Source organism: Lepisma saccharinum, chromosome 21 (assembly GCF_977018435.1).
Source record: "Lepisma saccharinum chromosome 21, izLepSacc3.1, whole genome shotgun sequence".
NCBI lineage: Eukaryota > Metazoa > Arthropoda > Insecta > Zygentoma > Lepismatidae > Lepisma > Lepisma saccharinum.
In genome coordinates this window covers 37835629-38052248 of record NC_139249.1, presented here as the reverse complement: position 1 = coordinate 38052248, position 216620 = coordinate 37835629, and the positions used below count along the sequence as shown (strand labels likewise).

Here is a 216620-nt window from a genome sequence, read left to right as displayed (position 1 = left end):
ATATATTGAGTAAAGCGATGTTTGATGAGGACTATTTGAATGAAGTCGATGGGAGATCCAGTCTTCTCTGTATACAAATAATAATGCACCTGATGTGTACAGCGATTTCATAAGAAAGGAAAACAGAGCGAGGTGCATACTAGCAATAGCAACACATAGAAATTATATTTAAAAAATTGCACATTTGAAACCTTCATGCCAACTAACATTTTAATAAAATATATTTCGAGCAAAAATGCATGTAGATTGTGTTTATGTCGCAAAATTCACTTAATCATCGTATCGAGTAGTGGTGACGGTTTCAGCATTTAACGCATCTGAAATATTGCTTTTATATTTTGGTCTGTTTCACAGCTGCAACTCTTGTAATAAGCAAGGAGTTATGCCTTTATTGAGAGAGACAAAAGAACTAAAAACATTAATACATTTTCAATAAATATGACTGAAAGGAAAGGTAAAAGTACAAAATGCTGTTCATAATGGATTCTGTTGAATTCGATGATTAAAATAAAAGTTGTGTATCTTTCTTCTCACCACACCTTGGAAAAACTCACCCAATGAAATATTGGGTCTAAAAGCAGACACTTGTAACTTTCCAATGAGGTATATTTGACTTGTTTCCTTGTTTTTTTGCTCGAGGGGCAAATAGTTCACACAGACAACACTAGATGGCACACAGAATTGATAGTTCTTCCGCTTGAGCAAAAAACGACCAAACGAGCTAAATACATTCGAACTCTCGAACCCTATTAGTACAAGTATTTCCGTCATTTGTCTATGGTAGTGGGCCCTCAAATATGGATCGTGAACTAAAATACGAAGTGAAATTAAAAAATAAGTGAACATAGTCATATCTCCATGTTAAAATGTAGTTTTGTGTATCTTCCTGAGATGTGTGAAAATGAAATAGATGATTATGGGCTGAAACTTCTTAAGCTGACATTTTATGTTTCTACGATTATTGTGACATTGAAATGATGCTCGATTGAATGGTATAACTGCATTTTATTATTTCGGAGAATATGATTATCCTTTTCGGTAAGTGAAGGATGATGTACATGCATTTGTTGCACTGTGATACTATATTTGTAATTGTTTATGCAGGTCTGTCAGCATGTGCATCAATTTTACGTTTCGGTCTGTAGATATTGCATACTTTAATATATATTGTATTTCCACTAGTATTCGTACACATTCACCATAAAACTGAACCTTACACAATAATATATGGAATTATAATTGAATGCAATGGATTCCTTCCATGTATGGATTTCAGGTTAACAGTGCTGCTTATTAGGCTCTGAAATACAGGACGATGCTAATCATTCCACTACAAGTGTGGTACGATTGAGCATAGCACGCTCGATCGTGGGAGATTCGAACGAGTTTGGGCGAGCAAAAGTGGTCCGATACATTACTCTAGTATACACACTTGCCCACAAAGGTATAGCATGTAATGCTATACAATGGACATTACCCATTGTAACAGGATGCCCAATGGACAGAATTATTATGGATCCACTGACCTAACTACTCAGTATTGTCAATGTGATTTTCACTTCTGTTCTCCAGTCAATTACAGTTGAAGGGCCAGGGGGAAAAACGATGAATGTCGATTTTTCGCTCATTTTGAGATCGCAGCGCCATCTGATAGTTCAGTAGCTGTACTATAAGAATGAGAACGGCCTTGGTTGGGAAACGATGAGAAGTGCCTGAAAAATGCATTATTATTTTGGCATATATTAACGTACTTATGGAAAGAATTACTTTGTTTTTCATTTCCTGGCAAATCGTCTCGAATGAACATTCATCGTTTTTCCCCCTGGCCCTTCAGTTTTCATTCCGTCTTCATGTGTCAGGATATGGCTCACCATGCTGCATCATCTCTGGACAATCAATACTTAAACTTAAAATAAAACAACAAATGACATCTTTTGCTTTGTGAAACATTTCATATGGTATTTCTTCTCCACACTAGAAACTGTTATTTTACCCATAAGAATTCAGATATGGGTAAAAATTACACACGCATTTTTGAAATCACTGAATTGTGTAATTCTGCTTTGCAAAAATATTTCAACTTTATACGTAAGAAACAATAAAATACTTTTACGAAATAAATTTCCCAGAAGCAAAATTAATCATATTAACAGCATGATTAAAAATAAACAGTTGTTATATTCTTCTTTGTTGACCTTAGCCACCCAATCGTCCCAGGCATTGTTTTCTCTTCTGATCATTCATATTGACTGCCTTTTCCAAATGCATCCTATGTTTGGTGACTATGGACACATGATCATGTAGCAAAATACACTACACTCGGTTTGGTGGCTGAGCGAGTTTAGTGGTTGACTTTTGATCTTGCCACTCAAGTTCCTGGGTTGAAGCCCCTGCATGGGTGTTCTTGAGTATCCCTTGAACATTTCATTAAATATCAATCATCCTCATCGTTAAGATCAGCAAAAACTGGCAGAGAAGCGACAAAATTTTAAAAAATGTGAAATACACTACTCTGAAGACAGAGAGAACGAGTCTCCAAAACCCACATGTATATGTAATGTACCAAGTACGAAGGTTAAAAGTTGAAACAATTCATCATGAAAGATTTGTTAATATTATTTGTGCAGTTTCTTTTTGTTTCAGAGTAGGGATGTTTGGTTGCCCTCGTGAACTTTCAGGACACCATCATACTCTGATATGCATAGACTGACCTCCATAGTGGAGTGTTTACCATAGCATGCTACAATGCCAGGGGTCCCAGGTTCGAATCCCAAAACCTTGTTCTTTGTGAGTGTCCCTTCATCGAATCAACACTCATCATCGTGATTAGTTGAAAGTGGTAGAAATGCGAAGTAAATTAATCAATCAATCATAGTGCATACAATACTTGCTTTTAACATACATTATTCACTTTTGATGTCCTCTTGTGCTAAAACTGCCTATCAAGCAATGAAAGCTCCAAAACTTTCATTTCATATCCTTTATTTGTTAAAGTAAATACAGGTTGTAAAAATGCATGTTCACATGAACACACACACTGTGGAAATCGGTACAATTATCTTTTTTATAAAAATAAATACACATTATTACTTTTTAGGAGTAAAAAAGAGGAATGTGACAATTTTGAAATCTATACTAACAATGATAAAAGCCACATTTCATTGTTCTTTGTAATGTCATTATTCTTAGCAAAAGATAATTTGAAGATGCTGAATATTTCATGTAACTCAGATTTCCAACATCAGAGTTATGATTTAGCAAAAGTGGCAATTAGATAACAAAAGTCACAAATTTGCTTGCAATGGTGGTATGTTAGATTATCATGCACAGATTATTAACATGATCATATTTTATGTCAAGTAGTCCATCACTTTAAATTTCTGAATAACAGTGTTTAAGGTATTTTCCTATATAAGTTCAAACTTGGTCAGATTTTCAGTGAAAACTGAAAATGAGTTTCCATGATTTATTACAAAATGTTGTACTTTAATGTTGTAATAACTCTGATGTTAGAAGGATTTTTTTAGATGCTGAAAATTAATTCTTTTACATACAGTCAACTGAAATTCATATATACAACGATTCAACATATTACAAAAAAAACAGGTAATTTTTTTTAGGGAACAATTTCTTGTTAATAAAAAAAAACTGTCACAAGGTGATCAGTCTCGGTGCTTTGTTATAATAAAACACACGCATTCACTCCTACATTTGCAGCACGTGAACTTCGATGAAAATTGCAATATTTCAAACATTGTCCCCTGCACTTGCTTCATTCTGTACTGCAGGTTTAAGCCCTCTGATGGTCAAATCGTACACCACCTCCTCTATTTTCTTCACGTCGTACTTCAAAGCATCAAATCTTTTCCTCAGGGAGTCATTCTTCAGATTAAGGAGTCGGAAGCCTGCATTCAGTTCAGCCACAAACTTGGAGATAACAAGTGGACGATTGTAGTCTCCACTGGTTACACTGTTGACTGCAAATCTTGCCTGTAAACAAGGTGCATATTGTACATGAGATAAAAAAATTAATTTGCATTGTATAATGTACTGAACGGTGTATATGTTCTATCATTCATGTTGGTGACTAGAGTTTTAAGTTCACTTTATACTCAGATACTGAAGCTACAGTTTAGAGTGGGATCCAAGTCACTGAAATGTGATGCTTCCGGGGATCAAACCGGAGACCCCTTGATTACAAGGCTATGGAATTTTGCAATATTCCATCAGAGAGGCCCATGTTGTAGACTATATTATATCAAAGCAGCACATGTAGATGTTACTAACCACTGAAAATTTGAGTGAAACATACCTTTTAGCAGATTCAACTAAATCAAACCGATCAAGTGGTATTCACAAAGGGAATTTGTGGTGTTTCATGAGCACGTGCTGACCATACACTATTGCCCAAAAGTTTAGGAACACTTTGGGTGTAACACTATACTTTTAAACATACAAATGATTTTAACACTACACTGGCAGAAAGGAGCCATTATGACCCCTCACATTCAAAAATTCTAATTATTTTAGAATGGGAACATATTTTTAATTTAAATTATTTTCTATGATTTATGTATTATAATCAAAGTATTTGGGTGGTTTGTGATATGTGATACATTTTGATTACAAATAAAAATTATAGTACTAAACAACTAAACACTCCAGAATACGCAACATTTCACCCCGAGAAACTGCTACTTGACACGATATGTTCGGAGACGCCCTTCCCCGTCCAAGAACAATACCTACATGACGACATGTAAACTGTGACAAGTAGGAGCATGCTAAAGAAAGGATGACACAGGAACCGCAACCTAACACTGATATTGCAGCATGCATAAATGGATATAACATGAAATTTCACAGAAATAAATTATATTTTGTAGATTTCAATATACCATCTTAAAAATGACAAAGAATTATGAAAAGTTACAAAATTTCGAGAAAAAAAATAAGAAAGAAAGAGATAGTTCTTAAAGAAACGGTGAAGGTAGGGGTCATTTTGACCCCTTCTTCTCTTGCCGTTCTAGTGTAAAGTATTATGAAAATATACGTATTATGCCAAATATGTTTTGTTGGAAATTTGAGGGTTGTAGGTCAAATAACTTGTCCTCAAAATAAGCAAGCAAAAAACTATATTGCAGATTGCTTGATAGTTGGTGTTTTAAGTCCACTTTATGCACAGTAAGGCTAATTGGGAATGAACCTACAGTTTAAAGTGTCATCCGAACCACTATGTGCCTCCACCAGGTATTGAACCAGGGACCCCTTAGTTACAAGGCGACGACACTACCACTGCACCTAGGGTGACCAGACACACACATTCAAAAAAGAGGACAGAGCATGGTGAAAAAGGAGGACAAAGTCATAGAAAAGATGACACCGCAAAAAATAGCGATTACTCACAATTTATGCAATATTAAAAAATCTTACCAACACTTTGTTCACAGATACTTTTCAGGTGATCTCTTTCAATAACTTCCTCTTACCTTTAAGCAAAGAAAGGAATCTCCTAATCTGTTATTTAACAAATGACAAAGAATATCTACAATTTGAAGCACAGATTTTTTACTCCTTTTCTAATTCTTGGATATTAGAATGAAATATTCCCACAAGTTAATGCAAATGTAACAAATAAAATTTATTTTAACTTATTTCCAAAAACAGAATAACATTTTAGGTCGTTTAGATTGTTTCAAGAAATATGATTTTAATGCCAGGAACAATTCTAGCACTCTCTCAACAGCAGGGAAAGTGACAGCCACCTTACACTTACCTCATATTTGTTTCTTCCATTTTCAAAAGCCGGATATTTTCTTGCAAGATCATTGTTGAATTTACACTTTCGCTTTGTTATTTCATGAAAGTTAATATTACTTATTAATCAAAATTCTCACTCCGCGTTTCTGTATCGCCTATGTGTAACTCGAAAAGGAACTGGCCGATCTCTGTGGCGGAGTGGTTAGCATGCCGTGCCACAACGCCAGGGGTATCGGATTATAATCCCGGGCCTGGTATAGGTGTTCTTTGTGAGTGTCCCTTCATCAAAATCGTCATATAATCGCTCATCATCATCTTCGCGATTAGCCAAAAGTGGCAGACAAGCGAAGTAAAATAAACCAAATCAATCAATCGAAAAGGAACTCCACATAGTCAGTCATTAGGGTGCCTGACTACCATGCGAGAGAGAGGTTCGATCCTTGGCAGGGGAGATCCAGGATTTTTCGTACCGGTTCAAGCTGCTCCGACGCTTACCCAGCATCACTGGGGGGGGTGTAAAGGCAGCCAGGGGCTTGGTGCTGATCACATCACCCCCACCTCCGACCATGATCAAGGAAGTGTAGGTCCCTAACTCCATACCCTGCCCCCTATATGCCTTCATGGCTGGTGCACAGCACAGGGGAGCACTTTACTTTTACATACTCCGTGTGTTCGTGCAGTCTCAAAGGGCGAAGCAACGAGTCAGAATAATACTAATGACTAGGGTGTCAAATTTTACCTATTTCATTTATTTGTAGTAAAACAATGTTTAAAGTTCATTTCATGGTGTTTGTAGTCCGAAAATACATTTTTATAGTGCCTATAAATGCCTATTTTGCTTATTCGTGTCAAAAAATTGATATTTTGCAATTTTTGCATACTTCAGGATTTTATTACATGCCTATGGCTTTCCCTACATTGGAGAAGGCTTTGTTTATGTTATCTGGTATTCCGCAGATTTGAGGGTCACAATTGGAACACTGTTTACAATTTTTTGTCACAATGATGCAAATTGTGTTTTCATCATTTGTTCAAATCACAAACTCTTTTTCTGAGAATTACTTTAACTGACGATTCCCCACAAATGTGAATTTCGATCAAAAGAGTATCAATAGTTTGTGAATCATTAGCGCACTTTTATGTATAAACTGAAGTGCTAATACAGTATAACTGTATATTGTAAGAAGAAAATTGAAATATGTTCACATTCATTGCCCATTTTAATGTTTTTTTTGTTTTTTTTTTAAATTTTAGGGTGCCTATTTTCGTGCATTTTTTAGTATATAGTGCTTTCTAAGTGCCTACTTTCATCATTTTGGTGCCTATTTGAGAGATTTTTTTTTTTATAAATCCGCACCCTACTAATGACTCAGCCGGGAAAGTGATCGTGTTCAGCTCCCAGATGCTACGTGGACATTGTTCGAATAATTAACGTACCCCAAGTGATATGATGATCGTTGTGTGGCAGCACTCTCTATGCAGTGCAATTGATATGGTCGATGCCATACTCTTTCCAAAAAGGAGGACATTACCGATTTTTAAAAAAATCTGTCCGGATGCCAGACAGACACCTAAAAAGGAAGACATGTCCAGATTAGGGATGGCCAGATCCGGATCCTGGCAGATCCAAAATCCGGATCCGGTTGGTTCCGGATCATAAGGATCTGGATCCTAAAATTTTTCGGATCCAGATCCGCGGATCCAGAATTTTCAGATCCGGATCCAAAACTTTCAGATCCGGATCAGGTACTTTCAGATCCAGATCCAGTACTTTTGGATCCGGATCCGTTTTGTCATCCCACATGCGCTTCTTTGCAAAGTAAAAATGTGCTTATAACATATTGTTACCTGCTAATATACATATATAATATACAGGGTGTCATTTTAATGGCACTCACGGACCACACATTCGTGTAGAGGACATCAAAACAAACAACTTTTCTCAGTAACATTTTTCACGTTGGTGCGTCAATTCGACGCTACAGCCGTTCAAAAAAGCCCGTTTTGCCGCCTGGATGCTGGCAACCCAACACAACATTTGATTGTATCTGTTACGTCATTTCCTGCGGCGAAACAGCGCACGGTAGGATTGCAAGGAACACACAAATTTTGTGAAAAATGACAAACTACCAACCACATTATTAGCTGTAAAACGAAGCGAGAAACGCGTCTAGTAAACCGAACATCATAGCCTACCAGCCAGAAGATGAGCAGCCATCTCAGGGGAAGGGGGAAGTGAACCAACGACATGAGAAGTTGTAAAAACGTATTCAAAATGAAGAGTCGATATCGGATTTTGTCTCAGCCTACATGTCAAATATCAACAACAATAACTTTCATTGTACTTACAACTTACATGTGGCTGTTTATGCCCAGCTACGTGTCAATTATATTTGCAAATCTCGTTGCAAGGTTGATATCTACAGGTTTGTGTCCAGATGCCTTGTGGTACTTTGTGTTGATAACGGAAGTATCCGAGGTTCACGTTGTTACATTACGGCTAAAACATGTACAACCACAGTAACAATCTAATGATGAATATAGAATATAGCGAATATACTGCCCTGTTCAGAGTTGCAAACTATTACATGTGTATCCAGTGCATGGATAAACACAGTCGTCGGAGAGTTTGTTTTACTACTATTTATATCCCTGTATTTTCAACCATTCTTGTCACTTGCCTCATAATGCCCTGAATATACATTATATTATGTGTTGCTTACCTTTGGAATTTTGAGTTCTTTCATTTCTATTTTGTCATCTGTTCAGTGTGTCACAGACAACTAGTATCAAAAGGACGAAGTGGATAGACTAAATTGTATATGCCAACTTGGTAACTAGATTTGCAAATATTTGACATCCAAGCTGATACTAAATTCGATATGACCACTTCCACTTAAATTCTATTTTCTTTCTGCCATTTTTCGTATCGTTTGTTTACTTCCTGTTAGGTTACAGAACGTGTTTTCTCGTTTTGTGTTACGGTACATAATGTGGCTGATTGTAGCTATGTCATTTTTCACAGAATATGTGTGTTCCTGGCAACCCTGTAACGCATCGCTTCACGACAGGATATGATGTCACAAATGCAATCAAATGTTGTGTGTGGTTGCCAGCATTCAGGCGGCAAAACGGGCTTTTTTGAACGACTGTAGCGCCGAAACGACGCTCCAACGAGAAAAATGTTACTGAGAAAAGTTGTTTGTTTTGATGTCCTCTACACGAATCTGTGGTCCGTGGGCGCCATTAAAAGGACACCCTGTATAATATACATACATTCACATATATACTATATAGTGTGTGTGTGCGCGATTTGTAATTAATTAATACACTTACAAGGGAGGTCTAAGTCTCCCCCTCCGATTTCCATGAAACTTGGCAGGTGTATAGAGCCCCCCCCCCCTCAAATGTCAAGATGATGAGAAATTGAAGTGGGGATCTGACCCCGAAACCACGTAAATATGGCATAGGAAGAAACAGGGGGCATAGGGTCTCTCTATACACCTGCCAAATTTCATTGGAATCGGAGGGGGACACAGGGGTCAGATGATCCCCACGTCAATTTGTCCTCATCTTGACATTTGAGGCGGGTTTTGTGCCCTAAAAAAGTTTTTTAGCCGAAACAAAAAAAACAGGTATTTCTTCCTTTGGGCCCCTCTATACACCTGCCACATTTCATGGAAATCGGAGGGGAACACAGGGGTCAGATCTCCACTTCAATTTGTCCATATCTTGACATTTGAGGGGAGGTTGCCCCCTAGAACAGATTTTTAGCCGAAATAAAAAACACGTATTTCTTCATTTGGGCCCCACTATACACCTGCTAAGTTTCATGGAAATCGGAGGGGGACACATAGGTCAAATGTCCACTTAAATTTGTCCTCATATTGACATTTGAGGGGGGGTTGCCCCTAAAACAGTTTTTTAGCCAAAAAAAACCACCTATTTCTTCATTTGGGCCCGTTTATACACACACCTGCCAAGTATCATGGAAATCGGAGGGGGAAACAGGGGTCAGATCCTCACTTCAATTTGTCCCCATCTTGACATTTGAGTGGGTTTTGCCCTGTAAAACCGTTTTTTAGCTGAAACAAGAAAAACACGTATTTCTTCCTTTGGGACCCACTATACACCTGCCAAGTTTCATGGAAATCGGAGGGGGACACGTAGGTCAAATGCCCACTTCAATTTGTCCTCATCTTGACATTTGAGGGGGGTTGCCCCTAAAACAGTTTTTTAGCCAAAAAAAACCCACCTATTTCTTCATTTGGGCCCGTTTATACACACACCTGCCAAGTATCATGGAAATCGGAGGGGGAAACAGGGGTCAGATCCTCACTTCAATTTGTCCCCATCTTGACATTTGAGTGGGTTTTGCCCAGTAAAACCGTTTTTTAGCTGAAACAAGAAAAACATGTATTTCTTCCTTTGGGCCCCACTATACACCTGCCAAGGTTCATGAAAATCGGAGGGGGACACGTAGGTCAAATGCCCACTTCAATTTGTCCTCATCTTGACATTTGAGGGGGGTTGCCCCTAAAACAGTTTTTTAGCCAAAAAAAAACACCTATTTCTTCATTTGGGCCCGTTTATACACACACCTGCCAAGTATCATGGAAATCGGAGGGGGAAACAGGGGTCAGATCCTCAATTCAATTTGTCCTCATCTTGACATTTGAGGGAGTTTTGCCCCCCAAAAACAGTTTTTTAGCTGAAACAAAAAAACACGTATTTCTTCCATTGGGCCCCACTATACACCTGCCAAGTTTCATGGAAATCGGAGGGACACAGGGGTCAGATCCTCACTTCAATTTGTCCTCATCTTGACATTTGAGGGGGGGTTGCCCCTAAAACAGTTTTTTAGCCAAAAAAAACACATATTTCTTCCTTTGGGCCCCTCTATACACCTGCCAAATTTCATGGAAATCGGAGGGGTACACAGGGGTCAGATCCTCACTTCAATTTGTCCTCATATTGACATTTGAGGGGGTTTTGCCCCCTAAAACCGTTCTTTAGCTGAAACAAAAAAAAATACGTATTTCTTCTTGAGCCCCACTATACACCTGCCAAGTTTCATGGAAATCGGAGTGACACAGGGGTCAGATCCTCACTTCAATTTGTCCTCATCTTGACATTTGAGGGGGTTTTGAGCCCTATAACTGTTTTTTTAGCTGAAACAAAAAACACGTATTTCTTCCATTGGGCCCACTATACACCTGCCAAGTTTCATGGAAATCGGAGGGACACAGGGGTCAGATCCTCACTTCAATTTGTCCTCATCTTGACATTTGAGGGGGTTTTGCCGCCTAAAACCGTTTTATAGCTGAAAAAAATCATGTATTTCTTCCTGTGGGCCCCACTATACACCTGCCAAGTTTCATAGAAATCGGAGGAGGACACTTAGATAACCTCCCTTGTTAGTCTTACACTTTGTAATTATATAACACTCCATATATTATAATGTTTTATTTTAATTTGTAAAACTGTAACATAATTTTTGTATAACATTTCTATCTTGTTATATGTGTTAAAGGTTTCATCCTGGAATGGAATGTCCAATACATTCGAATGAATACATATTCGTTTCAATGGCATTTACAAAATCACCTCTGACATTTTATGTTAAACAAGTAAGATTATTTTTATGCACGAGTGTGTTAGCCGATGCGTAGCAAAGTATTTTAGGAACAACACTTGAAAGAAATTCTTGTAGTACTAACTAATGAAAAATGTCTTTGTAATCGAAGATCATAATACCTTTTAAGGTGTGGTAATATTATAATGGGATTGAGATACGAAACTCTCGGATCCAGATCCGAAACTTTCGGACCCGGATCCGAAATTTTGGGATCCAGATCCGGAACTCTCAGATTCGGATGCGGAACTTTAGGATCCGGATCCAGATCAGAAACTTTCAGATCCGGATCCAGATCATTGCATCTGGATCCAGAATTTTCAGATCCGGATCCATTTGGCCATCCCTAGTCCGGATAAAAGAGGACAGCTGGTCACCCTAACTGCACCATTGGGGAGGCCCCACATATTAAAGACTATCCAACACACAACATGCAAGAGGATGAGAAAAGCTTTAAAATGACATTTATTTGAAGTTTCTGACGAAGCTCTTATTCATATTAGTCAAATTCTATTTATTACGTTAACAAGACAAGACAACTAAGAACTGAGTGATGTGGAACAATGACGTTCCTTAGCAATGTAAGAATAGTACAGTGAAACCTTGATTTTACCTTTTTGAGGGGACCAAGGAGAAAGAACTTAAAATGTGAAATCAAGGTGGTGGAAGTCTGAGAAGAGAGCAAGATTGAAATGAAGGGTGAAGACAGGAATGGTGGAAAATCAGAAGATGGTGGAGAAATTTGACTTCTATGCCTACCCAGCCTGAGACTGGAAACTGTCAAGGACGATATGACTAGAAAATATAAAATACAACATGATTAAAAAAGATGAACTCAATTTCATACAGCTATATTTCCTGAACTATACATCGTATGTGAATGATCTACATAACATTTGAAAGAGGAGGACCTAAAGTTTCAAATTACATTTGATTATACTCACAATAAAGTTTATAAATGTTTATGTGCCCCCTCCGGCTACAGGGGTAACATCCAGATGGTAGCTGAAATCGTTCCATATCCAAAGAAGAACGTATTTCATCACTGAGTTCAGAGCAGTTGCGATACGGTTTTTAGGTCGTCAAAAGTTGTTGACAGAGTTAGTACACAAACTGCTTCTTTTACGAATCCCCACAAGAAAAAGTCACAGGGTATGAGATAAGGAGATCTCGGGGGGCCACAACCGAAGAGCCAGGATAGCCGGTTTGCTCAAATTGGTGATTAAAACAAATGCTTATCTTCAATGAAGATTCAATGTTAAAACAAAGATGAAATGTACGCTGCACCACAGTCGCAGACTTAGTTTTAATGAACTCTGCCACGAATGCAAAAATCTTGTGCTGTATGGGAGCCATTTTGCTCTCAACTGACACCGCTGCATGGCTGTGTGATATAGGTGTGGTTGTATGTGAAACTTTTAAGACCTTCTCTTTCAAATTTTATGTAAATCCTTCACATACCATGTATAGTTCAGGAAACATAGCCGTACAAAATTGAATCCATTTTTTAAAATCAGGCTGTATAACAATGGTACATTGACATTGAATAGCAGACCCAGAAACATACAATAGGCAATTAAGACCTGGCCTTAAAGAAAACGTTCTGTGCCAAGAACAAAAAACAAATTTCTTACTTAATTATTCTTCTAGTTTACAATTGTTACAAGCATTCAAACATGTTTATTGAAGTAACATTTTAGTATATATAATGGTAACAGTGATCAAACTACATACGACAGGAAATGTTCAAAATACATATTTAAACTAGGAATTCTACATACAAGGAGAGCCTTACTCCATTCATTTTTCAATGACTTAACACCACAGTTACAAATAAAACCTTAGAATTAGAGTGACCATATGTCCCGTTTCAGAGGCGTGTCCTGGTCCATATTATTAAAAAGCCACTATTTGTCCCATTTTATAAAAGTCTAGGAATTATCTTGAAAACCAAGTCTAAATTTGAGATATTTCATGCTAACAAAGAGGTATTGTTTTTTATGTGTTCCGTTATTTGTAGAGCAGTAAATAAGCACGGTTTCTTTACGGAATTGCAACAAGAATTTAAATTTCCTGTCTTGACACAAACTCAAAAGAAAATGTAAGAGTTGTGTGTCTGATATGTGGGGTAAGGTTTTCGGGGAGATTAATGGACGATTTATGAAGAATAAAGCTGCTCTCAAGAAGATTACTTCTGCAAAATACTTCTAGCATTACTCAACTTCAGCATAAAGGTCGATCAGAAACGCTATGTAAGTCATACCGAGATTGTTATGTGATCCATACTTTAATAAATAATAACAATACTTTTAGGATAAGGCCTAACCGATTTTTCAGAAAAGGAGGGGGGTAAACTGATCTCCTTGGGATAGCTCGCTTTTGGGTCAAAATATTATGGTCACCCTACTTAGAATAAAAAAAAAATATTCTGGCAAGTACATGGGCATTCTTTAACACAGAAAAGTCTGAGTCTTAATATGAATATACCATTTTGTTTTTGTTCGTCCATTTCTTTTACGTGTCATTCATCTTCATCATTATGATTAGTCTAAAGAAACAAGGTAGCAAACTCTCAATAATGAAACAAATGGCAAAATTACAGTGTAATCCCAATTTTACATTTTTCAGGGGACCAAGATTATAAAATATAAAATATGTGAAAATGTAAAACACAGGAATATTTTGTAACATTTTGCTCCCTTAGAACCTTGAAGACGGACTGTTTACTGCAGGAAAATATAACATTGCGATTCCACTGTATTAGTGGAAAAAATTATGTTGGTAAAACACTGTGAATTCTGGAAAGTTGTAACTTACCAGTTCGGACGACAGCTGCAGCAATCCCATCAAATAATCCTCCAGGTCTAAGTGGAAACCTAGCTCACGCTGTGTCTTCACTACAAACATACAAAAGGAACACTCAAAACATTGTTCAATTTCATAAGGCAGAGTTGTCAAGTAGTTTACATGAATGAGAGATGCAGTAGTAAATAATTACAGAGAAATTTTTAGAGGCTACTCACTGGGAATTCATTGAATTCCAGGAACTATGCTTGAACTGTTAGCTCCGAAAATTCTGCGTGAATTTTTCTCCGTAGACATGAAAAATTGCAACTTTTATTAATCCAAATTCCGTTGAATTTATTATAAATGCCCTGAGGCAACTTATCCACAGTTTAGCTTACATTTTTTATTGAGGAAGGAAAAGAAAGCTGCATGGAAAATAAAAGAGAATTCTCTCAATCCCTTTACAGATGAAAGGTTATTGCAAGATAAGATATGGGCCTCCCCGATGGCGCAGTGGTAGAGTCGCCACCTTGTAATCAAGGGGTCCCAGGTTCGATACCCGATGGAGGCACAAGTGGTTCGGATCCCACTTTAAACTGTAGGTCCAGTCCCGATTAGCCTTACTGTGCATAAAGTGTACTTAAACCACCAACAAAACAAACAAACAAACAAGACAAGATATCTTGAAGTTTATTACTTAAATTTGAGTTTGGAATTCTTATACAATTAACAATTCGTAGATTAGTATATCCCGCAACATTTGAGACTTGTGCTGTACCTAGTCTGGCCATAAATACTGTTACAAACTTTCGGCTTGGACTATACATCCGGTAGTAAGGCTCATGAACCAAGCTTGTGCTGAAGTTCACTCCTGACCATTGTGTGTTCAGCTGTGAAAGAGCAAGCGTGTATCTTCTTGTGCTTAGCATGGAGTGGGGCGAATATGAAAACAGAGTAGCCGTAATTGCTCTGCATATGGTTGGGAAGTTACTCACTGAGAGTTTACAGCCCCTAAAAATCCCGAAGATCAGCAAAAGGTTTGTGTATTAGACAATACAGAGATTCACTGATACTGGTAGCACGAAAGATCACTCAAGAGTTGGTTGACTTCACACCGTATGAACAGTGGCAGCTGTTAAAGCAGTAGTGGTTCGCATCTGCCGAAATCCCATCCGGAAGCAAGTGATAATGGCACAGGAGCTGAACATTTCACAACAATCCATGTTCATGGTACTTAATGAAGACCTTAGAATTGGAGCTTACCGATGGAGTGCTGGAAATTTCCTGACGCCACAAGTGAAGAAGCAGAGGGAACTGAAATCGAGACGGCTCCTGCAGCGGTACGTTGCCAATGGGCATTGCAGGATTCTCTTCACTGATAAGAAATTGTTCATCACTGAATAAAGTTTTAACCGCCAAAATGAAAGGGTGTATGCTTCAAACTCTCGAGAAGTTTGTGAGAGAGTTCCCAAAAATCAGAGATGCCACCAGCCCTCCTCAGTTATGGTTTGGTGGGGGTGAGCTACGAGAGTTCCACCAGGCCTCATTTTTTAGAAAAAGGGCTTAAAAGCCGTGCAAAAGTGTATGTGGAAAGTGTCCTGGACCCTCTCGTGACACTGTTGAAACAAACAATGTTTCACAATGAATCCTCGATGTTCACGAAATATTCTGCCCCAGCTTATAAGGCAAGGATGATGCAACGGTGACTGGAGACCAGTGTACTCGATTTCATCTCCACTTTTGATTGGCCATCTGATAGCCATGATCTTAGTACCTTGGACTACAAACTGTGCCCAGAGCTAGAGGGTAGTGTCTGCAAGAAGAGGCACCCTATAATTGAAAGTTAAAAGCGCTCCTTGATAGCAGCAGGGGCGGTCGTTCCCATCAAGACCATCCGTGCTGCAATAGATGCCTGACCAGAGAGACTTCGAGCCTGTGTGAGGGCGAAAAGTGTACATTTTGAAAACTGATTGGTGCTATTTGTGTGCAATATATGTAAGTGTAACACACTAAAAGAAGATTTAAAAATCTGAAACCATATTAAATTTATTCACACAATAGTGTGTAACAGTATTTATGGCCAGACTAGGTAGATGCATTTCCAGTCTGAGTATGTGAAATAACAAATATAAACTCCGAACCTTAAATTAAGTATTTTTATACATATATGTATATACCGTTTAATTGATATGAATTAAAATTTTGAAATAGAGAAAACATTTGCCTGCACCCTGGAAATTTTTGAAAGTTTGCCTTGGAAACCAGGAATTATACTTGAATTTTATCATGGTCCCAGAGTGGCCACCCTGTTTTAGTATTCATATTTTCCCTGAAGCTGTTTTCGTTTCCTGTATTAATTTCGGCACTAAGTTTCTCTGTAATGAAAGATACCTAGGGTGTTCAGGTTAAAGGACTTAAGCCAAACATGGAATTTTACAGCAGACAGTTTTTGTATGTTTATTCTTTCAATGGCAAACACTACATACATGATATACATGTTGGCGCATCACTGTTTAGAATCATTACACATGCTCGATATAAAATTATATTGATAATACTTTCTTTAATTGATTCAGTGGGACTTAGATGCAGGCAACAGAAAATCACAGTTTGTGTGCCTTTTCCAAAACACCCTAGATCAGTGATTCTCAACCTTTTTCAGTTCTGGATCCAAGTTGAAAGATATTACATTTCATGGGACCCACTGGCATGGGTGCTGGCAGAATTACTCCTAGGGCTGTGCACTTATGCCTCGCGTCAGGTTAAGTTTGCAGCAGGTTTTATGTATTCATCCGCACGAGACCAGAGCTCAGAATCATCGGTGACAGTCTTGCCTGAACCTCCGAGCTCTTTGTATCGTAGACAATGAGAGAATCGGCAGTCTTGCCTCTTAACACATTAAAACCCATACATGCATGTCAAGCAGAATGCATTTTTGCTTCTTTTTGTCTCCTGAACCATACAATTTTTAAAGTACTTTCTGCACATAGATTATGCAATAAATGTGTCCTTACTTAACACATTGGGGTCTCATGACGGGCATAGCCCGCAGTGCACTAAAAGTCAATATGGACGAACGACGGGCATAGCCCTTCCTGCGGTATGCAATCGCTTTGCTGATTGAACGACGGGCTATGACGTACTTCGTCTCATGCGCGTGTTCATTCAAGCCCCTCTGTTGAAATTCCGACCGCTAGGTGACTCATGTGCTATTTTTATCCCGCACCTGCGACTGTTTGTTGTCGCGTTGATGTACTGTGCATTGTTTAGAATGGCGTAATTAGATCCAGACTGCATAGAGGATTCTGCCTCAGAGTTTGAAGTTAGCGACGATTTTGATGATGCAGATGAATTTGAAGATTTGGAAGGTAGGTTATATTCGTAATAATTATTGTCGACAATATAAACAGTGTTGCAAACTCTAGTATTTTATGATTGAAGTGAGAAGAGGTAATTTTTTTGGGTCTATTCATCTTGCCTCTTGCTTGATTCTCCTACATGCTCTGATGTATTTTTAGTTTTTCCATTTATTATTTTGTATAGTGTATGTCAAATGAAAATTTATTTTATTTATTTAGTTTATTTATTTATTTGTTTAATTTTTACAGATGACGCAGAACGAACTGATACATCGTCTGGTCCTGACCTGCAGCCACTTTTTCATACAAAAGATAATTACTTGTAATTTGTAATTATTTTTTGTTATGTGCGCATAAGAAGTATTCTTATGTAAGATTCAAAAGATGTATTGATAGTTTATGTAGTTAATTATTGAAATTTCCAGATTACGAACTTAAAATATCTCTATATTAACATTTGTTACAATGTTGTACTTTTTTCTTCTTCACAAAACATTGCTGAAAAAAATATTAAAAAATGTCTGAAAATGAAAAGAAAATTTAACAAATTTTTGTTCATTGAAAAGAGGAAGTTTTGTAGATTTAAGAAATATGTGGTAAATAAAAACAAATTAAAAATATTTTTTTTATGATTTTTTGAAAAACAACCAAAAACTGCAGACCAGAGGTAACAATGCTGTATCATGAGGCCAGACCCGAATGTGTTAATATAAATCGCGAAATATCTTCGAAACATAAGGGCATGTGTGTATGTCAAGCACGCAGAAAAGAAAAGAAAACAAAGGTGAAATTAAACAACAGGCCCCTCTTGAACTTACTTACGAGTTATTGTTTCTCTTTTTGGTTGCTTCGTTCGCATGAATCACTTCACTAAGGCAGGAGCCAAATGTTGGTCTGCCCATTTCTTGGTCTTGGTGATAATCACCCTTCCCTTTCTTTGCACGGAACAGTAAGTATGTGTTTTCAACAAAGCCTTCATTGCCACCAGTGGGTGAACAATAAGCCTCCCCCTCCCCCGTCGGTTGCTTCAGCCCTGGCGGTGGTTTTGCACGCTCCCATGCTTGATTCAATGTACGCATGCCTCGTCCAAATAATTAACATGTTTCTTTTCACGGTGATTTATTTTAATACCGCGGAGATTCTTTTGTTGTCAAACAACAAACAATTGTTTCCTACTTCTAAACTCAACCGCAAATCATTCAACACCCGAGACACAGTTTGTGCGCACATTGATGGCAAATCACCTCACACCCTGTTTTATTTTGGTCTTGTTGACATAAGGAGGAATATAAAACAACTTGTTTGACTTTGAAGAGCTATTCCCTTCGGATGATGCTCAAAATAACACTCGGGCAAAGCCGGGCACTGAACAGGAGACTTCAATTGAGCCATTCTCGCTGCTGTATAGAACGATTAGCAATGAATCACGATAAAAATAGGGTTAAAATAGTGCGACGTGCAACACCGGTGTTACTGATTTCACATGCTTTGCAACGTATTCAGTCTCACTCGACTCGCTCTTGAGCTTCAGCGATTCTTCAGCATAATAGAGATCCCAGCTGGATCTGCGGATCCAAGTTCGTCTGCACAGTGCTTGCAACTGATCAAGTAGATACCTGCTAATGGATGTATTATTTTGTCCGTATATTACACATTAAATAACTGTTTTCTTGCAAGTGTGCAGTTGTGTCGGAATGCAACCCGTCTCAGCAGAACTATATTTTGCGCGCACATTTGGATCTACATATGCAAAAACCTGCTGCAAACTTAACCTGAAGCGAGGCTTAGTTTATAATAATATTTTTGCTAACATCAAGTACTTTAAGAAACCCTCTTTTACGCTTCTTTATAAAAAATTACATATACTTCATTCTAAAAGTAATTTAAAATAATAAATACATTAACTAAACACACATGCTGAAATTGAAAACAGAAATATTTTTTACTCATCGAAGTAATGTGACGGTTGGGGCTGCCTTTTCCGCATAAGCATGAGTATGTTGGATTCAATGGTGGTTAACTTAAGTTGGAAATCTGAGTGCTCATCAAGTCTCAAAAGCACAAGCTGGTTATGTTCACTGCCCATTTCATCCCACAGCACAGAACAAAGTTTTCAATTTAATGGAAAAGCTTTTGTCAAGTTTATGATTTTAACTGCAAGGTGTATGCTGAGTGCGTAGTTTTAGCAGCCAATGCCTCCCACTACATACAACACGGGTTGAATTTAAATTATTAAAACAACATATCTTACTAATTTAAATGTAATAGGTTTTTAAGACAGAGTAAATAAATTTTCGAGCCAGACTTCGCGACCTACCAAATGCCCCCTTGGGACCTAGCAGTGGATCGTGCTCCATACGTTGCAAAATGCTGCCCTAGATATTGCAGTGCAGCAAAAAGCAATATGAAATGGAAGAAGGGGTCACAAATACAAAAACCAAGCAATAAGCTGAAGACATTTTATTTCCTTGTTCTTATTCATCCAGTAAAGAGCAAGTAGGTAAAAGATATGTAGAATACATTTTTTACATATAAAAAAACAATATTTACATCTCTTAGTGTAGTGTTTCATCTGAACGAAAGTATTCATCAGGAATTGATAAAATTGCCTTAAAAACAAGTAGAAACGGAAGGGTTAATAAATAAAAGAAAAATAGTAGTCCAGCCTATCTGATGGGATTGCAGGTAGGCACATCTCTGTTAACTGATACTAGAACACTGAAATTAAGAACTTTTACCATGCTACAGTTTTTTAATTTGTTGTTATAATGAAGATTGCAGTAACAGACAGTTGTGAAGAACTATTTCCTACCTCCCATCATTGCTGCCACCTCCTCCCTTGAAGCAAGGAGTCCTGTCTCGAGGAATATTGTGAGTGCTGCCAGGAATGCCAGACGCTGGACAGCAAATCGCCAGTGATCGTGGAAGCGGTAATACTGGTCAGCAGGAACTCTCTTGCCCAGTTCAACAAAATGCTTTTTCACTTCGTCAAACAGTTGCCTTCCTCGCTGGCAGCATGCCGGGACTTGAAGGAAAATGACAAATCAATGAAAAAATTGCATTCACATTGCTTCAACACAAAAATTAATTACAGAAATGGTGTTTCTTACGCTCCATTTACATGCAATATCTTTAATTAAAGACATTTAAAAATATTAATCGCAATCATTTTCAAATCAACAACAGGTCCATTGCATTGTTCGTTTCAATTTGAAAAAAAAAAAAAAAGGAAAAGGAAGAACCCTATTAACCCCTCAAGCCGGTTCGACGTACACGTGTACGGACCCTCATAGTGCTTCTAGAGGCGGTTCGACGTACACGTATACGTCCCCTGTAGTAGTGACGAAATGATGCACATTCTGCCATCTCTTGTTTTCCCACATGAATGAAAATGCATGTAACTCAAGAGTAGACTGCAAAGTGCTGCCATCTGTTGGTTTTCCTTCCAATTACATGAAATTATGTGTGATTGCATCACTTTATTAAAAAAAAAAAACAGATGAGAAATGGCATCGCACGAGCCGGTAAAGGGCATCGAAACGGACGAAATTTTTTGCGTTTTTAGAGGAAAGTGACGGTGAAGGTTATTTATTATTATTGGTGTTCAGATTGTGAAGAAGGACTGTGTTTCGAAGCATGTTTTAAACTGTACCACACAACGTTGGACTTCTAAACTAACAAGAACACAAGACAGAAGTAGTACTTTGTAAGCGCAACATGTAAATTTTTATTTTTATTATTATTTTTGTTACTATAGTATAAATGTCATTATTTATACATTTTTATGTAGTGTGAAGTTTCGTTTACAAGTCCTGAAAATTTCATTGTAATTGAGCAAATGGTTTTTAAGATATGTTCAATTTTGTGACATTATGCGAAAATTGCTGTTTCACTGATTTAAAATTACCGCCTCTCGCAGCAGCTGATGGGTATTTAACTCCCGGCTTCAAGGGTTAATTTAATTGATAACAGAAATAAAAATAAGTTAGTCTTCCAGCAGAATTTCCTTTAGATTGAAAATTAAGTGTAAAATGAGGTCAGAATTATGTTTCCAATCTACGATTTAATACAAATCAAAAATGAGATTGTTGTGGGAGGTCACAAAATTTAAACTTTATAACTAAAATTTTCTCTGTCTCGCCTCCATGGCAGTGCACATGATGTAGGGGTCCTGGGTTCAAATCCTGGTTTGAAATCACTATTTGAACAAAATAGATACTTAATTTATGGACACCCTATATGTACAATAAATAAGAATTGTTGTGGTAAACAGATTTTCACAATACACCACTGGTTCCATTACATTAAACTTTTGCCTCCCGCTGACTCCATGACTAGCATTGTAATACTAATGTACAAACACTTGCCCTACTACTGATTCTGATGACAGTTACAACATAAAACATATGCATGTCCAAATTCAGTAACTTAATTATCAACTCAGTTGACTTACTTTCTTGAACACCTCCTTCCTGATGAATTATCTGAAGAACTGTCAGGATCTCCCTTGCTGTTTGTTCTATGTCCTTCACATTTGTTCTTATCTCCTGCGAAGCAAATAAATTACAATCTTACAGTATGTAGTGAAATTCAAATAGACTGGCTACCGCATGGCGCTCCAGTCGTCAACAGCGCGTCTGCCACGAGCGGGATTGGTAGTGTGTGTGTGTGGGGGGGGGGGTCTTAGCTAACCAACGCTACCCAGACCAGTCGCTTCTGAGCTCTGGTAGAGTAAGGGGCGCTTATTGCGTGAACAGTGTTTAAAAACGGCGTCAAGATTTTTGGAAGCTCAAAATGCAGTGTTCCCTTGAGCAACGATACACCATTAAATTTTGCTTCAAGCTTGGAAAAACCGCTGCAGAGACGTTCACCATGATTAAGGAGGCCTACCAGGACCAAGCCCTGTCAAGAGCCCAGGTTTTCAGTTGGCATGGAGATTTCAAGCAAGCGCCAAAGTTCGGAGTGGCACACCAAGGAGTCCCCGTGCCTCAAAAAGGCAAGGATGTCGAAGTCCAGGATCAAGACAATGCTCATTGTCTTCTTTGACAAGAAAGGTGTGGTACACAAAGAATTTCTGCCTCAAGGGAAGACTGTCAACGCTGCTTACTACATGGAAGTCCTCAAACGCCTGGGAGACAGAGTCAATCGGGTCCGACTGGAGATTGCCAAATGCTGGAAGCTCCATCACGATAATGTGCCGAGTCACACCACGTTCGTTGTGATCTCATTACTGGCTAGAATTGGCATTGCCACATTGCCGCAGCCAACGTACAGTCCCGACATGAGCCCAGCGGACTTTTCTCTATTCCCCAAGCTCAAAAGAAGCTTGAAAGGTCACCGTATTGGCCATCCAAGCAGCAACGACAGGTGTTCTGAGGGGGTTGTCGGAAGCTGACTTCCAGGAGGCGTACGCTGCATGGAAATCTTGCTGGCAGCGGTGTGTCAATAGCCAAGGAGAGTACTTTGAAGAATTTTATCAAGTTGTACCAATTGGATCAATAAATTTTATTTCCTGGACCCAGCCTCATTACTTTCCGGACAAACCCTGTATGTCACTTCATAGTCAGATACACTAATCAGGGATGGACTTATATTTTGAAGTGGGATCCAAACTTCTAAGTGCCTCTGCCAGAGATCAAACCCTGGACCTCATGATTACAAGGTGACAGCATTACCTCTATGCCATCAGGAAAGTCCAAATAGTGTTTATGAAACGAATTTAAGGAAACTAGTCAAAAAAAGATATACCTCATTTGCAATTGATAAAACCAAGAATTGCGTACCAATAAGCCATCACTATCAATTTCCCACTTTCTGACTGCAGAACTGAACATATCTCAAATAAAATGGTTATTCTTTGTCCACTTTTTTTGCACACAAAAATATACATAAAGTCTCTTGGGTACCCTGAGATTATAGAAGCTCAAATCAGATTGATCACATAGCTGTAGGCAGAAAATCTTTGATGTAAGAAGTAAGCATAATGCAGGCATTGGTAGTAATGCCCATCTAATGCTAGCCAGAATAAAGATCATGGTTGTAAAAAAGAAATTCACCAAATGAAACATGTTTGATGTTGGAAAACTACAGGAAAACAGGCTAAAACAGGATTTTAAGTTGCAACTTCAAAATACATCAAGAATAAGAGGAACTGATAGAAGAAAGGAAATGTATTAAGATGAATATGTTTAAAACTAGGGAAAAAAAAAAGAATTACAAGAAGAATGCACAAAAAAGACCATGAAGGAAATATAATGCATGAGTATATCGCGAAAAATTAATCAGCGATTTGGCTGGGAAGGCAAAAAAAAAAAAGTACACGAGAAAAATATGAAGGAAGTGTACCAAATCACAAAAATTCTATCTCAAAACAAAACTATGCAGAATACGCAGTAAGAAGTTGGGAGGGAGTACTCTTAAAGAACAAGGAAGAACAGCTTAACAGATCAAAGGAAGATTTTCCAGAGGTAGCCTACTGAACCACATTATGCTACAGAAGGGACGGAAGACCTATGTGAAATACCAGAAGAAATGTTAGAAAATGTAACACACAAGTGAGTATTTACCAAGGAACCAACGAAAGAAGAAATGGCCCAAGTTCCTTTTGTTTTATTGTAATTTCATCATGCTACGAAAGGTAATTTTTAAGTTTTTCTTTCAATATAAATAACTCTTTCTTTGAAATCCAAACAGTGCTCATTACTTTAAGGAAGGTTCAAATTTCGTGTCACAATGATTGCCAAAATTCTACGATAATTAGTCTTCCTGCTAGGAGAATTTGAAAAAAAAAATCATCAAGCAATCGGAACCGTTACCAACAAAACTTTACAAGCATTGAAAGAGCAAAAAAGTTGCAAGAAGACATCAGAAATATTACAACCACCAGAACACTGGAATAGAACCTACTAGAAAAAATACCTAAAAAGGGAGATATTACCAACTGCAACAATAGGAAACATATATAACACTACTGTCTGTTCCCAGTAAAGTCCTAAGCAGTTATTTTAAACTCTATCAAAAGATGCGTAGGGAAAAGGCTCAGGAGAGAACAAGCAGGCTTTCAAAGCAACTATTCCTGTGTAGACCACATAAATACGAGGGGATATCAAAAAGTAATTCAGTTAACTTTTTACAGCCAAATGGGAATGTATTCACAAAAACTGAAATATACATTTGGAAGTACGAGGCGCATGTCAAAAAAAGGGCCGATAATTATTTACGTGGGGTTGGCAACACTGATGAAGTTGAGCATGTGCAGGAGTATGCCCTAGTATTCTGTGCTTGCAACAGAGATAGAATCGTCAGAGTGGGGTTGCGTATGTGCGAGTAGCAGTAAGGTGAAATGGCTGCCGTAATACAAAATCCCGCCAAATGTCAAGTGAGATCTGTCATACGATTTCTGAACGCCAAAGGACAGAATGCAGCTGACATCCATCGGGAATTGTGTGCCATTTATGGACCTACAGTGATGAGTGAATGGAAGGTCAAGCAATGGTGCAGACTTTCGGGAAGGGCGTTCAAATGTCCATGACAATGAGCGTAGCAGAAGGCCTAGTGTTCAGATGGACGATCTGCTGGAACACGTTAACGAGAAAGTACATTCCAATCGCCAGTTCACAATATCTGAACTCGCCAAAGAGTTTCCAGAAGTGTCTACGAAAACAGTGCATCGAATTGTGACTGACAACCTGGGGTATCAAAAACTGTGTGTGAGGTGGGTACCAAAAATGCTGACAGACGCTCACAAAGAGCAAAGAAGGACAGCTGCAAATGATTTTTTGGCCCGCTGGAGGGAGGATGGGGATGACCTCTTTTCGCATATAGTGACGGGGGATGAAATGTGGATATTGTACGCCACTGGGAAGTCAAAGCAGCAGTCAATGCAATGGCGGCACTCTGGTTCTCCTAAATCGAAGAAATTCAAAGAAACACTATCAGTTCACAAAACATTGTCAACCATGTTTTGGGACCAAAAGGGTGTGATTTTTGTGGAATTTTTGGAACCAGGATGAACAATTACAGCAGAGGTGTATTGCAAAACACTCAATAATCTGCGATGTGCCATCCAAAATCGGCGGAGAGGAATGCTACTCTCTGGAATTTTTCTGATCCATGACAACGCCCGCTCACACACAGCTGCTTCTACTGTTGAGACAATTGAAAGATTTCGATGGGAACTATTCAATCATCCCCCTTACAACCCCGATCTTGCCAACAGCGATTTCTTTCTTTTTCTTCACCTGAAAAAGTTGCTTGCATCGAAGAGTTTCAACGACCTGGACTGGCTGCACTCTCAGGCGGCAGATTTTTACGCAGAGGGTATATGGAAGCTTGTGCCACGCTATCAGAAATGTCTGGAGGATAATGGTGACTACGTCGAAAAATAGCCAAGGTATGTACTTGTTTGTGCACCTTACGCACACCAAGAGGCAGTTGTTTCAAAATGGCAACTACGCTTGAGACGTTCGACACTATGTCTGTAACTGGTGTGCAAAGTTCAACGCAGGGCCTGTAAATGTCTTTGATGAGCCCCGTTCTGGATGGCCTCCCACATCTCACACACAGAGCAATGTTGAGACTGTAGAGGCATTGATTCAGGAGGACCGACGGTCAACAATCCGAATAACAGTGGATGCAGTGGGCATTTCATATAGCATTGCATACACCATCATCCATAAAGAACTTTGGTATCGGAAAGTGTCAGCGAGATGGGTCCCCAAACAGCTCACACCACAGCATAATGAGAACCGTATGGGATACAGTATTGAGCATTTGCTCTGGTACCATAGGGCTGGAAAAACATTCCTCGACCGCATTGTTACTGGGGACAAATGGTGAGTCTTTCATTACACCCCTGAACGAAAGCGACAGAGTATGGTATGGAAACACACAAACTCGCCCCCACCAAAAAAATTCAGGACAACCCTGTCTGCAGGAAAGGTATTGCTTACTGTTTTCTGGGACATTCTTGCTGATTTTGGGGTAAATGGAGCAACCGTAAATTCTGCTGCATATTGTGCCACACTGGATCGTCTACAAGCTGCTCTGTGCTGTAAACGTCCAATGAAATCTCTGGAGGAGATCATCATTCTACATGACAAAGCTCATCCCCATGTGGCTGCATCAGTGACGCAAAAAGTCAATTACTGGCATTGGGTAATTCTCAAGCATACAGTCCAGACCTGGCCCCATCAGACTTTCATCTGTTCGGCCCACTGAAGGAACACCTTGCCGGCAAACACTTCAGCTGCGATACAGAAGTTGTGACAGCTGTGTGTCATTGGTTACGCGTCCAGCCGCCGAACGATTTCTACCGCATGGGCATAAAAGAATTGGTGAATACATTTCAGTTTGGCTGTAAAAAATTTACTCAATTACTTTTTGATATCCCCTCGTACATTGTGTGGTACACTCTTCTAACCTGTACAGTAAAACCTTGTTAAGCCGGACTTCGCTTAATCTGGACAGGCAAAAGGGGGAAAAAAAAAGCAGAATGCAAGGTTTTAAATGTGGCTAGAAGTCAACAAGAAAACTTCGCAAAGAAAAGGCAGTCAACCACTGATGAAATTCTGTTTCCCACAGACTTTGTTCTGTACTGTATAGTGTATTTAGGTCTATGCCCTTTAAATACACCATAATAAACGTGTTTTGTTGCTATAAACGGAGTTTTAATGCACATTCTACTTTTCTTTTACGTTATTTCAGTTAATCCAGTCAAATTATCCCCCCCTCATTAGTTAAGATTAATGAGGTTTTACTGTACCTTGTACTTATAGGCTTCCAGAATACACTTAACCCTGTGAAGAGAACTAAAACGTGAAGTACCATAAAGTAATATGGCATCCCAACACATCTGATTTCATCAAAAACCTCTATGGTGGTTCCACATGCCACGTTGTGTACGCGTGTACCACAGTTATCTTTGGAGTAAGGCAGGGATGTATTTGGTCAGTAACAATATTTATTTTTTATGGAAATTCCTGGAGTAGTAAAACAGGTAACAGAAGTAAAATGGAGAGGCACAAACTGGGGTCTCACAAAACAGCTAAAGAATGGACTTGAGGAGACCCAGACTTTCAGCATCCAGTTCAAAGGAGCAAAAGCAGTGTTGCTACCGGTTGCTACATGCCTGATTTTGGCCCAGTCGTCCACAACACATCTTCCTGTCAACAAGCTTTCTTCGTTCGCATTTCAGGGAGAGGCAGGGAATCTGAGACCCATTTGCTTGCTGCGAAGTGGCAACCATTAGAATTTGCCGTGCATGGCATTGTTGAAAGTGACATCTGTTTCGAAAATGGCTTGAAATGAAAAATTTGGGAATGCCTCACCTCCGCAACTGGACAAAACCGATTGGTTCAGCGACTCATGTGACCCTCCTTGGCTTTCGACAGAAAAGATAAAAATAGAATTTCCAAGTCCATTCTCTGGCTCGAACAACTGTAGAAGATTTAGACTTAGCAGATGGCGTTTACTCCTTATCTCATACATACCAAAACATGGAAAAGAAACTAAGAGATCTGGACATAGAAGGAAAAAGAATTGGTCTAATAGTAAGTAGCATGAAGACAAAATCATTACGAATAAATGTGGAAATTTTAGATTGAATGAAGAAAATATACAAGAGGTCAACGATTTCACACACTTGGTAAGTATTGTGACAAATACAGGCAAAAAAGGGGAGGATCAAGAAAGCAAATATGGCCTTTATTTAGTTGCATAAAGTTAGGAAGATAAGGAGAAATTTCATTACCAGTTCGATACAGGCACAATACCCCTCACTCGTTCCTTTCGTCATTTTTATAATTCATACTTACCTATTCTGCATTGCAAAAGATTCTTCAAGGTGAAAATATTGTTCTTCCTTTTCTGCTTGCGTAACACACAATATGGCGGGCACAGCTTGACTAGCGTTGTGGATCATCAGTAGGTATGCAGTGTTTCCAACCTTCTTAACCCACAAACCATTCACGCATAGCCTCACAAACCATTCACGGTAAGGTAAAGTTAGGTTAGGTTTGGTTAGGCAAACATGGTTAAAATTTGGGGTCGTAGTAAAATCAGGAATATATTATTTCATTTCTACATCTTCTTGCAAAACAACGGCATGGTTGGAAACACTGACAGGGGGTTACCTCCGGTTCACGTAGAGGAAGGAAATGAAAGCAACAGCAATTGTGCGTCAGAGAGATATTTCTCTTGAAAAATACATGAATTCCCGGTGAAATTAATTCCAAGATGAAAGAAAATACCTGTACGGACTTTGAAAATGCTACAGAAACTCCTTTCCGTAAGTAGTTTCGGTAAATTCCTCGTATCGGACAAACGGATTTCTTCAAATTTACAGCAGAAATTACTTACTGAATGCAGTTTTTTATACTTGTGGAAGTTCGGGGAAGTGTTTTCCCGCATCGTTCATTGAATTTTACCGGTACATCATGTAGGCTATTTTTCGATATAAATGTGTGACCGATGCACTAAAGCTCTTGCATCCATTTACTTCCAAGTGGATGTAGCCTGTGTGTAATGACGTAATCCCGGTCAGTGTTTCCAAACACATGTTTTTGTAACTGAATAAGGTACGTTTCCACAAATGGTTTGTGTGGCTGTGTGTCATGGTTCATGGGGCTATGCGAGAATGGTGTGTGGGGCTATGCATATTTTTTCGAAAACAATTTTTAAGTATTGTAACCTATACGTGACCCTACCTAACCTAACCTAACCTTACTGGAAATGGTTCGTGGGGCTATGTATGAATGGTTCGTGGGGCTATGTATTTGGGGTACGTAGGTATTTTTGGGCGCAGTGGGGGTGGAAACACTGCATGCCGAGTATGGTAGTGAAACTGTGACAGCCAATTTGCATGTTACCGAAGGCAAAAAGAAACTAAGAAAACTTACTCGATATATCGCAAATAGAGCTTCCTTCCATGAAATAAGCGAAATGCCACCTTCAGCAATGTTTCTCAATGCAGACTACGTAAGTACGAATATTCAAATTATATGAACTAGCAAATTTCAGCCGTTTGTCCAATACGAGAAATTTACCGTAGTTTCTTCTGTAAAAATAAAGAAATACGTTGTGCCGATATGAAACTGTTATCATGATAGTAGCAGGGACATTCCAGCATTACGTGCAACATTTTACACACAAAATTTAAGGTTCTTCACATGAGATTGGATTAAAATATTCGGTAACAATTTCATACATCGGAGACACATTTCTTCAATTTTACACAAGAAACTACTTACGGAAATGAGTTTTTTCGAGGTTTACAACGTTCGTCGAGGTATTTTCTTTCATCTGGAATATATTTGACCGGGAAATTTCAAGAGAAATATCTCAGCAACGCACAATTGCCGTTGCTTTCATTTGCTTGCCCTACGACAACCGGATGCTGCCTACGTTTGATGACGTCAGCCTCTGTCAGTGTCTCAAGCCCCTTTTTTTTTTACTATGCTTGCCTAACCCAACCAAACCTAACCTTATCGGAAATGGTTTGTGGGGCTATCCGTCAGCTACCCGTGCATAATGTATAATTTCCACTGGTGACGAACATGATAGTAGGTATTTTTTGGTGAAGAAGGTTGAAACACTACATAACCACAACATGAGTCAAGATGTGCCCGCCATACTGTGTGTTCTGGAAGCGAAGAAATTAATAAAAAAAAGCACTCTGAATGTGAAAATTGCATTTGTTTTCGTGTAAAAAGCATAATGGCACCTTGAACTATGTTCCGCAATACACAATTGGTAACTACGAACTATGCGAAACAAAAAATATGCGATTTTAATGTGACTCCGATCTATGAAACTGTTACCAAATATTCATAATGAACTGATTTCCACAGAATTACAAAACACCGTGGAGTCTCTGCTAAAAAAATGAAAAGGACTTGAGTAACGATAGCATAGGCTGAATGCATGAACAAAAGTGTGTTACGTGTGTGACGCTTTTAAAATGTAGCAAATTTTAACTTAATTTTTCTGTGAAGCATATAGACTGCAGATCCTAGTACGTTTTATTGCTGGGTACTACTTTACTATACCTGAGACACCTGGGAATCATTTCTTTCGCACTTTTTTACATTGCTAACGTACTATTCTGCATTCCGGAACACTTAATTAGGTGAAATAATTGAATTTGTTAGGAAAGTAATGTATATTTCTTACATTTACGAGTACTTACTGTTCTTGTTTCTTTCCACACACAACATGGCGATAGCTTACCGTTGATCGTTCCTTGAGCCAGAAAAACCATTGACGTTAGCCCCACAAACCATCACGGGGACGAGGTATGCCTACTAGGTTAGGTTAGGTTCCATTAGCACTCCTTTCGTTCAATTTAGCATATACGGACAATACGATAGCGTATTGTGCTCTCATGCAGGAAGCAAATGGCGGCAGCAGCAATAGCGCGTCGGAAATAGATTTTCGTAGAAAACCACATGCATTCGCATTAAAATGAATCAAAATTACATTCCCGAACATCAACAACGCTAAATGATTTGCGTAAGTACTTTCTCCTGTAAATTTGAAGAAATCTGTCTCAGGTATAGTAAAGTGTTACCGAAATGTGTAAATTATATGCAATCACAAACTTAAAAACAATGATAACTTCCATATTAATTCATTTTGTTATTAACGTGGAGTAGGACCACTTTTCGTGGAATACAAATATACAGATCAAGAGGAGTGGAAGTTGATTGGTCACACATTGAGGAAAGACTCATCGTCCATAGAAAGACAGGCATTGAGCTGGGACCCACAAGACTAACACACGAGAGGAAGAATGGAGAATGCGTTGAAGGGCAGAAGTTCGAAACATGGGACGAAATAAGGAAGATATCTGGAAGTGGAAACAGAGTCCGTTGGTGATGACTCGTTGAGACTCAATGTTCCGCAGCAGGATATAAATCAAGTTTATATACTGTCACATTAGTAAAATATTACTACCGAACAGATGATATAATCGAATTTTATGAACATTTATATGCATAAAATAACAATGGATCTATTTATTAAAAACAATACTTACATCGCGCAATTCCTGTTCGTTATTCAAATACTCCTGGTAGGAGGAAAATATATCTGTCATTGATACTGACATAGTATATATATTACGAACTCAGTTAGCAAATTTTATACAAACATAAACAGCTTTCTCTACAGAAACAAGCACGCACCGGCTGTGAGTGTTCTAATATTACTCTAACTTCTTTGCTCTCGTCCGGTTCCAGTGCACCAGTGCAACTTACGTTTTCTTTAACAATATTTGTTCGTTGATAATGCTTTTAAGTGCCTTATCCGTATTTCATTATCTGTAAAGTTCATTAAGAAGTTGTCATTTGAAAATATAGTAAATAAAATTGGATCTTTAAGTCTGGTTAGATTAGATTTATCCAGAAAGTTTATCACCGTGGAGAGTAAATTAGGGCCTTACGATTCGCCCTGCACCGCACAACAATTTCGTACGTACCCAAGGCGAATTGTCCACCATAATTTTCATTCGGTCTGAATTACACAATGTGATGACAATGAATTGAAATAAAGAAGTCAATTAGCAGATAACTACGACTTCCTCGAACAAAGACAGTTTCATTCTTTAAAACAACACAGGACAGGATGTAAAATAAAAAAGTAATGAAATTAATGATGGACAATTTGCCTACCAATATCCTTGCCGTTGACGTACAGTGCATCACACATAAATTTGCCGTTGCGTAGAAACGAATTTTCGTTTCGTCTCCCTCTCTCTTAGCATCACGTGTTCTACCCTGCTCGAAAACCTTCGCTATTGTTGCCATATTGTCATTCCATTCCTGGACACACTCGCGCAAACATCATTGAAAACAATTGAATAGCGCTCCAGCTCGCGGTTCCCACCGTTCGGCAGGGACGGTAATGTGGCAATATAGCACGGCGTAGTGGTTGCTTCTTTTATGCAGTGCATGTTCATTGGCTAGCTAGTAACTAGTGTTGCCAACTGTAATAATGAAGCACTATTTCTGTCACGGAAGGGGAAAGGCAGGTAAAGTGGCGGTGAGTTTTGTTGTATTTGACCGGTTTGACGTTGTGTGCGTGTATTGCGTGTGTGTATGTAAAAGTGTGTGTTTGCTAATGAACGTTAAATTCCATAATGCCTCCAGTTCTGTCGAAGTTGAAATCAAAAACCTTGCATAGCCAAGCTCGGGAAATTCTAAGCAACGTGCACGAGTTCATGAAGGAGGAAGCCAGTCATGGTGTTAGCATCCCAATAAAGCATTTTTGCAAGAGAGCAGCGGCTGCGACTGGAGTTCCTGAAAGAACAATCAGGGCTATCATGAACGAAAGACAATCTCTTGAGATGTCAGAAGGCCCCTCCACATCATTCCACACTCCCGGGAAAGAACGACAAAGACCAGCGACCAAATCGTCAGTGGACGCTTTCGATGAAAACGTTATCCGTAGGCGCATATACGACTACGCTCTGCGTGAAAATGAAGTGCCGACATTGAAAAAATTGCATGTCAAATTACATAAATTTTGCGGGAAGTCAAGAGAGTTTGCGACCTTTGCTGCGAAAGATGGGATTTAGGTGGAGGAAGACACAAAACAATAGAACCATTCTGACAGAAATGCAAGATATTCGCCTTAAAAGAACAAGGTTTTTGAGGCAAATAATGCACTACAGACGACAAGACCGACCAATAATATACATAGACGAGACTTATTTGCACAGCACCCACACCATATCGCTTTCTTGGTCGGATGACTCTGGAAGAGGGCTTCGTGTGCCTTTGTCTAAAGGACGGCGCCTGGTAATAGTTCACGCAGGAGGCAAGAATGGATTTGTCCCCAATGCCCTACTCTTATTCAAATCAAATACCAAGTCAGGAGACTACCACGATGACATGAATAGCGAAAACTTTATCAAGTGGCTCCGTGAGAAATTAATTCCAAATCTGCCTCCCAGTTTTCTGTGGTGATTCTTGACAACGCTTCTTACCACAATGCACAAATAAATCCTGCTCCCACTCTCGGCTCGTTAAAGAAAGACGTGCAGAGTTGGCTCCAAGGAAGAGGCATTCCCTTTACACCTGATATGACGAAGCCTGAGTTATATGACATAATTAAAGTACATAAAGCGAAACATGTAACATATAAAGTGGACTCTTTGTTAAATGAACATGGCCATTCCGTTTTAAGACTCCCACCATATCATGCTGAATTAAATCCCATAGAAAAAATCTGGGCTCTTGTAAAGAACTGGGTGGCATCACATAATGTGACATTTAAATTGGACGACGTCATGAAGCTTGCGACACAAGAATTTTTAAAAGTCACGACCGAAGAATAGGCGTCAACATGTCGTCATGCAGAACAGATGGAACGTGAGTACATGGAACATGAGGGATTAATAGACGACTACGAGGAGGCGGCTGCCCCTCTCGTCATCCATGTAGGGTCCGATTCCACCGACACCGACACCGACACCGAGGATTTATTAGGAATTGAGGAACTACTCTCTTCTAAATAACTGGAGGTAAGTTCCCAGTTGTTGTTTTTTTCTGAACTGTAGACAATTTACCGAACCCATAGCTGTGTTCAATGTTATCTACTGGTTATAATCAGGGCTAGGATTTATAGGTAAATTACATACTTTTAGTTTGACGAAATATCGCTGAAATTTTGTGATATCTGTGCGAATAGTAATGTTTGTAGTGATTTAAGGTACATTTTATTGTCAATATTTTTCCATATTTCTAACTAATAAATACTTACTTTTACATATTTAAGTAAAATATACTTAATTTTACATATTTCAACAGGTTTAATTCACAAATTGTTCATATTTCATAATTTTGGAATTATTCAAAATAAATAAATTATGTGGCTCCAACATCATTTCAACTCTGGCTCCGCCACGTGTTCTTGTAGAAATTGCATAGAGGAGGCTGTCATTTTTGCTGCTTAATGCGATACATATTGTTTTCTGTGTTAAAATTGCCACGCTTTGATGGGTGACCAAGTTCATAGCAGGGCCGGTGGAAAGGGAGGGCGAACCGTGCCATCGCCCAGAGCGTCAAAATTTGAAGAGAAGAAAAAAATAAGCCTATTGAAAACTGTGATCGAGCGAGATATTCTTTTGCGCTGAATAGTATTGAAATAGCATAAGAAGTCTCATTATTTATTTTATATTTTGATGTTTTAGTTAGGAATATATTGATTTTCAATTTTCCGTTGCTGCGTAATGACCGGGGGGGGGGGGGGGGTTCGAAATAGAGCGGCATCTGCCGCCACCTCCCAGGGAGGCAAAATGACTAGCGCCGGCCCTGGTTCATAACAAAAGAAAAAGCCGCGCAGCTTATCATCTAGTGGCAGTATATGTACTTGTTATTGTTGCGGTAGCCGGCATCCTTTGTAAATGTACAACAAAGGCAACCGACTGTCTCCGATCTCAGAGAGGAAATAATAATACTGCTTGAGGAGGAGTGTTATGGTGCAATTGTAGCGGTTTAACACGTTGGCATGTTATTATCTGCCGTTGCAGTTCCATACCAGTGTATACGGGTTTTGGGAGTGAAAAGTTAGAACGCCACCAGTCATTAATGCAATGAAAAATAATATATATATATATACATATATTTTTGTTTGAAATCACTCAAATAAGGAATCGTATTAAGAAGTCTTCTTTGCGGCATTTTTGGTAATTTTACTTATGTGTTAGTTCATATTTTGCGAATTTTTAGTCAATATGTATGTAGCTACATACAAAGCCACTTGTTAGTACATATTAATCCTAGTCCTGGTATAATGCATGACGTTTAAAACTCAACGTTAGATAGACCTGAATTCTCTAATTTTATTGTTGTACGTAACAGCTGTGCATCGGCGCACTGCAGCGATTTTTCTATCTGCTCCATTAGCAACACTGCTTCTTTAGTTGTTTCGCGCATCGCACGGCAGAAATATCTGCGCTGGACTCTACACATACGTAGACTACAAAATTAAAGGTAGTGTCTGCTGCCACGTTCTTTTTCTGCTGGAACCTCAAAAAAGATGCACGTGGAAGTAGACTCGGTCTTTGTTTTATCGTGATTTCATCATGCTATGTATCCAATTACGTCTGTAACACATACTGTGAAGTTGTGGCGATTACTTTCACAAAAATGTTTTAAGATTAGGTCCCTCAGTATTTTTCTAATAATGAACCTAAATGCTCTCGTAGTTAGGTTAGGTTCTGTAAGCATTAAAATAATATCGCTAAATGCTTTCTAAAGAAAAAGGTTCTAAATTAACTGTACATTCATTCCCACTAATCATAAACTTGCATTTCTCTCGTCTTAATCTGTTCTTAAGATTTGTAATGTCCTCTTAGCAGACGAATTACGTGGCAGGAGCAAATTTGACGCTTATTCTTACTGCAGACTCGGCCTTGATCATATGGGAGTATGATTTGATTCGTTCTCTTGGGAATATAAAACTCCCGATGGAATAGAAAGATATGTCAACGGGAAGCTAGGGCAGTTTGAAGATGAATTTCACCAGCGGAAAAGTCGGAACTTGCATTTGATTAGCCGTAACTTGATGTTGAAGTCGATTCCCCATAAGGAATACATGAGATTCCGAAAATTATTATTCATCATATTTTTTCAAACAATCAACATAAAAAAACGCTTCCACTTGCAAGATGGGGAGAAATTCATGCTCTTGGATACACCCAGGTTTTTCGTTTACTAGCAGTGCCCATTCGGGCGATATTGAAATAAATGCACAATTGGTGCGTAACTGTATCTCCTCCTGTCAAGGCTCGGGTGCAGAATGACGCAACAATATTGAATTTTTTATTATCAAATAAGAAAGGAATCGAATGGTTGAGGTCCAGAAAATTAATACTACAAGTTATAAATGGTACGCTCAAGTAATTCTAAAGCATACATGGTGTCATCAGATTAAACTACCAAGAGAAACAATATCTTCATAATGCTAAGTCGATGGAGCATGTTCGTTTGAATTCCCACTTGGCAAGGAGATATTCTTCGTTAGAGTAGGATACTTGCAACATGCCTTATTGATTCCGTCCCTTCATTTCTTGCAATTAATAAATCGGTATACTATAAACATTTTGGGCTCGTTAAATCATGTTTATGAAACAATGACAAAATCGGTGGATTGGCAGAGATGATCCAATGAGAAACATTCTGCCCTGGATTTTTTGGAGCGAGGGGAGTATGTTAATGATGTGATTTGTACAAAACGTTGTCAGGGACGTACAAGAAAAATTCGTCGACTTTGAGTACAGGGAAAGGACAACAGGCACTAACACCTACCTTGCTTGAAGTGGCAGGTTCGTGAATTGGAATTTGTGTGCGTCTGAGCGCAAGAAGGTCATTTGCTACTTGTCGTTTTACAAACTTTCCCTTCACGCTTTACCCATACTTAGTACTGAAAGTTGTGTAGTGGAACCTATTGTAGAACCTGTGGGGTTCAGAAATGGTGATTTACAAGTTGATTTTTTTATTATTATTATTTCGAAAAGTAAGCAATACACGAATTGGTTGAATACATTTTGTTATGCCATTACAAATTTCAAAGTTTCTTTTAATGATAGATTTTCAATTATTAACTTTGAAGAGACAGCAAGCTTCTTTCACAAAAAATATTGTTTCAGAAAATTCACACTTTGGAGCAATGTTAATTATATGATAAATATTTTTTAAATACATATTTCACTACAGCTTCACTCTGTACGCAAAATTTGAAGAAAATTTATTTTATCATTACACATTTCAAAGTTTTTATAGATAGATTTAATTCTCGATTTTGGTTACATCTTGCTCTTTTTGGCTGCCGGTTCTGTTCGCCAAGTTGTAGTTTTTTTAAGAAGCAATGCTTTGGTAACTTATGAAACAGGCCCGTACCCAAGGGGGAGGGGTGCCATAGCCCCCCCCCCCTCCCATCGAGCCATAAAAACTTTTAATTTGAACTTATAAAAACAAGAATTACGTTGATGGTTTTTAAAATTTTGTATGAATTTCGATTTTGTCCTTGCACAAATGAATAGGTTGTTTTTGGACAGAGGCAGGCTCTAGAAGTTTGCAGTCTGCAATATTGGGCTATTTTAGTTCTATAACCATTGATGCAAGGATATCAGACGTTACGACTTAGTCGGGATAGTCATTCCCTTTAATCCATGTCCCGACTTTTTCGTCTTGACTCGGACACTACTTGCTAAAAGGGAAGAAAGACTCTTGCGCCACTACAGACATTGTACTGGTTATGTAGGACTTTCTGTAGAATACTATGTACATTATTAAAATTGTCTGAACTTTTTATTAGTCAAAAACAGTTGTTTGACACTTGACAAGTAGGAATCCCTTGATTATTGAATGGTTATGTTTAACATAATTAGAATAGAGGGGAATTTTCTATACTCTTTACATTATGGAAGAAAGGTTCCTCAATGACTGCAATACAAAACCAACCATATAAGGGGAATTTAGCTCTCCACCCGCACCGCACAGTCTGCGATCCCTTTTCGCCACCACTGAGCTCAAGGGGGAAAAAAACTTCGTGTTCTTTCACCATCAGGGTTTTTCTTCAACTGATGTCCATTCTGCCACTCAATGGCTTAGGGTTAATTAATATTATGTAAATAGGAGAATCCACTTCACAGCAGAATCGTTGCTAGATTTTTGGGGTAAGAAATTGCCTGAAGTACTTGTCCAAAACACTCAAGAAATTAAGTACATTATTATTTACGAAATTCTGTCAAACGGAATTTGTTTTACTACAACTTTTCTTCTTTTCTACTTGTAATTGTCTTGAACATAAATACACAGTGGTGTGACCGTACAACAGGCAACTTTCACAGTGTGCAGAGGACATCAAGGCCAAAAATTTCGATTCTACGAGTCGTTAAAAGTGGCATTTTCTATCCCAAGTGTATGCAACCCCATTTAATAGCTTCTTGGTTGCCACTGCCATTTATTTTTACTGCCGCATAAAATTCTCAAAGCGAAAATCCACCATAGAAACAATATTACGCCAGCAGACACACTGCCAGGGCGAAGTCACTTAGCCGTTCCCTTGAGATAATTTATTTACAGGGTTTGCACTGACTTCAAAGCCCTGGACAACTGGAGGACTCAGGAATACAAGGTTAGGACTGAGGTCTTTGGAAACAAATTATTTTTTTAAGAAAGCTTTTAAAACCTGGAAAAGTCGGGAGAATTAAATTACTTTTGCTTGGCAGAATTTGTAAGCGGAAACACGTTTCGTTTTATCTACCCAACAATCTTCCTTTTTGTGTAATATTGCTTATAAAAAGGTTCTTTCATTTTATTCTTAATTTATTATCAGAAATGTTCAACAAACGTGATTCATTTGATTAACTTACAAAGTTGAAGTGTAACTCTTATTTAGAATGCTAAATCATTACACAGTTATTTAAAATACCTGGAAAAGTCAGGGACTTAGCAAAATGGGTGTAACCCTCATCTATCATCCCCATACACATGTGTTGCTTTTCGTAGACTATTTGAATTGTTTGCATTATGCACACATCTAGTCTACTCGTATCATACACTTTTTTTCCGCTCTCTGTCAGAAACAAATGTCAGTGTCAACTGCAAATATTTGTCACGTAGTTGCATACATATAGGTTAGAAAATGCTGTTCTTCAACATTTCGCAACAAAATGAGCAAATTTCTCTACCCACCCTCTCCTATACATCCCCTCCCCCCACACATATATATACACACGGTGTATAATATGATATGAGAGAAAATTTATGAAAATTCGTCTATGGGTCTGCCCCCCCCCCCCTCAAAAAATGCTGTGTACGGGCCTGTTATGAAAACTTTAGGTTTGGGTAAGATTTGAAAAAAAGTTTAAAGATTAGTTCAATTAAAACTGTTTTACTCGATTCCAGCGAAGTACTATCGAATCCAAAAATCAAAATTCTGTCTTCGATACAAACATAGTATTTGCTATGTACGCAAATTCCACGACACCTGACACTTTCAGGGTCGCAGGTATTACCACAGATAAGGGAGGTCAGTGCACCGGTTTTCCTGCCTTCGTTCCAGATCTGCTTATATAGCCTTATCTGTGGTATTACTCTCACCCCTCTTCACTTTCCTCCGAACTCAAAGTCGACGAATTTTGTTTGTACGCATATTCCATACAGTCCACGCGACCCTACAAAACAGCAGTTCCAGATATTTCGATCTTGTGACAGCGCATCACACAAGCAATTGTAGGAGTCATGCCTAATGCAGAATGTGTGGTGTGGGATTGAATATAGCTTGTATGTTTTGCATGCTACATGGTGTGCCCACGTTGACGTTTTTCCACTTTATCCTGTATTATAAATAACATTCTCTGTGTAATTATGTGTCACATTAAAAGTATCCATTAAAGAGTTGTGTTATTTATTTATTTCGCCTCTGAGTAATCATTTATGTACTTTTTATATTTCTTTAAGACAAGAAAATAGTAACGCCTGACCAATTCAATCTGATAAGAAAAAGATACGTATTTCTTTAAACTACTAGTAGTTCAGTTGGTGCTCAATGTTGGCGCCACAAGCAAACGAAATTGAGTTTCGCTTTTAAAACTTAGCTGTTCAATCTTTCTGCTAGACGTTCTGTGGTGGCTTGTGCTTTCTATGCTCTCGTTCTTATTGAATTGCTCCCATTGTTTTTATTGACATTTACTCGCGACTTCCGAAACTGCGAAAAAATCCCGCAGTCACATTAAGATGTTTCTGAGGATCAATTAGTGTTCTAGTAATTTTCATTCACATTTCACAAATATTCTATGATTTTATAATATGAAAATGAATAACTTATGCATTCCTTGCAAGAGCTACGTCCAGGTAAGCTAATCATACAAATATTTGATAATTTAGACATTACACATTGTTCAATACATTACAATTTGGTTTATAGCTTCAGGGCATTGCGTATTTAAATTCACAATCCTGAGATCAAGTAAATTTTGACATCTGTATATCAATTCCTATAGTGTTGTGCTTTATTGAATTGTGTTCAAGGGATATTTTGTTAGTTAAAACATTTAAGCAAAGCTGTAGAATCTTGATTACTGTGTAGGAAACGTATGGCGTGGATTAATTTTTATTCGACCATAACAACATCATTGGCAGTACACAACCAACATTGCTTGAATGACATAATTTTGGAGTAGTGAATAAAATGTCCTCGAAGGAAATGTTGAAATCACAATATTAATAATAAAACATATTGATGGTGTGTTTAAGGTAGTGTAAAACAGTGACAATCATTCAGTACAACTTGTTAAGTTTCAATGAAGTATTTTTCTCATACTGTAAATAAAAAATCGGACCCAACCTAACTACAATAGAATCTGAACCTTCCACATTAGATTTTTCTTAAACATTTATTCGGAATCATGTCAGAAATTTATTGAGTTAAATAATTAAGTAACGTGCCACTATACGTAAATCTATTTTATACTGTAAAAATCGAGGCAACGCTATGTGTATGGTCACATTGAATTTGGTTTCGGACGAACTTATATATACTTTCATTCACGGCCGAAAAAACGATGAAGTACAATGTAAATTAAGTGTAGCTGGTCACACTGTAGCCGAACTGGCGTGCAGGGCCGTGTTTCACCGATCACCGATTTTGTTTCTTTTTCGGCCGAATTCCCCAGAAGTATAGTGCTCTGTACTATTTATATATATATATATTTGACTAACGGCGATTTTTCGTTATTAAATATATACAAAAATAAAATAAAATCTTCCAAAATATCATTCAAAATCCAATAGGGAAATTTCGTTGGTCATTTCTATACATTCTGCAAATGAAACTCTACTAGAACAGTAACGATTTTCCTGATACAATGTGACTAACCACCACATCGCACGAACTCCGAAGAAAACGGCAGAGTAGTAGTTCGGCCGAACCGGATGCAATGTGGTCATATGGTAAAGATACTTCTCGTTGCTCAATAACTACAAGGTGATTCAAAAATCGACATACATACATGGCACACTCACTGTCTTGACAGATCTTAGATTGTAATCTATCATAAATATATTTTACAAGAAGGGCAAGCTGAGTGGGTCAAACGCATTGACATGTGCATTCACAACAACGGGGGTCATATTGAACATGTGTAACCACAAAACTGCTTAAAATACTCGTATGTATGCTATGTAAGACGACATTTGAATCAACCTGTATATTATTATTTTTTACAACTTTCAGAATTCTAAATGAATAACTAATGAAAATAACTGAACAAACCTAACTTATCAATAACATGTCCAGGAGGTGACATGAGAGTTTCCTTGTCTTAGGTTTGCCAAACGTCCTTTTTTTTACAGAACATCCTGTATTGTACAATCAGTTCAGTTACCTTTTATGAAAGTTTATATGTGTATTATTTTAATGTAATACATATTATTTTAAAACAATGTAAAAAGGTGAGTGATTGAAATTTATAGATTATCATTTTATTATTATTTTAAACTGAAAAAGCACATCTTCATTTAATTGATAACACAAAAATGGTGAAAATTATTTACAAAAAAAAATGTTTTGGATTTCTTGTTCGATCATTTTCTTTCATTGATCAGTTCCCAAATTCACATTCTAGAAATTTTCAAAATGCAGTGCGGGCAAGATTTTCCCCCACACCTGGAAGGTCCAGCGTACTGTATATTTCCAGATATTCCCGTTAGTCTCACTAAATGTGATTTTCCTTAAAACTACTATTTTATTTATTTTTTTAAAAAATGCCTTATTCATTTATTATGTTTATTAAGTTTACATTTTTTTACATTTCTGTGAAAAACCAGACATTGATAGGTGTATGAAATCAAATCAAATATAAAAAGAAATATATGAAGTGTGGCGGACTCTTTTCAAGATGACAAGAAGACTGAAGATAACTTAAATGTTACAACAATTAATTGTACCAAGTCTCATGCTTTTATCATATAGTGTAACAATTTTCCCCTTAGTCGCACGGCCTACATATTTTACTTGTTCACTGACTGGGCATTTTCTCTAAAATTTTGCAGATGAAGACACATAATGTTCAAAGATGGGTCGGCCAGGGCTACAATACATCTTATTAGTTTAAGGTAAGTTTAGAGAATCTATTTGTGTCTTCATGAGAAATGTTTCCTATTATTCTTGCAATTCAACTATTATAAATAGGCAGCATTTATTTATTTAATTAGTGCTAGGTGCTCTGTAGAAATTTGAAAATAAAATACTGGGAAAATAACGACTTTTTTTATTTGAATAATAATATATGTGTAACTGATTAATGAAGAAACATTTTCAAACTCACATTTGATTATTTTGAAATATGCTGAAAGGGTCGCCTGAGGCAGTAACAAAAATCGCAGATCCATATCTCTTTTATTTTCGAAATTACAGGAATGCAAAATGTACGATTTCCTTTACCATATTTTAATTTGCAATATTTCTGCAATCAGGTCACCTATAGAAGTGATTCAGACACCGTTGCGTAACGATGTATAAATAATTAGAAATATCAATATAATGAACTTCCAAATCCCAGACACTGGCTATCCTTTTCCAGACAGGAATGCAGTGTCAGACATTACCTAAGCTCTTCCTGGTCATCAGAGGCGTGAACATGTAAACAGGCGAAACCAGGAAGAAGATAGGGGTAACTGACTCTGCATTTGCTTAGTAAAATCGATCATAATAAATGTCTGGGAGGATAGAGGTCATGGGGCAGTTTGAGAACAAACGTTGAGAGGGGCAGAAGGAGGATTGAGCGAGGAAGCGTTGGAGCTAGTTGCAAGTCAAACTCACCACGTACAGTGCAGTCACGGTCATAATCGCTCACCGCCAAACTTGCATCTCCAGGCAGAGCAGGTATACTTTTCCACTTACCATGCTGATCCAGTCTTTCAGGATATAAACCTCAAGTGTTGTGTTTCGCCATTTATGTGTACAATTGTTACCTCTCGCACGTTGCCATTAAGCTATCCATGAGCAGCGAGTATGCCATTAGTTGGGGTTGAATGATGAGTTTGCCACACTACCCAGATTCGATCCCACATACTGTAGGTACGTTACGGTTGGAAAGGTCTTGAAGAGTCATTTCACGTGATATATTACATGCCTGTGTGAATAATAAATAATTGAAGGTGATGTAATCAAAATTTGGTTAGTCATTTTCTCAAAAAAGGGTATTTTAATTTTTTTCAAAAAAATTGTGCCATGCATAAACTATTACTCAATAACTGTACAAAATTTCAAAATGGGATGTTAATGGGATCTGGGGTTATCTTAGATATAGATTAAGTTTGGGTATGTTTTATAATGAATGCCAGTCTATCTTGATAGATAAAGTCCTATAATTCAAATGTAAAAGTCTATGAGAAATGATAATTAAATGTAACGACAATATTGTTGGAATTAATGTATGCACATGAAGCTGATATTTACATTCGCAGTTATTAATGTACTTTCCTGAGCACATTTTGTTCATGAAATTATTCCATAGAAAATAATGAAGCTGTGATATTTACATGTAAAACATAGAACTGACTCTTCGTTATACAGGTGCAAGTAATGGCACTGGAGTGCCGAGTAAAATGCTATAGATAACCTGAAATTGAACAATTAGATAAATTGCTAGAACAGAACCAGAATACATTTCTCTAATTCAGAAAACTGTTCTTGCTTGCAAAGTGGAGAAATGTTTAAGAAAAAAGGCGCGCCAAATTTAACATTTAAATCATTCAATGGAAAATTAAAATGTTGAGTGCAATTCGATTTCAAAGCGTACATGCTACTAATTACGTAGGCAAATGAAGGGCCAGGGGGAAAAACGATGAATGTCGATTTTTTGCCCATTTTGAGATCACAGCGCCATCTGATAGTTCAGAAGCTGTACTATAAGAATGAGAACGGCCTTCGTTGAGAAACGATGAGAAGTGCCCGAAAAACGCATTATTGTTTTGGCATATATTAACGTACTTATGGAAAGAAATACTTTGTTTTTCATTTCCTGGCAAATCTATCCAAAGGAACATTCATCGTTTTTCCCCCTGGCCCTTCAAATGGATTCAGATTTTCAAATAATTTTGGTACAAACATGAAGAATAGTTACACTGTAGTTGATTTTACTATCTTTCTTTGGCTCTTTCTCATTCTATATTTTTATATATATCACTGTCTTTCTTTCCTTTATCATCGTCTCATTTCTTTCTCTCTCTCTCTCTGATTTCTGCCACGCTCTTTCTTTCTCTCTTACTTATCTTTCTCGCTTTCTCTCTCTCTCTCTCTCTTCTTTATCTTTCTCACTTTCTCTCTCTCTCTCTCTCTCTCTTCATTATCATTCTCACTTTCTCTCTCTCTTTCTCTCTCTCTCTTTCTCTCTCTCTCTTCTTTATCTTTCTCACTTTCTCTCTCTCTCTCTTTCTCAATTCCTCTCTCTCTCTTTCTCAATTCCTCTCTCTCTCCTTCTCTTTATGTTTATTTCGTTCTGTTTCTCTCTCTCAAACTTCTTTCTGTTTTCATTTCCTTCTTTATATTTCTTCATTTCTCTCTTCACTTTCTATTTCTCTAATTCTCTATCCTTCCTATCTTGGGGCGTGCTGGCTCACGCTGCCATCTTATAATCAGGATGTACCGTGTTTTACCCTTTGGTAATAAGTTGTATAGTCGACGCACTAGCTACATTAACGACCGGCTGGCTTTGAAGTCCACGGAGCGCGCCCACCAGCTGCAACAATCACATTCAACGCACAGTGTTGGCACACATCTACTCTACGCCACCTTGTCCCTCCGGCCACAACCACCTTCCCACGGCCTCCATATTGAAGTTGCAAAGTTGACTGAGACTCCACGTGGAGTAGACGAGCAGAATGACAGCTGCGCTCATTGACTGAAGGCTGAGTGTGATTGGACGAAAACAACTCGCCCGCTATTTATCCCCACCCACGTTTGTGGCGGCGGCTTTCTTCAGTTCTTCGACGTTAAGAAAGTAAACGCGAGGACATTTGAAGTGGACGCAAACGCCCTGTGTACTTTGTTACCTGTACTATGATAGATATAATATGTACTCTTAAACAGAAGTAATATTTCATTTTAGTGTGCTCCTAATGTCGTCCATCGTCTGCACGAATCTGGTCCAAGCCAAGGAGGAAGATATGCGTCAAACGACTGAGAAGTTCACAGGTAGATTAATCTTTCAGAAATTTCTAATCCTTTCGGTGATGGGCTTAACTTTAAAAATAATGGGTTGTTTAGCCATTATACATAATTATGTAATTGCAACACATGCTACGAGTATATGTATTATGTATTGACGTGATATCAAGCATGTCGTTCGCTGAATTTCTAGAATGTAGTTAAATGTGTAATTTTATTTTTCATATTTTACGACTCTTTCCTGCCTCTTTAGGCTAATCGCGACGACGAGGATGTATGGTTATATTTATTATTTTTTTATCTGCATTAAAATGTTTAATAACAAGCGAAGTTGATCATAAGATTGTGAGTAAGTAGGTACATTATTAAAATATGAACATTTTATCTGGAAGCTTTGCTGAATGAAAAAAATAATGATAATAAGCCGGCCCCCGTGGCGGAGTGGTTAGTACATCGCGCTACGACGCCAGGGGTCCCAGGTTCGAATCCAGGCCTGGGCATTGATGTTTGTGAATGTCTATTCATCAATTTCATCATCATCACTCATCCCCATGTTCACAAATTAGCCAAAAGTGGCACAAAAAGCAAAGTAAAATAAAACGAATCAATCAATATATAGGACACTTTTAGAAAATATGATATTTTTTAAATGAAATGCAAGAGTTTGTATTCGTATTCGTATTTAGTTTGCGTTTGAGCAAAGATTTGTGAACCCGTTTCTTATGGTTTTTAGTGTCGTACCCAAAATTATTCTACCGATGATGTCAAGACTTTACTTATCGCTAACTTATCACTCAATATGCATTTCAGGAGTGACATGTTGCGCCCCCAATGGCAGTTATGGCATTTCCAACAGGGAAGGATATTTGAGGCAAAGTTCTTCAGGTGGAAGGAAGAAAAAGGGACTAGCAATCAAGAATCCAAGGACTGGATTCGATGTCTCTTTCTCAAAGGTGAAACAGCGTCCAATCAGAACTGGCGTCGGAGAAGAAACAGAAAGGAAAGGAGTGATGTTGGTGAATCAAGAGGATTTTCGTCACCTTCAAGGTCTGCAAGAAAAGAATAAGGAATACGATGATTCTCTGATAGACTCCGATATACTACCAGACGACATGTCATTGTTTGATATACACCGAAATGTAACGTCTTTTAAGCGGACAGAAGCCAGAAAGGGCGAGAGACCCTTTAGTTCTGGTAAGAAAATGCCCTTAGTCGACTTCAGATTGAAAGGTTCCAAAGTCGATGAAAACGAACCACAAAGACATGTCCACGGATTGCAATCTCCATCGAACAGTCAACCAGTTTATCAATCTGGAAGGGCAGTTTTAAATGATCCGGTTCCAGACATCATCGGTCCTGTTCCATATGGATGGAGAGGTAGCTTACCACGGCATTCTGCAAGTGTCATTGCACGAAAAGATAGTGCAAATGTGATGAGCCCTGTTTCAAAAGTTAATAGATTTTTTTCGGGTAGTCTTACTAATGGGCAAAGACAGAGTGGCACAGAGCTCTTACGAGGAGAACACCTTGGCCGTTCATCTGAATCTGGTATACAATACCAACCTCGAAACCTTTATCTTTCAAGATCAAAAGTTGAATTAAACAGCGAGTACCTTGAAGATAAGAACACACACACGCAAACCATGGGCCACGACTTGGAATCTTTGAAAGGTTCAGGACCATATACTAACTCATTAAGGTACGTAGACGTAGATGAGGAATCCCTTAGGAAATTGTTGGAGGAGAATTCAAACTTACGCCAGTTGATCAACAAGAAAGTGTTAGAATCATCAAGTAAACATTTTTCAGAGCAGGAGAGTAAACAGTTTGATGGAAGAAGTGGTCTAGGTGAAACAAGATCAGGTACGTCTTTAGGAGATCAATCTGGAATTTCCTTAACAGCTGGTAGAGATGCCTTGCATCATTTGTTTGTAAGCCAAGAACAGCAATATCTGAAACCACATGAATATTATCAAGGTAGGCAGAATACCCGTTCAAAATCGGAATCCAGCCATGCAATTGGTCTGAGCTCAAGCGTATCTGAAATGAGGAACAAGCCTGAAACATTGAGGTTGCAGCCTTCGGGTGATTTGAAACCTAACCCACAGCCCAGACTGAGTTACGATTCGAGTATAACCGGTGTGCAACCACCGAGACAAAGGAACGTTAATCCAATGTTAATTCATGGAATCCCAGAGTCGGGATTTCCAAGCAACAGTTTCAGCCAAGAAAAGATGCGAAGACAAGAATTCCCGTTCGAGAAGTTTGAAGACCAAGATGCAATTCACAGAGGTGAGGATCCACATGGCGGTACTCTTCTTACGATCAAAGATCCTGCAGATTCAGAAGAACAATTCTGGGACCAAAACCTTCAGAAATATACAGAAGAGGTTGATAAAGACGGTAGCAAGTACAAGATGTCAAAGAATGTGCGTCGAGGTGATATGGACCAAGTTACTCTTGGCAATGGAAAATCGCAATCTCGATCTCAGGACTTGTCGGAGTTTTATGACGAAGTTCCAGAAAGCAAGTACACCAAGGAAGATGTCGATGGTGATAATCTAAGGTACCGCCATGACAGTTCAAATGTACTCCATAAAAGTTTGAATTTCCATCAGGATTCGTTAACTGGACCTAGAACTATGCTGCACAAGGACAGCATGTATCAGCCGTATCCTGCATTTGGAGATGAAGAAATATTGAAAGATTTTAAGATAGATCAGCAAACTCAGTATCGTACACCTTTTCAGGACAAGTCTTTAGAAATCAAGAACCCACCTGATGATAGTCATCAAATCGAAGTTGAAGATCGTGGCCATCTTAAGAGATTGACGAAGGAACGGAATGACTATAAAAGCCAGAGATACGGTTCTCCGGTCTTCGGGTATCAGACTAGTGATCATGTCTATAGTGACGACAAGAAACTAGACAGCCAGCAAGATGACATTTATACCGCCCAGGAGGACGGGAAGAGAAAATCAGGCGATCAGTACAATTCTCAAAATCAGTTCCCAACATCTCACGTGGTACTTTCAGTCGGCACTACATCGTCCCCAAGAGTGTCAACACTGGCTAATCCAACCCAAGAAGACTGCTCCGGTGCAGAAGAGAATTGCATGTGCTCGCTGTCTTCTGCCCTAAATGACTTTGGAAACCTGGCGTCTCTTGACCCGGAAGAATTTCGATTAGGTCTTGAGAATTACAACTGCTCCGATTACTCCAGGCCCAGTCCGCGGCTGGATCTACGGGAAGACTGGGAGGAACCCGAACACGAGTCGAATACCCGTTGGCGCAGTGGGAATAAGCACGGTGTCCCGAGGAAGATCCCAGCATCCTTTTTGGAATCTGTGTTGAGGAATAACTCCTACGTGCAGGACACAGGTAAGTGTTACAAACGACTATACTAGTTCCTAACGAACATTAAAATATGCATTTATTTTCTTTGCCTTTCGGCACAAGTTTTGTTACTTTGTAGTAGCGATATGGTCCATTGGTAACGATCAGAGAACGTTCCATTGCTTACTGTAAAGTCTCGAACAAACTGAAGATAATTCGTATCATAATAAACTTGTATTTAATAGGTCTGCCAAAGCGCCAAACTTTGTCCTCCACCAGATGGCGTAGTGGTAATATCGTCGCCTTGTAAGCAAGTGGTCCTGGGTTCGATGCCCGGTGGAGGCACACAGTGGTTTGGATTTCAAGTCCCCCAAACACATCAAATTTTATATTTACATTACCAATAGTTTCGTGAATAGATCAATAGAAATAATCAATGCTGAATAAAATGTGTATCTATTCCACATGTGGGGCCACAAACTTTTACATTTTATAGATATAGTAGCTATGTTTCTGAGATATGAATTGTGTGGTATTTGAAAATATCCAGGTGGAAGTGGATTCTAGTAACTTCTTGAGAAAGCTCTGGATTATATGTAGCATGCTCTCAAGAGCTAAAAACTGGCATGTAGAATTTGACGGTGCTATTATCAGAAGGAGGGATCTATCTATTATCTCCTGCAAGCACCACCATAGGGATGGAGATCGTAGAACATTTATATGTCATGCTGGAAGGTACCAGCTTTTTTGGCTGACCTTGTTGTGGTGAGTTAGACAATAGTTAGGTTCCTTTTGTTAATGTTTTGTTTTCATGTTATTTTCTAATAGTGGTACTTTTATTTGTAATGTTTGTTGACATTTACGGGCAGCTACCTTCGAAAGAAGGAAGTATAATCATAAATATCAAAGTATGTAATGAAGAATGGGGAATGTTAACGTCAAATCAATACTCAGTATTAATATAATTAAAATTATCAACATTTCAGAGGAAATAATGCTTGTTCTTTTCTAACTCTCTTCAAGGGAACAAGCACTCTCTCCTTGTAGACTACGGAAGTGCGATTGCCTGCTACGATGAGAAGGAATTTCAGGGGGAGGTTGCCATTGGACCTGTGAATGTGGATTGGGGTTTGGTTGGAAGAAAATTAACAGGTAACATATTTAGCTTAACTTTCAACAGATTCAAAAGATGTGTATGTTTGTGAGGGAAAGAAAGAATATGCTTTTAGTAAGCATTGCAATAGCATGCAGGGGCGTCCTCAAAAGGTGAGGGTCCACCTTGAAGTAGTATTCGCCCAATTTCCAGAGCATTTTTCCAACAGCAATGAACATGTTAATACCATGATTCTAATTGGTGGTAGACACGAACACACACGCTCACATGGAGAGAAAGATAGAAATAGGAAGAGATACAAAAAGGGAATGATCGAGGAAAGGAGAAAGGGATAGGAAAAGAGAAAACATAAAGATTGGGTGAAGCAGAAAGAGAAACAAAGTAAGAGAGAGAAAGAGGTAGTGAAAGAGAATGCAGAAAGAGACGGAAAACAACAGAAAGAGAGAAACAAAGAGAATGAAATAGATATAAGCAGAAACAGAGAGAGGAATAAATATAGTAAGCTAGGAATGAAAGGGAAGCACACACGTAGGTAGATAGGTATGTATCAGTGGCAGTGGCGAAGCGTAGAATTCCTAGCAGGGTAGACACAAAAGTGCGATAATTTCCATTAGTTGCTTAAATCTAAAAGGAAAGGGGGGGCTATGTCATGGAGAGTGGTTCAATGTCTCTCCAGGCCGCTTCAGTGGCGTGACTTTTTCAAAGGTGTTGTTACCGGCCATCAGTACGATAATTATGTCTTAGACGTTCTCCTCCCGCCCACCAGATGTCATCGATCTAGATTTTAGTTCATGTCGGGTTTTTTAATTGTTTGTATTTTTTCAACCCCTGATTTATGCACACACCTCCTAATCATGAGACATCGCGAAAATCCAACGAATAGTGCTCTAGCCCTTTTTTCCTAAATTTATTTATTTAATTTGCAATTGAGGTGAAAAGGGATAGAAGAACTCGATAATTTTCGGGTCAGTCTGACGTTTGTGCCGTGAGCAGACGACAGAATTCCGCACTTTCAGCGACTGTCAGTTTGGTACGTTCTACTGCTGCCAACTTACTTTTTTAGCAAGACTTCCTCGCACCGAGGAAAACACCATAGTTATGTGTTGTCTAACTAAATGAATGGTTGTAGTTAATTCCAGTCTTGGCTTTCTAGATAAATGAATTTCTGACACCTGTATGTGCAAGTAAACATAATTTAAATTTTGAATATTTTCGTCTGTTATTTGTTCTGTTCTATGCTAATCGTGACAATGAGAATGTATGGAGAATTAATTAAAGATGATCAGGAAACATTGGCATGACCACAATTAGGTCACCTGGCTTCGTAACGTGTTAGGATGACCACCACGGGGCTTTCAAGAAAAAACATAAGTAAAGGTGACCTCTCTCATTCAGTGTGTATACTTCGCATCCTAGTATGTTCTACCCCTGGTGTTAGTAGACACCTTTACGTGATAATACGTAGAACATAGGATCTTTGTTTGGGACCCGGCAACACGACAGATTACTATGTAACATATAAACAAGTTATAATAAATGTAGTTGCTTGAGAGAATATAATCCCAATTTTTAGGCGCAATTTAGCTCTTTCCTGCCAATCCAATGTGACAACACTGGTCTGTTCCGCCAGACCTGATACAGACATGGCCCGCGCAATAACCTCATAACACTCTTTGACCTAAACCCAAAAAAGTCTTCCCTTGCATTGTACTCTCATTGACCGCCCTCTTCTCTTGTTATCCCTTCAGGGTAAACGAAACTGCCTACCTCTTCGCTTGTATCGGCTGTATAAAAAAATGTCTGCTTGTAATATCTATTCGACGATAGTGTTAACGCATTAAATAAAGTTTCAACAACTTTTAATTTTTTATAATATTTTGCTGTCACTTGCCACTGCTACTTGCAAAGGAAAAATATAGTTGAAAATATTTTAGAAATGATTGTTATAAGAAGGAAACATGAAAGAACAAAAGTGGGTCCTACCTTACCGACCGATGATTACATCTTCACTCAATTAAGAACTCAATTGTTCTTGTTGTTCTTGCATTTCAGTCCAGCACTTCTTGCATAAATCTGATCGCTGCACACGACACGAATCACCAACAAAGCTCTACCGCCACGAACCTCGCGCTCCGAGTCACGCTCTCTTGTAGCGTCCTGAGCACGAGGCAAGTTTTCACAGAGAGGGAACAAGCGAGGGAATCCCCGTTCACGATAAAAATAAATTATTCTATTTCCAGTGAAAGTAAAACTACTTTGTAAATATAAGGCGTAACTAGCATTTTAATTTACATAATTTGGTATGAAGACTTACTTTACACATATAAGTTCTTTAGACTTTCTGTTTACGCTACGGTGTTGGGTGAATCGACAAGACCATCAGCACTCTGACCAGAAAACGAAGTCAGAACTACAGTACTCCGTAATTTTCAATTTCACTTACACTTGTCGATGAAAGGAAGGAAAACCTAAGTTTCGTACAAAATATGGAGAATGTATACAATGAAATAGAAATATCTCTGCACGAACACAGGCTAATGTTTATAAAAAATGCTGGTACACCACAAATTTCCAACCCTGGCGGAAATGCAGTGTTGATGATATTCTGTTCGTCCTAGTGGGTAACACCGCGAGGCCGGCATCACGAGCACGTTATAATCATATGTACAGTACTCGTAAGATTAGGTTTCCCGCATATACGACCGTACGACAGAATATGAAGAGAAGAGGCCCCAGCAAATGTGCCTCACTCCGTGGAAAGTTCGTATACTGGACAGAGTTAGATTTTTTTTGTAATTATCATATATGAAAATTCCAAACTTTTCCATTGCATTACATATGTTTTGACGAAATAAGTAAATACACCTTTAAAAGAGTAATAGCGTGGGTAGGCCCGGTCTCCTGGCATCATAGGACGCTTCGCCACTGCAGTGGCGTATGCTGAGTCTAAGACTTGGACTAGCTATGGAGGAAGGGAGAAGACTAGGCTCATTCTTGACGTCTTCAAGGAAATCACGGTGGTAATCCCAACGGTAGTCAGGTTGCAAACTTATAAAAATTCAGGTTGCCAACTCCTAAGAATTCAGGTTGCCAACTCCAAAGAATTCTGGTTGCTAACTTCTGAATCGCCATTATCGTCTTTTTGAAATCAGTTTAATTCACAGTTTCTAATAGATTCTTCCCAGTATTTTACTTTCTAGCACATCGCACTACGAAGGCAGGGTTCACGGGTTCGAATACCGGCCTGGGCATGGATGTTTGTGAGTGTCCATTCATCAATTTCATAACATCATCACTCATCCCCATCTTCGCAAATTAGTCAAAAGTGGCACAAAAAGCGAAGTAAAATAAAGCAAATCAATAAGCAATACGCAATGTGTAGATATATAGCGAGAGAATCTTAGAGGACTTCAGGACAGTTTTTTAAATAACGTTTTGTTCCGTGAGGCCTGTAATGTTTCTTACGCACAAATAATCACAATGAGCGAATCGTTATAATGCAAAAAAGTGTGCGAATATTTTGAAATACCCATATTATTAACAATTAAAGAGTTGCGCTGCTATTTAACCATTCTTGGCAACTAAAATTATCATCTATTTCAGCTGACCCGGTCCAAAGCAAGAATGGGTACTTGGAGATCAAGAGTGCGTCTGTGAGAGACATAGGGTCTTATGTCTGCTCGGTGTCCTACAGGCGGTTCCTTGACGGCAAGCCAGTGAGGAAACAGTACTACCACAATGTAACAGGTGAGTAGAGCGCAGCATCTCTACCTTACTATCTTTCTTCCTCTCTCTCTGATTGTATCTATTTCTCTTGCTTCTTTGGTCTCTTCCTTTCATTCTTACTTTCCCTCTCTCTCTTCAATTGGTAACAATTAGAAATGCCAACATTGAACTTTTGACGATGTCATATACAAGTAGCATCATTACCCCACTCCTAAACGCCATTAGAATAATCCTATATCATTGAAAGCGAGGGAGAATTACTTTGATTTTATGCCATAATTTAAAACTAAGTAAGAGTAACGAAATTAAGATTATAAAATGCTCATTTGCCCTTTACACAAAAGGATGAAATAAACGATTATTTTAAGAATTTTTAACGAAGATTAAATTATTTCAAAACCGTCCATTGTTACACATCAATTATTTCACAAGTTCTCACATTAACCTACTTTGATTTTCTTCCTAAAACAATTGACTCCGTTATGTTCACATATTTCTGTTAATATTTTCATATTTAAATCACTTGTCAGATTCAATCAATGATCCTTCTTCTGACCAAAGCTTCCCTTGCAGTGGTGGCCGTGCCAACGTTCATTATTGAAGCCGCCGTCAGCTACGCCAGCTCCTCCTGCGAGACTCCAGACGCCGAGACGTTCAACGCGATGATGCCTAGGGTCCTCCTGAAGCACTTGTGCCAGAGTTCATACTGCGAGGTCACCAAGCTGCAATCCTCTTGCGCGCACGGCAAGGTACGTTGTCACTCCTGTTTGCTAACCAGGGGCGTAGCCAGCATTACTTATCGAGCGGTTCCAGCCTTTGCAATATAAAGTCCCAGTCCTCACTGAAACGCCACTTTACTTTATAGTAGAAAGTTCCGAAAGATGAGGTTCCCTCTGATAACCATATGTCAAGTCCACGTGGAACCCAGTAAATTCTCTCCTCAAACATTTCCCACCAACTGCGTCTGTTGTAGGAACTGACAGTACTTCTCAGATCCACGTGGGTAAATGAGATGCACAATGTGGAGCCCTTGGGAGTGTAACGTCGTCGCAGTTCGTGTTGGTTGTCTAAAGACTTCAAGTATAAGTGACAACAGCGCTTCTCAGAAAAACAGGCGCGTCCGATCGGCTTGCTCTCGAGCTAGGTCAAAAACACCGACGCGGCGTTCCAATGAAGGCTTAAACCATAGCTGTCACTGTGCATATAAATTGTGATTTCTGTATTCATAAAATATTACACTTTCAGAATGTTGCTGAGCACATAAAACTCAAAGAGCACAACATTTATGATTTTCATGCTCTTTTTCACGGAATGCGCCATAGGGCAAAAACCTTGATGAAGGTTCAGTCGGGAAAGAAAAAACACATCACATCCTGTTTTAAAAACTTGATATTGAGGCGTACAAAGCAGTGGTGGATATAGAGTTGTTCCGCCCCCCTCTGAAAATTTCAAAAGTTACAGGACAACGACACATTATACTAGGGAACCTAACTTACACAAGGTGTTTGGTGGGTTGCCTTTACAGTTAGGCGTAATTTCGGGGTTGCCAGGCGCACAATAAATGTGTGTGAAATGAAATGGAATGAAATGAAATACATCATATTTTTAAAATACAAACATAGTACAGGGTGAGTCAAAAGTTCCCTAACATCCCTATACAACGTACAGAAGCTATGCTTGGTACAATTGTTAGCCTCGTCAATGTGAAGGACTTTGCATTCCAATGGAAGCCTCACACTTCGCAAACAACCAATCATAATATTCAACTCGCTGTGGGCGTAGGTGATTAAAATCATGTGCAATGACACGTGAACCTCTCACCATCTCACCATAGACGTCAGTGTGATCTCGATGCGTTACTGAAGCATTCGAGGCATTCTAATGCTTTCTTCTGACACCCTCAAAAAGGAGAAAACTGTTACAAGCATGCGTCCATAACTTTTTACTGGTTAAAGATACGTCGGAAAAACTTTCACCACTGCATTTCTCGTGAATTTCTAGCCTGATTTAATATATAATATTACCCCCTTTCTATTTAAAATTTTGGAGTTGAATTCAATATGACGACCAACAATATGGCAGACATCGGCTTGACACACAAAACTATGGTTCCCCCTGGACCAAAACTGTTTCTATCATGATCAATCGTACCCAGCATAACTCCTTACATATTATATGTGTTGTTAAAAGCGACTTTTGACTTACACTCTATAATGTATATTTCAATATGCTTTGTGAACAGTAAAGGCTAAATTCTTTAAAAATATATAGGATACTTAAACCTAAGTCTTAATCTAACCTGCAAGAGGATTACTTAATAGATATAAAATGAAAATTGTTCACTTGCTAGCCTAGTACAGAACAACACAAAATTGACCATATTGGTATTTAGAGATGCAATAGTAAAGAGGCAGGTGACGTGGGGATGCACAGAACATCTTCTGACCGGATATCTTCATCCAGCTCCTGTTCCTTCACGCGTTTGGTGTTCTTCAGTAGGTTAATGCATTCTTGTGAGTCTTTGTAAGCCGCTACATAAATCCGCCTTCATCCATGCAATATTTTCTAAATGTCTTGTGTGTGAGAGAGAGTGTTTGTATAGAAGGCATAGAACTTTAGCAGTGAAAGCAGTGAAAGCAACCCCTGTAAGGGCAGCGACGGTAGGATACTTCCAAAGAATGGCTGAAGACGGTGAAGAGATTTTACTGAAAAGAAAACACTGGTTCAATTTTGGTACAGGTAAGATGCTGGTGGAAAGCCTCACAACGCCGTCAACGTCTCTACCATCTGTGAGGGCCTCTTTTTTTCAGTTGGAAGAGGGACGCAAGGCCATTTGTACCTTACAGCCTTGCGCCGGAGAACCAACTGCAATCGACTCACACGAGTCGACTGCAACAGTGTATTACAAAATCCACGCTTTTATGTTCACGCGACGGATTTTGTAGTACAACAAGAGCTAATTCTTCATTGTGAGATTGCGAAACTAAAGTATGCACATCTAACCTCTAACATACAACGCATTGACTATCACTTAAACTAACCTACAAGCTTTCGCAGACCCAAAATAAAGAATTGTGCACTTAAAACACTGCTAAGTAATTAAGGCAAAACGAAATGTTATACTTAATCTATAGGGTGTGTCTGTTGGGGGAGGGGATAATATATATATATATATAACAGAAACCGTACAATAGTGTATACACTAGCTTACAATGAAATATTCACTTTGCAACCATTCAAAATATGTACGGTAGTTCAGGTAATGTAAATAAATGTACGTTAAGTGTTTTTAAGAAAATTAAAACCATTGAATGTAGCAACCATTGTGACCTAGTTTGTGTTCATACACTTGATCCCACTCCAAATAAAATTCTCTTGCAATACGAGAGAGACGAACTATTAAGTTGTTCTTGAAACCTAACCAGTAAAGAACCCCTAACATCTTGTAGTGTTCAGTCTGGCACTGGTATTTTTTAGTGTTCGTAAACAATTATACACAATATCACATCAACAATAGACGTAGGAACATCGTGTAGATATTCCTGCAATGTTCTTAAAGAATGGTACCACACGAGCATTTGCCTGAAGTAGCATGGGAAATACTCTGAATGATCGACTGCGCATGTTAATACCTGGTCCCATTAGCACATAAGAACCGAATTTCTTCTTAGCATTTAGCTTTGATGTTTTACTCTCAATACCAATTACACATTTGGAACTTAACACGTTAAAAACATACAACAAACGGACTGTAATCATACTGTGGTAAGCTGGTCATTGTTACCCAAGTATAACAACAGTGGATGTAGAGTAAAATGTGGGATCTTCCCAACAGGGTATTCCAGAGCTGATGAACCAATCCTAGTTCGGAGAACTTTCGTGTACTATCATACCTAAGGTCACGTGGAGACCGTTCTAGGTGGAACTTCCAACGAGGCCTCCGAGCCGAACAGGAAGGGTAGAGTGTTCGAGTCCCCCACATCGCCTGAATGGTGGAGAGCACCCCCCCCCCCCCTCCCTGGTCGCACTGGGAGCAGTTCCGTAGCCCGTGGATGGACGGCGATTATATATTATAAAAGGGTGGAAGCCATACGTCGTGAAAGTTTTGGGCCAAGTTTAGACACTTTCACACACGTATGCATTTCGGGAGCGGTCCCAGTTTTGCTTGCTATCCGAACTTCGATTATTTGCCTCCCACACCCCTATCAAGAAATCCTGTCTGCAAGGAAATGGCCGTAACCATTAGGCTATCTTTGACATGTTCTGTTAGTAACAAGAACATGGTTTGACTAAAACACCAAATAATAAGTGTTCACGTGAAGACTTGAAAGCATTCACGTGATGCCTCTCAGGGTATTGGGTAATACCGTGCGTTCATTTCGATCTGCAGCCGAGAGATCGGGAGAAACGTGGCGGGCGGCGCTGACGGAGATGCCGACATTTGCGGCCTGTAATGCCCGCTTATTTTTATAGACATATGCAGACATTTATATAAATATTGCAAAACGATCACTAACCTGTGTTATAACACGCAAAAGTTCTGCTGTAATTCATCCAAGTTCTGCTCTTATATGCACAAATAAATACTCTTTAGAAACGATGTTAAGAGCCACAGATAATAAAACATTTTAATCATAGTTTTGACCAGTAACGTCCTGCTTAAGTTTATATCCTTGAAAGAGTTTTGAGCCGATGGGGATCGTTTGGAGGTTTTGAATGTGCAACACTGTATCAAGATTACGCTGTAGAAGAAACCGTTAAAAGTCAATAGTGTTCGTGAGCTTCCTTGCAATCCGAAATCTCCGAGCTCGAGTTTTTTGTTCCTTCGCGACTAGATGAAGACAGAGTTGTAAATATAGTGGCAAGCAATGTAAACCAAGAGCGTGTTAATTTCGTACTGTGCGCAAGAGTGTTATTCTTGGTTACTTGCAGTTACTTATTTGTGTTATTGTAGTGTGTATGTGTGACGTGTCAGTGAGACGATTGGAATGCCAGCCGCAAGATTCACGTTAGAATAAAGATTTTTTATGTATGACACGTACCTACGTGAAAACAAACTCGTGTCGAGACGTGTGTAGGTAATTTGTACAGAAATTCCCATGCGTTTCCACATAGAGATACGGTTAGACATCTTGTCCTTAAATTACAAGAAACTGTATCGTTAAATTTTAAAACACCTAAGCAAAAACGACGGATTCTAACCGAAGCAAAACTCGATGATATTGGTGCAGCGTTAGAACGTTCTCCAAACAAACCTCTACGCCGTGTTTCACAAGAGGTGGGCGTGTCAAAATCATCGGCACATACAGTCACTAAGCTACTAAAATTAAAACCATACTCTTATAACACAGGTTAGTGCTCGTTTTGCAATATTTATATAAATGTCTGCATATGTCCATAAAAATAAGCGGGCATTTCAGGCCGCAAATGTCGGCATCTCCGTCAGTGCCGCCCGCCACGCTTCTCCCGATCTCTCGGCTGCAGATCGAAATGGACGCACGGTATATATCTGTTAGTTCGTCAAATAAAAATCAACGTTAAGTTTTCACTAAGAAATAGGAAGTCTATTTTACTTCTTTGCAAACTAAATACTTATATGCCTAACATACGCGTATAATCCATTTCACTCAAAGAAATTAAACTTCTTATAATTCAACTTGATCACTCTATTAAAACTCCAAGCCCGAACTTCAAAGTCAAGACAAAACACAATCGTAATTTCCATGGTAATAGCTCTTAACAAGATAAGTATATACAGGTCAGTCACTATCCTGACATTATCAGTGATAGGTAAATTACAGAAATTAAGATTAAAGAACAATAAACATTTGTACAAGAGAAAAAGGTAATTAATAACAATAAATAATAGTGCAATGGGAAAGGACGTGTCATCTTGGAGTCTCCAAACTATACATAGTCGAATATAAATACTCATTAATCTATCCCGTGCATTGAAGAACATTATTTCCGTTCAGAACAAAAACAATCCTCGTCCAATAGTAATTCTATATATGATGATACTGATAATCATAGGCCAGGAAATGTTCCTACTTAACCCAAGTTACTTCAGGCAAATCCTGTATGCTTGTGTACGATATGCAACGTCGATTTTGTATTGTGCATGCCATGTTGCTCTGAACAATGAAAGTGTGGATAATCTGATTAATTATTTCTTACCTAGGGATCGGTTGTTCATAGACAGATATAATTAATCATGTCTAGGAAAGCAGACAACATTGACTAGAGTTGTTATACATTAACACTTGCAATTAAGACAATTTGTTTAGCTTCATATAAATTATTTTCTATTTTTCTTTTTGTTTGTTTCTTCCCTGCTAATTTCATACATTGAAGTTTATTTATTAATTGAACCTGTTCATAATTTAAATTATCATTAATAATGTAAACGCTATTAAACTCATAATTTTACTTTTTCACCACTAGTTTATCACTAAAAGATACAAGTCCAATCTTTTACTGCTTGAGAGCTGCTCAATCGTAACATGACATAGTAGTTACTTAACTCTATAGACTCAACAGTGGGTGACATTGGTGTGTCAACTCAAACAAAAGAAAGCACAAAAAATAATATATTCATGAAATTCTTTTCAAAGCAAATAACTTTAGTGAACTCAGAAAAGTAATATTTCACAAGTGAAAATCATTTCTGTTGATAGAAATAATTATTCAATATAATACACACACAATATCAACCGCCATGAGGAGTGGGACAAGCACTTATATTCTACAGCTGCAAGAGTTTCTCCCCATAGGATTTAATATCGTGAATACCTTGACTGTTCTTGTAGTATTGTCATTGTCCTGCAATTGAAAACTTATAAATAACGGTTACCTTAAATAAAACTAGAATAGAACTTGTGACGTATCCATTGTCGAGTGCATTTTCATAGCTACTATATTAGGCTTCAACAATGCATATAATTATTGTTGAATGCTTGAATATTGTTATGCTGCAAAGATGAGAAAATATTAATTCATAAAATTATGAAATGTGAAAAAAAATGTAACTGGTGCATAAACAGCTAAAATCAATTTTTTTAAAAAAAAGGCTTGGGAAAATGAATTTGGGACTGCACTTCGTCTAGTGGCCTGATGGCGCAGTGGTTGTGTCGTCGCCTTGTAATCAAGGGGTCCCGGGTTCGATACCCGGTAGAGGCACAAGTGGTTCGGATCCCACTTTAAACTGTAGGTTCAGTCCCGATTAGACTTACTGTGCATAAAGTGGACTTAAAACACCAAATCAAATCAAAATCAAATCGTCTAGTGGTAGGATACACTGTAAGTATTGGTATGTCAAGGTACTACCGCACATTAGGCAAACATTTCCCTTAAAAGCACTTCAAAGATTTGAAGATTTCCAAGCGCGCCTCATGAAGTGAATATATTATCTGACTGCCAAGTGGCATGGTGGTACCGAAGATTCTGGGTTCGATTTATTCCATTTTTTTTCTTTTTGATTAATTCGAGCAACTATAGTTTGCATTCTATTTAATAATTTATGGAAATAAAAAGATGAAATAAAATTTCATTTAAATTCTTTATTATCTTTTATTCCTCTCTCCACTCCTTTATTCACGTCTACCCGTCTCCTTTCCTCTTTTCTCCTCTCGTGTTTTTCTTCTCCTTTCTTCTCTTCTTTTCAGTATTCTCCGCTCCCCTCTCCATCTTTTACTTTTCTCTAATTTCCTTTCCTTCCATCTTCTGTGCTATCTTTTCTCTCCTCTCCTCTCACCTCTTCTCCCTTCTATTATTTTGTGTAGATTTATCAGCCATGAAATAGTATGAAATCGATTCAGTATAGTCGACGCGCTAGCTACGTTAACGAGTGGCTGGCTTTGAAGTCGACGGAGCGCGCCCACCAGCTCCAACAATACATTCACCGCACGGTTGAGACTCCACGTGGACCAGACGAGCAAAATGACAGCTGCACCCATTGGCACAAGGACTCCACGTGGAGTAAGCGAGCAGAATGACAGCTGCGCCCGTTGGCTGAAGGTTGAGTGTCATTGAACGAAAACAACTCGCTCGCTGTTATCCCCACTCACGTTCGTGGCGACTTCTCGCTTCAGATCTTACACGTTAACCAAGTAAACGCGTCAACCATAGAGGAACTCTATTACTTATGAAGTATTTTGTCATTTGCGATTACTGAATTATTTGTATTTATAAATACAAAATACCTTATTCTATTTCTTTCTTGTATTGAAGCATATCTTTTGTGCAGATTGAACCTAACTCTATATGCAACACAACAACGTTTTTTGTAAGTTGGGTTGCTTAGTATAAAATGTCGTTGTTCTGAAACTTTTGGTGAACGCTGTGCATTCAGTGTAATTTTAGGCATAATTATATACATGCTCTGCATAAATGAAACACACGTGCTGAAAAAAGACAAATTGAAACAAAATTTATGGCTTGTGTTAAACTAAATGTTTTACTCTACGCTGAATTTCTAAGTGAAAATACAAAGGAGGGCTGGCTCCCCATAACCCCCTTGAGCACACTTATGGACTGTGAGTAAAATATTGTGAAATTCCACTCTATCTACATAATGGCATGAAAAATAAGTTTAGCGTGTCATTATATCCATCTACAAGCAATTTCGGACAATGATAACGTTTTCGTGTTGATTATAGTATCTGCATATAGGACACATGATACATTTGCATGTAATTATAGTTACATTTCCTAGAAATACATGAAATATAACTGAAATAGAGGTTAATGTCATTTCCTTTTATCCAGCAGCACAAAATCATTGAAAAATCGCTACTCTTGCTTCAGTAAAAATTTCATTTTAGAGCAGATAGTAATTTGACCAAATTTCGGGAACACATGTCTGACTACACCCCAAGTGTCCGAAATAAACTTGCATTGAAAATGATGTAAGCTATTGTTGGATTCAGATATACACAGCAAATGCTTACTATGGTAGGGAAATCCCTATTTTGATGGTGGGGGTGGGGGAATTACCAGTGTGTGGATAAATCACTGTTGTTAAGTGGTGAGACCCACAGTTTCAAATTGTTAGTGATGCTTGTATAGTCGACGCGCTAGCTACGTTAACCACCGGCTGACATTGAAGTCCACGGAGAGCGCCCACCAGGTGTAACAATCACATTCAACGCACAGTGTTGCCACACATCTACTCTACGCCACCTTGTCCCTCCGCGCACAAGCATTTTCCCACGGTCTCCACATTGAAGTTGCAAGGTTGCTGTTTATCCCCACCCACGTTCGTGGCGGCGGCTTTTTTCAGTTCTTCGACATTAACGAAGGAAAGGCTTGGACTTCTTTTTTTATATAACAGTCTACGTGGCTGGTTGATTGTTGCGTCATGTCATAAATACGCTTCTATTGGTTGTTGCCATTAGCCACAACTACAGTTGCGACTTCCATGTAGGATTTGTGAATATGAACCTAAGATTTTTGAGAGAAGCTAGTATATATGCCATGGTTGCACAGGGCCTACTAATCCAGGGGTGTTAGGTTCGAATCCTCGCTATAAATTGAGTGTTTAGTGTTGCTCTCTCCTTCAATTAGTGAATTTCAATCGTAGCGATTAATCTAGAGAAGTAAGAAAGTGAAGTAACTCAAAAATGAAGGAAAGAGATATAAGGAAGAAACTTAATTTGTGGAAATTAAATTATTACTTTTAAATCATTTTTATGTATTCGACTTCTAGCTGGACCACACCTATTGAGAAAGCAGTGTGATGGTATTACTAGACGTCTTGTAATGAAGGGGTCCTGGGTACGATCGGCGGTGGAGGCACATTCCAAAGTGGTTCATTTCTCACTTTAAACTATTGCTCCGGTCCTAATTAGCCTAATTGTGCATAAACTGGACTCAAAAAGAAACGTTGACGAATTTTTTACTTTGGAATTACTAATTCGTTCATTATTATACCCTGCTGGACTCTCGAAATTTTATAAAATCATAATTTTCAAGTAAAAGCAGTAAATAACTTGGGAGAAACCAGTGCTAACTGAAAGCGCGCCTTAAAATGACTCCACTGGCTTCCGAATACAATGTATTGTCTTTGAACAATCTGTACTACGAAGCTCAAAAATGATAATTATGCAATATTTTATAGTGTTTCGCGCCCTCTCTAGGACGGAGCTATGTACGTAATATCCACCTGTACAGTTTTCCAGCCCCCTCCGAAAAATATCCTGCGTACGCCATTGTCCTGCAGCATGTAATTTATTTATTTGTGTGTTGACTTCCAGGCTAAAACCGACCGGTTAAATCTGGCTTTCACACTGAACGTGATTCCTCTGCAAGAGAAGATGTACAGTGATAGGTGCAACTTCCCATGTTTCAAGCTCCTGCAGGTGAAGTTCACCAGCTTGCTTCTGAATAACGTGGCCAAGATCTTGAACACTTCCGGTGAGTACATTTATTTGTATCAAAACAAAAAATCTGACCAAGACAAGTACAGGGTGCAGCAGAGATATTGATACGATTTAAATTTGTAAAATCTATATTAAACTTCAGAATAACAATGAAAGCACTTACATGGCTGGAAAGTATATACAAAACCATTTCATGTGATGCCTATGTCTTGAAAATAATGTCACTCAGGTGGGCACCATTCTCCCTCAAACAAACTTCTGCACGTCGACGTACAGCTGCCATAGCCTTATGCAGCATCTCCAGCGGAATTTGCTGTATTGCAGTGTTAATATACTCGTTAAGTTATCCAACTTGTCAGGTCGGGTCATGTAGACCTTTTGCTTCAACAGCCCCCACAAAAGGAGAGATAAGTCCGGCGAACGTGAAGGCCATGTGACATTTCCCGGACGTGACATGATCCTTCGTGGAAACATCCCACGAAGAAGCATCATCGATGTCCCCGTTGTGTGCACTGCGGCACCATCTTGCTGAAACCATACACGCCGCCTATGAAGACCGAGCCTACGCACTTCTGGCTGTAGAAAGTCCGTCAGCATGGTCACATATCGGTGAGACGTAACAGTTGCCTGCACAAGGCAGTGACTGCTGTACGTTGACATGCAGAGGTTTGTTTGAGGGAGAATGGTGCTCATCTGAGTGACATTATTTTCAACACATAGGCATCACATGAAATGCTTTTGTATGTACCTTCCAGTCACATAAGTGTTTTCATTATTATTCTGAAGTTTAATATAGATTTTACAAATTTAAATTGTCACAATATTTCTGCCGCACCCTATATTTGTCATTGTATTATCATTGCTTCATACCTCATCACCGTCTTGGAAGATGATCCACAGACATGCGTGCCGTCAGAAGAGGTGTCTGTCCTCCATGCTAGTCCCTCAAATAAGGGATAACTCCCTTTTGTTTGTAACCCCCTTCTCTCTTTTCTTTTCTTGTATCTTCTTTATAGCCTTTCATGACTTTTCTGTCTTGAGTATCTCTTCGTACTTTCTTCCTATTTTGTGATCAGTGGCGCAACCACAGGGGGTGCAGGGGGCCATTACCCCCCAACTTTGGACTGAAATGAGTTCTAGGGGTGGCAAGGGAAACATTGACGGCCAAGTATACCTTCAGGGGACAATTACCGCCCACAACTTCAAATTTTATGCACATAAAAATTACTTTCGTAAAATTTTCTTCCTCGCTTCGCTCTCAATACCTGCTTCTCTTAGTCTTATCAAGTTCAGAACTGTAGCTAGGGGGCGGCGGGAGTCGGCCCTGGGCGCCGAACGATCTAAATGAAAATACGTTGTAAGATTGATTGTTTGATTTCTGGTTTTAAGTCCACTTTACGCACAGAAGGCTAATTGGGACTGGACGTACAGTTTAAAGTGGGATTCGAACCACTGTGCCATGTGCCTCCACCGGATATCGAACCCGGGACCCCTTGATCACACGGCGACGATGTTACCACTCCACCATCGGGGAGGCACAAAAGTTGTAAAAGAGAGAATGCATTGGCGTCCCGTGAAATTATTTGCGCCCTATTAAATCAATATTAATTACAGCCTGCAAAAAAATTGGATCCAAAAATTTTCTTACTCGTTTCGCTCGCACGTATCATTCTTCTCTGTAATCATGGGTGTATAGGCTATATAGTTCACGTAAGGGGTGGGGGGTTCAACTTTTGGTACGAAAAGGGTTGCTATATTTCATAAGTGAAAATGTCCATTATCATATTCTTTATACTTCTTAAAAAGAAACAGAAATCTACTTCGATATATAACATTAATTTGCAATTACTTTTCGGTGCCATAATGAACTGCCATCTCACAATGTCTAAACTATATTTGAGAACTGCGGACTTTCAAGTACTGACTGTTTGCAGTAAACAGTTTACAATGCAATGGAAGAGATTTGCAACTGAAATTCAGTGCTGCTAGAAGACGGCGGCGCTATCTTGAAGTCAAATATCTTTGCAGCATCTTCTTGTAGCTCGATAACTCTTGTATTATCGAGAGGGAGCAGTTCAATGTACAGTTAGATTGTTTAGTATTAGGCTCAGTCAATAAATAACGAGGCAGAGGATATTACGCCAAAACTATAGTAGTTCGAAATGGATCGTCGGGCCCGAAATGGAGGTGCAGGTGTGACGAAACTGATTCGCGCGCGTTTTCCCGCTAGATGGTGTACGTGTCTGGAAAGGTATGCGCAAAGGCTGCTAACCTAGCAGTGGCCGTGTCCAGTCATTCCGTGTTTGGAAGCACGCAGATTCCCCTCCACCAAAAAAGTTCAAGACCCTCCACACTAGTGCCGGCAAGGCCATGCTTCCGTTCTTCTTCGATCGCAAGGGACCATTCCTCGTAGAATTCCTGGAGCATGGAACTACGGTCAATGCCCAGCGGTATTGTGATACGTTAACGAACTTCAGGAAGGGAATCAAATGGAAACGTCCCGGTCACCTTTCTCGTGGTGTCATCCTATTGCACAACAACGCTAAACCACACACAGCCAACGCAACAATGGAATGTCTGGAAAAAAATCAAGTGGGAAGTCCTGAGCCACTCCCCCTATATTCCAGATCTGTCCCCGTATGGCTTCATCATTCGGTGACCTCAAAAAAGCACTGTGGGGACAAGGGTTTCAATGGGACGATGACGTCAGGGAGTACGTGCGCAATTGGATCCAACAGCAGTCAAAGGAGTTCTACGAGCATGCCATTTTGCGAGTGGTATCACAGTGGGATAAATGCCTTAACAGTGGCGGACAATACTTCTGAGGTTCGTTACGTAAGTACTGTGAAATATCCTCTGCCTCGTTATTTATTGACTGAGCCTCATAAATGAGCATTTTAATATTACTCATTAAAATAAAAATAAAGTTGAGGAAAGTATAGTTTTAATCATTCCTTCTTTCCTACCCGATTCGAGGACATTTGTGTATCCCGAAGAAACTATTCGGGACACCAGGACAAATTATATCATTCCTGGATTGTCACGAAAAATCCTGGACGTATAGCAGGCCTAGGTATGATCAGGCTATCAAAATCCAATCTATCAACCAGGCCATCCAACATTTGGACACACTGTTCCAATGAATGAGGGATAGCCATTTTACATTTTTGGAATAAGTTGTTGCAATTTTGCAATGTGTTGACTGTGTTAAGAGAAACGTGAGTTCAATTCTACTTAAAAATGGTCCAACAACGGACAAGAAAGGTTTACCTTGTAATAATCTTTTGTGCTCTCAGCTGGTGCATTATTTCCTCAGATTTAATGGCTGGGTGTTCTAGGTCTTCGTTTTTTCATCATAGCGTCTGAGTAGTTTCTCTGCTTTGGATTAAATATCATTAAAGTTCTCAGAACTCTCTTTTTTTTCTTTAAATACTCTATTAGATATTGTCATGTTCACAGTACCGAACAGAACAGTCCACCTTTTGAGGTGCCCAACATAATCTTGCACTGCATGAAAATAATTTGGTTAGAACAAGTGGAGATGTTTCAAACTCCCCACAGGTTACCACCAGCCACGGTACTTAGTATTGATGCATTTCTGTTCATCTTGTGTCAAACAACTTGAGACTATTACGGTGTTTCCCTGATTTTCTTGCACTACGTTTTTAAAAACAATTTTTTTTTACAAGGACTGGAGAGGAAAAATTACAACTGATTTGACCGTCCCAATGCAGTTTCTTATCGCAGAAATTCCGAAACTATCAGGAATTTGGAGACATTTGGTTTGCAGTCCCATCTGGTGTGTAGAATTACGTAATTTTCTTCCTATCCGTATTCCGTCCTATACGTCTCGAATTTAGGAGAATAAAATAAGTCTGAAGAAATGTTTATGAACAAGCGGATAGAACAGGTAATCTGGTAATTCTTCTGAACAATAAGGGGGTTGTTGGACCCGTTGAACACCCCCTTAAATACGCCCCTGTCTGTAATGCATTGTAAATTTCCAGACAGAGAAGTAAGACTTGTCTTAATTGATTTTGCTTAAAATGCATGAACAATTGTTTTAAGGAAAGGGAACGATCACATTTCAGAGACAATTTAGGTAACTTTTTAATTGGATGTGTAATGTATTTAAATAATATATGTTGTATAGAATATGTATTAAAGAAACTTTGAATACTTACACAATTTAGTGTCCACGTCGCTCCATGTTGCATATATGTGAAACATATATCGTGCATGAAAGTTATACATGTTAATGTAAAAAATAATTATATTTGAAATGCATTTACCAAGCATTTTCTGTCTTTCAAAAATAGTTTGTGTGCTTGTTTTCCATTATTAATGTGAAATTGAACGTGTTGAAAAATAATTTAGATCGTTTGTTCGAAAACAAATACTTTAGCACCAACTTCTACCCCTTTTTGCATAATTTACGAGGGTAATAACGTCTTTGATACTACCACTACTACTACTACAAAAACAACAACTACTACTACTACTACTAATAATAATAATAATAATAATGTTGGTCCAGGGTTCGAATACCGGCTTTGGCATGGATGTTTGTGAGTGTTCATTCATCGATTTCACCATATCATCAATCATTCCCATCTTCGCAAATTATCCAAAAGTGGCACAAGATGCCACAAGATATTATAATTATAACATTATTATTAAAATTATCATTATTATTATTGGAACGTTTGTGCTGGTACTTGGCCCCCCGGACAAAAATTCGTGGTTGCGCCTCTGTTTGTGATCATTTATTTTTCTCTCCTGTTTTCTGTATTTCCTAACTCTCTCTCTCTCTCTCTCTCTCTCTCTCTCTCTCTCTCTCTCTCTCTCTCTCTCTCTCTCTCTATCTATCATCATTCTCTTCATTCCAGTTTTATTCTAAATCTATCTTTCCCTGTCTCGAAAATTTATTTCTTTATTTCTTTCTCTCGAATCTTTTTCTCTTTCTCTGCCCCTAGTATTTCTTTCTTTATTTCTTTCTTTCGAATATTTTTCTCTTTCTCTGCCTCGAGTATTTCTTTTCCTATTTCTTTGTCTAGAATCTTTTTCTCTTTCTCTGCCTCTAGTATTTATTTCTTTATTTCTTTCTCAGGAATCTTTTCCTCTTTCTCTGCATCTAGTATTTCTTTCTTTATTTTTTGTCTCGAATCTTTTTCTCTTTCTCTGCCTCTAGTATTTCTTTCTTTATTTCTGACTCTCGAATATTTTTCTCTTTCTCTGCCTCGAGTATTTCTCTCTTTATTTCTTTCTCTCGAATCTTTTTCTCTTTCTCTGCCTCGAGTAGTTTTTCTTCTCTGTCTCGTTTCTTTCTTTCCCTCACCATTTCTCATTTTTCCTCTTTTCCCTTTTCTCTCTCCGTCTTCTTTATTTCTCCTCCTTCCTATCACACCCGATAGCTTTTATCACGTCTCCTCTTCTCTCACTTACAACATCACACGATGCCAATATATCCATAATAATTTTTACCCCAGATAGAATCTTTTTCTGCTGTTGCCCTTGCCTGCAGAGAATGTTTGATGTATTCATTTTTATTCATTTTTATATTTCGATCGTTTACGATACTATAAAGACTGCTGACCCATCATAATCTTACGTCAATATCGATGTCAGTTGTTTCCAGGTCTCCACTTCGGTCTCTCGTCTTCCGTCCAATCACGTCTTCCATCGTCATCAATCTGCTGATGGGGTGCCGAGAAGGATTCGAGCTCATCGGAGACACGTGCTGTAAGTTTTCTTGAATTGGCGCATTACATTTATTGATATATCTATTGAATTTAGACTGACAATGAATATAACATATAAGAATTTATTATTTTTAACTCAACATAGTCATAGATGGATTAATGAGGGCAATCTCCCACCAAGATGTGCAAAACAAACACATTGTGTGGTTCAGTGAACATGTGAGCAGGTGACAGCTCTAAACCTGTTCCTGGCGTACGAGGTTTGTTGTACCTTCTAAATTTCATGCAAATTATACCTCTTAATTTGACACGCAAGAAGCTCCAGTTCAGAAAACCTCGGTTTTATAAGCTAAACTAAAACAAAAGTTCTTTATTCGAAATATCTCCCTATCCAAGAGAATTCAAACCACCGTGATCTTGTTATACTAAATTGTTGTACTACTAGTTAGTTCTTTCGATTTCTGCTCTCTGAAAACCATGAGATGAAGTAAAAATGTTTAAAATGAGTGCAAAATGACACAATGAGGCCCGCGCCTTATCTGGAATTGTACATGTTTTAAAAAGCTGTTAAAATGAAAAAGGGCATTATACATACATACATACATACATACATACATACATACATATATATATATATATATATATATATATACATACATATACATACATACATTGATTGATTGATTGAAATATATACCCACCCAAATCAAAAACGTTCCTGCTTCACTGCAACTGAGTGAGTAGGAAAGCAAGACCATGCCGGATAATCACATTTGCATATCAAGAGAGAATTCGTTCTTTGTTCGACTTGGAGCCAGTGATTTATACAATCCCTACACCCCCTCACACCTCCCAAAATTCGTCATTATCCCCCTAATTCTTTCACAACGGCCCAATCCATGATCATTTTGACTCTAAATTTATACTTACACCCCCAGTTGGAAAATGCTGGATAAACTTTGTTGTTTATTTTATTTTATGTCAAGAGGTCTTTGGAATTTGCAATGTAAAATCCTTCAAAGTGACTCATTTCCCAAATAGAGGGGTATAATCAAAAAGTTAGTGGAAGATGTATGCAGTGAGAGAAAAACTGCAGTAACCGCTTTCAAAGCATCGGCGTATTATACGTTTATATGTATAACACCCCTTTTCATTCCAAAGGCAAAATTTGCGAGCAGAGGGGGAATTTCCCTTCATCCGCCCTTCAAGTACCACTCTGGATGAAGGGGTTGGTTACCATCTCCGTTCATTGGCGGATCCAGAAATTACTGTTCGCAGGGGCGAATTACAGACTCGGGTACCTCACTGAACCTACAATTGCACTGTTTTATTTTAAAAATATATGGTTCTTTTAGCAGGAGACAGCTATGTTCTACGGATTAGCTTTTTTAAGGAGTCCAGAGTGAAATAGATGGTATATTTTAGGTAGTCTACTCAGATTGATCCGTCGAAAGAAACAATCGCGTTGTAGATTATGAATATGTATGGGTTCATAGGCGACATAAAGAGTCTGAATGTAGTCGGGCAATCTATGTCTCTTAAGGTCCTGAAAGTATGCGGCTTGGTTGGTACAGGTAGATGTTAGTTCAAAGCCTCACAACGCCGTCAACGTCTCTACCATCTGTGAGGGCCTCTTTTTTCAGTTGGAAGAGGGACGCAAGGCCATTTGTACCTTACAGCCTTGCGCCGGAGAACCAACTGCAATCGACTTGATATAGGCGCTTGCAAATAAGCTCGATATAAATGTCGATTGCATCTGTGTATAACAACCTCTCGCTTTCATGTTCACAGCGATCTCTTATAATACACCATTCTTCCTTTTGAATCTGCAATACTGACATGTTTAAATCTAAGGTAATAAAAATTGCACAAAGCACTTGAAATACCTATCACTCAAGCTAACCTACAAGCTTTAGGAATTACTTCGCAGACTAAAAAGGAAAAACCGTTAGTGGTCTTTCATTACATACCATCTATTTGCATACCTACACACACACACACACTGGCTATCAAGAATTACTTCATTACATAGTTACATTTTGCTGAAGTGACATGGGGATATCTCAGGGATTACTGTTATTACTGTAATTGTACCGTGGTAAGCTGGCCAAGTTCACCCCAGCATAACAACAGTGGACGCTGAGCTGAGCCAGAGTAGGATCCTCCCGACCCAGCAATATTCCAGAGCTGACGAACTCGTACAGCTCGGAAAACGTCGTGTACTATCACACCTAGTATAGGGCCACCACCGTATAGCCAGGCCCATTGTCCTAGGTGGAACTTCCACGACGTCACCTACCAAACGGTAGGGAAAAACCTTATCGGAAGATGTCCTACAGTTTTTCTTGCCATCCAAATAACAGGAATCCATGAGATATAGAGTGGAAATGTAACGTGTAAAGTGCTTTTAATTAAAAAACAAAAACAAAAAAAACTGCCTTGGTCAGCAGCTATAGTGTGTTTAATATGGAAACAAGGCATAATCGTGTTACAGCAAGAATTCAAGTTACTTCAGGAAAATCCTGTGTGTTATATTTTGTTAGCACGAAATATAACACAGGATATAACTAATAGATAAAATAGAAGATAAAGAGAATAACTAGCATTCATTCTGCAATCTAATCTATCAAGCATCGAACTCTATGAGTTCACTAGCTGTCATCGAAGTGAAATCTGGTTGGCAGACTTTGTTTGTCATTCTATGGCCACAGGGTTTATCTATTTTATAGTCAAACACCTTTGAAAATAAATAGCATTAATAAGGGTCCCGGGTTCGAATGATGGCCTGGGAATGGATGTTCTTTATGGCTGTCCCATCATATTCATCTTCGCGAGTAGCCAAAAGTGGCAGAAAAGCAGAGTAAAATAAACAAAATCAATGTAGCATTAAAAACCATAGGCGTGCGCACGGGGAAGGCCAAGGGAGGGTAATTGCCCCCCCCCCTAAACATGGACGACCGCAGATGTTTTCCACGGAGGGACAAGCTAGATATTTTTCTATGGGCCATATTACCCCGATAATAGTGTTCCCTCCTCAAATAACACTACTTGAATTTTAAAATATCGCATTCCTGCATCCCCAATGTAAATTTCTATGTCTGAAATCAAATTATACGTGTGAAATAATACTTTTAGGTTGACATTCGTCTTCAAAGGGGGGAGTGGTCATCCTTGCCCCCCCTCTTCCAGACGTCCATTAGTTTTTACGTCTTCCTTGCATTATTTCTTCCTGACGGTCAAGAGCACCTGCAAATTTTATCTGGAGTTGGTCCTGGGCGCCGAACGATCTAAATGAAAAAAAAAATGTAAAAGAGAATGCCATGGCGCCCCATGATTATTCTTGCGCCCTATTAAATCAATATTGTTTTCAGTTTGCAAAAATTTGGATCTAAAAATTTTCTTGCTCGCAATTTCATTGTTATCTGTAATGCATTGTAAATTACCAGAGAGAGCAATGGGAAAATGCGCACATTTCAGAGACAATTTATATAATTTTTGCTGTTGGTTTGTTATGGGCGGATGAACTGATTATGTAATGTATTTAAATAACCATAACCCTACAGCTCTACAGCACCTTGGCGGGCCTTGGCTTACCTACCGACTGCTGGTCTCCCTCCCACAATGTTCCTCCGTCACCTGTTATAGCGTGGAGGTCTTAGACCAGTATTGGGGTGACGTGTGATCAGCCCGACGAACCCCCAGCCGTTGTTGTAGGTCTTCTCGACCGGGTTACGCTCACTCACTCGGAGCTTCCCAATTTCCTCACGATGGTGGGTTGCCACCGGCCCTATACGTAGGCCGAATAAATTCCGACCAGAGCCGGATTCGATCCTACGCCGTCCCGCAGCGAACGATCTCAAGACGAGTGAACGCCTTAACCCGCTCGACTACGGAGGAGGACAATGTATTTAAATAATATGTTTATTATATATATACACGCACACACCCATCAAAGCAATAAAACAAACCGTGAGATAAAATGACAAGGTTTTCTTTCCCGACTGAACATTCATCAAGGCTTTTGCCCCCTAATCAGAGGGTCTGCGCACGCCTATGTTAATAACATAAACATGCCGGTTCGATGACAGAGTGTGTTAAGTGGCCGCCGACTTTCGATCTTGCAACAGGAGTTCCCGTGTTCTAATCTCGATCTGGGTATTGATCCTTTCTTGTAAGACACTTTGTAAGTGTCCTTTCTTTAATTTAATCATATCATCACTCATCCGCATCGTCGCTATTAGCCAGAAATTACGGAAAAGCGACTGAAAAATAATAAAATTCAAAAACTTACGTTCTATCCTGCAGCTGCCAGCATCTCTCCACTTTTGAATGGATATCCGATATGAAGAACTTTAATCTTAAGTAAATGTACAATAAAATTGTTATGCGTGTTGGGTCGTCAGTTTTTGGATGTAGTTTCATAGCTACTGTAACGAGCTTCAACAATGAATAATAAGTATTGCATGTTAAAAACAATGTTGTGCTGTTGTGTGTTAGATCACGTTACAAAATAATCTAGAATGTAAAGGAAGAAGTTTCGAACATAATGAAAGTAAATATTGAAACTGAACGTGAAGTTAGTAAATCTCTTTTATTAATATAGCCATTTTGACTTCGTTGCTCATTACCTGTATCATTCATTTCGAATTTCAGAACGTGGATAATTATTATTGTGAATTTCATTTTATTGTGTACGTCTGAAATGTTCTTGTGATAATTGGTCATATTTCGAAAGAAATTTCACCAAATACGTGATGTTTCCTTAATTATCTGTTGTTTCTGCTGTGTATAATGTTTCTCGATGTTCTCGAACCGCTAAGTTATGAGAAGTCAAAAATTGTGTTTATGCTTATCAACCTTTGTAAGAGAACGTTTGTTTCATTGTTGTTGTTTGGCTTCCTGAATATTCTACTAGGGTGAATCAAATATAAACGGGAATTTATTTTTCATAATTTATTGAAACAAAATACAAATACAAAACAAAGTAATTACTTTTCTACATAGCTCCCTTGAACTGAAAGGCACTTTTGCCAGCGGATAGGGAGTTTGGCAATCCCTTTGTCCCAGAAAGTTATTTGTCGTGTGTGCAGCCAATTGCACACGAACTCTTCCACTTATGCGTCATCCTGAAAACGCTTACCTCCGAGTGCTTCTTTCAGGGGTCCAAACAAGTGATAATCACAAGGGGATAAGTCTGGACTGTATGGAGGATGTTCAAGTGGTGTCCAATTAATTTCGTTAAGTTTTTCACGTGTTGCACCAGCTGTGTGAGGTCTGGCGTTGTCATGAAGCAGCAAATACTTCTGATGGGTGTACAGTCATGTTCAAAAAATCTGTCGCATGTATTTTTTCTAAGTCCAACGTCTTACGAAATTATGTTGGTAGCTCTGAAACAAGGAAGTGTTGTGAAATATACGATCCTCCAATCAGAGTGAAGTTCGATTCGGAGGAGCAGGAGGCGTGACTCACGGTCTTGTCCACAGGAAGTTCAACCAATGCAGCATTTACAAATATGAGATAACGTCCCCATTGGTTAAATATTGTTTCAATAATGCGAATCGGCAGAAAGATTGCGCAAAAGTTTACTTTGTCGTTTTAATGCTTTTAATCGTTTCAAATTAGTATTAAATTGTCCCAATTATAGTTCATGAGCTTAATATAATGTATTCATGTATGTGTTTGACAATCATATATCACTCATTAGAACAATTTTCACATTGTTTTCACTACGTGAGATGACATTTCATTTACATTTACGATAAAATAGTGGTTTGGGTGTAATAACAGTTTTCATTAATTAATTTAGAGATGCATTTTTATTTGTTGAGTTCGTGATTAGGTTAATTCGTCATTTCTCACGAAAAGAGGGAACCACAGCTGAAAGAAAATACACAACTTGTATTATTGAGGTCAAGAGTTTGTTTTAAGATCACTTTTTGCACACATAGGCTAATCACGACTCGGGATACATTTAAATTGGAATCTGAAACATTATGCGACCTGACTGGAACTCGGAAAAGGACACACCGATTACAAGACGTCGATACATTACCACTTGGTCTAGCGAACGCCAATAATAATGAGGGGTTGTGGGAGTGGAAGAGGGGTGACGGAAAGTAGAAAATAAATAGTAGTTTTGGGGGTATTTAATGTTATATTTATACACATACAAACCTAGGAAAATATTTATTTTGATACGTGTGTGGGGGGGGGGGGAAGGGTGAAAAGAGAGGGACAGAAAGATATTGGGAGAGATTGGACGAAGGGGTGATTGTGGGAAATGTTTTATTTTACGTTCAGTAATAAAAACAATCAAATCAATGATGATTATCTTATAAATACCATATTTAATGTAAATTTGTTTTAAAAATGAGGGCGGGGAGCTGTTTGTTTTACGTTCAGTGCAGGATAACATGTGGAGACACATAGTGGTTCGTATCTCACTTGAAACTGTAGGTCCAGGCCCCATTAGCCTATCTGTGTATAACGTGGATTTAGAATTCAGTAGAAATAACGTCGATCTAGTGTTTTGGATTTTAGATGCGTTGAGACCACTAAAATTTCCAATTCTTATAATAAGAAACCTGTCCTCATATTACCATTTTGAAAGAGAGAGAGTTAATTGTATAATCTTTCGTTGTTAGTTTCAAAGAAGACTAATTCAAATAGTAACAATGGGAACGAATAAAGCTTACGAAAAGTTTTTGCCACCGTGCGGATTTGAACCTACGACCATTAGAGTGACAACCCAGTGCGATAACCACTACCCCACGAGTTAAAATAATAATAATAATAATAAATTCTTTATTTCCGTAGACCCATATCCATGGGTGTGGAAAACGTCATACAATACTAAATATTACAAAAGGAGTAAGATTACAATAAAAAGAACAAAATGGAAACACAAAAATACAAATAAATCATATGGGTTAAACATAAACAGTTATAAGTGTCACATACTAAACTTGTAAAAGAGATAATTCAAATATAGGAGACATACAATATCAAAAGAATTTAAATGCTTCAATTTACTAATCCAATTTAACTATTGAAATTCATTGAGATTATATAGAGGTATATCTGTTAAATACTGTTTAATTGATTTCAGTTTCTTGTGAGTTTCTGTAATTTCTTTGATGTATGTGGGAAGTTTGTTATGGCATTTTATTCCTGCAACATGAGGTGATTTGTCTGAGAGAACAAGTCTGTGTGCTTGCATGTGGAAGTTCTCTTTTTGACGTGTGTTGTGCTGATGGATGGTCGAATTCTTATCTAATTTACGGTGCTTTAGTGCATATGCAATTACTTTGTAAATATATAATGAATATATGGTCATAGTTTTATTTTCTCTAAATAATTCTCTACATGAGTTTCTAATTGGTATTTTGAACATATACCTTATTGCTCTTTTCTGTAGAGTAAGCAATCTTTGAGTGTATTCCTGCGCAGCTCCTCCCCATGCTATTTTGCAATATTCTAGGTATGGATATACAAGTCCATAGTATAGATTTGTGTTTATTTCAGACACATTATATTGTGTTAGGAGTTTTAGGAGATATAAGTTTTTCCCTACTTTTTTGCATACATGGTCAATATGATATGTCCATCTTAACTTGTCATCAATAACTAGACCTAAAAATGTAACTGGATTTTCATAATTGATTTGATTACAATCTATTTGTAAGTTTATATTATCAAAATTGGGTTTATTTCCAGGATTGAAAGCCATATACATTGTTTTTTGATAGTTTACATTCAAGTTATATGAATTTAAGTGCTGAGTTATTACATTTACTGATATGTAGGTTTGTCTTTCTAATTGTTCTTGCGTATTTGCACTGCATGTTATGGTTGTGTCATCTGCATATGTTAAAATATTTGTATTGTCTGGGGCGGGTAAGTCGTTGGCAGTGATCAGAACGCTACATTTTAAAAGTAGCTTCGCTACAGCTACAGCTGCTCTTCCAAAATGTAGCTTCGCTACAGCTACAGCTACATTTTCCAAGAAGTAGCTCGCTACGCTACTCCTGTTCGCTACTCGCTACTTCGCTACTTCTTGCGCTACTTCTGCTAAAAAAAAAGAAAACAACCATATGGGTATTAAAAAAATCCCCTTCTACTGGTAAATAGATTCTGTTATTTATTATCATGATTCCAGTCATTCGATAATGTTGATAGCAATGTTACTTTTGTTACTTATTTTTACTATAGTTTTTGAGAATACCATACCTATGCAAGTGGCATATCAATTCAAATTTGATATATGGATATTGCAATTAGGGTGTTACCCAAATTAATTATTACAACTATACACAAATAAAATTTGGTAGGATTACGTATTTATATTCACATCAACATATTTTCCTTGAGAATAAATATTTCATTTTTATAGACTGATATAAAGTCAGCATTTTGAATGAAAAGTACCTGTAGCCCTTCGACTACAAAAGGGCCCCAGGTTCGATACCCAGCGGAGGCACATAGTGGTTAGGATCTTGTCTCGATCAGCTTATCTATGCATAAAATGGACTCAAATACAAAAACTAGGAAAGACACCAAGCTGGGAGGATGAGATCCTGCTGCTCCTCCATTCCCCACACTGCTCATCATTCATCATTCTTCCTCGTTCTCACAATTAGCCGAAAGTGGCAAAAAGCTACTATAGATAAGAGAATAATTAAGTAAACCATTCATCCTCATTGTTATGATTGAGAGAAGTGGAAGATTAGATGAGGAGGTATGCAGAAGAGGACAAATGGTTGGTGGACTATATCAAAGCATTCGAAGATTAATATGGAACATTGATGTACCTATGAAATTCAAGAAGGTAGTATACAACACATACTATGTGCCAATAATTACGTATGGAGCAGTGTCTTGGACAATGACAGAGAGAGACAAAGTAAAGATGCAGGCAGTGGAGATTAAATTTTTAAGGAGTCTTTTGAGGAAGACTAGAAGGGATAGAATAAGAAATGAGGAGATCCGACAGACAGTGGGTGTAGTGAAGCTCCAGGACAGATAGATCAGGCACAGATGAGATGGTTCGGACACATGAAGAGGATGGATGCAGAAAGACTACCAGTAAGAGCTTAAAATGCACAAGGAGCGGGAATAAGGCCAAGGGGGAGACCAAGATGTCGGTGGAAAGAGCAGATAGTGGAGAGTGTTAGGAGAAGAGGACAAGATTGGAACACCTTGAAAAGAGAGGAGTGGTGAAAGACCAGGAAAAAATGGAGAGGCTTTACTTTTATGCCGACCCAGCCAGAGCCAGGAAACAGCGAAGGATGATGATGTCATGATTAGCAAAAGTTACAGAAAAGTGACGCAAAGGTAGGAGAAATACATAAATTTAAAAACTATGTATATTAACTAAAGGGAATTGTCGTTTCTGCAGGAAAGTCAATGACTCGTACATACTTTTTGCAATATGATGAAATTATTGAGGAAACTGTCGTGTAAACCTGAGTGTTCTAAACGTATTGTAATTTTAAAATTTGTGAACAAATACTATCGTGAAAATAATTGTAATTCCAGAAACTCTATCATTCTTGTAACAATAATTTCTTGCTGGTGAGATCCTATATACTGACGATGATCAATGCTGTTAATGTACTGAGCTATTTATTACTGGCACTATTCCCTTGTCAGTGGAAAATCCATCGCTCGTTTTTGCACTGAAAGTTCTGTCTTACACAGCAATTAATGACATTTTGGTGTCTCTTACACCATGAATATCCACAGGATTTGTTCCGGTGGTGACGCAAACGAGGCACTTTTTTCGAGCTGCTAGCAGGAATATATTCATATACTCGCGCACTTTCGACGTGGCCTGTGGCCACGTCTCGTGCGCTCGCCGACGTGGTTCGCTTATTTCGAAAGTTTTGAACGTAAATTTATGTGTGTATGCGCTGTAATATGTATAGATCGACCACAAGGAAAAAAACCTTGGGATGAGAAGTCCCCGCGCAGCTTTCCCTTCTTCCCTCCACCTCGAGCCATAAGGAAGCATTGTCCACTCTCCCCCTCCCCTACTAGCGGGGGTACGGTGCACAGGAGCCGCGGGTCTGCGCAGGTTGTTTTGCTCGTGGTTCCACTATACAAATAATCAAAATATTATTGGTTTCTTTCTTAATAATAAGCTGGGTAAGTAATAACAGTTTCAGGATAGTTAGTTAGATGTTTTATGTAAACGAATTCAATAGCGACACTAAATTGGAAAAGTAACATTTTACTTCTGTAGTCAGTTTTACATTCTTAAACTTAATTGAAATAAAGAAATGTTTTCCTTCATTCTTCGCAAATTTCTATCTCTCCTCTGCAATGAATTCTGATGCTCACATTTTAAAATTCGAAAACTCTAATACTGTGCACAAAGTGGACTTAAAACACCAAATCAATCAATCAATCAATCGAAAACTCTAGCATAATTCCCTTACAGTAGCATTCGGGGTGAAAATAAACTTTCTTTAAGTTCCCTAGCAACGTCCGTTTCCCTGGTGAACAACAAGCACGGCAAGTTCTAAGGAATTGCATGTCATTATACCCCCAAAACATTTAGTTGAAACAAGCACGATGCAGATATTTACGCATTGAGTATAACAATATATACGTAATTGTATCTGGGCTGAAACTCCTTATTATGTAGATGTCACACTTGTTTCAGGCACCTTTTCAAAACCATGAGTTCATTCATCTGTGTGCTATTGATCTGTGAGAAATATAATGTAGCTGGACAATTAGGAATTGAAGGAAACAATGTGTGCAAAAGAAATGCCCGTGGCAACGGTTGCTAAGGACGTGAGAAAAGGGCATTTTCACCCTTAAGGAAGGGCCGATTGAGAGATTTTTTAATTTTCTCGGCCTTTTGGGACGATTTCATGGGGGGTCGTAATCGGGCGTTTTTCGCCTCCGGGGCTTCCTTCATGGAGAACATTTATGTCAGTGAGTGAGTGAGTGAGTGGTGGGATTGGGGCTATATATATATTGGATGTCAGTTAGTTATCTGGATATCTGAATTATTCAGATACTAATTATATAAATTACACACATATATATATAATCTACAATCTAGATAATCTGTATCTCCATGTAATAGACTGTCTTTATGAACCTCCTGCAAAATTAAGGGTTATTGTCGATTTTTTCTGACGCTGTTGCCACATTCAAAATTCACCTCAAAATGCTGAGAAAAAATGTAGCTGTAGCGAAATTTTCGCTACAACTACAGGAATTTTGTAGCTTCGCTACCGCTACAACTACAATTTTCTAAATGTAGCGTCGCTACAGCTACAGCTACAAATTTTGTAGCTAGCTACAGTAGCGACGCTACAAGTAGCTCGCTACTTCTGACCACTGGTCGTTGGTATATAGTATGAACAGTAGCGGGCCTAGTATAGAGCCTTGAGGGACTCCTGTTTTTGCATATTCAGTGTCAGATATAATTTTGTGAACCGCGGAGTTTTCAGTATGTAGTATCTGGGTGTACTGTGGTCTATCCGTGAGAAAAGATTTTATCAGTTTGTATGTATTTCCTCTAATGCCAAGATTGTATATTTTTTGCTTGAGCATAGAGTGGTCTAAGCAGTCAAAGGCTTTGGACAGATCCAGGAAAATAGCACAGGGTATCTCATTATCTTCTAATGCATCTATAATTATCTCAATAAATTGAGAAGTAGCTGTACTTGTCGATTTACCCTTTTGGAAACCATGTTGTAGTGGACTAATTATGTTATATTTGGCACAGAATTCGTATATTTTGTTACAAATGATTTTCTCTAACAGTTTTGAGAAAGATGATGTGATCGTTATTGGTCTATAGTTTTTTATTTCTGTCTCTATTCCTTTTTTGAGTATTGGTTTAATTATACTTTTCTTCAGTACTTTTGGGAAAATTCCACTATTGATAGAGGCATTTATAGCATACTGTAGTGGTAATGTTATGTATTGAGAACATTTTTTAATTAGATTATTTGACCAACCATCTGGACCTGCTGATTTCTTATTATTTAAATTTTTTATCGTAGTTTCTAGTTCATTTAGGGTTATTTCATCTAAGTAAATGGAGTTCAGTACAGTATTTGATTCAATTTTAGTTGTTTGGGCACTTGTGGGGTCAATGGGACAGTTTACATAGGAGTTTGAGAAATACTTATTGAATGTATCTGCAATGTGTTTAGGGTTAGTTATTTCTACTTCATTTTCAAATAATGTGGTATTTTCATTACGCTTATTGGGTTTTCTGCCTCGTTGCTCATTTATGATATTCCAAATTGCCTTTGATGTATTACTATTATTTCTGATATTATCTTTGAGGTGTTTGGATTTTTCATATCTTATTAGTTTCTTATATTCATTTTTTCTTTATTCTATATGACTCACAAAGTTTGTTTTCCTTAATTATGCACATTTTGTCATAAATATCTTTGAGGTCATTCTTTTTGTGTATTATTTCATTTGTGACCCAGGTTTTTGTTTTTTGTTTGGTTGAACATGCTTTATTTTTAAGGGGCATGAAAGATTTATGAAGTAAGTTAGTATGGTCATGAACTTCTCCCATATGTTTTCGGTTTCACTTTCTTGAAATACTAGAGCCCAATTCTCTTTACCTAACAGGTGTAACAAATAGTTTACGTTGTCTTCCCCCATGTTTCGGCTTTCTATTCGTATAGGTTTTTTTGCGTTGTAATGTGGTTTGATTATACTAACTTCAACAATTTGTGCTGTGTGATCAGATATTAAGTTGTGTATCACTTCTGCTTGTATTGTGTCAGAGGGGAGATTGGTGATAACATGATCTATTAGACTTTCGGAGTTACATGTTATTCTAGTTGGATCTGTGATTATCTGCGAGAGTCCATAGGACCTAAGGAGATCAATGTATTCTGTGTTTTTATTATTGCTCTTGAGGAGGTCAATGTTAATATTTCCCAGGATAATGATTTTGCAATTTGATCTTGTTATTTTTGTTAACATGATTTCTAGCTATTGATAAAAGAGTCTTAAGTCACTATTTGGAGAACGGTATAGGGTTATTATCTTCACAGATAAATTTCCCATATCAATTTCTATACGTGCTACTTCAAAGACCTTTTCGATGCATAGTGATTCTAACCAGTGTATTTGTTTCCATCCAATTAGTTTTTCTTTAATGAATATGCCTATACCACCACTTTTGAACTCTTTTCTTGTAAAGAATGAGATCAATTTGTACCCTTTTAACCTACAGAATTCTGTTTGTTCTTCATTGAGTCCATATTCAGTTACAGTAAATACATCTGGTTGTAATTCTTCTAGACATATGATTATCTGATCTAATTTGTTGGTAATGGATTGAACATTGTTATGCATATTTTTTAAGGAAGTGTTATATTTGCTCATTTGTTTACTCTCACTTACCATAAAAAAGAGTCCCTTAGTTTGATTGGTTTTTTTATATTCCTTTTCAAAGGCCTGTCCGTGACACTGACACTAATTTTTTCTTCACCTTTTACCGTATCATCATTTTTGTTTGGAGTTACGAGGTTAGTATGACACTGCACTTCACACACTTCACTTTCTGGTTTTTCCTTAAGAGGGTACACTGATTTCTGCGAGGGTGGTGTATTAGTAAATAGTGCATAAAGATTATCACACAGAAGTGTTTTCCCTTTTCCGTTCAGATGTTGGCCATGGTTTGTGTGGCTATCTCTTCCAATTTCACTAACGCTTAGCATTTTTGCTGTGGGAGAGGATTTACAAACTTTGTAAATTTTAGAGTTCACACTGTTAATTTCTAAATTTACACAGGAAGTTGGTATTAAGTCGTATCTGTGTGGAATGGCAGTAATGACGACGTTGGTATGTTTTGTTGTTTCAAGGCAGTTTTTAAGTACTGAGATTACCAATTTTCCTCCATTTCTTGATATATCATTGGAACCACCCATTATGATCACATGGTCGTTTTTTCCATAGTCCTTGCACATGTCAGGTAATGATTTAACAACTTCTGTCAATGGGGCGCCAGGTTTAGTAAATCCAGATACATTGTATTCACTACACTTCTCGCCCAACTTAGAAGCAATACCACGACTATGGCTATCACCCAAAATTAAGACATTACCTTTGTAACTTTTATTAACTAGAGTGTTTTGGTCGTATTTATTTGTGTCAGGACGTTTACTTGTTTTGTGTCGATTTCTCATTTTGCTGATGTGTTTCAATGGGAAAGCATTTGCCCTTGATGTGTGAGCCGATGCAGTTGTTATGGAGCTAACTTCTGCATTGTTTAGCACTTCAAACGGGTTTGGATGCACAACTGTATTTGATACACTGTAATTGGCTGCATAGTTGTTGTTGGACAAGTTTATCGCGGACTTCTTGTTTATGTTTCGTTTGACCGCATCTGACCATGTACCATGTTCCATCTTCTCTTCTCTTTTCCGGTTTAACAGTTCTAATTTGTCTGCTTCGAGAATTTTGATGATCTCATTTCTTGATGATAGTTCACGTTGCAGTTTTTCTATTTCCAGCTTTGCTTTGTAACAATTACAACAGCCTGGCATTTTTATGATTTTTCCTTAAGTTATACCTAATTTTCACCTGTTTATCACTACACTATGTCCTGAGATACTTACGAGTTCGTATCGTCTGTGTGGCAGGTTTTCAGAAGTTTTTTTCAATTATCTACAAGTATTTTCCGACGAGCACAGTAGCACGTATAACTCAACTTGACGCCATTTTTTTTTCGTTCCTTCTTACGGCATGATTATGAGTTAAGACCAATTCGTTCAATATGCATTAGAAATATAATCCCAAGGGTCCCGGGTTCGAATCCTGGTCGGGCTTGGTTGTTTGTGAATGTCCATTCATCAATTTCATCATTTCATCAATCATCCCCATCTTCGCAAATTAGTCAAGAGGCACAAAACGCGAAGTAAAATAAACTAAATCAAATCAAATCAAAGAAATATAATCCCCACCCTCCTCTTTATAAACAACACACCCAAACGCTCCTTTGTAGCAAATGAAATAAAGGTGGTATGAATGTCACAAAACATTTAAGCAAAATCTACTATATTTACGACGCAATCGTTTTACATGGAGAGGCTACAGCTTCGAGAATTGAGGTTGTGACATGGCTTCTTGTAGTGGTAGGGTAGATATTCATATGGCAAGGTTCCAGCGTGCACTAGCCAGTAATTTCCGAGAAAAAAAACTTCAATTTATTTTATGATGGTAAAGTGGTTCGGTGATAGGCTATCAGTATTACACGCCGAAGATTATAAGTTTGACTTCTGTTCGATTACTCCTATTATTATTATATATAGCAACTAAGTATTGTATTTAATTAATAATTGAAAGAAATAAAAATGTTATATATATATATTTTTAAAAAATAACACTCCTTTCTAATGATTTTTCAATGTTATTTTTGAAAATAATTTTTCAGAATATGTTTTTGAATTTCTCATCATTTTACTAGGATTTGCATAAAAATGATCCATGTGTCATATTCCAAGAAATGTCATGTACAAGGAAAGGTATACATTTTTATTTTAGGGAAAATTATCAAGAAACAAAACAAATAAATACTATTGACATCCTTTTGTGAATAGTATTTATTTTGCATTATGTTTTGTTCACCATGCATAGTTGCATTCTTGTAAACAGCATGAAAAACAATATATTCTCTACATTTCGCAAAGCAAATAATATACGAATTTTCGTAATAAGTAAAATGCAATAAATAATTTTTCGGTTTAATAAGAAATAAAAATCGCAGAGTTAACCGAAATGTGAATCGAACACAGAATTTTACAACCCATAAAATGCCTTGTAGCCTTTGCAATGAAGTGATGTAGATTCAAGTAATAAAATTTCATGCAAAATCGTAGGTTATAAGATTGTTCAATTATATTAAATCAATGTGTCCATAAGTTATTATACTGTCAGCCATTTTGCACATCTCGTTACAAAATCTCAGCACATCACCATTCACTAGTTAATCGAATTGAATATTGATTCACTTCACAGTTCAATGTGCAACAATAGTTTCGACTCATATCACGTGAGATGTAAACTCAATTCAATTCCCTCATTGTATGTAACTTGTATGTTGAGCTCATGTAGAAATATCAATTATGAGCTCTAAGCTAAATTTGATGCTATAATCGCTTGATCAACTCTTGCGTCTCGCTGCCAGACATTCTACGTTCCTGTTTGCTCCAGGTCGCTTCTGCATTTCATTATCATTGTTTTTAGCTCTGTTTCATTCTCATCGTCGTTATAAACCTACGTAATTTCTACTGTTTACAGTAGACAGAATCTACTGTTATCAATTGTAGTACTCTACTGTGTCTCTCGGAAATCTACTCAAAATCAATGATTTCCTACTGAACACTTTCAGTAGGCCTAATGTGTAATTACAGTTGAGGAACTACAAGTGAAATATTATCTTCAGTACTACATATAATATTGCATGTAGTGTGTTTGAATTTCAATTTGAATTCAAAATTTTGGGTGCGTCAGCACTTAGGCTATTTTGCACCTGTCACTTTATACGGGGTCCAGCACCTTACCAGAACTAAAATAACATAACTGTAACGTCGTGTTGTAATTAAAAAATTAAAATACTATGAATTCGGTTAAAAGCTGAGGCTGTAAAGAGGCACTCAGCACCCACAAGGACCAAACACAGGACAACACAGAAAATTATACTTACCATGGGGCCAGTCGCCAGAACCTCGTTCGTCTGCAAACTGAAGTCCAGGGTGTACTACGTGGAAGCAATAATTGGGTGTACATACTTCGTGGAAGGTCATCCCTTACACCCTTGTAGTGTGTTTAGCTCAGCATGTTATCTGTAAATATAACTTTTTATTCCTCCTCACTAACAATTTGTTTTTATATCTATTTAAAATTTAAACCAACCTCACTTCCATGTAGTACACCCTGAACTGCATTTTGCAGACTAACGAGGCTCTGGTGACTGGACGTCCTGTTAGTATAATCTTTGTAGGACTGCGTGTGTGTTGTCCTTGTTTGTGCTGACTGTCTGTCGCTTTACAGGCTCAGCTTTTAACCCAGGTAAGGATATTTTAGTTTTCAGACACGCTTTTATTTTTGTCATGATAAGGGGCTGGACCTCGTATAGCGTGACGGGTGTAAAATACCCTAAGTTTTCAGGCACACAAATTGTAATTCAAATTTAAAAAATCTTAACATAGATGTTTCAAAACACTTATTGATCTACTGAAACCAGTACAGTAGAGAATCTGCAAGTGAAATTAATTTATTCAGTATAGTGTATAATATGTTAAGTTTAATATTTTGGCTGCAAATATTAATTTCATACCCCCTTATTATTCTTTTGTATTTATATCTTTTTGAAAATCTGAACACAGTAGATGTTTCAAAACACCTATTGATCTACTGAAAACAGTAGACAAAAGTTTCATTGGAGTAAGTAGAAAAGAGTCATGAAATAATACCCAAAGAAGTCAACCATTATGAATTAATGTTACATACTTTTTTTATTTAACTTTCCAAAACCTAGGAGCTCAAAATAATACATGGCATGCGATTTACTAGACAGTCTGCTTTTCTGTGATTGATTCGTCGTGCCCAGTCGGGGATAACTTCCGTTCAAGGTAAAAGGGGAAGGGGAAGACATCCACCACAGTACCATGACGTATGAAGTAACATGTTCCCAGGCATCCAATGCAACTGATAAGGGTTCACCTGACCTTGGAAGTGTGGGAAACACGTTTGACGCTGGTTTCCAGATTGCTGTGGCTAAATCTGGAACTAACGGTGGAATAAGAAATAGTTTCTAACATTTAACAATGACATTTCGCATTTACAAAATATGAGATATGTAGACTTTGATTTATTTATTATATAGTAGTAGACGGTAGAGAATTACTTACCACGAAAGTCAAGTTCTAAATTGCAGACATCAAAATGTACTCCAGGTTGTAAAATACATTTGTGATAGACAGCAGATAGGTTAATAAGGTTTACAAGATTGCTAACGAATCTTAAGACAAACGTTCAACGAAGGTTATTGAGTGAGAAAATGGGAAATTGTTAAAAATAGCGGCCTAGTTGAGTGAAGATCGAAGGTTCGAATCTGTTATAGAACCGGCTATTTTTTTACACTAATTTTTGGTGCGTAATATATTTAATGTATTGTCGACATTTATAAAAAACAAAATATGAAAACTCTCCTCCTCCGTAACGGTGCGGTCTAAGACTCTGTGCTTTGGATTCCGACTGCAGCGGGACGGCATGGATTCGAGTCGTCCTGGGTTATCGGCCTGTTATCTGTATAGGACCGGTGGCAACCAACCATCGTGAGGAAATTGGGGAGCTACGAGTGACTAGTGTAACCTGGTTTCAGATATCTTCTATAACGGCTGAGGGTTCGACGTGCTGACCAACGTCACCTCGCTGCCAGTTGAAGATAACTCTAGGTAGGATTGTGGAAGGGAGACTGACAGTCGGGAGATAGCCTATGGCCCTTCGAGGTTTTAAAATATGAAAACTATTCCTTCCGTAAATCTAATTTCTCGTCATTGTCACGTGAGATTTCTTTTCAGTATGACTCCTGCAATACTAATTAGTTCCTAAGTAGGATAATGAGATGGACAGAGAGATATTAAATTATGAGTTCACCGTTTAAAAAATTAGCATTAACACATTTTTATATTCACATACCTCTTTACAAATTCCTGAGCACGTCACTACAAATGGACCAATCTAGTGCACACTAGAGCCTTGGCTTATCGATACCTATGGGGTATCCTATAATTACAGTCAAACCACAACCTCAATTCTCGAAGCTGTAGCCTCTCCATGTAAAACGATTGCGTCGTAAATATAGTAGATTTTGCTTAAATGTTTTGACATTCATACCACCGTTATTTCATTTGCTACAAAGGAGCGTTTGGGTGTGTTGTTTATAAAGAGGCGGGTGGGGATTATATTTCTAATGCATATTGAACGAATTGGTCTTAACTCATAATCATGCCGTAAAAAGGAACGAACTCGTGGTGTAGTGGTTATCGCACTGGGTTGTCACTCTAATGGTCGTAGGTTCAAATCCGCACGGTGGCAAAAACTTTTCGTAAGCTTTATTCGTTCCCATTGTTACTATTTGAATTAGTCTTCTTTGAAACTAACAACGAAAGATTATACAATTAACTCTCTCTCTTTCAAAATGGTAATATGAGGACAGGTTTCTTATTATAAGAATTGGAAATTTTAGTGATCTCAACGCATCTAAAATCCAAAATACTAGATCGACGTTATTTTCTACTGAATTCTAAATCCACGTTATACACAGATAGGCTAATGGGGCCTGGACCTACAGTTTCAAGTGAGATACGAACCACTATGTGTCTCCACTTGTTATCCTGCACTGAACGTAAAACAAACAGCTCCCCGCCCCCATTTTTAAAACAAATTTACATTAAATATGGTATTTATAAGATAATCATCATTGATTTGATTGTTTTTATTACTGAACGTAAAATAAAACATTTCCCACAATCACCTCTTCGTCCCATCTCTCCCAATATCTTTCTGTCCCTCTCTTTTCGCCCTTCCCCCCACACACGTATCAAAATAAATATTTTCCTAGGTTTGTATGTGTATAAATATAACATTAAATACCCCCAAAACTACTATTTATTTTCTACTTTCCGTCACCCCTCTTCCACTCCCACAACCCCTCATTGTTATTGGCGTTCGCTAGACCAAGTGGTAATGTATCGACGTCTTGTAATCGGTGTGTCCTTTTCCGAGTTCCAGTCAGGTCGCATAATGTTTCAGATTCCAATTTAAATGTATCCCGAGTCGTGATTAGCCTATGTGTGCAAAAAGTGATCTTAAAACAAACTCTTGACCTCAATAATTCAAGTTGTGTATTTTCTTTCAGCTGTGGTTCCCTCTTTTCGTGAGAAATGACGAATTAACCTAATCATGAACTCAACAAATAAAAATGCATCTCTAAATTAATTAATGAAAACTGTTATTATACCCAAACCACTATTTTATCGTAAATGTAAATGAAATGTCATCTCACGTAGTGAAAACAATGTGAAAATTGTTCTAATGAGTGATATATGATTGTCAAACACATACATGAATACATTATATTAAGCTCATGAACTATAATTGGGACAATTTAATACTAATTTGAAACGATTAAAAGCATTAAAACGACAAAGTAAACTTTTGCGCAATCTTTCTGCCGATTCGCATTATTGAAACAATATTTTACCAATGGGGACGTTATCTCATATTTGTAAATGCTGCATTGGTTGAACTTCCTGTGGACAAGACCGTGAGTCACGCCTCCTGCTCCTCCGAATCGAACTTCACTCTGATTGGAGGTGCGTATATTTCACAACACTTCCTTGTTTCAGAGCTACCAACATAATTTCGTAAGACGTTGGACTTAGAAAAAATCCATGCGACAGATTTTTTGAACATGACTGTACCACGTCGTTTGGTCCGATAAGCAGCCTTAACACTTTCCAGGAGTTGACAATAGTAAGCAGCATTTACTGTTCTTCTTTCATTAAGATAATCAATAAAAATGACACCTCTGAAATCCCAAAGAACTGTGGCAAGAATCTTCCCAGCTGATGCGTGGCTTTTGGTCTTGACTGGCCCAGCCACTTCTTTTTTCCACCACTCACTGCTGGCCTGTTTTGATTCTGGTGTGTAGTTTCAACACTTGTGACAAGACGGTGCAAAAATTCATCCCCTTCTCTCTCATAACGAAGCAGGAGCCTTTGAGAGATTTCCAGTCGAACCTTTTTCTGCTCCTCAGTGAAGAGGCGTGGGGCCCACCTCGAAGCGATTTTTCTGTAGCCCAAGTTCTCATGAATGATCGTGTGAGCAGTACCATATCTTATGCCCACTGCAGATGAAATTTCACTGACTGCCAAGCGACGGTCACATTCAATCAAGTCCTGAACAGCCTGAATGTTTTCTTGAGTGATGCCTTTTCTTGGCCGCCGTTGATGTCTTTCATTTTCCACAGTTTCCCGTCCTCCCCAAAACATGTTGTGCCATTCATACACACGGGTCTTTGAAAGGGTGGACTCACCAAACTGTGCTCGAAGTCTGGTCAAAATTTCACTTGGTTTTGCCCCTTCGTTTGTAAGAAATTTGATAATGATGCGTTGCACAATGGACGGGTGTACCTCCTGCTCACTCATCGTGCTACTGACTGATGTTAAAAGTTGACAAGGACTCCAGGGAAGGAACATACTCCAGATACACCCACTATCATCACCTCGAGGCCACAGGACTCCACCATACTTTCCCTGCAAGTAAGAAATAAATTCCCGTTTATATTTGATTCACCCACGTAACATCAGACGGCTACCACCCGGTTTATTTAAAATACTAAATAGTTGACATATTCAATAAAAGTGTAATGTTTCACTAGAATTTATAACCGGTTAAAATGTTGTAGTTTTATCGGCTACAAAAATTAGCCCTTTCCATCTATTTTTCTCACTTCTATTTATTACACAGCACTCGTTGCTGTTGTAAAAAGTACTCATTTAGTTGCAACAGAAGAATGAAGCAGTGAATGTGTCTCTGTTGTACTTTTTACAACGCGTGGGTACTATTGTGTTTATTTTTTCAATTCCAACCCCAAGAGTAAATTGCTTGAGATACAATGTCTCAATTAATAAATATTAAGAAAATAGAAAAAAAACTACTTTATTGAAGAATTACAATTGTATGATTGAAAATAGTGTGTTGTAAAAAATATAACGCGCGAGTACTCATGTGACAGAAATAAGCGCGAGTGCCGAAAGGTTAAACAATAATAAGAAGCCCATGGAACGTGAGGCCCCAGGCGCTCGCCCACTTCGCCCACCCTTTGCTACGCCTCTGTTGTTATCATAATTCTTCCCATTGTCACGCTAAATTAAGGTCAGATATGAGAAGTAAAATGAATAAACAAAGAAATAAAAACGCATTCTCTGTAGTGGTTTCAGCTCCGATTCCCTTTTAACGCATCTTGTAGACTCGTTCTGATCCAAATTTAAACTGTAGGTTCAGTTCCGATTAGCCTATCATGAGCATAAAATGGACTTCTTCAGCTTGTTAAACGTGGTGATGAAAATACAGAACGAATGAGTCTTGAATATTATATATCCAAATCATGGCAGTTGGGAGGGGTGATCGCCCCTATCGCCCCTCCCCGTGCATCCGCACCTTTCTCCGTTCTCAAGTGATTCGTTTCTCTTTCGTCGACAGATCCTTGTAAAGAGGAGCACTTCAGCCTCGAAGACAGCGACCGCTGCGAGCCCTGCCCCTCTGGGTCCTACCAGCCGCTGCGGGGGGCCAGGGATTGCATGCCCTGCCCATCCTTCGCTCCCGGGTGCTACTACAACCAGGTGGGTGACGTAGTGATATAGAGCGACCACAAACAAAAGAACCTTCGGCGAAAAGTCCCCGCGCAGCTTTCCCTTCTCCCGTTCACCTCGGGCCATAAGGAAGCATGCTCCACTCTGCCCCTCCCTTCCACTCGGGAGTACGGTGCACAGGAGTCGCAGGTCTGCGCAGGCTTTTTTGCTTGTGGTTCCACTATAGACATATCCTATAACCCATACACTCGTGTGTGTGGCCAGCTCGGCAGCTCAGTGTGCCATAGACCTGGGTTCGAGTCCTGGTCAAAAACACTAATTAGATTTTGAATGTTTGAAACGAGTAGTGTTTTATTATAAATTAACACACGATGATATCATTCAGCTTGTATTCAAACTGAACAAATTGTTGAAAGGAGGGATGAGTGGAAACTGACATATTTTCAATATTTAGTTTTTTAGTGGCATGATCTAAACAGTAAAATTCAGTTACATTTTGCACAATTAAATAATAATAATATTAATAATAGGAGGAGGAGGAAAGTGTACTATTTAAGCTCTATTTTTTTAAAAAAAGTTTTAGTTCCTTTTTTTATTTTAAAGTTCTCAATTTTTATAACGTGTAGTCTTATCATTGATATATTTTACTGTTCATAAATAAGTTACAGCTTGATTTTTTTCATAGATGTACAGTAAGGAACACGAAATCAAAGCGCTCCATTGTATTTCCAAGACGATTTACCTAGTTTTTTAAAGTTGATTGTTAAGCTACAGAGCATTCCCTGACATTCGCTACGAGTCTCGGCGGCAAGCGGCCCGGCATCAGCGCTTGTCTTTCCCGGTGAACGGGTCCGCGACAGTCTCTTATATTAAACCTTGTAAAAAAGTTTAGAGAAACAGGGTCAGTTCTGAATAAAAGTGGAAAGAAAAATGGGGAAATAAAGTATACAAAGACAATCCGCACACCATCCGTGAGTCAAAAGAGAGTGTTTTACGAGAAATCGAGAGAATTACAGTAGACGAACTTTCACGTGTAAATGCCAATTTCCTTCGTAGATGCCAGGAATGTGTTGCAGCAGAGGAACATCATTTTCAACACCTTCTGTAGTCAAGGTTAGTACACAATATGAAAACTGTAATTTTAATAGCCGACTCTAGCGACTGTCGCTGACCCGTTCACCGGGAAAGACAAGCGCTGATGCCGGGCCGCTTTCCGCCGAGTCTCGTAGCGAATGTCAGGGAATGCTCTGTAGATACGATCTGGAAAAAATGCGACAAAATCTTCAACCTGTCCTCTATCCGTTCGGTTCGCTGGCCCCCGTGGCCAGCACATCGCGTTATGACGCCAGGGTTCGAATCCCGGCTTGGGCATGGATGTTTGTGAGTGTCCATTCATCAATTTCATCATATCATCACTAGACGTCGGATTTTTAGGTTCTAAAAAGGGTGGTTTTGGGTTCCTAAAATAGGCTCTAAAAATCCTAAAATAGGTTCTCAAAATCTGAAATAGGTCCTAAAAATCTTCAGTTGGGCTCGAAAAATCTTGAAGTAGGTTCAAAAAAACTTAAAATAGTTCAAAATTCCTGAAAAATGCTGATTAGGTATAGTCACAGGCAATGAAAATGGGACACCTATTCCTGAAATACTCACTATCTTGCATAACGTTATGTTTGTTGCCTAACCCTACGGCGATGACAGAACATACCATTAGAAATTTGCTAGTAAAATCCACTCTTCGCCGTATAGTTAGGCAAAAATCTGTTTTCCTGTTATCCACAGTCAAACTCCGCAATTTTGTCTGTGAGGATCATCTTGTATGCTGAATATAATCTTTCAGCACAAATATAGTCAGTGGTGCAAACATCAATGCTGAAATGTTAGTTTGCAAGGCGTGCATGCCACAAAACACCAAATTGACGCGAAAGTGAGCAAGACCAGTAGCGTACGCAGGATTTCGTCAAGGGGGGGGGGTTATTTCTAAAACTTTCTCCAAATTCACATTACCTTTGATTTATTATACTTTAATTAAATAATAATAATCACAATTAATTAATAATACTTATAATTAATTAATTAGCTGAATTACTACTAATAATACTACTAATACCACTACTACTATTATGTAGTAGAGATCTACATAAATATACCATTTATGAAAACAATAGAATGAAATTACTTTCTAATCATTCAATTTTTATCAAATCCTGGGAGCATTTTTTTTTTTTTTTTTGTTTTTTGTCTGGTCAACGAGGTGAGACATTTTAAGGGTGAAAAAAATCCATAAAACAAGAAAATATATTAAAATAAATTGAAATAATGAAAGTATGGAACTCATCCAAGGAGCTGCGGTGGTCTGGTCGGTAGAGAATCTGACAATCACGCGGGAGATCCGGATTAGATTCCCGAAATTGGTTGAAATTTTTCCGGCTTCTTCCCCGCATAAATGTCCCCGATAATTCACATCTGGATTGTCTCCCTGTTCTTGCCAACAAAACATTTTACAATAGTTAAGCTTCTTGTCATTTGAATAATTGTCTAGTCAACAAGGTGAGACATTTTAAAGAGAGACATTCAAACGTGCTGCGGTAAATAATACAATGGGAAAGCAGACTGGTGACTGTATTCTTGTCCGCCTAGCCTTTGTCTATACATTAGCCTCTAACAACGAACCAAGAATTTTCTTTAGTTAATTCTCATTGTTCACACAAAAAAAATACATGTTCGTTGAACACTGGCGTACGTAGAGGCATGGCCGATGGTTAGAGGCACATACTTTTGGTATATAAAAAAGCAAAATTTCAGTATAAAAACAGAGTCAATTTCGGGTTCAAAAGCTGTAAATAAAATGAAATTTCGCTGTTATAGCGGTGAAAAAGCGGTATATAAAATTACATTTTGGTTTTAAAAATGTGAAAATAATCCCAAATTTGATTTAAAAACTGCACTATTACACAAAATAAACACATCCCTTCTAATAGCACATTAAATCATTACCAGAATATTAAGTTTATTCCTGTATAGAGGAGTCCATTTTTGTTTTTCAAATATTTACAGCAAAATTAATCAATTTTCCGTGAATTGCATAACACACAGGATACTTCAGACTTCAGAAAGTGTCGCGTCGGTATATAAACGGTAAATTTCGTGTTTAAGAGTCTATTTCGCATTTTGCAGTTCATTTCGCATCATTTCGTGACAAAACAGGGTAGGAAAATGCACCTCACACCTTTCAGAAACCTTAAAAATTAACATTGCAATTTGTTATTTCAAATTTCGTTTTCTTTTTGTCAAAAACGAAATATGCATGCCTCTACCGATGATGCTACAGCCCCTACCAAAATTTTGAGAAAATCAGAATTTTCAAATAAAAATCCGTTAAGAACTTTAAAAAATCAAAATGTGTAAATACGAAACCTCTTTTAAAGTGAGTCCCGATTACCATTTTTGTCTTTGAATACAATTTTAATAGACTGAAAAGCTCCAAAAATACGAAATATTTTATTATGCATCCTGCCCTCCAAAACAAAGCCATGTGTTATCCACATTTACTATTCCGGCCCCTCCCCCCAAAAAAACTGCGTACGCCAGAGTATTGAACATTGTTGCAACTGAAATACAAAACATTTTATTTCTCTTTTAAATCATAGTTACCCTCATATTTCACTTTCAAGAACTTGTGCTTATTTTCAAGGCATCACTCTGAAAGACGCGTGTGCTTGGAATGCTGTGCTTTTCTCCATGCTACATGGAAATAATAATTCAAATTATTATTATTATTATTATTATTATTATTAGTGGTAGTAGTAGTAGTAGTAGTAGTAGTAGTAGTAGTAGTAGTAGTAGTAGTAGTAGTAGATGTAGTAATAGTAATAGTATTGTCCCAGATCTCTGACTGTGGTAAATTGGCCATTTAAATTATTTTTCACAGCATTTTTCATAATATTTCACAAGCTCAAGGGGGGGGGTTTAAACCCCGTAACCCCCCCCTTGCGTACGCCACTGAGCAAGACCACACAGATCAGACCATTTTGAACTGTACAGGCAACAGTGGCATCAGACATTTTGCTTTGTTTAGAGCTTTGAAAATTCACCATGGACTTGGAGGAAGGGAAATCGACAGAGAGTAGGTTTTAAACACGTTCGTCGTTGAATTTTTTCGTGAACAAACAAAGCAAATGCCTCTGTGTGACACAAAAATCCTGTAAAACCTTTAAAAATATATAAAAACTTTAAAAAAGGCTTGATTTAAGTGCATAAACCTAAAATAGGTTCTAACAAGCAAAATAGTTTTTTTTAGGCATTATAAAACTTCATCAGTAGTTGCGTTTCTTTAACGAAACGCTGACATAACTTATTATTTCTTACATACCTGCAAAGGAAAAAATAGGTAAAAACATAAAATCCGATCTCCAATCATCACTCATCCCATCTTCGCAAATTAGCCAAAAGCGGCACAAAAAGCGAAGTAAAATAAAGCAAATCAATCAATCAATCTTTCCGTTCGGTGTTTTTCTGCGCCATCAGAAGTTTGATATTCCCGAGAGAAGAAGTAAAATAATACTACCATCAGCGCAATGTTAAGTTTCTCCCACTTCTACGAGGCATATTCGGAAAGTAAGTACCGAAATGGTGTAAAAAATAAAGTAAAATAGTTTCGTACCTTTTTTATTTGCATTGCATTCTACAGACCTTAAACTACTTTTCTACGTAGTTTCCACCATTGTTCAAGCATTTTTCGTAGTGTGGCACTAGTTTTTGTATCCCATCATCATAGAATGTTCCCGCCTGTGACGAAAGCCATCCATGCACTGCTGCTTCGTTGTCGTCATCCTCGTCGAAACGCTGACCAGCAAGAAACTTCTTCTTCAGATGAAGAAAGAGACTTCGTGCCAAGTCAGGGCTGTTTGCGGATGAACAAATTATTCCCAGCCGAATGACGTGATGAAATTTCGAGTTTGTTGGGCCGTATGCGGACGAGCATTGTCGTGAAGCAACACAATGCCTTCGCTAAGCATTCCGCGTCTTTTGTTTTGAATTGCACGACGCAGCCGGATTAATGTGTCACAGCAGGCATTTTTGTTGGGGGGGGGGGGTCTGTCCTCTAGGCAAGAATTCAACCATTCTTGCCTTGAGGAAACAAATCACAGACCGGACTTCACAGTCGGCGGGCCGATTGATTTTCTTGAATATTTCAAACCTTCAGAAAACTACGAAGAAAAAGCATGACCTGCTCCCACACGTGCCTGTGGCTACCTAATGGATGAAGGACGTCAGCGAGAACTCACACGGTCGCGACTGAATCGCTACAGTGGCCATATTTGCAAACGGTACTTACTTTACGAATACGCCTGCGCACAGACTCTTCTTCTCCAGCTCGCCGCGGGGAAGATCAGGAAGGAAGGACGGTCTAGAGTCTTTCCACATAGACTTACACTGCGTATTATTCCAGTGAATAATGGGGATCAAAACCAGTCATTCCCACAATAAATCAATGGGTGATGTAACTTATTCATCATTCATCCTCAATGATGAGAGCACTCGTCATTGACATGACAAGTCAAATGCTTGGTAGTGCGAAAGGCACAACTGAAACTAAATAGCTTAACAACTAGAAAAGACAATGGTCACTCATTGGGTTTTATGCACCTTTGAACCTGAATCATGCCTGGGTTAGGATAATTACCTGTCTATCTGAAGAGTGATGATTCATTGAAAGTAACGTCCAATAAAATAAAACTAAGACCTCTCAAGGCTTCGTTGCTCGTTGACCAGGACTCGCCTCAATTTCCCTCAAGTTCTTTCTCTAAGCTCCTCTCTCTCCTCAATCCAAAACCAAAGTCAGTTCCTTCTCAGTCTGTCTCACCCCTATATCACCCAGGCCATGGAGACCTTCCTCCATGCCGAATCGTGATTCTTACTACCTCTATTGAAAACAGCTCACTCCATAAACCTGATGGAACTTCCTATATCCTGAATACATCAGGAAGTTTGCATAGCACAACCCTGTGCATTGAGACAACTGAAGTAAACAAGAGAATGTCCTAGTCAACATGAAGCATCCAGAGAGAGTTTAAATAAAATATAATCTTATGGATTAATACGACCGCAACTGTTTATCGTGGCCTTAGGTTTTTGACAACGACGCAAGGGAAGGTAAATATACCAATGGCAACACGGGGCCACTCAGTCACAAGCAAACGGGAGTTCACGAGTATTTCGGACTCTTTTCATCCTGGCGAGTTGTATCTACATTCTCAGATTTTGATAAAAGACAAAATTTCAATAAAGAATTTAAATATTAGAGGGGTGGGTCTTATTTCTGTTGGTGGGTCGTGTACTCCTCCAGCCCAATCATTGACTTGGAAGAGAGTGTATTTTTATTCTGATTGCTGCTTCCTCTATTCGCAGTATCTGGACGACAAACGCATGGTGTATCTGGGTGTTGGTGCAGGAGTGGTCGTCTGTGTGGTGCTGACGTCGTTCGTTCTGTGCTTCTGTCCCTTCGCCGCCTGTAGGAACTCGCCGAAAGTCTGCCGATGCACGAAGGGCTTCAGGGAGAAACGCGCGTTCAGAAGTCAGCAGGAGGTAAGCTGTTCGAGTATGAATGGTATTGAGACGAGACTTGACTGTGCCTTGATCTCGTATTGAGGGCTGTTAAATGTCCAAAACTGTAAATAAATTCAAAATCAGCAAACGTAAATGAGTTCTGGACCGTAAAGAACCTTTTTATCTTTAAAGTATTTCAATTCGGTCCCGGAACCTTTTTTCAGGATTAATTATGGTCCATGTTTAGTATTGAAATAAAACAATAAGCAACTTTGACTGAATTTAAATTATGCGAGAAAAATTGTTTCGGTCCTGTTACGGAACTCAATAGAACCCATTAGAATTTATGGGTTCCCGAAATTTATGTAAATTAAATGCCGGCCCTGGAGGCAAAAATTAGCAATCGTAAGTGGGTTCTGGGCCATAAAGAACCGTTCTGTCGCTCACTCGCAATCCACAGACAAAAAAAAACAACTTTTCCTTGCCAAACTAACAGATTATCTTCACGTGGCGAAACTATTCGCTCTGATTGGCTGCTACCACATAATATAGAAAAGAAGTCAGTTGCACGGTCTAGTCGTAAAATCAGTCTAGCAGCCAGCCTGACAGGTATCATTTCGAGGCAGGTAACCAGTCCAGCGCCAACTAGGGCATTCCTACTGGATTCCTGTGATTCGGCCTTTAGTAAGCTCACACTCCAATCCACCCAAATAGGAACCTCCGTCACATACGCACACGCACACAGAAGTATAAAGAAAAACAGGGGGAGACGGACATTGATTGTAACGAGAGGCACAAATAGAGAATGATAGGTGATAGAAAAACAGACGAAGAGAAACAAAGGAAAAACGAAAGAGAAAATGAAGATAGAAATAGGGAAGCTGAGTAAAAATTTCCCCCACAGAGATATAAAGAATGGGAGAGAAAGATATGAAAGAATGAGACTCAAATAGAGAGAAAGTGATAAAGACGAAGCAAGAAAGAGAAACAGAATAAGAGCGAAAGAGAAACAGAATAAGAGCGAGAGAGAAACAGAATAAAAGCGAAAGAGGAACAGAATAAAGGTGAAAGAGAAACATAATAAGGGCGAAGGAGAAACAGAATAAGGACCAAAGAGAAACATAATAAGGGCGAAGGAGAAACAGAATAAGGACCAAAGAGAAACATAATAAGGGCGAAAGATAAACAGAATAAGAGCGAAAGAGAAACAGAATAAGAACGAAAGAGAAACAGAATAAGAGCGAAAGAGGAACAGAATAAGGGCGAAAGAGAAACAGAATAAGAGCGCGAGACAAACAGAATAAGAGCGAAAGAGAAACAGAATAAGAGCGATGGAGAAACAGAATAAGAGCGAAAGAAAAAGAGAGGGAAAGAGAGAAACACAGAAAGAGAAAAGGGGAAGATAGAAATACAGGAACAAAGAGGGACGAAATGATATGTAGAAAAAGAAAAACAATGCAAAAAAGAGATAGAGAGGAGGAGAGATAGAATGCCAAAAGAAGAGGTTGACAGAGAAAATTAGGAAAAAATTAGACAGAAAAAACATAATTAAATATTAGGACTGAGCAGATAGCAATTTGAACCGATACCCATACTGATACTCTTACCGATTTCCACCGATACTGATACCGATACCCATGCTTGAAAATTGTAACAATTTTTTAAATGTTCTTCAAAATATTGATTAATGTTATTGGGTATTTCACTCCAAATATAAACATTAAATTACCAGAGTTTTGCGTTCAAATATTAAAAAAAATACATCATAATATAAAATACAGTTTTTTTTCACATAATAATAATACAGAATTAATGGATTTCGAAGTTTGCATAACTTCCAGGATAAACAGACTCCTCAAAAGTATCACGCGACATTTTTGCAGACCCCTCGAATAAAATCCAATCGATCCTTTCCAATACCGATGCCAGTGGTATCGGCTCATCCCTAGAAAATATGCCAATGATCGAGACGAGAGGAACAAAGAGAAAAGGAACTTAAGAGGATACAAGAAAAAGAAAACAGAATCGAGATACGAATGAAAGACAGAGAAAAAAATAAGTAGGTACTTTTTTTATTTACTCCAGGGGTGTTGAAGCTTGTGATCCACCTTGCCGATCCATTGGAAGGCTGTTTCTGCTAGTTGCTGCAGCTGTCGCCAGCCGCTGATGCTGCCTTGTAGTACAGTTGCCACTTTTACCGCTAGGTGTCAGTTCGAACGTCACACACTTCGATCACAGGGGCACTCTTTGGGGGGAAGAAACACCACTTTAATACTGATTTACTTTGCTATGCTTTTACTAGGACGATGACATTAGTCAACACGTGTTTCGACACAAGAAGAAGCGAGGAGGTGCTCGAGAAGAGGATCTGGAGGCCTCAGAGGCCCTGCTGACAGAACAAGATGACGGCGGGAAGGGGAGCACGAGGCAGTACAAGAGGCGTGAGTGTCCTGTCAGACCTTTCTTCTACAGAGTGTCCGAAAAGTCACTCAACCCGGTGTTTACGACCGTATAACGGAATAGCTAAACGGAATGAGAAGAAACGCTTTCTGCCAAGAGAATGCCCTGTATATTGGGAAAATTCAGAGAGACAGACATATGTAAGAACATGCATGTTTTAATAACAAATAAGCAAAGTGTTGCCAAAGGCGGAATTTTTTTTCTTCTTGCAAATCGTGTGTATTGATGCATAGAACTCACTGAGGTGAATTATTGCAACATTTCACAATACCAACGAACAATTTGGATGACCATCTATTGAATTTGACAGAAAAAGAACTTTGACGAAGTTTCAAAAACATTGCACAAGGGAATAAATGGACTGTTCCAAAAATCGATGTTTTCACAATATTACGAGTGACACTGGCAACACTGTTTCTGTCACGTTTCACTAACAGACGTGTTTCACCTCAGGCTATCCCACTAAGGCACTTTTAACGACAAAGGAGAAAGTTGGTCATTCTCGAACATATGCAATAAATTACATACACCTTGCAACCCTGAAATGTGGGTAAATGTGTAAGTAAATGTTCGAAGTGTCCACCATTTTCTTGGATACATAAGTTGGTTCGCTTCATCATGTTCTCAGATACCTTCCTGAGGGTTTCAGCACCGATATTATCAATTTCCTGTGTAATGTTTCGTTTCAGCTCCTCCAATATTCTGGGTCTCGTTTGGTATACTTTCCCCTTTAAGTAACCCAACAGAAAAAAATCTGCAGATGTTAAATCGGGCACGCGACTGGGCCATAAATCCTTGGATATTAGACGATCACCAAAAAATTCTCTCAGCATACAAAGAGATTCATTAGAATTGCTCCATCTTGTTGAAGCCAAGCATCACGTTCGTCTTCTTCCAGGAGAGCAACGAATTGTATTATGAGATCCCCGTACACAGCGGTATCCACTGTTGTCTTAAAGAATAACGGTCCCACAATACGACGTCGCGATATTCCACACCATACACCGATTTTCGGAGTGTGCAAGGGTAGTTCATGCAACAGATGTGGGTTTTCTGTAGCCCAATGCCTGGAATTTTGGCTGTTGACATACCCATCCAATTGAAACCAGGCTTCGTCGCTAAAAAAGACTTTATTCAGTACATTGACACCATTTTGTCGAACGAATGATTGAAACCAATGACAGTAACGCAACCGTGCCGGGACAACCACCGCTTTCAATTCATGAACAACACAAACTCTATGCGGTAAAATTTCAATTTCCGTATAGCCTTGTGAGCAGTTGACTTGCGTAAGTCCAATTCTGAGGCGAGCTTCCGAAAAGACTCTTGTGGCGACGTCACCATTCTTTGTTCAACACGCTGCAGAACATCAGCTCCTAACACAGAAGGCCGCCCTGTCATGTACTGACCCAGTTTGGCGAAACCATTGCACAATACGAAAAATTGACGACTTATCTGGAGAGGGAGTAGTCGGAAACTTGGCACTAAATGCTTCTCTTACGTCAGAATATGACCATGTTCGGATTTATTCTTCAACAATATTCTCTTTCCTGTGTAGAATATGGCATTTTGAAAACACACACATGACGTCAGCATAAGTAGACATAATCTGGAATGCCGTTCGCGGCAAACAGCAACCACCTAAGGCATAGAAAACATAATAATTGATACACGTTCCTCGGATACCCACATTTCAGTGTTGCAAGGTGTATGTAATTTATTGCATATGTTCGCATCTCCTTTGTCGTTAAAAGTGCCTTAGTGTGACAGCCTGAGGTGAAACACGTCTGTTAGTGAAACGTGACAGCAACAGTGTTGCCAGTGTCCCTCGTAATATTGTGAAAACATCGATTTTTGGAACAGCCCATTTATTCCCTTGTTCAATGTTTTTGAGACTTCGTCAAAGTTCTTTTTCTGTCAAATTCCATAGATGGCCATACAAATTGTTCGTTGGTATTGCGAAATGTTGCAATAATTCACCTCAGTGAGTTTTGTGTGTGCATCAATACACACGATTTGCCAAAAAAAAAAAAAACTTTGGCAACAATTTGCTTATTTGTTATTAAAACATGTATGTTCTTACATATGTTTGTCTCTCTAAATTTTCCCAATATACAGGGCATTCTCTTGGTAGAAAGCGTTTCTTCTGATTCCGTTTCGCTATTCCGTTATACGGTCGTAAACACCGGGTTGCGTGACTTTTCGGACACTCTGTATTAATTGACTAATAAACTAACTAATAATTGACCACAACTGTGTAACATTCGAGGTTTAGATATATGAATCTCGCTTTCATCCTAAACATTTTTTTAAAGGTACAGCTAGCAACATGATGTCAAGGCATATTTGGGGGGTGGGGATGGAGACAGGGCTCCACACACATTCACGTTCTTAGCAATTTATGGAGGTAAAGTGATCAGCACCACGCTCCGTCAGACTTTACCCTCAGATTACCCAGGTACATACTAATTAGAGGGTCTTCCCGATGGTGTAGTGGTGATGTCGTCGCCTCGTAATCGAGAGGTTCCGTGTTAGAGATGGGATGGGCTCCAGAGCCATTGGAATTGGTACAAACATTACCAATTTAAATCACCCTGGAAGTGTACCTGGCTCTCTGGCAGTCAATCGCCCTGCGAGCCGCGCATCATAAGTAATCAATGCTTATTAATAGCTATATAAGTATCATAACTTGCGCGAATGGATTTTTCCGTAAGTTGTAACGTAAGTTTGTTTAAGCCCACTTTTTGCTCAGGTAGGTTAATCGGAACTGGATTACAGTTTAGAGTAGTATCTAAACCATTGAAATATGTTTTCAGTAGGAATCAAACTACATTCTTCTTCTTTGCAAGGCAGTAGAGTTAATGCTAACTACGGGGAGGTGCCTCATCTGAAATACATTATGGCAGATACCAAACACATGTTCAAAAATATTTAGCCTGACCTCATAGCGGACTCCGAGGCCAGGGGTCCCAGGTTCGAATCCCGGTTAAGACATGGATGTTTGTGTTCGTCTGTCCTGAATGAAAAAGAGATTTCAGATTAATTGATATGAGTATGATGTGTGGGGAAGGTTGCCCCTGGGTAGTTTCTCCCTTAAAGAGAAAAAAAGACGAAGAATGGTTATCATAGCGTGCAACGACCCCAGGGGTTGAGGGTTCGAATTCCAGCCTGGACATGGATTTTGTTTCAATGTATTACAAATTGGATTTTCAATACAGAAGTTCTCAATACTAAAGCCCTTTGTACTGTGTGGGACCTGATGTGGTCTAATTGGTAGGGGATTCTGACTGCCACGCAGGAAACCCGGGTTCGATTCCCAGGTTGGGTGATCTAAGGGCGGAATTCTTCCGGCCTTGTCCCCGCATTGATCGGCTCTGAGACTCACCCAGCTTCAACTAAATGTGTAAGGTGGTTCAACCCTGGGGGGTAAAGGCAGCCGGAGGCGAGCGTGGTGCTGATCACATCACCTCCAACATGGCCGAGATCGATAGAATGTATGGGGCCCTACCCCCACATCCTGATATATATGTCTCATGGCATGATGCAAAGTGCCACGGGGAGCTTTACCCTAAACGTTTATTATTACCAGCATTTATTGTTCATTTAAGTGGGAACCTTTACCAGCATTACAATAACGCAAGAGAGTATGTTACAGTCACGGGAACTTCTGGATTGTAACAATCACATTATCTCCCACTTTTATCGTTACAACCCAGAACTGTCCGTGACTGTACGTACCAAACCTTTGGGGGGGGGGCAAAGTGCAAAACTGAGGGGGCAAGGACAGTATATTTCCCTTTATATATAAGGTTTAGCATAGTGCGGGGACAAAAGGGGCAACTGCCCCCCTCGCCCCCCATAATCGCCGCCACTGAGTAGTAGTTATGCATTATCCATTTGCTTCTTGTTTCAGTCTGGAGCTACTTTTCGTGGCTCACTCTGTATATAGAAGAAATAACTTAGATAATTCTTCTACTTCTGAACTCTCGTGAATATGGACACAGAATGTATACTCTATCCCGGCAATCTCTGGAGCGAGTGAACGAAAGCAAGTTCCTGCGCAAGTAGTGACTCGAGGGCGCTCGACCAATGATTGCGTGAGGTGGAACGGGATTGCGTGGAGGGGGGAAGCGACTGCAGCAACATCAGCGTGTACTGCTGCGTTCCGTCCACTCACTTTCTCCTCTTCCCTACCGTTATGCACGGCATTGCTCCAGAGATTCCTGGATATGGTATAGTGTAGTTTAAAAACAAACACAATCTAGGAGAAAAGTGAGAATTGTGTTCTCGTTTTAGACAAAAGACGCGATGGCCCACCAGAGCCTCCGATCGACTTCTGAAGGCCCCATGGACCGAGGGTGGACGTGAACATTCAGGAAGTGCATTTGTCCCAGTTCTGTTCATGCTCAGAAAAATATTTGTATATACTTTTAGAAATGAATATATGCGTATGATATGTGATCAACAGATTTTATTTTCATAGAATTATTATTGGGAGTGCAAAAAATGTTTGTGTCATTTTATGGGGCATAAAGAGATAACTCTATCGACTTCCCGCCACTCAGCTGGGTCACGTGGACGCTGTTGCCAGGTCGTCTGCTACACGGCTGAAGCGATGATTCTTTTTCTCCCTCGCATGTCGCAAGCACTACAACACTAACGAGACAACAGGCCTACTTTCGAACGTACAGTCACGGCAATAAAAATGGGACACACATCCTGAAATTCTCCCTTCTTTGCAAGGCGTTATGTGTGTTGCCTAAATCGACGGCGACGAGTGGATTTTAATAGCAAGTTTTCAATAGCAATTTCTGCCATTGTCATTGAGTTAGGAAATAATGTATTGCAGGGAAGCGAGTATTTCAGGAGCTAGGTGTCTATTTTTTTGCCGGTGACTGTACCTTCCATATCGCACACTATTGTATTTTTAGCCCCACAGCGTCAGAGTGGGGAGAGGTAAGCATGCAGAGAGCATTCAACAGGGTATCACGCCAAAGGTCGTGGGAATGGTTGTTCTGTGAATGTCCCTTCATCAATTTCATATCATGATTCATTTCCATGGGCGTGTAAGGGTCCTCTGAGAGGGTATCCAAAAATCAACCTCAATTCCACGTAGTACACCCCGTAACTAACGAGGCTTTGGCGTCTGATCCTACGTTCAGTAAAATCCTATGAAGAGCTGTGTTTTGTATTTACATGCGTGTTCTCCTTTACAGCCTCCGCTTTTAACCTAGGTTAGGAAAATTTAGCCCTCATAGCCCCCTTATTGGTTATAATTATGGTAAGGGGCTGGCCCCAGTAGGTATAATATGACGGGTGCAAATGCCCTATCATCCTCATCGCGATTAGCCAAAAGTGGCAGAAAAAGCTAAATAACAAAAATACCTTTCAACAGGGGTGCGGCGAACTTTGGCAACGGTGGTAACCGGTTGTTTTTTGCTGACCCCGGTCTACAGGGTAAACCAAAAGTCCAATTACTCCCTGTTTATTTTTCTCATATTGATGAAAAATATTCATGGTCTAGTATAGTATAACAGGAGAGACATTTGATCAGATAAGGCTATAGACAACAACAACTTTGTTCCAGAGTGTATCTGTGTATGCCATCATTTTCATAACAGAGAATTATTCGCCTCCATGTACAATGAGAAATTCTCTTCAGTATTGCTGGAGTGATTGTACAAATGCATTAAGAGTGGCTACTTTAACTTCGTCAGTTGTCTCGTAACGTTTGCTAGTCACCTTCTGTTTGATGTAACCCCACAATGCATTATCACACGATGGCCACTTCATAGGTGCTGGCAAATGTTCAGATTCTCTTCCAATCCATTTGCTTCCAAACCCTTAATTGAGATATTCTCATACGGCAATAGCGTAATGTGCTGGTGCACAATCCTGCTGGAACCAGACTGGACCGAGAAGATCTAGATTTTGCCGTTCAGGAATAAACCAGCCATGTACGTAACATGGTGAGATTATTAATTTGGTTCACAGCACCTTCAAAGAAATATGGACCAAACAGGGATGTGGCAGACATTGCAGTCCGCAACATCACATATTTCAAGGCAAATAATTCTCTTTTGTGAAAATGATGGCGTACACACAGACACTCTGGAATAAGTTGTCTGTAGCCTAATCTGATCAAATGTATCTCCTGTTATACTACACTGGACCATGAAAATTATACATCAATATGAAAGAAATAATAAATAGGGGGTAGGGGGGCTTTTGGCTCACCCTGTAGTTTTGCCGTATAGACAGATCTCTTCCCACCTTCATAAATCTGTTTTTCGTGTGCAATGACGTTTCCGAACCAATCCGTGGGTATGAAATTTGCAAGTGAACCGAAGGGGTGCATCTGTAAGAAAAAGTCGACAGCCCGAATGTGGAGTGACCTCGTGAAAGCTTCAGCTTGATTTGATTTAGTTTATTTTACTTCGCGTTTTGTGCCTCTTGGCTAATTTGCGAAGATGGGGATGAGTGATGAAATGATGAAATTGATGAATGGACATTCACAAACAACCAAGCCCGACCGGGATTCGAACCCGGGACCCTTGGCGTCGCAGCGCGATGTGCTAACCACTCGGCCACAGGGTCGGGCAGCTTCAGCTTGAGCAGCCATTACTCTACTTAACCATAATCAGAATCTGTAAGTCTGTTGCGAGCTCATATTTACATGAAGAAAAATATTTGTTTACATAGATATCCTAACCCTATAGCTTTGGGTATGGCTTCTTATTTTTAGTATAAAATTGTAAAACAAACCTTTCAGTTGAGCCCACTGAATGTTTTTTTCAAATGTTGGTGACCACGATCCATGCAACCGGTAAATCAAATGAGAAAATATCGTATCATTATAAATACATCTAAAGGTAAATAAATTAACTACTGTAATCAAATATGGACATTGAGAAATTTACAATTAGACTATACTTTGCACAATAAATTAATTCTCTTGTTGTTAACTGTTCGTTTTGACCTTAAACTGTTAAATACATGCATCATGATCGAGCCAACACTATATTTTCTTCTGTAGTAAAGTTTCAGTATTTGAGCATATAATCTATGTTTTACATGTTTTTTAACAGTGTAAAGTTGCATTAACTGTTACTTCGTTCGCTGAAAACAAACCTTGTAAGTATGCTTGTGGCTCCCAATGAGAACAGAACTAGTCTGGTCTAAGATCAATTCTAGGCTGTTAGAGAAAAAGCACAAGTCAAAAAAATGCAATTTTACAACAGACAGCTAAGCTACATGTTTCTTCTTTTAAGCGTTACAGCCTGAATCCGTGGCGGAGCGCTACGACGCCAGCGGTCCTGGGTTCGAATCCGGCATGGGTGCTCTTTGTGAGTGTCCTTGCATCAATTTTATCACATCTTCACGATTAGCCAAAAGAGGCAGAAAAGCGACGTAAATAAACAATCAATCAATCAATATCAATTGCAAGCATTACACACATATTATAATTGTTGGATCGTCACTGTTTAGAATCATTACATATGTCCAACAGAAAATATACTACTCCCTCTGTCCCATAATTATAGTCCGGTATGCCAAAATGGTAACTTTTTATTTATGTTCTTTTGGATTCTTGATCGGCCAATTTGTACTGATTCTTGAGTAATAAAGTTGTATGACTCATTCCCGTGTTTCATTTTCTTCTTCTGTATACACCAATGTCACAGTTTGCATATCGGACAATTATTATCGGACACCATACAAAAGTGTAACGGACAATAATTATGGGACAGAGGGAGTAATATTTTTGTTAATTGATTCAGTATGACTTAGATTAAATAAACCCAAAATGGCAGTTTGTGACTTCCCCGAATGCCCTAAAATTTTGAAAGTAAAAATTATACAGCAACCAGCACGTGAGTTATAATTTGTACATGAATATGTGAAATGAAATTCCAATATTTTTTTCAAAGATTTTATTTTCCGGTTTCAGATAACATTCTTATAGTGGTCACATCCCCTGATCAGATTACGAGCACTTCTCCTCACGATGGCAAGGATCGGCTGCTGCAAGTAGACAAAAATAGAACACAATACATTTTTTTTAAAAAAAAATTATCTACATGATAGGAAATATTTTATTTTTTAAAGCATAAATAGGATAACACAGTTAAGCCTTGTCTCCACGTTAATAAAACATTAAAATACTGACCAAGGCAGAATTTATTGTATAGAAAATATATACACTAAAAACGTAACGTTTCCACCCTCTAACAGGGTCTTCTTCAGATGAAAATTCACACAAAAAAGAAAAGGATCCCAACAACTTGATTAGGAATGTAATTTCTTCGTGAACTGTATTGACACCCTTTAGACAATTATACTGAAGTCAACTAGAAGGAAGAACATGCCATGTAGCATAAAACAATCAAGCGGAAGGTGTGAATTGTCTCTGCACTTTCATTTCTGCTTTTTGTGGTTAACTCCTCTGAGGGGAAAACATGATAAACTCTTGAAATTTGAAACAGTTCTAATTTCAGATACTTTAACCCTTAGTTCGCCGCCGTAACACACATGTTACAAAAAAAGTATGTCCCTTGTAGCCGCTGTAACACATATGTTACAAACAGCTTTAGATACAATTATCGAGGGTTTGCCACACTTATATTTGTATATTGAGGTTGAAACACTGACAGTTCGTTCGGGAACATGTTTTGCAATCGTGTTTCGAAAATTCCAAATCCCCCCACCCCCTCCTCTCTCGGAATATGTCACGTGTTTGGGCTCACCCAAACACGTGTTCGGTCTTCAGTTGATTTGGATTGGATTGGATTGATTTGTTGTTTTAAGTCCACTTTATGCACAGTAAGGCTAATCGGGACTGGACCTACAGTTTAAAGTGGGATCCGAACCACTTGTGCCTCCACCGGGTATCGAACCCAGGACCCCTTGATTACAAGGCGACGACGCTACCACTGCGCCATCGGGGAGGCCCGCTCTTCAGTTGACAGACACAATAAATGCTTGGTATTTACGATGCTGTTTTCCTCCAAGCTTCCAACGCTGTGATTTAGTACTGATAAGGCACACATTCTTCTTTGTGTTTAGACCTGGTGATCGAGCTGAAGTAGTGGCGGGGATTAGGGGGTAGGGCAAGGAGAGAGGGGATTGGATGAGGTTTGGCAGTGTCAGCTTTCTGTTGCCTCTATGTTAGAAATGCAATGAAGCTTGACGATAGCCAGAGGCCAAAAGCATGAGTCTAAAGCGTGCGTCTATCCAGAAGTATAGACAAAATAAAGGATTGCAAAGGCTCCCTCCCTCCTCTGTTAGGACTAACAAAGGCCTCACCATAAACACTTCGTATCATATAACAGCTCATCGATTTCCCTAACGCACAAACGTTTCCTTCCGGACATATTTCCACAAAGAGCCGAGTCAAAAGGGAGAAATAGATTCACAGTAGCTACACAAGATGCAAGTGCGAACGAAAAAAGCAAAAGTTCGGGTTTTCTCCCCAAAGTAGCTGGAGAAGAGGGGGCAAACTCCACATTTTTATGATTTTTTCATTGAAATTTGGGGGATGCAGCCCCCGCCCGTAACCCCCCCCCCCCCCGCGGTTGGGGCATCCAAATTTTACATGGTTGCATGCACTGATGTTCTGCCTGCAAAACAAAAGTTATCCGAAGTAGATTGGTCCCATTGTGTCAATTATAACAATTTTATGAATAATATGCAAATTGGCTAAAATTCGCTAGAGTTTTACGTTTTGCCTTATTATTCAAATTGTATTGCACCCACGAACATGAATCAAGTTTCATTCTGTTGCGGAAGGTCCATTCTTTAAAAAAAAAAAAGTTCCGGTTTTCTCCCCAAAATAGCTGGAGAAGAGGGGGCAAACTCCATATTTTTATGATTTTTTCATTGAAATTGGGGGGATGCAACCCCCGCCCGTAAGCCCCCCCGCGGTTGGGGCATCCAAATTTTACATGGTTGCATGCACTGATGTTCTGCCTGCAAAACGAAAGTTATCCGAAGTAGATTGGTCCCATAGTGTCAGTTATAACAATTTTATGAATAATATGCAAATTGGCTAAAATTCGCTAGAGTTTTACGTTTTGCCTTATTATTCAAATTGTATTGCACCAACGAACATGAATCAAGTTTCATTCTGTTGCGGAAGGTCCATTCTTTGAAAAAAAAAAGCAAAAGTTCCGGTTTTCTCCCCAAAGTAGCTGTAGAAGAGGGGACAAACTTCACATTTTTATTTTTTTTCATTGAAATTGGGGGGATGCAGCCCCCGCCCGTAACCCCCCTGCGGTTGGAGCATCCAAATTTTACATGGTTGCATGCACCGATGTATTGCCTGCAAAACAAAAGTTATCCGAAGTATATTGGTCCTATAGTGCCAGAGTTGTTACGATTTTTCTCCATTATGTATACGAATTCAAATTTCCCGCTCAAAGCCTCGGCGACACTGGGCTTACTTTCGTCAGACCGTGCGGCGTACTAAGGGTTAAGTTTTTTTCCGCTATTTGAAGGAATCCATTTGTATTTGTCTATAGTACAGTCCCTCTCTCTCCCTTGAATTAGGGTTATCATTAAAAAGAAACAGGACATAATGTTCTAAATGTAAGACTTCAGTCACAAATGTAGGATGCAATAAATGTTTATGAAAATGCAACAGCTTGAAGGAATTATGATAAACACGTGAAATTTACAAGAAATGCAAATCAAGGTAAGACATGCAAATGATTTGAATTGCAGAGTGATTGCGCATGCCTGGGCCCAGCAGAGTAAAGGCCGAATCACACGAAATTGTAGGAATGCCCCAGTTGGCGCTGGACTGGCTACCCATTTGCTAGTTTTTGCCTCACACGACAGTGGCGTACGCAAAAGGGGGGGGTTTACGGGGTTTAAACCTCCCCCTTGAGCTTGTGATATATTATGAAAAATGCTGTGGAAAAAAAATTAAATTACCAATTTTTCAGAGTCAAAGATCTGGGACAATAATATTACTATTACTACTTCTACTACTACTACTACTACTACTACTACTACTAATAATAATAATAATAATAATAATAATAATTTGAATTATTATTTCCATGCAGCATGGAGAAAAGCACAGCATTCCAAACACACGCGTCTTTCAGAGTGATGCCTTGAAAATAAACACGAGTTTATGAGGTTAGGTTAGGGTAACTATGATTTAAAAGAGGAAAAAAGTTGTTTTGTATCTCAGTTGCAACAATGTTCAATACACTGCCGTACGCAGGATTTTTTTTTCGGGAGGGACTGGAATAGTAAATGTGGATATCACATGGCTTCGTTTTGGAGGGCAGGATGCATAATAAAATATTTCGTATTTTTGGAGCTTTTCAGTCTATTAAAATTGTATTCAAAGAGAAAAATGGTAATCGGGATTCACTTTAAAAGAGGTTTCGCATTTACACATTTTGATTTTTTAAAGTTCTTAACGGATTTTTATTTGAAAATTCTGATTTTCTCAAAATTTCGGTAGGAGCTGGAACACCATCGGCCACCCCTCTACATACGCCGGTGTTCAACGAACATGTATTTTTTTGTGTGTGTGTGAACAATGAGAATTATCTAAATAAAGTTCTTGATTCGTTGTAAGAGGCTAATGCATAGACAAAGGCTAGGCGGACAAGAATACAGTCACCAGTTCGCCTTCCCATTGGATTGTTTACCGCAGCACGTTTGAATGTCTTCTCTCTTTAAAATGTCTCACCTTGTTGACTAGACAATTATTCAAACGACAATAAGCTTAACTATTACAAAATGTTTTGTTGGTAAGAACAGCGAGACAATTCAGATGTGTATTATCAGGGACATTTATGCGGGAAAGATGCCGGAAAAATTACGACTAATTCCGGGAATCGAACCCGGTTCGCCCGCGTGGTTGTCAGACGGTCTACTGACCAGCTCCTTGGATGAGTTCCATACTTTGATTATTTCAATTTATTTTAATATATTTCTTGTATTTATGGATCTTCTTCACCCTTGAAATGTCTCACCTCGTTGACCAGACAATTATTTCGTAACAAAGAAACAAAAAAATGCTCCCAGGATAAAAATCGAATGACTAGAAAGTAATTTCGTTCTATTGTTTTCATAAATACTATATTTATGTAGATCTCTACTACTTAATAGTAGTAGTAGTGGTATTAGTAGTATTATTAGTATTAATTTAGCTAATTAATTAATTGTAAGTATTATTAATTAATTGTGATTATTATTATTTAATTAAAGTATAATAAAACAATGGTAATGTGAATTTGGAAAACAGTTTTAGAAATAACACCCCCCTTGATGAAATCCTGCGTACGCTACTGTCACACGTTACTTGTTGCAGTGCTTGTCCCATAAGGCATTGCGCAGAGCAGACAATCTAAAAAGATGGAGGAGCAATTTGATGAACGTTGTAGGAGAATTACTGCTTTATTAAAAATTAAAAGAGAAAAGTATGGAATAGAAACTGGCTCGAAAGAAATATGGTAACCAATGCGTACTGAACAAGCTTTTTAATGAACCTTAGTATGCATATTCATACATGAAGTTCGCAGGATTCATTCATAAAAAAAAATATTTTGTTCAACTAAATATATCAAACATTTAATACACTTGTAATATAAGGATTTCATTATCGGCTAATCATATTTGTCACGCACACATCTCATCTCTTTGCATATAAATACCTGAATATTAATGAACGGAACACGAATGTACATCATCTGTTACTTTTTGTTTCATCAAGAAGCGTACAAAAACAACCAACACTCGGAGAGCATAGACAAAAGACTTTCCTTCGGCAAACTCACAGATTATCTTCACATGAGCAAACGCCGCTCTGATTGGCTGTTCCACAGAATCCAGTCGAGGAAAGCCATTTGCAATTTGAACAAAGGATTGCTTTGCGGCGGATTCCCTTGACCTAAAACCATCAACGCCCCAGGCTACAATGTCATGGACGTCCTCAGGATTATTTCCAGGTAGGCGCAAACAAGATAATCTTTTTTCCGGGTGTGGTGGACAAACGAGGCTTATTTCACCCCATAATAGTGTTGCCTTTAAAAAAAACACTTTTTCAGATTGAAGTTATCAAGTTTCTGCAATACCCTAACCATAATTAACAAAATTACTGTGACTGAAATAAAAAATATATGTGTAATATACATGTGTATAAGTTTATGGTAACACCCTTTTTCCAGGGGGGCGTGGCCCCCACTTGCACCCCCACACTTCCGGACGCCCATGGGCTCGTGAACACAGACAATGGCGTGCGGATTGGCAACATGTTGTGTTTTCGGACGAGTCCTTGTTGGGTTATGATGATGGCCGCATACGCATTAGACGATATCGTGCATTGTCCAGTGTCATAACGGCAGGTGTGATGGTGTGGGATGCCGTTTGGTCTATTCACCATATCGACTGGTACGAATTGAGGGCACACTCTACAGCAACCGCTACATCAGGCAAGATGTAGAGTCAGAAGTCGTACCTGTCATTTAGGGCACTCCTGACTCTATATTCCAGCAGAACAATGCCCGACCACATGTTGCCAGGAATATTCAAGCCTTCTTCGCAGCACGACAGAAACCGCTTCTTCTCTGGCCAGCACGGTCGCCAGAAACGTCACCTATTGAACATGTCTTGGATATGGTCGCTAGGCAACTATTTCGTCGAAGTCCTCCAGCAGCCCGTACAAATCAAGTATGGAGTCGTATACGAGCAGAGTAGTAGGCAAGTCACCAGAAAAAAAGAAAGAAAAAAAAATGATTCGATACCACGACGTACAGCAGCTCTTCATGCAGCTAGTCGAGGCTTCATAATTTACTGATTTTTTTTTAAATGTAATATTGTTGCATTGTAATGATTTATGTATGTCACTATTAATAACATATGAAATAAATTTCATTCGATCCGCATGATTCCTTCCTGGTGTTGCAATTTTCACAAAAATAGAGCATATTGTTTAAATTACTCAACCTACGTAATAATAACTCCTTTACATGTATGTGCTATGTTATATCTAACATAATATAAAATCAGGCCTCCCCGATGGCGCAGTGGTTGCGTCGTCGCCTTGTAATTAAGGGGTCCCTTGTTCGATACCTGGTGGAGGCACATAGTCAGGCCCGTTGCTAGAATTGATCTCCAGGGTGGGCTCACGGGTTATCAGGGGAGGCTTTGTAAACCAAGTCCATTTTTAAAAATAATATTAAAAGAAGGTAAATTAATTGTGTGTGTGCAGGGGTGTGCTCATTCATTTATAAATATCATATAGCCTACTACACAAATACTACATTTTTCTATATCTTTTAAAACACCTCTTGAAGTGTTAATTGACTGATACTGAAATTATCCCTTACACACCCCATACTATTTTAGATGATACAGATATGTATATCACACACAAAAAACGCGCAATATTTAATCACAGTGCCTACAGTATATTCCACCCCCGGCCAAAGCAATTAAACTGCCCTTCCTTCCAAAACTTGGGAGCTGTTGTTGACATTTGACGGAGATGCGGAGGGAACTTGCATTATGACATCGATGTCATAGATTTCTGTCTAAACGGGAGGTTGCAACAGAGACAGTGAAGGTACAGATAAAGAAGCTCCCATATGAAAGAACTTTCTGAAGTCTAGAGAATATTCTAAATACTTGCAGCTACTTCTGCTCATAAACAAAATGAGCGAATGTAATAGATACTGTTCATATTCTGTGGATTTATCCTTAAAGTTGTGAATTTTCACTCTTCACTGCAAACAAATTATGCAAAATAGTTTACCTAATGTAAAGGGGGACTGATGGTAGTGCCAGGGGGGGCTGAAGGCAGTTCCAGGGGGGCTGAGCCCCCCTCCCCTGGCCCCTGCCTGGCTACGGGCCTGCACATAGTGTTCGGATTCCACTTTAAACTATCGCGCTGCGACGCCAAGGGTCCCGGGTTCGAATCCCGGTCGGGCTTGGTTGTTTGTGAATGTTCATTCATCAATTTCATCATTTCATCACTCATCCCCATCTTCGCAAATTAGCCAAGAGGCACAAAACGCGAAGTAAAATAAACTAAATCAAATCAAAATCAAATCAAATCCACTTTAAACTGTAGGTCCAGTTTCGATTAGCCTTACTGTGCATAAAGTGTACTTAAAACACCTAATCAATAATAGAAACTCCTACAAAATATGTGGAATCGACCAGCTAACTACTCGACGTAAAATAATACTCTATAAATCAGTTCAAAAATACTACATTTTTGTATGATTACATAATTTGATTGATTTTGGTGTTTTTTAAGTCCACTTTATGCACAGTAAGGCTAATCGGGACTGGACCTACAATTTAAAGTGGGATCCGAACCACTATGTGCCTCCACCGGGTATCGAACCCGGGACCCCTTGATTACAAGGCAACGACGTTACTACCACTGCGCCATCGGGGAGGCCCCTCGATTACATAAATTATCACAGCAATTTGCATATTCAATTGGAGTCCCCTTTTATCATAAAACATTTCATTTTTTTCCTATGTTCTCCACATACCAGGCTGTATAGTGATAATGTACTTCAAGGGACCAAACATTTCCGTGTTTCTACAACTGAAAGAAGCATTTGTTTAAACAAGTCATGCGATGCTCATAATGTTTATGATTTTTTAAAAAAAAATCTTACCGAGCACACGATAATCATGGACAATCAAGAGTAGAATCAAAAAATACTTTTCCAGGGAGGACAGTGCTTTTCTAAAATAATTTGAAAAAAAGAATAACATTTATTTTATTTTCCACGTAAAAAGCACTGAACAAAATAGAACATTTTCGCCACTAGTTTTCCAGCTGGGCAAGACTCTTTCCCCCTTCTGTATACGCCCATGACTGAATGTATGGCATGCCCCGGATACATTCGAAAACAACGTTTCACTAGACAACTACAAAAAAAACGCAAAACCATGTAAATAAGCAAATGTATGGAAACGGGAATACCTGTCGCATCTATATTTTCTTCTTCCACATCGAGTACCAGACAATCAACCAGGGTGACCAGAATCCCAAGGTCATAAAGGTCAGCCACTCGACTCCGAATTTGATGCGGTTCATGGGTTTCCATGGCATTGCCTTAAAAAGAGAAGGGAAAGAACAATAACCTACCTCGGTCATTCATTAAGTAATTTTTAGTATGACATGTTCTTTTAGTAACAAGAACACGGTTTAACTAAAACACCAAATAATAAGTTCACATGAAGACTTGAAAGCATTCACGTGATGCCTCTTAGGGTATTGGGTAATATCTATCTGTTAGTTCGTCAAATAAAAATCAAAGTTAAGTTTTCACTAAGAAAAAGGAAGTCTATGTTACTTCTTTGCAAACTAAATACTTATATGCCTAACATATAATCCATTTCACTCAAATAAATTAAACTTCTTATATTCAACTTGATCACTCTATTAAAACCAAGGTTATTACAAGTATAAGGTTGGGTCAATCCGTTGTTTACTCGGATGACGAAACGACGGTAAGAGGTGAATTTATCCATGAAACGAATTCCAAATCTATGCGCTAGTGTTGCACTATGCAGATAGGAAACCATGCCAGAAACTGAACACACGAAATGGAGTACAGAATGATCATTTCCTGATGTAAGATGTTTTCTTCGTTATAAGCAATAAACGGGCCTTCGAAAAGGCTGGTGAAAAAGAGTGATCCTATGTTTTGGGGAAATACATATATTTGAATTCATTCCAAAAACAGGTCGTGTAAATTTATTTCATAGTAAGATTAATAATTATAATTGCAAATTAAAAATTATTATATCCTGATCAATTACAAGTAAATTTGTGTGTTGTATGTAATACAAATCTCAGTTACATGTTAGTGCAAAAATGTTTAAGTTCAACCAGTGCTAAGTACGAACCTAGCTGATTGAACATGTTGATTACATGCATGGATGTGGACCACATTACTATTAATATTCCTTTATTTAACACGAGATAAAAATATTGGGATTTTTATGCCCATATTTTTGTGCACACGTTATCGGAAATTGTGTAGTTAGATGTGTGTAGGACACGTATTTGTTTTCTAGCCATACAGGATATTCAGTTCCTTCTTCAATAACATAGGCCTATTATGTTCCAGCTGTATATCATTTTGGTAAACGTTACGTCAAATAAATATAATGTCCAACAATGAAGTTTTACGACTTCATTAAATTTGAATAGCCTATTTCACAAATATATTGTGGATAATTTTGAACCTTTTTACTTAATATTAACAATGGATATTATATTATACCTTTGTAGAATATATCTATCAAAAACAGCAAAATATTTTTCATTATTGTGATGATGTGAATAAACTATTTAAAATGTTTTACCTCAAAGTAGCATTTAAGGTGTATGGAAATTTAAGAAGGAAAATCTGTAGACAAGGTATTAAAGTGAAAATCAAAGACTGCACAATCAGTCATTGCATTTCGTGTAAGATATTTGTTTTCTTTTCATTGACGCTCTGCATGGAAGAGTAACAAAGCGAGACATTTTATCCTAACCTGTTCAAAATGTAACAAGTGGTTCGGATCCCACTTTAAATTCTAGATCCAGTCCCGATCAGCTCATATGTGCGTAAAGTGGACTTGAAACAAAAAAATATATAAAATTCCTTCATGGATTAATTACTACTCTCGAATTCGAAATTTTGTCCAAGTTTATATTACAGTGTGATTATATTTTCATTATACATACATCTATTTTACCTGACATAATTTCGGCACACGTCTATGTCAGTTGCAAGTAAATTATCGTGTTTAGGAATTAATGAAACACTGGCTGATATTCTTAAAACTTATGCCTTGTACTGAAAAACAACTTGCATCAAGAATTGTCTATTGATTTTTACCATTAGGTAGCTTGCCTACCGATAAGGAATATTAAAGGGATTTTAGAACAAAAAATGCAATCTTCTCCTGGTTGTACAGTACGTACGTACATGAGGCCTCCTGTGTTCTGTTGCTTTTTGCTCTGGATTTATTGAAATAAGTTGCTTTAATTAATATTTTCAACCAGTTTCATTTCCAGAGTGATCGTAAATCCCTTTCCATAGGCTTGAATTATTGGGTTAGGTCACTTAAGTTTGGTATTCTTAGCATCCAGGCGTTTCAATTAGGTTAGAGTAGACTAGTTAAGTTCGTTGCATATTTGTACAGTCACGGACACTTCTGGGTTATAACTAGGGAACGGAACTTTATGTGCTAAAAAACTCAGAAATATTAATTTTTTTATGTGTCATAAATGTTGAAAATATGTGATAAAAGCAGGAAAATATGTGACAAAAATAAAAACATTTGGTAACGAAAACAAACTATAACATGCATTTTAAACACCTGAAATTAGTTTCTAAATGATTACCTCCTAGCGAGCTATTTTTTGGAAGAGTTGCAGTGATCACCATAGTTTTTTCCAAATTCTCCATTGTAAATCTATGACGATTATCTCTAAAAAGCATCTTATATTGTGAGAAAGATCGCTCCACATCACAAGAAACAATTCTTGCATATTTGAAGCACGAAATGTCACTAACGCTGAAGTTTTCCAAATCTCTACTTCACCTCCTTCCAAAACACATGCAATTTGGCACAATGTTTGAAAACCTTGGTTTTTCCCCAAACATTCTGTACATTTAGACATTTAGATCCAGTGAGTTCTTTCAGTTTCGTTTCTACTATACGGACTTCACCAATGGAAGCTGCCAAAGTGTTCGCGGACGATTCAAGCTTTCATATGGAATTAGAGAGAATGGACAGGTTTGTTGAGATGTATGCCAATTCAACTTTTAAGGAGGGCTCCATCAACAGTTTTTGCAGAATTCTTCTTTGTCAAGATCATTTACAACAGATACAATTTTTTCAAAGTTCTGGGCATAACATCTGCATCCAACCAAGTGCCCCATCGCGTAACTACAGGTGTAGGGGGAAGGGGAACCTCAGGACATTTTTGTTTAAAAATGTCTATTCTTCTAGGCGACTTGATAAAAACTTTCTTCCCATTTGAAACCAGTTTATCGACATTGGGATAAAGAGCTCTTATCTTTTCATATATTCTATGCAACGCATGAGCGTGTACCATTTTGGGGTAGCTAACGGCAAGACCACTGCATGTAAGCTGCAGCATTTGTCAAGAGAAGAACATTGTCAAATTTTATGCCTTCCGGCCACAATAGCTGCATTGCTTCATTAAAAAGCCTTGCTATCGTTACGTGTAGCCAGGCCCAGCTACTTACAGCTATTTTCTCCCAATAGGATCGTAGGTGAGGCGCCAGAAGTCTGCCAGCGAGGGTGTTCAAAGACTCACCCCCTCCTCCCCCTCTAAAACAAACCTAGCACTCTCGATATGAAAGAGGTGCGGAGAAGAAACATTTTTCCTTCGAGGATTTCGAGGTAGATGAAGTCAATGAGCGATTTTATGTATTTAAAATGAAAATTCGCAAAATATGTATTTACACGGAAAACTGGAAAATATGTGCTTTTATGTAAAAGAAAATTTGCTGTGTTGACATATAAGGCTATGATCAGAATTTTGGCAAAAATGAGGGTCTCTATCTTATCGCAGAAAAAAACATTTATTTACCTAAAGTTCCTTTCCCTAGTTATAACAATTCCATTAACTTTCAATGGAATCGTTACAACCCAGAAGTGTCCATGACTGTACACTCTCACTCTTTGTCTGAACGTGTGTGTGCACGAACAATCTTTAATGAGAAAAATGCTTTTAAAGTACTAAAACCTATGACCACGGTAACTTGTGTAGCCAAATATTTGCCATATTTATCGAAAATTAAAAATTTCTGCACATTACACACGAGAATTGAGTTTTCAAAGTTTGCAAGCTTATTTAAAACGAATTCCAATCTTTCTCTTTCCCAATCCTCCTGTACGTTATATTTTCAAAAATTATCTTAAATACGGAACTCGAACACGCAAATTTTTATTACATAGCAATTAACTATATATAAAACGCTGAGAATTTTTAAAAGGATTCAGAGAAAGATTCAAATGTTTGATACAGTTTTAAGTAATTTGAAAAATAAAGGTAGACTATGCAGAACTATTAAGTTTGGATTCAACGTTTATCAATGTCATTTACATATTTTCAAATGTCCTTGGAGTTGAAGTGAACATTCTGAATTAATAAGAAAAAGGACGATTAGGTCAGAAAACTAAATACATACGCTTTTATAATGCTCTGTGTTAAATGTTGATTATACTGGACTAATCCTGTGACGTCACAGAAGCTGATGTGAAGCTCGTAATATTTCGGAAACTCATTTACAGTTTTTGGCTTCAGATAAATTGAATACACCGACGGTTATATATTATACATAACATGAAATAAACATTAATTTCCCGATGTTAAAAACGAGCAATAAGATTTTTTCGGTTCAATATTTTTATAATATAAACACAAAATGCAATATTCTACATTTGATTTTGTGAAGTTTAGTAAATCACTATAAGTTTCATGTTTGTCGCGAACTAATCGCCTGTTACTTGTCCATAGTCTTGTAACTTACAGTTGCAGTCCAACTGTTTCATTACTCTAGTGACTTACACATTAGCTTTTCCACAGCCTACAGTACGCATTCTAATATAGACATTGTTCTTGTTCTGGTGTTTAATATCTGCATATTGCAACACCGTCGTTCTGCACTTCACGTGACTTCACATTGAAGTGATACATTCATTTGACCGGTTTGACGTCATCGCACGCAAAAACTTCAACCGTTACTATGGATATGGACCCGGGCTGATTAAAACTCCAAGCCTGATCTTCAAGACAAGTAGTATAAAAGTATATACTACTGGCACACTTATAGCGTAGAAAAGAAGAGGTTATTTGATTAAACAGCCCGATTTGCCCACACTTAAAATTATGCCAAGATGCCCATATTCCCCAATTCTTCAAGTGTGATATGCTCTTAATTCTAAGAATTTTGAATCCTAGTGTAGAAAAGAAGAGTTCATATGCCCCGATTTGCCCACACTTAAAATTATGTCAAGAGGGGGCATATAGCCCAATCGGCCATGTGTGTACATATTTAAATCTAAAGAATTTTGAATTCTAGTGTAGAAAAGAAGAACTCCCCTCAGACAGATTTGCCCATGTGTGTAAAAGCTACATCTCTCAGTTTGTTGTCCATAAACTTGTCAAAAATATGCCCCCCCTTGATATTGTTTTGGCTACACTTAAAAACTAAGGCAAAAAGCTTATATTCTCATACTCTACAACTTACAGATCAATACAATAGGACAAGGGCAGGCAAGCAAAATGGTTTCATGTTTTTTCTAATCTTTGATCAGTTTCATGTCCCGGCCAGCAATAAATTATGCACGCCTGGGAGATTTTATATGCTTGCATGCATGAGATAAAATCTACACTGTGCCCTTTCAGGGAAAATTGCCATGCCATCATGTTATTAACTCCAATTTACTGGAAGAGCATAAAACTTCGCTCTTGCATGTTGTCATATATGCCTGAATTGGATTCAGGTTTTGCCTTGTTCTGATAATATATACCCGAGTGAGACTTACAGAATATTCATTGCACAGTTCAAAGTCCAACTTTGAATTGTATTTAGCTGATATAGAGCTCATAACTCCTGGGTTCTGATATTCAATGTGTATTGCATGTGGACATAGTCCCATGGCTTATTGCCTTGTAAACAAGAGCTCTGGGTTTGAGTCCTGGTAAAATGTGAGGCCTCCCCTGATGGCAAAGTGTTAATATTGTTGCCTTGTAAACAAGAGCTCTGGGTTTGAGTCCTGGTAAAATGTGAGGCCTCCCCTGATTGCAAAGTGTTAATATTGTTGCCTTGTAAACAAGAGCTCTGGGTTTGAGTCCTGGTAAAATGTGAGGCCTCCCCTGATGGCAAAGTGTTAATATTGTTGCCTTGTAAACAAGAGCTCTGGGTTTGAGGCCTGATACAATGTGTAAGATTGAAATACATGTGGCAAAATAATATCTCCACAAGTGAGATTTTGAGAATATTCACTGCTAGTTGATATACAACTGATAGCTCCCAGATCTGAAACCTGGTAAAGTGTGTTATACAACAGCATAATAGAGCAAAATTATTTTATATTGGGGATCACCAGAGCCTAGTTATTGCTGTTGTCTGGGTATAAAAGCATCAGCTCAGCCACTAACTGCTGAACCCAACTGATATTTTTTATTAAGTATAGAGTTTTGATTTGAACCCCAAGAAATCTTATATAATAAACAACAACAAAAATGCCAAATCAAAAATATTGTAATCAATGCAATAAGAATATATCCAGCCCCAATTGGGTTAAGCACCAAAAGGATTGTAATCCAGACAAATGCAGAATTCTCACAAAAATATGCCCAAAATGCCATAGAAAATATAGCATGGAATATTTCACTTATACTTGTTCTGCACAGTCATCAACATTTCCAAACAAAATTGATTGGAAATATTTGTGTGATTGCCCTGTATAACTTAGATTGCAAGGCCATATTTTGTAATTTTCTAGACCAGGAGCTAGACCCTGTACACCAGAAACAGGCTATAAAGTGCCTCTCCACAAATTATGTGAGCATCATGGAGCACACAATACATTTTACAATTTTGAGAATCTCAATTTAAATTCAGGAACAAGAGATTTGGATTTGATGTATTTGGAAATATCCCTTCTTTCAAAAAATGTTTGCATCTTGAATCAACCTGCAAACAACATTACATGTTAGGCTGGGCTATCTCAACAGCAGAGGCATGCAGCTTAGTGGTTTCCCGCACTCACATTCTGTAAATATATTCTATGATTTTATTATCCTATTAAAGCACCCAATGCTGCAATTTTTAAATTTTTGCTGTGTATGCATCAAAAGATTGCAGGTGATGATTGAAATCTGCACCACTATATACCACTGTCTGTTGTAACAAATTCTGACCTATGGTCAATTATATAAATTAATTTATAACAGTTAATAGGTGGTGTAGATTCAGGCCAGGTTGCAGCTTCATATAAGTATTGTACAGTTGTAGGTGTGATTTTCCAAGCTGTGTTATATTCTGCATGTCTTGGGCAATCCATATGCACTTAAACTAATTTATGCACTTGGCCTAATGTGATTCATCAGGTTGAAAATATTCACTTGGCCTAATGGGATTGCACTGGGGTTCTTGCATGCCGTATAAAATCAATTTATTGATGTTTCTGAGCAGTTTCACAGGGATTGTACCTATTCTATGAGCTTATAATTTTATACATGGGAAAATATTTATACACTTGTAAGCAGTTGAACTCTGAAGTATAACCTGCCTGCTGTATAATTTAAGTCTATATGTTTACACCACTGTACAGTTGTTGAAAATTTCTAATAATCAAATATACAACAGCCAGAAGATCTGAGTACACACAAAACATAGAGAATTGTACATGTATAACATCTGCATGTTCAAAAACATGTACAACAGCCAGGAGAGTTCAAATCTCAACCCCCCGTGCCTGTCACATGCATTATTTTTGAGTTATTCAAGTTTGTAGGTATAATTATAGGTTTTTGAAAAAATTATACAGACACAAAACATAGAGAATTGTACATGTTTAACATCTGAAAAGATTCCAGGTCTCCATCACCTATAGTTTCTGAGATAATCAAATTTGAAAAAAATTATCGATTTTTTGAAATTTTTAGTATGTTGTTCAGTGGTGCCTAACAAACATATATTTGCTTGTTAGAGCCCCCTAACATGCATAGTTCTCAAAATATTAACAACTTTGTTAATATTGGACTTTCTGAAAAATTCTATTTATAGAACAGACATAAATTGGACATTTGCAGCTTAAATATTGCATCTATCAAAAAAATTATAGAGACCTAAAATGTAGAGAATCATGCATAGAATCCCCCTGAAAAAAATTCAAGTCTCTAGGCCCTATAGTTTTTGAGAAATCACAAAATCAAAAAATATCGATTTTTTTCAAAAAACTTCTAAACAGCATCCAGAATTGAAATAAACAACTCCCATGCCTCTATCTTGAAAAATAGGCAAGTTATTCAAGATCTAGAGAACAACAAGATATTTTGAAAAATTTATAGAGATCAAAAAGTTGCATCTTGAAATGCCCATGAGAAATCACCAAGCCCCATGTCTCTAGCATTCATGGTTCCAGAGATAATCAAAATTCAAAAAATTATCGATTTTTTCAAAATTTGAGTATGTTGTTCTGTGAGCCATGCCGGGTCATCCCATCGGCCCAGAATGAAATTATTTGTATATGGGCACCTGTGTTAATTCTGAAATTAAAACTGTAGGCCCTAACTGAGTCTCTGGATTGAACGTGTGTCAAATTACACAGCAGGCAAATTATAATATTTTAAGACAGAACTGAGAATATCATGTCTCTGGATTGAACATGTCTCAACATTATTACGCAGCAGGCAGGTTATAATATTTTAAGACAGAACTGAGAGTATCATGTCTCTGGATTGAACATGTCTCAACATTATTACACAGCAGGCAGGTTATAATATTTTAAGACAGAACTGAGAGTATCATGTCTCTGGATTGAACATGTCTCAACATTATTACACAGCAGGAAAATTATAATATTTTAAGACAGAACTGAGAGTATCATGTCTCTGGATTGAACATGTCTCAACATTATTACACAGCAGGCAAATTATAATATTAAAGAATATCATGTCTCTGGATTGAACATGGATAAACATTATTACACAGCATATAGTGTTGCATAGCCATGCTAAAACAATACTGCCCTACACTGCAACTATAGGGAAGATAGGGTGGAGGAGCAGATGGAATTAACTCTTCCTTGTATTCCATGCTTGGGTGTATATAGAATATTTACCTGCTCTAGGAAGGCACAACCACTCGGTAGGTAAAATTGTGATGAAGTGAATTCAAACAGAGCCACGGCCTTATATTAAAGTACCCTGCAAAGCTCTGAAAATCAATTTATGTTGCATGTTCTGAACAGAAAAGGCATTTCTGTGGACACTCTTATCAGCCACATCTTGAGGCTTGAAACAATACCTTCCGTGTTGGTGCCTCCATGATTCATACATTTCTGTGGACACTCTTATCAGCCACATCTTGATGTGAATCAATACCTTCCGTGTTAGTGCCTCCATGATTCATACATTTCTGTGGACACTCTTATCAGCCACATCTTGAGCTGTGCTGGTGCCTGAATACAATTGTTCTGTAGAAATTTTTATCAGTTACATCTTGAAGTTTTCAATACATATGATTCATACACGCACAGAAATGCCTCAGCTCTGTCTTAAAATATTATAACCTGCCTGCTGTGTAATAATGTTTACCCATGTTCAATCCAGAGACATGATACTCTCAGTTCTGTCTTAAAATATTATAACCTGCCTGCTGTGTAATAATGTTGAGACATGTTCAATCCAGAGACATGATACTCTCAGCTTTGTTTTTATAACCTGCCTGCTGAGTAATAATGTCAATCCAGAGACGTGATACTCTCAGCTTTGTTTTTATAACCTGCCTGCTGAGTAACAATATTGATGCATGTTCAATGTCTTAAAATATTATAACCTGCCTGCTGTGTAATAATGTTGATGCATGTTCAATCCAGAAACATGATACTCTCAGCTCTGTTTAAAATATTATAACCTGCCTGATGTGTAATAATGTTTACCCCTGTTCAATCTAGAGACATGATACTCTCAGCTCTGTCTTAATATATTATAACCTGCCTGCTGAGTAATAATATTGATGCATGTTCAGTCCAGAGACATGTTCAATCCAGAGACATGATACTCTCAGCTTTGTTTTAAAATATTATAACCTGCCTGCTGAGTAATAATATTGATGCATGTTCAATCCAGAAACAGTTCCTGAATTTAAATTGAGATTCTCAAAATTGTAAAATGTATTGTGTGCTCCATGATGCTCACATAATTTGTGGAGAGGCACTTTATAGCCTGTTTCTGGTGTACAGGGTCTAGCTCCTGGTCTAGAAAATTACAAAATATGGCCTTGCAATCTAAGTTATACAGGGCAATCACACAAATATTTCCAATCAATTTTGTTTGGAAATGTTGATGACTGTGCAGAACAAGTATAAGTGAAATATTCCATGCTATATTTTCTATGGCATTTTGGGCATATTTTTGTGAGAATTCTGCATTTGTCTGGATTACAATCCTTTTGGTGCTTAACCCAATTGGGGCTGGATATATTCTTATTGCATTGATTACAATATTTTTGATTTGGCATTTTTGTTGTTGTTTATTATATAAGATTTCTTGGGGTTCAAATCAAAACTCTATACTTAATAAAAAATATCAGTTGGGTTCAGCAGTTAGTGGCTGAGCTGATGCTTTTATACCCAGACAACAGCAATAACTAGGCTCTGGTGATCCCCAATATAAAATAATTTTGCTCTATTATGCTGTTGTATAACACACTTTACCAGGTTTCAGATCTGGGAGCTATCAGTTGTATATCAACTAGCAGTGAATATTCTCAAAATCTCACTTGTGGAGATATTATTTTGCCACATGTATTTCAATCTTACACATTTTATCAGGCCTCAAACCCAGAGCTCTTGTTTACAAGGCAACAATATTAACACTTTGCCATCAGGGGAGGCCTCACATTTTACCAGGACTCAAACCCAGAGCTCTTGTTTACAAGGCAACAATATTAACACTTTGCAATCAGGGGAGGCCTCACATTTTACCAGGACTCAAACCCAGAGCTCTTGTTTACAAGGCAACAATATTAACACTTTGCCATCAGGGGAGGCCTCACATTTTACCAGGACTCAAACCCAGCTCTTGTTTACAAGGCAATAAGCCATGGGACTATGTCCACATGCAATACACATTGAATATCAGAACCCAGGAGTTATGAGCTCTATATCAGCTAAATACAATTCAAAGTTGGACTTTGAACTGTGCAATGAATATTCTGTAAGTCTCACTCGGGTATATATTATCAGAACAAGGCAAAACCTGAATCCAATTCAGGCATATATGACAACATGCAAGAGCGAAGTTTTATGCTCTTCCAGTAAATTGGAGTTAATAACATGATGGCATGGCAATTTTCCCTGAAAGGGCACAGTGTAGAATTTATCTCATGCATGCAAGCATATAAAATCTCCCAGGCGTGCATAATTTATTGCTGGCCGGGACATGAAACTGATCAAAGATTAGAAAAAACATGAAACCATTTTGCTTGCCTGCCCTTGTCCTATTGTATTGATCTGTAAGTTGTAGAGTATGAGAATATAAGCTTTTTGCCTTAGTTTTTAAGTGTAGCCAAAACAATATCAAGGGGGGGCATATTTTTGACAAGTTTATGGACAACAAACTGAGAGATGTAGCTTTTACACACATGGGCAAATCTGTCTGAGGGGAGTTCTTCTTTTCTACACTAGAATTCAAAATTCTTTAGATTTAAATATGTACACACATGGCCGATTGGGCTATATGCCCCCTCTTGACATAATTTTAAGTGTGGGCAAATCGGGGCATATGAACTCTTCTTTTCTACACTAGGATTCAAAATTCTTAGAATTAAGAGCATATCACACTTGAAGAATTGGGGAATATGGGCATCTTGGCATAATTTTAAGTGTGGGCAAATCGGGCTGTTTAATCAAATAACCTCTTCTTTTCTACGCTATAAGTGTGCCAGTAGTATATACTTTTATACTACTAAGACAAAACACAATCGTAATTGCCATGGCAACAGCTCTTAACAAGATAAGTATATACAGGTTAGTCACTATCCTGACATTATCAGAGATAGGTAAATTACAGAAATTAAGATTATAGAACAATAAACATTTGTACAAGAGAAAAGGTAATTAATAACAATAAATAATAGTGCAATGGGAAAGGACGTGTCAAGTATTCTCGAACTCTATAGTTTATTTCAGCTGCAACATAAGAAAGGCAAGATCACTCCTGACCTAGGGGAGAAGGGAATGGTTCCGGTGTTCCTGACCTTCCATAAAGTACAAAGATTAAATAATGAAAATAATGAAATAATAAAATAAGTTATTTATTTCCGCCGAACTTATTGGAAAGCAAGGATTATATTGCGACCAAACCACTTTGAATGACAGTGCCGAAGAAGATTTATGCCAGATGTAATACTACTTACAATAATGTGCATAAAATATTACCAGGAACTTTAATTAATTTAAATAATAACAATTTTAATTTATTATTATTATTTTGAGACACTTGGTTCGAACCCCCCTGAAATATATTTCTAGATACGTGCCTGCTCCTGACCATTCCTACCAATTTATTTCTGCCTATATCAATGCTGACATTCCATCGTCGTCTTAGTATTGTTGGTCTATTTACCATGTAAACTTTGAGACTTTCTATCTAGTGCCTATTGGCAGCACAACTAGTTGTTTGTTTTTATTCTAGAGCAAAACATTAAATCTCAATGTTTGTACTAGAACTTCTACAGGGATTTCACTAACGGTATGGCTTGTATGAGAAAATTTCAGAATCACACACAGATCAATAAAGAGATAGAACGAGAGAGAAAGGATGAGAAACAGCAAGAAACAGAAGTAGAGAAATATGAAAAGACAGAACTGTGAGGAAAAGACAGATAAGACGCACACAAAGACTGACATAGAGAGAGGGGGATAGGGAGATAAATGAAAATAGATAGACGAAAGAAGCAGAAGAAGACACGCACAAAGATATACAGAGAGAGGGAGAAAGGTTTAAAGTGAAAAGATAGAAAGAAATGTAGAGTGAGAGAGAGAGAGAGAGAAAGGAAAGACAGAAGGTAGAGAAATAATTAGATAGAAAGTCAGAAAAAGAAATAGGGAAAGACATGAGAGGTGAGGGAGAAATAGAGCGAGAGAAAGGAAAACGAAGGAGTCAGAGAGAAAAAGAATAGAAAGTCAGAAAACAGAAAGACATAATAGAGAGGGAGAGAGGGGGCAAAAAGAATGAGGCAGAGGGTAGACAGGAAAGAAAACAGAGGAAGCCTCACACAAAGACTGAGAGGTAGAGAGAGAGAGAGGAAGGTAAGAGAAGGAGGCAAAGAGAAAGATGGATAGATAGAAAGATAAAAAGACAGAAAAACAGAAAACATACCCAAAACACAGAGAGAGAGAAACGTAGAAAGAAAGAGGAAGAGTGAAAGATGAAGCGTTAGAAAAAAGGAAAGGAACAGAGTAAGGAAAGAGAGAACCAGAGGGAATAAGACAGAAGAAATAGAAACAAAGGAAGAAGGTAGGTAGGATGAAAGAAACAAAGAAGAGATCACGAAAGATAAAGAAAAGTAGAACACGGAAAGAAAGAGAGAGAAATATGGAAAGAATGAGAAAAATAGCGAAAGAGGGGAAGGGAAAAAGATCCTTATTTACCCATAATTAGCAAAGCAGAGCCCCCCAGCCCATTCGAAATTCTCTAGCGACGCCACTGCTTCTATGAGCAAGTAAAGCCACACAATTGCGATTGAAGTCTTCTTGGTTTAACTATTGGGTATTCCATGTCAAAGTGCCCTGAATATCTATTTCTAAAATTTTATACAATGCTGTAATTTTATTCTACAACCTTTGTCAGAAAAGTTCCAAGACTGATTTTTTTATTCTTTACCTGTGATATTCAAACACAAGAAATGGGTGTTATTCAGTCACCTGATGTGTGTTCTGAATAGAAATGGCATTGGAAGTGTTTCCATGTAAACACACTAGGTGGCAGGGCTGTGCTTAGCAGCCCACTGTTTGGCTTGTTGGCACATTTAGTTGGAAGTTACACAAGTGTCGTGATGGACGTGCATTCCGAGCAGAGAGTTAACATTAAGTTTTGTGTTAAGCTGGGAAACCCTTAGCGAAACATGGAATATGATACAGCAAGCATTTGGGGACAAGGCATTATCGAGAAGCCGTATCTTTGAATGGCACAAAAGGTTTCGGAAGGGCAGAGATTCAGTGCAAGATGATCCAAAGACAATGTTGATCCCATTTTTTCATGCTAAAGGTTTGGTGCACCATGAATATCTGCCTGAAGGACAAACGACAAACAAAAACCTTTATATTGACGTTCTGAAACATTTGTGTCAACCAATTCTGCGGTGCCGTCCTGATTTGTGCGCAACTTGGCAGTGGTTCTTATTGCACGACAATGCAAGGCCACATACTGCTTTATCAGTCCAGGAATATCTGGCCAAGAATCGTATCTCTGATCTACCACATCCCCCATATTTACCCGACCAGTTACCGTGTGATTACTTTTTATCTCCCCGTGTGCAAACACCGCTGAAAGGGAAGCGTCATGAAGATATTGGTAGCAATCCAAACGTTTTTGTGACAGATGTGCTGAGAAGCATCCTAGATGAAGCTTTCCCTGCTTGCTTCCGTGACCTCCAGAAACGGTGGCAGCTGTGTATAGATATCTGAGGGGACTATTTTGACAAAACTCAGGACCGTTCCTAAGTTGAATAAATTATATTTTACGAGCTCAGTCCTGGAACTTTTCTGACAAAGGTTGTATCTTGTGAGTCAAATCTAAAATTTCCATTGGATAGAAATTAAAGTATTATACATATTTATTTTTTTTAGTTTATTTTAACTTTTTGATGTAATGATTCCCCTGCGTTAACAAAAATCTGCAGAGATGTAATATTTATACTCTATCCAGGGAATGTCTGGACCAAGGCCGCGAATAGAGAAAGCGAGAAGGTGAAGCGAAGCAGTACACGCTACTGCAAAGCCTAGTAATTGCAGTCGTTTCCTCCTCCACGTAATCACGTTCCATCGCACTTGATCATTGGTGGAGCCCTCTCGAATCACTACTCGTGCAGACACACTTCGTAAGCTCAGAGATTCCCGGGACAGAATATAACGTCGTTGATTATTTTTTTTCGACAAGGATCCAAGGAGGAGAAATTATCAATATGGCAACATGGAGGTTACTCGGGCATAAGCTTCTCAGCTGTACAATTATCGCTTTCACTTTTTAAGTTTAACTACTGCAAGTTCTAGAGAAATAGACTAATAGGCAATTGCCAATTATGGAATCCTGAGAGGATACTTCATTTCCATTTGAAACGAATGTGCAGGGTGACCCTAAAAAAGGTAACCGAAATGTAGAACCGTTACATATGTGTTCGGTTACCTTTTTTGGGCCACCTTGTAGAACTGTAGAACGTGCCAAAGAAAACGTATGAATAGTGGCGGCGATTACGGTGGGCGTATGGGGCTTGTTGCCCCCCACAATTTGCCACTTTTACCCCGCACTATACTAAACCTTCTCTACAAAGGGAAAGTAAACAGACTTTGCCCCCCCCCCCAGTTTCGGAACCCAATCGCCGCCACTGCCTGTAGAGGAAGAAATCCTGCCCTCTTTGTGCACTACCGTACCGCCGGACGAGGAACCGGCGCGGAGACCGCCTTTATGGCAGTGACCATCCGTTGCCGCGTTTACCTGCAAAGGAACTTTCGGTCAAACAGCCAATTACGGCCACCGCTTGGGCAAGAAGTGACGTTAAAATTCCGCCTCCCCAAAGCAGCCATTAAAAGAAACAGGATTTTAACAAATAACCGTTCTGAGCTGTGAATGCACCGGTTAGTAGGCAGCGGCGACTCCACTTCAGCACAAAACGGATATGCAGTCATTCTGACCGATCCCTGTGGCAGACTAGCACGGCGCGCTGCCAGGGGTGCCAGGTTCGAATCCCGGCCTGAGGATGGGTGTTCCTTTTCAGTGTTCCTTCATCAATTGCATCATATCATTACTCAACCTCATCTTCACAGCTAGCCAAAAGTGGCAGAAAAGCGAATAAAATAAAGCAAATCAATCAAGCAGTCATTCTGGTACTTACTTGGACAAGAACTAGGCTCGCCAACCCTTCCGGAATCAAACTCACTCTCCCGGACACACTTTATTATGTCCAGGAATGACGAGATTTAGTACTTTATTAAAAATTACATTCTTCTTTCTTTTGGTATGCATTTGTCGAGCGAAGAAATTTGATATTGCAAACCAAAACAATTAAACTTTAAAATATTATTTTGAACATTAGTAAAAATGAGTCATTTTTAAGTAAGTGAGAGAACGGAGAAATAAAAAGTTTAAGCACATTGTTTTGCCACAGTATGTAAACAAGAGCTGCAGATATGAAGATAAATTTAGTTCGTGGTATGTATTCACAGTAGCAAGACCACAAACAAATATCTGATATTCTAGACGTCTTTCAGAACATTTTAATCTAAAAGGATTGCAGGCTGTAAAGAAATCTCCTGGAATTTTATTCTTTAAAATTTTCAAACCTAGCAAGAGTCTCTGTTGTCTCGATTAGCGTAAAGAAAAAAAATAAAAGTCCCCTACCCCCAGGGGGTTTGGTAAAGCATGCTGTCCGGATACCTTTGGCCCTCTCCTACTTACACCTTCGACAAGAGCAATATATGACGAAAATCAAATATGTTCTACTGAACTATTATAGATAATCAAATCATTCGACTTTTAATCCGGGTTTGGATTCCCGATCAGGATACATATCATTAGATGTGAAGGTGATTATATTTAAAACTAAAGGTCTATAGTGCGTCTCAACCTTAAAAGTCAGTGTGGGTTAAATGGAGGCGAGCAATGAATTTGATACGCGAGACAGCCCGCGTAAACAAACTACGATTCAGCAATAAATAATGGTGCTGTGGAGTAACAATGCATTCTAAAAAGAACTTCAAACAATGGTCAACACTTTTCTCGCTTGGCCTGCACGTTTATCGCGACAAACCGAAAAGTTTCTTAACCAACTTTTTCGTGTTACTTACTCTCTTCGTAAGTAAATTAATTCACTCGGGCGAAGAATATCATATCTATAGTGGAACCACAAGCAAAAAAACCTGCGCAGAAGCACATCGCGCCGGCGGGTGCGGCAAAGGGCAGGGGGAAGCAACATTCGCGCTGGCTCACGTCAGCGTTGCCAGGCCTATTGATTTCTCGGGAGAATTCCTTAATAAACTATTGCTATGGAACCTCCAACGGCCAGCTCAAAAACACGTTTCCTGCTCATCTTACTTGAACATGGAGGGGAGATGTGGAATGGAACTCAACTCAGCCGTGAAAAGTGCTGTTTGAACTGTGAAATTATGTCAAACGCTACTCAATTGTGCTAGGACATTATTTTATTACTTTTACTACATTACTATTTTTAGATGGCTGTATTTTATCCCACCCTAAACTCTATTTCTATTTTAGTTATTTTACGTCGCTTTTGTGCCTCTACGGGTAAGTAATACAATATGGATGAATAAAAAACTGATGAAATGAATGAAGTGGCACGAACACAGTGAAACGTCCTTGCCTTACAAGGTAGAAACACTGACTTCTTAGCGTGGGCAAATTATGTTATACATGTATGTGTTTCTGGGTGTGTGTGTGTATTTCTAGCAGATGGGGAGGATGGGTGGCACCCTAGCATAAGCGTTGCTATCTTGAATTATTGAGGAAGACATGCTGTCTAATTCACCAAATATATTTCACATACGTAATGCATTTTCTCATTATGGTGCAGGACGCGTGCCCACCCCTATCGATAGCTGTACACCGAACACCAGCACAAGGCAAATTGATTTGTTATTGTTAGCATTCGACTTGAAAGATTGTGGAAAATCGCCGACAACGAAAGGCGGCACGTTACCTTCATCTGTGAACACAACTTTCTTACATTTCCTGTCATAAAAATTCCTCGCGATAATAGAGGCATCGCAAACCCCTTGTGTCGGTGCTGAGAAAAGGCAAATTTGAGGGTGTTTTCCACGCACCCTCTAACCGAAAAATGCGGAAGAGATGAAAGATGTTGGTCGGTTCCCTCGGGCGGTTTACTTTCTTTTGTTTGAAACATGTCCACTCCTGAAATGGAGATCTTCGGTATATTTTCGCCAAACACAGGGTGCTGGGTTTAGCACCATTGTTACAAAAGTATCTGTGACGTTTACACCGTAAACAATGCGCGCCACTCCAGCGCCACTCTCCTTGCCCCCCCCCCCTCCCCCAGTGCGCACGACTGTGCCGCCCCTCCGCCCCCAAGAACGTCGTTCATCCGCTACTATTAGATCATCGGATTTTGCAGCAGATCTTCTGGTTTCCCAAGGAACAATCTCCCGAATTTTTCAAATCTAACTTGGCAACACTGCCCCGAACACCGATAACGGCAGGGAAGTTGCGCGAACGCTTTGGACGAAAGGTTTTTTTCCTTGTGGTCGAGCTACAAACACCATAGATCCCATAGAAAAAAAATTGTCGAAGCTGATCAAGCGGTTTGATATTTATGGCTTTTGAAGTATTTACTAGAAAAAATTTAAGCGTTTTGCAAAATTCCATAATTATGGAAATTTCAGATCACATGAATTTATGACAGGTTTTATAATGCCGTCAGTAAATAGAGCATAAAAAACTCTACAGGATAATGATTTCACTGTTTGAAATTTATGACTTTTACATTTTGTAAATTTTGTAACATCTGGCAACGCAGCGGTAGTAGAGAAGGACAGAGCTATTGGGAAAACTCATGTATTAGAGAGGGAAGTACTCCATTTACTTCCATTCTGACTTTTAAGGTTGAGACAGTCTATAGCTAGTCTTGAGTAGCCTGTCTGTGCATAAAGTGAATCAAAAAATAAAACTCTTTGAACAACCAAAGTAACTATTCACTGTACGTGGACGTACTGTACATTTAAGACACATACATACATAATTATCCCATACATGTTGTTGCTATACAAATAGAAACGCAATCATTTTTATTACAATTTTACAAATAAATTACTTTAAGTAACCACACTCTATAAATAATTCTGCCAGGCTTAAAAATGAATAAACTTCAGACCTAATAAACTAATTTTAAAATTATGAACGCTGCTACTACAAGATTAGAACAAGTGAGACACCTTTTCATGTCTGACGTCGATATTGTGAATTTAATTAAAAGTTTCTTAGTTCAGTTAAGCAAATTGTTTATAATTTAATGCCACTGCATTGTTGGCGCAGTGGTAGCGTCTCTGCCTTGCAATCAAGGGGTCCCGGGTTCGATACCCGGTGGAGGTACAAGTGGTTCGGATCCCACTTTAAACTGTAGGTCCAGTCCCGATTAGCCTTACTGTGCATAAAGTGGACTTAAAACAGCAACTCAAACCAAACCACTGCATTGTTTCCAGAGAATATTCTTACCCGTTGTTTTTACAGTGGGAAACAGAAAAGATACTTCAACAATGTGCTGTTAATTTAGACGATTGTTATTTTTGTGTTTATCCAGCAATGGAATGGATAAACACAACGACTACCTTATTTTAAACAGAACATTCGTTAACACAAAATCTCAACCGAAGTATTAACACCTCTTTTTGCATAGGACACCAGTTGTAGTTTACATACAATGTAATGACTTAAAAAGATTACCAATTCAAACTGTTTATCCACATCATAGCTGCAAAGTTCTGTTTGCTGTCCTTTTTATTGCAAAGAAATGTTCTCATATCCTGTCAATTTCCGTTTCTGTAGGAAAATCACATCATGAAAAACCTTATCGTAAATTATTGCCAGGCATTTCTATGAACACCTAGATTAAATCTGCAAAATCAAGATTGTAAGGCTGAGACCATTCCGTCTCTAAAACCTCTATTTTACTAAAACTTTCATTGCGTTCATTTCCTTCACTATGTAGACATTCCTTATTGAATCCACGTTCTCGAATACAGCTATTGTGTAAATTGCCCCATTAAGGTAATTAAATTTCAAAATTGTGAAAAATGTACATAAAGTTTGATGGTTAAATATATTTACACGTAGCTTAGAGAATAAAGTGTCAGCCAGACGTTTTAGTTTAATTGAAATATATTTATGCCGTCGAATTGGATTCGTTCGGTGCCGTTTGTGAAAACTGGCTTCAACCAGATAGAACTGGAAATGACTTGTTTTTTGTAAATGCTATCATCCACCATTCGCTACAAAAATGTCAGTATAAATGTATTTGGAAATAGGTTGCTTCAATGTGTGTTGATTGTATACGGGAAACAATATAGCTAGACGCAATCACACATCTTGAGTATATAAATTGGTATTGCAAACGCCATTAAAGTTTTAACGATGCACTAGAGAACCACTATTTTTCAGCAGCAGTAAAATAAAACTACATCGAATAAAATAGCTTACCATGTATGGATCATCTCCTTTAGGGCCTTCAACATGTCGTCTTGCAGATGAGGTGAAAATACCTCTTGCAAACGGGCGTAGCTTTTCTGAAAGCATTTTGAACTTCCAACGTGGTCTATCAGTTACCAACAATGATATAACACGACCTCTTCACTCAACGTAACTTCTCCTCACTATTGCTTGTGACGTATTACGTATCAATGAAAACGTTTTTCCCTTCTTCCTTCCGGAAAGATTTCTTACCGTTAAATCGTTGCTCTGTTAAAGTGAGTAAGAAAGAAATTTGGAGAAGTTATATGTAAGTAATTTAGGTTTAGCTTGAACCCTTACAAGAGAAGGCTGAAACAATACTCTTTGCAGGATAATATGCCACTTTCATCTGAACCAATAGCTGATACAAAGTAACAGGGACGATCAAAGGAAGGGATGCTTGCCCCGCTGAGATATTGAAAAAAGTTGTAATTCGAATGGAGAATTATCACAATATTTTATTTTCTGTGACTTATAGGCTGCAAGTCTTGTCTTTGATTGATTGATTTGCTTCATTGTATTTCGCTTTTTGTGCCACTTTTGGATAATTTGCGAAGATGGCGATGAGTGATCATAGGATGAAATTGATGAATGGACACACACAACATCCATGCCCAGGCCGGGATTCGAATCCGGGACCCCTGGCGTCGTAGCACGATGTGCTAACCACTCCGCCAAGGGGGACCGGCTGTAAGTCTTGTCGACTACCGTCTCTAGGGCGGTGGGATTGTCTAGAGTTCACTCAATTTTGGTGGGTTGATATTTCTTTAAAATTGCTATACGGCGTACGCTTTTAGAAGGAACATGAGTTCGGCCAATACCCAGCCAGTGCTACTGCGCTGTTGCCAAACTAACTGCTAGCGCAAGGGTAGAACAGAAAATTCGCGGTGTCCATTATTTTGATAATGCGTGCACAGTATATATGACTATAAGTACAGTGAAATAATATAGTGAATATTTCTACACAGGATTATAATATCATATCACTGTAGCATATAAGAGAAACCCATACCTGAAAGAAGCTTGAAGGTATTTATTGTAGAGGAACTGCCAGGTCATCATCACCGCTCTCGTCGTCTTCCTCGGTCTCCGTGTCACTGATTTCACTCATTTCCGAGTCACTCTCCTGGAAGTTAATGATTAGATTTTGCACTATGTTGTCTCGGGCCACTCCCTTGTGAAAATCCTCTTCCTGAAGCTTTTCGACGTGCTGAGATTATCACCAGGCGCTCTCAGGTTGTGCATTGTTCTCAAAAATTTAATTCTCGCGGCAACTATATCACCCCTTTCTAACAGAAATTTATGTCCATCGTTGTTTTTCTTATATTTGAAGCCCAACCGTTTTAGTATTAACCCCATAGAAGTAGAGGAACCAGTGTAATTAATTATTTCCCTCATGACGCACAATCATTTAAGCTAGTAACACTTTTCTGTTTTCTGGCATGTTTCCCAGGAGATTTAAATAGGAGTTCACCGATTTCTGTGGTAGATGTTTTACCCTGTTTTACAATACGCGACACAGTATGAACACTTACACCTCACGCTTTAGCCGTAAGTTCTCTACTATGTGAAAACACTGTTTCAGCACGCACTTCTTCCGACGCCAATTCCTTGAAGTACGAATACACTTTAAAAATAATATTTCTCCCTTGTGAATGTATTATTGTATCCTTGGTACCTGTACTACTGGTGCCAGGTTTCGAGAGTGACATTATTTAAAATAAAAAGAACGGACGGAACACACACTATTGCCCGAAAGGGCTGTATTCAATCTTTTCACAACTGTTCTTCGTGGCGCACGAGTGAACGATAAGCGAATAATTTTACACCGGCCTTGCTACGAAAACGCTGAACTCAAAGTGACCCAGACTTTCAATGTTCGAGAACGCCCAGAAGAATGAAGGGTCATTGTTTATATCGAGGCGAATTTAACACCCACAGTTTTCCCTAGACACAACAACTCAGCTGCGTCAATATGGTGGCAACGCAAAAAACAGGCGGAAGGAAATGAAAGGTGTTGCTTCCCGTGTTTCTTCAAGGAACGATAACTCCGGCTGTAGGCGACGGAAATTCATGGGACTTGGACAGTCAAGTTCAAAATGTATTTCCCCATCTTATGATGAACCTTAAAGTGGCGAGTTTTATGAAAACTTCTTGCGCGCAAGAAAAATACAGAACACGGCTTTTAACTTCCGCGCCGCAGTCTCCTAACCGTACAACGTTGCACTCCTGCCATTGGCTGATCGCCACGCACACCCTCTGCGTGGCCCCGCCCGATATTGCTTCTAAAAGCGTGCGTCGTATAATAACACGCCTCCCCCCAAATATTTCTCTGTGGATATATCATCGCGATCTGTTCTAAAGACTACATATCTATCATCGAAAAATTCTTTATCATTATGTGAAGAAGTTAGCCAAGTTTCAGTACATATTACTACATCATAATTACTTGATAGAATACTGAGATAAAACTGTTTCCTTTTTGTTCTCAACCCAACCCAACCCATAAAACAATAAACGTAGTAATTTGCCTAGCACTGTAAAAGTAAAAAAGAAAGGAAAGACTACTTTGTTTGATTACTTGAGTTTGTTTGAAGTAAACGCTCATATGGTGTGGGCCTACAGTTTAAAGTGCGATACAAACCACCACGAATGCAGTTTAAAGTTTGAAAATGTTACAGAATGAAGCAGAAAAACATTTTTTCGATGCTGATTTATGCAGGACTACGAATGTTTTTTTCTTAAATGAAGCATGTTGGGACGTAGTACGCCACCCATACAACAGCATAGTATAAAAATCTCAATTTTCAACAAAAGTGGACTTTGTTTTTCCATTGTACCCTTCATATGTTACTAATTTTAAGTTGGCTAACTTGAAATAGTTTTTCGGTTTGAAACTGTTTAATACTCCTCACCACAAACTAAACATCAATTTCTTTCTAACCAGGAGTTTTTCTTTCGTAGATGGTAAATCTGTGGTGCGGAGCTATGTAGTACCGGGTGTTCAGAAAGTAACTATGCAGTGCAATACACAAGTAATGTCTAGTACTGCATAGTTACTTAATGAACACCCTATATTATCTGCTGCATACGGGCAGTCTGTGTTATAACGATCTCATTTACTTTCAGTGGGATACTTACAAGCAGAGTTGTTAAAGGTCCAGCAATTTTAAATAAATTCAATTCTGGTCCAGGAGAGAAAATCAGTAAGCGTAAACGGGTTCTGGACCGTAAAGAACATTTTTATCTGTAAAGTATTTCAATTCGGTCCAGGAACCTTTTTACCAGATGAATTTAAATACGGTCCAGGAACCTTTTTTTCAATGAAACAATACGCAATTGGACCGAATTTCAATTGTGCAAGGAAAAAAATTCCGATCCTGCAGCAGAACCCAAAGAACCTATTGGAATTTATGGGTTCCTGGAGCTTTAACAACCCTGCTTACAAGCCAGACTTAAAATAACAATTCAATTCTAACAATTCAGACATTTCTCTTCGCAAGTACGTGTATTTTATGTTCAACACACACACAGACTTATATAGACGTAGATAAATAGAGGGGGGGCCTTTGGTAATATTTTTCGGGAGGCCCATAATTTGTAGATCCGGCACTGCTCATTCCAATAATTCTACACAGTAAATAGATTAGTAGGGTGCATAGTGGCATGTGGTGTACAAAGGAAATAAAGTAATCGTTCAGAGATATTCGGACAAAAATAAAGGGAGGATTATAGTAGCAAGAAAAAATGCTTAAAAGTACTGCATACTGATACATTGATAGCTGACACACTATACTCTTTAGTGAAGATAATTCAAATTGCACAGATATATGCCACTTTCCAATATGATTGAATCAAAAGTTGTAGCCGATTCGATGGCCAGGTGCGTTGAAGTAGACAATTTTCGATCTTTCCACTGAAGTTCCTAGGTTCGAGTCCTTGCTTGAACGTAAATGTTCTTCCTAATGGCCCTTATCAGTAGGGCCCGGGACTTTATGTCCTATAAAACTGTAAAATATGTATGTAATTATGTCATATACATTGGAAAATATGTCATGAAAAATTATAAATACGTATGTCAGAAAAATGCAGAAATATTCCCAGTAAAGCCCAAAATATGCAGAACAGTACTCTCGAATTTCTACCATACCCGATAGAGTAAAGTAGGGGCTGTAATGTACCTAATGTTATTTTTACTTTTGACTGATTTTTGTGAAAAGCGAAAGAGGCAAAGAAATGAGAACGAAACTTCTCTACTTCCCGTGCAACAATGAGAGAGAACATTTTGCCTGAATAAAGTTTACATGGCTATCAATTGTCGGCGGGATAAAAAAGTGGGGTATTATATTGTTCTGTACTAAGAAAAGACGGCACCTTTCTTCCTCCATAATTTCCATATCCTGCCATCGACAATATGTACTATCCGTTGTGCTAAAGCTACGAAGAAAAGAATTATGAAATAACCGATTATGTGCGAGAGAATTACGAAATTATACAGAAATATGTGTTATTACAACAAAATTGAAGAAATATGCTGTAAAAACGCGAAATTGGTGAAATATATTAAAATATGCTTTGTCAAGTTTGTCTATTTCGGCTGATTTTCATCATATGTAAAGATCTCACCCCAATAATAGATCCGAAGCCAATTGAAAAATATGTTATAACATAAAGTCCCTGACCTTCCTTATCAGTTTCGTATGATAATGATAATCCCTATCGTCTTGATTATATAAAAGTAGACAAAAAGAAGTACAAGTATACGAATCAAAAGTTGTGAATCTCACCATAACATTAACTGAAAATAGCTAGAGTTTGAGTTGTGCCACTTTTCTATGTGATCTTCTATGTATAGAACTTTTAATGTGTATTTTAACAATTGTTGCAAGTAGCGTTTCACTTTTGTTCTTGCTTATTGTCTATTATTCCAAGTAAACGTGATCATACATATATCTGAAATAGTATAAGGCATTCTCAATTTACATTATATTTAGACGTCGCATTTTAGGTTTTTAACCTATTTTTTTCCTTTTACAGGTATGCAAGAAATAATAAGTTATGTCAGCGTTTCGTTAAAAAACGCAACAACTGATGAAGTTTTATAGTGCCTAGAAAGACCTATTTTGCTTGTTAGAATCTATTTTAGGTTAATGCGCCTAAATCAAGTCTTTTTTTTGTTTTTATATATTTTTAAAAGTTTTACAGGATTTTTATGTCACACCGAGGCACTTGATTTGTTTGGTCACGAAAAAATTTAAAGATAACGTGTTTGAAACGTGCTCTCTGTCGATTTCCCTTCCTCCAAGTCCATGGTCTTGCTCACTTTCGCATCACTTCGGTGCTTTGTGGCATTCACGCCTTGCAAACTAACATTTCAGCATTGAAGTTTGCACCACTGACTATGTTTTTGTTGAAAGATTATTTTCAGCATATGAGATGATCCTCAAAGACAAAATTGCGGAGTTTGACTGTGGATAACATAAAAAAAGATTTTTGCCTAACTATACGGAATTTCCTGTGTGTTAGGCAACACACATAACGTTATGCAAGGTAGTGCGTATTTCAGGATATAGCTGTCCCATTTTTATTGCCTAATATCTAATCAGCATTTTTTAGGAATTTTGAACTATTTTGAGTTTTTCTGAACCTACTTAAAGATTTTTCGAGCCTAATATGACGGTATCAGAATGAGTACCATCATAATGTGAAAAATAAAATAATTTTATTACTCGAAATTTACGATTTGAGGTCGTATTTGGTGGTTTACATTAGTGGAAAATTAATTTACATCACTTTGGCTTTGTTATAACTGAGATAAGTATGTATACTTCAAACATATAAAATATTTTAATAAATCAGCGATGTAATTTGGTTAGTGAAATATCACGAAAATTGCCAATTTATGCATAATCGCACATATGTTTGGTTTCAACAGCTTTTATTTGCTCTTTCATTACTATATGCGTGCGAACTTGTATATAAAATGTATTATTAGCATGTACAAACCATTTGAAATAAGTTTTGGCAGAATTTTGACGATAAACTTACGATTTGCTAAAATGAGCGCCTAGAAGAGTAATCCTAAACTTGTGAAGTAATCCTAAAACTGGAAACATAGCCAACTCACATAAAGGGAAAAATCTAAGTTGTACGTAAATAACCTTTTTCCCACCAAAATTGTAAAACTTAAAATTACTGAAAAAGGTGAAAATAAAATATGTAAACAGGTAATAGAATATTGTAATATCTATTTTATTGTATCTAATTTATTTTACAAGCGTTTTCATGCATAATGTCTGTACAATTCTAAAATTGTCATTTGAAAAGTATTCGCAAGTTTGTATTCTGTGCTGAAAGTTGTAACAGTGTGGATTTGGAGACACTGCTTCATCTTTAAGATCACGGACGACTAGAATGGAGTCACTAAATATTTCGGAGACAAAAATTTGAAATATTTTATGTAAAACAACAAGATTTGTCCAGTAAAGGTGACAAAAATGTCACAATAAGAGCAGTAACGGTTTTTCGATCTTCAGAAAGGCCGCGAAGAACCTAAAAAAGTGAATAGGACATTTAAAAGTGACCAGTCCATAGGACGTAAAAATGGCAGCCATCTTATCTTCATAACGAGCTGACAGATAAGTATTGTGGAAATATATGTAGCTACATAAATTAAAGGCCTAGTTTGAAAATATACGTAAAGTGTCTAATCTGAATGTGGAAAGTGTATTGAACGTATAAATGTACTTAATTTTCTCTTGGATTCTTCTGATGATAATCGAGCGTTTCGTGCCGATTTTCTCGTTAAAGATCTACGCAAGATTTGGAATAATTCTTCGTGGTATTAAACTGACTTGATGTGATTAACGTGAAGAAAAATCACAAATGTGTTGAATGTGGTAGGAATGCAATGTTTATGCTCTTTAATATATGAATGTGTGCTGAATTTATGTATGAACGTTGTGAAACTCAGTTGTTTAATTTTCTTTAAATACATCGTTCATTAACATTCGATTTTGGTAATTTTCCTTATATTTTCAAAAGTGAATATATTATTGTGCCAGAAATTTAACATCATTTAAAATTTTATACTTGAACTTCTCGTATTTTATCATGTAAAGATTGAAAACCATCTTCATTATTCCTTTTAAAAGAAATATATGACCGTGTCTTTCAGCAAGCCGAGGAAAGAGTGTCATACTAACTTAAAATTTTTCGAACTTATTTTAGGGTTTTTCGAACCTATTTTAGGATTTTTAGAGCCTATTTCAGGAATCTAAAAGCATGCTTTTTAGAACTTAAAAACCTAACCTAAGGTCTAATTATATTATATACAAACTCCTTATAGTATAAGTTAAAAATTGGGGATAAATTATAGACGCTTTAAGGTTTTTAGATTTAGAATGTTTAATGTGACTTCATACATCAGCATCCAAGAGGCTTCCTTTGTTCCATTGGACTGCAGCATTCACTACTGGTTTCTGCACCTGCACCTATCTTGACCCTGAAACAAATTTTTAAAAAAGTTAGTAAGAAATGCAAGCGGAAAGAAGAACGTTCACTAGGGTATGAATTTATGACCTAACACCGTTATGCACTTTGGACTGTAGAGGTAACAGTGGCATATCCTAAAACGTACCAAAATATGATCTCAAAATATATATCTTAAAATATGAACTGAAAATACTGCTAAAATACAAAATATCTATTAATTTTGTTAATAATTTCACAAAATTGTTATTTTATTTTGCAGTGGGATGTTGCAAATATAAAAATTTTTGGGGTGGTAAACAACTGAAGATATATTTTTAATAAAAATTTATTACATATGAAAAAGTTATACCTTAAATTGGACTTCACTTTCTTAGTTATGCTGAATGACGACATGTATTTTCAATTTCAAGCCTGTGCAAACATTATATTATTCTCATCAATATTTGTTGATTTTTTTAAAATACTTTTTACGCTTATCCTTTTTATAGCATGTTTTGGACAAAATATGATCTGAAGCTAAAATATGGTTTTAAAATACAACCTTGGTGACAATGAAGTTCGACCAGAAAGGAATACGTGATTAAATGCACAGAGGCATAGGCGGTGGAATGGGTGACCCGCAGAAGTGACGCATGTGTGTAAGAGGAGGCGTGTGAGCAGGCAAGAATCGTGATCCCAGCATGTTGCACCCAAGGTCACGTAAAGAACGAAAACGGGGAACTATACGCGTGACATTGAACTTCGACCAGGCACCAGACCCATACGAAAAATTCCAGATAGTGGCGCATTCGACGGAAACATGACGTCACGGACACGATAAGGGAGTCCGCCGTATATAAGCGCGTGCTGTGCACCGAGGAAACGCAGTGCATAATATGCACGTTAAACTTGATTGTTTAATGCATACAAACCTTTAGAAAGCGCGCAGTGGAAATTTCCGCCTTATAGGTCTACTTATTTTGCTATGGGGCAGCTATGCTATTAGAAAGTACAGATAAAACACCTTTTCCAAAATATGCGAGTTTATTCATTTTCACATCATGTGCAAGCACCATTAGTCTACATAAAGAAAGATCGTCGGTGTTAAACTCGCTGAACTAAACATTTTCATGTCGTATCACTTGTGCCAGTTGGATGGATATTAATTTAACTAAATAATTAATAATTATTAATAATAATTCCTTTACAGTCAAGTCAATTCTCCACGTAGTTTAACGGACGAGAAAGATGAACAAAATATAAATTTGGGTGTGTGAGTGCCAATTCAAACTTAAAGTACTTATCCTTCTCCTCCCATGTCGTGGTTTCTCGGACCCCTTCTTAAGGTGTCTGTCTAGAGGAAAAACTACTTCCTCTCCCTGCCTGAAGGGCTGCGACTTCGCACCAAGGTTTCCTTGTTACGTCATTGCATAACCGATGCTATTGCCCTCTGGTGGCAAAATTAAGAAGATTCCATCCATCTGGCACACAAATAAACAAAATGACGGCTCCGCGCGCACTACGGTCCATAATAATCACCATGGCCAGGGGCAAACCTATTGACAACACCGTGAGGAGAAGTGTGGTGGAGTTGCAACGGGATGGACTCAGTGAACGGGAAATAGGGCGCCAACTGAACTTACCCAAGTCAATCGTCCACTGCATCATCAAACACCATCAAAATACGGGTACTACAGAGCCAGGTAAGGCCCCCGGTCGAAAACGCCTGCTGAGTGTGCGTGACCTACGGATATTTAGGCGCTATATCCAGACCAACAATCATGTTTCTGTGGCCGAATTACGACTGTGAACTCGAGAAGGCTTTCACATTGAAGTGTCAACCAGAACCATTCGCCGTTACCTACAGTGATGCGGTTACCGAGTGTACAAGGCGAAACGTAAACCCTTCCTTTCCATGTTGAACAAAGGCAATCGACTACGGTGGGCACGAATGTACCGGGGATGGACATTTCGGCAGTGGAACAGGGTTTTGTGGACGGACGAATCCATTTTCAATGTTGTGTACGGGAAAATACGGAAAACAGTCATTTGTCGGAAGGAGGAACAGAATGAAGCAAAATGTTATGCACGTCGGGTACAGAAACCTGCGTCACTGATGGTATGGGGATGCATGACGGCATCTGGGGTTGGCCCACTACACGTCTGTGAGGGCATTGTGAATGCGCACGCCTATACACGCATACTGGAGCGGCATCTTCCCACAGTGCGAAGGCACCTGTTCCACAGGCGGCGTCTCATCTTTCAACACGACACTGCCAGGTCTCATACAGCGCGGCTGACAAGAGAATGGTGGACTCGCCATCACGTGCGAACTCTGCCATGGCCACCATCGAGTCCCGACCTCTCGCCCATTGAGAATGTGTGGCGTGTTCTTAAGCGACGTGTGCAACAGAGGGGACCCACGACAGTGGCTGCTCTTATCGCCTGCCTGCAGGAGGAATGGCACCGCATCGATGTGGAATACCTTGAACGACTCGTCCGCAGCATGCCCCGACGCATTGCCACAGTTATTCGCCGACGGGGCGGCGTCACACCATGGTAAACAGGATCCCCTCTAACAGTGGTCGAACTTCAATGTCACGTGTAGATGGACGAAAATGTTTTATTTTGTGTGGACACCATACATTGCTGCGTTGCAGCGGAAATTTATGTTTTCCTTTGTTCCATGTAGCCTGCTGAATAAAATATGTTCAGCATATGCATGTGTTCTCCTTCTTTCACAACGCACCACTCCTATATTTGTGACTGGTCGAACTTCATTGTCACTAAGGTTGTAGTTGGGCATGTACTGCACAGGACCAAAAGAATCACTTAAGCACGGGAAAACAGAACAAGCTAGAAATACGAGGTCATAAATATCCGAACATTAGTAATTTTCTTCTAGTGTACAGTGGCTAATGTTATCTATATCTCTAACCTTGTATAGTCAGTAACTATTGTATTCCTAGCCTTTCTGGGTGACGCAAGTGACAAAACGTTCTCTCTTTACACTACTTGCCTCGTACGCAGATTAAAACTTTAGAATATATATGCATTTCACTGTACCAAAGATATTTAGAATTCGACGAGTCGATTTTTCCAGTGATTCAACTCTTGCGCGCATGTTAAACTGAATAAGAATGCAACGTTTCTCTACAATGCGACTGAAACGTACATGTGCGCGTGCGTGTCTGTAGTCTCTGGTATGCGGTATTTTCCTCCAGATTTTTTTTATTTGAATTTTGTTTTTAAAAAAAATTCAATATGGTGTGATAAAGTTCAATTTCTTAAATGCAACTTTCGCGCTACTCAATCATGGTAACTGATTCTTACTTGTAGACAAGCATTTAACTTATTTGCCCACCCTACACATCATAATAATTTGACGTTTATTCGCTGGACCTAACTGCCTTGTATAAGGACCATTGCAAAGAGAAATATGTTCTACGAAGTAAACTTTGTCAAGAGAGAAACTATCACCACATTTTGAGAAATCGGTGTAGGACCTATGATTCACAAGGAGCAATAGTTATAAGAAACTACGTGAGGCTTAACATTTTTGAATGGAAAATTCAGAAAATTAACACATAAGCACTTCTTTTATGCGATACATATGGTAGCATTTCTCTCTCCCTCTCTTTCTCTGTATATATATATATATATATATATATCCGCGCGCGCGTGTGTGTGTGTTAGTGTGTGTGCGTGTGTGTCTGTGTGCTTGTTTGTGTGTGTGTGCTGGTACGTTTGTAATTCTAATGAAATTACTTATTATTATATCTTCTAAATGTTTAATATTTTTCAAGCTATACGCACTTTATACTCTACTACACAAAATATCAACACTTACTTGTACATGCTGCATCCTTGAACTGGACTTCAAAATAATTTGGCACAGATCCTTGCCTTTCCCTTTGCTTTCCTTTCCACGCTGCCTCGAACTGGAGTTCCACTCTGTGGTAGGTTCCTGAACTTTAGATGCTTCGGTGAGTTTTTCACTCACAAGTGGCCCACCTCCCTCCCTGGGCCCTGAGAGCTTCATGGACCCTTTAAGGCCCAACTTGGCTCTTTACGCTCTCCTTTGCCCTTTCAGGACTCCCTAGGGCCCCTTTGAGGACCCCCTGGAACTCCCTCAAGCCCCCACTTTTCCCCTAGGGGGAAACCAACACTGCAGAGGAGATCCTGGACAATGGGGGAGCCCAGGTCGGAGGGGGACGTGGGGTACCTCCATGCCTTCCGCCCTCCTTCCCACCGAATCCCCCCTCCCCGTGGGAATGAGCCCTCCAGCGTTCCCGGACGCCGTAGTGATGGTGCAGCAGAAGAAGGCCTAGGGATCAACCCTCCGTAGTAAGCGCCGAAAGGGACGAGAGAGGCCCACGCACGCACAGATGCACACACACACATTCACACACACACACATTCACACACACACAAACACAGACACACACAAAAAATAAATCCAAAAGCTATGAGCTAAGTTAAAGATGGAATTGGGGATTAACTACAATGGCCCTAGTCTAATAGCTACTGTGACTCCGGCCGCCATACAGCAGCTGGAGATCACCCTTAATATCTATTGTGGTGTCTAGCCGCTCGAACGGCCGGAGACCACCCTTAACAACTACGGTGACACCAGCCGCCATACAGCAGCCGGATGTCACCCTTACTAACTATTGGGTCTCCAGCTGCTCGAACGGCCCGGAGACCACCCTTAGTCACTAAATAAGCATAAACACCCATATGCTACCTCAGAAATAGCGGTAGCACAGAAACTTTCTGGTGTGTGGAGATTGTTTTACTGTAAGACCATGTTTAGGCCCAGTCTCTTTGCCATTCCCACTTGCCTCTTGTTGTCGGTGCATATCTTGAACCAAGATGAGGTTCTGAAGAGTATCAAAGCTGAGGCCATGGACGCCTGCAGGGGGAATCCCTATGCAGGCTTTGGATTGACATTAGCATGATGTCGACTAAATTAATGGCAGAGCACGGTAGTCAATCATATCAGCTTATTTAACACATTTCAAGTTCTATTACCAGTGAGAAGCTAGGATTTCATAGTTCAGATTATATACGCAATTCTTAAATTATTATTAGTCTTTGTACATAAAGTTATTTTTTGCACAGAATGTAAAACTATTTTGTACTTTGTTGTAACATAAAATAGCCAAATGTTGGAAGATATTTAAAAAGAATCAAATTAAGTTAAATAACCCAAATATTATACCTTACTTATTCTTAGGATTACCAGACGTCATATTTATTATCCTCGGACATGTCTTACATTATACCCTTATGTACGGCATCAGAGAGTTTTGAAAAAAATATATTATAGATTGAAAGTCACATAATTCGAGTTAAGGAAAATACGTTTCACTCAAACAAAGATAAATCACAAGAAACATCATGCAAGTTACAAGTCTATGGATGCAGCACACCCAAACTCAATACTGAAATTTATTTTGATCCAGATATTTTTTTCTGCTAGAACGAAGACTAAAGCTTTAATCAACAGAGATTTGGAGCCATCGATGCTTTGGGGCTTATACCGATAGAATCAATCGTGGATCTTTAAAAGTGTTTCCCATTGCTATTCAATGTTTTCATTGTAAAGCAGGGGACATACAGAACAAAGTTATTGGACTAAATATCACTTCAAATGAAACTTCGTGAATAAGTTCAATTTATTTCAAGGACATTATGATATATTATTGCTGAATAATTGTTTGCCGTTCCAGGTCATAATGCAAATGTTGAAAGATTATTTTCATTGATAGCAGCACAGTGGACTGAAGGGAGAAACAAATGTCTCGTAGAGTTTGTAAATGGTGTGATACGGCTTCACTATAATTTTAAACAATTTGGCCTCAAATAAACATTGACTGTTCATAGTTCTTCGACGACCTGACATTTTGAAAGAAAAAAATGGCTCCTCTGAAGAAGTGTACTGTTTGGTATCGATTACCAGTTTGGTAATTTTACGTTTATTAAATTGCTACAAAATCATATATCTTAAAGTTTAAAAGATGTCAATTTTACATTATTTGCTAACATGTTCTTTCAGTGTGTATTGCTTAATGCGAATGGTTTGTGCACTACATTTTGACAAAGTCCTTCAATTTTGGAAAACACTCATTGCTTATGGTGATCTGGTAACCTTATTTATTCTGGCAAGTATGTACAAATGCTCTGTGCTGTAGCAGTGTGTATTTTCATAATATTTTACTGATATTTTTTCCTTCCACTTCTGCTTCACTTGTCACGGTTAACCAAAAATCCCTGAAGGCGCCCATGCCATAGCTCCACGATGACATCGAAATATGGAAAATTGAAACAAGAGAAATTGATAAACTTGTAATAATGATAGTGAACTAAGTGCTTAGTGCTCATAACATGGATGACACATCACACCTACTTCACTGATTACTGTCCTAACATAATCTATGATTTATGTAAATTAATCAAAGGTTAATCTAAATATTCTTTTGCTTCATTGATATTAAAACTACATTTTTACTTCCCTATAGAATATCTTTCTATATATTTCCGATGTCGTATTGCGCAACTATTAATAATTATATTTTTCCACCCTATCATAGTCTCTCCATGTGGCTGTCCTCCTATAAATCTTAAAATATAAAAATTTCCAATGTCGTATTGCTCAACTATTGATAATTATATTTATCCACCCTATCATAGTGTTTCCATGTCGCTGTCCTCCAATAGATCTTAAAATCTAAAAATTTCCGATGTTGTATTGCGCAACTATTAATAATTATATTTATCCACCCTATCATAGTTTCTCCATGTGGCTGTCCTCCTATAAATCTTAAAATATAAAAATGTCCAATGTCGTATTGCTCAACTATTGATAATTATATTTATCCACCCTATCATAGTGTTTCCATGTCGCTGTCCTCCAATAGATCTTAAAATCTAAAAGTTTCCAATGTCGTATTGCTCAACTAATAATAATTATATTTATCCACACTATCATAGTTTCTCCATGTGGCTGTCCTCCTATAAATCTTAAAATATAAAAATTTCCAATGTCGTATTGCTCAACTATTGATATTTATATTTATCCACCCTATCATAGTGTTTCCATGTAGCTCTCCTCCAATAGATCTTAAAATCTAAAAGTTTCCAATGTCGTATTGCTCAACTATTAATAATTATATTTATACACCCTATCATAGTTTTCCATGTGGCTGTCCTCCCATAATCTAAACATTTCCAATGTCGTATTGCTCAACTATCAATAATTCTATTTATCTACCCTATCATAGTTTTTCCATGTAGCTGTCCTCCTATAAATCTTAAAATCTAAAAATTTCCAATGTCTTATTGCTCAACTATTAATAATTATATTTATCCACCCTATCATAGTTTTTCCATGTAGCTGTCCTCCAATAGATCTTATATCTTATATCTTGTTTGCCTGTTTTGCCTACTCTAGTTTGAATTTATCTTCCAATATTTTATTGCTTTCCTGTATTTCCTGTCTTGAAAAACTTATATGAGGTTTTCATTCTATCTTGTACGTTTATTTTTAATCATGCTTTCCCATCAAACTTACACTAACTGTACGGTACTTACGCATTTTACGTTTTGACTTGAAGATCATTGTTTTGCTGCATTTTCTGTACTAGATTTAATAATTCATGTTTTCATTAGAAATTGACCGTAATAAAAGATGTGGGATGCTATTTTTCTCAGACATATATCAGAAGCAGGTCACAGTTAGCTATATCGACCCTATATATACCAATTCCCATATTCCTTAGAGCTAAGTACTATTGACTATGGCTTTATAGTATTTTGGAAGAAGTAGCTGAAGGTATCTGACAAATATGTAACAAATAGTCCAAATATTGCAAAATGGTTTGAACTGATGATGGATTAGATCACAACACAATTAAACATGGCATCAGTAGAACAATAAACGTAGTGTATGGAGCAATGCACAGAGAGTGTCATCTAGATGAAGACTCTTAGTACATGGAAAGAGGCAAGGAGGGAAAGCAGAGGCTGTCCGATCTCCTTTACAGGGGTTTGTAAGAAGAAGGTAACTCCACCCTCCGCGTCAGAGTGGTTAGGGTGGCATGCCACCTAGCCTGTGGTCCTAGATTCCAATTCTGGATAAAGCACTTACATTTCATCAATTCATCCTCCATTCTCGCCGTTTCTTCTGCCGTAAACTTGGGTGACTTTACGACTGTGGGGTGACTTTGTGACAGACGGTACGTTTTTTGGATTCTGGTGTCCCACGCTAATAGTGTTCGTTCTGTTGACTAACGAGTCAGTCGTTTGTGTGCCTGACTTGTGCAGCAATCTGTCCTTCCAGATGCTTTGCTGCAAACAGCAGACACCTGGTTTCCGTTGTCTGCACTGTGACCGTGCGAACATGGTCTGCAAATCTTTTGTTCGTGTACGCCCTCTGAAGCAAGAAGGGGGAAGTCAGGGTAAGTTTTGTAGGTACCGGAACAGTAGGGAATCATACGCTGCTGATGTGAAGTTTGTGGGACGTAGTGTGTGGATAGTACAGATGATGTTGAGAAATTTCGCTGCCTAATGGGCACGTTCTGTCCAACGCGAAGGGCGCTCCGATGAATCTACTTTAGTTTTTGAAGTAAGTTTCTGTTCATGCAGACGCTGAAGAATGCCAGGCTCGTACATAGCGCATAGGATATCGTTCATTCAGAAATTATTGTGAATAAGCGTTAAATGATGCCCTAACGGAACTGAGACCTAAACGAATAAGTCTTCGCGCTGCGGAGGAAAAGTACAATGAGGGCCAAGTTTGCCCTAGCGTATCAAGGAAGTGCAAGAGGTCGACATTATTCTAAGTGCAATGGAAAAAAATGGCAAACACTGGAAGTGGCCACAGAAGGCTAACTTCTTTACTCAAGGGATGAAATATTGTATAATATAGACAAGCCTAGGAAAATTGGACATTGAAATATATTCATGGTTTCTGAAATCTCAAATTAAAGATTGGATTTGCTGACCTCCGTTGCGGAGTGATTAGCACAGTGTGCTGCGACGGCAGGGATCCGGAGTTCGAATCCCAGCCTGTGCTTTGGTGTTTGTGAGTGTCTCTTCAATTTCATCATATCATCACTCATCCTCATCGTCCCGATTAACCAAAAGTGGCAGAAAGTTGACGTAAAATATCATAATTGAATAAATCAATTAATTGTAGGGCTGAATAAAAGTTTTATATGAGCATAACATGGGCCTTTCATTCTCTTGTGCAAATACCAGCACAGTACTTGAAGCACTTGCAGCGACCCAGTGGGTGTTGATTTCTTATTCCTTGTCAAAATATTCCAATATGTTTCAGTTTGTGAATTACAACAGTATATCATGAGTATCTCACCAAAGGATAATATCGTTCGTATCTGTGGTCTTTCTGTACTTTCATTCTTATTTAGCTAAACATTGAAAACTGCACCCGAATCCATGGGATGATATTCTTATTTGTTTCATTATTTCAATTCTCACTAAATGTTTTGCAAAATAATTACCAGTATTCAAAACTTCAAGTTTGAAATTCCTATTTCCGTAGTATCTTACGGAGACGCTGCAGTTCGTTACTTACTTTTGGTAAGAAAAATAAATTAAAAGTGTCACAAAGTCACCAGTTTAGGGCAGTTCATGAATTCTCTTTTATCCTCATCGTCGTGACTAATCTCATAGGGTAAAAAGCGACGGAAATTAGCCAAAGGCAAAGACTAGAATGAAACTAGGGAACTGACAGGTAAGCACGAAAATGGAAGAGGACAGGAACGGAAATAAGAACCCAAGTAAGATGAAGAATGAGCAAAATACCATAGAATGTAAGATGTTCATTTAAACGAGCTGCGTAAAACAGCCAAATACAAAAAGTTCGAGAATTCCTAGAAACCTACTGGTAGACAACAAATAAAATGAACCTACTGTATATGCAGTGTAGTAATGAACACACACACAAATATGCATGCACACAAAATCTGACCAAATAGGAACCGAGTTACAATGAAATAACCGGAGCAAATAACGAAACAAGAAACGGAATTGAAAAAAGTGTGTATGGTATCCAGTGACTCATGGTGGGGCACATTAATTAGCCAGTAACTGCTAGATGCCTATGTTATAGGTTCGAATCCTGATTAAGGCACAGGTGCTAGTTTGTTTCATCGTTTAATAATCATTTATTCATCATGCATCCTCATCGTAGCGATTAACGTAGACAGATTTAAAAACAACTTAAAAATAAGCAAGTACGTCATTGCCCCAGCGTAGGAATTAATTACAGAACCCTTTACTATATCTCTGTGTAAATTTAGGGGCGTATATTCTACTTTATCTGGGAAGCCCGAGGCTCAGGGACTAAAATCCAGATTAGAGGATTAGAAATCCTGCATATAATTCTTCAGGTGATTGTACTTCTGGAGTTGGCAACCTGTTTTTTTTAGAGTTGGCAACCTAGTACGTTTGCTTTGATAAAATTCACATGTCAAGGTAACACAGGGGACCATTGCGTCTAATGCGGCCAGTCTTCGTTATGCAATGTTGCCAACCCATTATTCCCCGCATAGAAATTTCCCAGGAACGGGGAATTTTGGAGCCAAAAATTACAGGAAAGGGAGGAAGGGTGGCACATGACAGGGAAAATACCCTCTGGACCATGAACATCACTCTGCAAAGGAACACTTGTAGATCAGTAGAAAAAGAGGGCGTTGACCTCTTCAAACAACCAGAATTCTGTAGTTAGGGCGAGATGATGATGGCGGAATGGCAAAGGATTATAACTGCAGATGTTCCGAAATCTCATCGGGCCTCGGGCGGCGTTCAGAGTGCATTGTTTTTTTTAAATTTATTTACAGCAGATTCGTGTTTGTAGTGTTGAATTTGTTGTTTGTATTTATATGAATGATATTATGTGCTGTGTTGCGAGTAATGAACTAAAATGGGTCACATAACATTTACTTGAGAATTTACAGAAGCATTACTATTAGCATTACTGTCTACAACTGCAAGGGATGAAATAAATTTCTCAGTGCCGCATAAGGATAAGTCCGGTTGGTTGTTATACCTATTGGATAAAGGATTGATCTGAAACGCCGCCGCCGCCGCCGCCGGATGCCGCCCCGTGGAGGAAGGAAAGGCCCGTACCTGTTTATAGACTTCATGTTTCTCTGTGACATTCAAAATATATTTTCTGAACATTAGAAATGCAAGGTTGCATGTGTTGCTGTCTCGAAATAAACATAAGTGCATAGTATAATGTGATATATGTACTGTGAGTCATTATAGCAATATCCACCAAATAGTGTTATAACTACGGTTGAACGTTAACGATGCTGCTGCTTGAGAACTGTAACAATTAAAACTTGATCAAAGTTTTGACTAATATTAGTGGGTAAGTATTCTACTCCAATTAAAACCACTAATTTACCAGTGTTTTGCTTTAGAATATTTTTTAAATTTGTATCAGATTATAACTATTATGTACAGCCTTATCACATAATATTGGAATAAAATCAATATGGAAATTTCGAATCTTGCATACTTTCCAGGATAATCAGAATCTGCAAAAATGAAGCGCGGTATTCTTGCGGACCCCGCGACCGATCAAAGCACCGGGAAAGTAACGACCACTATCGGTGAATAAAGTCCAAGCGATATTTTCCGATGCTGATACCGATGCAATAGTAAATGCGTGAATGAAATGCTTAGTGAAACGCACTGTGAAGCCAGGGGTCTGTTCCATTATTCATCCCCATTGTCGCGATGTACATAGAGACGTACATAAATGACGTAAAATAGTCCAAATAGAATGTGATCTGATAATAATGTTTCATACTTTTCGATAGCTGTTCTGATTATGGCACCATGAGTCACTGGAGGAATACTAGACAAAATGAAAAAGGAGATCGAACTGCCTCCAGGCGACAGAGGACCGAGCGGTGTGGAGTGTAGAGGAGCGAGTCGTGCGAGTTTCCATGCAACCACTACATCCCCTGCAACCCTTCCCCTACACGACTAAGGAGGGAAAAGGGACGGCCTCCCCCGCCTCTCACGAACACCGACAGAGGCGAGTAGTCACCCACGCCTCCTGTACGCCATCACACCACCCCGATACCGAGACCAGGAGCCCCAAGGAGCCCATTCAGACAGGGCTCGTTAAAGGGTGGAAGTATGGAGTTTTCACCAACGACTGCTTTTTCAGCAACCCGCTGGTGCCTACGTCCCTCCTGGCCTGGGTTACATCCCCCACGGACCATTCACCCCTCCGCAGTGCTGGTTCCCCCTCTCGGTACCCTCCCTTGCCCCACCCCTTTCCCCCTGAAGTTGAAGGAACCTTTAAAAATGGACCCCCAGTTTTTCCTCTAGGCCAAGATAGGCCTTCTTTTTCGAGGGTTAAGGCAAAGATCTGCCTTTTTTTTTTCAAATTATTAATTTACTGGAACCTGTAAAATAAAGTATTTGTTTTAGTGCTACTTAACGGTGATCTAGAAAATAATGACAAACAATAACAAACTAACAATTTATTTAGAACAACAAAATCTCATTCTAGGATCATTGGAATATTTGATGTTTTTATCATTACAGTTATCAAGAAAATAAAATTTAAAGTTAGGGATCTCGCTCCCTACTTGAAAGCGAAGAAAATAAAAAGTATAACGGAAATTTCGTTTGCACCGGTTTTGAGCTTCAGAAGTTTTCAAGTAGAGCGCACCTTCCAAATTGGAATTTTAATTTCGAAACAATATCGACACAATTTTTTACGAAAAAGGATGTGGTGCAGACTTGAAATACTCCAACGTCACAGAACTCTGGTGGCAAAGGGTTTGTGGAATTGTCCCCCACCTTTAATAAGTTTATTTTAGAAACTTATTGGTATAAACGAAATATAAAAGTGGTACATTACAATACAAACAAAGGGCAATCTAATGATCAGTGGCGCACACTGTGAATCAGAGGCCCCGTCTATTTGGCTGAACTTTTTGACACAGGTGTATCCTGAGTCAGGCTGGTGCAAGGAAATGTTCAACCAAGCAGACGCTGGACTCAAGAACAGCGGTGTTGAAGTTCAGAAAGTTAAACAAATCGCCTCCTGCATGCTGCTTCAAGCGTTCATTTGATTGGTGACCACGCATCACGTGATCATACACCACACTGTAGACCGCTCCAGAACGTCGTGCAAACAGCGTAGACACCAAATACACCATTTAACACCAAGTCAACCAAGTAGACGGCTCGGTGTTGCACTTTGTAACCAAGTAGAGGAGTGAGTGCGAAGAGAGTTAAAAGGGACTAGAGAGTAATGGCGAAAGCAGTGGCGTGGATTTTCGAAAGGAGGCGGGGGGGTCGTATACTTTTTTTAGTAGTCCGCCCATATGGTTTCTATCTTTTCCTCTGTTTCACGTTCTTTTTTTTACTCCTTAGAAATACTGGCCCAAAGGAAGGGAGGTTATGACGCCTACCCCCCCCCCCCTTGAGTACTCCACCGGGCGGAAGCTATACCGTGCTTGTTGAAACTTGTCACCTTTCCCGCGCTAGTGATTGCTTGACAGTTTCTGTGCCAATCACAAACGAGGAAAATGCCGTCTCCTAGCCGGCAAGGAGCGAATGGGAAGCAGCGCTTACGCACGCGGTGTTGCCACTTCCTACTTTATTCCTCACTTAATGTCATTCAAGAAGTTCATTTTGGACAATTATCGTGGTAGTGGTTAGTGCACTGTACGAACATTTAAAAAGTTCAACGTTCGGCGAGCGCAGAAATGGTGACAGTTTATTCCAAACGCAGTGCAGGAGGCATCCACCCACCCACCCCTTAATTTTACATATGCATAAAAACTTTTATAAAATATTTGCTACTATTTGCGGGAATAGATACCTCCGTTGTAAATGCGTCGAGTTCTTGACTCACAAGCCAACCACCTACCCCCATCATTTCCCTCCCTTTTTCATATTGGGGCAGTATGGGGTTTTCGGGTAAATTTCATACACGTTATGCCTTTCTAGGTATACCTGTGTAATTTGCTTCATTGTTACTTATTCCACCCTTAAGTTGAAACCAATTATTCCTTTTGTCGTTTACAGGATTCATTGTGACTTTTTTCTTTTTTGCTTTTTTAACTGCATTTGACCTATTTCTCGTAATTTTTAAGCAAAAAGAAGTTCCACAACTATATTCTTGCATTCCGCTTATAACATCTACACTCCTACCGACCTCCGTGATGGAGTGGTTAGCATAGCGCGCTACGACACCAGGCGTCCTGGGTTCTAATCCCGGGCTAGACATGGTTGTTCTTCTTGAGTCTCTTTTCATCAATTTCTTCATATCATCATTCATTAGTCAAAAGTGGCAGAAAAGCGAAGTAAAATAAATCAGATCAATCTATCTATCAACAAAAACTCCTGCTCCTTTGCAATCATGCTGGCTGAAAATATGCTCACATATCAGGTAAAATATTGGACAAAATCAGTCAGTGGCAAAAGCACACTTCGTAATGAGGGTATGATATTTTGGAGCAGGACTTCATGTGTTTATTTAATTTATTTTTGGAAAGTTTAACCGAAAGAGGGATTATAACTTCTATCCCCGTGAGCACGCCACTGCACACATAAATAATAAAGTCGATTACATAATGTAGAAATAGAGTGAAAGGATTTACAAGACGTAGAATTATGTTTTCCGTAATAATAAAACCGTCCAAAACATGAATTAGACCATTTTAAATTTTATTAAAATTAAACTACTACCTCTGTGAACAAAATAACATTAAATTCAACTTTAAAAATAAATTGCAAAAGAGAAATATCTTTTCCGCTGACTTTCACCTCATGGCAGTAGTTATGTTGATGTTCTCCAAGCTATTGAAAGCTTAACACTCGGCAATTGAACACTAGTCATTTCTACTGCAAAAATAGCAAATATTAACTTTGAAATTTAAGAGACGCTTTTTAGGACTGGCTGAAATTTCCTTCGAAAATGTACGAGATATAATCCTTCATTTAAAGTAAACAGAATGGCTCTTGTTTGAAGAATAACATTCGGAGACAGTTATAATGATATTTATGTAACAGCAAATACAGAATATAGTCAACGGTACTTACCAGTTAGTTGTGATTGTTCCGCTTCTACTTTGCAGCATTTTGAGTTTGTTGTCCCTGGATAACCAAGTTGCCTCTGAAAGTTACAAAGTAAACACGTATAAACCCAATGATGAGATATTATTAATTGATAATTAAAAGCAATGCAACTGGAATCTTTAAGTGTGTGATAGAAGTAACAACCTCAGACTATCAAGAAAGAAGAAAGCAGTGTGGACTTTTCTGGATCAATCTACACGTTGAATAATAATAAAAATATGGAACCGATTAAAAGCCCTCTCCTAAAGCGTCTTTTCGTGTGCCTTTCAATTTACTTGTGAGATTTTACTCACTTTGAACGACAGCAAATTAGAACAATCTTCAAGTTTGAATGGTTTTTGTTTTGTTGTTTTTCTTGCTTTAAATTTGTTTCGTTCCAAAATTGATAATCATGCAGCAATGAACCCCTACAACTAGAGGCCAGGTAAGTAATTCGATATTTGGAAGGTTGTCTTGGTACACACTCTAGATTTTTCTGAACCCATGTTGATTTGAGCTTTCAGTTCCTCATTTTCTTTGCATCCCCAACTATTGAACAGAGACATACAGAGACTTTTTCCGTTGGTGTCACATTTGGAATAATAAGCTAAATTAATTATATACAGGATGTAAAATTCTCACCTGCTGCTTTTACAGTCCTCCTCTTGGCAGATGCTGTTGCCTGGATCATCGTGATCATCGTCCTCTGTCCCATAGGCTTTTCAGAAGACGTAAAGGCCGTGACGTTCAGGTTGAACTTGGCTGTCATCAGGCAATGTGGGTTTGGTGGCGTCTTTCCACTTCCCAAAGGATGTTGAGACACTTTTCTGAGAAATCCAAATGTGTTCTTTTGTAATTCAATTCTTAATACAACTTTACGTATAATAAATAACTCTGAACAAATTGTGCAATAATATGTATGATTATAATGTTCTGCGACATTTACGGATTTGAAGCCTGTAATCCACAGAGATAGACTTCTTACTAGATCACCTTTCTAACCGCTGCTGCTAGAAGGTCTTCTAATAAGAATTCTATCTCCGTGGGAAACGAGCTTAAATATTCTTCACGCGGTTTCTAAACTTTGAAATATCAACTTGGCGTTTGATTCGCTATTTTTCTCAACATTTGCTCGCTTAAATGTGTAATAATATTAACTCAATATAATTTTACCTACGGAATCGTCCATGATTAGATGCCTTTCTATGATTTCATTCATTTCCAAAAAAGTGTATGTTTCAGGTGAATGTTTCATATAATTATATCAATAATAAACAGCTGTTTATAAGGAATTGTATCTTTTGCGATCTTTGAATGTTACCTTAAAAAAGAAGTTTTGAACATCAAACCTTCCCCATTATTTTTTATGACCGGTAAAAAAATAAGATTCGTGATTTTCAAACAGCAATACTCAATCTAGACTGCAAAGTTAAAACAATAAATGATATTGTGATTTAGAATAAGTACAGATACTAGATCGGCTATTATTGCTTATATGATAATGTGTGGCATTTCTGTTACTGTACGAATCCATATTTTCACAATAAACAAATTCGGGATCGGAACTTGATTGTTTCCGTATCCCGATAAAGATTTTTCAGGATTCCACACACGCCTTGTGATTTTGATTCATTTTGTGTTCTTGTAAAGAAATTTATGATGAATGCTGTGAGTTCTTAAGATTTAAATGACCGAAAAATGTATATTTATATTATTAAAAAATATATCTTCCTTACCTTTTTGTTTTTCATTGAATTTTTGTCTATTAGTTTTTTTATGTCACATTTGCATTCGCTTTTTTTCTAAGTTAAGTTCTATGGGAACATATAAGTATTATTGAGCTAAAATATTGTTGCAAGACAACAATACAACTTGCTCATGATATTTAATATTAGAGCTCGAATTTTTGTGACGTCATATTTCATTCCTTGCCTGCTTTTCGATGATTTATTTCATTTTGACAAATTTGTAGCTTTTGTGAACGCGTTGATGTTGGTTTTATTGGTCATGTAAATACATGTATTTACTATATTTTTATGGGTCATATTTTGGTTAAAACACGGTTGTAACAAGCATATTTTAGGTCGCATTTAGATTGCATTAAACGCATACCGGTAACTCAAATTTTGTTTGCCCTCCCCCATCCATTAAAAATGTATTTCGATGAAGCAAAGATAGAAAACAGGATTGACAAACAATGGCAACTTTCGTTTCAAAGCCAAGTAAGCAAATCGGGTTACAAGGACTTACAGTTTAAAGTGGAATCCGCAAAACTGTGCAGTGTGCCAACATCGGAAAATCGACCTACACTATCGCTGAGGCCAAAATAAAATAATTTCCCTGGAATGTACTGTGAAACAAATTACGCGAGTGAAAGGTTGTTCTTTCTTTTTGATCCCAATACGAGGCTGCTCCATGAAACGAGTTTGTGTTGCTGGAAAACTGTTCGAAAAAGACACGTCAGACCCCAGTAAGGTTAAATTTTAAAAAAATTAAATTTAATAAAGCTCGTGGAAGTGTTTTCTCCCTTCGTTGAACTTATTCGGCCGGTAAATCATGTATTTTTCGACATTAATGTCTTTCCGATGCACAAACGCTCTTGCCTCCATTACGTTCGACTACGTGAACCAAATGTTCTGTGCGTTCTATGATGTAACCCCCGATCAGTGTTTCCAAACTCGCCATTGTTTTGCCAGAACATGACAATTTTAACTATGTTTGCCTAACCTAGTCTTATAAGCAGGATACTAGTGTTTCTCAATTCAAGGCTAAAGGGACGTAATACGTATTGCGGGCAGCGGGAGTTCAAAAATTCACGTAAGAAAGTGAACGTTAAGTTTGGTTTCCACTTTAATAAATAACTGGGGATGTGGGGAGATAATGGTACAGTCACGAAACGTAATCGTAAGATCCTTGCAGTGGCGTCTGCTTAATACGTGCTACCGTGCTATAGCACGTTACTCAATTTACTAAAATGAAAAGAGAGAAAGGGACACATTTCATAGATTCAAGAAGTTTAATAAAACACTGGAGTGAAATGAAACGTCTCACGTTAGGAGGCTCAAAAATTTGCAGCGCGCTATGTATTTTACGCGCGCTGTTAAGCCTGTTGTTTTTCTACAACGAATACCGTGCTATTGGCTTCATAGCACGTTTTCGCCACCTCGCGGCGCGCCGAATGTGGCCGAATGCCCCTCGGTTCTGCGGGGGAGGTAGGGTCGGAGCCAATCAGAATCAGCAGACACGAATTTTCTTCGCGCGGTTCATGGACATGCGCTGCGCGTGGCATATGGAGCGCAGTCGTTGTATAGGATCAGTTGTGATCTGTTGTTCCAAGCAGTGGCATACGCGAGGCTGGGGCGAGGAAATTGATGGGGGCTACAACACATCTCCAAATTTTGAGTTCCTGATGAAAGCAGCAAAGAACTGGGAAACAAAAAAACAGTGTTAAATTCAAACACCCCTTAAAATGATCTCCGATTACCATTTTTGTCTTTGAATAACTTTTAAAATGAAGGTGTGTAAATGTGTATGTGTTTGGGGGTAATTGTAAATGCAAGAATTACATCTACCTGTAGCACGCATCTGTGAAAAGTCACGAGTCGCCGCTGGATCCTTGCCACACCTTACAAATAAGAAAAAGTATGGTTTATGCATAAAATAACGAGTTCAAAGTTGATGGAGCACGGGATGTTTGTAAAAGGTGAATGGTTGAAAGCCGGACGAAAAATGGTTCACGGAGGTAGGAAAGAACACAGGAGGGGTGACGTGCGTACCTTCGGATACTGGAACGCGAGCTTGATAGAAAAATATTGAAACCCCATTTTGACATTAGTAATGTCTTGTTCGTGTGTGTTTAAAGTAGAACAATTCCATGCCAACCGAGATACGCCAGGGTGAAATCATTGATCTTGCTATTTTCCTTCGGACAATTCATTCTATACCGCATACACACACACACACACACACACACACACACACACACACACACACACACACACACACACACACACACACACACACACACACACACACTTAATGTTACTAGTCACATTTGTTGTGCTTGCATTAAATGAGAGATATTTACACTGTACCAAAGGAAGCGTACACATGTTGTCGCTTTCGACAGAAATTAATGTTAGTGATAACTAGAGCTCGGAAGTTGAGGAAAAATCCTTTTCTTTCCTAGTCTCCAAAGACGAGGCCCAACATAATATATATTCATTTTGGGTCATTGTAGGCCAGAAAAAGGTGATTTTTATTTGTCCCTTTTTTGCCTTTTAGGCGTTTTTTGGCTTATTGGTCCTTTTTTAGCCTATTTTTAGGTCTTAACGGCTTGTTTTGCAACTTCACCTTCTTTCGACTAGGTTTTTTACTGCCCATCATCATCAGTTCATCACCTCTTAAACATCCTTTCTGTAGTAAAGAAATAAAAAATATATATATATATATATATTTGAATCATCCCTGAAACAAGAGAAAAACATTTTTGGACGACTGAAGCAGGTACGGTACAAGGTCCTTTAACCGTATCTTGTCTGGAAGGTGTAAGTGGCAACTTTCTCTTGTTTTGAAGCTTTCAGCACGGTGTATACGACCTGAAAAGATCTCAAGTCAGATAAGGAGGTGCCGCGCATATTCATTAAATATGTAATTAAAACTGAAGTTATTAATTAATTTGGATCACATTTATACGTCCTTTTTCCGTTTTTAGGTCCTTTTTTTGATATTTTTAGGTATTTTTATAGTTCTTTCTTTTTTTGGCAATTTATAGGTCTTCAACTTCCGAGCGCTAGTGATAACCGTGAATTTTTACCACGCGGTTGAATACATAGGAGAAAGAAAACGCCTCTTCTCAAGGATTCGTAGCATCTCAATGAGCACATTGTCGAGAAATGTTGTTGGCCTCTTTGTTCGGTGCAAGCTGTGAAAGTGTATTGGTGATGTACTGTCACCAACAATAGAAATGGGACACCTAGGTCCTGAAATACTCGCTTCCCTGCAATGCGCTGTGCGTTTTGCCTAACTCTGCGGCCTTGATAGAGATCTCAATTGTAAATTTGTAATCAAAACCCACTTAGCGCCTTAGAATTAGGCAACGCCTGTCACGCCTTGCAGGGTAGCTAGTATTTCATTTTTTTTGTTTGTGACTGTACGTGTAGTCTTGCCCTCTTAACCGTACTCACACATATGCTGCCCCCGGAAAACTTTCTGCGTCTGCATGTGTCTCATCACCTCAATAAGATATTAATTTCCCTCCTGTGACGTCAGCCACATGCATCAAAATCACTTAGAGATGCGATATTCTGTGGTCTAATATTTACTTAGCTCAGCGAAGTGATCAATTCTCCTTGAGCGCTTAGTAACTTTGCTGAGCGAAGTGAGCAATGCCCCTTGAGCGCTCAGATATGTGAAGTATCCCCAGTTAAAATTGCTGAAACAAGTCTTACTTCAGGAAATGCTTGATCTATTGTCGCAACGTTTATGAAGCGTGTATTATATATTTGCATTGTTATTGTATTATATAATTGCATTGCAGCTGGCGGTTGACCTTCATGGCTATTTCTGACTCTTTCTGACCCCCAATCGTCCTCGGGGGTGCCTGGCCAGATGAGTGCCAACAAGTCAGTTGCGAAGCAAAAGCTGTAGGGGTAACATCGCCCTCCCAAAGCAACGGTGCCAAGCGTACTTCTGTTCTTGCATACAGACCTGTGGGTGGTCGTTCCGGAAATTTTATTGTGCATGACCACGTGTACTGTTCTACCATTAACCCCCGTTGATTTCTATAGCTGACAATATCGTTATAGGGGAATTTTCTCGCTTTAAAGTACGTTTGACAACATGTGATGTATCTAACGCTCGCTTGTTTCGTCCCACTAACAGCATTCGTTACCATGTGACTCGAAAATGCCCGATGTCAGTCGAAGACAATTCAACTGATCGCTGATTCGCTGTTTCCATTTCAGCCGCCACCAGCTAGAAATGCGACCAGTATTGAGTACATGGAAAGTGACGTCCCTATCGTTGTGATTCGTCAAATACAACAGTACATCTTCCTTTGCTTTTCTACCTCCCTTGGGTAAATCATCGCTACAACGAGGATGAACAATATTTATATTGATTGATTGATTTGGTGTTTTAAGTCCACTTTATGCACAGTAAGGCTAATCGGGACTGGACCTACAGTTTAAAGTTGGATCCGAACCACTATGTGCCTCCACCGGGTATCGAACCCGGGACCCCTTGATTACCACAGCGCCATCGGGGAGGTCCATAATAATTACATAAAATGGATGAACAGGACAAAACAATGATATATCCATGCCTATTAGGGTACGAACTTGGGGTCACTTGCTTCGCAGCGCGTAACGCTTATCCCTCCGCCTTATAGGCAGACCTCGTATTGTCAACAATGCTTGCAACAATGTTTTGAGATTGCTATTTCTTTAATTTTTATCAATGGTCAATAATGACGTAACCGATTGTTATCAAATTCCGTTGCTATGTTTTCTGCAAGTAAGCCGAAGTAAGATTATACTCGTATTCATCTGTTGGTAATAGAAAATATAATTTCCTCAGTTTTCGATATTCTGCAATGGAGAACAGTCAACTTTACGGCGTGAGTTAGAAGTTAAATATTTCTGAGTGCTAATTTATGTGTATATGTATTATTGTGGCAGAATAGAACAGATAATGTTAGGCTGTACAGCTCACCGCTCAGGAGAAGATCCCTGCCGGAAGTCGAGTGACGTAGCGGCAGGCGACTCCACTATTAGGGTTGGGGGAGTGCACCCTGGGTCAGAAACAAGCGCTGTCGTCTCGCTGTAAGCTGTAAGGCTTGAATGTCATCTACTCTCAAGCAACGCTCAAATCACTGTCCACGCTCGGTCAGGGGGTATCCACATTAGCGGTCAAGGTATAATCATCGTCAATCTGGTGTTGATTTCTTGACAGCGTACTCTGATTTTCTAATTATTTTTTTTAAATAAAGAGCCTGCCGATTGTACTAACTACAATGTTTAAGATATTTTCAACGACGGAATTGGCTATTACAGCACTGGCGTTCGAAGAAAATGGTAAAGAAAAAAAGAATTGCGAAAGCGAGAATGTTTATTTGCACTTACAATGTGCAAAACTACAAATGCAACAATGGTAAACATTACTTTGTCGGTCTAGGTTGGCCATGAAAATTTTCGGGCTGATTGTTTCATATCGACATTGTTGATCATTTATTTTATTCCAACGTTTCCGACACTACACGGCTGAATAATGTACAGGATACGCAGTACAAAAATATGCTGTACACTGAAGATAGGAAAAAAAACAACCAATGAGAAATAAACAAATTCATAACTCAAAACTTAATAAAGAAAATCAAAATTGGCCAAACTTACTGCATTTATGAAAGAGGTTTTGCCAGATCATCATCCTCCCCATCATCCTCTTCATTGCAGCTTATGGTGCTTTCTAAAGAACTGTCGCTGTCGCTGTCCTCTGCTCCTCCAAAAGAAATAATTATTCTTTCGACCTCGTCTTCCATAAGTCCGTCCTTTTCCCAGTACTCTTTCTCAAGTTTTTCCACGTGCGCGCAGTACCCCTTCCAGTCCTCTTGGTTGCAAGATGCAATTCCCTGTACAGTGAGATCATGTAGTTGGGATACCGACAGCGATCCCGATATATTATGATCCCGCACATATTTTTTAACTTTCGCCCAAGCTAATTCAATGGCGTTCAAATCGCATGCATAAAGTGGTAAACGGAGTACTGTATGGCCATACTGCTGCAGTGTCTTGTCCACACGGAAGGTTTTCTCTTGTGGCTTATTAGCCTGTATTAGTTCGTGCAATTCGACTTTCCTCATGCTTGCGTCGAACGGGATGTTATGATTTGTCAGCCACGTTACCATGTCTGACTTAAGGCTGTAGCTCGAGGGAACCTTATCCACCTGCACAGTATGATAAGGAGCATTATCTATGATGACAACGGACCGATGGGGTATATTCGGGACCAGCTTCTCTGTCAGCCACTTCTCAAAGTTTGAACTGTTCATTTGCCCATGGTAGTCTCCTGTGGAGCAGCCTGCTTTATAGATCAGGCTTGCATTGGGAATGAACCCATTACTGCAACCTGCGTGGACAACAATGAATCGATGTGCAGAACTTGCGTTAGATATCACACCCGAAATATCATTTGACTGCCAACATTTGTTTGATATTAGATTGGTGTCCAAAGCCGTTTCGTCAACATACACAAGCGCGCGATTCTCTTCCCGAAATCGTTTTATGGCACGTAAATATCTCCTCCGCCATGTCACAATGTCCGGTCTCTCCATTAAAATTGTCCTTTTGTTCCTGCAGGTCTTCCATTCAAAGCCGGATCTTCTCATCAAACGACGCAAAGAATCCTCCTTCCACGGGAAATTAATTTTTTGTCGTATGACAGACAAAAATTTACCACAGGTCGGCACACTTTTTTCACTTATGTACATGTCACGAATTGAATTCATGATTACATTGATATCAAAATCATCGAGAGTCACATTACGGTGAGGTGGCCTTTTCCTAATCTTTCCAGGGGAAACTAGTTTTCTCATCGGTGACCGCTCATTTCGTTCACGCGATTCTTTCCGAATCCTCTTGATTGTCGGCTCCGACAAACCTGTTGCTGCAGACGCACGCTTGGCGCTCTGTGTAATTGGCAGCAAATATTGCTTTTCTTCAGATTCACATTCGCAAAAGTCAATTACTTTGCTGACGATATTACGCGCTTCACTATGCACAGTAGCACCTTTCCTCCTTACACCTGCCATAACTCTTACAACACCACGAACACCACGCAAAATCACAATGAAACACCCACGCAAAAGCACTTCCACAACAACAATGACCGCAGCGGAAGACTTCCTGCTACCCCTAGAATCTGCAAATAGACCGGTCTTCCCCTGACCCTCAGCTCGTCCTCAACCCTCATTTAGGGATCTTCTCGTGAGCGGTGAGCTGTATCTACGCATTTCGATATGAGTAACTTCATTACATTCCTTCATTGATATTAACACGTAAAGGAGTTTTCTGTGCTTTTCTCCAGTCCCTTCAGGTGAATGTCAGGGTGGTCCTTTTCTTGGTCCTTTTCCTTTGTTCTCGCGATTAACCTAATGACCAGGGTGATAATTTTTGCCTTCTCATTTTTGCCTCTATAATTCATCATCGTCGCGATTAGCCAAAATCATGGACCACTGAACGTAATTTTTTTTTATCCGTCCGATGTGGATTTTTGGCTCCCCCAACTTTCCACTGAGCCACTCCCACTAAAATCTTGACCATGTTATATATTTATTGTTTTACGACAAAAATGATAGCCTTATTTTTAAATAATTTAAGGATTACTGTTAATATCTAGGTATGCACTTGGTATCAAAATAACACAAAGCTCTCAGTTTATATTGCTACATGATTTTGCAATGTATGTTTTATGGCAGTAATTCCAAGATTTCTTCTCTGGAAGGATTATACCAATGTGCTTTGGAGTCCTAATCTTCGTTGAATACTTCTGCATGTGTGCCAAACAATTGACCCTTTAACTTGTTGAATGATGAAAAACACTTCTATTTTCCTTATAATCTAATAACTATTTTTTATGCATCATTTTCATCCTTTCAACGTGTTTTCTATCACATTTCTACTTTAATTAAATCAATATTTATCCGCCAAGAATTAATTTATATTTTTTTATTGTGTGCTGCCATCTATGATTCTTTTTTGAAACTACTTTCTTTCCATCTTTTGTTATTGAAATATCTGCTTTGTAACAACTCTTTTTGAAACAAATAACCATGCTTATGTTAAATATTAAGGTTTTGGTGCTATTCAAGGAGGACACGCCCGTTTGGCGCCCCAGGTCGCCCGACCCTTATGCCGCCCCTGGCCAAAAGTAACAGAAAATATCACTATGCTATTTTAAAAGGGTTTTGGTGACTACAAATCCGTAAGGAAGCAATCGAACTAACACGAAAGCAGTATGCAGTCCACCAAGTGAAGAATATTAATAGAAATTAATATGACTTTGGATATTTAGAAGTAAACAATGTAAGAATATCTTCTACAGAACTCGGTAGTTCAAGGAAAATCATTCAAAGGTCCGCTATGAAAGAAACAGACTCAGTATTAAGAGGGTCTAGGTGACGGCTACTGGGAATAATTTCTAATGAAATTTTAAGTAAGAAAATAGAGGGGGAATTTATGATATTGTATTCTTTGCTTCAGTAAAATAAATTCGAAATGGGGGCAAGTGGCCCTTTACCATAGCGCTTCTGCAAACAAGCAGTGCTACGCGTATATCATTGTTTTTTTCCCCTTAACTTTTAACACAAAACATTATGTATTTAAAATAAATAGTCAAATGCGCGTACATTTCGAAACTGTTCCATTTCGTAAGAAGCAAAAACATCGATTTAATTATTTCAACTTTCGCTTAGATTGATTGATTGATTTGCTTTATTTTACTTCGCTTTTTGTGAAACTTTTGGCTAATTTGCGAAGATGAGTAATGGTATGATGAAATTGATGAATGAACATTCACAAATATCCATGCCCTGGCTAGGCGAACCGGGACCCCTGGCGTCGTAGCGCGATATGCTAACCACTCCGCCACGGGAGCCGGCAACTTTTGCTTAGATTGTGAAATTAAGGCGTAGGTCTAAATAATGCTTTTACCTTTTCTTAACGTTGCTACTGAGGAAGATGGTGTTCGTAGATATTAAGCAATTAACTTTATAATTAGAAGGCCGAGATCGTGAATGTGTGGAGCCCTACCTCCACGTCCCGCTGTGTACCTTCATGCTAGTACCCATTGCCGGATCTACAAATCCTGCCCCCCCCCCCCCCCGCAAAATATTACCAAAGGCTTCCACTCTACCTACCTACCTACCTTCACTCACAGACAAAAACACACACACACACTATACACTATATATATATATATATATATATATATATATATATATATACATACATACATACATAATGTGTGTGTGTGTGTGTGTGTGTGTGTGTGTAATTCTTGATCTCGTGTTGAGTCACATGCGGTGTCCCGACAGAACGTACATACCAGCGACAAAACGTACCACTTGGGTTTTCGCGACGAAACGTACCACTCAGATAAACACCTACCTTCAAAATATTTACTCCGCGACAAAACGTACCACTTCAAGGAAAACGCTTGAACTTAAAATCAAAAGAGTTTGTGGAGTCCCGAATGATGCTCAGTCAGATGTGAAGAAGCGTATGCAAGAGGCGAAGAAAAGGGTTGGAAAGGAAGACACGCCAATTACCAAGATTTACAACGATACTCTAGACAACCTACACGACAAAGGTTAGGTTAAGTGTGGCTAAGTTAGGTTATGTTAGGTTAGAACTGACATAACTAAAACGAAAATCGAAAAAAGTAGAAAAGATAAAACTAAAGAAAAATGTGGACGACAGCTTAACCACAGCTGATTTTAAACACGCCAAAATAGCTACATATACATTATATACGTGGGTCGTTCAATATATAAGTTTCCGTATGCTGTAAAAAAAATATTTTTAAGATACATTAGAAAACTATATATACATGTGTAGGAAGTAGTGTAAAATACAATATTACTGGGGCGAGAAAGTATGAACCCCCCTCAGGCAGATTTGCCTACACTTAAAACAAGCTAAACATGCCCATATGAGTTTTTTGCTCAAGTGTGGAACCCCGTCTAATCCAAGATTTTTGTAAAAATGCCCTCGGGAAGTTCCTGAGAAAGTATGACCCCCCTCAGATTGATTTGCCTACACTTACAAAAGGCACTTCTGTGAGATTGTTGTCCATAATCCTGTTAAAAATATGCCCCTCTTGATATTTTTTTGGATACACTTAAAACTAAGCTAAGATAGACCCACACCCACACCCACACACCCATACATATTTACTTCCGGTTTAAGTTCAATTGGATACCAGGTTCAATTTGCTTATCTAATATTAAAACAATGTAATATGCAGAGATTTTCTAGAATTGCTCTGTGACTCTCTCATTTCTTACATCATAAACATATGATTTTTCCCCTATGAGAATAACACTACATATAGTGTCATCAGGGAGTGTATCGTGGAATTCACAGATAATTTTAATGTTTGTCCTGTCATTAACCACAACTTGTTTCCTTTTTGAAGTGTTGATGACAAACATGGGTCTCTGTGCTTTGAATTCATCTGGTGTGTAATACATGTCAGTATTGCCAGTAGTGACCCTTTTGTATGCTGTAAATGCTTCATATAATTTAAGGAAATCATCCTTGGAAATGTCTAAATTATAATTTTCTCTAGGGAATACCTCATTTCTGCCATTTTTAAGATATATGTTCTTGATGTTGCAGTTATCAAATCTACTTGAATTTTTTTCCTGATTATTGTGTCTTCCATGCCCGGTTCGCTCAACCATCTTTAAAACGTTCTTAACGAGTTGATAGTTAACGCATCACTAAAATCTTAGCAGCCTGTTAAACTTTTAATGTTCGCTCAAGCGATTTTACAGGCCCGTTAACTAACGCCATGTTAGAGACATTTTGCTTTGATGCCTTGCTATTCTCATACTTTGATACGAGAAATGCAACGTTTTCATTGGTTGCACCGTTGACAGTAGACTGTGCGTAAGCGGAATTGGGCTTTTTTGTATGAAATCCCAGGAACAAAAATAAATAAAGTAACGTGTAACACATACATATATGTTTAAGAAATGAATGTTAGTTAGGTATTTACGTCCGCACACCGAAAATGTTATGTATTAGGATTAACAGTTACATTGTAATATCTTAAGTTAGATTTAAATGAGTGCCTACCGACTGCAAATACAAGATCATAAATATATAAATAAAAACTACTGTTCTAGGTTAGGGTTATCTGTTTGAAGTTTGATAAATTTAATTATATTAAAATGACATTGCAAAAGAGGCCTAAAGGTGGAAATGAACGTGTGTTTGCTATAATAATTTTCCTCAACAAAAGAGAACATTTCACGAAATGTACGCCATGCGTAACTTAACTTACTGTGCCATGGCAATTAAATATGTAAATATTGCAACAAGTCACTTCTATTGGCATTGATGTGAATGTGGCATTGCAAACAAGAAATCTACTGTTTCCAAATATTCACTGACAAAAAAAGAAGGCACGTAAAATGTTTATCAGTATGATTACCGTTCATGCATATGCACAAGCGACGTTTCTGAATGGTTGTGTTTTTGTTTCGTACAAATATTTTTCAAAGAAAAAATATACGTATATAATACAATACGATATTTTATATTTTGATTTATCATAAATGGTAAAAAGGACAAGTACACTGTTAGACAGTATCCTCACCACTTGTACGAACGTACCGTGCAAAGAATAATTTCCGAATGCGTGGTAGTGTGTTTTACAAACAAATATGCATACTTTTACAATGTCCATGCACGTACCTACATTACCAGAAACAGGTTAGGATTAAGCTTTTTTCTTAATGAAACATACATGTACTTTACATTATGTTTGGTTATTCATTATGTGATGAAATTGTAGTCATTCAGAAAATGTACCTTGTACATGGAATGGTTGATTAATATGATATTTTACATTTGATTTATCATAACTGGTAAAAAAAAAACAAAAAAACAGTGCACTGTTAGACAGTACCATTACCACTTGTACGTATGTACAAGGAAAAATTTCCGAATGGATGGTAGCGTGTTTTTGAAACAAATATGTATACTCTTACAATTTCCATGCACGAAACGACAACACCTTTTAACTGCTTAGGACCTGAAGCTTTTTTCCTTAATGAAACATACATGTGTAGTACGGTTCTTTACAATATGTTCGGTTATTCATTATGTGATGAAATTGTAGTCATTCAGAAAATGTACCTTGTACATGGAACGGTTGATTAATATGATATTTTACATTTAATTTATCATTACTTGTAAAACATATAACAAGTGCACTGAGACAATATCATTACCACTTGTACGTATGTACAAGGAATAATTTCCGAATGGATGGTAGTGTGTTTTATGTCACTGCACAATGTCAAAATGTTACAATGTCCATGCACGAAACTATATACTTGAAACTGCTTAGGACCTCAAGCTTTTTTTCTTAATGAAACAACATATGTAAGCTATATTACGCGATGAGATGATAGTCGTTCGTAAATGTACCTTGTACATGTAACGGTTATTTTTTTTTTCAATTTTTAAGTGCTCTTTCAGTTTCTTATGAATACGATTTAATTTATATTTGCACCGTTATATGTCAGCCCATTTTCAATATACTGCATAATAATTGTTTTGATTTTGTGATTATATTAAGTCTCACGTTATATTAAACAACATGTTTTATTCTACAGTACTTACGTACAGCTACGTGCTAAATAAGTAAATAGGTTAGGCAGGTTTTCTTTATTTCTGTACTTGGTTAGGTTAGGCTGGTGAGGTTTGGTGCTTTTAGCATCTTCAGTTTGCTACAGCTGTCCCTAGCCGCTTGTGATTTAGAATATAGAATGATGAACATTTACGTCGAGCATTCTCGTCACTGCAAAATCATTTTTTCCATTATGTTAATTGGAGTAGGTGGAAATTAATTTGAAAAGTTCGAAAGAACAATTCCCTACTACTTTGAAAAATTGCAGGCTACATTGTGTAATGTCACAAATTTATTTGACATTAAATGAGAGTACAGGACGTGTATTGCCTCTTTCTAGGACAGTTGCTTCATTTTAATTTTATCTCTTACGTTTTCCAGTTTAAAAAGCAACATAAAATTGGAATGGTATTTATAAGCAGACATAAGCATAAACACAAGAAACCACGACTTTCTCCAGTTTCTATGTGATCCACTGGAAAACGGCGTGGACGACGACACCGAATATTTTGGTGAATGACTTCACTTTATACAAATTGAAATATGTAAAAGGAGGTTACATTATTTTAAAAAGTCATGCGATATTTTGTGTTTATGGTTACAGTGCATTGAAGGTGGAAGCCCAATATGCATTTTAAAAACATCAAGTTCGTATAATTAACTATAAGCATATATTTTTGGCTCGACAGGCAAAATTAATAAAATTTGAATAATGTGTGATGATCACGATGCCATTATTGACAAAACTTAAAAAGTACATTGATACGATATTTCTCATTTAACTTACATGTGATTTCTGATTTTCAGTACGAATTTATAATATGAAATACGAAATGGAAAAATTATTTTTGCTGTAGAAAGAAATCGAACTAGTGTGTTTTGCAACGGTATGCAAATAATGTGTTCAGATCGGTTTGGGACAACCTTTCAACACAACAGCTGGCATACGCAATTTCGCCATCTTATTTCCGACACAGCACAACGCGCTGTTAAACACTTTAATGAAGCAAAAGAGTGCCTTTAGATTTAACGACGACATTAGAGGTCTGTTAGCCTTAACGAAGGTTGGAGAAATGCCTCAATGTGCTAATGTAGCGTTAACTTGATTTAACGCTTCTTTAAAATTTAACGCGCGTTGAGCGAACCGGGCACCAGTCTGAAACAGTACCACCACAAAATCCGGCATGTCATATTGTATACTGGAGAATGAATTTGTAGCATCAAACTCATAATAAGTACCAGTTGCAGGCTTCTGTACACATTGATATGTATAAAATTGTAAAGGAATCTGTGGATTTTTTATTATATCTGCTTTGTATTTAAGAGCATAACTGGCTTCATATTCAACAACCGGGATTCTTAACTCCATAGTCTGAATAATGCATTTGCCTGCATCTGGTAGGGTATTAGGCAGAGCTTCCCCTGTAGAGTTTAATGTACTGTACCTCATCAAAGCATTATTATCATTGGCAGCTCTTCTAAATGTGATTCTTAAACCACCCTTCCACATAATATCTTTGTAATCTGAGAAGAATCCTGGCAACAGGCGCATAGGGAACAGCACTGTGTGGCTCTTAGATATAATTTTATCACCAGCCTCAAATCCACCTATTTTGTAGTAAGAAGCCTCGGTTTTGGATAATTTTAGTGTGGCCAAAGCTGTGGAGGTAATGCCGGGATAATCCACTCTGATTATAACAACACCATGCTTTCTGATCTCAATTTCAGAGAATAGATGCGGCACAAAATTATCAACCAATCTTATATTTGAATTTGCCGGATAATCTGTTCCATCGAGCTTTACAACATCAAATTTGATGTATAGATCTGCTCTGTGGGGGTGTATAAAGCCATCCCCTACATCAAGATCAACCTCAATTTCTGTGTTGGGTTGATTTAAATTTGCAAATGTCCTCCTGTTTGGGGGGAATGATTGTAGCTCATAACTCTCAATATTTTCCATTTTTTTTGTATGTATTTTTATTTAAATATTAATCTCTATGATTGCAGTTGTTGTGGCTCCAGCAAAATCAACTAATTCTTCTTTTTCATTAGTGACCATCAACTCAATGTTATCTATTCTATTATGGCACACAGGAAAATATAATGTAGGGGATGGAGTGTAGATGATTGGCTCCATAAATTCAGAATTAGGTTTAAATGTTGCAATGATGCCAGTTTGTTTGTGAGTGCCTATGCCATTTGATTTGGTGATCATACCCTCAGCCACATTACAGTGAATATTCAGAGTCTCTATGGCTAAGAATTTAGGTATATTAATAGCAGTGTGTTTGATGGCCGGTTCAAGTTTTGTGTTGTTCTCAAAGCCTAACAGCTCTCCTATAGTACCCAGATCCACTGTTTCTGTAGCAGATACAATCTCTACTCTGTGAGTGACAGAATTTTGAGTTAATACTATACCTCTGGGTAATTGAGCATTTAGAGTGGATAGATTATATTGCCCTGGAGTGATGACAATTTTTTGATCCCCTACTGCAATTTTGTTGTTGTGGTGTGTAATATTAGGGATCAAGTACATGCCGTAAAATGCTCTGAGAGCTATTGTTTTGGGATACACTATATCATCATGCAATTTGAGTTTCAATATTGAATTTTGGCTGGTGAGATGGAATACCCCCATGATGTTTTAAATACCACAGGGCCTTTTGAAAATTTTCAATTGATGGTTTATTTATTTGAGACATATATCTAAGAACAGATAAACACAAATGTCCGCAATTAACATCTTTGAAATTTTGAACACGGGCATTATTGTAATAAAGATTAGCTGAATTTAGATATTTTATTAAATTTTCAGGTGGAACACCTCCAAATGAATCAAACACAAATGCCTCATTGTTTAAATATTTAAGATAACAGATCCAGTGAGTGCCCTGATTTTTGTACTTATCCAAATTAACAATGCCACACTCTTTGTTGAGTGGTTGTTCTGGTAAAGAATCAGACATGTACACACCTCTAAAATTTTTGATGCCCAGTGGCTTGATTAAAGCTTCAATATCTTGGTTTGTAAGCGGCTCTTGTTTTTTTTAAACTTATTCATGGCTCTCTTAACACCTTTGCCTTTTTTCTCCATGGCCAGGTTATGGCGCCTCTGCTCATCTAATTCTGCCCTATTTTTCTTGGCATCTATTACTGTTTTTGCTATTGCAGCTGAACCCCCGGCCAAGCTCCCAACAGCCCCGAGAGCAGCTAAGATGGCCGGGATGGTAAATATAAATCCCCCACATGTGATTTTTTTCTTGATTGTTGTAATTTTTTTAATTGGGGGGTGCTAAGCAACAATTTCATACCATGCTCCTTTGCAAGACAAGAACTTTTTTTCTTGCGCTGCTTTTTGGTTAAAAGACTATCAATAGTTTTAAGAGATTTGAGACCTGCATAAGGTATTTGATACATAACACCCTTGGCCTTCATTGTAGGTTTATTATATACATATTCACAAACCCCACCCCAATTTTTGTTTGGTGCTCATAGCTATGGTGGTTCCCAATGCTGCTATTTTTTCACTCAAAGATGCATCTTTGCTTACAAATCTACCAAATGCAGCCTCTTCTAATTTCTTGTCTGCAACATGTCTCTTGTCAAGATCAGAATGTGTGTTGTATGCTGTGTCATGGTCTCTACAAGCAGCATCTAGGGGATTTACACCAGGATCCCCTCTGTTTAATCTATGATCCAATTTTGTGCCTGGACCACAATACTGATAGCCTGGAATGTGTAGTTCAAATGGCAGCTTGTTTATAATGTCATTAACCAGGCCCCGACCCTCAGAAATATTCCAAAATTTAGGTGGTAGAGTATGAATAATTTTTATGAGATATCCAATCCCCTTAGTGTCATTCACTATAAAATTAGACAATTTTGTGCTTATCATGTCCATAATTCCAACCTTTTCATTGTAAAAATTGTTGTTGCCAGCATTTTCCTCCCCAGCTATCACCAATAACCTATCTACAAGTTTCCTGACATCATCAACCCACACAAATTCTTTAGGCAGGGTGTTGTATTGTTTGATTCCACTGCCAAGCTTGATCTGTGACCATATGGGCTTGATTAAATTATTGTATTTTGCCCCACTGCTAGACTTGACTCTTTTTTGTGTGGGATCATTGTTCTGGTATAGAGCATCTGATTTTATTAATATTTCTTTGTAATATTCATAATCTTGATCTGTATAGCTGCCAGGCCTTTTTCTAGTCATCAGTTCCCACAACCCAGGTGTGCCGGGATATTTAACAAAACCACCTCTTTGTCCAAGATGAGATTCTGAATAAACAATTATATCATCTCCCATAAATGTTACTCTGAAATTGCCAATTCTATGTATGATGCTACCATCACGCTCTGTGTCAGCATATAAGCCAAAGACCTCATCTTTGTTGTCTTTAGGTGTGCTTAAATATTTTTGAGCAAGAAGACCCAATTCAATAGGATCCTGTGTAGCTTCAATTCTTCGAGGAGCAACAGGACTAGGTGTATGAATACTGGAAAGTGGGGTGATTGGATAATCTAATATGTTCCTTGCAGCTACAGGTACAAGCTCTGTGATCAAATTTTGATTTTGCTCTGTAACAGTTTTGATATTTTTACCTAATTCACTAATAGCATCAATGATAGGCTGTTCTGTTTGTTTGTGTTGTTCATAAATTCCTCGGTTCTGTGATTTCCATCCCTTAAATCTTTTTACAAGATAATCTTTTAATTTAAGATCATCAATGATTGGCCTTTTCATGGTTATTTATATATGTTTCAATGTCTAGAAAATTGTTGATTTTATTTCTGTATTTGCCACTACTGGGTTTTCTTGTCATATCAATTGTGACAAACCCATAACTGTCCTGGTTCCAGCACCTACTGCAAAACTTGGAGAAGTCATTGTAGCTCAAGTCCCCACCTACATATTCATCATGTATGTGTTTGAGGTTGGTATGATCTTGATGAAACACACATATAAAATTGCTGTTGTCTCGGATCAGCTGCTTCGGAATTTTAGAAAAAGCCTGTGCCAGGTAGAAGCAATCAATGTTTTTGTGCCGCCCCTGTGTAAAAAAATTTCTAACCTTGTTTTGATTATCCAGTATAATGTCATCAAACACAACAACAGAATTATCAAAACATTCATGGAGTGGCTTAACATCTGGTTCAAAAGTGGCAATATCCAATCCATCATATAGCTTCATCAGCTGCTGATATTTTAATTGTTCCAAGCTCTTAGAGAAGACATACAAGTGCCTGTTTTTCCAGTCTAACCAGTTGGGTGCCAATAAAAAATTATCAACCATTAGTGTAGTTTTACCACAAGCAGATGGCCCAACAATAAGACACCTAATATTATCAGGCAGCAAGTTGCCATTTCTCTTATTCTCTTGTTCAGGTTCTGGCAGCCTTTTTATAACATCCCAGGTGCTCATATTATTATTTTGTTTGCATCGATCCAGCTGTGTTCTGGAAGTCCTAGCCATTTGACAAATAACTTGTTGCCTTTTCTGCGGATGATTTTTTCTATGAGATATGTGTCAGGCTGTTTAGTTTTGCTGAGCTCTTCTTCATAGAATCTGCCTTTGAGAATTTCTCCTCGATGATCCTTTATTATATATGTGTTAAGGGTCCCGGGTTTAACTTGAACCACTGTAAATAATTCAGTGCTCCAGTTTCTTGTAAAGCCTCTTTTGAATAAGTGCTTATATTTGCTGATTCTTACTTGATCACCCACCCTGTATTTGGCCTTTCTTGTTGTTGGCTGGTATTTAGGATAATAAACAGTGCTGATCAATTTTTGCTCATCAGATGAAGTTACTTCAGAGGGTTTCATGTTGATTGTGGAATGGACCGAGTTGTTATATTTATGTAGAAGTTCTGGAAGAATATTAATCCATTTATAATTACCTTGGAGGGTAAATTGTTTATACATAAGATTTTTTAGGGTTTTGTTGAATCTCTCTACAATTGAGGCTTTGAGATCACTGTAACTCGAATAATGTTTTATTGCCTGGCTTTTAATAAATTGTTGAAACACAGAATTATAAAATTCTTTGCCATTATCTGTTTGCAAATAGCGCGGTGATCTTCCACTCTGATTGATGATTGTCCTGATGGCTTCTGTAACACATGTTCCAGTCTTGGATTTGAGTGGCACAGCCCAGGCAAATTTTGAAAATGTATCTATTACAGTGAGTAGATACTTGTAGCCCTTGTTGATTTTGTCTAAGTTTTTCAACTGTTCACTTGCCATTTCAATCAAGTCGCTCTGCCATAAATCATCTATGCCCTTTGTGACTACTGGGAGTCTCTTAAAATTATGTCTGGCTTGTCTGTGTAATTCATCAACAATAATTTGTCTAGACATAATATGTAAACAAGAATATTGCAACTATGGGGTGTTCAGCAGCTGATACTGCAGGATTTTCTAAATATAATTTGTCCCCTATTTGTATTTTAAATTCCAGAGAGCCATCATCTTCAGCATAGGCTGTTTCTAATGTATTGGGATCTGTAAAATCCTCTAACTCTACACTGGTGATTTTTGCTTTGTTCTCAGCATTTGTTATTGATAAGGTGGGGTAGTGGTGTGCCTGTGGTTGAAGCCAATATTTGATCTTGATTGGTCTCAATGTGCCCCCAACAAAAAATTGGTAATAAAATTGTGCAGGGGACAGCATATATATATTTTGCCACCTGGTGTAAATGGAGAATCATATTCTTTGTTGGGGATGCTGTACAATTCAAGAATTACTGTATGTTTTGGATTCTCGATTATGCCTGTTATTTCCTTTTCTGCTGTAAGCAATCTGCTTGTTACAGATTCAAGGTGCTCATTGATGGTCCTAACAACATCATCATGGCCTGGCTTAATTTTTATGTCCACAACAAGTTTCTTGTATTGTTGCACAATTTCTTGAAGCTGGGTGGCAAAAACAGACAGAGCATTTGCTTGATTGGATTCCATGGTTCCTAGCTGTTGCTTGATATTAGCTACAATTTGTTGCAAATTTTCAACAACTGCCAATTTTGAATTTTGAGCAGTAAGATCATGGACCTGTCTTCTGATATCCTCAAACAGGGCATGCAGTTCATTAATATGTTGATTGGTTGGTAGAGTGGCCACTGTCTGAGTGAGATGTTTGATCTCTGCTTGGATATTCTTGATATCTTCTGATTTCAATATCCTATTCACTGCCCTCTTAATATTTTTAAGTTCCTGTGATGTAGGAAGATTTGATACTGTATTTTGCAAAGATTCAAGTGCCAATTTTACATTGTTTAATTCAGAAGCATCAGCCACATTTTGCATAGCATTTTGGAGCAGGGCTATATCTGCCTGAGTGGGTGTGGATTGTTGTAAAATTTCAAGTTTTGTTTGAATATCATCAATCAAATGATGAAAATGAGATAGTTCAGATTCAGTGTTGAGGTTTTCAGGCTTTGTGATTTGGTGCTGGACACTAACAAGAGTATCTACAATACCGGGCAGGCGAGATTCTAGAGTTTCTTGTACATTTGCCAAATCACTTTGCACTGCTGCTATTGTACCTTCAAGATGGGTTATGGTACTTTGAATTTTTCCAAAATCTTCATATGTTTCAAGTTGCAGCTTAATATTTGCTACACTCCGAGTTATTGCACTCAAAGCATCAGAAGATGGCAAATTGTTCATAAAATTTTCAAGTGTCTCAATTTTTTCTTTAACCTCGGCTATGGCATTGTGCAGAGGATCCAGATTAGGTATTTGGAGTGATTGAATCTGTTCTTTTAGAGTGGAAATCACTAGATCAAAATCTTCTTGTGATTTTATGCTTTTGACAATTGTTTGGAGCTGTGTCTGGACATTATTTATCTGCTCTTCCAATTGCTGTTTCAATTGCTCAGAGTTGGTGGCCTGGGTCTTAAATTTGGCTTGAAGAGCTGCTACAGCTTCTTCTAAACTTTGAAAATTATCCAATGTTGCCAAATCAGTATATTTTTGAAGCAGTATTTTGAGTTCTGAGTCAATTTTAAGAAGAGGGTCCATGCATTGTGATTGCAAATTTGTAATTTCTAGTTGAAGACTGGCATTGAGTGTGGTTTGTAAAGCTTGTAAATCACTTCTTAATTTCTTGACTCTGACATCAAGCATCAGAATCTCATCACTGTGATCTTCATGCCTTGTATGGCCAAATATATCATTAGGCATTTTTGTTTTAGTGGTTATTTATTATTGAATATCTGATTCTTAATTCTATAAAAAAAAGGTATAAGCTTGTCATAGGATCCAGGGACCTCAATATATAAGCAGTCACCAGCAGAAACAGTATATACAGTGCCAGAAATCATGTTTGAGTGCTTAATTCTATAAATATTTCTCCTACTGAAATCTTGACATCACCCTCAGGGGTTGTAATAAATTGCAATTGACCACCTACAGGTAATTGGTAATGATTTAAATTATTGTTAAATATGTACAATATTTTACCTGTTTCATCATCAACATCTGTAAATATGCTGTTCAGATGAATAATTAACAAAGCACTCAGTTTAGATATCATATCAGAAGAGGGTTGTGGTGTTGGCAGCTCATAATAGCCTGTTTTTTGAACCCAAATAAGTTCATAGGCATGTTTATTTATTTCAAATCATGCTCTGTAATTGGGCATTGATTGCCATTTTTCAAATCACAATGCCCCCATGGTAGAGTATGTATGCCACATGATAAAATGCATCTCTTATCATCATGTGGGTCCAGAGCCACTTTTCTTACAATATTGCTAGTCAATAAGTGATCCACACTCTGAATTCTATTTTCTGATGTTCTGATTGTGCTACATGATTTGAGGCAATTTTTGTAATCTTCAAATTGGAGCTCTTTTTCCACAATCACTCTGCCAATGCCCTTGGCCTTTTTGGCAACAGCGCCACTACATGTTTCAAAACTGTACATCTTGGCCCTTAACCCAGCAAATGCCACAATAACATCACCAAGTGTCTCATCTTTTAACTTGCCAGGCACCTTTTTGTTGTGGTGTTGAATCTCTGTATGTTCACTGGTATCAAAGTATTGAAACAATTCAGGCTGTGCAATATCTTGATAAACATCTTCTGTTTGAATATCAAGAACAAAACTATCAGTGTCCATGTACATCAATTTTACACAATCATCATAAAAAGGTTTCAACACATCATAATCCAATTTTAACATGTGTAATTTGGCCAATTCCAATATCACAGCCCCTACATAAATAGGTTTATCAAACTTAATTTTTGTTTTTTTCATGTTGAAAAGTGCCATATTTTCATCATAAATTCTTCTATAATTGAAATTAGGCTTTGCAACCAATTTTTTGCTCAGGCTGGGGTCAGTAATTATTTTAACATCGGTATGTTTTCTGACATTTTCAATAGTTTTGCCATATACAGAATTGACCATCAATTTAAACAAGGCCTTATCAAATTGGCTCTTTGCAGATGTTCGAAGCTCTGTATTTGTATCAATATATGGATTCAACCATTTTAAGTGCCTGAACCTCAAAACTTTGCCAATTTTGGTCACTTGAACACCATGATTCATCAGGAACTGGAGGTTTTTGTAATATATAACATAACCCTGTTTTGGCTCCAGTGTCATCATCAATTTCTTCTGTTTAGAGCCAGGTGAGCACTGAACCTCGGGAATTGGGGGCAGATCAGAAAATTTGTTGTGTAAATTATCTGGAATTGTCAGATCAACCTCTAAGAAGAGGCCATATTCACTGTCATCAAAATCCTTAAGATTCTCAATATTGAAATCTTCAACCCATTCAAGCCCTGCATATGGCAATTTTTGCATCATGGCATAACCATACAGGCTGTTTGCATCCACATACAATATATAATTTGATGGCCGTGCAGGATCATAATCAGGAATATATTTGTTATTTGCTCTGGCATATCTCTGAGAACATTGCACCATGCCTCCTCTTATACATTGCTCCATAAACAAGTACATATCTTGATCTTGGATCAGATCCAATTGCATTTTAGTGTTTAAAAACATTGCAGACCATGCTAGGCCCGGAGCACTGTAAAAATACATTGGATCCAGCTTATAATTTTGCATGGAAGATTTTCTGAATGCCTGCAGTATATCAGCTAAGAGGGTCACATCAAGTTTTAAATAAGCCTTGTGATAATCACCAAATGTCTTGGATTTTAAATTGTTCCACATCAATTGGGCATGGTGATAATCATCATCAGTGATTCCAGATGCTCTGATTTTGCTGTAAAACTCTTGTTGTGGTGGCAGAGAACACTCATCAAATTTAGAAAAATCTGTAACATAATCATATGGATATACACCCTTCCGCCTAATTAATTTCAGGTCCTGATTTGGAAACAAGGCACATGTGATTTTGAATTGATCATCAGATAATTGAGTGGCCAGTGTAGCCAGGCTAGCAGATAAAATTCTGTAAGAATCAAGAAATCTTATGTGAATAGGAACACCATTAACTTTAATTATTTTGCTAATAGCAATATATTTCTCATCATTTTCAGCTAAAATATTTAAATTCTGCTTGTCAAACCCCTCATATCTGATCAGATGATGAAAATCATAATTGGATGCTCCATGGCAAAATATGGGGACAAATTTTGGTCTCTTGATCTTAATATTACAGCTATTACACAGGGCCATTAAGAATTTACCATCTGTATGAGAATGGTGTTTCACCTTGATATTTGTATCTGAAAATTCACAATCACATACCGGGCATTTTCCTGCATTGTTGAAATCTTCAATCTGTTTCTCTGTTAAAGGCAACATGGGTTTTGATTTTAATAAGATGTTAGATGCTATGTCATGGCACTCATTTTCTATTCTATGTGCAAATATTTTGATGGCATCTGGTCCCAAGTATAAGTGCGGCTCACTAGCTACACCATCCTGTACAATCACATAACAAAAACTGGAAGGTTCATGTAGCTGGTATGGTGTAATTGAAGATTCTTCAGGATCTGGATTGCAGAATGCAAGAGGTTTGAGGTTTGATTCAAAATCACAGACAATATATGCTGGGTGTTCCAACAAGGCTTCAAACTTTTTGAATTTTGCTTTTTCACTTGGATTAGGCATCACCATATAAACAGGTTTATAATTGCCACAGTATTTCAGATGCTCAATTAACTTATTTTTTGCAATTTCTGCACTCTCTTCACGAACCCCTTTTACCATTTTTTGACCATCAAATACAGTTAAGCATCTTCTGCACAACTTGAATATTGTATTGGATTTGTCTAGTTGTGTTCTCACTAAAGCTTCAAGATTATGTATCAGAGTGTAATGATATTTGCCATCCCCTTCAATTAAGAGCAAATCAATCGGAACAGCAGAATCATCATCAATGGACATTTCCACTTTGACATGAAAAACGTTTTAAATCCATTCATTTTACAGATAATGACACAAACATGAGATGACCAAAATATCTCGGCGATATTTGTTTTGGTTCTCGAGAAACACGCCTTCAAACACCGCTGAAATTCACCTCCTACGTCACGGATTTGAAAACGTTCTCTCCACAAACACGAGGCCCTCTGACGTCATCATTTTGAAATGCGTGCAGGCTGGGCTTCTGCTCCTCATCCCGTCAACTTAGCATGAGCCGCGGAAGCGAGAGTAACGTCACTTGTTACTGTGTAAAACAAGTATCTTGTAACTTCCAGTGCAAAAATCTGTGCTCCATTTCTTGGAGATGAATTATACCCTAGCAGTATAGCAGAATTTACTATAATTCAGTCACTCGGTAGAGGGTTTTCCCATTAGGGTGACAAAGCAAAACTTGTAGCAGTCAATGGCTGGTTGGTTCTGACTGGCAAGAACTTAATGTTATAGGAATGCCTTTTCTGGAATTACAATTATTTTCGTCATAATATTTTCTTCGCAAATTTTAAGATAATACGTTCAGAACACTCTGCTTTACACGCCAATTTCTGCAATATAAGAGGTGATACGGTATAAAAAGGTACGGGGAGTTTTTATATTCCCTTCAGTTAATGACAGTTTTCTTCAGATAATATATATATTGCAAATTTTTGTATTTAGCCTACTTTTACGTAGCTTTTCCGTCACTTTGTTTAACCGCAACGATGAGAACGCATGGTTAATTTAGTATGTATCTTCTCTAACATCACATTTCTTCCCACTTTTGGCTAATCGCTACAATGAAGATGAATGACTACAAGCAGTATTCGAAGTCGGGGTCCAGAAGGACACCCTTCCCCTCCCCACACACACACACTACCACCACCAACAACAAGCACAATCTAAGCATCACCCAACCTGCCACGATACGAGACGAACTTTTTCTTCTGTCCCATCTCATTTCTAAAACATTCACTAGTTCTTGTCTCATCTCCTTTTATGAGACGAGACTAAAAATGTTTCGTCTCGTGAGCAACACTAACATTAACAATAGAAGCATCCCCCTAGCTGTCCCCAAAGTCTCGAGCAAACATCCTCCCATGTAGCAATTTCCAGTTCAATGAAATGTCACTCACAAGGGAACAGTCATGCCCAAGTCGAGAGTCAAACCTGGAACATGCGACTTCCACAGATAAATCATGAATTTTGTGTATAATAATTACAACGCCAGTTCATTTCTGGTAATTCTGAATCTGCGGTTTGGTTTACATATATAAGCAAGATAATATTCAGTTTTCGAGGGCTCGTACCGTTAAAACGAGGAGTCAAAAAAATATATATATTAAGAAAGTTTCTTTTTGTATTTATAATGATAAGTAGGGCTTGGAAGTTGAGGAAAATATGCCCAACAAAATATATGTTCATTTTGGGTCATTGTAGGCCAGAAAACGGTGGGTTTTATTTGTCCTTTTTTGCCTTTTTCGGCGTTTTTTGGCTAATTGGTCCTTATTTAGGTCTTAACGGCTTTTTTTTTGCAACTTCACCTTCTTTCGACTACGTTTTTACTGCACATTCTCAATTCGAATCATCATCATCACCTCTTCAAAGTCCTTTCTGTAGTAAAGAAATAAAAAAATGAGAAAGAAAGAAATATATTTGAACCACCCCTGAAACGAGAGAAAACATTTTTGGACGACTGAAATAGGATCCGAATTCCTATTTCTGTAACCCTACTGTGGTTAGGCCAAATATGATTCTTCAAATAATGTTAATCTAAAAAATATGTAATGTCTGGAAGAAGATGCATTTCATTCATATAGTTTTTTCGCACTGTGTGTTCCATACCACGAGAATTTTGAATTTTTTTATTCGTTAAATATGTAATTAAAACGAAGTTATTAATTAATTTGGATCACATTTATACGCCCTTCTTCCGTTTTTAGGTCCTTTTTTTGGTATTTTTAGGTCTTTTTATGGGTCCTTTTTTGGCAATTTATAGGTCTTCAACTTCCGAGCCCTAATGATAAGCCTTTGCGTACGTAGTTAATTCTATATTTTTCGAGACTTGAGACGAGAACGAGAATTGCCCTCGCAAACCGAGACGGATGTTTATAAATCGAGACGAGACTGTCAATGAGACATTTACAAATAAACACGAGACAGACATTTACAACTCTCAACGAGAACGAGACCAAGGCTGCCACGTCTCGTCTCGATAGGATCCCTAGTGGTGAAGTTGTGAACCAACCAATTAATGCGTTCGGGGTAACGAGATGAGGCGGCTTTTTTCGCAGTACAAAATTCAAAATATATCGTACCATTTCAGTATGGGATATTGTTATGCACATGGGCGTATATAAAGTTCACGTGGGGGGGGGTGGATCAACTTTTGGTATGTAGGGTTGTTTTACTTCGTAAGTGAAAATCCAGGACACTGCTGGTCGGAAACTTGTTGGGAACAGGGGGTGCTGGACCCGACAAAGTTGTGTGTATGTAGTCAATAAGTCACGCTAGTATTGATACTTTTCTGTTCATCTTGTGTCAACCGTTTTTAAAAACCAAATATCTTTAAGATGACTCGAGGGGGGGAAAAATAACTGATTTGACTGTCTCAATGCAGTTTCAGGAAATTGCAGACATTTGGTTTGCAGTCCCATCTGGTGTGTGGAATTACGTAATTTCCTTCCCATCCGTATCCCGTCTTACGTCTCTAATTTAAGAGAATAAAATAAGTCCGAAGAAATTTTTATGAACAATCGGATGAACAGGTAACTCTGGCAATTTTACTGAACCAAAGGGGGTGGACCCGTTGAACCCCCCCTTAAATACGCCCTTGGTTATACACATTATTTCCTTGTAATAATTATACATAAACTAAGTATTAATATGTACTGTGCAACTGATGTAATCTTCTCAGTGAATTTTCTCTTAATTGCCCAAAAATATTTGATCATAACTTGCGCAACAGAAATGAAACACAAACTGAAATTACTTTATCGAAAATAAAGTAAAATAGGCTTTATAAATAAAGTGAAGAATGTGAAAATTCTTATTTTTCGCTACATAGGTTACGGTAAATTTCGCTAAATATAAGTTTAATATATATATATATATATATATATATATATATTTGAAAGTTTGGTCAGCAACCAATTTTACAAGCAATATTTTTCGCATGACCTGAGAACACGCACGCAGCAGAACCCTTTCATTTATCCTGCACGTGAGCAGCAGTGATATTTCATGGAAGAATGATCATTACAAAGCCTAGCTTTCCTTTCCACTATCGCTCCTTCTTCCATTAGTTAAATCTGTACAGATTTGTAAAACTGCTGCACATGTTCGCCCACCGCGGGCTACCCGCAGTAAACTGAACGCTCGAAGCAGACGACAAACGAGCTCTCTCTAAGGCGTGACGTATTAACATGGCGGCGGCGTGTTTTCAGCGCAACGCTAGCCTCGCAACTTTGGAAGTCTCGTTTCTACCTTAAACTGGACGCAGAGAAACGCGAGAACTTGCAGGGGTAATTTTTCCAGGGTGTAGTTTTTAAAATTGTTGTAAAAAAAATTGAGTGGAAATGTCCATTGTACTGATTCTGAGAGGTTCTATCAAGCAATTATCACGAACAGTGGAACAAATAAATACATTAATAGATAATTGTTTGCCATTGATATGCCTGGCCTTTTTTTCAAATTTATCAATATTCTGAACAGACATTGGATATTCTAAACCCATCATTGCTTCATCAAAATCATGTTCATGCTGTTTGTAATAACTTATTCTCTCAGGATGCCTTGAAACTGGATACAAAGCAGCTAAAATACACCACAAAAAGCATTTCTGGTCATTATTTTTTATATTAACCACGGCTGTTTTGTTTTTAATATTGGCAGGTAATGGCAGATATGTAGATCCTTGTAATGGGCTGAATTCAGAAATATTAACATATAACTTGTGTGGAGAGCCACATAGGCTCCATCCAGACTCTTTTGCAGCAAATTCAGAGTGTTTAATATTCAATTGTTCCATCAAACTGCTTATTATTTTGTCTGAATTTGCATTTGAATATGCCGGTACAGTTTCTGTTATGTGGGGCTGTGTAAATTTTGTGCCATTTGGCTTCTTATATTGTGTAAACAATTTGAGGGAGAGCTTATAAGAGCCATTTTGTGCATTTAGAATTGCCTGCACATCAGGATTTACACTGTTCAAAAAATTCTCAATGCCACATTTTTGCTCTGATACAAAGCGATAATCCCTAAGTTGGGCATTAAAACTGCTATGGATAGGTGCATAGCGTGGCTGCTTTGCAGGTCCAGCATTAACAGGTGCTTCATGCTTCCTTTTCAGAGCAGATGTAGATGGTTGTGTTGATGACTGTGCAGAGCAAGTATCTTTATGCTTATATGTGAAATATTCCATGCTATATTTTCTATGGCATTTGGGGCATATTTTTGTGGGGGTTCTGTATTTGTCCGGGTTACAAATCTTTTGGTGCTTGACCCAATTGGGGCTGGATATATTTTTATTGCATTGATTACAATATTTTTGACTTGGCATTTTTGTTGTTGTTTATTATATACAATTTCCTGGGATTCAAATCAAAACTCTATGCTGGATAAAAAATATCAGCTGGGTTCAGCACTGTGCTTTGTATATTTTGTGTGTGTGTGTGTGTGTGTGTATGTGTATGTGTGTTAATATTTTTTGGCTTTGGTATTTATATAAAATTTCTTGGGGTCCAAATCAAAAACTCTATGCTTATCTTATGACAGGTTGTAAAGCCAATAGCCTACAAGTGGAAAAAAAAATAAAAATATTCATTCACACTGACCTAGCACAAATGCCTGCACGGACATGCATGTCTAGAATAGCAATGGCCTTGTTATGTATTGATTTTTGTATAACAGGCTGGGACAGATGTAAGCCTGACCCTAAATATGAGTGGATTACAACAAACAAGCTAGATGTAACAAATATCAGGCAAAATATTGTTCAACATACCAGAAATATGATATTAAAACAAACAGGCCTGTAAGTATGAGAAGCACTGTAACAACACATCTGTTCTTCTCAACCACTCTCACAATAGTGGCTGATGCAATTGTTTGCACGCAAAGCTTCATTACTCGGGAAGCAAAAATCAATACATAATACAGTGCTAGGTCATTGCCATTCTAGAGAGGCTCTGCACATAGATAAAAAAATTGAACCTGGTATCCAATTGAACTTAAACCTGAAGTAAATATGTGTGAGTAGGTATGGGTTTTTGCTTAATTTTAAGTGTAGCCAAAAAAATATCAATTTTTGACAAGTTTATGGACAAAAATCCGGCTGATGCAATTTTTGTAAGTATGGGCAAATCTGCTTGAGGGGGGTTCATACTTTCCGAAGAGCATTTTTACAAAAATCTTGGATTAGGCAGTGTTCCACACTTGAGCAAAAAGCTCATATGGGCATGTTGAGCTTGTTTTAAGTGTAGCCAAATCTGCTTGAGGGGGGTTCATACTTTCTCAGGAAATATTTGAGGGCATTTTTACAAAAATCTTGGATTAGACGGGGTTCCACACTTGAGCAAAAAGCTCATATGGGCATGTTGAGCTAGTTTTAAGTGTAGCCAAATCTGCTTGAGGGGGGTTCATACTTTCTCGTCCTGGTTATACCGTAAATACAACTACTGTAGGAGGATCCTTCCTCCCTTCTCCACATAATCCCCATAGTTATTCAGGCATTTGTCCCACCGTTACACCAATTTGTCCATACCCTTTATAAGAAAATCAGGCCTCTGGCTATTGAGCACTATTCTCACATTACGCTTCACTTCTTCGTCTGTTTCGAAACGGTAACCTTGCAATTCAGACTTTAACACCGGAAAAGGATGGAAATCACTCGGCGCTAAATCGGAGGGTGGGGCAGCCGTTCCCAGCCCAATTCTTCAATTTTGTGTTGTGTTTGCACTGCTGAGTGGGGGCGAGCGTTATCGTCAAGAAGAATGACACCAGCTGACAGGAGACCTCGTCGCTTATGTCAAACTGCGTTTTTCAGTTTATCCAATGTTTGACAATAACGGTCAGCATGAATTGTTCTTCCTCGTTCCAAAAAGTCCGTAAGCAGAATGCCCTTAGCATCCATGCTTCTGAACTCCTTATGACGCGAGCCCGCGTTTTCCGAACAAGCATTTACTTTTCGCCCTTGAGCGCATGCGCCTTCACGTCTGATAACGAATCGATTGTTGTTCCTTGTAGACGAAGGATGGCGCTTGTCAACCATGTGCTTCTTTTTAATGGCATTGCTTTATTCAATATTTTATAGCACAGGGAAAGTTATATATTGAACGTCCATAGTAGTAATTTTGCCAGTCCAAAGCGCGGATAAAGTGTCATGGAAATCAGCAAAACCATCAAGTGGTACGTTTTGTCGCATCGCAAATATTTTTAGACTCATTAAAAGACCCTTCGCAGGTAGCCGCTCAGGTGGTAGGTACGTTTTATCGGTGGAACGTTCGGTCGCGTATTCGTCACATGCAAGGGCCTACAGGGTGATTCAAAAATCCCTTAAGAGCCCCTATAAAAAGTAAAGAGTTAGGCTGGGTGAAATTGGTCATGTTAGGAACAAGTTAGGCTTAGGGGAAACCACATATGTGTGTTCCAAGCGGACGTCCGCCATATTGAATTCAACTCAAAATATTTAAATGCGAAGGGGGTGATGTGCATAGGCGCCGATTTCTTCAGATATTTGGGATGGCAAAGCTAAGTAAAGCATAAATACTGATTTCATTCTGTTTGCGGGGGGGGGGGGGATTTTTTTTTTTTTTTTTTTGTAAGTTGGGCCTAATACAATTGAGTTAACCTTTGAAAAATTGTAATTATTATAACTAGCTTTTACAACAAAACATATACGTATATCAGGGTATATCGAACTTTATTAGCTGGACAAAAATGCACTCTAGTACTCTGATTATGTAATTATACAACATAATACTTTACATGTAACTTTTCACAGAGAATTTGATTATCATCTTTGGTTTCCAATACGTATTCCTACAATCCGTTAGGAATTGGGTTCGATAGAAAGACATGCCAATTACCAAGATTTACAACGATCCTTTGTTCCTTCACACATATTTACATAAAAAAGGAAGGCCCAAGATAAAATTTTCATCCAGGCCAGGTCGATTTTTGGCACCCCAACTGTCCACCCTGTCACCCCCCGCCTCAACTTGCTACCCTGATCCCAATACTTTCCACCTTCTGCTAATACAAAACATGACTGTGCTGTATACATGTATTTACGGTTTAAACGACAATAAATAATAGCCGTGTTTTTCAATGCCTTAATGTCAAAGAACGGGTGTATTGTATTGTATATCTAAATAACAGTAGTCTCTTAGTTTAAATTGCTACATGATTTTGCAATATACGTTTGTCATTGAGGAGTAACTACAATGATTTTTTTCTGTACACAAATCCAACTCTTTATAAAACAAATATACACATTTATGTAATCAGAAATAAGGATTTGACTACTATATCTGGACGCCCCTGTCTGGCGTCGTCGAGGTTGGTGATCACACACGTTTACAGGTGGATGTGAAAAAATACTAATCCTGCTATTATATAAAACAGTGGCATATTGAAAACAGAATATTTTCAACTTCTGCTTGGCTTTCCGAAAGGTGCCTATTTTCCAATAGACTGGCTCATTCAAGAGCATCAAAACTACAGTATCCCCATTAATTTCCTCTATTCTCTCACATATTCATTCATAAATACCATGAGTTTTCCTTAATTCATTGTCGGCTTGAAAAAGAAAATACTGAAATAGTAAACGCAGAAGCACAAGAAAGACACATTATTGATTCTGCCCATTTCAGAGCAGAATCCTGCATAAATTCCTACTACCTGCTGTGTGCGAAGTTTCTGTCTGTAAAGTTATGTCATATGTTGAAAGTTACACATTGGGCCAAACGAACCGGAGGGGCCCGGACCCCTTTGCCCCCCGTGGTGATGTGATATGTACCGGTATGTGACACTGTTTTCTCACCTGTAAAATGATATATTTGTTACAATCATGCAGTCATAACTTTTTCCTGATTAAAGATAGGCGAAGAAACCTTCACCACTGCATTTCTCGTGAAATTCTAGCTTGATTTGGTTCTACTGCCACGCGGGAGACCCGGGATGGGTGATCTTAGGTCGGAATTTTCCCGGCTTTCTCGCCGCATAAAGAGGCTCTAGGGCCCACCCAGCATCAAATCAAATTGTACCCGGTGAGGGGTAAAGGCGGCCGGAGCGTGGTGTTGATCGCATGGCCTCCAAGATGTCCGACATCGAAAATACGTGGGGCCCTGCCCTACCACCACATACCCTAAATGTGCCTTCATGGCATGGTGCTATATGCACAGGGAACTTTACCTTTACTGTATTCGTTTCTGTACCCCTGAGTAACTACGTTTATTTTTTACATACGAGAACCCTCTACCATGTCAATGGCTGAGGGGCCCTAAAAGCTTACTTGTCTCCGAGCCCCCCCCCCCTCCCCCGCACTGCGGCGTTTTGCGGCTTGTAGATCCGGCACTGGACCACCCAAAGGTCTTGTGTGCCTTCTAATCATAAGAATGAAATGAAATAACCCCAGAGGAGATGACAGGTTCTGTTCAATTCCTCCTAGTTTATGTTATAGTGGAGAGACAAGGTGGTTAGCGTGGCAAGTATTCATGTGTCTTGGGTTCGAATCCCGCCTTCATCCCTCTGGGGTCTCTCCACAGGTTCCCGTCTCTCCCGTTGGAGATGACGGTGATTGGTTGGGAGACGTGAGTGTGTCTCGTGCAGTGTTGCCACATCTCCGACTGAAGCGATGGAAACCTTGGGTCAGTAGAGAGCGCAAACTTTACTTCCTTCAGATGAGAAGTCAGATGACGACGAGTGGAAACTTCCATTAATGGCATTAGGATTACATGTCCTAATACAATAATTCTGGATGACCTACAAAAAATGAGAAATGGAGAACTTAAGATGGTCTTAGGATGTAAAGACTTGATATTCAGTTCAGAACTCTAACGTCTGACAGAGGAAATGTAATATGACGAAGCAGAGATAGCCGCGCTAATAAGTTTAGCTTTTCGAGTTACCACAGATAATATTTTAAAAGGGTTGTGTTGAAATTTGGCCACCCGCCCATTGGAAACGGAGTGAAGAAGGTGTATTTCCCTTAAGAAAAACATCACAGCAACGGAAGTTTCCATTCATAACATCGAAGAACGCTGGGCATAATGCGCTCTCTACAAAAATAGGAATTCTGATAACAAGTAACACAACAATTAATAAATGATAACCTGTAGTTAATTTGTTTAAATTAAGAATACAATAAAATACGCCATCTTCCAAATTACTAAACACAAGTAAAGTAAATTTCCAACAATTGGTAATTTGTTATTTACGTACAAGGTAACATTACGTAGAATTAATTTCTTGAAGAAGTTCTAAATTATTATGAAACGTTTGTATTCTGTTAGAATTTCAGACATTACGACAAATGTGTCATCTCTTATTATTTTTTGTTGAATTACTGTTTAAATACGTGCAGAATGTGAACAAGAATATGAAAATCATTTAGCACTTACAGATTCGAAAATATTAAACTATTATAATTAATGGAGAATATTTTACAATACTTAGAGTCGCTTTTCTGTCACTTTTGGCTAATCGCGAAGATAAAAGTCGCTTGTCACTTTGGTGAAATCCCCCGTGCCACTTGTCGCCTGACGCATGTCACTTCAGTTTGAAAGCTACAGAATTCAACCAACCCCGTTGCTTTGAAATTAATGGAAGTGTGGTTAATTATAAATATCGACGCTACACATTAAATGTACTGTCACTCATGTTTATACGAGACTGAAACAGTTGATTTTTAATTACTTATTGTTGCTTTTAAATCTCTCTAGTTATTTGTGACATTGAAGGTGAATGATGAGTTAATGACATGGATGAGAACACAGTAATTAGACCTCAGATTCCCTGAGGGGGCGGTTAACTGTGAAACAAAAAGTTTACAATTAAATCTTGGTCCACGAAGAAGTGCAAAAAATGCAGCTTTATTCGACAACAAATTTTTTAAAAAATGATTTATTATATGAGATCCGTAGAGAGATTGTACAGTCACGGACAATAGAAATGGGATACCTAGATCGTGAAATACTCGCTTCCCTGCAAAGCGTCATGCTTGTTGCCTAACTCTACGGCGCTGGTAGAAGTTTCCATTGATTATTGGCTATTAAAAAGCACGTATCACATAACGCTTTCCAGGGAAGCGAGTATTTCAGGATCTAGGTATCCCATTTATTATTGCCGGTGGCTGTACATAATGTTTTGAGATCTTTGATACGATGTTGGTTACAAAAGAACACACTACTGATTCAGGCCCGTAGCCAGGCAGGGGCCAGGGGGGGGGCTGAGCCCCCTGGAACTACGGTCAGCCCCCCCTGGCACTGAGGTCAGCCCCCTTGACATTGGGTAAAACTATTTTGTGATATTTGTTTGCAGACAGCAGATATATTTTCCTCACAACTTAGATGAAGGATAAATTCAGGGAGCATGAACAGCAGCTATTACATTTGTTCATCTTATTTATAAGAAGAAGTCTTAAGTAGCGGAAAGTATTTAGGAGATTCTCTTCTCTAGACTTTAGAAAGTTCCTTCACAGGGGAGCTTCTTTATCTGTACCTTCGTTGCCCCTGTTGCAACCTCCCAGCTATACAGAAATCTGTGACTTTGATGTCATTATGCAAATTCCCTCCACATCTGCATAAAAGGTTAACAGCTTCCAAGTTTTGGGAACGAAGGGGAGTTCTATTGTTTCGGCCGGGGAGTGGAATGTACAGTAGACCCTATGATTGAATATTGTCCAACTTTTTCTGTCTAATATAAATATCTGTATCATCAAACGTAGTATGGAATGTGTGGTAAGGAATGATTTCAGTAGCAGCCAATTAACACTTCAAGTGATATTTTAAATGACATAGAAAAATGTAGTATTTGTGTGATATTTCTAAACTTTATATAACTTAATGACCCCCTCCCTCCACACACCTAATTTACCTTCATTTAACAATGTTGAACTTTTGAAAAATGGACTTGATTTACAAAGCCCCCCCTGATAACCCGTGAGCCCCCCCTGGAGATCAATTCTGGCTACGGGCCTGTACTGATTATCTTTTCATTCTAGTTTTCCGATCGGGTGAGTTGTTGTCCATTCGATGCATCGGAAATCAAGTGCTGATTGGTGGATGATCTTCAGGAATGAACCATGGTTCCAAGATAAAGATGGCCGACAAGCGAAGGAAAACATTCACCACCGGAAGTCCATCGGATGTGGAGACTTGAGCTCAGTGTGACAGTTCTTCAGTGGAAATCTGTACTTCCCACTATTGGAAATTATTGTGTTACAAATCTAAGCCACTTGTAAGAAGATGAATAAAAAAATATGCATAATGAAATGAGACTTACCTCATTCTCAATAATTTATTTGCATTGTACGGAGCTACTGTAATATGGCATGTGATTTAATGAACTTTTAAGGAATATATTGATAAACTCATTTTACGATTCGATCAAAGAAAATAAATAGTGTTCTATTCAATAATCAAATCAAGAAAGAGCGAAAAACTAAGATATTAAACACTCAGAGCCGATATGTGCTGAATGCTCATTTTGTTTCTCCATACCATTCACAAATTATACCGTATGTCCAGTTCCTTGCGAGGCCGAGAGAAGTGTGGCGGACGGCGCTAGCGGAGATGCCGACATTTTCGAACAGTAAGTTCGTTTAAGTTTACCCTCGAAAGCGTATTGTTGACTTGTTATAGAGCTCACATTTCAGTGGAGCACAATAGGGGTCCATGGGACCATTCACGGGAGTGTTTTCAGACACATAGTATTTCTACATATACAAGTAATAGTTTCTAATATCTGTTATAAATGTATGAAATCCAAACTACGAAAAGCATGTATGAATTTTGTAAGGAAAAAGAATAATAAATGTAACAATCTAAGTTGTTATTTTTGTTGGTTTCATCATATTGAACTGTAATTTATTAGATTTAGAATTTCCTTTCCTCTGTAATGTATTGAGTGAAAGGACCTTTTTTGCTAACGGAACCAGAGTACTATTCATATGACGTTATTGCTGTAAAACCATATAAAATTTGACAAAGAATGGGTAAAAACTATATTCTATGGATCACAATAGTGATTTGTGTGACCAATGATGAGTATTTTTCCAGTGCAACCACACTTGGTTTAAAGATGTAATAAGAAACATTTTTATATTAACATGTTAGCATTTCACATTCTGCTGTTATCAAGCTAGTTTGTGTGTTTTTTGTTTTTTTAAATAATCCTGTGTAAACACAAATGAAAAATCCAGAGATAAGTGGGAAAGTTGTTTTTTTCCATGGCATGATGGGCCGTTAGGGCCAGGGCCTATCTACAGACTGCCAGCCAGCCTCAGTCCTATCTGCGATGAACCCCTGATCATTGTCGTAGGTTTCCATGACCAGGTGATGCTACTCTTTCGTAGCTTCCCAGTTTCCTCATGATGGTTGGTGGCCATGTGTTCCATACACAGGCTGAAATCTCAGGGGAAAAGTTGTTACACTTCCCCCAGGAGACTCAAACCTATGCACATCCCATAGTCAGAGCCCAATGCATGACAGACTGCACGACACAGTGTGGGTTAAACTTTTTTTTCCCATTTATGTGTACAGTATATATATTTTTATAATCACTGTTTGTTACGAATGGGACAGACCTAATGCTTAAGCATCAGTAGCAGACAACGTGAGCATATCTCATTGGTCCACCCCAACCGTATATTTGTTTTTCCATTTTTCTCTTTGTGATACATGTACTATTTATACTCTTTATTTTTTAGGAATTGAATATACTGCATGGCAGACAGACATGACACTGGAACATATTGACAGTGTGTTGTCCGATTACAGGAACTTGCAAAGGATTTCAAGTGTCAAAGGCAAATTTTACTGAAGACTTCCAATGAGTGTGAAGAAAGAGTGCAGTTTTATAGTGGTCCCAGCAAGTTAACCATTTTAATGGCGGTTTCCCTGTGTTGAGTGCACATGGGAGTTGTTCAGCATCCTGAATAGTAGACAAGTGGTCAAATGTCATCTATATATGACTTTCTATCTGCAATACACTAGGAAACTGGCAAATTTCAGAAAACAAGTCGAGTAGGTAATTGGATATGTTTGTTTGTTCACAGAAAATATAGTATCCTGATCTCAACAATACCTGCCCAAATTGTCAGTGCTAAACCAGGTGATGTAACACAGACAAGATTATTCAAGTGTGTTGTGCTCTAACAATTTTTTGTTTGTCAATGACTAGCTACGAATGCTGTTTTGACAATAGTGGAATTGCTAAACCCATGCAATGAATTTAAATTAATCTATTGTCTAAATATACTATTGTGTATGGTACAGTGTGCATGAATGTCATTCACAGATCAACTGTTCTGATGGAGTGTATATATTTGGCAATAGAGAGTATCTAACATTTTTGTTATTGTTTTTATAATGACCCATATGCATAAATATTTCTAATAATTGTCATTTTTTTCTATGGAAAGTGTGTATGTCTCTCCGTATATATAATATTGATGGACCAATATGAAATATTTGTGGATACAAATAAAGTACTATTATAGAAAAGCAGGATTTATTAATTTATATAGATTCACAAAAATAATATAATTGCAGAATTTTGCAGTAAATTACAGGCTATTTATAGATATATTGGATTGGTAAAAATATCTGTAATTTTACCAATAAATGCCTATATTGGCAGATACAGAGAGCTACCCTACCTTGGCCTCTGTGGTTTCCATGGTTTAATGGTGACCATAACCTACAATACTTGCCTGGTTCATAGTAAGCATTATTCAGGTTGAGAGTATAACTGATCTAACAAAAGTTAAGGTTGGCAGTCTCATTGGTGCCTTTTGCACGCTAATGTAAGTTCTCTTTTTCTGTAAAATATATTTAAATATGCCCCCAGTATGGCAATCAATGTCAAGGTTTATGTGTAAGAGTGGCTCTGCTGTATTGCTTTTTAAAATATTGACCGAGGTGCTGCCTACAATGGAAAAGGTACAGCAGGTTTAGCTTAATTGCTTGTCAGTTTTGATTTGGTGAATCCTGCAATAACTGAAACGGTTATGTGAATAATGTTGTACCCAACAGTTTATGGCTTCCAGAATATATTTCTCTTGTAGTCTACAGTCATTACAATCATAAAAACACAGTTTTTTGTTGTGACGTTTCAGGAGAACACATGCTCCCTTCATCAGACATTTATTTTTAAATAAATGTAAATAAAATTAAAAATAAATGTATGATTAAGGCACCATGTGATCTGCTGAAACGTCACAATGAAAAACTGTGTTTTATGCTTGTAATTACTGTAGACTACAAGAGAAATAATTCTACAATGCAAGCAATGCATACATACAAGAAAAAATATTTTCCAGAATATACTAGGTAAATCAAAAACTAAAGGCAATTTTGTGTTTTTGCAGGAATAAATGAAGACTGGGTGTGTCTGATGTCATCACGTGTATACTTGGAGTGACGTGGAAGTAGGAGTATCCATCACTGCCCTATTCAGTTGAGTGTCGCGGAGCAAAAAGGTCACACGTATGGATGCACCACTCCACGAATGCACCATTGAGGAACAGCGCACCGTTGTGCGCTTTCTGTGGTCGGAGGGAGTCAAACCGGCAGACATCCACCGTCGGCTGTTAGCGCAGTATGGAGGAAGCACCATGACTCAACGAAATGTGTATGAGTGGGTGGACCGCTTTAAAGCGGGACGCACAAGTGTAACGGACGAAAGTCGAAGTGGATGCTCAAAAACATCCCGCACAGAAGAAAACGTCCAACGGGTGGATACCATTATCAGGGACGATTGGAGAATCACAATAGAACTAGTGGCGGAGCTCTTGGACATCAGTTTCGGATCATCATATGCAATAGTGCATGATGAATTAGGGTACCATAAAGTTTGTGCTAGGTGGGTATCCAAGGAACTCACAGCTGCACGTCACTCCAATGCTATGAAGCTGATCCCAGTATCTTGGAACGAATCGTGACAGGAGACGAAACATGGGTTCACCACTACGAACCAGAGAGTAAGCGGCAAAGCCTGGAATGGAAACATCTGTCGTCCCCTGTACGCAAGAAATTCAAACAACAGCTGTCCTGTAGGAAATTGATGCTAACGCTGTTTTGGGATGTGAAGGGACCGATCCTGGTGGAGTTCCACCTACATGGTGAAACTACGAATAGTGCAAGTTAATGTGCGGTCCTGCAAGACAAACTTAAACCTGCAATTTGTCACAAGCGACGAGAACTGCTGTCTAAGGGGGGTTCTCGTACTCCAAGATAATACAAGGCCTCATACAGCAAGGGCAACAGTAGACACTGTGCACAGGTTTGGCTTTGAGTTGCTTCCCAATCCTCCGTACAGCCCTGATCTGGTGCCATCAGATTACCACATCTTCGGCCCTTTGAAGGAGGCGCTGCGTGGTCGTCGGGTCAGGTCAGATGACGAGGTCCAGCATGCGGTGCAGACGTGGCTTCGCGAACAACCAAAAACCTTCTTCGCGGACGGGATACAGAAGCTGATTGCACGATACCAAAAGTGCATAGCTGTGCAGGGGACATATGTGGAATAGTGATATGTGTAGTTCTTCTTCTTGTGTGGAAATGAAGACGTTATGTGAAAATTGCCTTTACTTTTTGATTTACCCTAATAGTAGTGGCGCATTTTATGAACAGATAGGAAAGTTTTTGGCACCATGGAACTTCCTGTTTGAGGTAAAATGTATAACAGAAAACAACATAGGTGATAAGTGGTTTTCTTGAGATATCAACATGGGTTATTGATGAAGAGATTTCTTGGGAAATCAACATGGGTGATTGTTGTGCTGTTTCTGTGGTATTAGGTTTTTGCTGAATACAACATTCACTGTGTGACCGATTCACCTCATGCAAATCAAATTTCAAGTACATATACTCAAGAACCTTCATTAGACATGAATATGCTACATTTAGTTGTTCACAACCAAATAAGAGCACTCCAGCTTCTATGGTGCTTTCCACAACCATTAAGACTGAAGGGTGGCTGTGTAAACAAGGCTAACTGATAAAGTATCAGGGGGAGGGAAATGGTGACAGAATTAACTTTTTCTAGCCAAGTTAGGATGAAATTTCATTTCAGATAGACAATGGTTCACCAAGTAGAATTTTAGGCGAAAAATGCAGGCTCGACCAGGACTTGACCACCGAGTTACCAAAAGAAAGGTTCGCTATGTATGTCAAGGTTCATCTAAGATAAATGTCAGCACCTTAGTTGTAAAGTACATTTCCTCCCTTTTGAAACACACAACAATCACCACCAGAGATCTTTCAGAAAAGGCATTCACGAATGTCTTGCTTCTCATGCCAGCAGCAGAAAGACATCTGAGCAGATATTTCATACGCACCCATAGGATGTCAGCCAAAGGGTTGCAGGAACCTTTGAAATATTTTTTCTTGTGAATTGTTGTATGTTTGAAAATAAATTTAAAACACTTTCAAGCACAAATAGAAACATTTATTATTATTTGTCCTTTCAAGTTCCAACAAATGAATGAAGGTAGCTTTGTTACAGACAACCATTGTCACCAATGTGTATTGTAGTTCATAGATATAGCAAGTGGATGACGAAAATCCATTGTAGTCTCATTTTATCCAGTTTGTTGTGTGAATGTACATTGTGAATGTGATGACGAGTGATATTTCTATAACGCGTGTGACTGTGGTGGTTATTGAATGCAGAGTTATCAACAATCATGGAAGAGACCCAATGACATGGCTTCTTTCATTATTAATGGAAAAATCATTGGCTATTTCAAAATTGCAGTACATAGTATCTTTTTTACTTTTCGGGAAATACAACTCTGACATAGTCTCATTATCAAAAGTACATCATAACTTGGATTGTCATTACAATTAGCTTCATTATGTACACAAAAACCGGTGTGAGTAATTGAGTAATTGAAACATTAGCGAACTTTTTCACAAATTATCATGTGTTGTGGACCTTCTTTATAGAATTATGATAAACTTTTATCCACAATTTCCGTTTTCGCTACTCAGTTCCTCTAACACTACAAAACACTGTCACATATTCATAAACAGCTATATAAATACATTTTCATATGGCTGTAAGATACAAAAAATGTTCGTACTTTAGTATTATACAGACTTCCTCCAATCAGTACGCTGTACGTACCTAACCTAACCTTCATATCGAATTAGTTAGATTAGGTTCTTATGGTCATGTAGGAAGGCCAAGACGAAGATGGAGGGACAACGTTGAGATGGACCTAAAGGAAATCGGTAGGGATGGAAAAGAGTATATAGATCTTGCTCAAGATAGGGACAGATGGAAGGCCTGTGTTGCTGCAGCATGAACCTTCGGGTTTAAGAAGGCTAGAGAGTTAGTTAGTTAGTCTTATGGTCATATTTACATATGAAGGTTAGGTTAGGTACGTATAGCGTTCTAATTGGAGGTAGTCCATATAACACTAAAGTATCAAAATGCTTTTGTTGTTCAATTATCACAGAACATACATGCAGTTACCCAAAGAAAACAAAATCACAAAAATTCACCCAAAAAAATTCTGCAAAATGTCAAAATGAGGGTAAAAAGCTTATTGATCGTAGTGATAGTAAGTGTAAATAACTTCTTTATTATCCCTTTTTTCAGACACCATATCTGATAATTCACTTTCGCTTCCAACTTCTGCAAGTGTGGCAAGGATATTTTCACTATTAGATGGATTGTCAACTCAGATTCTGGCACAAGGTTCTACTTCTATGGTTTTTTCTGTAGTTGGGAAGAAAGCTATCAATCATGGAGTGAACATTTGTGAAGGTAGTAAGTACCCAGTTTCAATTGATGTGTTAAATATTCTGAGTTATAATGTATATATTGATATTGGTAAATAAATAACATGTACCACATTGTTTACTTTTTGCCATGGAAATAAATACTACCTTAGTATGTCATGATTATGAAGATTTTTAAAAAAATCGCCTGTGTAAAGAATTAATGGAGATTATGATTCTAATAATCTGGTGCAAACATGACAACTGCATGGTATATATATCTGTGACATACATACAGCTCCCACTTCAATTTTTAGTGCAAGGAAATGCACACTTTATCTTTATATTTGTACATATATGATGTAATATGAAGCTCCGTGCCATTATGAATGTAATTAACAATAGCTTAATGTAGACATATTTAATTATGCTATAACTACATAGGACAAGGTGAGTAGAATGTAGAACAGGCTTGGGGACCTCACATGCTCATGGAGACACATGAGCTTTTCACATGAACACTGCACCTCAAGGCCAGTAAGTGGTCAACAGCAGTGGAGAGTTACTCACGAATACAAGAGATTTCCCACTGCTCTTAATAATAACAAAGTAATAACAACCCTGATCTTCTTGTAGAATGTGGCAATATTTCCTTGATTGGTCTATGAAAAATATTGCCAGATGGGCAATTTTTCTTTCATTTATGCTTTTCAGAAAGGCTTAATTGGTAGTTAATATGAAGAACACCCAGAGGATTATTTGTCGTAATATACATTCAGGTCAGTTTATACATTTTTGCCTATGGGAGATTTTTTACAGAACAAATACTGTGAAAACATAAAACCATGGCAAACTTTGAAAACACTATTTTGAACTTTGAAATATCTCTCAAGCAGAGAAACTCAGATCAACAAGATTTTGAATTATGTAAGGGTTACGTGAAAATAGATGAAATTATATGCACATTAAATATGCCCATTTACACAAAATCATATTATCTACAATTCTATTTGGTTATTGTTCCATTAATTTCTACTGCAATACAATCATCCATCCATCTTAGAACTGAGGGATTACCATGATTAGAACAATAGTTAGAGTTCCAGATAACACTATTGTGTGTTACATGTATATTACTATCTCAAAACCCTTCACATAACTACATCAGGCCTGCTGTAATTATGGAAGAGCACTCGTGTGCACTCGTGTGTGTACATGTGGACTGCAGAGAAACAGCAATGTTGGAGGATTGTAAGACGTAAAGGGATGGAAAGGAGGGAGGGAATATGGCAGAATGCTTTGTCCACAGTGTCTTAGGGTGTCTGCCAAGAACAGCTAAATGCCACCGGGCATATAGAAGAGGTTTTCACAATTCTGCACTGACCTGGGTCATGTAACAACATTGCATTCAATAGGAAACTTGGCAAGTACTAGTAGGATCTCATTTCAATGTGCTAAACTTAGTGTGTCCATTGGAAAAGACTAACTATGTTTCCATGCAATAGTGTCCCAACTCACTTGTTCACAGTGCCTTAGTAATGTCTCCACGTGCATTGTACAGTTTCCTGACATGTTGAGGCATCGGTGGCATCCTGGGAAAGAAGATCCCATTCCATCTGGGCAGTGTGAAAGAGGCCCTGCAGTGTGTCTGGAAGCTGTGGACGACTACAAATGAGTTTTCAACATCTTACACACATGTTCAATTCAGTTCATATTTGGTGATATAGGGGGCCAGTCAATGCGGTGAATATGAGCTATGCCCAGGAAGTTCGGTTCCAGTGCTCCACGATATGTGCATGTATTATCATCCATCAACACAAATCTGTCACCATACTGGTCACGAAATGGTTGGATGAAGGGCTGAAGGACATCCTCCACATACCCTGGGGGCTGTTAACCTCCCTCCTACAGGTATCAGTGGTCTCCAATGTCAGTGCTTGATGTTGGCCAAAAACATGACTTCACCACCGTCAAATGCATGACTCCTTGCACATTCTGGTACTTCCCACCACTTTATTTTCATCATGAAACCCATTGAATTTTGTAACACCCCCAAATGAGAAACATTCCTGTGCCACTGCAGGTAAGGATTTTAGATAAGGGGATATTTCCCCACGTGCAATGTTGTCATGTATCAGGGCACAGTGCTATCTATGTTTCATCAGAAAATGTAACATGACGCTATTCTTGCAAACCCCATCAGAGATGTTGGAGCGCCCATCTTCGTCTCTCTCTGCCCGATGGCAAGGCACACATCACACAATCCAGTAGAAACTTAATTGATGCAGCCGATTGTGAACTGTTTGGGTCAAGACATGGATGCCAGATGCCTGCACCAGGTCAATTCATAATTCACGTGCAGTCACCGTGAGCCATCTACTTGACATTATGTAGATATACTAGTCTTGCCTTGGCATGTTTGGCTCTCTTGGGCGAACACTCCTATCAGTCATACATGCTGTTGGTCTCCCTGTACTGTTTCCAAGTTTTGGAGACTGCCCTTAGCGTAACCCCAACTCTGCTTGTGTATGACCTCATTGCAGTAATGCCACTATTCTCGTTTGATCAAACTGCAAAATTGACATTGTGAACTGTCGTTTGTCATTCGACGCTTGCACTGCTCCATAGACACCTCTCCTACCTATTGAGTCAATGGCACAGGTGCAAGGATGGGAGAAACTGATCGCAGGCAGCAACATCTGTGGCCTTGAAATGCAACAACATATGGTATCTGTCTGTTTGCTGGATGTTCTTGTGTTCTCGTCAACATATGCCACTGCACATACCTTGCCTAATATAACAATATTCCAAACTTTTTGTGAGGAGTGTATTTAAAATGCAATATTTTATTGTTTTCTGTTGTCTTCACTGCATATACCAATGACCAGACACCTTGCCTGTAATTGACAGACATTATTCTCAACAAACAGGTGCTGATATAGGTTGTGCGTATTGAAGCATGTTCTTTTACTCAGAAGCTGTAAGATTTAAACCATCATAAAATGGTTTTTGCTGTTATGGTCACAGACGATGTATTTATCAATATTGTGCAGCAAACAGGAAATTACAGGATGTTTATTGAATATATTGGATGAATAAGAATATGTCAAATACACTCATTGTCAAAAAAAAACTTAAGCACCTAGGAGTGGTGGAAATGAAATGAAACTGCACCTCGATATCCTGCAAATCGGCACTGAGTCGGAGTTGACGTTCGAGCTGATCCCTTACATGTTCTATCAGGGAGATATCAGTGGAACTTGCTGGCCACGGGAGTACCTCAACATGTTGCAGGCAGTCGATAGATATATGTACTGTGTGCTCGATAGATATATGTACTGTGTGCGGACGAGCGTTGTCGTGTTGAAAGACTTTATCAGAATGCTGTCTCAAATGGGGTAACACATGAGGATGCAGGATGTCCGTGACGTAGCGCTGTGCCATCAGAATCCCCAGAACCACTACCAGAGATGATCTGAAGTCATACCCAATGGCCCCCCACACCTATATGGCAGGGGTAATGTCGGTGTGTGTCTCCACAATATTGGCCGGATGTGTCCTCTCCCCTCGGTGCTGCCATACTCGCACACAGTGGTCATCCGTGGTAATGCAGAACCGAGATTAATCACTGAACATGATGCAACACCACTCCTCACTGTAGTCAGCAGTCCATGCCTCCCGGTTATGGCAACACTCCAAATGCAGCAGTTTGTGTTCTGGTGTTAAGGGCAGCCTCCACATAGGACAGTGAACTCGTAGTCCGGCTGTTGCCAGTCTACGACAAATGATGTGGGATGACATAGGGTGTCGTAGAGAGTCCTGTAGGTGTGTCCAGATAGCAGATGCAGATGTGATAGGATTGCAAAATGCTTGGTGCACAATACTGCGATCTTCCCTTGGTGTGGCCAGTCTTGGTCGACCGGAACCTTCACAATGTCTGTAGGTGTTCTCAGGCAGGCACGTATCCAGAAATTATTTTCGGGGAGGGCTAAACATCATTTTTTTTACAGGGGTATAGATAGAACCTCGCAAGGTTTAAGGACGATGGTGGCGATTCAGTTCCAAAATGGTGGGGGGAGGAGGGGGCAAGAAAAGTTTACTTTCTCTTGGTAGACAAAGATTAGCATTAAAAAGTCATAGTGCGGGGCTAAAAATGGAGAGCAACTGTCTCCTAAATCTGCCACTGTTTTTTTTTTTTCAGAACGTGATATCGGGACATTTCTTATCACTCGACTCCTCTGTTGCAATTTACGAACGTTGTGTTTGTGCCGCAACGATCTCAGTATGTGTATGTTTGTCCGTTCACGAAGCTGTTATGCAATGGACAATCCATTCGAATGTTTTGATTTGATTTGATTTATTTTATTTTACTTCGAGTTTTGTGCCTCTTGGCTAATTTGCGAAGATGGGGATGAGTGATGAAATGATGAAATTGATGAATGGACATTCACAAACAACCATGCCCGAGCGGAATTCGAACCCGGGACCCTTGGCTTCGCAGCACGACGTGCTAATCACTCAGCCACAGGGTCCTGCCCATTCGAATGTGTTCTCCCAGGTTTGGATATGATCCTTTATGGTGTTGTCGCCTGCCTTCGAAACGTAACCTTAACGAAAATCCTAATTTTCCATCCTTGTGACTTTGATCTTCAAGATTTAGGAAGAATTCAGACCGAATGCACACACACGTCCTTTGCAATGAGTGACCCAATCAACAGAAACGTTTCACACCGTAGCGGGACGACAGGCTGCACAAGCCTGTGTTCGATTTGTGAAATCCTCAAGCGACACGTATAGCTTGTAGCTTCGGTGTGAAACCTGGTGGGTCAATCTTATTGTCACCTTGAAACGGCAGCTCGTGTTGACCACAGAAGAAAAATATCTTGCCAACCGGTGGGAATGTCCATTAGTTTTATTCTATCTCCTTTTTCTGTGCTTGTTAATTAAACAGGCAACATCTTACGGTTGGGCATACACAAGAGATGTGCCATGCAGAAATTTTAGCAGAAAATGCAGGCTCCACCAGGCATACTGTGCCATTGCTCTACAGCGACAGCAAAAGATCAAGCGAAGCCAAGGGTGACTCGGTAGCTCACTTGGTAGAAAAAAGAATGGCACGGTATATGCCAGAGTAATGGTCGAGCTTGCTTTTTCCGCTAAAATTTCCACATATGCAACATCTTCTTGCTTTCTCTTCTCGACATTCATAAAATTTTCGGCCTTCATGGCTGCCCCTTTGTGGTAGTTAGTGTTTGAGTGTTTTTCCAAAACAGTTGACTTAAAAGTCCTTTTTTAACCCAAGAAACTCTCGGACTGCATACAGGAAACTTGGTCCGGTCACTAATAAATCGTCACTCAAAGCTTAGATTTTGAGTCGATCTGTGCAGCTTATTTCCTTTTTTTTTAAAAAAAATGATGCTCCAATGCCCATTACTGCTGAAATATTTACTTTAGAGACCTTCGATCTCTTCAGATCACGACCCGAAACTAGCACTACACTGTCGGCAATGTCTTCAGCTTTGGACCCGAACTTGTCCTAGTAGTAGACTTCAGCACTTTCCAGGAAAATGTGTCCCTAGTTCTCCCCCCCCCTAATCTCTCCATCTTATAAAACTGTCAATGGACACTGACTGATTACTAATAGACTGTCACACTTACTCCTGAAGTCTTATTGAATGATTCTGTTGTACAGACCAACCGTGAAATTGAATCCGCGTATTTATATCCATATTATATTCTGGAATGTTCCGCACATAAAATGTTTTGTAGTTCGACTCCACCTCCTATTCAAGAACGTTCCCTCTCGAGCTTTTCAGATCCAACGAATCGCTTGACTCATGGCGCTGCCTTCAAAAGTGCTTTGTTGTGCAACTTCCAAATGCTGACAAATCTTTAAATAATGCTCAAGTTCGTTGCGACAACACCGAAAGAGCAAGAAAAGTTTACATACAATATTATCAATAACAGGGTTATCCCTCGTGGTTCTAGAACATTCTCCGCTTTTCCTCGATAATTATATCTCTTTTTAAATTATAATCACAATATTTTATTTCACACACACAAGCCAAAAACCTCATTTTATCTAGTGTAAATCGAAAAATTTCGGAGGGGGCTCAAGCCCCCTGAGCCCCCCTCTGGATACGTGCCTGTTCTCAGGTATCCATTGGTGCCAACATCTTGCCACTGAGACATCTGAATGCCCGAGATGCCTCGCAATTGCATGATTCGACCAATCGGCCTCATGCAGACTCCGAATATGGCCCTTTCGAACTCTGTCAAGTGCTGGTAACGTTGTCTGATGTGTCTACGAGACATCCTCTGTGTTGATCACCTTCTCTCATGGTGTTGATCGACTGTCTGACGCTATATATATATGCCAGAAAAGACATTCGTTGAAGTAGATGTGAGTCAAGCTCGAAATTCATCTGTGCATGGACAATCTATGCTGTCATTCTTCCTTTGCCTAATGTGCCGAGAGTAGTGACTTGTGAATGATCGTTATCTGTGACTGGAAATGGAGAGTTCTGTAGAATTTTTAACTGGAGAGGACTGTCACAAATACAGTTTTGGTAAGGTTCCCAAAGACCTAATTAATCTTAACGAACTCAGTGAAAATGATAAAACACTTCTTAGGTCAAGACTACAGGTGGATGGCTTAGAGACAATATGCAAATACCATTGAAAATAGATTTTTATTTGGTAAAGTATGTTGTGCCTACCACTTAAAGAAAAAGTTAAGTAAGGGAATTTTTAAAATCAATTTGCATCATATGGTAAGGTAAAAAAGTGCCAGGTAAGCCTTATACCAGTTAAATCAATATGCCTGACATGTTGGAGTAAAATTTTCATATCTGGAGAAAGTGACTCACTTAAATACCAGAATGGAAAGTCATTGTGCCAACACAAGTAAAACTAAAGGAAATGCATTAAGTCTGTTCTGTTTTTTTATGTGTCTCCTGTTTCAAACCTGAGGAGGCTGATTGCAGAAAAAACAATAAAGTGCTCTTGCTTGAAAAACTATTCACATCATACAAGGAGTGCAAAGGAAACTGGAAAGTTGCTTTTCACAAAGTATTAGAACTGAAGAAAAGGAAAGCAAGTGTGATAATCCTTTGCATGGTCAGTACAATCATATAATTGAAATTACAAGAAGAAAAATGTAAATTAGCAAAAACTAATGTTGAAAAGGTCAGAACCATCAGTTTGATTGCTACCACTTGGTCAAGAAAAAAAAAATGTGATGAATTGAAAGTTTCTGATAATTTACTTAGGAACTTAGTGAAAGAACAAATAATTCTGCCTGATTTAACAAAGAGAATGAATAGGAAACTGGAGCTGACAACACCAACTGGCCATTGGTACCTCATAAATCAAACCTTTTGCAATGAGATTTTGCAGATTTTCAATTGTCATACCTTGTAATTTCAATTTCTGGTAAGTCAAGTATTAAAACTTTATGTTACTATATTTTCTGAGGCTTTATTTAACCCAAATTTAAAGAAGAGAAAGAAAATACTTCATTATTGTAAGTATGGAATGTAGTTTAACCTTACTTTGCAATGTCAGAAATTAGGTGACATACGTTACCTCATATTGACCAAAACGAGTTGAATCTAAAAGTTGAGATTTTTACTGAGAGTTAGGTTCATGCAGGGCTTCTTTTGTGCCAAATTTCAGAATTTTTCAAGAGGACCCATCTGAGATATTTAACACCGAAAACTGTCAAAATTCAATGAACGGCCATGTTTGAGCCCATGCTGTAAAAAAGGGTTAAATTTCTAAGCACTGATATTTTATTTACAGACACCCTGTAGGCAGGTCTACACATGAAAAAAAAATCAAGCCTTAGACTAAACCCCTTCATTGAAAAAAATCGGGCTTAAAAATCCAATTTTTTAAATATCGTTACCACAATTTCCACCATAATTTTTGTACTTACGATGCAATTTTAAGCAAAATATACTTGAATATCATAGACAGTATACTTCATTAGCTACAAAATGAATTTTGTTTCAAGTCTCTAGCTCTAATGGTTTTTGAGATATTAAGGTTTCTGAAAAGTGCTACATGAGCAAAGAAAGCCATGCACCATGTTGGAAAAATGGCTACTCCACGAGTATTTAAAAACAATAATTTAGTTTGAACATTGGTTTTGATATCTAGAAACATTGTACAAACGTATGTACCAAAAATGATTTTTTTCTAAAATGGTCATGCAACCACCATTGGATCGTTTGGCATGGAATGGCCCTTCTTCTCTTCAGGTTAGGGGCCTCAAAAGGACAGGGGTTACAGGCACATGGGGAGAGAGAAAGAGAGAGAAATAATCATTTACATACATATCGAATGTACACACGTGTACGGACTGACATTCAAATTGGACCTTTCCTTCTGGGTGCTTAACTTTTCTTTTTCAATGACTGTATATCAGCATTAGTAACTAATTTTCTATGGCCTAGCATAAGCATTTCAGGTGGGACTACCCAAGTCTAAACAAGGGCTAGGCCCTTTTTAGTTTAAATAGTTTACTTATGAGTAGTGACAAAAAAGCTGGCTTTTTTGATTGAAGTAATGTTATCTTTTTTCTGATAAAAAGCTGGCTTTTTTGGAAAAAACTGAAATTTTGGCTTTTTACCAATTACAGCTAACCTATTTCACTTGTAGTGTCAGTTAAGGGTTTAAAAGGTCTGTAATGTCATATTTTGTAACCAGCTAAATAATTATAATTGATCTAACAGCCAGAAGACACATATTGGTCATTTCTTCTGCAGGGTGTTCGAAAAGTCATGCAACCGAGACTTTGAACGTATGCAACTTTTGTACAAAAATCAACAGAGACATGAACCTTACATTGTGTATTAACTTTGTTAATGTGCATATATTTTTAAAACATTGAAAAAGAAAATGATTCTCTGCTTGGAGGAAAAGTTACTAAGGTGTAAAAAAGTCTTTCTACGAAGCAAAGAAAAATAAGGATAACAATTTTTGATGTGTGTCGATAGTCTCTGTGGGTATTTCTGGAATTGGCAAAATAACAAATATATATATGCATTCTATGCGTTACAGACGATTTATGGGTTGTTTATGGCATATTCACAAAAAAGTATGATTTTTCGAAATTACGAAGTGTACTGGTAACATTTGTCATGCAGAGGGTAGTGCCAGGTAGCCTGACACCTGGCTATGTTATGCCATCAATGACCAGATGAAAGAAAAGATTTGAAATTTATTATACAAAAACTAACCTACTTATATATGTATTTGTTCCATAAATCATTTAGATATGAACAAACAATTAGACTTTTCTAATGATATATTAGTTTTGCTAGTTATATGGTAGAGTAGCCACAGGCTGAACTTCAGCCACAGATAGAATTTAACCTTTCATACCACAAGGACAAAAAACTGAATGAAATTTTTACGAACTTGTTTTAAAAAAATAGCTGTCTGCATGATAAATTACACAATGTTCAGTAAGAAATCTGGTACATTTGAGTTTGGTAAAGTCAGTCATATTGCATATTGTAGCATCACATGGCATGAAGAACTGGGTTTAAATTCTACTTTTGTCTTTGGCATTGGAAGGCATGGAGAGTCACATGAACCCAAGAACCAACCAGGATGCTCTAATTGCCACGGAATACAAGGGAGCTTCTGGTACATGCTGTAGAGAGCCAAGGTTTTTGAAAATCACATCTATCATGCATGTGCAGTAAAACATTCCTCACTATATAGCAGAGGTCCTGTATGCCAAGAGCTGTTATTGGAGCATTGTAGGTGGATCGAAAAAATAGCTATTATGAAGCCATATAGCTCAAACATATATAAATCAGGGAATGCTGGGCATTCTATAATGTTATGTCACTGTTAATTGGTTCTATTCCTGGTGAAAACAGCTATGCAATCTACTAATGAAGGTATGTAAAAGCTTTTCTTCCTATGATAGGCATCCATTATTATAGTTCATTTTTGAGACAGAGCTTTACCTTGGTAAATCATGTCAGTTTACTCATGTATTTTATCAATTCAAGAATAATACTTTTTTCATACAATTGTAGAATCTAAAATAATTATACAACAAGAATTCTAGTTACATTTGATTCCCATAGAAGGCACTCCAATTGAAAAATAATGAACCTCATGAAAGGGTATTAAGTTAGAATTTGTTAGTGGATATTTTGCCATGAGGGTACATAACAGTGCACACATGTTCAGAGCATCATGGACATAGAAATAAAAAGCATCTTGCATTTTTTAATATTTATTAAATTCAGTAAAGATAGTAATACAAACATGGACCCCATAATATCTGTAAAACAACTTAAAATTCACAAAAAGTTCAAAAATTCATCAACGTATAAAATATATATTTCATTATATCAAAAGCCACTGAGGAATATAAACTCACTGAGCACACCTCTGCTCAAAAGGATCTCTTACTTGTTACTATATACGTATATAAAACACAATCATTCATTAAAACAGTACATGGAATTAAAATTACATTTTTTCAAAAATATATGTGTCATGCAAATCACAGAAAGCTAACATTGGCTATCTATGTTCTAGTTTTCCCCGAAAATTGCACTTTATTGATCATGAAATTCTTTTTGTTTCATATATTTATGCAACAATTGATATTTTCTGTGAAATTGCTACCCTTTACAATATTTTGAACAGTTACAAACTTTTACTTTGACAAAGCCATGAAAACATGCAAGTAAACTTTTTGTTATGTCTAGCTTATAATGTCTGCTTAAGGAATTCACTTACAAAACTGTTGAATCAAAACCAACCACATGTTATTCAAGTGAACAACTTGAAGAATGTTCAACATCAGTAGAGCTCTTATTTTCATGTACCGTATATGAAGTGACATCAAGGGCCTCCCCGATGGTGCAGTGGTAGCGTTTTCGCCTTGTAATCAAGGGGCCCCGGGTTCGATACCTGGTGATGCCCAAAGTGGTTCGGATTCCACTTTAAACTGTAGGTATAGTCCCAATTGGCCTTACTGTGTACAAAGTGGACTTAAAACATCAACTCAACTCAAATGAGTGTCATCAAAGTATTATTTAAGCTTATAAACACAAGAACAAAACAGAACATAGCTTTATGATTGATTGATTTGGTGTTTTAAGTCCACTTCATGCACAGTAAGGCTAATCGGGACTGGACCTACAGTTTAAAGTGGGATCCGAACCACTTGTGCCTCCACCGGGTATCGAACCCGGGACTCCTTGATTACAAGGCGACGATGCTACCACTGCGCCATCGGGGAGGCCCACATAGCTTTATGATATTAATATTTTAGAAGAAAGAATATCTGAATCACAGGTACTGATTGATAATTTTGTATTGATGCAATATCTAACTAAAGTGCTAATAAGTTCAAAATAAAAAGAAACTGAGAAATGAAGTTTTGTCAATGCAACATATCTCACAGAGATTGAATGTGTAAATACAATAAATAAATGCATATATATATAAAAAAATGATATTTTGTCTAGGTTTGAATAAATGCCGATTAATTCATCTTCTTACATTGCTTCCAAACTGACAAATTGCATACAAACATGTTTCATTGGAAATTGCATAAATTACATAAGCCTTTTGAGTTATTTCTAGAGATGGACTAAATCGGAAATTTGATATCGCGATATAGCATCGCAGACAATATGAAACAATATTGTTCCGTATCGTGATATATCATCCCCACAATACATATTGACAAAATATCATAATATATATCACCAACATGATATATATTATCAAAATATCATGACTATATATCACAGGCACGATATATATATCGGAAAAATATCGTGATGATGTATCACCAAAATATTGTGACAATAAATCACCGACATGATATGTATCGCCAAAATATCGTGATGATATCGCCTGGATGATATTTTTTCTTCAATATTGTGATATATTATCTGGCATCGTGCAACACTAGTTATTTCCTTGTTTGGACAGTAGCGCATAAAGATATGTGTGTCCATATTGTCTATCACTAGGGACATTGAATTTTCGCGCTGCGCGAAATCGTGAAATGTGAAAAAATGATGCACATAACTACACCCCCAATGATGAAATATGCACGAGTTTTATTTGCGAAGTAATGCAAAATGTGTGCTTTTCCACGAAATGAACGCTTTTTCGCAAAATAACCATGAAATATCATCAAATTAAGTAGAAAACACGCAAAAACCGGCAATCGAGGTTGTGCGCGCAAACTGTCGATTTGTAACGAAACGTTTGCCTATAGTTTCCGACCACTTGCAGCTGAAGAACGTTTTATCTTCGATCACATCAGGAAGATGCTGCAAATTGGGATTTCCCATGCACATAATCTCAGTTCGAAAACTTCGTTCCCTGTCAAGCTGCATTCTTTTCTTCCCCCGAATGTCTACTCAACTTCCAGTTTCATTGAACTTGCTAGCTGTAGCAGCGATAAGATTAGTCTGTTCCCGCACATCAAGGGAAACAATGGTGTCATTTGTGTTCAGTCATGAATGAATTTTGTTTATCATCATGTGATTTTCAACATATGTTTGTGTATGTGCAGTAGTGATTATTTGTTGGACAGCAAGGATATCCTTTAAATACATACAATGAATACATCACTCGAGATATGCAATTTAGAAATGAAGTGATTTTGTG

General features: G+C 38.3%; 4 protein-coding genes and 1 long non-coding RNA gene across 5 annotated transcripts; 2 read left to right on the top strand and 3 right to left on the bottom strand.

The window, feature by feature from the left end:
• Positions 1-2976: 2976 nt before the first annotated feature.
• Positions 2977-31745, bottom strand: trsn (translin). The gene is made up of 5 exons (XM_083143259.1): positions 31577-31745; positions 21995-22088; positions 20354-20566; positions 14213-14292; positions 2977-3990 (listed from the first exon to the last, which is right to left on the bottom strand). Exons 1-5 carry the CDS (start codon positions 31646-31648, stop codon positions 3748-3750), a joined length of 702 nt encoding a protein of 233 aa, XP_082999385.1. The 5' UTR covers positions 31649-31745; the 3' UTR covers positions 2977-3747.
• Positions 31746-40189: 8444 nt separating this feature from the next.
• On the top strand, positions 40190-105823 carry LOC146003907 (uncharacterized). The gene is made up of 13 exons (XM_083142389.1): positions 40190-40403; positions 42603-42665; positions 45662-45747; positions 46531-49101; positions 50080-50208; positions 53774-53917; positions 54470-54645; positions 64150-64309; positions 69904-70017; positions 92247-92386; positions 98765-98941; positions 101205-101343; positions 105659-105823. Exons 2-13 carry the CDS (start codon positions 42616-42618, stop codon positions 105700-105702), a joined length of 3930 nt encoding a protein of 1309 aa, XP_082998515.1. The 5' UTR covers positions 40190-40403; positions 42603-42615; the 3' UTR covers positions 105703-105823.
• A 3458-nt stretch (positions 105824-109281) lies between these two features.
• Positions 109282-137719, bottom strand: LOC146004490 (uncharacterized). The gene is made up of 3 exons (XR_014443931.1): positions 137562-137719; positions 117330-117461; positions 109282-109387 (listed from the first exon to the last, which is right to left on the bottom strand). It is a non-coding gene; the product is annotated as an uncharacterized LOC146004490 (long non-coding RNA).
• Positions 137720-167586: 29867 nt separating this feature from the next.
• Positions 167587-168996, bottom strand: LOC146004136 (uncharacterized). The gene has a single exon (XM_083142803.1). It carries the CDS (start codon positions 168994-168996, stop codon positions 167587-167589), a length of 1410 nt encoding a protein of 469 aa, XP_082998929.1.
• A 31720-nt stretch (positions 168997-200716) lies between these two features.
• Positions 200717-201169, top strand: LOC146004135 (protein GVQW3-like). Its single transcript, XM_083142801.1, has one exon. It carries the CDS (start codon positions 200717-200719, stop codon positions 201167-201169), a length of 453 nt encoding a protein of 150 aa, XP_082998927.1.
• The last annotated feature ends 15451 nt before the right edge of the window (positions 201170-216620 follow it).

What these genes read in the sequence shown, in the direction of transcription:
- trsn (XM_083143259.1), bottom strand. Translation starts at nt 31,648, where the DNA reads ATGTCAGTATCAATGACAGATATATTTTCCTCCTACCAGGAGTATTTG. An exon ending in ACGAACAGGAATTGCGCGAT is followed by an intron (nt 22,089 to 31,576) that starts GTAAGTATTGTT and finishes TTTGCTTCGCAG; the next exon opens with GAGATAAGAACAAATGTGAA. An exon ending in TGCAGCTGTCGTCCGAACTG is followed by an intron (nt 3,991 to 14,212) that starts GTAAGTTACAAC and finishes CCTTGTTTACAG; the next exon opens with GCAAGATTTGCAGTCAACAG.
- LOC146004136 (XM_083142803.1), bottom strand. Translation starts at nt 168,996, where the DNA reads ATGGCAGGTGTAAGGAGGAAAGGTGCTACTGTGCATAGTGAAGCGCGT.
- LOC146003907 (XM_083142389.1), top strand. Translation starts at nt 42,616, where the DNA reads ATGTTCAAAGATGGGTCGGCCAGGGCTACAATACATCTTATTAGTTTA. An exon ending in GGTTGGAAGAAAATTAACAG is followed by an intron (nt 50,209 to 53,773) that starts GTAACATATTTA and finishes CATCTATTTCAG; the next exon opens with CTGACCCGGTCCAAAGCAAG. An exon ending in CCGGGTGCTACTACAACCAG is followed by an intron (nt 92,387 to 98,764) that starts GTGGGTGACGTA and finishes CTCTATTCGCAG; the next exon opens with TATCTGGACGACAAACGCAT.
- LOC146004135 (XM_083142801.1), top strand. Translation starts at nt 200,717, where the DNA reads ATGGATGCACCACTCCACGAATGCACCATTGAGGAACAGCGCACCGTT.